A 263,689-nucleotide genomic window follows, 5' to 3' on the forward strand; every position below is an offset into this window, starting at 1 on the left:
TCTACTGTTGCATTAATAAGATATACAGTGTGTGTGTGTGTGTGTGTGTGTGTGTGTGTATATATATATATATATATATATATATATATATATATATATATATATATATATATATATATATATATATGCTTAGAATTGATGCATTGGTTATTTCTTTTCCTCTCTGGCACATTATTTGGACCAGTTCTCCCGTTTCAAGTGTGTGTTGTCACAAAATGAGAGGACAGAAACAAGGTGACCGGTAATAGATTTGTGTCAGAGGTACATTCCGTACGGCATGTCTACCACAAAAAGCTCTAGCATCAGAGGAAAGTACTACAGTGTTTATCCCACTCTCCAAATTAGTGTTACATGGTCATGAAAGTGTTTGTTGTGACTCAGCGGTGGGGAAAATTCCCACACATCAACAGAAAAATGCCTCCTTTGCCTCCTATGTCAAGAGGCATGTGTACGTGTGTGTTTTCCGCGTATCAAGATATCCCATCTGCCCTCGGTGTTGAGAGCTTCTCCAAGGTGCACAACGGCCGGCCGAATCGGACGGAGAAAAGACTCTATTCTTCTCTGCCGGCTCCGATTTCTGTGCTCCTTTTGTCCGGCGCGCCCGATCGAGGATTGCAAATGGGTCCGAGGGAACCCAACACTTGGCGTTTCTCATCACCCCTGTCGAGGCTTGTCGCAGGAATGAGCATTCTCATGGAGGGCCGCGCTACTTATTTTTGCGTCGGCTAGCCGTTAATCTGGCATTCAATGCGGTATTACCGAGATAGACTTAAAAAGGTATTCCCAGATGGACTGCTGAGTAAAAGTGTCGCTGACATGAGTTGAGTAGCAGTTTGAAAACACTGCAACTGGATATTCCGCAGGCCTGTTCACTGCACAGTAATTTAAGATGTTTGGTGGAGGAATGCCACTTTTAAACACTGATTTGCCCTTTAGATATACATGGCACTTTATCTGACCTTTGGTTTGAAAGGTTGGAGAATCTGCAGTTTGAGACTGGATGTCACTGTAAATTTTAATATCTCGGTCTTAATTTTTATTCCATTGATAATTTACAGAAGTGGAGCTAAAAAGTACTACTGGTAGATAAAATTATATGACACGGCATGCTTGAAAAAAAAAAAAACAGGCACACAACGGGCTAAAAGCTAACTGCAGATACACACGTGCAACACGGTATATAATATACAATTAATTTATTCAAAATATGCTTTCTTCTTTTGTCAGTGTTAAAAAGGATACAGGTTGAGGTAGACTTATGCAGTTTTTATAGATAATAATCTTATAGTCAGTGTGTCGAGTGGGAGGGTGAAAAGTTTTTTCTTTCTGCAGGGGGGCTTGGTAAAATATGTTTCAAAAGCATTGCTTTAGTTTGATAAATAAATGATTTTTACACACCTACAAGAACACATTTTCCACTAGCTGTTGCCTGAAAATGAAATCACATTTGTGCAAGTCTCATTTATTTTCTGACCTTGATCAAGTGACATTTACATGGTGAGCTGTGATTGGTTGATACCTGAGCCCTGAATGCGCGTGATGTCATTTTCAGTTGACAGCTAGAGGAAAAAGGTGTTTTTAACGGTATTATTTGTACAATGGAAAAAAAACAAAAAACAAAATTAACAGGTGATAGGCAAAATGCAAACTCTTTTCCTCCTGAAAATGGCTAAATAAGTTTGTATCTCTTTACGGTTATGATTAGAATCAATGACAAAGAACTTGCTGAGGAGCACAGTTGAATTCCTCAAGGGCACATCACAAAGCACAGTCTTTAATTAAGCCACCACACATCTGTTTGGAATGTGCTGGGAAATGCCAGTACACGCAAAAACATACACAATTAACATGTCCATTACACACAGCAGGTTCTCAGCTGGGATTCAAACCCAGAACCACCACGCCGGCCTAGAATCAGACCAGGCAAAGTCATTTAATTTGGTAACCAAAACCTGTTAAAAGATGACATTATCAACTTCAACTTGCCCTTTACTGGTACTTATCTGCTATTCATCACATGAAATATGCAACTGTTGAATGACGACAGCTGACGGTAGTCCATCCTCTCGGGCCAATTCTTCCACAAAGCATCTCTTAGGTCTGTTTTCGCCATTGCGGTGGTGCCTATCAGATGGGCTTCTAATGCCAGTTAAGCACATGGACAGAAAGCATTTTTTTTCCCATTCCTCCACATTCTGCAACGCTGACTGTCCCACACAGCATGGCACAAGGCAGTGGAAGACTTTGGCACCTGGGAGTGGAAAAGTGGCTTGTCGCAGCCCCAATGGCCACATTAGTCACTCCTGGTAGGCTCAGGCAAGATCTTCAGTCATTGGAACTTTGCATGTTAATCTGATTCTTTTTGGTCTTTTCTTTCCTGGCTCGGAGTAGGCCAGCGAACAAACTTCAACTATTCAAGAAGTTTAATGTCAAAGAGGTTCACATTTTGGACTGAGCAATTGGTGGCTCACACTTGAGTGGGTTAGGGTCATGTAAAATAATTAGGTTGAGTGCCAGTGACAAGAATTCTTATCACCTATTTTTTTTTTTTTTTAATGATTTGATTTTTATGCCAATCAAGCACCGTTGTAATGTGGTTATATACTTACGCTAACTCTCATTTTGCCATTAAAAACACATCCTCACTGTTTTTCTTCATGTTTTATCGAAAGGAAGAACTGTTGAGATGTAGCTACAAAAATATATATTTGTGTCAAAGTTTTGCAGAAAACTTTTTCTCCTTTTGTCCAAAATAGTTTGGTGTCACTCAAATGACCTATTTTTAAGCCGTGATTACTAAAGAATGGAATAATATAGAATCTTACTTTCTTTATCTAGGTAAAGAATGGAATCCAATCTTTCATAAGTTTCTACATAGTCATACAATATAATATAATAATATAAAATATTCTGTCGGCCTTGAAAGATGCGTCAACATGCTCGAAATCGGGTGGCACTTTTTGCCTTTTCAGATAATGCTTGGCAGTGAAAGAGTTAATAAATAAATGAACAAAAGCGACCCCATGAGATGAATACATAACTTGGATCTGATGGATTAATCTGCCTATTATGGCACCAACAGCATCATCAAAAAATTAATCAATCAAATGGCCAACATTTGCTGATTAAACTTCTTACCCTTGTGTACTCTACCATTTAAAGCATTTAAATTCCCAGCTAGCTGCTAATTTGCAACGTCAGTGCCTGCATTTTCATTTAAAGAAAAAAATCCTTCTTTCAGCACCTAATGATCAAACTGAGACATTTTGAGTAAAATTAAGTTAGTGGTTTGCAGGAAAGCATATTGCGGGGAAAAATATTCCTAGTACGCATATGCGCACCTGTACGTGTGTGTGTGCAGTGTTCAGTTCGTTATGCTAACTGTTGTAGCTCAACCGACATATTTCAAATTAAATGTATTTCTTCTTGTACCTGACATCGGACACACAGCACACATCTCTATTTTCGACGTTTCTGTCTTGGTCTGGCACGTAACATGTGACCTGTAAAGTCGCGGTGTGAAAAGGTGGCAGCTGCAACTATCCCTAATATTTCGCACCTTTATGTGGGTTGAGGAGTTCTCAACTACATGCGGAGGACTCCCTCTCGCTCGGCTGGCGACGTTGTCGCTCTCTGCTGCTAAAACAGAAAAGAACCGACAAAATAGTCTTGGCCACTTACATTTTAATCGAATCCATTTTTTCCGCGGAGCAATATGGCGGACTTTTGGTTTGCACGTCTGTGTTGAGTTTTGCATGGCCTCCTCGTCTTGTGTGGGGCTCTCCTCGGTCCTCTTACTTCCTTTCACATTGGCATGTTAGGCTAAGTCAAGACTCTAAAATGTATGGATGTATTTGTCTATAAGTGATTTGCGACTGGCAGGTAGGTGACCAGTCCACTCCAGAGATGAATGGATCACAATGTGAAGGTGAAGTTCTAGTACAAATAGTAACAACTAGGCCAGCTGGAGTTGTTGGATTAGCAGAGGATGCAGAACAGTAGCTTGGCGTCCTCACAGCAGGAAATGAAAAGCCTTTTCTTCTTCCTCCAGTCTCTCAGTCATCTCTCATCTGCTTCCAGTTGACTTAAATGTGCTGTGATAGTGTCTGGGATTGTTGCATTTTGTTGAACGGATACTTAAATAAGGCAAATAATTGAATGTTGGAAGAAAAATACCATTTGTGATCAATTTTATGGAAGCGTGGAGCAGCCAATGTAGTGTATACATTTTGGGCTAGCATCATGTCATGATCTGTTGGCAATCATACGCTGTTGAATTTCAGGGAAAAAAAAATAAAACATTATAGCATTAAACGCACAAGTACATTCAAATGTGATTTTGAATACATTACAATATATTACAAAACAAATATGTCTGAAGGTACTTATGGGCTAAACACTAACATAGCATTTTTTTCCAATAAACCACAAAAAAATCTTTTAGTATTTCACTTATAAGTGGATACAAGTGGCTTGAAATTATATGCAAATAAAACATTTCAAATAACTTTGAAACTTATTTTCATCTGTGTTCAACGTACAAGTAAATATGTCTGAACATATTTATAGGCTAAATGCTAATGCTAAAAACTGAGCTTTGTTCCAATAGCGTACCCTTTAGCATGATGGGAAAAAATGCTGATTTTAGCCTTTAGTTTAGAAGTACATTTTAATGTATTTACAAGTACGTTTGAATGTGTTTGCAAGTACATTTGAATATGTTAGAACATTTGAAACGTGTTCGAGTACCATTTTGAATGCGTTCAGCTGAGTTTGCCAAAATCTCTACTCCACAATGGCATTTAGATCAGTAACTACTAAAAAAAGATAGACCACATTTTGACGAGCTGTCAGTATTCTTTACTGACGTTAGACAAAAGAAAATGTCTGCCTCAAAGGTTGCGAGACACATTTTCGAATTGGCCACAACCGCGGCACTTCGAAGCTTGGCATGATAGCCTACTGTGATGTAACACAGCTGGTGTCTGACAACACTTTCTTCCTCATATGTTAGGAATAAGGTTATTCAAGCGTTTGCAGGTTGACAAAGGGTCAAACATCGCATCTTTTTTGCCATGCTACCCGGACTAGCCTGAGAAATAAGACGCTGGGCTGAAATTTCTGGCAGGTTCCAGACGCTCAGAATATCTTCGCATCTCAAAAATGTGTTCTCAGCCCTAACTGGGAACCGGCGACCAAAAATTGTTTTACAAAAAGCCTGACTATTGTTTCTTTTCTTTCCCACATAATCATCAAAATTTCAAAGAATGCAAATAGACACAAAGCTACTGCAGAGGTCACAGAAACATGATTAAGTCTGACAAGCTGCTGCAACAACCAAGAGTCCATAATGCAATATCAATATTTTTCTTAAGGCCGTTATTTACAATGTTATTATAACTAGCATGCATTTTGCTGGTGCAAATGGAATTAATTGGTAACCAAAGTGAAATCAGCACCGAGTGTAAAATCTCTTTATATACGGTGATTTTGTTCTTTATTTTTTTTACATTTTAAAGGTGTGTAACTCCAATGTTTACAAGGGCGACCAATGGAAATTTATAGAAAATGTATTGAATCCTCACGACGGGAGTAGTAGTAGAGGGCAGAAGAAAGCATTGGGCAGATGTTACGAGGAGTGCTGTCGTAATAAAAAAAGAATACTTTGTGTAAACCCTGTTTCCCCTTTATCATGTTTGCTCAGCTACGGGCTCCACTCTAGGTTGACGTGCGAGGGCCGTTACCCTGAGGGAAACACCGATCCACCAACTACGGAAGATTGAAACGGGAACGGATAACAGTACAGTTACTGTATAATCTGTACTGAACTATAATCTATAATCTGATACTTTAGTAATCTTTGTCTCAAAAATGTTGAGTATGAATAATTATATTTTAAAAATTCTGGTACCCACAATATGAATATTCCTCGAGGCGGGCTGCATACTTGACGGTTTTCACTTGTCGCACTCAAGTATTCATAGCAACGATCCTAACCAGCAAACCAATGTGTTTATTTTTAGCAACTTCATATTGTGTGAGTGTTGAATTGTGTATATTCAGGTGGTTTCCTGCAGCCCTTGCCCTTCATGTGCAGAGGTGGTGCTATTAGGTGGGGGGTCCTCCTCTTAACACAACACTACACATACAAGTAGTGCACAAGTGTCAGGTGACAGATGAAGGGAGCAGGCAGGGAGGCCAATTCATATAGCCAACGTTTGAGGTTTGAGGTCACTTCAGTGGCTCCACAGTCTATCCGCTTCCTTGGGAGAATTACAGGAGCTAAATAAGACTGTTGTACAGCTCCTGTTCCATTCATCAGCACTTTGGCCCAACACTTCAAGGCTGATAGTTCGTACCCTATTACTGAGGGGGGAAAGGTGTTCTTTTTAAAGGAATATCAAAGAAGCTTGGCGGTAATTGGGTGGGTCTTTTGCAGCTTTGCTCTCTCATTATTTAAGGAGTGTTTGGGTGTGTGAGAAGCTGTTCGCAAAATCAATGAGGGAACAGTACGTCCTGTTCTTTTTTACCGCATTCACTACCAGCTTAGTGAAAATGATTTTTTTGACATCTGTTGTTCATGCAGTGGACCCCCGTCATAAGAAATGATTCATTCAGAAGTTGGGACCATTTTCTCACTTCTCCCTTTAACATCACTAGTAATCTTGGGACCAATGCTTAACAAATGAAAGATTGATTTAAGCAATAAAATGCACAATAAATACGATATTATAAGCCCGAACACGAGATCAAGTCTTTAGCATATCGGCATCTTTGAGATGCTATGACACCGACCAATAGCAGAACAGCATCTTATTGACGCCGACCAATCGCAGATCGGCATTTTAGTGCCGTAAAGCAGGAAAACGAGGAGATAAAAAAAAATTAGTTATTAATTATTCCACTTTGTAACGTGGAATAAACGTAAACCGGGGACGCCATAACCTGGGGGTCCACTGTACTTATATGAAATGCATAGTTCAGAGTAGCGCTCCCAATTTTCATGTATACCTGCTGTACAATAAAAATAAATGCAATCCATTCTGTTCTGTAAGGTTGACGGCAATCTAAGAGTTAAATGTTCTGCTGCAAAATGGCAGATTAGGTCATGGTGGTATTATTTACTGCACTCTGTATAGTGACAGGAAGAATAATTAAGTAAATTAGTAATACAAAAAATAAAGTCAAATTTCTGTTAATTAGTAAGTCCCCTCAATAAATAGTACATTTGTACTTTTGTATGGCTATCGACTATTAAAACTGTATTTGATTGCCAGTGCAGTTTACAAAGCTCTCGCTAGTATTGGTTACTTCAAATGAGAACATCTGATTTAATTCTGAACAAATCAGAGCTTTTGGGGCTAGATTGCGTTCGACCTTAGAGGTTACACCGGAATGATAAAGTTGAAGGGTCGGTTCCGCCTTCCAACTATGAGGTCTTAAATTTTGCAAACGTCAACACAAGGGCATTTGTGAGCACCTTTGTGAGACCTGCAGCAGTTTTTGAGAAGTCTCGCCCAAGTGTTGCTGCTTCTGATTACATGTTCAATGGGAGAATTTGAATAAAAAAAGAATCAAGTTTGACAAACTGAGGCCACGTTCTTGCTTTTTATGGCTTCCGGATTGGGACGTAGCCATGTTTTTCTTCTCTGACAGAAATAAATTGACAGAGTGATGTGCTGTGACAAAAAAAATGGATGTGGCTTGTTTTGCCTCACTTCCACATTGCCGGAAAAGGAAGCATGGTGGTCCAAAAAAAATGGAGTGTGGGAATGTTTTGGCCTACAGCAATATTTGACTTTCCTTGGACATCATTCGCGACAATGAACTTGCTATAGTTTGACCTTTGCCATCCAGAAGGAGACAAGCTAAATCTTGTCTTTACTTTTCACCTAGCGGCTGGTAAGAGCGGGAGTGTGTGCCGCATTCCTCATGTGGCCTTCATCACCTCTTTTGAGAGAGAAATACCTGACAACGCAACTATTTGTACCCAAAGCGGCCTTTGGGAATATCTGTTGATTCTTGAGCGGCCGGTCCATTTCAGACCCTTTTTTGTTCGAATCTCAGCACGTGTTTTAAAAATAAAGGACACACAATCACTTTTGAACTATTTATTATCTTGAAGTACGTTACAAAATACTAAGAATAAAAACAGCATTTGTACAACTAAGAACATGTTTACAGACAAGCAAAACTAAGTGTACAAAAATAATGATAATATCGATAAACGACACCCCCCACCCACCCACCCCTCCCCACAGCTCCCAAAAGTCAAAATGATAACGAATACAACATCCTCACATCAGTGTGCAAACCGTTTATACAGACGGACAAGTGCCCTTTTGTACGGCAACGAATCCTGATAAATTATTTAAATAGCACTTATCTACACACGCACGCAATCATTGACCTCTCACAAACCGCTAAGAACATAACAGAACAATAACTTATCTGCTAAAAAAAATGCATTGAACGTACGATAAAGCAAAATGATGTTTTAATAGTAATAAAAAAGAAGACATCTCCCATTTTAATGTTCTTGCTGGTGTACTTTTGGGAAATGAATGAAATTAACTGACAACCCATGCTACACTAATACTAAAATTCTTTCAAACGAAAACAAAATGTGTGTTTGTGTTGATCAATAGCATTGAGGTAATATCTGTACGTCATTTAATTTGCATTTCTTTCACACGCGTCATACTAAGTAGCCCTGTGTTATCAAAAATCAAAACAAAATTGTTTATGAGTTGTGAGTGGGGGATTGATAAGAGCAACACATCCAGTTTCTGAAACCCGATTACTCCTATTGATAGTTTTTATTTTTTTTTAACTGTCCTCAGAAAGATTTTACTTTTTCAAAGTATCTTTTTTTCTGCCTACATTGTAGGCAAGAGTCAATAAATTACATGTATTTACATAATACCTAATTCAAACCTCAAAAGATGAGGGTTAAAAAATCTTGTCGTTGACCAAAGTTTGGTTGTGACATGCTAACGGGAATGCAGACGGTGATTTTTACAAAATAATCATTTTCACCTGAGAGTAACCAATCCAGGACTAAGATGAAAAAAAGACTAACACAATTCCATTTTGCACATTGGACAACTTTTTGGATAGCGTTTCTCCTTTTCTTGGCTTTTCTCTTTATGGAGTCTTAGGTAGATGAATATGAGTACTTTCATTTTCCATATATGGCCAGTTTTACACACAAGCACGAACACAAACATCCATTTAGATTATGTTCACCTTTTTCCTAACACGACATCGTTTTCTTCGGTCATACGTTCTCAACAAGAAAGATTCCTAAAATATTTCTGCTGCCGTCGTCTTTTGAGTCCTCTTGAATGGTATCTTTCACAATGTGCAACCTGGTAAAGCAAATGGAACATTTACGCAGTCTTTTCTTTGGGATGTCCATCCAGAGGGTAAGAAGGTGAGCTGGAAAGGTTGAAGAAGAAAAACCCAGAGATGTAAAACGTTTGGAAGTGCATAGTTGTCTATGGGGAGGCCTGCCCGCACAGAAATGAATGAGGTCTTTCAGAGCGTAAGAAAGCAAGGAGAGCTGGGACAGAAAGGTGCTGGTGTCCTACAGGCAAAGACGGGAGGGAGGGAGGGAATTTTTTTCCTTTTCTCTCCAGCTTTCGGGCGGAGAAGGAAGGGACTCTGATCCTCAAGCCGTTTGCTTTTCGGCCCAAATTGGCTTGGCGTAACCCGAAGGTCGCCCAAATGCACTTCACCCTCAACGAGTGGACGCATTGCACAAGAAAGCGTTGCGGAGATAAATCGGTCCCTGGACTTTATAAGAGAATAAAAAAAAGTTCATACTACTAAAAGGTGCATTCCCCAGATCATCCAGAATTGTGTGTTTATGCATCTGTGGAAAAAAGAAAAAAAAAACATGTTAGAGGAAACGTTTTTGTCTGAAAAACTTGTTTGAACGTACTAGCAAGAAACATGATAAAAGCATGCTATTACTGATATAAAATGCTGTTTTTATTGTAACACTTAGCCTACATTATATGATTACATTTGAAAATTGACAAAGTAAGTTGTGGTTTTTAGTCATTTTGATGGTTATAATATTATGGTTGTTTTACATTAGAAGAAAAGATGCTATGTTTTTAGCATTTGGCTAAAATGCTTTTTTTAAGCACTTGGCCAGCATTATACCAATTTGTTTGAAAATTAAGTAAATAAATGTTGTTCTTTTGTCATTTCATGGGTGAATTATTATGGCTGCTTTGCATTATAGGAAAATATGCTCTGTTTTAAGCATTTAGCTAAAATGCTACTATTTTAAGCATTTAGCAAAAAAGGCTACTATTTTTAGTACTTGGCCTACATTACATGTACGAAGACATTACAAAATACTATGCCAAAATAAGTAATTCTTTATTATAGGAAAAGATGCTACGTTCTTAGCATTTAGCCTAAGTATGTTACAATGTATTTAAGTTCGAACAGGCTAGCAACTACATCCAAATGTCAGAACTGATTGCGTTCAACCTAGGAGGTTCCAATGAATATTTATTGAGATATAAGTCCTTACCTCTGCATTCATACTTGAGGTCTGAGAAGTAAACCATCTCCTGGGAGAAGACAAAAAGACCTAGCCTGCCTCCTGCATATGTCTTGTCATAGATGCTACCAGAATCCGCCATGATTTTCTTTCCTTCGTACATCACAACCCTAAATGGGTGAAGGAGTAGGTTAGGGATGCTATACCAAATATACCGGATATTAAACAGGAATGTTGAATTTTCGTCTACACACCTGATCAGCCCTGTTCTTGGTCTGTGGATCAAATGCCATCTATAGGCCGTGTAGTCTTTCCATCCAACGTTCTTGGGGTCATGCCAGAGAGTGCGGACCTAAAGCAAGCAAAAATTACCGTAATTCTCTTTTTATTTTTTTCCGCCGGCTCAGTTAAAATGAGTGTTTGATGTTTTTTAGTCGTCAATGGAGTTAAGACAATGTGCAATCCTCATGGAGATGTCATATAGTTTATGAGAGTGGTCATACTGTACCTGTCCAGCGGTATTTCCGGTATGCCACAGGGCATTCCTGAGATGTTCTCCTGGGCCAGTGGTGGAATTGACCACTTTGATTGACAAGCCAGAGTAGCCTTGGGCTTTTGTGGGTTTGTTGGACCAGTAGGTCTGAGTGATCTGCTTCCACATCACCACATAGAATCTGGAGCTCGACTGGTAACCAAACACAAAGCCGGCATAGTCATCATCCCTCTCTGTGTTGATGAAGAAAGTCCCGCTGAAGTCCACTGCATTGAATTCATGATATCCTATAGAAGCAGGATTCAAGTTATAGAACGTTTATCTCATCATGAATAACATTTATCATGAAAACTTTCACTTTCCAGAACTACATAGAAATGTCAGTTGTTTTTTTTTTAACTTACCAACAGCGATTCCAGGGTCACAGTTGACTGTTTGAACGAGCTCTTTACCCTGGTGACGAACCACCCAGTTTGGATCAATCTGCGAAGTGCCTTTAGGGTCTAGAGGAACCATCTGGAATTTACGGAAGTCTGTTTCGCTAATGTCAAAGTTCTCTGGACACACGTCATATATGTCGGGCACGTTATCTTGATCAAAGTCATCTTTGCATGCATCTCCGCGCCCATCACCTGCAAAAGAATGAAGAAGGTTGAAAATATGGCAGGGTAATAGTTTACGCTGTAGAGAGTCCATTTTAAGCCCAGAGTCGGCAAGGGCAGCGGCTCTTTTGATCTCCTTGGGGTTCGGTAGGGGCTTCTAGCTGTTGCCAGGTGGTCACCGGACTGTCATTTTGAACAATCAAAATTTTCTTGCAACAAAAGCAATCCAAGCAAACGTCTAGTATTCTCTGGTTAGGGTTATCAGGCAATTTGAATGAACCCTGACAAAATCAAAATAGCCGCTCAGTGGAACAGGAGCTCTAACGATCTTCCATTGTCCTCACCATCAGAGTCAACCTGGTCAGGATTATGTGCGAGTCTGCAATTGTCCTTGTCATCTGGGATGCCGTCATTGTCGTCATCGTGATCACATGCATCTCCTTTTCCATCTTTGTCATGATCAGCTTGATTGGCGTTGGGGATATATGGGCAGTTGTCAAGGTTGTTTTGGTGTCCATCCTCATCAATATCTTGGTTGCTGTCACACTTGTCCCCAACACGGTCGTCATCTGAATCCACCTGCAATCGCACACGATCCAGTGAGCAAGGTGAGATGCAATGGGACATTAGCAATCAAGGGATTGAATCAAATGGCGATGTATTTGGATTGGTAGATTCAACACTCAAGTCGGAAATTCGTATGTTTTTTGGGCAATCTCATACATTTCTAGACTGATTTTAAAGTTCCTAAAACTGCAAATCCCAAGCACCCTTGTCATTACCAGCGCATTCCTCCTTTCCAATGTAGCATGGCACAGGTGCATTGAGTTGTCCTGCGGTGCAGCCCATTCCTCAGTAATATCCAGCTGAGGGCCTCTCCTTTCACTTTTTACATCAATGGCCTATAGAAAAGACCCCTAACCCCCACCATGCCTTTTTGAACTGATGCGCCCTTGAGCTCTATGTGGAATTCACTGAGACTGACAGGGGCTACTGACTGAACCGCTGTCTCTGTGTCCCTCACATGCGATTGAAAAGAAAACATATGCAGTGCGACGGCGAAAAACAGACGAATGTGTATTGTTGCTGGTCGATGACCTGGAAGGAAATGAGGAGGGAGGAGCGTGCACACACCTGATCAGGATTATGTTCCAGAGGGCAGTTATCGCACATGTCTCCTACCCCGTCTAAATCTGTGTCTCTCTGGTCCACATTGTACACATAGGGGCAGTTGTCCTTTTCATTGAGTATGCCTGGAAGACACGAAGACTTTACGATGTCAGTTCAGCGCCAACTAACAAAGGGCAATTCTCAAATGAGTCAAACTCACCATCTCCATCTATGTCCACAGCACAGGCATCTCCTTCTCCATTGTTGTCTGTGTCTGTTTGGTCGGGGTTGCTATTATAAGGGCAGTTGTCGCAGCGATCACCCACGTCATCGCGGTCATAGTCGTACTGTCTGGGGTTGAAGGTGAACGGACAGTTGTCCTGTTTGGGCGAAATGAGTGGGAAAGTTACGGGTATGTGTTCTGGTGCAGGTCTTCACCATCTGTCTTCAGACTGACTGAGTGGATCTATTTAGAAGGAAGGAGGTCGGTGGAATGAAAAGGTGCTTTATTTTTAGGTCAGATCCCACTTCTAGCGTTGGAATTTGTGCACAGTTGAGTCCCTTCAGACTTGTAACTCAGTGATAGAATTTGAGTTTTTGGCCAGGGAAAACATTTACTTTCCCCCTGAGCCCCACCTCCTTCCCACTTAGATCCACATTGCACATAAATGATGAACATAAAAATCTCAGTCATTCATACGCACGTTCTCTCGCTCAACTTACTCTGTCATCTGGAATGCCGTCGTTGTCGTCATCGATATCGCAAGCGTCACCGATGCCATCCTTATCATAATCTTCTTGCCCGGAGTTGGGCAGGTTGGGGCAGTTGTCCTGGATCAACAGAAAACAAGGATCGTCTACCTATCATTCAAAAGCAATGTTCAACTATTTACCTCGGTACCCCCTGATGTTTACCTTTTTGCAGTGGTAGGTGGCGTTCTCCACACAAATCAAGTCAGCATTGGGCCAACCGTCCAGATCAGTGTCCTCTCCGCAGATGTGTCCATTGCCAGCGTAGCCCGGTTTGCACTCGCATCGGAACATGGGTTCCGAGAAATGCCCAAGGTAGTTACAACGCGCATGTTTGTTGCAGTTGTGGCTTCCATCCAGGCATGGATTTCGGGGTGAGCACACCTAGAAGGAGGGGAAAAAACTGAGTCGCAAAGTCTAGATCCATATGTTTCTGCTTTTAGAGAGCCATGCTTCCAGTTCATGTAGGCCCTTTCCTTGTTTACCTGTTTAGTAGCAGCAGCCTGCTCCACACCTTTCCCAAACGGTTGAGGTCCAGAGTATCGAGGCGGGCAAGGAAGACAGTTGTAGCCCGGATCTGTGTTCTCGCAGCGGTGTACGCCATTAAACTCAAAGCAAGCATCAGGGACTTCCTTGCACTGTATTCAGGTTCGGATGAAGACACATTCAAATCATGCAGCTGGCATAATCCGTAATAGATTCAATTAGCTAAGAAGTATTTGGTGGAATTTATACCTCGTCGAGATCTTTACATTTGATTCCATTACCAGTATAACCAACAGGACATTTTCCACACTTCCAGGAACCATCAGGAAAACTAGTGCATTTGACTCCGGCAAAACAAGGATTTGATAGGCAACCGTCTGAAAACAGTGAACATCGTATAAGGTCCAAAGTGAGGTTTCCGGTACGTTTCTGACTTAAGAATAAGTTCCTCACCAATAGGACACGTTTTCTTGTTGCACGTCTGGGTTTCCTTGCCATCACCAACGCAGTCTTTGCCATTATGCTTTGGCGCAGGGTCGTTGCACAGGCGTTTACGAGTTTGCACACCGCCCCCACATGTAACAGTGCATGTATCCCACGGGGACCAGGGTCCCCAGTTGCCATTGACTGAGGAACACAAGGAAGAAACGTTGCATGATGATAAGCTTTTGTTGTCGAATAAATGGGCTTAAGCGCTCTCGAGAGCAATTGAGTGGACTTGAAACTTACTGGGGCATGGAGACTTTTGACACTTTTCCGTTTGGCGACCTTCTCCCACACAGTCCTTGCCTCCGAGTTGGGGGGTTGGGGAATTGCAGAGGCGGATTCGAGTGATGACGCCGGCACCGCAGGTAACCGAGCACGAGGACCACGGTGACCAATGGCTCCAGCTGCCATCCTGCTTAACTGAGGATTCAGAACGAGTCAGACATTTAAAGGGTCGGTCAATCATTTTTGGCGAGAACAACTTGGGGACATCTTACAGCGTTTGTCACACTCCTGAAGGTAGCAGTCCCGTGTCTGCACAGAGGTGCCTTCGCAGTTGTTATTGATACGGTCGCAAGAGCGTCCGCGCTGCTGGATGCCCCGCCCACATGACACAGAACAATGGGTCCATTCAGACCACGGCGACCAGCCGTCCTCAGCGTAGTCGCTCGCTGAGGAGGAGGGAGACGGCAAGGACATGGAAGAGACACAATGAAAGAACCGCACTCAACACTCATGCTTAAATGAGCAGAGGAAATCTTTTAGAGCAGAACGCTAACGGCAGATTTAGCTCGGATTTGGGGCCTTCTCTACAGGATGGAGACTGATGGACTCAAGTCATAGAACAGAAGGGCGTTAAGATGCTTTGGGATGGTCCAAAAAGCTATGTTTCCAAAAAAATGACATTTTTTTTTCGCACACATGGCCAACGGTGTGGAATGACTTCAACAAGTGGCAAAGGTCCACATGAATGCGGGCTCTGCTGTTTATTTTGGTTTTAGAGAAGGGTTGCAGCCAAGACTGCACAGGTATGACTAACATGTCACTTGTCCTCACGTGGATGAAGCTGTTACCAAACAGTCAAACAATTTTCTTTCCCACTTTGGCCAATTTGGCAAATTGCAGCCATCTCGGCTTGAAGAATTCAAAGATGTCTTTGAACACAAAGCGCCAATGTTCCAAACGCATAAGTACCCTTTTATTTATTCCAACATGAGCCAGGGCAAGTCATCTCTAAAATTAACATACTTTCTCTCGAACAGAAACTTTTACATGTAGGGAAATATTTGTGGGTTTTATACGGGAAATTACACAGACTCTCGTAAAGGAATGACTGGGGTAGTGTCTCCATGAATGCTCCTGCCGCATTTTAGCTTACAAGGCATTTTTGGAGATGCATGGCACATTTCTATGACTATAACTGCATTATACAGCAGAGTTTCGAAGGTTGGGTTTGCAAAAAAAAAAAATCCATAGGAAATCATTTGTTGGCATCATTAAATCTTTTTTAACATACTGTCTCAAGTACCCCCTTAACATTTGCTGAGATACTTATTTTTTGGAGTATAAGGCAAATCAGGTGTTTTTTTTCTGTATATATGATGCACCAGGTTATAAGGTGCATTACTACAGATTAAAAAATTTACTTTATTCAACTTCAGCTTGACATCAATAAATAAATATATGTATATATATATATATATATATATATATATATATATATATATATATATATATATATATATATATATATATATATATATATATATAAAGTTAAACAAAACGTGTTCAGCGAGGTGAAGTAAAACGCTTACGTGTTCCACAGCGTGGACAACACTCGCCGTCCGGTACGGTAGCGTTAGCACAGGGAATCAGGGGACAGGATATCTTGCGACACACAGTTGCAGAGTTCTGCAATAAAAACACTTGTAAGTTACGTCTCATCTCAGAAAGGCTTTTTAGAATGTCAATAAAGAATCCGTGATCAAAATAACTGACTGAGCCATTCTGGTTTGTTGCATAACTCGTCTGATTTTGATCTATTTTGTTTGGAATAATTCTCCAAGGCTTACATGAGCGAATAAAATCCAGGTGACTTTCTGGCACCAGTCTGCCTACTGGATCAGAAGAAGGTGGGAATTTGGCCAAGCCCCATCATAAAACGGAAGCTGGTTTCAGACGGATGACCTAGACTTGGCGACTTTGTCCGAAACATGAAAGGCAGACGGACTTTATGACCCAGTGTAACTGTTCTCAATCCGTTTCAATAATGTATCTGGAGTGAAATATATATTTTTCCGCAACTCCACAAGATAGTTTATTCAATTTGTTTTATTTCTGGCTCATCAAAAGAAGTCACGTTTTGCAAAAGACTATGTTGACTGGTCCAATTTATTTGCTCTTAATTTGAAAAGAAAAATATACTGTTCCTCTCATGCGATTATAAAAAATTAAATTCGACTTGCTGATAGCTCACTTGAATGATTGCTTCCTGTCAGAGAGGAAATGTTAACTGCAGAGTCACCTAAAATGGATTTTTAACATATCTATATCTAAATTATTCATTGCCAGCTAATTAAAATGGATCTGACGTCTATTGCCGTCAGTGGTAGTGAATGTGTTAATTATGAGCGGCACATCACTGAGTTGCTCTTATTGGGCCCAAGCAAGTATTTGCCCTATCATTACCGACCACAGACTAGCTGTAAATGTTTGTGTATCTATAGTATTTGCGGGTACTTATTATGTTTCCAGTGTGTCCATTTGGGTTTGTGCATGCACAGTCCGCGAGGAGTGTTGAGTTCGAGTGCAAGATGCGCACACCTGACAAGTGCACTCAGTGCAGTCGTCGACGGTCCACTCGTCTTTGTTCTTGTGCACGATGCCGTTGTGGATGCAGACGCCGCTGTGGATGCCGATGCGATTTTTGATCAACTTGTTCTCGTTTGTCTGAAAAGGAAGCGGGCATTTGGAATATTCTGGAGCTTTACAAAATCGGTCATCAAGTATTTGGTGGTGGAATTTCAATAATGGATCCCACCAGATGTGAGCATGCATTTGAATTAGTGTAAGTTTTTTTTGTCCCATGTTGAGCTCTCAAGTTATGAAAGCCATTTGAGCACTGTAGTGATAACAGTGACCTTTGGGTGGCAGTGTTTCTACACTTACAACAGAGATATTACCTGCGTGCAATTCAAGGACATAGCACACAATATCTGAAAGTTAAAATGCTAACTATGCTTTCCGATAAAGCTTGGCACTAAAAGTCATTTTTTTAAAATATAACTTAAAATATAACTGCTCTGTGAGCACATACAAATAATCTCTCAAAAAATCTCTCAAAAAAAAAAACACACTCAAAAACAACTTAAATAAAAGCGTACATTATTTTGCAACAGAGTTACTATCACACATTTCTGCAGTAAGTTGCTTCATGTTCAAGTCAATCTGCTCTTAATTTAAAAAGAAAATCTACTGTTCCGTCACAGCATTAAAAAAAAAAGATTTGCTGCACAAACCTGGTTAAAATCTCACATAACTAGTGGCAAAGCTTTAAATTAGAGTGTGAAGGAATCAAAATTGGTGACTTGACTCCACACACGCTCAAATGCGTTTCCTACTTACCAATTTGCGGAGCTCAATGGACAGCTCCTTGACCACCACACCGAGACCCTTCAGCTCCTTGAACATACCGATGAGGTCCTCACAGGAGAAGCCACAGACCATCTGCAGATCTTAACCAGAAAAAAAAAATAGTGTAAACCGCAAAAGAATTCACATGACTTGCCTCGAAGATTATTTACCTTTAGTTTTATGGCCAGTGTACTCCGTTCTGATAGCTGAGGAGCCATTAAGATTCTCCATGATCATGGAATCCGGTGCTGGAAGTCGAGAACCGCACACATCACTTCAAATCAGTACTCACACAAGTCAAGCCGGCTGATATATTTTCATTAGAGTTAACGACGCTCGGCTGAATACTTTTTATGTGGCCAAATATTGCATTTGGGACTTCAAGTGGATAAGAGTGCTTGGGTAAATAAACCCGTGATAAATTACTCACAGCTCTGACATCCCTTGTTGCGGAGGATGGCGTCCAAGCTTGTTCCAAAAACAAAGCGCACGTTTTGAAGGACCCCCTGCAAACACCACGTGCCATAAAATGCTATAATACACTCTCAGACGTGCATATTTTGTATCTTGTTTTTATTTATCCTACTTTCGAAACATACACGTTTGTTTGCACAGATTCTTGCAAAACTGATGATTTTATCTGCGTATTTTTACGCACCTTTTACGCATGCATTAGACCGCTCAAGGGAGTGCAAATCTATGTTTTAAAATGATTTTTTTATCATTATACTCACCATGAATCGATCCTTCACGGCTCCTTTCCCGATCCTGAGTTGCGCACTGGCGGGCGTCTCCTGGGTCAGGATGCTCTGGATGGGCGCGTCCAGCTCGGCGTTGTTGACCTCCTCGCATCCCGCGTAAAGCTGAGCCCGGTCCTCTTGCACGAACAACGTGATGTTCTTCCAGTGGCCCGTGGCGAGATCCGCGTCTTCTATGGACACCAAATGCTGCTTGTTCTCCGTGGAGAAGACAATGTCCAAAGTATTGGCCTTCCCATTGGAGACGATCTCAAAGACCGGACCGGAACCGTCCTTCTTCTCGATGGTCAGGAGGCTGCCTCGGGTGCGTTTGGCTTGCTTGAAGTTGAGCAGCAGGAGGAAACCTCTTTCGGCGTGAATGGAGTCGATCAGGTCCCGAAGGGCGCGCTCGGGGACGGGGGGGATCAGGTCCGGGTTGAGGATCTTGTAGGCGGGGCTGTACGGGTCATCTCCTTTCACCTGATTCACTCCGTGGTTCTTTTTGGGGACTTGGACCAGCTCGAACAAGTCGTACACGCTATTGTCCTCCCCGCTCTCTGTGGGGGTACAATCGATTTGCGCTCAATATATTTTTCTTTTCAAGTTTCAAACCAGTTAAGAACTCGTGGTCAGTTGGATCACCTGCTATTCTGGCACCATCACAGGTCCAAAGCATCAGTAGCAAAAAAATCCCCGTCACCTTCATGCTGAAACAAATTAACTTCTCGTGAGAAAAAGAATACAATTATTTAAGTTGATACTTTAATGTGAAGACTCATCTAATAATCATAATGTAACTCACCTGTTTCAAAAAAACTCCAAAGAGTAGATTGAAAGCAGAAAAATAACGCACAAAAAAATCCAAATCCAGCAATAATCCTTAGGAATTGATATGTGTCAAATTTTGGAAAAATAAGATGAAAGCTCCACAGGATATCAGCAACATTTATACATTTGATGAGGAGAAATGTGTCCTGGATGGAATCAGTGGCAATAAAAAGTCCCTTGTAAACTGAGGGGGGACAAAGTTCTATTTAAATAGTTTAATGCCATTCCCTACTTGTGGCCTTGTCCAATCAGAGGTGAGGAGAGAAGGTCGAGTTTATCATCCAGGGAGAGAGAGAGAGAGAGAGAGAGAGAGAGAGAGAGAGAGAGAGAGAGAGAGAGAGAGAGAGAGAGAGAGAGAGAGAGAGAGAGAGAGAGAGAGTGTGCGCGTGCGCGCGTGTGTGTGTTAGGGATTTCCTCAGAGGCTCAATGGGCACTCTCTTCATCAGAGTCCCATAACCAAAAAAATGCCAAGAATAGTCGTTTTATAGACAATATATGGAATTTCAGTCGAACTTTTAAATTTACTGTATGTTATTAATAATTTAATATTCAAGTTAGTTATGTCTGATTGACTTCCTTAGCGCTGGCGTGTTTTGTATGTGTTTTATTTGAAAGTAATCTGAAACAGTGGCTCAACTGGACAGGACGAAATGCATGCAGTTCTGTTTCTCACCACTAGAAGTCGACATAACACAGTAGCCCGAGGCTACCTAAAATATGTTGCTCTGCATGATGATGTCTCTGGTCCAAATTTGAGAGTCATGCATGAGAGCACTCATTGACTGAGTGTGCTGTGAACTCTCTTCATAACCCCAGCAGTGACATTTCAGTGCTTAAGTAGTCATTTATCCACGCGTCACAAGCAACCAAACAAGAACTTGAACTAGCGCTTCAATCTGTTATCGCTGAAATTCGAATTGTAGTCAGCTGTTTTACACCAAACATATTCTTAAACTACATTTTGACTTGGGCTAAAAAGTAATGAACATAATTGTCTTTTACGTTGTGCTAGAAGTGTGGAAAAAAATAACATTGCAGAGCAATTTTATAAAAGAAAAAAAAACTACATTAAAAAGACGAGATTAAATGACTTGGTTGACTGATTTCTACAGTGTTTAACCCGGTAGTTGTATTGTAACTCAAGGTGAACCAATCAAAAGTTCAAAAGGAAATGCTGAATGTATTTTTTCCGTTTTTGCACGACAAAGCGTTTGAACACAGTTCTATTGATGCATTTTTGCTACTTTTTTTTTTAAAGCTGTACAACTGTTTTTGATTAAAAAAAACAAAAAAAAGCAAACACCAGATCAAAAAGACCCAGAAATATTTTTGCTGTTTTCGAGGGAAAAAAAGGGGAATCACAAGTTTTGTTCGCAGGATTATATACAAACATTTGGTTAATTCTCAAAACCTGTTTATGAACACCAAATTACTATTAAATACAGTATATAAAAAAAATGAGCCTTGTCATTGGAGACATCAAATGAGTGACTCTGCAATTTGAAAATATCTCAAAGTGTCTAGGAATGTACTCCCGATCCATCTTCAGTCTATTTTCAGGTCGCAGTGCACCAGATTCTTTTTATGGGCTCCACGGACAATGTCATTTACATTCCAGAGCACAGCAGGAAGAAGAGGAAATAGACGTGATGGGGTCCTCAATTATCTGAAAAAACCCTAGTAAAATCTCATGTACCCCTGGGGTATGACTACCCCAATATGAAAATTAAATTCTAAATTCGTATTTATATGAGTGCCTGAATCGGGTCTCGTTGTAACACATTATGAGTAACTGAAGTTAGCATGTATCAAGGTATTTTCCAAAAAAACTTTATTGGCATACTGTCATTGGTTTTCCATGAAATAGCCATAAAGTTGAAGAAAACTTTGGCGATGGGCCCAGTGATGTAAAAAAAAAAAAAAAAAAAATGTATCCTTGAGTTTGTGAATATGGTGAGCTCTTATGGACTCAATAAATTAGAACCAAAGCACGTCAGGCACTTTAAGAAGCTTGTTATTTTAAATGTATTTATTATTATTATTATTCGCCATGCGCAAAATTTGGAGGGAATTTCAAACAGCGGCAATCCTTTTACAGCTCTGCACACATTCCTCAGATAAATCAACACAAACCGTGGTGACCCGGGCTCAGGCGGCAATAAACATTTGTCAGCTGACCTTATTTGGAGATATAGAAAGGTCACCTGCCACGTACGCATTCCGACCATGCTTCTGCGGCGTACATAAATATCCAGGCAGCCTTCTTCCTTATACCTTGGATTGTTTATAGATATGCCCAAGAACCGGGTCGAAATCCCTCGTGGCCTCTTGAGTCATGCGATGCAAAGACGTCTTTGTAGCCTCGAAGGAAATGTTAAGTGAGTATAAAACACCTCATAAATAATATGCTAGGAACCATGCAAGATCCATGAGACTGATTCTTAGAAAGTTTCAAACAACAAGGAGCTTGAGAACACGTTCAGACCTGCTGCTCTTTAAATGGCTCTTTGTCACTTGTTCGGACTCCAAAAAGCTGCACCTAAACGCCTTCGAGGTCAAGATCACGGAGATGAACTTGACCCACTTTGCATGAACGATGACAGTACGGACGATTAACAGATGTCAAAACTCCTGAGTGTGCAGCCGAGAGAAGCTATATTGGACTTCCAACGAAGCCCGCTAACTCCGAAAGGACAGAGCTGCCTGTTCTTGCTCAGAAAACGGGCTTCCTGCTAAAAAATGCACTAGATGATGTCTGCGATGAAGAAAGCACGCTATGTCATGGACACAGAGTTATATCTGTGACAGAAAACAGGACTGTGTCCAACAAAGCCGCAACATCATCTACGTGCAAGCAGAAAAGCAGCTTCAGTGACGAGCTGCTGTCTCGATGCAACTCCACTGAAGATAAACTTTGCTCCACGTGCCAAATGGATTTTTTATTTCACCCTGGCAGGGAAATGTTAATACTGTAGAACATTGCTATACTGTTGTGCCCTCAACATCTTGTAAACTCATCATCATGCACCTATGGTGGGCTACTTCATTCATTCATCTGTCCAGCTGTTTGTCCATCCATCCATCCATCCATCCATCCATCCATCCATCCATCCATCCATCCATCCAGCAAGTTTCCAAGAGGTGCAAATAAAGTTCAGCTGTGAGGGCTAACATGCATCTTGGGTTGTGCTGAACATCAATGACCTTTTTTGACGTTCGCAAACATGATTGTTAACACGGTTGTGGGTTATAACAGGCATGATAACATATTAAAATGTCAAAAATCCACATTTTAGCTAACATTCGTTATCCAGAAAATCTGATGGAAGAGAATTTAAGTTTTCTATTGTATGCATGAAGCGTTGAAGAAAAATCTCTTATTTGCTACTTTTGGCTTAGTCTCTGTCAATCACTCGCGTGATCCGCATCCACATGGTGCGGTTTTTATGCGTGGATGAACGATGCTTTCCATCAAGTTTTTCCAGCAGATACCTCAATACCTCCACTTGTTTCTTTAACACACTCACATGAAAATGGAGACTGATTGTTGATGATTGAGAATAAACGCCCATTGCAGACATCACTTTCTCAAACCAGTTCTGATGACCTCACCATTGTCGTGTCACATTAACAACTCGTCTAAGAAGATCTCTGGTGACCCTGTCATGGCTACCAGGTTTTGGAGTTTGGTGCTGAGAGGACCTTTCAGGAACTATTTAGCGCATGAGTGAGCAACTGACGCTTCAATAGACACTCCAAGCATCTGCTCCAGGGAGGGACTCATTTTCAGACATTAGTGACTGTTTTTTTTTTTTTTTGGTTCAAATAATATACAGTATTTACAGTTGACTCCAGGCATACAAATAATGGAATTCTACGTATAATTGACATCCATTGAAATGCATTAGGAGGAAATCTCCATCAGTCTGAAAAAATCTGTATCACTCGGAATATAGTAAATAGTTTACAAAAAAACACAATCAAATGGTACATAACTTTGCCATATACGTTGATTATCCCGAGCACTACTACCATGACAAAGACATGATTTAAAAAAAAAAACAATATGCATCATAATGTGCTCTCAAGTTGGAATGTAAAAAAAAAAGTGATTAAATGAACCTTCACAATTATTAATGATAAGATATGGCCAACTATTATTTAAGTTTTTTTTTTTAATGTTTCTTTTGTATCCTCATGGGAAAATTAATTTTTGTAGCACCCTGTCATGTCATTTCATGTTACGGCTCACAATGGTCAATGATAGCAGTCTAATATCTTTACAAAAGATTCATGGGACATCCATTTTGAGGATGGAGAACACGTCCTGTGGATTCTAATTCCTTCATTTACACATTTCCATTTTTATTTTGTAGTCCTAAAAACACATTTATTCAAGCCCCCCCACAAAAAGACATTTTGAAACGATTGTAGTTTTCCGTGCGCGGCTTTCAATTGGCACCGAAAGTTAACATCACGTTGGTGGGTTTAAGAGATTAGAAAGGGGGTCTGAGGTCTTCATAACAAACCTTTTTGAAAATCTGCAAAAAGCGTATTTAGTGATTGCGAGGCATTTTGGATTTGTAAATTGGCATCAGGATCAAATAGTAAATATACCAGATGAAAAATTAATCTGCTTAGCTCCGATGCTTTGTTTCTCTAAGAATAGCTCAGACTGACCTACAAAAAAAAACATTCATTTTCACTCCTAATGAGCGTCCCTAATAAAAAGGATCAACTTGCGAATCTTTTGTCGCCCCTCGATATCAGCAAGAGAAAAATCTGTCTGAAATTAGCGCTAGAAGAGTTGTTTATTTTGGCGAAAAAAAAAAACATGGTTATTTTAAAACCCATCTACAAGTGATAAATACCTCCCAAGCTATCTGGTTTGGTACTTCCTCTCGAGTCCCGGTTGATAGAAAGCAGCTTTGCACTCACGGCGGTGTTGATGGAGTTGCTGAGCAACGATGCGATGCAGGACACTTGCGGGTAACGCAGGGAGCTGTTTCAGGGTTATGACCACAAACTAAGGACTTGAGCCAAAGGAGAAGGTCTTAGATGTTGATATACACACAGTGGCCCATTGTATTGTGTCAAAACGTTGTAAAAACTTTGCCACAACCCCAATCAAACAAATGTACTGAAAGGTGACGCGCTGAAAAGTTATAGCTGCATTATGTAGCAATTATACCTTTTAAAAAGGGCTTCAGAATCAATTTAATGCAACACTGATTTGTAATAAGAAGGAAAGAGTCTTTGTTGTCGGCGTGGCGACGCCGGAAGATCTATCCATCCATTTTGTGTACTATTGCGCTCATTAAGGGACGATGTGTATGATTTAGGCCGTTTTTCATTCAAAAGGAATTAAATGATTACAAATTTCAAAAACTTGCAAATAAATGTGTTCTGAACAACCAACAGTATGTTTTAAATTCAATCATCTAGTTATCATGAAATGATATTACATGGGGGGTGGCACCCCTCCAGTGGCTGCCATGTCTGTTAAATGCTGCACCTCCTGCTGTCTGTAATGAAAAACGGTCAAAATCTTACACACTGTCCCTTTAAGGATATGGGTTAACATGGAGTTCATCCTAGCTCACCTTGGGTAAAAAAAGGGCTTCCCAACAGGCACTTTTGGGGCACTCTTGAGACCGAGCCTATTAATTTGTGTCATTATTGTGTCCATTATGTCCCAGCAAGACAGCAATGTTAAACACACGAGACGGCATTGGATAAAACGGGTTGTCCTCTATTGCAGGGGTTCTCAAACTATTTGGAGTTAGGGTTCATATAAAATAAAATGAAATTATTTCATGGACCCCCTGCAGTCAGGCCACAGACCACTGGGGGTCCGCAGCCCTCATTTTGAGAACCACTGCTCTAATGCGCACTCTAGTAAGGGAGCTCAAACCAGTCAAAAAATGCAGACCAAATAAATAGAATGGGTCTCAAGAGGCTATGAAGATAAACAACCATTGAGTAGCCAGCAGGCCCGTTCTAAAAGTAGCTTATCACTGATAGGCCATTGTGATTTTCTATGACATGTCTCCAGATGATTCACATTTATCACCATGGCTTGATTTCCTTTTGTTTTCTTTACAGAGGAATGTGCCTATTGTTTTGAAGGCCGTCTGAGTCTGAATTAAAAGAATGGAGTATGGTGCATAAAGCCTCAATCGTCATATTACAAATCCTCGGAAGCATATGTGGGTCACTGGGAGCATGTCAGGTGAGTGGACTTTTTACTCATTAAAGTAAATAGTGTTATTTATAAGTAGCAAGCATTGAAATGATATTTACGTACTTATTTTTATTAAAATTTCAAAGAAGTATTTTAAACATCTGCCTCCCTAGGGAAACATGGTGCAGCACACACCATTTATCTAGAAGTTTATGAAATGATGCAACATTTTTTTTTTTTTATCTTCGACCCTTCCTTCCGTGCTTTTAACATGCTTACGAGAATGAGGAAATAAGATTTAATCAAAAACTTGGATTAAAGTAGCCGGAGTAAATATGTGAGGAGAATTGAGTGTCCCTGACTTTAGAACGGGATGACGTTTTTGGAAAGAGCAGATCCTGAAATGGTGCCTACAAGCGCTATTTACGCTCCTTTAATCTGCATGGTTTTTATGTTTTTCCGTGGAGATGTCAAAATAAACAAACCGCAATCTCCTTCCTCAAGGATAACGCTGCAAAAGGCCTGTCTTTGCAACGATGGCATAAAGTTTCTCCGAGGAATATAAAACACGTGTGCACAACGCTTGATGGACACTATTCGAAAGGTGGGTCGAATTCTAAAATCGCTCTTAGTCTGTTTCGATACACATATGATAAGAACCCTATCAAAGAACAGCCGTCCTAAATGAGGGATTTCCGACGTTAGGTAACCGAATCGTTTGTTTGGGTCTGCAGCGGTGTTTGGCCCCTGGGAGCCTTCCCGACCGTCTCGGTCATGGCTTAAGAATTCCTGTCGAGCCTCAGGCTTGGAAAAGGGATGCTTATTACAGTAATACAGACCTTGGTTTTATGTAAGGTTAACAAAGACTTGCGGTTAATGGTTTAAAGCGTTTTGAATTTGTTGCTGCATGTTCGTAGACGAGCGCTTTTTAATCTAATGCGACGCTTTTTAGTGCCCTGACAGGAACGTTACTTTTTTCTTTTCGCAATAAGAGCAAATGAATTAGAACATGAACCAACATATTGCTAAATTGCCTTATAGTGACTTTTTTTATGCAAAATGCTGTATGCCAACATTTTTATATACATTTTCTATACAAATGCATGTTTTCATTATGCATACAATTTTCTGGTGGAAGAGCAAAAAAAATGACATCAAACGCAATCTATCTTTCTGAATTGCTGAATAAAATAGGCCTAAAAATACCTCAGTAGTCAGAAGCGAATGACACAGCACTCTTTTATGTCCTTTTTTTCCCCCAAACTCGCTCTGTTTTACCTTTTTTTTTTTTTCAACATAGCCCCGAGTCACACACTTGTTAAAGTCACTCAGTTTTTGGGATGGGATCAATCTCATGCAAATAGTTTTCTATGCCAAGGCAAATGGGGAGGAGCAAAGGCATAAAATGGAAATAAAGTATTCAAATCATTGAATCTCTCATTCACACTGATGGAAAAGTTAGCTAGCAAGGTCCCATTAAAGTTATTTGGAGGTAATCCAAGATATAAAACAGACTGAATCCATTTTTTCTTTGCTCTATACGCTAACTGCTTGGTCAAGTTCTTTGTCTGCCTTTGCAATATGAGGCTTTGCAATTCACACACCTGCAATACCTCCATAGATGCTAGATGAATTGTTGCATAAGCAGCACATGTGCTCCAGGTGTTCTTTGTTCAGTATAGCATGGATGATTTCCACTCGCTGTTGGTTTTAAACATTCCATTGTCGTGAATTACCGATATTTGGGAAAAATAGAACTATGAAATAGGACATTATCACAGGATACATATAGAGACAAAACAGTTTTTGGAGATTAAAGTAAGAGATATTATATTTTCCGAAACGTTTAATTACTTCAGTAGTTATTTTAAAGGACTTTTGAATGTTTTTTTAAGTCTTGAGTAACCTTAACGCCAGGGGTACCAGTACCACTGTATTCATGTACCAAATACAGATTGTGTTCAATGGAAAAAATAGTCTTGTTATTGTTATCACGCCTTCAGAATCTAATATTGGCTCATGCTTACTTGTAAAATAAGCACGGACAACAAAGCTTAACACATCAGCGCTATGTCCAATAACAAATACAGCTAACAAATAAAATTGTTAATTGGGAGCAAAGCATATCACAGCAGAGCATTGGCCAAAAAAAACCCCCAAAAAACATGATGGACCAAATTTGCCCCCGTGATCCTTAGTTTGATACCTGTGCAGTAATATCTCACCACATCCCCATTTTCGGGGTCAGACTGACCCAAAATACTTTTCCTTAGAAGCCAGTCCACTTTTTGTTGTGTAATAAACCCTGACTTAGAATGCCATGGACTCCGTCTTTGAAAGTGTTCAATATCCATAAGGAAGGAGAATAATTCGCAAAGCTGTTTCACATGCAGTCATAGCAGGACTCTTTGGTTCTCTCACAAGCTTCTTTAGCTCTTTGCAGCAGTAATACCGGGAAGGAAACAGAAGCGGGCGGCTAGTAAAGCCTCTTGTTATGAGACGATGTGGGACCATTACGGTTGCCATAGCAACAAGAGAAGAAGCTCATTTTAACCTCATTTCTGGGTCCTCGAAAGATTTTAGTTGATGAATGTGATCCCGGTTGTGGTATTTCGGTGGCAAAATAGGCTGAAAATTGGTAAGCAGCGAGATTGTGTTCAGAGTTTGTCAGTTGAACTGCAGAGAGATTCGTGAAAGAAGTTGTATATGGAGACAAACAATGAGCGGAAGATTCATCAGATGCTATCGGAGGGAGTCAGGGGAAATCTAATGCCACTTTGCACACCCCATGGGTGACTTTTGGATGTGAGCTGGAATGCAAAGAATGTCAGATTCCGAAGAAGTTGCAGGAAGGCTTCCATAGCAGATGACTGGATTTATGTGATGTAATGTCTAAAAGTACTTGGATTGCGTTTTTCCAGTTGCCTGACAGATTATCTTGGCGGTGTGAGGCGATTTGCAAAACTAAATAATAAGTTACAATATATCTGAGATTTGAAGTCAAATGACAAGATTTCTGTGCAGACGTTGAAAGAATTAAGGATAAGGGGCTCGAAATTACATCAAGGGATAGAAATTGCATTCATTTCATGACATTTCAAGAAAATGCTGGACCAAAAGTAGTAAACATTATTTACTCAAAAATATGAAGTAACTTTTACCCGTTTATTTAAAAAAAAATTATATGAGGGTCGAGGAATGAACTCATGACATTCAGATGGTTACTGCTACCTCATTAACGTTTTGTTTGAATAAATAATGTAAAAAAAAACATACAGAAAAACTCTAATTTTGAAGTTTTTTTAAATGAATTTTTTGAAATGTCATACCATTGGAAAAATTTTAGTAAATTTCACTTATTAATGTTTTAGTCAGTTATTGTTTGGCATTTGCGGCTTTTTCTGCCTTAAACAAAAGTGTAGCAAAAAATTTAGGCTACCTGTGTTACTCCTGAACAAGACTTTCACTGTTTAATAGTATTTTTTTCAATCTCCTGACTAAATGTTTGCCTTGTTTTGATTGGTTTTTGGTTTCCTGTTTCTTTTGTAAAGGCCCGTTCCAAGCGCGCTGCCCACAAAAGTGCGGCGCTCACGTTGCCTGCCCTGTGACTGAATGGCGAAGCGTACTTTGTACAGTTAATTTAGCAGGGCTTGGAATGACAAACAGCTTTGCGCCTATTTTATTTAAATGGAACATCTGGGTTTATAGTCTTACATATTTGGGTATCACATTTATTCCGTGAGGAACAGGGAGCCGTTTCAAAAGTCGCTTTACATCTTTATTGTCATGCATATTTATGTCCTGTCCTGAATTTTATGCCATATCAACAAATAAATTAACTCATTCGCTGCCTTTGATGCATATACTTGTCAGTTACATGTTTTAAAGTGTATAGGGTAGTGTTGCACATCGTGTTCCAATGTAAATTTCAATCAACATCTTTTCTGATGCAGATATGATGTCAGCACTAGATGTGAGTCAACACTTGTGGAAATGCTTTAAAATGGCTGGCAGTAAATTAGAGCAGGGGGGGAAAAGTTGACCAAGGTGGGTCCGTCAAACATAGGTAAAACTTGGTAACTAAAGGCACAAAACTCTGCCAGACCCAAGTTTGCACCAATGTTTTCTACATACCTTTCTTGCAGATGCAATGGAGGCTAAGGGATGTCCTCATACCCCCCCACCAAGAAAAAAAAAACTCAATTATTGCAAATAAATATTAACTTATTACAAGGTGGACCTGGCATGAGATAGCAGTACGTTAACTGTTGCCGCGCTACAATAAAAAAACACCCGTGTGCAAACATCACCTTGACATATGCATTTGTTTACGTTCCTACCCTCACCTATGGTCACAAGATCAAAGACCGAAAGATCAAGTTCACTGATACAAGGAGGCGAAGTGAGTTTCCTCTGCAGTTAAAGTGGCTCAGGATAAAAAATGTAAGAATGATTTAGAATCTTGTTCTCAACGAGTTAATAACGCGGGTTTCCATTGATCACTATTTTGCTCCTCAGCGATGTGGAACGGGTGACTTAAACGTTGACTTTATTTTTCTGAGCGGTGGTAAACATCAAAGGAAACCATGGGAACGGAACAGCAAAACAGTTTGAAAATTGAGGTTGAATTGCACACCGCGAGCATGTTTTCGTGAGCTCTGGTTTTAAATTTGACTATTTTGGAAATATTGTAAGATTTAAAAGGTGTTTTTCTTGTCTTCTCACTCCCTCTTGGATGTCCACAATTTTGGAGATTATTAGCTCTCAGAAGTTCCCCTCAAACTGTCTGGACGTCTGTGATCAAACTACAACTTCTTTTGCAGTGATTTAATACTGCGGCTGCTGCAGTCTTTCAAATTCTCACCGCAAATAATAGTGGATGAGCCCACTTTTATAGCGCTGTTTGCATTAAAATTACAGCTTGCGTGCCGCTACAGCATTGGCTCATGGCTCCAGAGAACCACAGCTCCTCGGGAAATGTTATGTGCAAACATATCCATTTCGGGGTTAAATATAATATTTGGATATGTCTTTTCCTTTTTTACTTTTCACTTATATGTTGTTTGAGATGTATAATTTTCTATTTAGGTGGTCAGTTAGAAATTTCCAGCTGCATAAATTGACATTTTTGGTTGAGTTTGGAAGGTTCTTCCCAACCTGCTCTTTCCTTATTTCTTTGAACGAACCCCCGAATCTGAAGCAGATTCAAAGACAGAAACACCCGCATGCTCAGATATTGCGGTCTGTTTATTAAGACCATTTCGAGAAGAAGACACCAATCAATTTCAGAGCAGACTATCCGAATCCCAATTCCTCCTATTTGCCTGTTTTTCACTACATCAAAGTGGCAGAGAGGAAACATTGTGAATGTGCCTGATACCGTGCCATCGGCCTATTTGCAGCGTGTTCTCAATAACAGGAAGTCCGGAGAAATGAGTTCTCCCATAATTACAACATGCTTGTTTTCCCTTCCTCTCCATATAATGTTCTTGGGGGTAAACTCGCGCTGACATCAAAGGATGGAATGTTAAATCTTGATCTCATATCGGAAGGGGCTTCCACTGCAAAACGCCAATAGTTGAATAAAGCCTCCCTATTTGAGCTATAGGGATGCCGAGATGATATGGGTTTAAAGAAAGGGCCGTCGGCTGCGGGGGAGGCTAAAAAAACATAAACAAAACTGATATTTGTATTTGGGGAGCCATGATACCTTCAATAGTTAGGACTCACCGGGTTTTATAAGCATCACTTTTGCGCCTTCTTGCCACAATAATATTAAATATTGACTTAAAAAGCAGTCTTTGAGATGTTCTCTTAAAACAATCATTCTAAAATGGGGGTACGAGAAGACGCTTCGTGAGGTATGTGAGATTTTCAAGGATAAACTCATCTAACTTGATAGGAACACTACATCTATATTTTCACATTAAGAGCAAATTGATTGGGACATGCATTTTATTGCTAAATTGTGTAATGTTGAATGCGGGACTTGTTTAAAAAAATTGTAAGGCTGAGACCAAGTGGAAAATGCACACCAACATGGAACATCCTGGCACTGGAACGGGGGCGTGGCCAGATCTTTTTTTTTTTTAGGTTGTAACAACTGCTCAATGAGGGTTGGGCAAGGGTGGCATTTAGCTTGGATTCATGAAAATCAAAAAAAAAAAAAAACATTTTATTTATGACATACATTGAGATCTAAGTATTCACTGCATGCATGCAAAAATGGCAGCAAAATCGCAGATATGCAAATTCCCCACAGTCCAACATGAAGTGTTTTTGACCAGCTTGTAGTACCAGAACCTCAACATTCATTTTTTTTTTTGTTTCAGGCACTTTGATGCACTTGTTTTATTTTTTTTCAGTTTTAGACTAAGCTGTAACCCGTATAAACGCTGAGAAAAAGAATTAACAGTTGTTCAAAGTTGAGTTATATTGCTTTTTTTCTTGTATACAATTCTTTTAGATGATAATCTTATTTATCGTCAGCGCTCGAGTGTGGTGGGGGGGGCGAAAAGTTTCCTAGGGGGGCCTTAGCAAAATATAATTGAGAAGCATCGCATCACACAAACACAATTAATGTTTGTAGCATTAACAACCCAAAAAGAGTGTGAAAATATGTAGTGCATGCAAAAAAAAAAAAAAGGTCACCGTGTTGCCACAAAGTAAGCCACACAATCTGCTGTCACAATTTCCCGGATTTGACTTCACATGACGTCCTGGAATTCGATAATACATTTATTTCAACTCCCATGGTGGCGGGCGTTTGATCCCAACGTTGAGTTTTACGCAAGAATACAGTTTACCTTTGATTCAACTCGAACGTCTTCATCAAGGGAGCGATTTGCTCGGACACATTCACACATTTCAAAGGTGACGCCGCTTTCCCTTTGAATTCATTCGCGCCGGCGCGCATCATTAAAGCGCTTAGCGGCCGACCCGAGCGGACCAGATATAAAAGAAAGCAAAAAGAATGAAAGTGTGCGACGGGCGGTGAGAAAGCCCATTGAACACTCAAGTATGAGAAGAGGGATTAGAAAGTGAATAGCGATTACCGCCATGTCGCCCCGCCAGACACTGTAATTACACACATTGTGACTGATGCCATGATTGCTCAAGCGGAAGGAGACACTGACTGTAATAGTTGGGAAAATGTGGACTACAATGACAGGTTGCGGTCATCACTTTTTAGGGAAAAGATGAAAAGGGACCGAGCAGCTTCCCCTTTCTGTCAACGCGCGGGGATATTTCAGGGCAATCGAAAGATGGCTTTCAGACAAATGACAAGAGGGGAAAAAAATGACAGGAGCGATAAAATGGGACGTTTCGATCGCTGGTTCGAAAACTTTTCTCGGTGATGTGTCGCTTGGGAAAGGATTTTTGCAAGTAGCGCCGATGCGAAGCGTTTTTGGTCAGGGGAAAAAAAGAACAACGTTATTTGATTGAATAAAATGTTTAACTGAATTTGTACAATGCTCTCTCTTGAATTACTTTGAAAAAAAAGATTTTTAAACAACGGTTGATTATTATGGACAACCTTTTTGACTAGCAAACCAATTTGAACGTATGAAACATGTTCAGACATTAGTGAAAGCTAAATGCTAAATTCGTACGTTTTTATCCCCCGTATAATGCTCCAAGTACGCCCAGGTACAAATACCACGACCCTTATTCTCAAAATGTTTGGGTCAATTCCGCACAATATGACTCCTAACAAAATGACGACCCATTTATTAATTAAAAAAAAAAGAACAACAGCTCAAACTGACCCAGTTATTAAGTTGGTCCATTTTCTGCCCCATATCAATTGTAAAATTCTGGACATGAGCTTACATTATATTTTCTGTCAATATTTACCTAATTCAATGATTATTATACGTTTTTTTTAGCGTTTTCAAGTTTTTTTTATGCTAATTTTTAAATCTATTTTTAAAATCTCACAAACCCTTTTTGGAAACCACCCGTTCAGCTGAAAAATGAAATTTGGAGAAAAGAAGCAACATTTAGAAGACTGAAAATGAAACAGTTTCAAATCAACGCAGAAGCAAATTACTGTGATTATTTAGATTAAAATAAAGAAAATGAAACATCTGCATCCACAGTGGAACGTGTTCAGAGTTCAACATCTCACAACTACAAAATTATTGGTGCTCTATGTTCAAACGTGCTTAAAATATGATTACAAAGTTGCATGCGGACTTTCTGACGTTATCCTGCAAAAATCATCCTTTCTTTCAGATTAGAGTATTTCCAAGGACTCGAGGAATTTCCGAGTCCAAAGTAACCTCCTTTGGCACAGATGATTGGGCTGAAAAGTAATCATGCACAAAACGCGGCAGCTTGAGCGCCGTTGCATAAGAGGCCGGCGTTTGTCAATGCGGGGGGTCATGTTATCAATTAACAAAGCCACACTGATACCCCCGCACTCACACAAATCCCTCTGCAACACCCTTTCTGGAAGCGGCGCTGCTCTGCCGTCTCCCGTGTAGTTCAGGGACTTTGATAGGAAGATTACAGTATAAGAGAGCAGCTTTTATGGTTGATGGCCTCCGAGGCAGGCAAAGAACATGCCCGTGTCCGTTTAAAAGCGCCAAAGAGGGTCATTGTTCTACTGTAATCCAGCCACAAGATTAAATCATGAGCCGGCAGAGAAAACCATTTTTTGCCTTCGCCGCAGCCACATTCTCATATGACTGATTTGATTGCTCTCCTTGTCTTTTTTCGTTATCTAATGAGCCGAGTTTAAAATAGAGAGGCACAGGCATGGTTGAGGGGCTTCTATTGGTACCGGTGGTCATGTTTGCTTTTTCCGCAAACTGAGCTTCCGTTTGCAAAATCAAAAGATTTTATCTTGCGGTTTTCTCAAATGAAAGCTGAAAAAACACATTAAGCTAATGATGCAGAGTATAAACTTGTAACATCCTGTCATTTCAAGGTCATTAAATTATGTAAGATAGAACTGAACCCTAAAGTTTGATGTTTATGTCATTTTCAAGGGGGATTTTTGTCTAATCGGTGTTTTCCCGGACACCCGCAACTTTTTCTTCGTGCAGTTGTGAGGGATTCGTTCCCCCAAAATTTTTTTTGAGTGATTTATTTTCAATTAATCATAACCAATCAGCAGTGTCGGGAGTAATGCATTACAAAAGTCATGGATTGCATTTTGTTGTAACACGGTGATATATTGAACACAAAACATTTGAAATATTTTACAAATGAAAGTAACACAATGCATTAAATTGTATTTTTAGTCTGAAAGTGTTATTTTTTTGCCCCACAAATTCGCCAAAAACCCACGAGTTTGGAGGAGAAGGGGGGGTCACATGACCCCAGGAAAAAGGCAATTTTTTTGTCATGTGAAGTGTAATAAAAATGAGATATGAATCTTCCTATTTATTTATGTCATCATTTATTTTACTTTCAGGCACTTTGATGCACTTGTTTTTGTTTTGTTTTTTCAGTTTTAGACTAAGCTGTAACCCGAAGAAATGCTGTAAAAACATAATGAACAGTTGTTGAAAATTGATTTATCCTGCTTTTTTTTTTGTTCATGTTAAAAAGTAACTTGTAACTTATTAGGGAATGTGGGAGAAAGCTAGCCCAATGAAACCAAACCACTAATCCACCGTGCTGGTCTTCGTCATACATACTTAATCAAAATTTTTTTTACTGCATTTTAAATTAAATGTACATGTTTTTCTTTTATTTAAGATGGTATGGGGTAACCTAATATATTTCAACCTGAGAGAAACACAACTTCATATTTTTGGGAATGTCATTAATTTCCTGTCAGATTTTCGTTGTGGTGCGTATACGTTGGCTGTAGTCAGGCTGAGATGATGGCCTCAACTTCTCTTATTCTCCAAAATTGTGCAAGAGAAGAGAAGAGGGGGGTGACAGATTGACTCGCGTGGGTAATAAAATAGCTGGAAAGCTCTTGATTTCTTGCCTCTGCCTCTTATGAATGGAGCTTTCCGACTGAAGCTCGGAAATCTGGTCAGTTGTGAACCGGCTGGGGGGGATTTATGGTAATATCACATCGCTACTGGAGTACACTTCTAACGCATTCCTAAATATTCGCAACATGTGGCTTATTCCAGCGAATCCATCGGGCATTATTACGTCACAACTTTAGGAAACATCAAAATTTTGCCACGTGAAGTGTAAGTGCAAGAAAATAAGGATTGGTATCTTTTTTTTTTTTTTTTAGATTTCAGGCACTTTGATGCACTTGGTTATTTTTTCAGATTTAGACTAACCTGCAACCTATATAAACGCAGTAAAAAAGTACTTGATGTTGCTTTTTTTCCTTTGGTAATGTTAAAAAGGATAGTTTTTGGTATACCATTTTTTATAGCTAATAATATTATTTACAGTCGTAGCAAAGGGGTTTGGGCACGAAAGTTTTTGTCGTTCCTTAGGGGGCTTTGCAAAATATAATTGAGCCTTAACCCGACATAAAATTTTGTGGAAATAGTAGTAGAAGTAGTACAAAAATAAACTAAGCATATAATTATATATACTGTACTATAAATGTTATATATTAATAGTATACAAACAGAATTCAAACAAGCAGTTACGAAACAGAATATAACTGATTGAATTATACTATTTTTGTGTGAAATCCCTCATTTCGTACTACTTGGCTGTTGCTTCTGTGACAATAAAATCCACGGCACCTCAAAAAAATGTGTTCTTACATAAAGTCTGCACGCACTTGATGTTGAGGCGCGAAGTGAGCTTCCATCACATCTGCCCACGAGAGCTCGGCCACACTAAACGAACGGCATACTTATGTGTCAGCAGCGGGCCAGATAAGGCTAATAAAAGTAGACGGAGAACAAATCACAGCGGCCTTGCGTTAGGCTGCGCACAAGCAAAATGTGATGGAATGTGTGCTTTTCAGCACTCCCAGTGTGATTCCATCTAAACCAAAACAGATTCCGGCGTTCCGGCTGTTACTGAGCAGTGCCCTCGCTCTCTCGCTGAAGTTCACTGAATAATTATGAGAATGCTGTGGGAGGTTAATTTGGGTTAGAGAACAATGAGCTGCTCAAAAGAAGCTTTAGGAATACAATGAGATCCTGGGAGAGGCTTTTTTTTTCAATTTTAACAACCGTAGGCTTTTTATTTATTCTTTTATCTGGGATCTATTATAGTTAGTCCCGTTAGTATACCATCCATAACCTTACATCTTTTTAAAAATTCAGATTTGCCTTGAAAAAAAAGAAGTATTTTTAAGCATTCCTTGCTTATGATGCGCTCTCAGCACCGTCCTAACATTACTCTAGAATGAAGAAGAATGATGAAGAATTTTTACCTCCCCTACACCGCCCACGGACCGCTCGCAAAAGAATAAATACATGGCGACCTTATTCACGTCTTTTATTTTCATTTTGGTTCCTGAGTTGAGCTGGAAAGATTTCGCATCGAAATGGCCAAATAAACATCAATGTTGAATTTACCAGTTACAATATTTTACAGGCAGTCCTCGGGTTTCAAAGTTCAGTACTCGTAAACCGAACTTGCACATAAGTCGGAGCTAACCCTTTATTATCCCTAAAAACTCCTAAATGTCTTAATAACTATCCAAATAAATGCCGACACCTATGTAAGAAAGAAGGGTAAACGCGACATATTAAGGTAAATCGGTAATGTGCCAAAATATAATTAATATGTGTATATTTACTGCTGAAATTGTAAAACTATCATTTAGAACTCTTTTAGTATTCCACAAGGACACAAATATTGATGCGCCGAACGGTTTACAGTCTCAAATTCTGCTCGCAGGAAGCACGAGTTCCAGGGATTATCCGAGATCGGCTTGGGTGCGGAAGAGGACGTATACAAGTTAAGCTGCTGCCACACGTAACATTTGTAAGAAACACAACTGGGGGGTGTCGGAAATACTTGTATTTACTCCGTAACCGTCATGATGTCCAATTTCATGATGATTGTTCAGGGAATAATATTTATTTTCTGTTAAAAAAAAGACTGAGTGGGAAGTCAGTGTTTTCCTTTTGAGCGCTGCAGATGTTCTTGACACGTGGCAAACACTGGTCAGAGAAATCAAACCCCAAGAATAACTTTAACTAGCCAGAGATTGTAAAAATAGATCAAATCCAATTGAACGTTTTAATAAATGACTTGCGTAACGGCGTTTTTATTAGATCGTCTTTCTAAGCGCGACTCCTTTCATGTCGTTTGTCTTGTGACTTACGTAACTTCTGGATGCGTTCAAATGTCAGGTGTGTTGTTTTAGAATCGAATTATAATGTCTGTCTGGCCAAACACGGTAGCAAATATCCCAAATCCTGATGTTTGGGTATTGTCCCTTCCATTCGCAACACCACCGAAATCTATCCTCTGCAAAGATGGATTCGTATTATAAATTGGAACCATTCAGTGTCAGGTGCAAAACTTGAGCTGGTTCATCCCTTAAATGTGTTTGAAACAAAGAGACTGCACACTTGGACGTTCAATCAAAGGTGTCCAGCCAGCCAAGGTAAGATGGGTTTGAAGGTAATTGTTATGTAATCCATACTGTTTGGACATTGCATAACGAGGAACAGGCCGAGATTTGGAGGACACGCCTCTGAGACGAACCAGATGTCCACGCATTTAGGCAGGCAACACACTGGATTCATTGAACTCGAAGGAGGTCCCACATATCCTGTCCACTGGGATTTTGTCTCGTGTGCTGTGCGGTTTGGATATGTGAGGAGCACTAAAAAGATTCTTCGGATTTGTTGGCTGAGTGCACTTTGTCGTGACTTTTTTTCAAAATTGTATGAAAAATTGTTTGTCTTCATATTATGTCTCCAAAAACATATTTAGCAAACAAAGCCGACTCGTGCCCAAATTTGGTAATGCATCTTTTATATGTTTTCTTCTTAGCTACAGTGCTTTGAACTTTACGTTTAAAAAAAGGGAGGGAGTTTCAAATGATGGTGTATTTTTGACTTTGGGTAGTTGAAATTTGCATTTTTGAAATAGCGTTTGAGGCAAGGAAGTTTCAAGTTCCAAGATGTCGGTTATTTGGAGGCAGCTTCATCGAGTCACGTTAGCTAGCTAGCAAGGCGGCTAAAACCACGTTAGCAACGATCTGTACTGTCGTTTGGGTAGTTGAAATTTGCATTTTTGAAATAGCGTTTGAGGCAAGGAAGTTTCAAGTTCCAAGATATCGGTTATTTGGAGGCAGCTTCATTGAGTCACGTTAGCTAGCTAGCAAGGCGGCTAAAACCACGTTAGCAACGATCTGTACTGTCGTTTGGGTAGTTGAAATTTGCAGTTTTGAAATAGCGTTTGAGGCAAGGAAGTTTCAAGTTCCAAGATATCGGTTATTTGGAGGTAGCTTCATCGAGTCACGTTAGCTAGCTAGCAAGGCGGCTAAAACCACGTTAGCAACGATCTGCACTGTCTCCTAATCACTAATTTTTCTACACATTGAGTAAAATTTTCACTTTTAATGAAAATATCTCAATGGATACCCCGATGTATAACCTATTAAGGACTTAAATCTGAATCATCAAATGGCTCCCTGTTGTTATTTTGATTTTTGTACAACATTGAAAATGTTCACGGGGTTTCACTTCACTTCTGTTCCTTTATGTGACATAAAGTGAGACCAGTTCTCGCTACTAATGGAGGGACCATAAGCAAATTTTCTTAATTATTTTTGGTCTAATGGAAACATCCTACTCATCCATTTCGTTTCCTGTATCAGCAATACAGTTCATACGTACTGAAACATTGTGTTCCATTCCGACGGGATAGGAGCTCAAATGAAAAAGTCGACAAGGTAGATCACGCAGCTTACGCGATCAATCCAGCTTCCTTTTTAAAAATAAGAGTTTCACTCTGAATAGTTCTTCTATTTACCCTTGAGGCGGCATGTCCTCTGTTTCAATCCACATCAATGATCTACCAAGCTTCCTTAAATTCTGCTGTCCTCCTTTATTTTCAACATTATATCTCCGTAAAGCCTACTGCTTGGAGACAGACTTGCCTAAAATGTGGTTTTCCCTCCCAGTGAGAACCCTAAGCTTTGGGCTTGAGGGAATGGGGAGCAGATGCTGGAGGGAACATCAGATCTTCCACAACCTGAGGGAAAGATGACAAAAGTATCTCCTCGCGACTTTTACACAGACATCACACCTTCTTGGACATTTCAGCACACACATTGCCAGACAGCCATTCACATTCACCGGCAGTTCTGGAGTCCGAAGTTCACAAAATGATGTGCTCCAGGCAAGAATTCCTTCCCAACCAGGAAAGGAACTTCCACCAATTTCTGAACAATGGTTTCAGATTTTCGAGTTCTGATTACACATCCCGAGTGACAAACCTTGGCGCCGTTGAAAGTTACAGATATATGGATCCATCAGAACCACATCATCCACAAAGACCTAGATATGAAACCATCAGCCCCCCACCCCCAACCTAGACATCCACTCTGCATTGACAACGCCAAGAAATTCTATCCATGAAGATAATGACCAGGTGCGGTGTACCCCTGCTAAGTGCTACGTACGACACACTGCATTATTTTTCAAGTCTTCAAAGCCTCATTTACCTTTGACCTTTGATGGCTCCTCTTGAGTAGAGATCTGACTAAGAGCTTGACTCCTTTTTCTAATACTCCTGTAAAGTTTCTAGAAGGAACCATTTTTAAAAAATTCTAATGCTTGATATGTTAATAATAATAATAATCACCAGAAGACTGAGGTGGAAACAGCGTTATTCTAAGAAGCTCTGATCTCTCACAAAGCTGGTCCTACTCTTGTTCTACCTTAACGACATTATGTGCAGATAATTAGAAAGATGCAGTGCAAGGAAAGGTCACAATCTCATTGCGGCCGAGCTCAAGTCTAATTTAGGCCCAATCTAACACCGTAATAAAATTTCATGCACTCCATTTTGGCCCTTGCTAATAACACAAAGTATACTTATCTTGCTAGCTAACTTGGGTTTAGAATGTTTGCGCGACTTTCCACATCCATCTTCCCTGTGGTTTCCTATCTTCTCTCCTACGTGAGACATTTTTCAGGTCTTTTGGGTCTGCTGAGCTACAGTACATATAGGGCATTCTGTCTTGTTTTATTATGAGTCATGACATTAGACATCAGTGAATTTTCACAACCCCAAATAGCTGACGTTGACCTACATTTACATTACACCTAGACTCTACTGGAATACTGCTTACTTTGTGACGACGGATCAAAGGCAATATTTATGTCGTTTGTGTTATCCTATTGCAGTGCTTCTCAAATGGGCGTACGGGTACACCTGGGGGTACTTGAAGGAACTCTAGGGGGTACTCGAGATTTCAAATGAAATCAACAAACATGCACAAATCCTTTAAAAATGCCTATTGAATTAAATGTTTCATTTGTTATTTTCAGAAAAACCCAGATTCTGCCCCATAATAAAATGTTTTAACCCAACTTGTCCAGTGCCACCTCTCGTTACCTGTCAAGTTATGGTTTATTTGTTGTGAACAGATCCCGACTATGATCCCATGAGGCAGTTTTTTACCGTTAAAACTATTTGATTATGCAAATGTTGAGCCCAAGAATGACGTCAAGTGCAACCAGTTTGGCGTCATTCGACTGTTGCTCAAGCAATGAATGGCAAATTGCACTTTGTGTCTACAATAGGATTGTATACTGTCTCAGTGAAATAATGAGTGTTTTAATGAGAATAACAGAGAGCCTTTGTCATAAAATGTGTGCTTTAGTTTATTTATGTGTGTGCATTGAGGGGAGGCCAGGCGTAGCCATGAAAGAGAGGGCTTCCCAATATTGACTGTTACGTCAGATTTCCCATGCGGGGTCAGAACCCACAAAAACCGGCGCTGCTTCAAACACCCAAAATAACTTACAAATGCATTCTTGTCTCCCTCCTGAGAAACACAATGCAGCCAAAACACTCTTGGGACTGGGCCTTGAGCAAACTTCTTATCGGTACCATGTGCCGTACCAACAGTTTCTTGGCCACTGGCTTTGCCTGTTTTTGCTCTAAATCGATGATAGTCAATTTTTATATTTGTTTCCTGTATGGTAAATAACACAAATTTAAATATAAAAAACAGTAATACGCTCCACAGTCAAATGATGGCCATTAGAAAATAAATAAAATTAACAGTACTCGTAACAACAAATATCGGTAAACAGATAAATTATAAATAGCACTTTTTAGTTTTAATTTAATTTTTAGTTTTAACCAGGATGTCTTATAGATATTAGATTATGGGCTAAATCTGGTCCGACTGTCTTAGACTTCATTTAGTCCATAAATACTCAAAGAAAATTGAATTGTATACATCCAACTTGTCCAAATTTTGTCCATTAATAGTCATGTAACTGGGTTGGATTTAGCCCATCCAACAGGGTCTAGAATTTGTCTGAAAGTAGTCATTAAAAAGAGCTTCCGTCACAGCTAACCGTGTGTTCCAATTTGGTCAAATAATAGTTCTTTAAAACTGGGATGTTTTAAGCCTATTGAGTGAGGTCAAAATTTTGATCAAAAATAGTTATTGAAATTTGTCTGATGTTTAGCCCTTCTAATGTACTAAAAAAATTTCTAATAATAGTTCAACATTGTTGTGTTTTAGACCTCTTTTTAACAACTTAAAAGATATTTTCAACTTTAACATTTCACCCAGATTCAGCCTTTTTTTTTTGACGAAATCAAGTGACATCTTTTCAATTAAATTTCAATTTATTTTTGCTGGGTGGGAAACCCGAAAGTTTTTTTTTTTTTTTTTTCCGAGTAGAATATTTTTCCCCACAAATTTGGATCCAGAATCTAATCTTACAACTTTGGTGTTTGACTTTTCGCCATTGCATGTGAGACTTTTTGGCTCAACTGTGTAACATTGATTAATTGGCAATCAGCGGTCTGTTGTGAGTCAAGCTACATGAATGAAAATGGCCTGTCTTTCATTTATTGTGACCAAAAACTCACATGTCTCACTGACGTCCATACTTGGCCGCGGGTCAAGTCGTGGATGCGTTCCACAGACAATAAAACTCAAGACGAGTTTTCCCCTTAAGTGTGTCTAATAGTTATATCATCATGTCATCCCGCGACTGATTGATGCCACATCACTCGAAAAATCTGGGAAGTTAAAACTGTCTTGGGTTGTCTTTCATCAGAGGAATATGCTGGGAAACCTCAAGACATTTCCAATGTCTTGATTTGGGACGGGAGCTTTCTGATACATGGAAAGTTGATTCGCAGTTTGGATTTTGCAAAAGGTTTTGAAAAGTAAATAAATGGCATTTTCCTTTATTAAGACACCAATTGATATGGAAATTGTGAATTGCCTCCTGTGAATGTGGCCAACATAACACATGAGCGCTGGTGCATACACAAATAAGAAAATGAACCCATGAAAAAGACAAGTTCAAAATAAACCCACCAAATAATGTATGAATGTCAATGCAATAGCTATAGTAAGCTCCCGCATCAGTGGCGAGGAAATGTTGCATTTAAGGACCTAATCATCACATTGTAAAGAATCTTCTGTCGTTTTCCAGAACTCTTCCCGGGGCTGTACACAAAAAAGCGTCACTTTACTAAGTGTGGAATGTCAACAGTCACTGAACCGAAATACACTGGAATACACCCACGCATCAGCCTTCCAGTTAACAGCCCTCCATTTTTTCCCACCACTTCAGCCAACAAGCAAACAGCATGATTGAGAGTTTTAACGGGTTGGCCGTAACTTCAATCTGTAAAATGGGATTGAACGGAGTCACCAAGAACATTTTATTGTCATCAATCAGCTCAACAGTCAGTAGGATTTCCCAAACATTGCTAGGCTGATTTTTATAAAGGTGGAGGGGTATCTCATGGGAAAGGGGCAAAAAATAAAAGCTAAATTTTGGAGCTGGGTCAAGTACGCAATTGCTTAATTATCTCAAAGCGGAGAAGGGGAAGACATAAAAAAAGTTCATGAAGTTATGAACCAAAATGTCGAATACTTAACAAGTAGGTAGTATTAAAATATATAAATAAGAATTCAAATAAAAACATAACAGCTGTTTTAGTGAAAAATGCTTGGAATATTCCAAAAAGCAGAGAAACACTAAGGTCACATGCTAGGTTGTGATTTACTGTATATACAGTTGTTTCTAATATTGTTATAGAAAATATTAATCATTGCTCTGTTCACTAAGATATTTTGACAAGAGCAGACAAGGCTATTTGAGAAGACTTGGGTTTATTTGGTTGGCTCGTGCAAAAGTATCTTTGACTCATTCTTTATTGATGGTGTGAAAGTCAGTCACAACAGTGTTTGGTTTATATGCGATGTAGCAGTAGCACGTTTATAAATTCAAACAAATTTTCAGGATTTCTGGCTCATATTTAATTTTCAGTTTTTTTACTTAATAATTGTATATTTTGACATTGACAAAAATATTGGCATAAGTGGGCAAACCTTTTTAAATAGATTTAGGTATTACAAGTAAATCATTAAATCTTAAACACATTAGATATAGTTTATTGTTATTTCAAATCATCTTAAGTGCTGAAAAAAACACAAAGATATTATATATATATATATATATATATATATATATATATATATATATATATATATATATATATATATATATATATATATATATATATATATATATATATATATATGTGTGTATGTATAAAATGTTGTTTGGTCCAATTTTGCTATTTAGGCGCTTAAAAGGTTAAAATAGTTGAACCCCGGAAAGTCGTTTTTTGATTTTAAAGCTGCGAAAAAATCAAATCATACTGAATCTTCTTTTGAGCTTAGGTGTCAAACTCCAGTCCTTGAGGGAAGGTATCCTTCATGTTTTTCAATTTTCTCTCTCCCAACACACCTAATTTTAGCTTAGTAGCAAGCACTGCAGGAGCTTGAAAATGACCCTAATATATATATATATATATATATATATATATATATATATATATATATATATATATATATATATATATATATATATATATATATATATATAGCATGCAGATATGCGGCTCTCTAGGAACGGAGTTGTTGACCGTCGATACAAAAATATAAAACTCCCGATGCGGAATAAATGCATCCAAAATTTCCGACGTTGATTTTTTTTTTTAACTTAAGTTTGTTTTCATGTGTTTTTTGGCCGGTGGTTTGATGGCATAAACACATCTACTAAAACACATGTTCACCATGTTTGCAGTGTTACTGCGAAACATTCCACTCGGTATGTCCTTGGGTTACGGCAATTTGTGCCGCAACGCCGCGGCCTCGTCTCCCCGCGTCTTCGCTGTGTCACGGCGCGAAAGACTGTTTACTCTTCGCAAAAGCGTCTGCTGAATTCAGGCTGGAGTTGGCTTCACGTTTTGTGTGGTTTCCAGTCATCTGCACTTGGCTGCCCCTCGCTGACAAAAATGGAAAAGGTCCACACAAACGCGCTCTTGAAATTGTCAGTGACTGTCAAACACAGACGAAACAAAGAGCGTCTCTTGCGTATCTGCTCCAAAAATGTCTCCACTTACTGTCCGAGGAATTTCCTCTCCTCGCATGATGAATTTGGGAGAGAGCAGTTTCACACACGCGGGATGTTGGAGGGCGCTACCAAAACACTTTTCTGCACAACATCAAAGTGCTGAAGAAAGGGAGGGACAAGCCTTTGCCTGCTTACTGGGTAAACGCAGGGGGCTCTATCTTTATGAAGAATGATAAGACTGTGCAGGACCCCCTCTTTTGAGTCAATACAAATCTGCAACGTGACCTTTGCAGAATCCTTAACACTACACGTGTTGCTCACGTTGCTTTTACACTACATGGCTTCAGATTAGGGAAAGCCAGTGGTCATGATCTTATACCGGGAGGACAGAGGTAGAAATAAAACTTGGAGATCTATAGCTGTCAATGGCAGCGGATGAGTTAAACAGATTTTGTTTAAAAATGTAATTTTTCAGTATAGTAAACATTATGTAATTATCGGGATATTCGGACCCTAAACAGCAGCTTTTTTCTCATGATTTGAGCCCTGCGGTTTATATAGCTCAGTGCGTCTTATCTGCAGTTTTGTTCTATCCACCAGGGGGCAATCCACCGGTAAAGCAAATGTGTGTCTGTTCAAGTTGTCAATTGATGAAACAGCTATGAAACAGAACTGTGGTTCAATAATATAGTATTCAAATATAAAAATTATGTCATAGTCGAATAAAAGTCAAATGGAGTCAAATTATAAACTTTTGACAGCTGGAAATACTGTAAGTAAAACACCCTTTTAATCGGATAACTTACCATCCGTGATTGTTTGTCGAATATTTATCCCGAAATGGTTTTATTCTACAAAGGTTTTCAAGTTATGATGTATACCTGGCAGTGTCTTATTATGATTAATGACAGGACAATCCGTTATTTGTCCCACTGTTGGGAAATTCACAACCTTTGGGTTAATATCCAAATGCTGCCGTCCCTCATGTGAATCCTGGCAGCAAAATATTCATATCAAGAAATAATGAAACAAAACAGAAGCAAACTTTCGCTATCTTTTGCCAATGTCTATACCTCGCCAGAAATGAAGTCATTTTAAGAACAAAGAGCTCATACATGTTGACTTTTTTGGTAGTTTTAGCAACTGGAACACTGCTTATGATCTTATTCAGCGGCCAGTGTTGGATTTGGTTTGGTTTCACCAGAAAATGTAACTTTCTAAAAAATATTCACAAATAGATGCATTAAGGAAGGACAAAATGTTTTTCGGGCCTGCTTTTTTCGTCTGCGTACTTTTTTTTTTTAGCTGTCTGAGTAGGAGGTCTAGCAGTAGCTGTGATAAACACATGGTTAAGACAATCAGTAGCTCAGAGTCTCCAGGAATGTACTGTATGGCTAGTTGATCTTGTGGTGGCCTTCAACTGCCAAGACGGAATGATGTCACTGACTAGACAGTTAATATGTGGTATCAACCTTCTTGTGAGGTAGTCAAAGCAGGCATCCACATGGCATCATGGACTTTCGGGGTTTTATTGGTTTTATTTTAGGTATTATGTAGCTGCAGCACAAAACATTTACCAGTTTTACTTCATTTAAACTTTGTAAACGCATTTACAAATATTAAAACATTCTTTTTTGGCATGACAATGATATAGTGTATACGTTTGTGTTGAACTCACTTAGCAGTGAAGGTCGTCTAATTCTAGCAACACAGAGCGACATTCTGTTAGACAATCATTTTTGTTGGAGAGGGATCTCTGTTGATGATTGTCAAAATTCGTTTTTACTATGCAGTCTTTTATGTTGTCTTATTTCCATGTTAAAATGAGTAAACAACGCTGTTGTTGAGTCTTGCATGCGCGTTTTATGCACACAAACAATACAACAGACAAGTCTTTTTTTAAAGCAGGAAGTGCACCGAGTTCAGCGACTTTGTTTTTCCAAAATAAATAATTTTATTTCCCACTATTTGAGCACAGGAAATGCCTTCTTAGAGGCAAAAATACAAACAATTTCTGCACGAAGATCAACCTTAAATTGCGATTATGAAGATTAAATTTAAACAGCGGTGGCATGATTACGACTGTCGTGTATTCGTATACAGGAAATTGTAATATTGTTCAGAAATAAACAAAATGTTGGCTCCCGTGTCATTCTGGCACCAAGGTCATATTCCACGGCCTGTGACCTGTGACTGGATGGGCTGCCTGTGACTAATCCGTCACGACCAACCCGAGTCACGTCAGCTGCCTTTGCCAGAAGTTTGGCGGCGGTGGGATGTGAGGTTTCCATCACATTTTCCTCAGATTGTTTCTCATGAGTCAACCTCTGGCCTTTGCAGCATTCGTGAAGGGAGCGATGCTTCTGTGGCTTTATTAGTGAGACAGGAGAGCCTGGCAACCACCTTGATTATATTGGACAGCTCTGTATAATGAGATTTTATGTTCTTTTGTATGAATGTGCTTTTTCTCGTTGTATTGCACCTGAGTTTCTTATCAAATATCCTCAATTTTTGTCTGCTTGATTAAACATTGGCTGGAGTTTCAATCCCAGCAATATCAGCAACTTGAATGGCCTGTACGATGAATTTCGATGAGGACAGCATGGTCATGTCCTCCTGAGACAAAACCTATTCATTTGTGTCCACTGCTGTGTCCATTCTGTCTCAGCAAGACAGCAAAGTAAATTGCCTCTCCAGAGCATACCAAGATTTAGTAGGGTGACTATAATGAGTCAAAAGATATAGACAAATAACTAATGTCCACAACAGTGGACACACAGGTTAGCCTGTCTTATAATTTATGACACCTAGGTTCAAATATGTACGGATTTTATGGCTGCAGCTGTTGAGTATTTCTACAAAAAATTGAAATTGTCCTATTCAAATTTTAAAAATGAAAAGATCCGTTTTTTTGCTTGGTCAGTATTAATGTTATTGCGCAATCCTTCACAAATTCAGTCTCAATGGCTTTGTATTATAGAACCCAGTAGTAAATATTTGGATGACAAATTGCATATAGTATACACCTTATATGCCAAAACACACCCTCAAGAACTGAATTACACGTGTATTTGAAAGTGTGTTTATTTTAATGACTCATCATCGGAAGGCATACACTCACTGAGGTTTTCACTAACAAATCTCAGCCTCATATAACCTTTAACAAACGTGTGAAACCACTTTGCAGTTTGACCCCCCACTGAGTTGCTCATTTTTCTGTTTCTGCCCCAGCGATTCTTCAGATATTAAACTATATTAAATGAACTGTGGTGACCTCACTGGTATTTTGTTTGCATCATGTTTGGCATGAGCAACAATTCCTGACCCGAAGCACAAAACGTTGTTATTATATATATATATATTATATATATATATATATATATATATATATATATACAGGAAGAAACACAGGTACAGTTCAGTCACACTGCGCTTGCTACTCAGCAAATATTTACACGATTTGGCTGCATCATTGTCCTACTTTTGTATGATGCCAATAGCAATGCAAAAAATATGATGTCTTAAAATATGATTTTTTTTATTTGACAGAGAAATAAAACATTTTATTGGGAAGAACTGACAATCTCGATGCCATATATATATGTCTCCTTGAGCTCATCCCATCAGCGGGCATGCATAAAAAAAATATTTTTGGTCATAAATGGATACTCTATGCAGTTTATGTGCCCCGTCTGACCCGTCTTTGACACATTTTCCTCCCTGCCAAAGCCTCGTCTTGACAGAGCCTTCGGTGTTCGCTGCTCTTTGAAACAATATTTTGACAAGCGAGGCGTTTTCTGGATGTTAAGGTGAAAGGTTGGCAAAATAAATCAAAGCAAGTCTCCCTCTTCATCGTCAGCATGGTATTCCTGTGCTGCGAAGACCGAGAAGACCTTTCATCTTTCCAAGCCTTTCTTTTGTTGAATCCTAATGAGACAATTGCCAGTTTTTTGGGGTTTTTTGCTATGTCTTGAGAGGCAAAATTGAAGACATGAGCTAGCTTCTGATGGTAAATGGTATTGTGGTAAGATGTGGTAAAATGGTAAATATCCCATTTATACCCAGCCGGACACAGAAATAGAGAAGTAAACACCTTTATTCAAGTAATTGAAGGAGAAAATAAACCTGGAAAGCTCGACCTGAAACATAGAAAACTACACTTGGAAGGAAATAAGGAAGTTCTCATCATATGACATAGCAATACAAATTGAAGAGCGTTAGTCACTGCATGGCAGCTGAAACATCATGGAAATAGTCAGTCAACACCATCCACAAGAGTATATACATTTATAACAAAGGTGAGGTGGCCAGGTGGCCAGTTTTAAGCGGGACTGTACCGATTTGGAGCTTGTGTCCAAAATCACACCGGATTTCACCACTCGCCATCACCGTTTGTCCCGATGTTATGTAGGTTGCGTCCCAACATCAAAATTTTTGTTTGTTTCTTTGTTTTTTTTGTTTTGGCCAGCAAGCCATGTAGCCATGAGATATACGGGTGGAAACACAAGCCAAATCAGGTTTTACTGTTCCCGACCGTACTTTAGCAAGCTGAACTGAACTGTGTTGGCTGGTGGAAACTTGGCTGATGGTGTTCTACTCACCCAACTGCTGTCTTTTGATGGTAAAGTCTGGGCTTTCCTTAGGAATCTGCCCAGGCAGGACTCTCGATCCTTGTCTTTGAACAAACACCAGTTTCACATTAAGAATACTTTGCATGGAAAAAAAAATGGGATGATGAGTCCTTAACTGTATGGGAGCCTGGCGCTCCTCATCTTGTGTTCTCAACATTTTTACAATGGTGTACCCCCTGGGAAATATTTTTCAGCCAAGTACCTTCAAAGAACATAACATTTTTGGACAGATGGGGAAAAATATAATATTTAAAACAGAGTTCATCGCCACGATCACGGTCAAAGAGTGAACTCACACAGACAGGTAAGAGTTGAAAGGAGGAAACGGCTGGTTTGAATTCGGGGGAAAGTGAGGAAGGAGACAGACAGGCATAATAGAGCCAGGGCTTATTGTCCGTTCGGGGGCAGGCGTAATCAAGCAGGTGGGACAGGGCTCCTCACCGGAGCAACTTGGGTTTGGATGGTCGAACAAAAGCAGAGATGAGATACAAGCAAGCGAAGCAGGACGACTGGCTTGAGGATAGTCAGGGGCAGGCAGGGTCGAGGCATGGGCAGGCGAGGCTGTAGTCGACCCTACCGGGCTTGGCATAGGTGAAAAGACAAGTCGGTTCATAGATTGCACCTGGTGGTGATTGGACTAATTGAGAGAAATGTGGTCCAACAGGTTTGTGAGTGAGAATGAGCTGGCTGGACAGGCAGGCTCTGACAGCCATCCATGTTTGATTTATTAAACTTTGCAATCCATTTGGGTTGTCTTCTCATTTTAAAAGTTTTAAAGTAGAATTACTTATTCCTGCAGAAACCCAGTTAAAATCATTTGTAGTCCCATTTGAGAACCACAGTTTTAAAAGAAGGGCAATGAGCTGTATTAACATAACAATTGCTTTGGGTTGTGAACCACTGATTTAGAAAATTAGGTTGGGGGAAAAGTATTCTTCAAAGAAGACAAAAACATGTATTGCATTTACAAACTGCGTCAAAAACAGACAAACCAAGTTTTCTCTTTGTATAAAAAAACTCTACTCACTCATGAGAGCTGGAAATTTGGAACGTACATTTAGGGCGAGTCTGAATAGATATGGCAAAGTTATTCACAGATTTTAGCTACTTTACTGTTTGAAAACCTCATAGATTTTGTAATTTTGTATAAGTTTTCTGGGAAAAATATCGCTCAGATCAGACAAAAAAGTCAAGAGGTTAACTACGTTGGGCAAAAGTTCACTAATTATGTTCATAAAAGGAGAGGAACTGGCAAGCCTGGAGGCCAGCACAAGATGCCAAACATAATGAGGACAGAGAGGGAAAAAGAGAGCCTGTATTTCGTACATAACAAGACAAGTGTTGATTCAGAATTGAACGGCCTCGTCTACATCCAGAAAAGCCGCTTTGACTTCACAGAGGCTATCTTCACGGCTAATAAATCACTCTTAACGGCCTTCCCTCGCTTGCAGTGATACTTCCCCGCTACTTCCTGCACTGAGTGAGCAGCTAGTCTGTCCGGACTCTCCAAACTAAACATAGGGGCTTCATACTATGGTATCCTTGGCATGGACCGCATAAATTGGGCACCAATGTCCGGCAACAGTTCCAGCTGCTTCTTCCAGAATCCAACAGTTCGAAATATGTAGACTCAGACCGCCACCCCCGACTTAAAAACCTTTTCAATCCTACTTTATCCCCTTCAAAATCTTTTTGGAAACCCCTTTGCGGAACTCTGAAGGCTGAGTGTTAGATGGACCTTTGGGAGGTCCTCCTGGGCAAATTCGAATTTCCATATGCGTATGTGAGGTTTGACCTGCGTTCTTCCTTACAGTAGGTTTCATTCACCATATCCACACCAGGTTGTGCTGCTGTGGAAAGGTTCGCTGGCGGGAAAGAAGCTCGGATCTGGTGATGTGTCCGAGGACGTGTACGGAAGATAAGACCTCAAGATTTCTGTGTATCTTCTTGTTACTTGTCCAGGTCATTGACGTTGGATATTCAAATCTGGATATCGTTTGATTTTTCCTGGCACTTGTTTCATTGATAGAAAGACTATGTTGTTTAGACATTTGTAGTTATTAACGTTTAAATTGAAATGTCCAACTGCATTTGAATGCACCGTAGTAAGCAGCTAGCGGTAACGCTGGACCCTTGTGCTGTATTATGCAATGACACCATTAATCAGCTATTAGCTAATAGCAACCACTATTGCACGGGTCAACTTCAAAATAAAAGCATAGTACAGCTGTTTCATTGGCGCCTATGTACTATTTCGTGTGTTTATTTTGAAGTCGGCTTACGCAGCACGATGTTGTCGTGCGACGAGATGTTGAAGCCTCTTTTTTCACAGTGCGCCTGGTGCAATTAATTTGAAGCAATGACTCTCCACACAACATTTGGCTGCTTTACTATAATGGAGAAGATTGGAAGGTAACGCATTCTCCTGGTGTATTTTATTGCACTTCTGGCCCATTATTTTTCCCGGTAATTGCAGCTAACTTTCTGGGGTAATATTACTCTTTGTTTAGTGAAATCACATAAAGAAAAATAAGAACAAATAGTAATTTAATGTATTGGAGCTGAGCTGTATTGCCCACCCGCTTTGGATACAGGGACCCTGTGAGACTTAATCATTGAACAAAAACACTCATCTCCTAAATGTATGTTTTTACTTGCATGTGACCTGCTGCAGTTATCTAACTCGGACTTCCACATCCTTATTGGGGGGGAATTCACCCATTGAGCTTTGAACTTCACGGGGTCACACCTGTGGCACATACTGTTTTTATTAGCTGTGAAAGGAATATTGGGTCTACTGTGGAGCCATGTTGACCTCTAGTCTCCACAAGTAACTTCCCTTGACGGACGCCATCTCCTCCGCAGGTGTACATCAGAGCCATAAAGAAATGTCTGTGTGGGACGTGTTTGCCCTCTGCTCGTTTCATCATTTAGGTATCGGGAGACGAAAATAAGATTCGCCAAAGCAGACGGAACCCTGAGTTTACCAACTTTATGAGGCGGCTTTCATGAGCCAGGGGGGTCGCATGTCACAGTCCTGAAGAACACATGGCCGTTTGTTTGCGAAGGAAGCGCTCTCCTCATGTGTTGCCGTCCACCTTTGCAACACCTCGACAAATCACTAGCTGCACTTCCACGCCGTCTCTCGTGCTTCCACGCACCTCTGTAATCCCCCATCTTCGATCTCCCATCTGCCTTCATTCATGCCTGGAATGTTGTCTCAAAGACGGAAAATAAACCAGCATATTCCAGCCCTCGGCCATAAAATCTATACACACAGCTCTTGCATTGAGCAGGAAATTCTGGGCATTATGGATGAAGCTGAGCGGGTGAAGAAGAATGCACAGGAGCTTATGTGCAATTGTAAATTGTTACCTCCCTTGGAAATATTTAGTCGCAGAGCGTGTGTGTGTGTCGTTCTTTACTTGGGTGTTATGGTTTCATTCGCTGCGCTTACAGTTCAATCTCCTGCAGACGCTCCAACAGCGAGAGGTTCAGCGCTTACCGGGGCCTCCTAAAATATCCGTGCGACTATCGGCATCCTTCTACATACAGTATTTAGTCTAAACACAACTGGTTTTAATCACGCTAATCCATCTTTGGAAGATGTGTTTTCCTGTATGAAATTGGAAGGGAGTTTCAGCATTCCAACAGATTTTACCTGCTCGGGACACTCACATTTGCTTTGGCAGCCACACAGTTGGGTGTTTGTCTTAATGTTACGTAATAAAATCTTAAATAAAGATGGAGAGCTTATGGCAAACATTGGAAATAATTATCACAGCACATATATATATATATATATATATATATATATATATATATATATATATATATATATATATATATATATATAGTTCCATTATAAATGGGCCTTTGATGAGGATGTCAACAGCATTTCCAACGCTTGTCAAAATCTGTTCCCTGATCACCGTCGTGTAAATCTTGATGATTGGACTGCATTATTGTCAGTGTTTATTGTTCAAAAGTCTTTTTATTCTGTAGCTTGTCCAAAATGTTATCCTGGAAATCATAATCCCCAGAGTGTAGATTGTTGCCTTTGGATTTTCTGGGGAATGTAGACATAAACTGTTTTTTTGTCTCTCGAACATATGAACAGAGGAACCCATTGATCATGTCACAGTGATGGATAATGTAAACATCAGTGCAACTAAATGCTAACACTCCCACATCCATCCTCTTTGCATGTATCAGAAAATGACAGGAGGCTCTTTCGGTTTTATTGTCCAGCACAAACTGTGGTTGAAACAAGAGGGCAATACATGTCTAAAGACATCTAAGTCATATACTTGTGGTTGCAGATGTTGAATCTGTGGCTGAGGCCTGCGTTAATTGGACATCTGCTGGAATGTTTCAGCTCCATTGTCTCGGTCCTGAAATGTAACATTGTATGCCTTGTTAAACATATCCTTCCTAAGTATCCAAAAGCACAATGGAGAACTACTCATGCATAGCAAGACGTTATTTCCACGGAGCCTTTTTTACATTAACGTAAATGAATTTGGTTAGAACTGTATTATATTGGACAAAAATGTTATTAAAGCACAGGAAGTCTTTCTGGATAGCTGCAAGTGGAGAACACAAACATTGACCAAACACCTGGAAAGTATAAGTGTAGAAATCAAATGGTGTAAAAGAGAAGACAGGTCTCAGCTTTCTCCATTTGCCAAACATCCGTCCTTGGCAGAGACATGTGGTCCAGTCTGCAGCAACAACTTTGTCTCAATGCCATGAAGCTCTCAAGCCTTTGATTTGGATATTAAAGTGGGAGGAGGCCTTCATGCTGCAGGTGGCTCAGGGTGCATATAAGTGCTCAAAAATGTCGTCAGCTGCCAGCATGGGGATAAAAGAGTAGTTGACAAATAGTGGTTGCTTCTGACAGCACAGCCCGCCTAAACTGGCCCAACATGACAGAGCCTCAGAGGGTCATACTGGCTTCTGATGATGAGTTACATGGCCAGACGTGTTTTTCATCATGTAGTTAACGCATTAAGTGTTCATGGCTGCAGTTAACACGAAGGAAAAGTCATTTACACAAACAAAATCACTCCACTGTAATGATCAACAGATGATTGGAACACTCGTGGGGGATTGGCTGCTGGAAATTGAGATCTTGGAGTAAAAACATTTAGGCACTCCTGTTATAGAAAGACAATTCAGTCTTCAATTAAAGATTTTCAGATAAAAATAATCATGGTACGACATAAAAATCCTACTGAACTCATAACAGTTGATGGATGGATGGATGGATGGATGGATGGATGGATAGATGGATAGATAGATAGATAGATAGATAGATAGATAGATAGATAGATAGATAGATAGATAGATAGATAGATAGATAGATAGATAGATAGATAGATAGATAGATAGATAGATAGATAGATAGATAGATAGATAGATAGATAGATAGATAGATAGATAGATAGATAGATAGATAGATAGATAGATGGGTGGGTGGGCGGACTGACGGACAGAAAGACGGACCAACTGACCGACACACTGACGGACTGCCCTATGGATCGACAAATGGATGGACTGACTGACCAGAGAACTGACGGACGGACCAGCCAATGGACCGACGGATGGACAAATTAACTGATGAACCGACGGGCGGATGGATGGACGGACCGACCGACAGACCTACCGGAGAACTGACGGACGGACCTTAACCTTGTGCCTTGAGCAACTATGATGTCATTTACAGTTGACTATTGAAAGAATGGAACATGTAAAAAAAATCTTTTACTTGCCCACTGGACACAATCAAGCAATGGATCATCTCCAAATCGGACTACTCAGCCTAAAATCGTAAGACTAAACAGTAATGTTCTTACTACGCAAATATTCACTTTTCCTATGAAGGTGTTTATGAACATTGACTCAACTGTGATACTTTGCAAAGCCCCAACATCAGCCGCACATTGTGAGGCGCTTCTCTGTGTGTTTTCTCTCAGGGGCCCTCGAGTCCCCCCCAAAATCTGTTTTCAGAGCTTCCTGAGCTTAGCACGCATGTGACATATACGGCATATTCTGACACAGTGGATGAGGTGTGTTATTGAGAGGTGTCAGTTAGAGGAAGAATGTGAGTGAGTCTGAAGTCAGTCTGTTTGTTTAGGATCAACTGGGCTTTCTTTTTTCTTCCTACTGTGTTGTTCAACAGCTTAGTACACCCCAGTGTAAGGCTGCCTCCGCCATTTTTCATTGTGAATGTAAACAACGTACACGTGTGCGTGAATGCAGTCAGCGCACTCATGGAACACATGTGTTTGCTTGGCTAGGTCAGTGAATCTACAAACTTCTCCGAAAACGACAGAAGTATCCTCCCGTGGTATTTTCATTACACCGATGGTGCGTTTAATCATATTGTAGTGATTGATGAGCTTTTTTTGGGGCCGATTACCAAATGAAATTCAGGTGGCCATGTGATATTTCTCATGAGACATTTTCTAAGCCGAATTTGCCTGCATTGTTTTCATTTTTAACTTTCGGGCAACAGTATAGAAAACATCAAGAATGAGTTCTCTCGTATGTAAATTCTGGGAGAGAATCCAGAGACTGATAAGGTTATGACTCATCATCGGAATTTCATGAAGTACTCATTAATATTAATCATATCCAATTCAAATGAAATATGACCGACTGTGTAAATGTATTCTCCTGAAACTCAGCCATTTGTTTGTGGTCTATGTATTTTGACTTGTTTGGGCTCCTATTGTCCCCAATAGAGGACATCCTGATCTTTCTAGTGAAGTCTCATGAATGTCTCATACTGTCTTGGTGAGACAAAATGGACACTAAAGAATAGGCTGAGTCTTACGGGGATTTATGTCAAAGGATTTCATACATATGTGGGATCCAAATTGTCCATCTATCTTCTCCTAATTGCAAAATGTTATAATTCATAAGAGGAGGAGTAGGATCGTTATCCCATTTTCATTTGAGCTAAAGTTGATCGCTCAGGTGAAATAAAGTACGAATCAAGTTTGCATATTTTAGCATGGGAAATAAATCCCGAAGTTTGCACGCGCTCGTGTCACTTTTTTTTCGGCACATCTGTCACAGACAGCGAGAGGAAAATATGATGGGGAAGTATTTCTTCATCTCCCTAAGCACAGCGCTCTTCTGTCTGAAGCCAAACCCCAAAAACCACAGCCTCATTAAATTATGTAAGAGTCCAACAGATGCTCTCTGTGACTGTCCTTTTGCCCAGCTCTGTCGCCTATCTAAAACCAGCTGATACGCATCTCCAGAACAGCCCGGCCACCGGATTTCCTCCACATCCCATTTCAACATCACCTGTCTGCACATTTTTGACTCAAGCCCACTGATCCACATTGACTATACCATTTGCATGGGTCACCATCACAAAGCGTACAATTTAAAGCGAACTAAATTTAATCTGGTTTCTTTTCTTTAAAGGGCTCTTCAAACAACAATATCACCAAGACGCCTTTTTTTTCTGGTGAGTATATTGGAGCGTATGAAAAGAAATGGAACAGCCCAAATGTTCACCTCCCTTTCTGTGGTTCTGCCACATATTTGGTGGTAAGGTGGGTGGTAATTGGGTATGTGAGAGAGTGACCCATCAAAGCTGGCTAAAAGATTCAAACAGAGAGGGGCATTGTATGAAATACACCCAGTAGACTCACACAAACCCTTACTCTGTGACACCCTCCCCACCTCAATATCTGCCATCACTTCATTCTGCATGAGGATTTTATATATATATATATATATATATATATATATATATATATATATATATATATATATATATATATATATATATATATATATATATATATATATATATATATGTATATATATATATGTATGTGTGTGTGTGTGTGTACACAAGCTATAAGGTGCATTCAAATGCATTTGGACATTACATACTCAAGCAGAATGAATTAATAAACACATTTATTTATGTATTTATTTCCTATTATATAGTCATTAGGTTTTTAAATAAATAAGGTTATGATATAATCATACCAACTGCCTGATATACCTGGCAACAGTCAAATGAAGGGAGTACCAGCGTTTATTTTGACGAATGGAGATTTTACAGGCGCCACAGGTCGCCTTTAGGTCTGTGATCGGGTCAACGTATAGCATTGCCAACATCGGTGAATTTCGCTATAGAATTGACTCAACGGGACATTGTAAATATCTTTTTAAAGTGGCAGGACAAGTTGAACATAGCATCCTGCTAGCCAGAAGCTAGCAAGAAAGCTAGTAGTGAATTGACAGCAAATTCAGACATGACAGGTACTCTTTAAACTAAGTGAGCAGAGAATTCTCATGAAAAAGCCTTTTTAATTCACTAATTAATTCTGATTAATCAAAACGTGTAATTCACCCGCTTGAATAATAGTTTGACAGCTTCAAATTCGCTGCTTTTTCAAATTTAATTCACAAATTACCAACCTAAGCTTCCCCTTTAGTCATGATGGAAACAATCCATTCTCACGTTGTTTCAGAAGGAGCGCATGTGTAGTGGCCGATATGAATTTGTCATTCGCTGATTCCAGCAACCACATCACGTTTCGCAATTTCACAGTCTGTCCATTCACACGCACACACTGTCAAAATCCGTCCGAGCATTCTCATCAACATACATACTGTTAACATCTGTCTGTGCATTCACATAAACACATTACGTAAACATCCATCTTTCCGTTTCCTACCGTTCATCCTGCTCAGGATCACGTGGGAGTTGGAACCTCTCCACCGTGGATCTATAGACAAACAGGCATTCACAAAAACCATGCAAGTATGGGGAGAATGTGCAAACTCCATTCATAGGTCCACCATGAATACTTAAAGTAAACACCCTTCAGTTTAGAGGGAAAGCTTACCTAGTCTCATAACAAATACTTTCCTTGTGTTGTTTGCTCCAGTTTACCAGTAAAATTTAGCTTTGTTCCTATTGGTTCCTGGTCAGATATCTGATGATTGTCTAAGGTAGAGGTTTCAATTTTTGGGGAGTCAAACATAAGTGGCGATTTTATATGGCCAACAGATTCAATTTGGCAAGTACATTTGTTATTTTTCAGCTATATTGAAGTTTCGAACAAAAAACATTGCAAATTACACACCTGCTTATAGCAAACAGGGACAATTTCAGGTTCAGGTTGCTGACATTTATTTAGGTAATAAAAAAGTATTATAAAATAAAACACAGCTTTAGCTTTGTTAGCAAGCATTTATAGATGCAAAATGCATTTTGACAAATTTGAAAAATTATTACATTTTAAAAAATATATTCAATATATTCAACTGATTGAATTGATTTCATTATTGGAGAGATGAAATTAAAAATCAAAACAAATATTTATTTTATTGATAACCCAAATGATTTCACCCACTGCAGTCAGTCAGTCGACAGACCCCACTTTGAGAACCACTGCTCTAAGGATTTCGGGGTATAGGGTGCTATACACTTTAAACAAAATAAAATACGTAAAACAACATTTAAAAAGACACTTTAGATACTTTTTTCTGTCCTTTATGCAATGCCAAGATATCAAATCAAGAAAACAAAAAATCCAAATGAGGGGAAACAGGACTTCGAAAACTAGACTCGGAAACAAGATTTGGTAAAGTCATAGAACTAAAATGACTTTCTAATAATCTTAGAATCTTGACCTTAAATAGTGTCACACATCAATCCCATATGACATAAAGAAAACTAAAAGATCTTAGCAATTACATGACAACATACTGCATTTTAGCATTATAATAGGCAGCGATTTTATCTTATCGCTTACACCATAATTTCTGGCTGTTCCACAACAGAAAATATTTCAAGGCCAGCCAATCTGCATCGAGACGTCTGGATCTGGAGCAAACCAAACATTTAATGAGAAAATCACTTCAGCAGAAGCCACACACGTCTTCCAAGCGGTTTAAGATATTTTCCCCTTTCGTTCTGCCGCAAATTATAAATCTTTCCCACCTGCCGAGTTTGCTTCTGTCTGCGTGATTGACAGACAAGTTGTTTCCATCATTGCGCAACTGCAATAACTTCCTGGAAAGAGAAACTATCACTGACCTCTTGAAATCCCCATGTCTTATAATCAAATTGCTTGATTTTCTCCTGCACGGGAAAATAAACACCCTCACACGTTGATCTTTTGCTACACTTCTCTGCTAGCTTGTTTGCCAAAAAAGAAAATGATCGAATCCACATCTGATCTTTCAATGAATCAACTGGGGTTTTCTAAGGTCTCTGTCGAATGTGTTTCGTTCCTGCGATGAAAAATAAAGTCAATGAGAAATGTTGGTAGTGCTGTTGCTGATGTAGATTACGAAAGATATTAAAATAGGAACAGGGGCTCGAAAATCGGCCCTATATGAATTTGCGAAATTCTTATTGGAATTGAGCAGTTGGAAGTTGCAATAACAGTGTTGGCCACTAGATGGCAGACATTTTTTTGGAGGGGGGTGATAAAATTGTAAAAATGCAGTAATAGCATCAGTAACTATGCAGTATATTCACATATTTATGAAATTGAAATATTTATTATGTCATATTTAGAATATTATGACATTTGAAGACTTTTGCATTATGAGAGTCCAGGCTAAGCCAATCATTGAAGTCATTGTCGATAGCATAACTTTAGCATAGCTCCATCTGGTGGATGCATAATGTAACCGCGACTGTAGCTTCTATTCTATGCGCCTTATAATGTGGATATGTATATGAAAACAGTGTTAAAATAGGCCATACGTTGATGGTGCACCTTATAATCCGATGAACCTTATAGTGCAGAAATATGGTAATGGAGTGAATAAGCTAAATATGACTTAACTTCAACTTGTGCTCTTTAACTAGGTTTCTTCAAACAGAACAGCATGTCAAATTTGTATATGGGAAATAGAAAGCGAGCTCAGAGGTATTTCTTTTCATACTGTATTACAATCTACACTGAGCTTGCCCTGTGCCAACATTGTGGTTGACTTTCGACTGTGGCAGCATGTTACCTCTCGGCCAAACACGGGCTGATCCCCATATGGAGTACATGAAGGAGGCCGGGCCCCCGTGCCGCTGAAGAGGCCTTTTCACCAGACATCTCCTCTCATCTGTTCCTGTCTGCAGGTCTAATCCTCCCAGCCTCTGCATGAATCAACTCCAAATCTTGCTTATTTGCCAGCTCGCACTGTTTACCTTCCATCAGAGGTTTCACCTGCATCAGCAAAGGTTGCACAACCAGCTCATCAAAGGGTCAGTGAAAGCATTTGATCATCTCGTTTTTGGTGTTTTCCTCTGTAAACTGGGTTATTTTAGGACAGTGGTTTTCAAAAAATTTTTCAGTGAATTATTTTATAAGACAAGCATTTTTGGAAGAAATAATTTTACACTTAAATAAGTGCGATTTCTTACATTTTGGAAGTGTGTTTGTAGTGGTATCGCTGGGTATATTTAATTTAGCAAAACCAGAACCTAAAGCATCCATCGTCTGTTTTATTTCAGGTGCATCTGCAGCAAACGTTTTGCAAAGAAGTCACCATAACGCAGGAAGTTGCTTGAAGTTCCAATTGATTTGTTCTTATTTTGAAAAGGAAAATCTAGTGCCTATCAATGCATAAAAAAAATCAATTTGTTGATAACTGTAGAAGCCCTGTTAATATCTCGAGTGTTGTCAAGCAAATAACATTAATTTCAATGTTTAATCGTACATTTTTTGAGAATTAATCACGATGAATCACATTTTTCAACGACTATTTCTCACGGAGCTTCTGACAAATTTACTTTATTTAGGCAAAATCAAATAAAAATTATTAAGTTTCAAACACTTGTCATTGCTTTTTTCACTTCTTCACAATGATTATTTTCCCATAATATGCAACTATTGAAAAGAATGACAAAATTTGCTTGTTTGTTTACAAATTTAACAGCATTCCTGTCACAGGAAGTAGAAACTTATGTTTTTCTTTTTTTTTAATCAGTATTTTATGATATTGCAATTTATCTCTAAAGTTAACATTGTAATTTTAACAGCATTAGTATACTGAACCTCACAAGTGACAGAATTTTAACAATGATTAATATGTCTTTCAATTTTGTCATTGAGTTCTGTGCTGGTTTAAGTAGACAAACAAATCATGCTAACAATAGTTCGATTGTAGAAAAGAGGTGCTCATTTAAAACCACCGCGTCCACTCTTTACTGTACAAAAGAGGTTAGTACTCATCGTTATGCCATTCATCATTGTGTGGGCCTTTCATCACTCAAAATGTTAGTTTGAAATCATTTTGATGAATCGCTCCCATTAGTTGTGAGGCTCTTGTTATTATTGCTTTTAGGCTTCTCTTTGATTCACTGTGTCCATTATTGGACACTCGAAATTATTATCACAAAAAAAAAAGCAAAATATGTGTGGTCCTCAGGAATTCCGGCACCAATCTCGTATTTGTCTCTGTGCCATGTAGCTTCAGCTGCCAAGTCTACCCCGCGGCCCGAAGCCAATCTGTCTCCTCGACAAGCAGAATCCAGACAGTCAGCCATGCCAGTTACATCATATTTAATCATTTGACCTTTCATCAGCTCCTGGTCGTTTGCTGATAACGGTACAGTGGATGCCGCATTCCTGCGAGCCTAACCTGGGTAATGTGATCTAAAATATTCCAGCTAACTGATTAAACTGTGTGGGGGTTTTTTTTCTAGACATGCGCTCATGAGCACAAGAGAAACAAGAGATGCACTTGCCGATTAACACAATGATTATGCTTTTTTTTTTTGTAGCGTGCAAGGGCATAGTGTTTGACAGTGACGAATCATCACTGTCCTCAAATTATGTCAGTCAACCTCAAGCAACGTGAAAACATTTCATTATGATGATTGAGGGGAGATAATTACATGTTGAGTCATTTGGAGGCTGTCGACATCAAGTTCAAGTGCTTGTTTGGGTCGACTGCAAATGGAGGATGTCGTCGTATGGTCAGTGGCCCAAAATTCTGACAATAGTCAGAAATCTGATCATAAAGAGTTCATTGTCAGAATTCTCACTTTAACATCAGAATTCTAATTTGAAAAGGAACATTTTGACTTCATTCTTGGGATTTTTGAATTATTTTGAGAATTGTTTTGACATTAATCGCAGAATTCTGACATTAAACTGAGAATTTTTACTTAAAAGTGAAAACTTTCCATTGCCAGAATTGTTTACATATTTTCAGAATTCTGATTTTAACGTGACCATGCTCAGAATGTTGACTTTGAAATGAGAACTATGTTTTATTCTGAGAATTCTGACTTTAAAGTTAGACTTTTGACTTAATTAACTATGAAGTGACTTCATAATGAGAACTGAGAATTCTTAGTATTTTGACTTCGAAGTGAGAACTATGACTTTAATCAGAGAATTCTGATTTTAAAGTGAGAATTCTGACTTTTTCTCAGAGTTCTGACTTACATCTGAGAATTTTAGAATGGAGTCAGAATTGTCAGAATTCTGACAATCAGAATTCTGACCTCCCAGTGAGAATACTTACTTTACAATCAGAATCTTGACTTTATTCTCACACTTCTGACTTCAAAGAATAAATTCTAACTTTACCGCTGTCAACTTTACCAATGTTGTCAGAGCATTGAGTAAAATTCATATCCGGTCAAAGTTGGACTCCGCCTTTGTCACGATTCTGTTTATTGCGTGAAATAGCTGCGATGTCAGTTTCATTGAAGACTCTAAATTGTCCATTAGATTGAAAAGTACCTTATTCGTTTGCCATAAATAATACATATGATTTCGGCATGCTCCCAAAAGACGAAGCAAACATCATGAATTTAACAGTTCACAGAGCAAGAACTGTATGCCTTTAGCAAGTGCTAGATGGATCATTCATTCCATTCGTACTTGAGATTTCTGGGTAATTCACATCTTTAATGGACAGAGTCGAAATGGAGGACAGGGGGGTCCGCAGGGCAGGAATTTTCTGGTGTTTAAGTCTCATGACCCAGGATACTCTTACAATAATAACAGCGTAGAAGGCTTAGCGACTAATCAGACCAGCAGGAATGCGGGACAGCAAAGTGTGAGGAATAAGAGTGCAGGTAAACATGCCAAGCAATGTTAAAAGAGACCGTATTTATCGTACACACATGCTGTAGACGTTTTTTAAAAGTGGGGTGTCATTTGGATATAAACTGTAGTTGAAGTGTTTTCACCTTTTTTTTTGCTGAGAATACGAAGGTATCATGTACCAGTGCATTCTTGTTGACACTTGAATGGTTTCAGTTCAATACCAGGAATGTCTGGGTTTATTGTAGTGGAACTTTTGGGTTATCATTAATCCATCCTAGTTGTGTTTTTTTTTTTTTATGACAAAACTAGTGCCCTATGGCGTTACACTTTATGAAAACATGATGTAATCAAATGAGAAGTTGAAAAAAAAAACGCTTTTGTGACACTTTCAATTAAATCCACATTGTGCTCCTTAGGAAGATAAACGATGAAGAATATGCTCCTATGAATATTGTTATATTGTGTGTCTATGTGTGCTGCTGCATCACTTGTGTTCAAGTGTTGATTCAAGGATTATATTAAAGAGTTACAACAATACCTGTAACTTGTGCATGCTAATGGGACCCCATGCTTATGATGTGCATTATTAGTGTGTTACAGGCTTAAGTTATGTGTCAGTTTTAAATTAAAACAAAAATAAAAGCAACAATAAAGAGGTTGTCTCTTTTTGGAATATTTACTAATTATTATTAAAATAAGTACATTGTGAGGAATTCTTCAAATTTGATTTATTGCATAGCTATTTATTGACAGAAAGAGAGATTGAGACTTATGAAATTGAAACTTTATGCTGATCTGATCACAAATATTTGCCATTTTATGCAAGATCGGGGATCAGCTTTAAGTCATAATTTTCAGAGCGATCAATGATGTCATTGATCGGATCTGCAAATGTTGTATGAACGTTTTTGAATTAGGCCTTTGATTTGCACTTTTTTACAGTTCATTTTATAGAATACAGTTCAAGGAATGTTTGCTGTAGCATTTTTGTTTTTTTACAAATGAGACCATGAAGCGGTTGCTTACTGCAGCTGATCCGCTGTTGTTTATGCGGCGAGTTTGGGCTGGAAGAGTTTATGTGGCGGGCTTGGGAACCAGTGACACACACACATTGTATACAGACAAAACCCCTAAATGAGGTGGTCTGTTTTGTCATCAAGTGCAGCGTGATAAACTTCTGCTCCAGTTCAAAGAATGCAAAGTTTGTTATTCTTCACTTCACCACCAACCACTTACAAACACAGCACAGCCAGTGACTGAAATGTGGAAGTCTGGACTCTCAAAACTTGGACTCGAACAGGATATAGTGACGAGCCTCTCTTGCGTTTTTCTTCGGCCTAATTTTTTGGTGTTTTCAGTTGAACAAATGACTGTGTTTAGCGGGGACATTCTTCACTGCGGGGACTCTGGTTTTCTCAGAGATTCCAAAACAACCATGTGGGGTTAATTGAAGACTTTGCTTCACAGTCAGCTGGCATATGTTTCATCTCACCTGCTACCAGGATGAGGAAAGCCCGGCAGAAAATAGATGGCTTGAGGTTCTTCGAACCTGTGGGTGATTTGCTCACATCTGCTTGCCACATTGCCTTGTGTTTGATTCCGCTTTGAGGCTCGGGTCATATTTTGAGCAGTGGCTGGATGTTGCACTGATGATCGTGACCTGGTCAGTTTGGTGTCAGGCCCCGACTTGCATAAATCCTTCTTCCTTCATTCACACGCTCTGTGAGCAGGAGGAAGCAAAGCTGTTCCAGACATATCTGCGTGCTTCAGTGACAAATATGTTTAGTTCTGCATGGAAAGTGTTAGCGTGCTTGGATGCAAATAAAAACAATTTGCAAAAGTGCCCACTCACTTCCTCACAGCTGTTCGCTGCCTCTATTGTTGTTCTTTGCTTCTAATTGTTAGTGGATTTTTTTTTTTTTTTTTTTAGTTAAGTGTTTCCTGACTCATGAGACTTTTAGGTTTGCCCTTTTATTGCTCGCTGAGAATTGCAGGTTGAATGCGCGAGCAGGAGACCAGCTGTTATTTTTGGTTTGGCTGTGACAGCAGCAAGCAGTAGGAGGCAGGTGGTTAAGAGGATTGGATAATGTATAAGGAGAGTTGGGATGTGCTCCGAGTCCAAATATTGTTCAAAAGTGCTACATTAATTCCTTGGAATGACAGATCGGTTAACCTTGAGGTTAAGGCATTATTTTGTGAATGCATAGTGTACCCTTAACTCATTCACTGCCGCTGACGGCTAAAGACGTCATAGATCCATAACTAGGCTGATTAATCCATTAATATCCAGTATAAAAAAGATCAATGATGTCTATAGTCATCAATGGCAGTAAATGAGTTTACTCGGCTGTCTGTGAATGGGTTCATATGGCAGCTCACAATTAATGCTTTTCCAATTGTCTATTAAATGTCACTATCGTTATTACATGAACGAGGTGCTGGTCTTAGTATTTGATCTCTTTGTATCTAGTCGTCGGGATAGCAAGCAAGAGAAACAGTTTTTGTCAAACAAATGTGTAACTGTCAAAACATCATAACATTTGTCCCCCTGCTATGCCCAGAAATGAATAAAGAAGACCCTCGTTCACTTCCTGATTTTTCCTCTTATTGTGAAGTTATTTTCCATTATATTAAAGCTGATGATTTGTAAGACACTCTGTCAAACCTTTTGCACTATTTTAAACTCTGGAAACTTCACCAGTCGTGCAGTTTGAGACTCAACTCAGCCAAAGGGATTACACTAACACCTGAATGTTCACTTGTTAGCTCCTTCATTGAATCTGTCAGATGAAGCACGTACTAGTCGGGTGGTACCCTGAATTCAGTCCAATGGAAACTTTCTCCTGCTTGGTGCCTGTGTTTGCAAGGAAAACTTACAAAGACAAACTTGAGTGAACGCTTGGAGAAATGTTGTATTAAATGGAGGTGATCGGGTTTTTTAGATTTTGTGTGCTTACATTTTAATTTTAATAAATATTAAGCTAATTAAATATTAGTCACGGCGACGCCGATGAAAATCGACGACAATTATTTTTGGTGTAAGTTTAGTTGTTTATTTATTAGAGCAGTACTCCACTTGTACCCCTGGGGTTACTTGAAGGAACTTCAGGGGGTACTCAAGATGTTAAATAAAACAAACAATCGTGCAAAAATCTTTCAAAAACAATTATTGAATGAATTGTTTCAGGAAAATATAAGTTCACAGAACTAATTTTATGTTCAGTAGGTTATTATATATCATTTTTGTAAAAACTTAGATTTTAGAGAATGGTTCGGCCCAGCTTTTCATGTGCCACCACTCGTTACCTGTCAATCATTACATCTCTACTGTAATCTCAAAACAGAATGCTTCATGCTTAATATTTTTCTGTATGTGAAATGTGTTACAATTCCAAATCTGTTCACTCAATGGGTGCTTAATTAGCTTTTAGTCCAATTGCAATGACCTATTATGTAAAAGAAAGAAGACCTTTTCTGGACGCATGATGAATCTATTTCCTGTGGGTTTAATGTTATGTCCCTTGTAAATACCACAATAAAGAAGATTTTTCAAAGATCCCAAGCCAAGGTAGACGATCAACTCATAAATTCAAACAATAAATCTTTGCTGTGAAAACATTTGACTAGAACGGGATCCTCCATACAGCCCATGTTCTTGGAAATGTTTTACAGCGTCTGCTGTGGGAGCACTTTATCATGATTTGGTGTATGAACATGCCGCGAACGTATACAAAAGTGCTTATCCTGGCCGGCGCTTTGTTTGATGTCCTCAATTCAAATGGTCGAGGTGATTGATGATGGAGTTCGTGAAGATGTTATTGTCTGCGGGGGGCACTCACAATGAAATGTGGTATTACGGAATGATAAGTACATACAGATCATCAGTAGTTCTGAGAATCATAGACCATGTCGAAGAAGAGGAGTCTTGAGTGGCAATTTTGTGTGAAATGTGGCATGTGAGATTTCGGGTTAATGCAGCGAGTTCACGTTCAAGCAGATGCTCCCAGGCGGGTAGTTGGATTAATGGAAATGCTATCCTTTTACCTAGTGCCTCACAGAAGACATCTGCAGCTCACGCTATTTCACACATGTTTAAAAGAACACCTTTAAATATGGATACAGTATTTCTTTCTAGACTAGTAAATCCACTGCTCACATGCACTGAAGCTCACATTTGTACAAATTCTCAAACCAGTGCAGCATGGCAGATTGGTTCACGTGTCTGCCTCACAGGTGAAAGGTCCTGAATTCAAAATTCGGCTCCTTGGTAAATTCCAAAACATGCAATTGTTCATTCAAGAATTGAACTTACTCTAAATAGTCGATTTACGTGTGCACTGTGGTTATTTTAAGAGGAGAGACAAAGGTAAGTGTTCAGATATGTCTCAGTTGCTAAAACCATCTAAAATGCCAGTCGGATTGGAGAAATTACGTTCACACTTCGTAAAGAAGTGTAAAGGTATAACAGATTGTTTTCCTTTCATCATCACATCCACCATTGTGAACTTGTGTTTTTTTTTTTTTTTTTTTTTTTAAATTGTGAAGATTGTGAGTTTAGGTTACTCGCAAGTAAGAACATTTATTAATGGAGGAACATGTTAGGAGGTTTGTGACTGTTTAAAAAGAAAAGAAAAGAAAAAAAAGACACCTGCTCATGTATAACTGACTCGAATTTTCAATCAGCAGACGCACTGAACAGATACTAGAATTTCAATCAGGCATAGACAAATAGTGACATCTAGCGTTCAAATGGAAATTTGTCAAAAATTGAAGGCATGGAGCCCTATTATTATTAATATCCATGCATGCATTTTCTAGAGCCGCTTTCCATCACAAAGATCGCAGGCTTGCTGATGCCTATCCCAGTTGGCTTCAGGCAGTAGGCATGGGACACTCTTAACTGGTTGCCAGTGAATGCCAGGGCACATAGATACGAACAATTTCACGCACTATTATTATTATTATTATTATTATTATTATTAGTAGTAGTAGTAGTAGTAGTAGTAGTAGTAGTAGTAGTAGTAGTAGTAGTAGTATTACTACTATTATGTATGTGTTTGTATTTATACCATCCATTTTCAAAAGCAGTTGTCCTCAATTATGTTATGTTTCGCAATGTCCTACCTTCTACTGACATCCAGCCTTGGCACTTGCGTTCTGTCGCATTCCCCATTTTGTCTCACTCAGCAAGACATCAAAGTTAATTGCGTCCCACCCAAACACATGAGACGTTGCATTCTCCATTTTGTCTCAGCAAGAGATCAAAGTTAATTGCGTCCCACCCAAACGCATGAGACATCATTGGAAAGGTCAGGATGTCCTCCACTGAGCACAATGGGACAGTAGAATGAAGATGAGAACCTGATCTAGATGTCATCCTTTATCAGCGACAGACATATAACTACGCCTACTAACCGCCACACCCACTCTCATTCTTTTAATAAAAAATGTTATTGCTGCTGCAATAAACTATCCTATGTGTTGATGAAAATGAGCAAAAGCAAATATGTAATGGGAATCTAATGAGATGCAATCATGATGATGATGAGGATATAATAAGATCACACATTTTGAATGTTTATAGGACTCTTGATGAATGATAGATTCACTTGATTAAAGCATTTACCTTCCCTGGGCAATTCCGAATAAATTGACAGTTAACGTTGAACTAACTCACTGCCACCTTTCCATCCTAGACACGTTTGCTTCTCCTTTGATTTGCTGTGCAGTCAGCGGACAACGATCCTAATTCATCCATGGTGGCAGAGAGCCGCTCCGAAAACAGAGATGCAGTGTAGAAAACGGCTCTCACAGTCTTACATAATGTCAACACAATTAGCAACATTAACTTTTCCAAAGGATTCAAGGGAAGGGCCTGCGTGATAAAATTGCTTCATGGGTGCAAGGGGTAAATGAGAGGAAGAAAAAGATACGTAACTAAGCAAGTTGTTTCATCAAGACATGAAGGATAATGCAGAAAATATATATATTTTTAAAAGAGGGCCATTTACACAAGATGACTATACAATTTTGCAAATTTTACTGTAGAAGGTAAAAGCTCAATATTCCATGTATAGACTTCACATGACCATAATCAAAACTGCTAGCACCAAAGGGTCAAAAATATGCACATACTCATGCAACTGTATTAGTATGCTGTCAAGTAAGAAAGTATGAGGTAACAGATTATGTTGCTTGCTGAGAACTGGGAGTCGGCATATATATATATATATATATATATATATATATATATATATATATATATATATATATATATATATATATATATATATATATATATATATATATATATATATATATATATATATATCATGAGTCATTTTCAGCTGGCAGTAAGAAAAATAACAGCAAAATAATCACCCTTTGAGTTGAATGTGGAAAAAAAAGCAAGTAAAATTTAATTTAGAGATATAACTTAATTTGTTCCACAAACGCAATTAGAATGCAGTGATTACCAACGCCCCGCGGAGCATTATTGCTTTTTATAACGTTTTTAGGTTGATTTCCCCTTTAATGCAATTTTCAAATGTTTGAAACCATATTGTGCAATATTCATTATAAACATGACATACTGTGCAACACTACTGTCAAGAATAATGCCATTTCCGGTCATCATTTTAGTATTGTCGCTTTATTGTTATGATACATATTGCTATCATGTTTTTTATTCTTTGTCGTCTTAGTACGCTTTACGTACGTTAGCATCGACTGTTGTTGTTTATTTTTAAACACGAACCGTTTCCATAGATGTCCAGCAGTGGACGCTAAAAGTTCAAATTTGTTCGCCAAAATCAATCCCACAATCCCCACCCACCGTCGGTGGATACATTTAAATGGTTCAAAAAACTTCTGAAACGCCGTTGCAAGCAGAGACGATCAAAAAGTGTTGGCCTTGTTCAGCGTAAATCCGTTTTTCACGTTTTGGATTTACAAACTTGAAGGAAATACATGTCACCTGACAAAATGCCTCGGTTGGTATTTAAATGCTGTGTTTGGATGTCGCTCGTGGCTCGAAAGTGCTGTTTGTGATAGTTAAGTTAAAATGCTGAGCGGCGAGTTTGTTCACACTTAGCAGCCTAGCTAAGTCGCGTATGTTTCCTGGCTAAGCTTAGTGCTAAGAGCAGCAGGTGGCTAACCGTTGACTTTTAAGTTAACTAATACGTCGATGGATGCTACAAGATGAAGTTTTGTAAATGTCATTTAAGTGGCCGCCGTCGTGTAGTTTTTAATAGCACGCTAGGGAGAAAGAATTATGTGGTAAGGACGTCTGTTCCGCTAGTCAAGCTAATGCTAATGCTAGTACTAACAGCGAAATGGAAAAGTCATTATGTTTTTGATAGGCGTTTTGTTTTTGCTTTTTAAGAACTTGTTTGTGTGTGCGTTGGGGAGTTTAAGCTGTTTAGTCATGAATAAAACATTCTAAACTCCTTTACTTCCATTATATCTGTCACATCTCCCTGTCCTCTTCCCGCTTTCTTTTATAGTGTATCTAAGTTGTGACAAGTGATGTGCTCTTCTATCAGCGACAATTCTCTAAGGTCAAGAAGAAAAAGTCCAATAGTCTCTTGTGATTTCGCCTGCATCTTTGAGGGACCATGAAGCAGGTATGGAAAGTGTACGCGAGTAGCATGCCTTGTTTTGTAAACAGTATGGTTGTTTAGAAATTCCTGATGACAGTGAAATGGTGCATTGTAGCGCAGTGGTATTGTTGCGGTAGAGACGTGGCCATAGTGGCCTCATCCCCTATCCTTTTGTTTTAGGTGGATAGTAGAAATAAGGACGAATTAGATAAGCAACGGTGAGTCTTTGATCCATGTCTATAGGGATGTGTCACAGTTTTACCCTTTAGTCACTGGACCTTTAAAATACCTCTTTATAGTCATGCATTGAATTCTGCTTCTTCCTGAGATGTGAAATGCAACGTTTCATGTTAAAAGTTTCATGTTTCTTAACAGATTCCAATTACACAATCTGACCAGGGAAACAATGTGCAAACAATGCAAGAGGAAGAGTTCTCCATCCCTGCAGGCGCGCTTGAAGCTGCACTGTAAAATATCCAATGTTGGTCGAGCTCCTAAACCCGGCATGGCCAATAAAGAAAACGAGGTGACATGCTCTGATGTGCGGGGCAGTCACCACAAAGATAACTGCAGGCCGGCTGTGAACGCCGCAGAGGCCTCGAAGATGGCAGGGCCCAGCTCCAAATATGTTGATTTTACTGAGGTCAGCACAGCAGTTGAAACTTTCGACTTGTGACTTTGGATTACTTTACTAACTCCTCTTCGATGTTGGTTTCCCATGTTTGAATCCTAGCTATCAAAGGACCACGAAGCAGTCTCTCAAATCCTTTTTGGAAGAAATCTCCGACTTAAAGTGGCCCTCACGCTATGGCGAAGAAGTGCTGTTGAATTAGTGGCTTACCTCATTGTGTACGACTTTGTATTCATATTTTACATTTTGGTCCGTCTTTGTTTAAATGTTCATTGAAATATTACCTTTGTGCTTTTATAATTCACAGAATTCAAGACACAGGAGTGCTGCATGACCTGTTACCTTTCATAACAAACGAGTGAGTTTCTTTGTCGTTTAAAATCACAAAGCCTTCCTTTAAGAGGGCATCCTCCACATACGGAATGTAATTTTTAACCACTTGAAATTTTATTGCCATAACTTGAGAGTAAGTCACTGCATCAAAAAGCATTACATACCTGAAGAAACCCTATTAAAATACCCCCTAAAGTGCCCTCACGTACCCGTGGTGTGCTCGTACCCCCGTCTGCAACCCACTGATGAAAACTACAATAAAAAATAAATAAAGTATCATACTATTAATAACTTTTACAATAACTCATACTTTTTTAAAATTAAATTTCCTTTCCTTTGTGTTTGTTTTATCAGCCTTCAAAGGGAAACTTCGTGTTTTTCAATTGGATGCTGTGTTGACCTCGTACCCCAGGTCAAAGTCATTCTATCCAGTAAATATGAAGAGTAAGTTCCTCTCCACATCTATTAAGTGCGCTCACTGGTTAAGTGATTCATCCAGGTTATATTTGCTGACTTATGAATGCAGCAAATTCAGCTATATTTGTGTATCATTCACCTAGCGATACCAGATTTTTGTTGTTTATTTATTTTACATTTGTATTTTTTGTCCTTTTTTTTTTTTTTTTTTTTAGACAGATTATAGTGGGTTTACACTGGGTTCAGGCTGTCATCAGGAAATGGTGGCCAGACCTATCAAACACAGATAAAAGACTGCGGGACAGTTTGGACTACAGGTGAGAGCTTCTCCGTTTTAGTTCTATTCCTGTGTGTACAAGGATGGACTCGGAAGTTGGTTCAGTCTGCTCGCTTCTTTTATTGAAAATAATGCTGTAGTAACCTCAGCTAAGACAAGCTGCTGTTAGCTGCAAAAGGCACTGGCTGCTAAAAGCCAACTGATGCTAACAAATTAAAGGCTTTCAATGGACTCACTAACAATGAATATTACTTAATTTTTAATTTGCTCCTAATTTAAAAAGAAAACAGTATTCTTCTGTTACAAATACAATTAAATTTTAAATTGCTAGCACCTGTAAAAATCACGTACCCTTGACATTTCCTTCATGTTAAGAACCGCTAGTTTGAAATACTACAAATGAAATTCGTAGTATTCGTAGTTGAAATTCTACAAATGAAAACATCATCATTGCAATCTGCTGATATTGTGTGGTTGTCTATTAGTATGAGCTCGTCTTATTTGCTTCATCATGTAACTGGTCATGCTAGATAAGACACCTTGTGATTACTCTGCTTTTGAAGTAGATAAGTTACTTGAGAAAAGGACCAAAGTCAACTCATGGTATTTGTGATTTTGTTGTTTTCCTTCCTTCCCGCTCCAGAAACATTATAGTCATGAAGCAACGTTTAAGAGACTTGTGGAAGGATGGAGCCAGGCTATGTCTGCTTTCAGGTTCTACTGGAGACCTGGCAAAGGTGAGGAAAAATGTCATGTATGTCTTTGGGTGTTGACCAAAATGGTACTTGATCAATTTCTAGCTTAGTGTCCTATCATATAGCACCTACCATCAACAAATAGCAAAAAAGGATAGTTTTATGTGACTGAGGTCATTTCCTTAATTTCATTGTTGCAGGCCATTGAGGCATATGTCCTTCAGCTGCCCTGAGTCCACGTAGCACTCCGAGGATGTCACCACTACTGCCGGATCACGGCTGTGTTGTCGGATGGATCGTGTCATCCAACAACCGATCCGGATCATGGTTTTGTTCCTCAAAACCAAACTGAAAATGAACTTGACAAAGCAAAGCAACTGGTTCTGACCAGAGACAATTGAAACAGGGCTGGGAGCACATTTCTGCAGCAGAAGCACAGCGAGCGACTGCTTCACATTGAAGTGGACCATCTCAGGAAAGTGGGACATATGGTGGTCCTCCACGAGACTGGATTTATGTTGCTCTATGTAGTGCCAAGCTCGTTGTCTGTCACTACACCGTTTGTCGCCATGGAATGCAAATGAATGGCCCGCTGTTTGGATGTTCTAAACCTGCAGGGACTTGAAAGTTACATCAGTCTTAAGTTATGAGTGTGCATCTCCTGTCCTCCATATGTGTCATTTGAACTTGATGTCTAACCAAGTTAATTCTTTTAATCTTTTGAATAAATTGAAGAAAGGCTCATATTTTATCACTATTGCGGTTGACGTTTTCTGACTCGCGTCATTTTCCAGTCAACGTCGGACAGGAAGTCCGTGGCTGAACAATAAAGCTTTCTCCTTTTGAAGTGACGTCATTGTCTTAACAGACAGCTGATGTGCGAGTCCTGCCTAGATCGTTTTCATGCTGACGCGCACGCCTTTTAAGTTTGCTTTTATTCAACTGTGAACGTTAAAACGTCCACCATGGGAAGGATACATCTTTTATGGATTCTCTTTCAGGCCGCGTTCAACGCGGCATTATGTTTTACCGATGTGGAAACGGGGCCTGGCGCAGGTGTATCGACCCAAACCAACGCAGATCGGTTTAAAATCGAGGGAAGGGCTATCGTTCCGGGGATAAAAACACAAGACTGGGTCTCCACAGCACGAGTTCTTGTCGACGGTGAAGACTACGTGGGCTTTTTGAGGTAAAAATCAGATACGCATGCTGGCGAAAGAAGTGTGGAACGTAGCATTAGCGTGCTAGCTAGTTTCCGCCGAGCACATTCGACATTAGCATGCGTCCACACAACTGGCCCTTTTAGGCTTTATCTGCCGCAAAATAACATCGGTAATAAATGACATTATCATTTCTTCTTTATTATATGAAACACCGTTTACGTTGTGGCGACGTCAGGCCTGACGTTTTTTTATGGCTAATGCTATCATAACAAAACACAAGTATCGTTTAAAGAATGCTTGTATATACTGATGGATAAACCGAAAGTAGTCCAAACAGAATAACCCGAGTCATTTTTTTTCTGTTTCCCTCTGATCTAAAACTATTTTTATGTGTGAATAAATGCTTTAATGTTGAGGTCTAAGTGATGATGCTACCATTAGGTTGTATTACAAATTAGCTAGGCACAGAAGTCTTGATTACATGCGGAAAAAAAAACATTCTACATGGTATTAGTGCAGTGGTTCTTAGCATTTTTTCAATGATATGCTCTGTGAAATATTTTATTACAAAAGCGCCCTCTAAACTCCCTAAAGCACTCTTGGAATTAAAACAAACAAACAAACAAAAAAAACGTATTCTGCTCAGCAACGCCATGTGGTATTTTTTTATTTCTGGCTCCTGCTGGAAAATTATGTCACAAATGCTGCAAATTCGCATAATCCTTAACAAAACGAAGGTCTGCAACATTTTGCAAATAAGTCATAATTACAGTAAACGAAATAAAGTCATGTGACGTTTTGCTAAGGAATCACCATAAAATTTAGTAAAATGTCATGTTTCACTCAATTTGCTTTGAATTTGACAAAAAGAATGTACGGTTTCTTTCATTGCATAAAATTAGATGTTCTAATACCTGCAGAAATCCCATTAGAATCTCAAATACCTCTGGTTAGCACCACATCTACCTTTTCACTTACGACTGGGAGATTCCTCAAGTCCTTCCTCCTGCCATAGACAGGCGACCACTCCAAGGTGTACACCGCCTCTTGCCCAAAGGCAGTTTGGATAGGATCCAACAGAAAATGGATTGACTGACGAGCAATGTGACAATTGTGATCTAAAAATATTTACCTAAATTTGTTTTCCACTTTTGTTCCAGAACTGATGGCAGTTTCACAGTAAACGACGTCCCATCCGGCTCCTATGTTGTAGAAATTGTCACCCCGGGATACCGATTTGAGCCGGTGCGTGTAGATATTACATCCAAGGGGAAAATGAGGTTTGTGTTTCTCCTTCAGCTCTTCTTTTGATCGTTTTCAATTGTATTGTCGCTTATGTGACTGAGCGCTATTCAACAGAGCGCGTCTTGTGAACTACATCAAGACCTCAGAAGTGATTCGTCAGCCATATCCTCTCCAAATAAGAGCGAGTGGCATTCATAGCTACTTCATGAAGAGGGAAACCTGGGGCTGGACTGATTTCCTCATGAACCCAATGGTAAAATGTGAAACTCATCACAACATTGTCACTGTAATAGCTAAAATGTCCCAATGGGGGCGTTGTGGTTTCAGACTGCCATTGTCGGTATTTAAATTCTGTTACATCGTTGCCCATTTCAGGTTATGATGATGGTGTTGCCATTACTGATCATCGTTCTATTGCCCAAAGTGGTCAACACTAACGACCCAGAAATGAGAAAGGCAAGAACATTTCTAAATCTTAAACCAGCAAATCAATTCAATTTCACGAGATGTTTAAACGATATAGTCAACCTGTTCTTTTTACCTTACGTCGCAGGAAATGGAGCAATCCATGAACATGCTGAACCCCAACCCTGAGCTCCCAGATGTGTCCGAGCTCATGACAAAGCTCTTCTCCGGCTCCAAGGGTTCCAGCAAGGCGGGTGGCAGCAGCAAGGGCACCAGGCCGGCTGTCAAAAGGAGGTAGTACACAGACCTCATACGCCCGCAAAAGCACGTCAAATCATCAATTCAGGATTTTAAGTGTCATGGGTTATTGTACAGTTCTCTATATGAATAGATGGTACCTATTTAAAATCTACAGATACATCTTTTTGTTTATAGTTCTAAAAGAAACCACGCTGCAGTTTTTGCTCCATTTGCTGCCATGATGTGATTCGAATCCTTAACAACCTTTTCTGTGCTAATTCATTGGTGTGCCGCGCTGCTAATTTCACTACCTAAATGACAGCATCTATACATATTGAGAGATTTTGTTTTTCAGTAATATGACTGTGAATGAAGATGAAAGAAATTAATTTTAAGACTGATGTTAAAAACCTATTTAAAAGTTTGGATAAATAAACTCTACCGGTATGTAAGATCAGTGCTTCAAAGTGTCTTTTGTGTGTTTTATTCTTGAGTGTGTTAGTGGAAAAAAAAAATCAGTATAATGAAAGGACATTCTTTCACTTTGAAAATATGCTGCATATTTCCGTCATAAAAGTATGAAAAAAAAGTGTTAAAATCCCTCAAACTCCCCACAGAAAGTTTACTCCGCAAAGAAAAATGATTTAGCACATTTATATGTGTGGAAACTTACCTGGGCATCTGTCTCATAGCTGGTGAGTACTTTTCTAGTTTTTCTTCTAAAAACTTCCATTGGACTTCAGAATATTCAAGTGTGAAACATTTATACGCATTGTGCTTAGCTTATTGCAAAACAGCACTTAAAAATCGCTGACGTTGGCGAATACCTTCCATTTCATATATCAAGACACAGGCTATTTTAAAGCTGACAAAATTATAATTCTGTGACAATTTGTATTTCACTATTGTTACACACAGATTCACTATCACTGAGCTAGCTGTACAGACAATTACCACAGCTTCAATCACAAAATGTCATTTTACCTCTGAGCGGAACAGAAGGCACCGTTTGACATTACATCATCAAATGGCATTAAAGGTGCATTTTTTTCTTTATATATGACAGCATTAGACATCATGTGGCAAATCACTGCAAACGAGGCGTTACAACTACTGCACTTCCATACAGTAATAATCTAAACAAGATTGCCTCACCTGACATTTAGTCACATTTTTACTTCAGTATGAATGTTGACAGCAAGTAAAGCAGTTTACAATCGCTTATGTGATGTCATATACTACTGTTGATAATACTGCAATACAGATTAAGAAATTAGCCCTTGGAACAGCGATCCAATCAGTATGGCAAAAAAAAAAAAAAAAAATATATATATATATATATATATATATATATATATAGGGGGTGTATGGAATTTCACATTTAAAAATGCATGCACACAGATAATTACCAGTGTTAGTTTGGGCGTCAGACACTTAACCCAACAGCTAATAATAAATAGAAAATCAACTTGTTCCAGTGTCTTTCTGTAATTCTGCCATCTAACAAGTGTAACATCTGAATTCTTTTTTGTACTTTACAAAATAATAAAACATGCACCACGTCATGCCAACCACACAGTAAGATATATTAGAAACAGCGACGTGATGACAAAAACAGCTAATGTGACAAAACTGCAGGACATTAGTAGTCTACTGGTCACAGATGGTGTGGGATCATTTCCACGTAACGCCCGATTTACAGGGCGGCGGCCAGACCACGATGCAGTCAGAGTAGACTTTAAGCTTAACGGCGGATAAAAATCAAGTCACTTTATTATTGACATTTGCGTTGTGTCCACACCAGTACAGTTTGTCCTCACCTCTCTTCCTCTTCCACTGGCACAAGAGAATCATACGGAAGGTTTTCTGGAAGGTCTTGTTGCACAGGGCGTAGCACATGGGGTTGACGGTGCTGTTGACGTAGCACAGCCAGTAGCCCAGGTGCCAAAGGGACGTCGGGATGCACGTGGCGCAGAACGTGGAGATCAGTACCATGATGTTGTACGGAGTCCACGTGAGGATGAACGCCAGGAGGATAGCGCTGAGGGTCTGGGCCGCCTTCTTCTCCTTCACCAGCACCATCCGTTTCCTCTTGGTGATTTGGTTCTTCAGACCTGGGTCCATGGGCTTGGAGGTAGTAGAAGAGGAAGGCGAGGCGTTTTTCTGCTCCGCTTCGGGAGGTTGAGGAGAAGCGGGCGCAGGGCTGGATTTTTTACCCTTCGAGCCAGGTGTGAACTTGTACGATATGCACTTCTTAGTGCTTTCCTTGGAGGGGGTTGAAAAGTACTGATCTTCTGCGTAATCCTTCGCTTGGCCGTTCCTATCGTTTTGACCGTTGTCTCGGAAAGACCCTTGCGGGGTCTCCACGGAAACGTGATGCTCCTCCTCGTCAGATGAGGAGTAGCTGTTAAAGGAAGTGATCTGGTCCGCTTTCACCCACGCTTCATCTGACCTAATGGTGGTTTTTGTCACATTACTTTGGTTGGAGGATGACCAGGAGGCCTGGCCCCTTTCTCTCCTCTCCCTGCTGAAATGGAAGCAAGAGTGAATAATGTTCTTCTGCGGTTTAGCTCCCTCTGCGACGTGGTCGCTTGTGAGTCCTTGCAACTCCGCCAGATCCTTTGTCCGTCTCTGTGTCTCCTTGTAGATCCTACAGTAGAGAATAGTCATGACGGAAACTGGGATGTAGAAAGCTGCAATGGCTGTCCCGAATGTGATCACCGGCTCGGTTAAAAACTGAATCTGGCATTGGTCCTCGGATTCCTTTTCTTCCCCGACCACGTACTTCCAGCACAGAATGGGCGGCGCCCAGAGGACAAACGAAACCAGCCACGCCAGGCCTATCATGAGGGCCGCCCTCTTTGGAGTCCTCTTAGCCCTGTAAGTCAGCGGCCTCGTGATGGAGAAATATCGGTCAAAGCTGATGACCAGTAAATTCATAACTGAAGCGTTGCTGGCTACGTAGTCCACGGCTAGCCAGAGATCACATGCGAGGCTTCCTAAGGACCAGTAACCCATCAGTATGTATGTGGTGTACAAATTCATGGAGAGCACTCCAATGATGAGGTCTGCGAAAGCCAAACTCAGTAGGTAATAGTTGTTTACTGTCTTCAGCTGGCTATTGACTTTGAAGGACACCATAACCAAAACGTTACCAACTATCGTGATCAAGCTGACGATGGCAGACACTGTTGCTATGGTGATAACTTCCCAAAGGCTATGTGGAGCAGACTGGATATGCGTTGCGTTGCCAAATGTGCCGTTTGGAGGATCGACATCCATGATGGTCAGCTATTTTGCCCTGGCGTTTGTCGAAAGATCAATCGGAGGATCTTCTCTGTGGCTTCATGGAGAATAAAATATGCCCTGGAAAGTAAAAAGAAAATATGAAAACATCAAGGTAAATGTAAACAATTTTAATAGCTTTTTAAAACACGTGTTTTGTATATTTGTATTAGTCTACAAACCAAAAATAAATCTGAGAAGATATCCTATTTAACTCAGAGAGAAAATGGCCACCGCGTGAGATGGATTAAATCAATGGATGATTAATATTTCTCAAGCATAATATTCAGAATGCCGAATTTTAGCTCGCAAGGACGAATAGAAGTTACAACATTATTATATTAAGGTTTTTTTTTGTAATAGTCTGAAAAGTTGTTCCTTGGATAATGCAATGTGTTTGCCTCTGTGTTAAAGTAAGTAGCCGACTGAATTTTTCAATGGCATAGTCTGGTTTATTTTGTGCTTACTATGTACATTATATTTAGATCAGTTATGATTTACAAATTTGTAATGAAAGCGCCCACATAATTCCGGAACAGTTTTTATATTGCGTGTTTGGCGGGACACTATTCAATATGACACCCACACATAACTTTTGGTCCTACACTTAAAGTCGTCCGATATTCAATGTAGACTGTCATGGAAGGTAGACCGACCAGAGGCAGAGGTGGAGGTTGGAAAAGAGGTGGCCACGGTGGAAACGACGGCGACAAATTTGGGGGTGATCACAGAGGCAGAGGCAGAGGAGGCTTTCACCGCGGCCGGGGCAAAAAAGATCACCATCGCGGTCGTGGACGTGGAAGAGCGTTAGATGCACATGCAACGGAATTCCAACACGACGGGGTAAATGAGCCAGCTTTACTTATCTTACACAATATAAAGCATTTTGATTTGATTTTTTTTAATTTATTTTTTCGCTTGTCCAGTTCCTGAAAGATGTGAGGAAGGGGTACTTCATGACACTAATTTTAGAAGAGCAATACCAGATTTAAAAAAAAAAAAAAAAAAACTTTTTGTAATGACTACAAATGACAATTTATGGACCTGGTTTGCACCTGCTCGTTTTGTCCAATGATATTAGTGACGTGTTTTCATCATATGATACCACGTGGTTTTCAAAATGTTTGTTATGTGCTCTGGTCTGCATTTCTCGACAGCTGCATTTAATCACTTATTCGCCCTCATGAATCCATCAATCCATTTTCTGTAGCCGCAATTCTCCTTAAAAGCATATCAAACATTGGTAAACATAAGCTTTTACTTTGGAAATCAATGATCAATCTTTTTGCCTTAGTTTCAGATGAACTAAACTCGTGATTCTCTCCCTTTTTTCAGTGAAATATGAAATATGTTTTCAGCCAAGTATTCCTTAACCAGTGCAAAGCATGTTTGGCCAAAACCAAAGTCTTAAAACATCATTGTTTGATTTATTAAACTAGAACTCTTCACACTTCATTTGTATTTGTCCACAAACAAAAAACAAAAGCAATCAACACAAAGTGTCCTTTTGGATCATAGAAGAGATCTGTTATCAAAACGAAATAACTTAATTATTAATAAATATTTCTCTTGGAAAAAAACGAACAAAGTGTCAAAACATGTGTCAAAAAGAAATAATTATCACTAAATATATGTCCACAGAAAAATATTAAACATGAAGCGTAATCTTTGGGGATAATAGTAGAGATCTGTTCACAAAAATAAATCAATAACTTAATTATTAATAGATATTTGTCCACAAAAGTAATCACCATAAAGTGTCAGACCTGTTCTCAGAAATTAATAATTATAAATAAATATTTGTCCACAGAAAATTATTTAACTTAAAGTGCCCTCTTTTGGGATCATCGTAGAGATAAATTGTTAACTTGACAGGTAACAAGAGGTGGCACGTGACAAGTTGGGTCCAACCATTCTAGTATGGGGGAGAATCTGGGTTTTAAAAAAAAGAAATTAAACAAAAAAATGTTTTATGAACTTATGTTTTCCTGACACATTCAATAATTATTTTTCAAGGATTTTTACATGTTTGTTTGATTTAAAATCTCGAATAGCCCCTGGAGTTCCTTCAAGTACCCCCAGGGGTACCCGTCCCCTATTTGCAAACAACTGGACTAACCAGTTGCTGAATTTTATTTGTGTGTTTCTGACTGTTTTTCAATCAATGTGAAGTCATGTCTGGTTTTTGACTATAGACATTAGAATTTTTTTTTGATTCATTAATTAATAGTCAAAATAATCAGCAGGGTATTTAAACAAGTAAACCATTCAATTAGGTTTAAGCTCGATTTTTACTTGTGTATCCATGTTAAGTAGCCGGTGTGTGCTAATTTGGAGCGCAAGATGTTACGTCGCAATTGTCTTCAACCCTTTGCTAAGATGAAACAAAACAAGCTCCTTTCAATTACGTGCACCTCAGCGTCTGATAAAAATCACATCGGCCCTCATAAAGCGGTGTGAAAGTACCACAGGAAATCTTGCCAGCTTGCGTGGTTTGATTCGGGCTAAATAATCAAACACTTGAATTATGTACACATTTGATCACTCAGCGCTTGAACAGCATCCATGGGCCTTGTTTGCCTTGAAAGTGACACTAGACCTAGAGGGTTCTTCATTTCCTCTGGCAGCTTCTGTCAACTGATTCCCCTGTTGTTGTAATGGCGGAATCAGAAAAGACAAACAATAGGGGCCCAGTGATTGCAATCAAAGAAATCTCCTTTGGGATTTAGGGACTCCTTGATTGCAATCATATAAAAATACCCCTTAGGGCATCTCTTATAAGCCTGTGGTCTTCTATTCCGGAAAAAAATGTGAACACTGCTTTGTTTCATGTTGATTCGGGGAGAAGGAGGAAACTAAACTGCTGGGTTTTAATACTTTAGCCCCCAAAAAGAAATATTCTGCTTCTTTGTTATTTACTGGAACGGAATTTGTGTTTCTATACTTATAATTTGGTTAATAAGAAAATTACTCATACATCTTATTGTGTGAATGCAGACTGAGTTTAGATGTATTATTTATGCAAAGCTTCCAAAATATTCCAAAATATTTGTTTTAACTAGTGCAGAAAATGGCTAAATAACTAGACTATGTCTTTAATTCTGAAATGTACTCAAAATTAAATTAATCAATGTGAAGTCTTTTGAATTGAACACAATGTTATATATTTGTAGAAAGCCATGACTACTTCTGTTATATGAGTGGATACAGGTGGATACACAGGTTTATGGTACCTTTTGCCATCTAATTGACGATTTAATTGCTCTCCCGATCACTATACATTCAAGCCATAAATAGAGCAAAGATATATTTCTAATAAATACTGTAAATCCAAATTTACGAACAATTAGCCATAAAGCAAATCCCCTAATTTGTCGTTTGTATATTTGCAGAACCAAGTTGAGGATGATGTTCATGAAGAGCATCACAGCACCGGTTTCTCCAGGAGGAAACTGGAGTCCAACTGGGACCGTTATGAGGACTCGGAGAGGCAGGAAAGCTCTGATGATATGCCCACTCTAAGAGGAACTGACTACCAAGTCCTTCTGGGTTCTGCAGGTAAGATTTGGACTTTACAAGGAGAGTTTTGCGTCAACTGTTGTTTTTATTGTATTGCCTCAAACAATGGCTATTTGTTGACAAAATCCATAATGGCATAAGAACAGAAAAGATAACATTGGATCCGAAGATATTTTTACTTCTGCGCATTTGTGTTTTATTACTTTGCTTCTCTGGATAAACAAATAGAAATCACCCCTGTGTCAAATATTCCTCTGAGTCCGACGGCACTTGTCTGAGGTTGTCCGAGTAATCCCAATTAGTGAAACGGAAATGTGTGTTGTCTTGAGGGACCTTTTTAATTGCCTTGTATGGACACTGCTTTCAGATGGTTGAAGAAAACCTACTTATTTATCCTTTGTTCTTTTCACTCTTTCCCGTTTTTTTTTTCTTTAACATTTTCTCATACATGCATTGGGATGCACCTTTGGCCCTTGTTAAAGGAACTCTGGTTTTATTATTGGTGAGAAATGGAGTAATAAAGTTAGACTGGTCTCCTGCAGGATTTGCATTTAAATGCATGTATTTTTTCTTTTTTTTTTTTTGGCCTCATTTTTTTTTAGTGAGGATTGAGATGACCTAGAACCTTAATCGGAATTCCGGGCCAAGTTTCTTCTCATTTGCATAACTATTTGCGACCAAAATTGTTTTCTGTGTCAGGCGAGCACAGCTGTGACCTACACTTTTGTAGCCGAGCAAAAGTTTGATTCTCTCTTTGCAAATTGGTGTGGACCACTTAAAAGAATTAACCCATGTATTCAAGATGAAAACAATCATAATTAACCACATTCTGCATGTTGAGCGCAACTGTGTATATCAAACCAGTTGCAGATAAAGCGGGAAGACACCGACCTACTTCAGGGGCTTATAATATAGGTGGACCGGACCCTACATACTCATGTTGCGTTAGCACTAGCATCTAATGTTATGACTTGCTATTTCTATCACTGTTAACATACCGTAAATGTGTCGAGAAAGCCAACTTCAAAATAAACCTTATTTTACCAAATAAATATGGACACAAATGTCTTGGTATACTTTTCTGTTGACTTTTTTTTCTTGGCAGCGTGTCACGGCGTATAACTTGACTAGTCATTCTACTGCAATCATTGCAACACGACTGTTCTGAAATCATATACAGTATATGTATATATATATATATATATATATATATATATATATATATATATATATATATATATATATATATATATAATATTTCATCTCACATATATCTTATAGGGTGAGATTAAATATAATGAGTCAATGACTTCTTACTCAGTGGCCATGAGGTAATTCAGCTTTACTAAGTATGGGCTGTTTTTGTGCCTTTTTAGTCTCCCTCTATTTTTATAGTTTGGAGAGTGTTCCAATGATGCGTCAAACTATGACTTTCTCTTGTAGTGCACATGGCAAAGGTGCTCTTGCGTCGTGTGGCTCAGTATCTCTTGTCTGCTTTTTTTTTTTTTTGCCCACATTGTCAGATTAGTCATACTGTACAACAAGAGGCCGATGCTCTGTAGAGGATACTTAATTGTACGTGGGAGGCAATGTTTTTCTCGCCAATTAAGGTAGCCCAGAAATCAGGAATCCTGCATCAAAACATCCTTTTGCAGCTTTGTAATAATACAGAACACAAATGAACCATCAGGGTTTGCATTTGTGTTGTAGAAATGTAGGCGTGATCGGTTTATTTTTTTCCACTCAACACAAAGTTCAAGCCAGAAGGTGACTCTATTCTTTGCATCTTTTTCACATGGGCAGATCTAATACTGTAGATTTCCAACTACACATGGCTATGAGCAATGTTTTGTCACGTTTGTCATTTGTAATCATTTGAATAAGGTTTGCTGGGAAGCGAAAATCACGAAACATGCAGGATATAGGACCTCGAGAACTGGAGTTTGAGACAATTTTTAGTTAATTAAAATCATTGTTGGAGAGTTTTAGCCTAATTGTCCAGAGAAAATGATTTGGTTTTTCCATGTGAAGTGTATTGTGATAAAATGATTGGCATTTTTTTTTCAGGAACTTTGATGCACTTGTTTTTTTTTTTCAGTGTTAAAAAAGGTATGATTCTTGGTATACTTTTACATTTTTTTTGATAGATAATCTTATTTATGGTTGGCGTGACAAGTGGGGGGGGTGCAAAATGTTTTATTTTTCATAGGGAGGGCTTTGCAAAATATTGTTGAGAAGCACTGGCCTACTCAGTCACTAAAGTTTTTGAGGTTAAATGAACAGAAATTCCATTTGTGTTCAAAAGCTACGATAAGTTACCTTTCTTTAAAAAAAAAAAAAGGATCTGAATTAGGTGATTCTTGGTGTGCCCAGGATTACACACACACCTGCACGTGACTTCAGTCAAGTATACTAGAAAACTGTTTTTGAATCCAGCTAAAGCTATGGAATCACTTAATTTGCTGTACTCCTTGCACCTGGTTCACGCAACCTAAAATGTTCAAAGTTGTTATATAATCCACGTGTACATAACCTTACATTGCGGCATTTGGTTAGAACGGAATCGGATGCCGCGTTTCCTTTCTTTGAGTTAGTTTTTCAAGCTTCACAAAATATTGAAAAAATGAAAATATGAAAAAGATGTCCCTGCGGTTCCCTTGAGAGATAAAGAAGTTTTCTGAACATGATTTGTTTTGAATGCCCTTTTGACTTCATTGGCTTTTTTTTCTTGCCTCATAGATTTGCAAACGCACTTCCACAGCGGCGCCGCCATTTCCTCTGCTTTCATCCACTTCAAACACTAAGATTCACAAAGGGATGCTGTAAACCATTTTCATTGCTTCCCTAGGGCTGAGGGCCATTATCAAGAAAGCAACCTTGACCATATTGCCACTTGAAATATTTCAAGACCCGTGTCTCTTGAAATAGATTTTGCGCAGAAAGATTGCCGTTACCTAAAGAAGCAACGTGATTGTCGAATTAAAGAAAATGATTCCGTGTGACGTCTGACTTAATTGCCGTCAACTGTTTTGTAACCCGGAGGCGCTGTTTACCTCTTCAGGTTTCTGTCCGATCATTGCCGAGGGTTGATTGCGCTGTTGCCATGGGGAATGCACACGTGTTGCCATCCTCTTGTTTGAGGCGTGGCATACATAAGTGTGTGTGTGGGGGGGGGGGGTTGACTGGGCTAGTTATTTACATCCTAATGCCTTTATCCATCGTTTTACATTTGCACGAGGATCAATCGTACACCCCCGCAGCTGTAGTTTACTGAGGCCTCTAATGGACACCTATCAAGGCTCAATCATAATGAGACTAAAGGAAATTGCATTAGCACGTTGGTGGGTCATCCTAACTAGATACTTTTCCTAACTGATATGAATAGCGGCAATTATGTCTTCATTTATATTTTCCGGCGTCATTACGGATACTTCGGTGGAAGTCGGTTTAATGCTAGATGGGAAAACTCGGGAAAGAACGCGTTCCAGGCACTGGGATGCTTGCCTGTCCTGCTTTTGCTGATGATAGTGAAGCCAGTGGAAGAAGGCGTGAGGCTAAAAACAGCAGCTTTGATCAGAGGCACTTCAGCTACCGTCCTACAGAACAGTCTACGTGTGGTCAAATACTTCCTACTGGTTCACTCGGGGGCAGCTTCGCAAACTTTTTTTTTTCTGTGTTTCACTTTTGTCGCAATAGGGTCCTGACTTTGATTTTGACTTTTTGGATCGGCTCACTAAATGCTCTCAAAATTACATTGCAATAGAGCTTGTGTTTTTGCTTATTTTTCAAAATTCGTAATCACTGTGTATTTTTACACCTTTTATTTTGACTATACGCACTTATGCAAAGATATTTGGGCTACTTATTTTACATTTGATCATTGTATATAGCACTACATGGTGCATTTATCATTTGATACAGATCTGTTTAACGTAGAGCTGGGATTTGATTAAAAAAAAAAAAACCCATACAATTAAAGATTTGATTCATTAAAAATAAAAAAAGTGCAATATTTTCAGGCATTGAACTGTACTGGTTTTAAATTTCTTTTAATGAGACCTTTAAAGTTATTCATAGCTTGTTTGAATGCCACGATGAAGCAGTTAGTAACTGTTGTAAACATATCATAACATAAAATAAATTTTCTCTATTAAATAATATACGCAAATTAGTTTTTCATATACAGCAAATACCTTCAAAAGACTTGTTTCCACTTGCTTTCAACTGAAAATGGCGTCACATTAGTTAAGGACCAATCACAGCTCACGAGCATTCTGAGTTTGGTCATGTGACGTTCACAAAGTGAACCATAATTGATTGCGCTGTGCGCATGTCATTTTCAGATGACAAGTGGCAAAATGTGTTTTTAAAGGTATTAGATCTGAAAGAAAAATAATGTAGTGATTAAATTATAGTCCAAATCTGAAGTTTTTACTTCCCAAAATGGCAAAATAAGTTCAATTTCTGTTTAATTGTGCTTGAATTAGGCTGTCCTATCTATTGATTTGGTGTACACTTGAATCATGAATTAAGTGAATCCATTGTTCAAGATCTACTTATTTTTTCTTTTGCTGAATGCATTTTAAATACCCAATTTACATTTCCAAGACAAAATACCACAAACACAACTCTTCTTTCTCTTTTGAGACAAATCTGCTCTTATTGTTTTTAAAGCATTTTTTGTTGCTGTCCATGATTCCCAATAAAGGCTCCCTGACGCCTGCAGAACAATTTAATTTTCATTCATTGAATGGAAATACAATACGTACAACCGAATACTCTGTCTATGTAAATCAATTTATGTCTTACAGTTGTTGGAAAATGCAAGATTTAGGCAAGTATTGAAGTATGCTGGTTTGTTTTAAAACACATTTGCACCCTTACCATTTTCCTTGTAATTCAAGGGAAGAAGTACTGTAATGTGAGACATGTGGTCTCCCACCCACATATTTTTTAATGATACTTAAACTCTAATCAGCCAAGTCGTCATGCCTCCCACTCCAAAACAGACACGCACGACATTGCTACACATTCTTTAAAGATGCCCAAGGTTAATTATCACACTTGTAACAGGTACAGAAAGTGCGAAGTTGCCATTTTTAAAATGATTCTGCAAAATGAACAATGTTCCTTTGAACTATTACCACTCATAGCTTCTTTTTTTTTTAATATATAAATGCTTTAACACCATCTGCTCATTTTGCAATTAATATTTCAGAGTGTTTAAATTCAAAATGTAGTTTTACTGGACAGTTGAAAGTGTTTAATTTCCTGCCATAATACCCACTTCAAACAGAATGCATACTCACCTCTCGTGGCTTTGTCGGCAAATCACAATCTTCCAGCTTTAAATGGGCACTTGGCCAGGTCTTTGATATAGTCGTATTTTGAATTTTTTTTTTTTTAAATCTACTCCTTCCACTTGGCAGAGTTTCTGACTCCCAATGGCTTGTTGCTTTTCCCACTGCGGCGCTTTGATTCCCTCTTCACGCGTTCCCTCGCCGGCTCTTTGGTCCCCTCCCCTGCTCGCTCTCGCCGACTTTGCTCATCCCTGCCGGTCTCTCCAACGAGGTGAAAAACACAGCTGTCAAATACCGGTCGGTCATGCCGACGTCGCACATCCTCATCAGTTGCTAAGGAGCTTCAATATCGTGCCATAACGTGCTGAATCGTCCAAGTCTATTTCTGGGACGAGATGCAACAGCTGTTTTGTGCAGTCGGGGGCCGCATCGGTGACGCTTGAATCGTTTCTCCTTAAAATTTGAGCTTTGAACTTCAGATGAAGAAGGGACACAGATCAAGGTCTTCTTTCTTTTAAAAAGCTTGGAAAATTCTTTTTCACTCACCCCGCAAAGTTTGTTTCAAACTCCATTGTCACCGCTCAAAGCCGAAACTATGACATTTGTTCACACGCATAGTTGGAATACTCCTTTCCTCATCTGAATTGCTGATTCTCCAAAGCGTCTGATAGCCTGGTCATGTATCAGGGTACTGAGCAACATAGAAGAGGATGGAGGAAAAGGAGTAGAAGGATTACACTGAAGCATGTGGGGGAGGAGTCTGAGGAGGAGTCAACGTAGATGTTTCCACAAAAGGACTGTTTTGCTTAAGCACCTGTTGTGCGTATTGTTTTAGATTAAAGGAATATATGTTAAAAATGTGATTTATCGTAGCTTGGTAAATTATTTCAACGCTGGAAAATAGGCCATTGGATTGTTGGTGATTGACAGTTTTAAATTGACAGGCATGACCAATTCACTCCACCAATATTGTCAAATGCAATTTTTATGGGGTGCTCGCTCCGACAAGGAAATGAAATATTTGCTTCATGATTTTACCATGAAAATCTAAAAGTTTCGAAACGTTTTCAATTTAAAGGCGATTTTACTTTTTGATTTGAACCTTTATGTGTCTTCTTTTCAGTGAAATTAGACCTTCACTCTTTGGATCAAATATTGTCAGTACAAAAAAAAAAAAAGGAAATTACTGACATTCCTGACAGAAATTGCCTCAAGTAGCAGACGTAGTCGAGATCAAATACTTTTTAAAGTTTCTTTAGAAATGTAATGATGTTGAATTAGACTCGACTAATTTGTCACGACCTCGCTCGGCGTGTCGTGAGTGGGTCCAAAAAAAAAAAATTCAGGTAAAGTTAATCACTTTGGCAAATGTTATTCAGCCTGCACAACAGATATGCCAGATACGCCAAAGTACGTACTTAATTACCCAAAGTATAAAATATTTAATAATTAATTGTCTAAAGAAAATTTAGTTTTTAGTACTCCGTTATCTAAAGCTAGCAATTAACTTTAGTATTGATTACCTAAAGTAATGCATGACTTTTGTGCTTGATTACCTAATTGAATTGCTTTAGTACTTAATTACCTAAAACAGTTTATTACTAGTATTTCATTTGTTTGGTACCAGACATTTTTCGACTCTCTTTTAGCCAAACATTTGATAAAAAAATGTAAGAAATAAAAATAAGTACCTGGAATTTATTGTCTGGACTCCCTAAAAAAAGTAAAAATATGTATTAGGGATTTAATGAATTAAGTAATAGCGAGAAAGATCCATACGATGGCTTGAACGATGGAATGAATGAACATCTTCAGAACACATGTTGCAAATCATGAAACGGCATTATTGGATACATAACAGTGAAGGCATTTTGGTATTTTATTGAGGCTTGTCTTTTCAAGCATTTTTAATATGCTTATCAGGATAAAATATGTTTGAAAAAGAAATTCAATGGTTTTGTCTTTATCGTTATTGATCAAGTCATATGAAAATTGGCCAATATGCAAAACATGAAGTATACTATTTGGCTGAAAACATGTGAATAGTTTTAGCAAACTAATCATTGTGATGATGTTAAGCACATCATCTCAGCAAGAAATCTCCTGCTGTCTGGTTAATGGGTCCGCACGCTGGGATGAAAAATTCATGCCCAGAATTAGTAACTGTGTTGATAGCCGTCTCATCTTTTCATGTAGCTCCTTGTTTAACTGCTGGAAAACTGTTCTACGTGTTAGTGTCTTCATGTGCTTTTGAGGTCGTCGCCACAGCTGTGTACTGGCGACCTAAACAGCTAAACTTAAGTCCAAGTTTACTGTAAAATTAATGGCGAACCATGAATCGAAGACTGTGTGATTTTATTGAACATAATTAACAAGCTATCAGTGAAGCTAGCGAAAAAGCAACACAATTTACACACACACACATACATTATATATATATATATATATATATATATATATATATATATATATATAAAGAATCTGATGGTGTATCAAATGATACCCTTGTAAAAATTCATCTCATAGTCCAAATCAATTGCATTTTTGATGGTCTTTTCTCTTTTTGAGGGTACGCAAGGTAGTTTCCCCTTAGGCACCTGAAATTTGATGCACTTGAGTCTTATAATAGATGCACAGAGAAGTCTCAAAATGCCCCGTAGTCAAAAATTGGCTCATGTAATGTAGAATGAAACTGTATTTCACAGTTTGTTGGTTCATTTTGCTTTGTTTTACTAAGTTGTCTACTGCAAGGTCGGCATTGCAAGTTTTGTTCTCAATTGCCTTGAATAAATAAAGGTTACATAAAGATAAATAATTAACAATTGGATGATGCCCAGAGGAACCCATTGTATTGAGCAGCACATTCTTGTTTCTGTGGTAGTTAAGAGAAAAAAAAAAAGCCTTTGCTTTAGGCAAAAAGTAGAGATGATATTTTTTTCCCCACTCGTGTTAGTTGCTACCAACTCTTGTTCTGGCTTTTGTCTAGATTAGCCAATTCACTGCTTTAAGGGATGATTCAAGGGCTTGATTTGATTTAATTACGTGTCGACAGATAATGGATAAGATTGCGAGAGCTTAGTTTTCACTGTTTGTAATTTCCAAATGCCATATTTTTTGTAATCATTGCATTTTAGAAAGAAAAACTAAATGAGACACTCAGTGCCGGGATTGTTTTACCTCGATTAAAGATAATTGCTTTGTGCAACTCATATCTCCCTCATTGATGCTCCTTATGCAAAAAAAAATAACAATCGTCACACTAATAGAAGCCTTAAGTCCCCCCCCCCCCCCCCCCCCCCCCCACACACACACACACACACGCACACACACACACTTATGATTTTACAACTGGCTGTGACTTTTGATACTTCCTTAAAATGATAATATTTTGACATCGATCCAAAGTGCCGACAGGAGCTGTGGCAATTAGGGCTCTGAAAATAACTTGACCAAGTCAGGTCCTTTTGCTCAATTTTATGAGTTCAAATTTTAAACAGTAAAGCTGTCAAGCATGAACTTGGTCTAGTTTGCTTGTCAAGAAGAAGAAGACGACGACGACGAAGAACAGGAAGTACTTGACCTCATGGTAGCTAACAGGCAACATCGTGTGTTACATTTGTAATGTAAACTAGTATGTGTGCATTAAGTGGAATATGTTTTCTTTTTCTTCATTTTAAATAGCATTAGCATGCAATCGTGATTGATGACAAGTTAGCATCTGCATATTTTAGAGAGCGAGAGGAAGAGAAAGTGTGTAATACTGTAAATGAGTAGTTATATCTACTCACATATACAACCTTAGTAGATGCTTTATTTTAAATGGGGGGGGATTACTAGATTTTTTCACTTGTGTAATCTGTAGGATAATCCATTTTTTAAAAAGTTAAAGAGATCATAATACATATATAGTAAATATAGCAGACACAGGTATGGTTGTTCAGCTAAATACATTGTAACATCTATGTCACTATTCGTTTTTTTTTGTTTGTTTACAATTAATGAATAATGCATAAATCTGGATGACGAAATTGGTTTAAATTAGGAAAGTTTATAATTTGTTCAATAAGTCGGACGTTTGGCCTTGTCTTAAATTTCTTGTTTGTAATTTCTAATCACTGTAACATTACCACAGAAGAATAAAATATGAAAGACGATAGGGTATCTAATTAGCTCTCGTTATCTGATATAGTTGCACAAATTACTTGGAGCATCGATGCGATCTTTGGCTTTTTCCCGTGAAGGAACATCCATTCTCTCACGGATCCCACTGGCTTCATGCGCACGCATCTTTTTTTCATGGGCTCAAAATCAATACGTGGCGATCAAAGATGATATTGTGGTTGGCCATCACAAATTAATGCTTTGGAAGCAGCGGAGATGCCAGGAAAATGGGGCCTCCCAATGGGCTTATTGACTGCAGTTGCCGATTTTATTTTTTTTTTTGAGGCAACATCTCTGCTAATTTGACAGCCTCTGCTGCTTGGCCACTTAGTGTATGCAGCACACACAATTTTTGTTTTGTCAAGTATACTTTTTTTGGGTGTGCGTTTCAATCACTGTTTAAAGGGATAGCAAGGATTGTCGGGGGGGATGCCTTTGCAATTTTATCTGTTGAATATTTAACCTCATCAATAATATTTAAGTACCATATCATAATCTGTCAAATAATTTGTCTGATTCTATACTACCTTTACAAACACGGTCATGTCATACCTCAAATAAGGAGTAAAAAAGTACACTTTTGTACACTTGTACTTCTGTGCTTGTTGAAGGCAAAGCACCAAGTCTTTATTTAGATGTCAGTGGGTGCATTGTTCTTATTTTCTCAGTTGAATATGTGAAGAAACACTGATAATCTGTTGTCCCTTTCCTTTTTTAAATGTGTTGTTTTCAAGTTGAAAAATAGGTGAGGTGTTTTGTTTTACCACTTAATTTTTTTTTATTATTATTTTTTACACAGTTTTTCATCTTGGTTTGGTTTCCATCCATTCATTCCATCCCTTTCTTTACCGCTTGTACTCATTAGATGTGGGTGAGCCTATCCCCCAGGAAGCCAAAGAACCAGAGTCAAAGATTTGGTTTTGGTTTTGGTTTGGAAGGTTTTGGTTTCACACCAAAAAAAAAAACAAAACAAAAAACTTAAATCTTATTATTTAGAAATACAAAAGTCTAAAATAATTTGTTTTATTACTTCTGTTTTTATTGATTCCATAACAAAACACGTTTCAAATTCTCACTTTTAAATTAGCTTCAAAGAAGCCCTCTGAGTTCATCTTACCTCCAAGAGTCTGCACACTAATAAAACACATTCCTAATGAGAATAAAACCTCAAGTGACTTGAGGTTCCTCTGATATGACTTTGACATAAGCACAATCACCATTAAAAGTAAATAGCTTCAGCTCCCTTTATTTCCCCGCCTGGTTTACTCAGGACTTTAATTGCAATTAGCTCAAGCAGTGATTTATCGATGTGTACGGGGTTTTCTGCTCCATGTCTTGTTGTTCTAATTGGTTTAGTTAAAAAAGCGTGACAGGGAGTACTGTGGCACCATGTTTCGTTTTTGCAGTTTTTTCAAGGGTTTTTTTTCCCACGTCGGTTCCCCTCATATAGAAAATTTTTATAAGGGCTGTCAAATAGCTAATATATAAATATAGATTATCTTATCGAGCACTCCGTCGACTCAGAGTAGTTTTTTAATCAAGGTTTCGCTTGAGTTTAAAAGAGTTGACATAACTATTCATTTTATTATCTTCCATACAGTACATATGAATTTTAACCAACAAAATGTGCGTATGCTATTGGTTAGCAATTGTGATTGGCATGAGTGTGCTAGCGATTACCGTTCAAAGTCAACAAACATCAACTGCAATTTATAGTTCACACATACATCATGTTATATGTAGGTACATTACACATGTAAAAGTGTTCTTTACTGACTATGCTTCAACAATATCCTATGAGTAACCTTGAGAATGAAGTTACCTGTTAGCTGCTACGTATAAGGGCAAAAACGTCTTGTTCTTCTTGTTTTTCTCGTCACACAAATGGGCTGCCGGGGAAAGCTTTCTTTTTCTTCAAATTTGTGGGCTCGTCACCTGTCTCTTGACTGCGCCTTTTCCCCCTCCCGAAGACGTCTGTTTCGTACTCAGTACAGTAAATTCTTTGTAAATGAAATTTTGGCACTCAGCGTTGTGTGTGTCTACATGTAAAGAACAGTGAACCAAACATAGTACCGGCGGAGCTTCGAGACATATTTTTAGTTGACCTATTTTTAAAGCCGTCTTGCCCATCTTGGTCGACTTTTATGAATTTTGTTTATTTTCACAGGAACTAATTCCTGCTGTATTTTTATTTTTATACTTATTTTACAAACCAAAATCAGAACAGCCACATTTCCACTCAAGTTGCAGGAGTCAGGGATACGATACAATGTCATCCAAGATAGCATTTTGCATTATCTTGAGCAATAACATACATTCTGGACTCCAGATTGACTAGCGATTAAAGTTTTTCATGAATCGTTCCAGGTCAGAATATATTGCATATTTCATTTTCAGCAAGTTGTAGCGTCCTTTTTATTTTATTTTTTATTTCATTTTGGAAATCCGGTCCCCGTAATATAAATGCAAATATTCATCCACCCATTTTCAATACTACTTAACCTATTCAGGGTCTTTACTATCTGAGTGGCTCATTTTACTTTTAATCTCTACGCACTTCTCTGAGCCATTGTCTTTTTGGAAGTTTGACAGACAATTCTTGTTGCCATGGCTATGTCTGTGCCTACTGACTACCTGAATTTCTATTTCCCTGGAACGAGGTTCAGGGTGTCATAGGGCTTCTATAGTGTAGGAGGGAGGCTGTTCACCAGTCACTGAAGAGGAGACTGAGGACGAAAATCATGAGAATTAGGAGCTGAAGAGACTATGCTCAGGGTAGTAGAAGAGTAAACATGGGACTTAATTCTTCTCAGCTTTATCTTTTTTTTTTTTTTTTTTTTTTTACTTTGCATTCTGCCACAGATTTCCCATTTGCCCTGTAACACAAACCAGTTTCAATTTGTTTTGTAAGACTCGAAAAAGCCAGAGAAATGAGTCACTGCACCTCGAGACGTTGTATTCTGAAACCAAGAGCGTCTCTATTAACACAGAAGTGGTGATAGTGGGATTTCAGTCACACAATTATACACATTTCATTCACTTCATGGACTTTCTGTGAAATGAGAGTGAGTGTTGACGCCTTGTTTTCTGATTGCATTCGAAGATGACGGTGCTGAGATTTAAGACTAAATATTGTTCGCTCTGCAATCACTTTTTTAAAGCCGATTCATCCTTTTGCTCGTTGTGCAGACTGTAATTTTTAAGCTGCTGTGGGTCATAATTAGGGGAAAAAAAGTGTGTGTTTTGTGTCACGTTAAAAAAAAAAAAAAAAGTGCACCCTCTATATAGAACATTCCAAAAACAAACCAGTTCATTGACATACCGCCCCACAAGCCGGTGTGCCTTATGGCTCAAAATATTATGCTTTATTTTAACACGCCTTTCAAAAACTGCTCTTCCTATGTAAATGCAATGCAAATTTTATCAACAGCAATCGTTTGATTCTCCTCGTTTGTTTACAAATATCACTCTTGCTGTTACACCAGCAGCTGTTAAATGGTTTTATCCCGCTGTCACGTAAAGCTGACATTCTCCAACCTTGAAAACAATTCTTTTCGCACGCCATTTTTCTCTCTGCTAGAGACCAAACGCCCTCCCACGGCCTCTCCTTTTTGACCCCTATCAGTCCCCGTACGCCAAAGCAGTCAAGGACAACCGCAGATGGTCCCGAGAGCCGCACATGAAAGCAGCACGTCTGCGATATTCAGCACACCGGGCAGGCCGCGACAGACTACCGCTCTTGTGTCAGGTCTCCAGCTGAGCCTCCATCTGTCTTTGGCAGTCTGAATCCCGTCCACTGTTTGTGACTCCGCCCTGATGGCATACCCGCCGACTGTTTAGCAGTAGTTAGTTTAGTTTTTGGCTCAGCTGTAATTTCTTTGTACCACCTTCTCCGTTAAAACCAAGCTGTCCCATCTACTACTCTCTGTTATAGTACCTCATCAAAGTTAGTACACACTTCACATATCTGCGGCTTTTTAATTGTATCTTTTCACGGGACAGCATTGAAAGAATGTCTTTTTGACACAATGAAAAGTAGTCGGTATACAGCGGATGTAACAATGTTAATTTATTGTTTGAAAATAACTCAAAGTACAGCCAATAATGTGTAAACCACCAGCAACAAAAGGTTGAGCGCATCCTGAAGTGAAAATGTCCAACGTCATTTTTTTTCCATTGCTGTCTTCACTCTCTTGGGCATGGAGTTCAGCAGAGCTTCACAGGTTGACCGTGGAATCCTCTTCCACTTCTCCATGAAGACATCACAAAGCTGGCGGATATTTGAGATCTTACGCTCTTCTACCTTCTTGTATGAGGATACCCCAAAGATGTTCACCGGGCTTTAGGTCCGACGACATACTTGACCAGTTCTTCGGCTTTCCCCGCAATCGCTTTAGCAAGGCGGTGGTCATCTTGGAGGCGTGTTGGGGGAAAAAAAAGAAACATTAACTTAATTATGATTGAATATTTGTCCACAAAAAATAATCAGCATAAAGTGTGAGACATGTTCTCTAAAAGAACAATTATGAATAAACATTTGTCCACAGAGCAAGTAGTCAAGTTAAAGTTTCCTCTTTTGGGATCATAGTAGGGATGTGTTCCCAAAAAGAAATGATGAACTTGACAGGTAACGAGAGGTGGCACATGACAAGTTGGGTCGAACCTTTCTAGTATGGGGGAGAATGGCTTTTTACAATAATTAAATTGAATAACCTACTGACCATGAAATTTGTTTTATCAATTAATATTTTCCTGTATTTTCAAGCAATTAATTCAAATTATTTTTAAACGATTTTTGCATGTTTATTTTTATTTAAAATCTCAAGATGTTCCTTCAAGCACGTGTTCCTTCATGTACTCGTACCCCCATTTGAGCAGCGCTGCTTTAGATAATCAATGATTGAAATTTGAGTTATACATAGGGAACAATAAATGTACACTGTTATATTTTACTGACTGATTTTCAGTGTGTCATGCACTCATTTCATCAGTTTTGCCCCATGAAAAGATATAATTAAATGTGTGCAGAAATGTGAGGGGTGTAATCTTGCGAGATACTGTAAGTACTCTGTGTTTGCACCCATTGTTTGGAAATAAACACAATTGTAATTCTGAAAGAGGTTGATTTCATCGAATGCTGTTGAGAGTGGCTTCACGCAATGAAGGCGGGATTTTATTGGTCAATTAATCAGTCATCATTCCCTTCAGGCTGCTGACTTTATAGAACATCGGCTGTGTCTAGAAGTACCTAATAGTCGGGGAGGTGGCTTCATGTCTCAAGGGGCCAACGACAATGGGGTTCGATTTTACCCTGTGAAATCTGGGATGCGAACTTACACGTATAATGTTTCAAAGAATATGTTTTTCTTATCTGTTCATTCGTTTTTACGGCATCCGCGCAGATGGGGGTGCCAGCGCCTAATGGATTCCACCTCAATCAGAGAAGAAGGGCCGTGTTTGCTGGTGATGGGCTATTACCTTTTGAATGTCCGAAAGTATCGATCCGAAAGCCCAACAGAATTTTAAAGAATAAACACGATTTGTTCTTGGGTGCAGTTCAAGCTAGCTTGTAGTTTGTTGGGGCTTTAGAACAAAGCCGATTGTAGCTTTTCCCTTTTGTCTTTAAACACATTTGCTTCCGTAATGACTTTGTCTGCAATATTCCCAGCCACCTGTTTATCGGACATCAAATTACATACTCCTGCTCGGATGTGGAGATGAGCGCAATTATAATGAGAGCTTTGAAGAGCCCTTCATAGCCGACGGCCAGTGAGCGGTCTTGTTTGGCAGTCCTTGTGGGTGATGCGTTCCAGCATGCCCATCGCACAGTATTCGCCATCAGCGCTAAAAAGATGTTAACAAGTTGGGTCTGACAGATGAACGTGCTTCTGCACCTCTCCGACTTGTTGACAAGACAACCTCGGTGCTCATGTGCTTCCGAGAGCCCTCGGCGGGTTTGTTTTGGAAGCAAAATGGCGTCACGTCGCTCGCGATTCTTGACTGTTTACACAACGCCGTCCATCGCTGCGCAAAGATTGGCCATTTCGCACAGATGTCATCTTTTCTTCGTATGGAAATGTGTAACAATGCAGTTTGGTTAAATCAGTTTGCTCTTTAAATGGCAGATTATTTATTTATTTATTTTGTTTAAATCAAATGCTCTTTCTCTGTCATCCTCAGGAGATTGCTTCACTCAATTCCGCCTTTCGGAAGAAAAAGACTGGGAGAAGGACACATTTTCATCCAGTCAGGTAAATCTATACTCTGCTTTGCTTGCTTTGAGAGCCATCGATTCATCTCGTTGACCTATTATAAGACACGCGTTTTGGAACAGCTTTGTTTATTGATTCAGTATCTGCATCCATGTTCATGCCCCGGTGATTGGCAGGAGTTTGATCGAGGCAATTATCGTTTCGCCCCGGGATTGCTTTTAGATATAGTTTGTTTATTCCCAAAGGGCGAAAAGACCAAATCAACCAATCACAAAGGACATCGTGAAGATAATGAAATTCCATAAATGGTTGCGGGTCAATAGAATGGGAACACCAGGTCAAATTTTAGATTTTTGAAATTGTCATTTTTGTTTTTATGAAATTTTGAAATTCGTACCTCTGGGAACCTTTTTTGAGAAAAAAAAGAATGGTTTGTAGAGCAGGGAGTGAGCCACAATTCACCAAGTGGCCCCAACTCATATTTTAAGTATGTATTAAGTAAGTATTAAACGCTCCCCATTGCGTTTTCACCAAGTGGCCCTCTCCTATTGGCCCGTACTTAAAACATATTTTTATTAGAAGTAAATACAGTTTTTTTTTTTTTTTGCCTTTTTTTTTTTTTAACAATTTACATTTTTTTTGGCTAATGTATAGCCACATCTTGAAGTCCGTTTTCTACATTGAATGCCACCAACATGTATTCAGGATGTACTTTAAGGGTCTTACTGATGTGTGTTTTTTTTGTGTGCTTTTTTTCTTTTGATGCCGTTCAAGATGTCTACTATGTTTGTTGACCTCCCTGCACTGGCCCAGTGTCTTGAACAAGTGCCGCTTCATCAGCGACTCAACCTGGAAGTTGAGCTCGTTCAGGTAGCATGTTAAACAGCACACAAGAGCATTCAGTATCATTATTCGTCTCCTCTCGAGAGTCATATACTTTGTGCAGGATTAATGACATCGGGGAACACGGACTCACACTGAGATTAAAAGTTTTATGAGAAGACAAGACGGAAATCAATAGAAATAAATCGTTTGGACAAGGATTAGTTGAACACTCTTCTGAAAACACACTGAGGATTTTAAAGGTTAAAGCTGTTGGAAGACTCATGCATCCAAATCTTTCTGATAATCGCGGTACAAATGAGTATGTAAATTGCTTATTTGTTTGAAATTGCTTGTTCAAGCTAAATATCACAGTGTGATGTGAACGCTCGGCATTATTAAACCCGCAGAGCAAGACGAATAAGACACATTTGTGAAAATACCAAGGTCGTGCCTTCTCGCTTTATCTTCCAGGTTTCAACACCGGTCAACCTGCCCACGTTGTCTTCGGCGCCCAAACAGGAGATTCCCAAGCTGCCCTCGGTCACGCCGTCACGCGTCCCTTCAAAAGACCCAATCACCGCTCTTAACATCACCAAGACTTTAAGCCTCGCTGCCAGCTCTGATTCTCGGGCTCCCTCGAGTGCCGTTATGCCCTCGGCGGACGACATGGATGAAGAGCTGGACCACCTGCTCGCTTTGGCAAAACCACTGTGCCCTGTCCCTGGAGGCCAGTCTGTCAACGTTGAGAGCACTGATGTGATGAAAGGTTAGCACCGTGTATGATAATGAGTTCACTCCATTATGCAGCTGTGTATGTATGTGCACCGTAGAGAATTATTAGTTCATTAAATAGTCAACCCAATGTTATTAATTACGGGCCTATAAAGGGGTACCACTTGGTGAAATTTTACAGGGGAGCGAGAACATTAAAAAAACAAACAAGAAGTGATGTCGAAGACAGTTAGGCAGCGCTGGTTTAGGTTTCCACACTATTTTTATTTTATTTTTTAATAAAACGGAATATTTTCTTTAAAGGGACAGTATGTAAGATTTAGACCGTTTTTCATTAGAAAGGAATAAATTAATTGATTGTAAATTTCAAACATTTGTAAATGAGCGTGTTCGTAATGACCAACAGTATGTTTAAATACAATAATGTGGGCTTTGATCAATCTTTAAAAGCTGACGTGTCAAGAAGAATGATGGGGTGAAATGACTTTGGTATTTTACTTAATTACAATAATTGGTCTACGTAGTATACAGGTATTTACAATATGAATGATCAGGTGAAATGACTTTGGTATTTTACTTAATTACAATAATTGGTCTACGTAGTATACAGGTATTTACAATACTTGACATTCAGTCAATGCCAGGGACTTATTTTCACATCAGACATTCAATCCTAGATATTTAAATATCAATTTAATACTTAAATATCTGGGATTTAATACCCGGACTCTTAAAAAAAAAAAGTGAAAATACGTCCCTGGCATTGAATGAGTTAATCACGTAACTAGGATTCTGTCTTACTTTGCCTGGTGTATCAGTACAGTGAAAAGGTTATTCGTATTAGTGTGTGGTCTGAATTTAAAAATGGCATTCATTCTTGTATTGTTTTTGTTATGAGCAGTGTTTAATTTTATTCATAGACTTTATGGCCGGCCAATTACAGCAGGAAGCTAATGTTCTCCGGACCAAATATTGGACTGTCAATCCAGTGGTTCACTCTAATATTCCTCAGTGCCTATCATCAAGCAATTGCTCCTCAATTTCATTGCTCGGAGACGAATTTTTTCTCACAGGAGAACCAAAGCTTTCATTTATGTCTTCCCGATCTGCAGATTGTGACACAGAGACTGAGGTACCAATAGAAGAGAAGATGGAGGAACCCAAAAACAACCAAGTCACACCCCCTGAGGCTGCTTCTGTTAGGCAGGAAATGACTGAGGAGGACCTGGAGGACTGGTTGGACAGCATGATCTCCTGACCTTCACAGGGACAGAAATTATAGAAAGAAAAAAAATAACGCCAGCGGAGCCACCAGTATATGCTTTTGTTGGATCTTGTTGGACAAACGAGGTAGGCAGAGCTGGGTGGAAGTCGGGGTATTTTATTTTTTGAATTAAACATATAATTTGGTGGTTCTTCCATGAGTGCAAATACAAATGACGCTTCTTCATCAAGGCTGGCTACATAACGGCGGCGCCGCTCGTGAACAAGTAGCCACTCGCCTCGCCTAGTCGCAGTGCCCCTGCTCTGCCCCCGGTTGTCATGGTAACGGGCGAGTTTGAATCATGAAAAAAATATGCACAAATGTCTCGTTAAAGTAACTGAGCGCAAGTGTTTACAGTCAGATGATGGAGGTCAGTATTATAACGGAGAAATAAGCATTTAGGTCAGCAGCAAACAGATGAACGTCTTTAAGTAACGAGTCATGTTTTATTGCCTCAGTTAACTTTATTCATTCCCGTCCTTCACATTCAAACAGATGCAAAACTACGTGTGTGTATATCATGTCAATTTCCATAAAACAGCAGCTGATTTGCCATCAGTGTTTTTTTTTTCTTTTGTTTTCAGTTTGGCTCTTCTATTGTGGAAACAAGTGCAGACAGGCAGGATAATAAAACAAACTGAGCAACATTTACGCATCTAGATTTTATACAACATTTTTTTTTTAACATAAAAGCCACAAAATTAGCATAAGCGCGACCACTGCTTTGTGTCAAGAGGGACGAAAGTGTCTTTTTGCATAGTTTTTAAAAGGCACTCTGGCATTTAAAGTGACAAATCATGTTTACAACAGTTTTTTTAAAAGGCAGACATGAGGTCTCATTTCTGTGTCAGTGGTGATAAAAAATAACTGTCAAGTTTCACGTGTCAGAATTTTCAGGTTGAGTAAGCCAAAAGGCGAAACGTTGTTGCATAAAAGAGGCATCAAGGCATTTTTGGGACCAAAATGGATGCCTCCTATCAAACCAAATCCAATTTTTTTTTTTTTTTTTTCAATTTTGCTACATTTTTTTTGTTGTTGTAATTTTCCAGTTCACTAGTCTGTGTCAGATCAAAGATAAGGTGGCCGGCCGTCTTTAGCCCAACTGGTCCTCGTATTGCTTCCGGAAACAGTCTCCAGTTGGGAAGAAGTCCCAGCATCTTTCCTGGTACATCTTCCACACGTACGACTCCTGGAGGGAAAAAGGACAACCGTAAGCTGTAACATTTTGCTAATGCAATGATTTTGTCTATTTGACAATGTTGTAGCTTGTTTGCTGCTACTGCATACCAACATACACAACATATATGAAGTCTGCGCAAATTTAGCAGTGAGCATTGAGAAAATTACTTCTGGTAGCATGTGTTTGTGTAGTGTTTATTCTTATTTTTCTTGTTCGGCGCTAATTCATATGACAGTGTAGCGTGATTTGTGAGTTCGGAGGTACAAGTGAACATCTTTTTTTTTTCCTAGAGTGGAACAGTTGTTTTTAATAGCCGTGTTAAGTGAAGAAATAGCCCAATTAGTATTTATGGCTTTAAGCCATCTCACGCTCCATTGCTTAAATGTTTATGATCCACAGTTAGACCTTCCTTGTCATCTAACGATCGCCTTTATCGTGCTTTAGCTTCACAACTTTTATTGTTGTGACTAATAGGAAGATTATGAAGCATCGCTTTAATATTTCAAAATGGATTCTATTGCAGTAAAATGATATGTCCGCATCTATACGGAGCGGACGGCATCACGTTAGGACTCCATTGGATTAGTTGAGTGTTTCAAAATGAGAAATAAAATCCGATCTGGTCGTTCGGATTATAAAAGCAGGACTGCGGATTTGGTGACACGCGGCTCTGATATGAAAATGAAGTCGTGTAACTATGATTGACTTTTGTCTTGCTTGTTCTTCTTGCAGCTTTGAGAATTTCTGCTAAATGACAATAAAACATCTTTCAAGGAGGCCAATAGCAAGGTAATGGCACAAAAAAAAACAAGTGAACCCACGCGTTATTTCCTTTTACAAAGCTCGACTTATGCAACTCATCAAGTGGGCCGAAACAAGTGAAACGTACGCAAAGGTCCCAAACGTCTTTTCAAATAGCTCTCACCGTATTATTATTTAAATAGAAATATTCCGTCTAGTCATCAGCCCATACCTGGCCTGTGTGTTCTGTTTCATCCTTGTTAATCAGGTACATCAGGAAGAACCTGCAGAGAGGAAGTGCGGTGAGCAGCGCTGCTGATCAGATACACTTGTGGGATTGATGTATTTTTGCAGCACTCACAGGTAGTTTGCAAGGTTGTGCTCCTGTAAGGTGTGAGTTTCAAAACCGTGAGGCGTCCGGTCAAAGTAATCGTTCCCGATGCCGCAGATGAAGCATTTGGTCTGAGGGAGGAAACAAAAAAAAACAAATGAGAGCATGTATTGTGTGATAGGGCAACTTTGTCCATTTTCAAGAGTGTCCATAATGACTGAATACATATCCTGCAAACCCATTTGTGTCCAATGGAGTGGACGTTTGTTTTTGTCCAAAAATGAACTAGTAGCTTTTTTTAATTGAATACTTTCAGCAGGCTTCTTTACTTTTAAGAGCCGTGCCTCTGTCAAGTGAATCAACAATCGGTATTATTATTGAGCTGAAATTAAAAAAAATCCATATTAGCCGGGTCCCTGAAAAAAAGTTAACCACATTCCTTTTTTTTTTCTACTTTTACTTCAGCAAGGCCTCTTCACTTGCCTCCTTCACGTCAAAAAAAAATAGCACTGCCATTGGGCCTAAGCTTCAGCAGGCCTCCTCACTTTTAAACTGTGCTTCCATCAGGTCATGTGATGTGTAAATATTGAGTTTTCCTAAACAGCTGGTAACGCCGCCACATGGTAAGATTGTTTTCTTTGTTTTTGCATTTTTACACAGTATAGTGGTTAAATTTGTGCAGTTATTAAACCTTGTAAGAGGGTTCCAGTGCCTAATATATTCAATATATTGTGTATTGTTATCTTTATCTTTAGCGCTTCTAATTGTGAGGCAAATCCAAACAGATTTTCATCATTTCTGTACCAGTGACAATAACGCCGTCTTCTATTCAATTCTTCTGCGCGCAACCTTGGAGCGTTCACTGTTTGCATAGGTGTACAACTGCACTGCAGCAAATTAATATTTCATTTGCCTTGTATTAGCTCCATGAGAGGGGTGAAATTCACCGCATGTACAAAAGGTATTTTGGGAGCATCCTCTTTTACGAAATTGGGTAGATACGTTTGAGTTCAGGTCCACCACCTCTTACCTCCATGTCCTCCTTTACTTGCTCCTGCTGGTCTCTCAGCTCACCAAATGCATCAATGATCAAACCTGCAGGAGGGTGGAACAATTTGGGGAGGGGGCACGACACTTAACTCGTTCACTGCCATTGACGGCGATAGACTTAAAAGTGACGGTCATTGACATACAAGTCAAATATGAATTTTAACCATCTGTGAATTATTCTTAAAATGAGACGATACCCTGAATGATAGCCAGCAAGATGACGATGACAAAGAAGAAGAAGGTGATGTCGAAAAGGATGCGGTAAAGCTCGTAGGGGTCTCCAGCTGGGTCCTCCAACTCATCTCCGATACCACCCCCAGCTCTCACGCCCACGTACATGTGGAACAGATAGCACTGTTGCAAGAAGGCGGATGAAAAACAGGACACTGTTAAATAAGATTCAAGGTGGCTAGAAACAAGCAGGAGCAATTTCTCATTCTGTTGAGCCTCCGCAAGGCAATAATTCCTCCAAAATAATCATTGCCTGCATACTTTGCTTCCATTCAAAATTAAAGCCCTGCCAGTCTTTTTCAAATGTGGCCTTGTGCTGCTTTATTCTACAAATTACCGCTTTTTTTCTCCAGTACTTTAAATCTTTTGTGTTTCTAAAGTTTGTGGAGGTGTCTTACCGTCATCATGTCGTCACACTTCATGTCGGGTTCGTCTTCATCCTCGCTCTTATTGTAGAACCTTCTGAAGAAGTTGAAGGCCACCACAGTGTAGAGATACACAACCACTGCCAGCAGACCCACAGTCAGCACCAACTAAAAGAAAAAGCAATTGATTAACCATATTTCTCTAAACTTTATTCCTTTGTAACATCAAGAAGAAACTCATTTATATAAATGACCTTTAACATTCCCCACTTTGAATGTGTTGATTGTTCAAGGTCATTTTTTTCTTTAATTTATCTGACATATATACTATACCAAGCGCAAATTCATTAATAGTGTAATCCTCATGCACATACTTCCATTCGATTCCAATCAATTCCCAATGAGCCTAATTGAAACAGAGTTGAAACAAGTGGCTGCGATTAAAGATTTGAGGATTGAAAAGAAAGGTGCGGAACAGATCAGATGAGCAGTTTAAAATGAATTCCTGCTGCTCCCCCTGCTGGTGGCAACGCTTACTTGCTTGCCGTTGTGCGTGACTGAAGACAGGATAGTACGGAGAGTCTTGAAGCCCATGGCAATGTCCAGCAGGTGGGCAGCAAAGAAGAAGTTGTTGAAGTGTCCAAAAATGGACATGACGGTGTACCAGATTAGATACAGGAAGGACTGTAAAAGAAAGACGCTTAATACGTCATGATTATACTCAAAAACACCTTGTGTACATATGTCCAAGGAAGGAACATCTAAGGAACGCAGTTGTTCTCCCAAATACTTACATTGTCAGTCAAAACAACTCCCAGTTTCCAAATGTGGTATTTAGTGTCAATGGAGCTGAGCCTGTGAACAGAAACGCAAAAGCTAGTTTTGCATCTAGAGCGTGTTAAAATAAAAGACAACAATTGATTGTGGTCTTTCTCCAGATTTAGTTTAAAATGTACAACGCCCCCAAAAATGTTGCAGACTACAGCAGTATGCATTACCGGACAGATATTCACAATCGTACACATACACTTAACATTTTCAGCCTATAATTTCTATATCACCAATGAAAAATGTGAGACAGCAGCTGTGTTCTCACCAGGAGAGCAGGCTAGCCTCCTTCTCGACAGTTTCCACTGTGGGGTCAAAGTCCAGAGCGCTCTTATCCAGGCCCAAGAGCTCGGCGATGCGCTCGGCTCCGTACAAGTCCCCGTATTTGTTGATTACCTAAACACGCACACACAGGTGAAGCGCTTCAGTCGCTGATGTCATGGAGATAGGCCATGTATACAGGAGCATGTCTTTTTTTTAATCTATATGTTTTTGAAGCTTTGTCTTATTGAAAATCCTGTGGAAAATATTCAGACAAAAATCATACTCAAAATGAGTTTTAACGTTAACATTCGTAGCTTGTACATGATTAAAGAGATGTTCCTTTTTTTTTACCATTTTTAGCAGTAAAATGTTAATTTGTCTGATATATATTAGATGACAATTATATTCCTATAAAAATACATTTTTCTACTTGCGCTCGACGAAAATTGACTTCACCTCTGCTCAGGACTCTGGTAACAAACAATCATGGCTCACCTGTTGGTCATGTGACATTCATAAGCTATACCGTGATTGGTCATTACCTGAGCCTTTAGCACTAAAAGCATTAGTTGGACATGAAAAAGAATTTAGCTATCAAAATAACCCATCCAATCCCAAACATGTAATTTCATGTTTTTAAAAGTCCAGATATTCAATACAATGAACATTTTTCCAAATATTTAAGTTTTAGACTATCGCCTAATCCATCAAACTCACCTTGCGCTTGATGAACTTGTCCCAGTAGTTATTGGGGAATGACCTAGAATTGAAATTGCAAAAATATGTCATGCTGCATGCAAGGAAGATGGGAATTCCAAGTTTTCTGACCTCAAAACAATTCACAAAGTCAGGAAATAAAATCGCAAATAAACGCCGCATCGTTATCTTTGCTGTTTATATTGGATTCGAATGCTTTGGCGTCAGAACCGGGACAAACTGAGCGGGATACATTTTCCCACCTTCCTTGAATGCAGCATTTGAGTCTGTGACTTGAGTTTGGCGATTGTACAGTAAATGACAGATATATAACATGTTAACTTGTAGACAGACTTTATTGACACCCTCTATGCGAGTAGAAAACGGATATGGTAAAAATAGGCGGTTTGACCTACGGGGTGTTGATGACCAGTCGATCCCACTGGCCCTTGATGTCCTCATCGGATGGTTGCTCTGTGATATAAAGACCATCAAACTCCAGCTTCCTGGCTATCTCCTTTTCTCGTTTGAACACTACCAAGGGAACCTAAAGTTGAAACAAGGGGGTCACAAAAACAAACGGCCTGGAATGGTTCCTGCAAACCATCAAAGCTACTTTAAATACATCATACTTGTTTCCAAGGAGTGCTATCGATGCCATTTTTTTAAAACTTGGAAGGGGCAGGAAAAAGCTTATGTATATTTTTAATTCAACCTGCCCTGTTCGAGTTTACACAAATGTAGCTTCTGCGAGTAAAGTCGTCGCGATGCCCACCTTCAGACAGTAGTATCCCACTAAACACACCAGAGAGATGACTGTGTGGAATATGGCCAGGAAGCGCAGGGTTGGCAGCATGTAGCCAGTGCTCTCTTGGAGGACAAACTCGTCCATGTCGAAGAGCGTGTCCTCGTCATCCTCCTCCCATTGCTTTTCATCGTCTCCCTCTTCCTCTGCAGTGACCTCAAGTAATATAAAAAAAAAAGAAAGTAAACAAATGTTGCGTTAGCTGTTTAGTGATGGGAAGAAAACGTTATTTTTTTTAAGTTGCTTTTGTAGTTAGTTACCTTGTAAAAGAGCAGAATGAAGTTAATGGCGAAACACACAAAGAGAGCCAGGAAACGCAGATTGTAGAAGTTGCGAGCCAGATAATTCTGTTAGGATACAAGTGAATACAAGTATGAGATCCACTGTGACATTATAAAAATCGAAAATTGTATTTAACAATGACTAGCACGTTTTAAGCTCTTTGCACCATCCTTGAATGGTAGGTAGGATATATATATATATATAATATATATATATATATATATATATATATATATATATATATATATATATAAGAGATCCACTGGGGCAAAAAAATCTTTTTGTCGTAACATTACCAGTAATAGTAAAACATTTCAGCAAATGTTTATGCTTTATACGATCATTTGGCAGGACGGATTAATCCCGTTCATGGGCCTGGACCAGCCCGCAGGCCGTAGGTTTGACACCCCTGCATGAGCTGCAGGGATGTCACTCACACACATTTAAAAATCAGAGGATGCTAAAAACTGGGATGGGTAGCAGAAAAAAGTTAAAATTTGAAATTTTTGCATTTTAGCCAGATACTTGAAGTCATAATCCGCACTTCGCAGGCCACATAAAATAATGGGGCGGGCCAGATCTGGCCCGCGGGCCTTGAGTTTGACACCAGTAGGATGGTGCATCACCTCCACAAATCAAAAAATATACTGTATTAAAAAAATAATCTTAAGAGCACAGTATTTTGTGTTGTCTTGACTCACCAGCATTTTGGTCAGATAGACATCAAGCGCGGAAAAGACATTGGACATGAACGCAGGAGAAGCTTCTTTGGGTCGACTTGATTTTGCTTTGGGCTTCTCCTCGGCCGCTGGCTCCTTAGCTTCCTCTTTCTTGGGTTGGTCCTCCTTCTCCTGGTTCTCTGTGCTGTATAATCATTGCTGTCATAATCCAACACCATTTTGTACTTTACACTGTTCCTCTTTGAAACTCACTCTGCTTTCTCAGGTTCGCTCTCAGGGGATTCGTCGGCCTTGGCAGCGGTTTTCTAAATCGTAGAGGGGAAAAAAAATCAGGTAGATGTACTGATTTACCATATTTTTCAAATTATAAGTGCACCTAAAATCATTTGATTATTTATTTATTTTCTTCAAAATCAGCAGCGCGCTTTATGTATGAATGTCAAATTGAAGTTGAAAAAAAGTTTGTTTCATTTGATTTACTGGTTTGTTTTCCCTTAATGTGCAGTAATTTACAGTAGCCACAATGGGTGAATGCACTGCAACTAACAGAAGTCTGCAAACAAAAAAACAAAAATCAACTGACAAAAAGAAAATGCAAACACTTTAAAAAAAAGTCGGTTAAAAAATAGGATTAAATCACAGAAATAAAATTTAAGCAAATTTACAAGAAAACATGAAAAAACAGATTAAAAATGCTGTAAACAAAAATGCAAGCTTATTAAAACGTAAACACTGAAAAAAAATAAAATGCAATCACAAAAATGACATAGATGCAAATAAAATGAAACAAATGCAAACACATTGAAAAGAAAGTGCTGTAAAAAAAGGATTTCATTACAAAAATGAAATGTACGCAAACTTAAAACAAGACAAATGCAAAAACAAGCTGGAAACAAAACTGCAGACACATTCAGAAGACATGAATGCAAACTTAAAACAAATGCAAAAAAAAATATTAAAACATCTGGAAACTAAAACGGCAAAATGCAATCACAAAAATAACACACAAACCTAAAATAAGTCAAATGCAAACAAAAACTCGCACCAAAATAAAAATACAATAACATGCTGCAAATTGACACCATGCAATGAAAGTGTTGCCACCAGGAGGCGCTATGAGGAGCAGCCAGTCAACAAAAGTATTAATAGTATTTTTTTATTTTTATTTTTTTTATTTTTTTTATGGTTTGCCACAATTCCGTGTTTGCACTTCTGCCAGTTGCAATGCCTTTGACCCTGTCTACAATCTTCGTACTATCCAGCATGCCTCTCACATGGAAAAAAGTCATTCGTTGAATTAGTGTCCACAAACCTTGTGGTCCGTGGCGACGGTCTCGGCGTTGAACTCCGAGACATCTCCTAGTCCATGCTCCACCAACTTCCCACCTTCTCTCTTGGGCACGTTCAGCAAGTCTAACATAATGTCAACCTCAACTATTTCTACCGCAGGAACCATGGTCGCGTCAGAACTTCCCAAAGACTCTATAGCCTCTAATTTTTCTCCTTCCACGATATCTCCGTGAATGCCGAACTGAGTTGGATCAGGCATATTTCCCAGGATATCCGTCACTTTCATGTTCTTGGCACCTTCTACCAAACCGCCGCCAAACATGGAAGACCAGATGATATGGAAGAACCCAAATATGAGGTTACCGATCCCTTTAAAGAAGCCGGTGAAGAGCATCCAGAAGAAGGAGATGAAGCACGCGACGGTCTCCTTTATGCTCAGCTTTTTGAGTTTCCTGAGCTTCTTGCGAATGTTTTTGACGGAAACGATTTGACGTACGTGATGCAACTTCTTCTTGACCGACCGGCAGGCGGAAGCGAAAGCCGAGAGGGACTCGGACGAGTCCTCTTCTCCGGTTAGCTCATCCAAGATGGTCAATACCTCCTCCTCTTCCTCCTCCTCCGGTTGTTCCACCGCATCCGGTTCGGAAATCTGCGACGCCAGTTGCATCTCGAAAATGGTATCCTCGCAGAAATTGACGAACATCTCCATTTTCTCGCTCTCCCCTCCCTCGTTGACCACGTCGAAGATGAATTGGCGTTTGGACTCTTTGACCTGCGGTTTTTCCCACTGCTCCCGGCTAGATTCGCTGATCTCGAAGTAGACCCTCTCGATGCGTTTGGCGCTACCGTTGATTTCGATCCGTCCCAAGTAAGGCTCAAAATAGCTCAGCACGCTCTCGGCCAGATCCAAGAAGGTGGCGAGCCGGGCGTCGTGCGGCATGTGCTCGGACAGGTTGGTCAGTAAGACGGCCACGTTGAAGCCGATATCTTTGGCCGGTTCGTGGAATCGCTCCACAAACTCCTTGTAGTTAAACATGTCGTTCTCGTCGGCCTCCGCGCAGGAGAGCAGGAAGTCGATCTCCGATTGGCTGTACTGCTTTTGGCTCTCCATCGATTTCTGGAACTCTTTCTTTGAGATGACTCCCTTGCACTCGGGGTCGTATTCCTTGAAATTGTCCGAGGTTGTCAGGTCCTTCAGCTTGAGGAACATGTCAAAGAATTTCAGGATCATCTCCACGTTGTTGGAGGACTCCACCAGTGTGTCGACCATCTGTTTGCCGATTGTCCCGTTCACGACGTTGCCTGAGAAGGAAATGCACACTTGCGTGAACTAAACCCTAACCATCATTTCAGTCCATAAAAGCGTCAATCTGTTACCTTCTAGAAGGGACAGCAGCATGACAACCATGTCCTTCTGCAAATCCATGAGCTCCTTCAGCAGTTCAATTTGACTGGCATCCTACAGCGACATTAGAAATGAGCTCGTATTAAAACTGCAGAATGCTGCAGAGTAAAATACAAGTTCAAATTCAAAATCAATAGCTTCTTCTTCTGTCTCCCGTTATTTTATTGTTTTTCAAATTCTTTTGGAGCACAGCCTTTGAATCACATCCTTTCATTTCAGAACTGTTCCATAAATTGACGGTCACAGTTGAGTACCTGAGACAGTTTCATCTGCATATTGGCGAAAACATGCAAGAAGCCTACAACCGCATCCCACAATCTGCTATGAGCAAGACTCTGCTGGTTCCCAATACAAGGACCCTGAAAAAGGCACAGGATATACATCACATCAAATACAGTCCATTATAATTAAGGTACCGCATTTTCTGCACTATAAGGCGCACCTAAAAGCCTACTTTTTTTTTTTTAAAGCGGATGGTGCGCCTTATAATCAGGTGCGCCTTATATATGGATCAATATCGAGATTGGGATTCGTAGATGGGGAATGAAGTGATAAAGTTAGCTTAACCTGTTTGCGTGTTTACAGTTGAACAAGGTTGCTCATATTGACACTGAGTTATTACGCTATTGAGAGTTTAGAGGTATTTCAGTTATTATTGTTATTACTTGGAGTATTGCTATATTGTGATTGAAAAAGTTTTAGAATATGTCCTTAATTGAGGGTGCGCCTTATAAATGGAAAAAGTTTTGAAATAAGTCATCAATTGGGGGGCGCCTTACAATCCGGTGCGCCTTATAGTGCGAAAAATACGCTGTGCATTTCCCATAATCTTGCTTAGTATTTGTTACCTGGATGTATTCAGTCAGTGAGTTGAATATCTGCTTGGCCACAGATAACGCTTTGGAGAAGTTAATTTTGCCAGTTTCATCAATGATGTCTTTGCCGGAGTAGTACCAATAGAAGTCACTGATTGATTCCTAAAAAGAGGATTTTTTTTTTTTTTTTAATATAATATTTGTTTGTACTTCTTAATTTGTGCACTAAACCCACCTGAAGGCGAAGCAAGTAGTCAACTGTGCTGATAATAATGTTGACTGTTGTCGTGTTTCCTGTTTGAGTTCTCAAGAAGTTCTGGAACTCTTGTAGAAAGAGCCAATATGCATTACATTTTAGTTAAGTTATTTAAGATATGAAAAAAAAAAGTCTCATTTACCTCCGTTGTGCCCCTCGCACAGAAGTTGCAAAAATCGGAACAGATCTTTTGTAAATTCGTCATTCAATAACACCTTGGAACCTTTAAAGAAAAGATTGTGTTGATGAGGCATCACATAGATGAATCTTTATTTAAATTCTAAATGTAAGAATTTCCTAGGAAGCGATGCATACAAAGCAAGCAACAGAGGTTGCATTTTCAAAAATATTCAAAGCTTAGTGCCCTTTGCAGGTTGGAAAATTAATCCAAAGCAACAAAATCTGGTTACATCAGCGGTGTCCAAACTACAGCCATTTTTCCGTCCATTTTTAAGTGGTCCACAGCATATTCTAAAAATTGAGTAATGAGTATGTTTTATATGTTGTAACCCTAACACAGTAGTGAGTAAATTTGTGTCATTTTTATAAGCAAACTGCAAACATTTGGATCTACGTCAAGGTACACAATGTAAAAATATCACATGAACAATTTGAAAGTAATTGCTCCTGTATTAGTTCTGTGTGTAGAGATGGAATTTGGCTGCTATTAAGAGGGTCACAAGGCTCGCTGACCACTCCAAAATGTTTGAAAATCCCAAGCTATTTGCATTGTAGAAAGATACAGTATTTAGAAAGCAGTTTTAATGAAAAAAGAAACTACTAAAAAAATATATAAAAAAATATGCTAATGAGTGATTTTGGTGTGCTTGATAAATTAAAGTTAAAAAAATATATATATTCCCTCGCATCCTTAAATTCGTTTGAATTTGGCCCTGGGAAGAATGAGTTTGGACACCTCTGGTTTACGTGAATTAAAATTCAACGCTTCTATAACGCTTTCTATAAACGAGAGGAAGCTTGGCCATTTCGACATGCAGGTCTGGATACGACTTGAAGGATTCATCTTTTTAAATAAGAGCTGAGAAAGCACAAAGATACAAACATTCACTTCAAATTCCGATGAGATCATCCGTCCAGCAAAGCTATATGTCTTAGGATACATTTCGTCTGAATTTAGAGCGCGCATCCTCTGCTTGAATCCGTCCTTATAATCAAGGATAATTAAGCTGTTTGCAGAGATAAATGTTCAAATAATAAGAATGGGAACAGAAATAGCACAAAGCAATGGTGTCTCGGCATCAATCATTGGCCATGCGTCAGGTGAGTATAAAGCGCTATGGAAACGTTCATTAGGAAGCATTAGCATATGAAGATGCTCTTAATTTGTTATTTACCCCGCTCGGTGTGGACTGCCATCGATGTTTTTTTTTTGTTTGTTTTTTAAATGAGAGGAAAGAGACACACAATATATGAAGACATGTAAAAGAGGAGACAGTGAATTACAATACAAAGAAGTATGGAAATACATTGGAGAAACACGCCCATGCAGTTCAAATCTAACCCTGACAATTCTGTTTACGAAATATGCAACCGGTCCAATAATTTTCGAAGAAATTGTCACCAAAATGGAGAGACGAGGGAGTAACTAATGAAAGACTCACGTCGATGTAAAAACATCAAGTGAAGAGTGTCTGTGTTGTAAGTTGGAGAGAAAAGCATTTTTTTTTTTTAAATAAAAATGATCAGGTTGGCCAATTGTTTTGGTTTCAAACCAATTGAATCCACTTTACAACACTTTGTGGAGCTCCTGCTGGATCATGCAAAAGAAACTTTTTCTAACCACCAAACATCCATATACACCCCAAAAGCAAGCCGAGGCCTTCAATTTAGAACTCCTTTAAACAAGTTTACATCAGGGGTCTGTCAAGTCAAAAAAAAAAAAAAAAAAGACACCAGGGAGCTGAAATTTCACCCAGGTGGTTACAATATGTCAAAGTTCAACTTGGCACGACAATTTTGTTATGTAAACAGGAGTGTGCCATCTCTTGGCTAAAATACTGTGAGAATGATGTGGAATACAAAAAATGATCCAAAATGGTTAAGCCCTGTGCAATCGTGGCTGTGGATGCTAAACAATTATTTCTCAGTCTTATTTGCTAGATGCAATCAATTACTTTAGTAATTCAAATAATCTATTTAAGATTGAATGAGTTAACCTATTCAATCCCAAAGACATTTTTTTTACGTTTATTTTTAGGAATCCGGTACTTTTATTCGTATTTTTTTTTAAAGCTTTTTCGTTTTGTTATTCAAGTGTTTGGCTAAAGGAATCGCTTAAAATGACTGATACTAAATGAACTACTGTACGTAATCATATAATGAATTACGCACTTACTTTAGGTCATCAAAGTAACTAATTATAATTAGTCACAATTATTCATGAAGTAATCAATTACTCTAGGTATCTAAGTACTTATCAATTACCGTAGGTATTTACTTGTAAGACGTTAGCACTTAAAATTATTTCAATTAGCGAAGAAATGTGGACACTACTAAAGTAAGCAATTAATTTAGCACTCGATTACTTTTACTTTTCATTTAATACTAGTCCATTTTAGACCCTTCCATTGATGTCACAGTAACCCAAACTGTAAACCGAGAGAACCATACTGACACGACACGAAAATTAGCATTAAATTTGAATACCGAATTTGAAATGACATATCTATCAGGACTTACTTGAACCTTCTTCTGTGACCATGCCGAGTCCTTCTGCCTTATTCTGCCTCTCAAAAGCATTCAAGTCCAGGACACTAACAGAAATCAACCCACAAGTTACACACCGGAGTATTATTTTTTTTTCAGCGTGTGAATAATGAAAGGCAAGCTATACCTGCACGACTGCATCAGTCCTGAGAGGCTTTTGAAAAAGCCCGCATCTCTTTTCTCTTTCAAGTAATCGAGCATTTTCTGAGGGAAGGGTCAAATTGAATAGAGTTAAAGCAAGGAACGCTCCTCATGCAATATGGATGTCGATACTTCTATCCGCTCTCACTTGCTGAACTTGCACGTTGCCTCCGTTCAGGATTGAAATCCCCAGTTTGAGGGTACAAGTCACCATTGGGCCCAGGTGTCCTGATGAAAGATCATTTGTTTGGTTAGATAACAAAGAATTAGAAAAAGTGCATTTTTGTTTACCTTTGCTGGCGCTAATCATCTGCAAGACCATTTCAGCTGCTCCGCGCGCATGAAGCCGAGCCTGCTGATACAAAATCTTCTGCTTCTCCATCTCCTTTTCCTGATGGACATGAAATAGACAATTGCTAAAGGACATTTTCATAAGTCGGCTAAGGCGAGATTTGCCAATCTTATATTTGGATGGGTGAAATGGGATCATTCGTGCACATCTCGCGGGAGCGTAATGGCATGCACCTCAAACGTTTTCTCTTTCTCTTCTTCATCCTCTTCTTCTTCATCTTCCGCACAGCTCTGAGAATACAAAAATGTACATTCAAAGCTCGTTCATATTTTTCTTCTTACTTTGTAGACGGTGTAAGAGGCCGACCTTTGCCATCATGTCAGCATATGCGATATACAAAGGATCTTCTTCTAAGTGACTGGAAAAAAAAGAGAAGTTCAGGTAAGAATGCAAAGAACTTTGCAAAAAAACAACTTTCCATAATGTTCTACAGCACCTTCTTTCCGTCAGAGCGTTGTGGCTAAAATGGAGGATGAGTTGGTGGAGAGGGTCTGGCTGGACTTCAGCCACCTCTTCTTCATCCTCCTCCACAATTTTCATGGGCGTTTTCTGCATAATCCAAAAAGTGTCAACAATCAGCTTTGTCAATGCCAATCATTTTGTGTTTTTTTTTTTGTTTTTTTTATATCCTATGAACTCCTCGATTAATGGGCGCGTTCAATGTTTGGACCATTGAACGCCGAAATGAAGCATGCGATTTGTCATGTCTTGATGAATTGTGGGGAGGGCACAATGACACACGCATGCATGTTATAGCAAACAGCCATCTGGTGATTTTGAACATGAAAAATGAACTTGACAATGTCCCAAACTTGATCTAGATTTGCGCCAAAACTAAATAGATTCTTCCCCCGGGTCCTTCTAAAAAGTAACCTTTCCATCATCATATCGACAAATGAAAACGCTACACCGCGGCGATGACTCTTCTGAGTTTTGCTGGCGACTCATTGGTGTTGAACTCCAGTCCTGGAGGGCCGGTATCCTGCAGGTTTTCTGGTTTTCTCTCCTCAACACACTTGATTCAAATGATTAGCTCATTAGTAAGTTCTGGGGGAGCTCAGGTGTGTTTGGGAGAGAAAAGCTGCAGGATACCGGCCCTCGAGGACTGGAGTTCCACACCTGCGGTTTATATTGAGCTCAAGTGTGAAATGTGATCTTCGAGCATGCCACTGACGTCACGTCCACAGGGCCTACTTTGTCACGACTTACAGAAACAGCCAAAGAACAAGTGATGGGTCCGATCCGGATCTGACAGCCAACGAACACGGAGCGACGGCGTCTAGCGAGCGGCCCTCCTTACCGCAGCTGTCAGAACGCTATCGCCCGGCTTTCTAGAGCTGCGGGCGGCAGAAATCGCCCCGCGCCTCCTGAGTGGCTCATGCAGTCTTTGACCTCGAACGGATCTCCGTTTGAAGGTTTTGGCGCACCTAGTAAGGGATGCTTTGGGCGGGATCCCCGCCAAGGTGCGCTCCCAGGACTCGACGGGAACGGAGCTAAAGAGGCGATCGGCGGGCAGGGCTGGCAGAGGGGTACCGACGCGGGACACGGGCGGGGGCCGCCCAGTACTTACTGCCAGATCCTGAACTAGCTTTTCCTCAAAGGAGTACTCCTCTGCCTCTATCCACATTCTCTGATAGGCCGGGATGAAGAGGTTGATAGCACGATGCCTGGGAAAGGGGGAGGGCATTGGGGAGGAATGGAAGGGAGTGGGGGAGGGACGTAGAGTGGTATTAGGGTGGGTTCTGGTGAGGTTTTGGAGGTGGTAGGAAGGAGAGATGTAAAGGGGGAGGGAGAGCTTCCACTATGGTGCATCTCAGGCAGGGCGGCGTGGGACCCACTGGCTTTTCTGACTGGTCACGTGTTCAAAAAAAGTTCAAATGCAAATCTATCAATCAGATTGAAAAAGAAAAATCCAACAGTATGCAAATTGGAAGCCGCAAAATCGGGAGCAGTGTCACTAATGTGGTCCCATACGATGTGAATCCAAACAAAGGTCTGTCCGAAAAATGATAGGGAAAAATCCTTGGTTGCTTGATTCAGGATGCTGAATTCAAGGACAACTATTTTGTATTCGTTTTTATGTATATTACAAATATGTCACAAATCAAAAAAAGTGCAGAATTTAATCCAAGCTAAATTTATAGCTACAATTCTAATGCATACAGTTGATTTCTTATGAGACTGAAAGTAGTTCAGTCTGATACTAATAAGTCAGTGATTCTAAAATTGGGGGTACGTGATATTTTAACGGGGATTTTGCAAGAATCAGCAAATTATGTGTTTTTTTTTTTTAATGTTGTGACAGGAGCAGTATGCTTTTCAAATTAAGAGCTAATTAATTAGATAATCAAGCAACTTAGTAGCCAACTTGTTATAGTGACTCCTGTATTTTCATTTAGATTTTAAACAGAAGATTGAGGACACTTTGGGTTCATAATATTTCTGTGGACCAATACAAATGACGTTTGAAAGGGTCTAAAGTTTCATTAAATACACTGATGGCATATTTTAAGTTTTTGCTATTTGTTTTGTTTGTTTGTTTTTAATCCAAAAACGCTTTGCACTGGTTAAGGGGTACTTTGCTAAAAAGATATTTCAGATGGGGAACATCACTGAAAAAAGGTTGAGAACCAATTTTTATTCATTCATATTCACGCAGACACTAAAGGACACCAGCAAATCCCGGTTGACCTCTTTTACACGTTAAGTGATGAAAAATTTAGATTTTTATGGGTGGGGGGGGTATAGTAAACACAGGTTGTGTTCTTCACGAGAAACTTAAAACATTCAGTGCCATTGACGGCGATAGACGTCGTGTTCCACTGATAGCAATAGATCCATTTTTAATCAACTTGCTTCCTAACTCGTTCCTTTTTCAGTTTTAATTGACTTCTTAAGGGACACTTGCAACTTTTCGAAAACAATGACTTCAATCATTCCAGTTGACCAATCAGAATCAACAGTGCTGAAAATATCGGTTGCGGGAAAGGGGGGAGAGGGTTGAACGGATGAAACATTGGTTTCACTTTACCGTCAGCAGAGAGAACAAGCGGTCAAAGCTGTAGGCTTTGAACGCCCTTTCCAGCCAAACCTCCCGATATCCGTTCAGGAAGTAATTATTATTTTTGTATCTGAGGGGAGGGGGTGAGGTAGTATTATGCAAGAAAACAAGACAAAGGAGATCACGTCATTAGGGAGGTGATGAGGTTTTACATGGCCACACAATGTCCAATCTCCCACCACGGCTACTTGGGGATTGCTCGTTATTTAAAGTTAGCCTGAGAAGAAACAAATATTTCACTTAAGGTCAATCACTTCTGCCGATATTGAAATTATTGACGTTGTCCCTTGGAAAGCGGGGAGGTTCTTACCTAGGTAGGTTATAAAGGGGCGCCATTCGGAAACAGGCCACCACAGCCCGTTTGCGTTGTTTGGACAGCAGCTTCTGCCATACGCACTTTTTATTTCTCAAAGGCTGCTCCACCTGCGTAGCAAAAACAGCAAATCGTTCTACCATGCGTGCGAAGAAACAATTCAAACACATTCCGAATAATTGCCTTAAATTTCCATTAGCTATTCTAAACATGAGATTTGGACGTGATTTAGATGTTACCAGTTATTTACGTTTCATATATTGAAGGACTTTTTTCGGTTTGCGTTTGAATGCACCACGTGTACTGCATACGTAGTTAGCGGCTGGAGCGTTCTGACTTATCGCAAGATGACAGCGTAATTCGTTAACGCTTTCTTCGCGTCCTCAATCAGCGATGGAATATGTTTGTTTTTTTAATTAATCATTGTTTTGATGTTGGTTGAGACATGATTTGACGTTTTATTTTGATTTCATCATTTTTCGTTGGCTTTGATGGAGGGCTATCAGCATTAGAGAACATTTGCTGTCGAAGATAAGTTTTTGAACATTTGCTTCAGTTTTGGTTGCTGGGAACCAAAATCAAAACACAATAGTGAGCCCAATAGCATAACTGCCAAGGTAATTTTCAAATTTACTAAATTGATTAGAAGGTTGTTTGTATGTTTTAAAAAGCGAAAATGTGAACATGAATACATTTTTTTTTTTTTTTTTAATTTTTTACCTGTTCCAGATGGAAAACTGCGGCTGAGATGCTCTGAACCCGATCCACCGTGTGTTCTGGGTTAACTGGTTCACCGCTCTTCATTGCGATATCTTTGTAGAGGTTCAACTGCCACTGGACCGCCGGATCATCAGACTACCGCAACGTAAGCAATGCGTGATTATGACAGGAGACCACTGGTGTCAAACTCAAGGCCCGGGGGCCTGTTGCGGCCCGCCACATCATTTTATGTGGCCCGTGAAATGCTGATTTGAAGTTTCAGGCTAAAATACATTTCAAAGTGTTAAAGAAACTTAACCTTGTCCTGCAGATGAAGGTTCTGCCGCAAGTGGTCCTTCACCTCCTCGTCAGTGTCTTTCTAAGACCAGAAGAGAATATATAGCTTGTTTTGTGGATTCAAAAAGAACAGCAACAACTGAGTCCATTGCCTTAATAAATAAATCAAATATAAATGATCAAAATTGCTAAGGGGTAGGCCCACCAGACTGTAACGGATCTTAGCCTGAGAGATAAGCTCCTGGTCCCCCGGGGTGCACATGTTGAGGCCGATGGGCAGCATTTTCTTCAGCGCGGCCACAATCAGCGAGGTGTGGATGGAGTAGTACTCTCCTCGACGACGCTTGTGCTTCCTCTCTTGGTCGCCACCTGACTGAAAAGCAGTTTATTATTAGATAAGAACATGACCGATGAGAAACAGTGGGATTATTAGAGAAAATGAAGAATCTGGTGCGTGGGATTGTGGAAATATTAAAAATTATTGCCAAGGTGGACTAGATGAGCTGAAGATTGTGAATTTTGAATAGGAACAGATTTTTGAATTTCCCATTGGGAATGAATAGGGATTCTGGGGGTGAATAATACTGAATTGTGGGAAAACTGTGAAAGTAAGAAATGAGAAAATTAATAGCACCACATGTGTGACTTTATAGAACATATTTAAGTGGGAATGACTTGGATCTGTCAAGAAATGTTGATGATATTGAATACCAAATTTATAGCGAATTGGAAAATCAGAATAAGCAGATGATTGCTTTTTTTTTTATTTTCCAAATGATAGTAATGTGTTAGTCACAAATTTTTAACACATTTTTTGAGATCAGCAAGGGTGATTTGAGAATATGCTTTCCAAGTGGAAGCTTTTTAAAGTGTATATAGCAAATAACGCAGTAAAAACCCGCCGAAATCATTGCATTCACTCTTTTTGAATATAATTATTATAAAGTTTCAGTCTGTCTGCTGTCTGTCTTTTTTAAATCATTCAAACTTGTTGATTTCTGTGCTTCTGTCGCAGCTCTATTAATTTGAGGAAAAAAATATATAAAATAATTCTTTTTTTTTTTTTAAACTAGCCTTTATATTTACCTTTGACATTTTCGTCTTGCCTTCTCCAGTGAGGAAGCCCAAATTATTGATCTCGTTCTGCACCACAAAGTTTTGCTCCTCGCGCTTGAAGTTCTAAAGTCAGCAAAGAGAGAAAATGATTATCAAGCAGGTTTTGTCAGGATATAATGTGCCGTATGATGCAACTTGCTAAATATGTGACTTACATGCGACTTGCACCAAAGGATGAAGATATCTGCCACCATCCTAAAGAGCTCTGTGGAGTCTGTATCAGGCTCCTTAAGCCACCTCGACCTGGTGGAGACAAAAAAGAGGAACCAGAATTATTAGCGCATAAAATACAACAAGCAATTTACAAAAGTAAGCCATGAATTGTAAACAAATGACTCATGTACCTGTTGATGTCCACATAGCGAATGAGCATGGGGTAAAATGCATAAAGGTCTCGGCAGAGCACAGCAAATTCATCCAGGATGAGAAGTTCTGCTTCCTGGTTGTCACTTTTGCCATCAGCCTTCAATAATTCCTCCTCAGAGACAACCTAAAACATATCATTTATTGCTTCAACCCTGTTAAGTCATTCATTGCCATTGACGTAAATGATCATCTGGGCTGGCCCATTAAAACACCGGTGACAGCTTCTACCTTCACTGTCTTCTTCTTCAGTTTCTCAAGTGTTGGTAAAAAGTGAGTTCTGAGCAGACCGGCTCCTGCTTTACTGATGATTGGCTGAGAATAGACTAGACACAAAAAGGGAATTCTAATCTTTTGCTTCAGACTATTGCTATTGACAGATTGTTCTTCATGTATGCCTCACCCGCAATCCGCTTCATCCAGGGGGCATCATCAATTCCGAGGTTGTTGTTGAGGATCTTAAGGATGTTCCCGAGAATGATGCTGAGGTGTTCTGATGTCACCATGGTGCAGCACTCGCCGCTCGCAGGTGGGTTTTCTGGACCTTTTCCCCACCAGTAGGAGAGGTAGTTACACAACATGGGCAAGATCACTTCAATCACCTGCAAGAGAAGATCAGGAACTTTTTCTTGGAAAAGCCTCAGTGCGTCTATGGCTGTCGCATAAGTTTGCTTTTGATACATATGCAAAGTACAGGTTATTACACAAGCACTGTGATTTTAATTTCTAAAATAAATAAAGTGTAACACCCTATTTTACAGACTATATACCCCCCCCCCCACCACCACCACCACCACCAAAAAAAAAAAAAAAAAAAGTTTTCACTTCGGTGACTTGCCCGATCATTTAGTACGTTCCAAGTTCCTTGCAAAACGACATTTTTAGGCCATACCCGTAATTGCAACCATGATGGAACGCCTCGATAGCTATTTTTCACATATGGATTTTATTTATCACGAATTCCTGAATGCACCTTTACTTTAATTACTTTCTACTGGCGGTTTGCAAATACGTTTGTTGTGCTACCGCAAATGACCAGTAGGTGGTGGTAATGCACCAAAAAGGGTAGAAGACGTCATGCATCCCTGCGGTTGATCCAAAAGTATCTGACTCACCAAAGAAAGTAAAAGCAATAGTAGTCATGGAAACGAAGCGATTTATATTCCTGAATCACGGTCATTTATGTTCCTCTTTAAAAATTTAATTTAGTGCAAATCTGTGCATGCATGACACTTCACAATGACCACCACTGTTACTTTTCCAGTGAATTGAAGGATTCTGCTTAATATCTATATTTTGTAATGAATCAAAACGGCCATGTTTTGACCTGCGGCATCTCGCTGTATCGCGCGCCAGTCTCTGAGACATCGTTGACATCCTTCAGGAGCTTGTCAAGACGAGGCATCTCTGGACACATTTCCTCCACCGTATCAGGCATGCTTAGAACTACAGAGGTAAGACTGTCGTTTAAAAGCATGTATGAAAAAGTAAGTGTGAAAATGTATCGAAATGGACACTGACTGGCTCGCTCGCGTGGTGTCTTGGTGTTGAAGACAGAGAGTGGATTATGGGTGTTGAGATGAGCTTCCAGAAAAGCCACAGGCATGGCGCCCACGAGAGTGGCCAGGCTCTCACCAAGTGCTGGTAGATACCTGCAAGGCAGCATGGACAGTGTGTATGGGCCATCTAAAATTGAAAACAATGAACGCCACTTTACAAGATTTGCGTCGGTCAACATAGACTTTTTGGCAAAAAATTGCTGCTGTGACTCCCCACAAAAGATTTGCAAATGAATATAGGTGTCACAACAAAACACATTTTATCAAACTGAAACTCATTTCCTCACTTTAACATAGTTCCTATTACAGGTGCAATGATTCATTGATAACTAATCCATTATCAAATACCGTAATTGATTCTTATTTTCCAATCGTCAAATCTTTGGATACTTTTTTCTTTATTTTAAATTGTCCAAATGCTTGATATCAGGGTTTCTCCGTGGTAAACGTTTTTCAATTTCTAAAAGAGTCCACTGTAGTGGACATTTTTCTTTTGACTTATTCATTTTACCCTGCTAAATCCCCGCTTGCTCAGTAGAGAACATCCTGACCTTTCCAATGACGGGATGCAATTAACTTTGCTGTCTCCCTGACAAAAATGACACCGCAGGGGACACAAATGACCATTTGGGTCTTAGGAGGATATTGTCATCTTACTGGAGATTCATCTAACTTTGACAAAATGGATCAAGAGTTCTACCTTTCCACAAAAATGCTCTTTCCGGTACCCAGGGAGTAGAAACAAGTTAGGATTCGGTAGCAGGATAGTTGAACGTCATCCACTGAAACACAAATCCCATTCTAAATGCAAGGCGGATGAACGCACGCTGCTGGAGGGTGAGACAAGGAAAGAGAAACTCACGCAGCAAGTCCACTCCAAAATCATGAGTTTTGATGTGGTCAAATAAGGCGGTGAGGATAGGGAGAAGCGCCACGGTCACGTAGTGAATGCTCTGACTGACGCTCTTCATCTGGGCTCGCGATTGCATGAACTTGCCCAGTTTGAGCATCTCCAGAAGCTTCTCCAGGTCCTCCGCCGCATTTTCAAAGAAGGTCCGAAATCCGGCTTTGACCAGCTCCGTACCTGACTTCATCACTGTCCTGGGAGAGGACAGGCAGGATTATATGCAGATACTCGTATATTGTCCAGCGGAGAAAGAGAAATAGATCCGTTTGAAACACACACACCTGGTGTCAAGCGAGTGAGTGAGAATATCAAGGCAGCTCACCATCATTGAGGAGTCACTCCCTGCGAGACCAAATCTCATTAGCGATTCAGGGAAGGATTATTCTGACGTTTATATTTGTGTATATTTTGTGTTCACTTTAATATTATTATTGTTTTGCAAATATTCAGGCACTCCACACTCATTTCAGGGTTACCTCAAAGTTATATTTTTTTAGGCTCAATAATCATAGCTCCAGACAGTGGAGCTCCTCATATCACACAAGATAAATGGAAACAGTAAGAAGAAATACGGATGAGGAAAAAGGTGCACTAAGAAAGGAAGCGCAATGCAAATGAGCAATGTTGACTTTTTGATATATATTATCACTGTATGTGTATGTATACATACTTTATGTCTATATGTGTATATCTATACATGTGTTTGCATGTGCATATATGAATATATACTATGTATACTATATACTATGTATTTGTGTGTGTATGTATATATATATGTATATATATTTAAGAGTACAGAAATGTAACCTTAGGTACTAATTTATGTTATTTTCATTTTTTTTTCAAGTATTTGGCTCAGAGGCTTAAAAATGGTGGGTACAAAATAAAAGTAGTCAATTACCTACTTAATTGGGTACTTGAGTAATGGATAACTTTGGGTAAAAAGCAATGGATAACTAGTGTTTTAATGACTAAAGTCATCAATGAATTTAAGTTATGAAGTACTATAAATTAATTACTTTAAGCCATGATTCCTGTACTTTAGTTAAAAATATGTCTGGGATTGAATGAGTTAAATGAGTAATATTTACACGGCTCCCCTGATGGTATAATCTTTGGTCATTTCTCTATGAACAAATGTTATTAAAGCCTAATACTGTCATATTATAAATGACGATACAATGCAAAGCACAGACGGTGAAAGAGGATAGCCTTACCAAAGAGCGCAATCCTGTGTCTGACAAGAGCTGCCAGTTTACAGAAAAGGCTGGAAAAAAATGGATGAAATAGGATATTTATCAAAGAAAAGAACGAGAGAGAAAATCACGGAAGAGATCTTTTCATGCAATGAAACTGGAGAACAAATGCAACATTCCCAACACAGTACCTTGTAACCATCTCTTTTTCTTTGTTGGAGGCATAGCCGCAGCTGCTTAGGTTCTTGCTGGGCGTGGACAGGAAATAGAGGCAGTGGTTCTTAAACGTCTGATCAATCAGCGGGAGCAACACCTGAACACAGCACAGACTCCTTTGAGCCATTAATGGGACACCATCCGGGTGAAATTTCAGCTCCCTACTGTCTTCTTTCAGTTCTTTCCCTTTGATGTAAAATGCCCTCGGTGTAAGGATCAAAGGATTCAACAAAATACCACACAAGGGTTCTTATTGCATATTGCGATTTCACATCGTGACATTTCTTTAGTCCCATGCCCATTGCGAATGTCTTCTCAGACCTTTGCAAAAAACTTGATTTCCTGGTCATGAGGTGATTTGTCGGTCTTTCCGCTCGTGGCCATTGCCTCTAGAAGAGACGGTGGACGGCCATGCTTAGAAACCGTTCCATTCCAGTTCACCTGGATTTTAAATGGCAAAACCTCACCGAGGTGTGCGATGAACTCCTGAGCAGAGTCGACGCAATTCAGCAGCGTCTTGAGGAACTTGTAGGCAAAACGTTTTTCCATGAAGGAAGATTCCTGCTCCATGTCTTTTAGACCTCTGTGTTATGAAACATTCAAATTGCAAACTTTTCAGATAGCTAGTTAAACTGGTTACCCGTTGAAAGAAATAAAACACATTGTTTATTATTATTAAGTTAGACCTTGTTATGGCGTAGCCGCTAATCTGGAGGAACTTGAAGAGCTCCTGGGCCTTTTCTCTGTCTCTGTGCTTCTCTTTAGCGGTCAGGGTATCATAGGGTACCAACAGCGGGTGGCTCCCTCCTCCTGGTGGGACAAATCCAATTCATAATCCACATTATTATATATCACGATGATTATAATGTATGCATACCTTTGCTCATGAGTTCACTCTTCTTCTTCTTGGCCCAGATGTTGTGATAATTTTCTGCAATCACCTCAACCATGCCCTGCAGATAATCAAATGTGGCAAAAGGTTGTGTACGTTAAGCATGAGAATTGCCTTGGCAAATAGTCGACAAATTTCGATTAGTCGTTAAAAGTTCTGTAATCCAGATTTAGGGAGAATTATCATCATGTGTGATTTTGTGAGCAGAAGCTTGTTGTGCTAACCTGCAGTTCTCGAGACAACGTGACACCGTGGAGGTCCATTGGAGCAGGTGTGAATCCGTTGACCTTAGACAAGAGAAACATGTAGCACACGTATATGTGTATATATGTATATATATGTATATATATATATATATATATATATATATATGTATATATATGTGTGTGTGTGAGAAAGAGAAAAGGGATTGCATAGTAGGACTTTACCTGCGTCTCTGAGATCCTCCGTTGTTTCTCATTTTCTCGTTGTTGAAACATGGCTTCTCCTTCCTTGGTCCTCTCAATGTTCCACTCCATCGCCAGCATGCTCTTCAATGACTCCCTTGCTGGCCATCGGTAAGTTTCTTTCTCCTAAGACGCGAAAAAAACAAACAAACTTGTATTTTACACCTGCATGAATAAAAGTCCAATCTCTTTAATTCTCTCTCTGTTTTAGCGTGCCCTTACTTTCTCACTCAGAGATTTGTAAGGCTTTAGCAGTGGATGCTTTTTGGCGTGCTCATCCATACTGTCTCCGTGTTTCCACCCCACTGACACCTAAAGAAACATCACAATGTTTGAAACAAGATGGAATCCCTCATTTATCAACATAGCGAGTTTCCATCTATTGGGACCAACCTTCTCTGAAGACCACTTGTCATGGGAATGCTCTGCATATTTGTTGGCAATGTACTCAAGTTTTTCAGGTAGGGAGATACTGCAAAGAGAGTACAAGTATTTTTATCTAAATTTAATGGGGCATTTTATTATTAATTTACAGCGCTATGTAAATATTTTACAAACGTTCTGGATGGTTGCAGAATGCCTTTTTTTTTTTTTTTTTGCTTTATTGCATAACAAACTGGAGGCACTTTGAAATGTAAGTGAGACGCTATTAGCAAATCTCGTTTCATGCTTTTTAATGCCGTTACAAGAATTGTTCATTCTTCTCTTCAGATTAAGAGAAAATTGATTGGAACATTAAGCAACTTGTTGCTAAATTATGCCTTTCTAAAATATATACATCCCGCTTAGCTAACACGTTTGTTTTACAGGTCAAAATTTGGCACTTACTTGGCAGTGTTTATGGGTCTGGGGTCAAAGTTTCCCTGCGCATCGAGGGATGCTTGGTTTTCCAGTGTCGTTCCTAAACTGGCATCCACAAAGTCAGGCGGCAGGGCTCCAGCAATGGCGCATAGGCAGGAGTTGGCCATTTTGAACAGTTCCGCATCATATTTCTACAAGAAGAGAATATAAACAGCTTCACGTAGTGTATGAATTGAGCAGAGGAATCCAGTGAGAAAGGGGAGAAAAAGTGGAAAGGGTTGCCCTGTCACGAACTTATAAAAGATTCATGTTTTCGCAACACTGTTCACTGCTGCGTCATTCAACTTTCACTTCACTTGCTTTGATTTCTAAATATGAGGGGGGATCCTCGAAATAGAAGTGACAAACAGATGGCAGTTGTTAGTAGACTTTACAGGATTTGGATTTTTTTTCTGGGGGAAATTTTGACCCAACACGGGCTTTTTGATGTTTTTGATGCGTGATATCAAAGGAAAAGCAAACAAAAAAAGGAGGTTAAAATACTGCATTGATTGTCAAATCATGATGACTTTCAATATGTATATCTAAATGCTTGAAAATGAGAGGCAGAGGTACACCTTACAGATGTCAAATTTAGCCCATGTCGGGCTCATTTACTGCCATTGAAAAAGGAACATTTTGTCAATTTTGTACATACTGTATTGAAAACCCAATGTTTTATCATGCATTTCCCCCAAATTTTACGTTAATCATTTCAACAGCAACTCGCAAACTCCAAAACCACCAGGTGGCACCAGCACCCAACTTATGACATTTGCAAGCCTTTCAATAACTTTGATGATTGGCTTAGCCTGGACTCCCATAATACAAAAGTCTTCAAAACACAAAATACTGTAATGATGACATCATAAATATTCCTATTTCAACTTCATAAATATGTAAATATACGGCAGAGTTACTCTGATTTTTGTTTGTACCTTTTGAGAGATTGAGTCAAAAATTCCCCAAAAGAGTTTCTTGGTTAGGAGGAGCTCCTCTTCAGAGGCTGTGCCAAAGGTGTTCATCCCAGATGGTAGACAATAATACTTCCAGTTCTGTTCATAGTGGTTGATCAAGAGCTATGGAACAAACACAAAAAAGTGTCTAAAAACCTACCGTCAATTCTGCATGTACAGACATATTAAGTCAAGGGTGTCCAAACTACCTTTCTACCTAGCTTTTTTTTTGAAGTTCCTTCCAGAATCATGGTCATGACCGGTCAACTTGATAATCTTTGTTTACGAGAGAGTGAGAAGCTCCCGATTGTAAATAACATGGTCTTTTTTTCCATTAGTTAGCTTGTTTTTCGTCTCGAGTGAGGCATACGGCAGAGATAGTTGCTGTTGGCTCTATCTCCGTTTCCGTAACCGTTTAGGGTTCAAAGCGATTAGTTGATTGACCTGAGGCCGGGTCCCCGCTGGTCAATCATGAGAGACCTGAGGTGGGCTCCAGCTAGAATCTTAGAGCGCTTGGTATTCCCAAGCAATCTCTCAAGTATTAACCAGGCCCGACCCTGCTTGGCTTCAAAAATCGGGACGTTCTCAGGGGAGTAAGGCTGTAAGCCCTAATTTTTTTCCACTGAAGTTCTTTTTATTCTTCTGACTGCCCCCCCACCCACGTAGTGCGATATTTTGCGTCCAGGAACACTACCTTCGTAGTCGGTCGAGGCACTGACCACCCCGGTGTTGATCTGAATACATTAAACATCCTGGTTTAAGAGTACGGCATCTTACCCGTAGAGGTATGTTGCAGTACTCCGTAAGCATGGGAACATCAAACACCAAGCGTCTGAGCAGCTGCTGCATCATGGAGGGACGCAGATGCCTGTCAATCAACATTTAAATGTACACCAGTGAAATTTGAGGTCAATCGAGACACGCGTATCCGCTGCAAGCTTACTTGCAGATGGTAAGCAGGCACTCCTGAATCACATCTCTCTGAGCTTTGGTGAGCGAGCGTCCTTTGGAGAGGCGGTAGATGGTTTGAAGGGTGGCGTCGATTAGTTGCGCGTAGTGCTCCGTACTGGCGAACAAGGCGGCGCAGCGGGTCAGCAGAGGCAGCAGCGCTGAGCCGATGTACCTGTTCATGGCCAATGCCGTTTCTGTGGTACTAAGCACCTCCTGTTTGAAATGCACAAGAAGTGAAATGCATGAGCGTGATGTAACGTAGCTAATGGTGAAGCATGCCTACGACGGTTTTTTGTTTTCGGGTCCTATTGTGTCTCTGTCTTGTTATTTTGATTGCGTCCACTTATCCTTTGTCAACCTGTTCCCTGGTGTCAGCCAATTTTTAGCTCCCTGCACCAATTGTGTCTTGTCCAGGTGTTCATTGTTGTTTTGTCAGTTTGGAGAGTAGTTAGTTTCCTGTTTAATTTCTTGTCAAGTAATCATCGATTGCCTGTGATGTTTAGGTTTGGGATTTTGGCGGCATGACAGTAAAGATTTTAGTTCTTCTTTACCGTGTCTAAAGAAGCAGCAGTTTGGAGGTCGGGCAAAAAGCCGACCTCCAACAGCTGGAGGAGGAAGCTTTGGTCCTCGATGCCGTACACCCTGTCCAGGAAGAGCACCATGGGGGCCTTGTGGTCCGGACAGAAACAGGCTGACATATCTGGTTCTGTCACCTGGCCATCTGTGAGTTAAACACAACATCTAAATTCTTCTCATTAAATTTCGGGTGGGTTATAAGAACATTTGGCTGAAATGTATTTATTTTTTTTCTCCAGTTGTAATTCACCTTTATCAACCACAGGCTTTGCGAGAGGTATGCTGATGACGCCAACCAAATCTGTGGTGGGGACCAGCGAGCGTAGAATGGCTCGAATACGCAGCGCTTCCCCTTTACCTGCATTGATGAGCTGTCAGAGACATCACAGTGGTCAGGTGAGAAATTTTTGATTCGTTTGAGTCTTATAGGGTGTTTATCATCGCCTTACATGCATCTCTGGGGCGCAGCGACCCAGCAGGTCGATGAGGGCGGAGTAGAAGGACATGATAGCGTTTCCCATGTGGATTATTTCCTCCTCTTCCTCACCAGATCTGAAAACAATGTAACTATTGGAAATGATCGATTTTACATGGCAATCCTCCGATAGTATTTAAATCAAAGTTCTGGCCCAACACAGGTTGTGATAGAGATCTAATCAAGCGTCATCTTCAATAAATGGCCCATCATTTTTAATGGCTCTTGAGTCCATAACTCACTTCATTCTGATGGAGTATGAAAGCTAGGTAGCATCTTGAATTCATAAATCAAATTTGGGGGAGAAAAAAAAATGCTGTCTCTACACATATATTCCCAGAAGAAAGTTTGAGAATGGACGATCATAAAATGTCAAATAAATTACGAGAGAAGGCAAAGTTTCACCATAAAAGTCACCTTGCAAAGTAAATGTAACCATCAAATACCCGTAAGATGGCAGTTTTTGGTAGAGAAAATGGATTCCCACCCAGTTGTGCTTGTAGTTGGTTTGGGCAGGTCTAGAGCAGGATCTTGCGATATTTTGATAGCCTCTCTCATGGCTGCCAGCAGACCTTGGCCACCTTCTCCTCTAAGAGCCGGGCCGAAACACTCGGGACGTCGAATCAGCAGCTTCACCACCACGTTGGCATTTTCTTCCACGCTCTCACCTGGCATGTTCACAGACGCCATTGTGCAAGTAACATCTTCCTCGTTTATTTTTTATGTAATTTGTTACAAATAATATACCATATATGCCACGCTTAAACAATAACTGTCACCTCCTTACCATTGCAGAACACCGCAAACCTCAAGAAAGACAGGTAACGCTCCCCTTCTATGGGGTTCCATCCCAGGTCTGGGTAACCTTTGGCAACCAGCATGGCACAGCTCTGAAGACCACATCCTGCAAGGTACGTCACCACCTACACACACACATGCAATTTCACTCCAGGGCACTTTAATAGCGCACTCTGTCAGTGACAGTTACTTTGATGGATTTGCTGAGTAAGCATCGTCTCACGGTCCAAAGTCAGACTTAATTTTTCTCGATGAAAGCGTGGGTGGGGGGTCCTGATTTGCTTACTAAGAGTTTATATTCCATTGAGATGGATCAGCCTTTTCCAACGCTTTGTTTTAATCTGACAGGAAAACGCTGAATATTCCAACGTTGCATATTTTGTCATGGTAAAGACGATTTAAAATTTGTACTCTGTTCTAAGCCAAATTTTGTGTCCAAGAACATGGCTTCTCTAAGTTAAATATGTGATGTAATTCAAAATTGGTACGCTAAAAAAAATTGTGTGGAGTATAAGTGACCAGTGTCAATCATGTTTGAATCATTAAAAAATTAAAGCATGTTTGAATGAGGAAAAAGGAGACATAAAACAGAAGGAGCTGATCCAAGCATATCTTATTCACGTTCTCCAGAAGATAAATCACGTAACAAAATCTCTCTCTTCCTCTCGGCAAAAGCTAACCTTCTCAAGATCTGGTTCCTCCAAGGCCAGAGCGAGCCCGTTGTTGTCCATCACGGATGAGGCGGCAACATCCAGCGGAGTGGAGCCTCTCATTGCTTCGGAGGCTACAAACACACAATATCTTTCATCGGATGAATCTGTGCTGACTTTGGGTGCGAAAACTCAAAGACTCAAAGGTATCCATTTATAATGACATACCCAGACCGACGCTACTGTTCTCAAGCAGGTAGCTGAGGTGGTCAAACATGGCTTTCTGATTCTGGCGGCTAATGCGACAAAAGTAGCACAAAAAGCGACAACAGCTTGCAACCATCTTTGGGAAGGCAATTTCCTGTGGATGGAGGAGAAAGATTGCCAGCGTTAGGGTTATGAGAACAATCTGGGAGGTGTCAAGTGCGCTTTAAAAAAATAAATCTTTCTTCAATGGTGAAAAGGTTCAATGGAAATACTTTTGAACCAAATTAAACCTTTTGTGTTAGCGTTGGTTGCTCCAAGTCTTGATCTGCCCTGGTGTTCCACAGGGTTCAATTTTAGGGCCTCACTAAATTCCATCCATTCATCCATTTAGCTCTAATCCTATAGCTGCTTATCCTCACTAGAGTCTTCACAAGAAGGCCAGGGCCAGCTGATTTATTTGTATTTAATGTATTGCCGTCATTCTATTTTCACTCCATCTAAAGCACTTTGTATGCGGCAATTGTTGTTTAAAATAGACTTCAACCGATATTTGCATGTTATGAAAACCAACCTGAGACTTGTCTCCTCCCAGCACATTGACCATGACCTGCATGACAGTCTCATGCATGCCCAACACCCTCATGAGGTTTGGATGTTGGTAGAAAACCTTATTGTTCATAATGTCCCTAAAGACACGAAACAGGTGATTTGTAGAGGTCCGTTCAAGAAATATTCAAGTCGGGAAATATCATCTTACCCAAGTCCATCAATCATGAGCTTTTCCTCCTCCAAGCCCATGCGGACAGACAGCAAAGACCTAATCTGACCCAGTGAGGCCAGCAGGTTGATGGCATCCTGAACGGATGCTGCACTAATTGTGTAGGACTTTTTCATGGCTCGGAGAAGCTCCCCGATGCCATCATACTGCCTCCTTAGCAGGCTGAACATTACTCGAACCAGCTCGGGATCTTGCATGTGTGTCTCCTGGGCCCATGTGGTTATAGTTTGGGAGATAAGCTCCTTTAGATTGGCTGAGGAGAGCAAGGGAAGGGAGTATAGAAGTTTATCAGTTAATCATTTGGTTCTCATCATGATGTTAAGTCTTTCCCGATAACATCATTCCACTTTTGAAGCTTTTTATCATATACAGCTGACATGGGAGTCTGGCATTAAAATTGATCTTACACGGGATGTCCATTAGTCTTCTTTTATGCAAAACAGAACAGAGAAAAAAGCTCTCAGCAGAAGAGCGAATCCTGGAATTGTCTTGCAACACGCATTTTTTTTTTCTCTTCAAATGTCCTTAGCAATATTCTAAATATAGTCACTGGTATCCATGTGGAACACTCAAGTGACTCACTGGGGGACGCCTGCTCTTTTTCTTCAGGTTCCTCCTCTGTCTTCTGAGGCGGCCCCTTGATCTTGTACAGCAAAGCCAGGAGACGGCCTTTAATCGACGTGTCCGGCTCTTCTTCGTCCTCCTCCACTGGGATTCCTGCCGGGAGAGCGCCGTTTGAGTGAGACGCTCTCAATTTAAGCAGGTAAACGTAAAACAAAGGTTCTTTTATTTTGAAAGGCAAGGAGGTCAGCGTGGACGCGGCGCATCAATTGTCACCGAGGTGGACTCACCACAGTGGAGTTGCAGTTCTTCATGGAAGGCTTTGAGCTCGTCCTGCAGGTCCTCGGGGCAGGGGCAGTCGTCGCCTGTGGTGAAGTTTAACAGGATGTTGATCTAATGGAAACAGGAAGATGAGCTCAAACAAGTTCCTGTTTTTGAGCCGGGCACAAAACAGGCAATCAGCAGCGACATTATCTGCGTGGTCACCTGCTCTTGAGGAGGCGAGCGGAACTCTTTGGTCTTCTTGGCCGTGACGGCGGCGGACATGTTGAGCGCTAGCATGAGCTCGTTGTAGCGGAACTTTTGGTTGTACTGCAGCTTGGACACAAAGTTGTCGGAGAAGGAAACGATTGCTTCGATGCGGTGCTTTAGCTCGCAGTCGCAGAAGTAATGCAGCAGCTCGCACATCTGAGAAGAAGTCAGGGAGAAACTGGATTGTGTTTGATGTGCTTGAGGTGCTTGATGTGTCCGTTGCCTTCAGTACCATCAGCATTCCTTTTTGCTATAAGGTGGTACTGTAAGGCATTACCCACAAAAAAATTGCAATATTTGACTGGGTACAAATGGCAGTAATGCATGTTACGATGCATTGTAATATATAGCCCCAAAAAATGCTCCTAAACACTTTAAATTTATAATATTAATTGAAGCAGTTGATAACATGAATGCAATTCATTCGGTTGCCTTGAGATGGCGCTGGTGTATTGATGGTATGCTATGTTTAGGTTGTTTTATTTGTACATCCATCCCATGACAACATTTAAGATCTTAAGTTCTCAGTGACACAATGTCAGAACATCGTCAAGCTTTTGTAATTTAATTCGAAGTTTAGTTTCCAAGTGTCGTTTTTCTTCGCAAGTTTAGTTTCCGAGTCTAGTTTTCTCAAGTCGTATGGAATGTTTGTCATGTTTTGTCTGCTCCTGCATGTGCATTTCCAATAGATGATCACACATCTCACCTGCCGTTTAACAGATTCAGGCAAAGTCTTCTCCAGAAGTCCACGGACCGCCATTTTGCCCTCCTTGGTCTGTTCTTCCTCCACCTCCGTGGCTTTTTCTTCATTCGTGCTCACCTCCTCTTTCTCACCGGCAACAGCCGCCTGTTCCGACTTTGCTTCCTCGCCCTCCCCGAACACGTTGGGGTCAATCAGGAGGAGAATCAGTCTCACCTCCTCGCTGTTTAAGACGCCCATGATTAACAGCGTTCCGATCAGCTTGAGAATGGGCACGAACTGGTACTCCACACTCCCGCCCACTGGATCTCTTATATGGATCCCGCCGCCCTGCACGGCCTCAGTAAGCATGCTGATGGCCTTCTCTTTTAGGATACCCAATGGTATCTGGGGACTGTGGAGATACTGCTGGCGCTTGGTGCTGATGATGCAAGCGGGGGAGAAATTGACCCGGGGCTTCAGCGACGTGCTCAGGCCGACGCCAGGAAGCGAGTGCTTTTTGGTCTCGTCGGGGAACAGCTTGATTGAGCGCGTCTCTTCCGTCACGGGGATGATGAATTCATTGTTCATCATCAGCCGAGCCTCCTTGGACGTTTCAAGATGGATGCTGGAAACCGGCGTAAGAATCACAAGTCTGACACGTTTGCGCATTGGGCTCGCCGGCCAACCGACCTGATGAGGACGTTGTAGAAGCCTTCCCTCAGCATGCCGGACAGATACTGATTGTCGATGGTGTAGAGGAGCTGCGATTGGTCCAAGTGGCTGCAGAGGGCGTGCGCTACGCGAGTGTTCCCAAGGGCACAGAGCGCGCAGTACAGCTTGAGGGTGTGATAATGGAACTTCCTTAAGTCTTCATGCTCTGATAACTCCAAGATGTCCAAACACCTGAAAGAAGCAGGAAACAAAGTGAGGGGATGAAGCAGCATCTCTGTCAATTTACCAGCTCCTTTTACACGGAATTTTAGTGAACCAACACCAAATATCTCAAAACAAAAAATAGGTGGAAAAGAAACCCTTTTAAAAGCAGATAACGGAATATTTACAATTACAAAATCAGCAAACTCTAACTATAACAAACTATACCAAAAATAACTGGTCTTTTAAAGGGACAATGTGTAAGATTTTGTCCATTTTTCATTACAGACAGCAGGAGGTGCTGCATTTATCATTGTCAGTAGCTATAACAGACATGGCCGCCTCCGGAGGAGTGCCCCCCCCCCATGTAATATCATTTAGTGATTACTAGACCTACAATTATATTTAAAACATACTGTTGGTCATGAAGAACACATTTATTTGCAAGTTTCGGAAATGTTTAATCGTTTAATTTATTCCTTTTTAATGAAAAACGGTCAAAATCTTGCACATTGTCCCTTTAAAATCACATAATGGCAGTTTTCTATTTTTTTTCTATTTCTATTCATAATACTTTACAGAGATTGCAACTTAATGGGCATCTGTCGGTTATGTATGCCTTAAGCCCCCAATTGTATTTTTTTTTTTTTTTTTATAAAATTGAAACAAAACTAAAGAAATAAAATCAATTCAATGTGAGTAGTAATCAAATGGTTGCTCTCAATTCTGTGTAATCTGGCCTCAGAGTTCCCACTTGCGGCTTTCATGTGAGCGCCAAAGTAGCAGGATAGAAAAGCAAGACCTCAAGATACTTGCTACATCAGGTACGTTTACAATATTTGAATATTTGCGATCTCACCGCACCTATTTTCCTCAGGTATATGCACAGCCATCATCTGCAGCGGTTCCAAGCACTGGACAACCCATCCGTGTCTCTCGCTGACTCGAGCCGTCTCCACGCTGAGGAAGCTGTTGGGCATGCGGCTCCACAGCACTGCCACGATGGTCTGCACGTCCAGTCGCGGCGGGCATTGCGGCACCGGGTTCCTGTGCTCGCTCTTAAAGATAGCTGAAGAGATTGGCATGGCATCCTGGGAATTATAAGGGAAGGGATATCAAGGTATGTTTTTTTTTTTTTTCTATTCAATAATGCGTCTACTTGTATTTGATTAGACTATGACGATCTGAAAGGATTAACTTAACAAATGTTGAGGGAAGCAGTAATTGCAAAATGGCAGTAGTGCACCGTGTACCCCATAGACCGGTGCTTCTCAACTTTTTTTCAGTGATGTACCCCCTGTGAGATATTTTTTCAGCCAAGTACTCCTTGGCAAAACATTTTTGGACATGCAATCGGTGTCTGATTTGTTCAACTTTCAAACTTCATTTGTATTGGTCCACAAAAAATAATCAACTTAAGGTGTCATGGAAGAAATCTGTTACCAAAAAGAAATAACTTAAATAAAAATAAAGTATTTATTCACAAAAAATAATCAATATAAAATGTCAGACCTGTTCTAAAAGACAAAAAAAACCATTGAATAAATATTTGTCTGCAGCAAAAATATTAAACATATTGCGTCCTTTTTGGGGGTTACAGTAGAGATCTGTCCACAAAAATAAATAATTATTAATAAATACTTGTCCATAAAAAGAATCAGCAAAGTGTCAGACCTGTTCTCAAAAAGAAATAATTTTTTATTTTAATTTTATTTTAACATTTTTTGTTGCCGCGGGCCACTGACAGATGGACTGTAGTCCACATTTGGCCCCCGGGCCACAGTTTGGACACCTCTGCTATAGTAGCTGTAAAACATATTCACCAAGCGATACAAACCTTAATCTTGACAAATTCAAACTGAAAGAGGTTTGCACAGGTGGGCCGCACAAACACAGCAGGGAACAGCTTGGTGCTCGCTTCCACCTGGAAACAAGCAGAGCCCCTTTAAAGAATTTAACTGTCTCTCAAATTCGGAAGCTGGGATTCCCAGTAAATACTTTACTCCTATACTTTGCTTGGATACTAATGTGTCCAGGCACGGGCAATGTTTATTGTTATGCAGCTAAGAAAAATAATTTCCATGTTGATTCTCGCCTCTTATTTACCTGATAAGTGGTGGACAGCTCCTTGCCGTTGGCGGTGAAGGAGACGAGACCAGTAGCAAGGTCCATCAGACAGCCAATCTCCACGTCTGAGTTGGAGCGGCCGGATGAAGAAGGGCTGATTGCGTCCGCCCCACACACCATATAGCAGTTACTTCTCTGGACACTAACGTCGATAGGAAGAAAGAGAGCGCTCAGAGTGCAGACCTCACCCATTTTTCTCCATTAACTCGTAAAGGCTATGAGTTTGGGGATTTAATATATATATATCATAGGTTTGGTTCGGGTCGAGAAATCTTTGTGGAGCTGAAGTAACATCTGAAAAAAAAATATATTTTTTTTTTGAACCCTTGTGTCAATATGTTACAAATTATGTATATCCCTTTGATTTTTTTTTATGATATAAAAGAACCAATGGGAAGGAAAACACTAGCGAGCTGAAATTCCCACCAGATGATTAAAACATGTAAAATTTAAAAATGCAACCATTCTGACATTTCTATGTGATGGCAGCTGGACGTGTGAGATTTTGTGTACACAAATAATCTTTGTCCAAATTTTGGACCATATAAAACCATTATAATGACTTTTTTTACATTCATTTTAATAGGATTTATGACATTGATTTTCCTGTGATTTTTGCAACATTCTGTTGAGCGGTGGTCAAACTACGTCGGCAAACAGAAAATTCTTCGTTGGCGTGTGTTTCGATACAAAACAGTAGGTGGCGGTAGAGACCAGTTAATGTGTTCTAAGTTAATGATTTAACTTTGACAACCCTCATTAAAAAATAGATTTTTTTTATGTTAACATCACATTCATATGAATGTTAGCTATGTTTTGTGGCACTCATGAAAAATATAATTAAAAAAAATACAGTACATAAGATCCAAATACTTGCCTCTCATGGACCCGGCCCCTCTCGTCCCCCAAGGTGACGGTGACCGTTCTCGTCTTATTGAGGCTGAAGTTCTTGGAATAGTAATGATAGTCCGGCGTGACCCAGCCCACCCACACAGACGCGGGGTCCTGCCCGGCAAACACTCGCACCGAGTGGTAATACTGTCGTGAGCACACGCCGCAGAAAAAATTAAACTGATTCAACAGCCATTTGCAATACTGTACTGTCAGTGTTCCCTCATTTATCGCGGGGGTTACGTTTCCAAAATTTCTTGTATATGTCTGTACATAATCTACGTACCATGCTTTAGTATTTGTAAGTATCCTTCGTAAGTATCTTTCAGTGCCAAGCGTTATCAGAATAGGCCAGCAGATTTTTAGCGTTTTCACTCATCTTTGAAGGTCGACAAAATATCCTGTACTGTGTCTATGTAAACATGAGTAGTAACGTGAAAGATTGATTTCCATTCCTTACTTAGAATTACAAGTATGTAATATATGTGTAGTTTGTATGGCTTTCTTCCCCAACGTGAGCAACACTGCCATCCAAGGGTCACAGCTCTTCACTACAGTACTCAATTAGCTCAATATTAAAATAAGCTCTAGTCAAGGGTGTCAGCTACCCTTATATAAAAAATATATATGACGAGGATTCTCTTCATTGGCACACAACTTAAGTATTTTAAAAGAATGCTCGTTCATGGCACTGAAAGAGTTAGTTTTGTTTTTGCTTAGTTTATTTGTTTTTAAGTTTGATTTTTTTTTTTTTTTTTTTTTTTTTAGTAAACTTTCTTCCTATCTGGTATGACATAGGAGGTGGAAAAATATCAAGAAAAAAGCATGTTAAATCTATACACGTGGTCATAAATATTTTTGTTTTTACTTGAATGACTTAAAAATAAGAAAAATTGCAAGAAAAACAACAACGTAAACCTGCGATAACGGAAATCATCGTCATCAATGAAAATCCGCGACAATAACCGAACCGCGATGTAACAAAGGAACACTGTCGTTCAATTTACAGTTGTGATGCTCCCGTAGTCTTGAGCGCCATTTTCTTTTGGAGGATTGCTGCAAAGAACACATTATTTTAGCCGGTGTTGCAAATCAGCACCAGTGACCAAATCTAGAATGTCAGAAAAGGGGAGAAAAAAAAAAGCCAATTTGCGCTTTCAAAATCAAACCTGAGTTGAAAAGACTCTTGAAGTAGCATGTCTGCAGAGAAGAACTCCACAGGCATGCTCAATCTGCAGTAAACCATTTCATTGTTGCTGTTCTGGGTGCCAAACGTCTTATGGGTGACCTTAAGGCAGGGCGGGCTGTCCACCGTCCCGTCAATCCTCGTCACCTGAGGAAGCCCAAATAAGGAGAACGCACGCTTTGTAGGTCACCTCCACATCTACAGATCCAGAACCCCCTGTCAAATATTGTTCCCTAAATGACCTCGATGTCTCTGTGATCCTGGGGCACGTTGACAAAAGTGGGCAGGCGTTTGCTAAACCACATGGTGATCTCTCGGTTCATGTTGACAGCGAAGGGCTCGAAGCCTTCCTGGAGGCCGCACATGGTGTAGTATTTGAAGGTGGCGGCATCCTTCCCGAGATTCATGCGTCCCATTTGGGACATGCCCACGCTGCACACTGGGATGAAACCTAGAGAGGGAGGGCCATTGTTTTAGCGCTTGCTGTGAAAAAACGGGACCAAGAAAATGTTCAGTCGCGCCCCCGCTCACCATCTTCCGTCTCGAAGTCGGCGAAACAGAGCTCGGAGCCTTTGTTGGTGATCAGAAGCTCGCCGTTCAGGGTAAAAATAATCGATTTGTCCTCCATGTTGATCATGCAGCCCACTACATCTCCTTTTTTCCACGGGTGGCCAAAGTAGCGGCTCCCGGCATGCAAGCGCTGACCCTTGAGAAGGAAAGTCCATCGTTTTGCGTTAGAAATTTTACATTTTGAATTTTTGGGGCGCTAAGAATATTCTATACATATTAATTAAATAATCACTTGCAAATGTGCCAACGCTTTGTTTTTAGTTGAAAAGCTATTCTGTTACAAAAAATTGTAATGGTAAAATTTAATATTACCCTCTGTGATTTTGTGGTGCTAGCATTTCATGTAGCTCAGTGCTTCTCAAATATATTTTGCCAAGCCCTCCAGGAAAGCGAAAACTTTTCACGTCCTCCCACTTGACGCGCTGACTACAAATAAGATCATCTATAATGTATAAGTATCCCTTATAATAAATGTATAAGTATCCCTAAACCTGTATGCAAAAAAAAACCTGTAACAAAAAAAGCAATAAAAGCAATAAAAATCAACTTTTAACAGCTCTTAATTATTTTCTACAGTGTTCGTATGAGTTACAGCTTAGTCTGAAACAGAAAAAAAATTAACCAAGTGGGGTCCGCGCCCCTCCTGGCATCACATCACGGGGGCCCGCCTCACTATATGAGAAGCACTGGTGTAGCTAGATAAATGATTAGTAGCAACTCAAATATTTTTAGATCAATTTAATAGATTTGGAAAATGTCTCCATTTATCTCCAAACTGTTCAATTTGTAGTTTACCCGGTAACCATCAAAGACGAAAGCCTGGTCGTCTGTCCCCAGTTCCACATCGGGTCTGCAGCCGGGCCTCGCCCATCCAACCCTCATATCGCCTCCGCTCAGGGCATCAAATTCAAAGTACCACTTTCCTGTTTTCACCGCGTACGTTTGCTCCACGCGGAAGAATCGCAGGGTCTCGATGCTCTGATTGTCCGTCACGTGGACAGCTGGGACAAGTCATTCAAAGAATACTGTTAGTTGGCTCCAATTAATTCAAATTAATTAAAAAAAAATAGAATGAATAATTGCGTAATTTTATTCCCAATACATTTAAATAGGTGGCAATTATTCACGTCTTAATGAAGTTATGAGGACAATAATTCTAGTCATGTGTGTTCAATCTATCTGCCGATTAATCGGTCAATGACTGCATTGAGACCCTATTCATTTGTCTCATCTTTTGTGTCCATTTTGTCTCAGCAAGGCAGCAAACACGTGAGGTATGATTGGAAATGCAAGAATGTCCTCTATTGAGGACAGTAGGACTTAGTAGGGAAACTCCAATGAGTCAAAAAAAAACTATAGACAAAAATGTCCATGACAATGGACACAAATGAATGGGCTGGATCTCAGGATATTGTTTTTAATTATTCAAAAACTGCATGCAATTTTTGTGTATTCACTGAAAGTGCATTGCTGTTTTCTGTATCATTTCAAAATAAAACAGTCGCTCAAAGTCTTTTACCCTCCTGGTCTGGAGGGTCGATGTCGTATCCATAGCCCACCATCGTCCTAATGGCCTCCCTCAGACTGTCTCGATTAGATTTCTTAGTGCGCTCATCCAGTAAAGCATATGGCACCAGGCGGGGATTACGTCTGCTCTTTAAATCCTGCCGCAAGCAACCAATTAGCACGTAGTAAGTCGGCCACTCATTCGCTATGGAGTCAACCTCCAGCCAGCAGAATTTGGGAGAAAATTGATTTCCTACCTGCTGGATTCCATAGGTCCATCCCTGTTTAATTCTGTCTTTGGCCCACACGTTGTGCGCGTTCTCGGCAAGCTTATCAACAAGAACCTCCTGACCTGCCGTCAGCTTCACATCGGAAAGCTCCAGAGGGGCAGGCTTATATCCGTTGGACATCATGTAACTGGAGGCAAAATAGCATTAAAACACTGAATGTATTTTTTTTTTGCAATACTGGTGACAGCATGATGGGTACTAGCGCGTACGTCTCGGAGTTCTGAGGTTATGAATTTGAATCTCGACTGATTGGAATTTTAAAATTTTGTTAGATTAACCCTTGTGACATTATGTTGCAAATCATGGAAATTCTTTTGATTTATTTTTTTATGATATTATAAAGGAATCAATGGGAAAAAACACAGAGGAGCTGATATTTCCAGCAGATGATTGGAACATGTAAAATTGACAGATATTTCTATGTGATTGCAGCTGGACGTGCAAGATTTTGTGTACAAAAATAATCATTTTTTTCTTCAGGTTAATGTTCCGAATCAATTTAATTTGTTTTCAGCATCACATGGTACAGTTTGTCAAAAATGCTTTTTATTAGGTACCTTAAGTGATTTTTTTTTCAGATTCAGAATAAGCTATAACCTGTATAAACCCCTGTAAAACACAAACATCTGCTGAAAGTTGACTTAAATGGCTTTTTTATTTTGTTCAGGTTAAAAAAGTATACTTTTTTTAGGAATACTAAGCTTAGTTTTACAATTCTTTTCACAGATAATAAGCTTAGCGAGTAGAGGGGCTTGAAATGTTTAATTTTTCCTTGGAAGCCTTTGCAAAAAATTAAATAAAACATTGCGATGCACTGTATTAAGGTAATACACAAAAGTGAAAAAGACTAACTTACTCTTTGGGAAGTTTGATTTTCTTCAGATCATCCTCTGCATGAATATTGACCTGAGCAACATGACATCCAAGAGCCATGAGAGTCCTGTGAAAACGGTAATATCAAGTACATCAGATAAAGCTAATGAATAAAAATGACCACCATTAAATCAACAGCCATTATACTTATTAGGCCTTTGCCAATTTCAACTAATCTATCATCTCCATTTTCTCCCTTGGGCTCATTATAAAACCATACGCTGAAAATTGCTCTGGACATGGCGATCGACCAGAAGGAGGAACCAGACAATTTTTATGAGATCACTGAAAGGCGAGGTCACTTTATGAAGCCGAGCCAAAAGTTTTAGTGTGTATGAGAGGAGCCAGCGCTCGGCTGGCGTCGGCTTCAGCAGCAAGCGTTTCTTAAAGATCAATACTGGAATTTACTCAGCAGATGCAAGCCATTACAAGCATTGCTCTTATTCTCGCCTACGTCTGCTCTCATGCGACATTTAATGAGAGGTCGTCATGAGAGAGTTTAGTAAGGGGCCTTACTTAAGTGTTTCGCTGGACATCTGCAGGTTGTAGTTCCTTTCTGTTTCAGGCAGCTTGGTAAAATCGACAAGACACGGGTGCTGCCTTTTGTTATCATCCCGAACCTGGAAAAAAATTAATTCGGTAATTGGTATACGCCGTAAAATGTTGCAAATGCCGCAAACGCAGTACTGCGATTTAGCGGTTCGTGGTATATTGCGGTCCGCAGCAGGCGTACCTTGCCGAAAGTCCATCCGAGCTCGATCTTGTTCATCCCCCACAGTTCGTGAATGTTTTCTGCCAGCTTGTCTCGGATGTTGTCCATGTGAGGCGGGAGGACAATCTGCACAGGCGGGAAATGGAGCAGATGGTTCGGCAAGGTAATAAAAGTACTTTTGTGATGATTAATGTCGCTTTTTGTCTATTGGGATCATATATTTGACAGTAGGGTTTTTTATTTTATTTTAAAAGAGACTTTATCAAGTGATACTTTCCAATGAAAGAAATATTTTCTGCAACTGTAGGTAAGGAATAAGGAAAATGTTATACAAAAATTCAAACTAAGAAATGTACTCCACTTGAATACAATAAATCCAAAATATATAAAAGGACCCTGTGTAATAACCTAAAGAATGTCAATAAAAACAATTGATTCTTGATGAAGTACAATTCATTTATTAATTTTACATTTTTGATGGGTATTTTAATGTTGAAATTTATGAATTTTCAGTAAGTGTGAATTTGAGCCCATCAAAAATAATCCCAGAGATGGATTGAATGCATCAATGATTTAATATTCAAATAGAAACCGACTCTGTTAAGCCTCTGAGAATCTATATTGATTTTTTTGTTGAGAAAGTTAGAATTTTGTGAGAATTTTTTTTTTTTTTTATGAGCAAAATGGTGAATTTCAGGCGCATGTTGAAATTGGAATGATGTGAATTAGTAAATGGATGAGACAGGACAGGACACCTTTTGTCATTGTATAGTGAATATGTGAATTCCATTTCACTGAAAAATTCTGAAAATTCCATTGAAAAATGTGACATTTTTGTGTGTGTTTTTTTTTAAATACAGAAATGCATTTCCGTCGTGAATTCAATAAGCTGAATTTCAAAGAAGAATTAAATGAATTTCTTTTAATGAATCGCTCTCATCAAGAAAAGAATGGTAGCCAGGATTGCATGAATTTTTATATGTACTGAAATTTGAATGAAGAGAATCAGATGAAAAATTTGGAGGTAGAGGCAAGATAAATGAAAAATGAAAAAAACAAAGAATACTCCTAAAAGATAGAGTATTGCGATTGTATTGCTGGTATGCATGGAATATGTGTTAATACTTTCAGCCATCACAGAATGAAGAGCATGAACGCCCTCCAACCTGGCTGGTGTCAACCGGAGCGGGGATGAAGGAAGCCTGGGAGAGAAACCGGGTCGTTCCCAACAGGTCTCGAACGCCTTCGTGATCTCTCTTGTACTCCTTGACGGGCTCCACGTACATCTTCTCCTTTGGCAGCAGCGCCTCGTAGCACGGAGAGTAACCGGCGGGGGGCAGGAACTTGAAATCTCCATGGCGGCCACCCAACAAGAAACGCACCCTGATGAAGCAGGAGGTGACATAACACTGCAGGGTAGTCTGCTATTTTCTTGCGTAATGTCACGCACTGTGGATTTTCGTCCGCTTGGGAGTCGAGCAAACAGCACTTAACTCACGTCCACTATTACGTAATTAGGGCAAAGCGCGGAGCGGATTTCACCCACTTTTTCGTTTTTTGGTTACTTTCCAGCGAAACGTACTTGATACCGGCAGAGAAGCTGATGGCGGGAAAGAAGAAGCCATCCGTGTTGAAGTCTTCAAACATGCCCTGTACAGGCTGACCGTTGATCCGGAAGGACATGCTAGGAGAGCCCAAGTCCAGACAACAGCTGACCACGTCGTCTGAGGTCAGTAGATGCTGGTTGATAGAGGCCACCGCCCGCGGGATGCGACCTGAACGACAAAAGAAATTTTTCGAATTGCTATTACCGTATTCTCCGCACTATGAGGGGCACCTTCAATAAATGGCCTTTGTTAAAAATGTTTTCACACATAAGCTGCGCCGCATTATAAGGCACATAGAATAGAAGCTACAGTAGTGGTCCTTTATGACCCATAATCGGGTTATTCTTAACCCGACTGTTTTCAGAGTGCCCGGTTGTGCTTTTATGATCAAATTTAGCACAATAATAAATACACACATTTGCCTGGTGTAGGAACTGCCCGTGGTAGTGAAGAGTCCCACCTGACCACAGGTGAAGACCGTCAAAGCTGTAAGAGTAGAGATCGTCGCCCACGCCGTTGCCTCCCCATCCTTCGCCTCCACCAGGATAGGGGGCGTAGCCTTTTGTGTTAGCCCAGCCCACCCTCAGGTGAGTGGATTCCCCCGTTACGAAGTGGTCCACCTGATCGATCACCAGCTCGAAATACCACTTTTTGTATTGAGCCGAGCCCTCGGCCACACCTAAAAAGATGTTCGGTCTCATGCTAGAAGTAAAAAACAAAACATACATTCAGTACAGTAGACTTCATTCGGTGGATTTGAGTACATGAGGATAAAAAGGATTTACATATTTTTCCGATTACACTGTACGCAAGATCATTTGGTGTCAATTAAACAGGACTCATTTGGGGAATTTCCACATATAATGCGCACCAAATTATATGGTGCGCTGGGTTATGAGGAGCATTACTGCACATTAACTCATTCAGTGCCATTGACGATTATAGCAGTTTGTACTGGACTGGCCCTGAATGAGGTAAAGGAAATAAACCAGTACAGCAAATGAGTCCAACTTAATTTAACATCACTTCAATCCCGTACATAGTCAGCTGTCGATAATTGAGAACAGTAAAAGACTCATTTACTACAATTGGCAACTATAGACATCAAAGATCAATTTTTACTGGGCTCCAATGACAGCTATAGGACCCAAAGATCAATTTTAAATGAGCTGGCAGTGATTGAGTAAAAATGTGCCTCATAGTCCAAAAAAATAAGATAAGTGAAACTTATGAAGCTGTGGTCAAGAGATGCTTGTATTTTGTGTTTTTGAACAAAATTTACCACAAATAAAACACATTTTCATTGCAATTGCAAACAAATAAAAAAAGAGGCATTACCAAGTATCTGTAATTGGTTTGGGTGTCTAATGCAACATTTTCACTTTCGATACAATACTGATCTTGCTGCCTACCCGATACTGATATCGATCCGCTACGATGTCGGCAAAGAATAGCACATGCGTTTATTCTTTTTTAGCATGAAATGTTTAAAGAGGTATCTCTTCATAAAGTTTGGCCAATAAGACAAATTTGGCGACTGAAAAAGCACATTTGATTCAACATGGTTTGTTAAAATGTGATCAGGAGGAACGGCAAATGGTTTAGGCTGTCAGCATCAAAGTGTGCAGTCATTTACGTCTCTCATGCTAGCCTTTATGGAGCATATATTATCCATATATTACCCATATATTATGTGGCAAAGGTTTATTTTGAAGTCTGCCTATTCACAGCATTTCCTGCGTGTTTCACTGTCACGCAAAGTTTTTAAAGTTTTTTTTCTTTTTTTTACATGTTTTTTTTTAAGTTTTTTCTTCCATGGAAGCCATTTTGAAGACATACCTATGAACATCATTGACTAGTCGGGTCTGAAGAAGCAGGTCCCTTTTTGGTAGCAGGTTGTCACATATCAGATTTTGATTGGCTCTCACAGCAACACCGTTGCATACGCAAAGGGAGCACAAGACATCCAGAATCTGTCAGACAAACACAGTCGAGACAATAATGATCATAAATAAACTTGATTTCATCACTGAAAGATTTAAATCGGACCATTAATGACCATTAATGAGTTAGCTTATTCTTGTCCCGAAGAAAGTTGCTGCACTTTAGACGAGCTGAAAAAAGTTTCCATAAAAACAACAGGGCCGCAGTTAATCCTTATTGGAGTGTCCTTGAACTATTGGATTTGACTTGTTCAATAAAGTGGCAGATAAATTGTTTCTCTGGCCAGATTGTCTTTGTGCCGGGTTTCGTTTTGCTGTTGTCACAAGGCAGCGAGCAAACGCGAAGGGAATTAAAGGGATTTACTTTCAAATTTTGCGGGGTGAGCTTGCATCTCTTCTAAACCTGAGGGGCAAATAAGATAGTCGTTTGATACCTTGTGGTTGCGTCCATGTTTGTACAGCAAGGAGATGATCGATTTGATGTGTCCTCTCTGAATGATGTTCAAAGCCTCTGGACTTTCTATTAAGACGCAGTGTAGAACTTCCAGAATACCTAAAAAGATGAGATGCATACATGTGTATCTAGTAACAAATTACAAGAAAAATATGATATATAATAATCATGAAACAAAAATAACAATCTGTATGTATTTCATAGATAATCTGAACTTTTTCAGTGCCAACCGCGATTGGAAAAGGAAACCAGTATTTTTAGCATTTTCACTCACCTTTCGAGGCCAACAGAATATTGTGTGCTATGTCTATGTAAATATGGCGGTATCGTATGAAAAATCGACTTCAATTCCTTACTTTGAATTGCATGTAGATAATAGCTATGTTATGAGTGTGAAAACACTGCCATCAAACGGTCACAGTTAGAACTACAGTGCTCAATTGGCTTGTATTAGGTAAGCATTAGTTAGTCAAGGGTGTCAGCTACCCTACATCAAAAAACATTCGACTCGAATTTTTTTTATTCATTATTGTTATCACTATTTTAAAAGACGAGAATTTTCATCTATGGCACTGAATGAGTTAAACAAACAAGGCTTTCGTACCCGATGATGACTCAAGTCTTTCCAGTTTGCTGACCAGCCAGTCCAAGTTCCGAGAAAATTGGGTGCAGTTGTTTCTGTTTCCACGTATTAGTGCGGCTGAGTAATACAAAAAAAAAATGCATATCTTTAAAATGTCAGTCAGCAAAATGATCAATTATGTGTTTGAATGCACAGAAGAATGAAAGAAATATGTATTTGGACTTTTAATGCATCATTGTAATATGGAGTAGAGTAGAACTGCATACTAATAAGTATTTGGAATAGATTACCATTTTAGGTCCTTATTGTGCTCATAAATAGCCGCGCATTGTGTCACGCTGGTCTGTTTCCAATATTTTGATTGTCTAGCTAGATAAAAGGCAAAATAGTAGAAACGCATTTTCTAGTTAAAAAAAAAAAAAAAAATGGTCAGTCTCATAGACTACATTTAAAAGCTGAATGGTTCCTGACAAACCAAATTTCCCAGCACTACAATTCAAGGGCATGGAGAGATCATTTCTACTAAAGAGTTTAACAGCGTTTTGGCAGGAATATGGGATGTCTAATTGCTGCGGAGCAGTGCAGAGCATGAATGTGAATAATGTGTAATTGAAATTCAGCGCGAGAAAAAGTTTGTGTGGATTCTGAGGTTACAGACTGCACAGTCTGGTGATGACTTGAGAGAGGCACGAGACATCCCGCGAATGCATTTGCATCTTAACAAGATATGAACATTCCCACAAGATCCGCCTTGCCAATACAACAATTGACTGAAGAATCAATGACTTCCTTCTTTGCATTTACTCTTAAATAGTAGAACAGTGGTTCTCAAATGGGGGTGCATGAAGGCACTTGTGAAGTATTAACGAGGTTTCTGCAGGTACCATATAGATTTTATGGTTTTGGATGTTGGACAGCAAGAGTACAGATTTCTTCTCAAATTAAGAGCGAATTATTTGGAACGTGAAGCAACATTTTGCTGTTGTTACCTTTATTTTGTTGTTTTTATACAAAAGTAGCATGTGGGGGGACTGGTTTACCTTTTCGATGCTGTCCGTCACTGATAATGAGCTCTTGTTTTAGTTTTTGAGGGGGATTTCTAAGCCAAAACACATTGATTGGCTGCCTGCAGAGTTGAGTCAACCTTCACCCCTCCTCAGGAAGCATATCTGTTTTGTTTTGTTTTTTTTTTCATCTTTGGTTTCATTTCTATCTCATTATTCAAAACCAGGACATGTCCCAGTTTAGCACTGCATAAAAATGTGACAAACGTTTTTTTTAAATGATTCAATTCCTTGTTTGGTTTATAATAAGTCCGAAAATACGCTAAAAGTTTGACACCCCCAAAGGAGAAGTCGATGTTTTTAAATATCTTATTTTTGTTGCATAGCGATAAGTCTGTCATCTTTTATATGAGAGCTCCTTTTTCTTTTCGAATTAAGAGTAAATCAATTGAAACAATAACTTATTTTTGTTTCAGTGACTTCTTTGCAGAACATTGTATGCCTTTATTTTGTTAAAGTTTATGGACGCACAATTTTCGGATGGACAAACCAGAAAACAAACTGCTGATGTTACAAGATTTATCTTCTGGACTTGCTGATTGATAAAAGTAGTGTGCGAAGGTTTCAGTGGTCAAACAACCCAGACCTTATGTGTCTGATGGATTTAATAAGTCACACAAACTGAAAATGTCTTCCCTATAAAACTAAATATTGTTCCCACACAATAATTGTCAGTTTAACAGCGGGCTGCAATATATTCACATATCGACGTTGAGGTTGCGGTGACGAGCGCAAGGGCAGTCAAGGAGAACCGAGGACGGGGAGCTGTTTATGACAGCAAAACAAATTAGCTAAGACAGAGTTGTCCAAAGAACTTCTCAGGGTTACGCGGTTAGCATTCATGACTCATTACAGACCCCTCGAGAGAAGGCTAATGTCAGCACCTGTGGCGGCTGGCATTCAGCCGATAATTTGCTCAAAAACGCAGCAGACTGGCTAATAAGGAGGGGGCGAGGATGCTCGGAGAGGATGGTGACCTCAATGCAGACGTTCTGTCCAGGAAGGGAGGACGCGGAGGTGAGGCAAGCGTGTGAAAAGTTAAAAGGAAAGGATGGCGGAGGAAGATGAATTATGCATATCTAGCCCGGGTCGACAGCTGACGACGCCGAGAGATCCATCACTCGCGTGGGCTTACCCAGGAGCTCGTAGAGGAGGTTGAGGATGTCCTTCCAGGCCGCCCCCGCCTCTTCCCCGGCCATCTCGCCAAAGTGGGCGGCGCTGTTGTACAGGTTCATCCGGTCGATGCATTTTGACAGAAGGGCCAGCATGCCCTGGGAAGAGAAACGCTGCCGTAACTATGATGAATCCATAATCAAATTTGTGAGAATGTTTCGCTTGGCTTTAATTTGGGGGGGAATTGAATCCATTTTTGTATTGGAGCCAAAAACGTAGCAATGAGAGACGTTATTGTGTGCGCATGGAAATTGTTTCTCTTAACTCTTTCGGCGCCATCAGAAAAAGAAACCTGAGGGCCAGAATATTGATCATTTTCTTTAAGGCCAACAGAATATTGTGTTCTATGTCGATTTAATATGGATGGTATCATACAAAAGAATGATTTCCGTTGCTTACTTGTTATACGGGTGGAAACATTGCCACCTAATGGTCACATTTAATACTACAGTGCTCAATCGGCTTATATAGTGGACCTTACATGGTTTTTCACGTTACGAAGTGTAAAACTATTTTTTTTGTCCCCTCTTTGCAGCAATTTTTCCCGCTTTAAGGCATCAACAACTGTCATGACATGTGGGGTTGGCTGTGTTTATGTTGTTTTGCCTCCCTCTTCAGGCGTTTTTAGGTAATTGATCTTAATTTAAACTGTAGTTGTTTAGCCATGGGTCCCAAGATTGCTAGTGATGTTAAAAGAAGTGAGAAGATGATTAGTATGGAAACGAAGCTGCAGATAAATTTGAAGAAGGCTAGGCTAGGCTAGGCTAGGCTACCCTCGCAAGGGATAATGGCTAGCTCAAGTCATCGTCACTCAAAGGTAAATAAAATTTCATTTTTCCTTGATATATTTTTGTATTTAGCATGTTATTTAATTGATGTAAATTATAAACTGAAATTTTAAACTGATTTGTTTTTGTTTTGTTTTCACCAAATTTGGGATATTTTAGACCCCCCCCCTGTTTTTAGACCAATGTATGCCACATTTTGCTCGTCTGAAAGGGTGTACTTAAATTTACGACCCACGAGGGGCCCAGCCATCACAGTCAAGCATCAATGTTTTATGACGCGTCAAGTGGAGCGTCCCCGCGTTGTCGTTCACCTCCTCTTTGAAGAGGTCTTGACGTTTGATGAGCGAACGCAGGAGACATTGCTTCTCCTCGTGTTCCAGCTCCGAGTCGGGCTGCTTGAAGTACTCGATCAGGTCATTCAGCGTCTGGAGCACCTCCTCTACGTAGCCGGCCATTTCCATGGACTCGCCTGTCATGGTGCTGTCCAACGTCCTTGAAAAAAAAAAAAAAAATCCAAGTATACAAAATAAACTGCGCAGTTTTGTATCTCATCTTGATTTTGAGCTTGTACTAAGTTCCTAGAAAACCTCTCGAATCATCTTACTTGATGAACTTGGTGAAGAGGAACGTCGTATTGCGGATGTTGCGAGCAGCTTGAGACTCTTCATGCTGACAGCGCTGGAGAGTCAAGCCGTCATCCATGTGGCCCTCGGAATGGAGGCAGGCCTACGTTAGGAAACAAAGTGTTTGGAATCAAAACAGGAAACAAAGTATTTAGAATTGAAACAGGTGTCAAAACGGATCCAATTACTCAATCAGATCAATCAGCTATTTTATAATAATGGTTAGTTGCAGGCTACTTCATCTTCCAAGTGAAAATCAGGACCATAATTGCACATTATTAGGGCTGCAATTAATTGTCATTTTTATCATCAATTACTCCATTGATTAATCAATGAATCCGATTTTAAGAACATTTAATTCCCATCCCTTTATAAAAAATATATATTATTTATTTTATTATTTTTTAAATTTACAGTGGAGAAAATCCACTAACAATTTGATTATTTGGTTGTCCACAAGATGTCACAAAATACAAAAAAAATATTCACCATTGTTTTCCAAAGTAAAAAGAGATATTTGCAAATTCAAGAGTTTTATTGTCATACGCGTAGCGATACACAATAAAATTATTATTCTGTTCACTTCCCTGAGCAGACTACATTTCACAATCGAGCAAATAATAAAGTAGGCAATAAAACAAAAACACTATGAGCAATAAGGGCAATAATAATGACCCACTAATAAAAGAATACATTCTGAGCATATTATGGAGTAGATGGAGTGGAAGAAACTGTATACATACTGTATGAGGATGAAAATATCATGCAATGCAAAATATAACTTATTTAGCAGCTTTTACTGCACTGTGCAGGATTTACAAGGTGCATGTATGCGTGCGGTAAAGTGACTGCTGGTGAGGCAGATTAGTGTGTGAGGGAAGTGTGTTTTCATAGAAACTAAATAATCTTGAAAAATTTCCTGTTGAGAAGCCGAAGGCCTGTAATGGAATATTTCAGGATTTTCTTGGTGATCATTTTTTGATGAATCATACTTCTACATATAATGTTGCAAACAGATATTGCGAATATTCTTTGGCTACCAAATCTCTTTTTTTCTTACTTAAATGTACAATAGCTGAACAAGCTATTTATATTTTGTCTTATTTTGTGCTTTATAGTGCGTCGCACAATTTCACGGTTCTGGACTGCTGGCAGACCAGTTCAGTACTTACACATGCTTAAAATGGACTGAATGTGTGTTACTGATTATACTGAATGTAGCACTTGTTAAACGTACGTTTTCACACATCGCCAAGACTAATTTAGACGCTTTTGCATTCCATAGTAAGTATACGCGCATATAATTAGCGCGCTATAATATTTGCAGTTGTAAGGCCTTCATGGAGGTATGCGTTCTTTGAATGCCCGTGTTTATGGGTGGGGCTCTAATTTAACTCGCTGTAATCAAACACTAGAATCAAAAGGAGGGGGTAGGATGGTGGTGGTGGTGGGGGGCGGGGGGGGGGGGGGGGTCCCTTGGCATGATGCCAGTGCTACAGGAACCACCAAGCAACAGTGCGGGGGAGATATTTGATGTTCCTGGTGGAGGGCCCAGCGACGACCAGCATTCCTCGCGTCACGCTAACGAACTGTCAAACACCGCCGAGCCTTTTATGACATTTTACCCACGCCGGGTGAGAATTTGTTGGGTGTCAGGGTCAGTCTTGTTAGCGTGCTTTGTCGCGAAAAGTCAGGTGGACTTAAACATGACGTTAGGATGGGAGAGTCATTTTTGGAGATAACTCATTAGGTGGCAGGGTATGATGTTTCAATGCGCATTTCTGCATTAAGAGCTAGGGAATCTTCCCAGTTTGATAGTAAGGCAAGATGTTCTTTCGGTGTAGTCATGTGACTTGCTCGACGGTCTTGTTATATTTGTTTACAAGGAATAGCAGTAAAGGCCGTGGATCACTTTGCATGAAATCCAAATTCAACACGCTTTAAACCGATGGGTTATGGTCATTTCTCACTAACAGCAATGATGTGTTGTCAATATCAACCGGAAGTGTTTTCAATTAACCAAAAGTGTCAGAAACAAAGTCCTAACTTATTAATCTCGTTATTTTTTTTTTTTTATCTCCTCTGGAATAGCAGTAATGATATTATGGGTCATTTTTGACTTCAAATGAGTCAGATCCACAACATAACAGAAGGGTTAAAGTTAAAAAAATCAAATGAAATAATAATTACCGGGTAATAATGATAATGATGGCAATCTACTACAGATGGCTAATAAAACTTTCAACAGTGTAATTAATAAAGATCTTCAAATTGCAACCATTATTGTAGAAATTCAGCCACTCTTAATATGACATAATTCGATTTAGAGCTGCAAAAAGAGGGTTATTTTACCAACCAATAAATCGATTTGTCAATTATTTGTCGATTACCTGGATAAAACAATTCAAATTCCAATCTTACAGAATATTTAGAAAATGATAATATAGTGAATACATTTTTTTGTGCCCAAGTCTGAGTCAGTACCTGATTTTGAGGATATGCTAGCAAGAAATCCTGATCCAATATCGCTACAATATATTGAGATAGAAAAATCTAAATTGCATTATTAAAAAAAAAAAAAAAAAGTCCAATTTTTTCCACTGGTTAGAAATGTTGTGATTGGGCCTAATTTTTGATCAGATGATCGTGATTTAGTCACTAGATTCAACCCAAAGATGAAACATCTGCTTGGATAAAGGACTACAGAAATCGGGGGCAATAATTGATTATCAAAAATGCCCATCGACGACTTTGATAATCGATCAGTTTTCCATTAAAAATCGCAGCTTTTTTCATTTTAATTCTCAAGCTTACATCCGAGGTCAAGCAAAAGACTTTTATAAACCTTCATAATTCAGCTGTGCATAGCCAAGGAGATATGAGTTTACCCTTCTTTTCACGGGTCCAAGACGAGACGATTTGGCATCAGGCGCTTGATAGGACAGCCACAGTCCGGTCGCCACATGCATGATGAAGCAGACGGAATCGCCATATTTGATTTCTGGCACCCCCATGCCATCGATGTCTCTCTTTGGACCCGAGTCTCCTTTTTCCTGTTTCAATATGAAAGATGAGAAAAATTCGAGGATGGCGTGTGAGCTCAGTGACATTTCTCCTTGAAGAAAGGTGAAACGTGTCGTACGCATTAAAAGCAACGCTCAACGCAAAAAGACACTGACCTTTGGAGATAGAGAAAGTGAAGAAGTACAACACAAAAGTTTGAACGTCATTGAAATCAACTTTTTGGATATAATTGGATTTGTTCTCGGGGCAAGTTTCAGAAGGGTAACTTTATTTTTGAGGAACTGCGCTGACCCCTAAGCAAGGGCAAAGGGAGTGTGGGAAAATTGCTGCAAAAAAATAAATGAATAAAAATCCCAACATCCAGCAATCCTGGTTCATTTACATGCCTATGGAGCAATTTATTTCTAATGTGGATTTATATTTAGATAAGCAGGGGGATTTGTCCTGATCCAGGAATGGTAAAAGGCTCAAAGTCAGCCAATTATACGAGTATAAGTGTTGTCTGCTCAGCAGTTGAGAAAGACCTCTTTTTTTTTCTTCTTCTTTTCAAAGAATACAGACTGCTCTAAAAAGTTTAATGAAGTCGGCAGAAGATATTTGCATCATCCTCTCCAAACAACGATGAAGAAGAAAACAAACATAAAAAATGTCTTTAGCATGTTTTAAAGCAAACTTAGAATTCGGATAGGCTTATGTCAAAAAAATAAATAAATAAATTGGAGGGGAGACGATGGCTGGTACCTCTTTGTAACGTCAACATTTTTCTTTTACTTCTTGGGAATATACCTGTCACTTTTTGGTTCTGAAAAAGGTTCAAACATGGGAGTACAATAATGAGCCCTGTAGGGAACACGAGTAGAAAAACAATGACAGACCGCCACTGTGCCGCTGTATTATTCCTGTCAGAGGAAAACTCAACTCCAATTGAGACTATACAATGTATTTTCAGGCTTACAGAGGACATATTGAAGACTTTTTTGAATATTTTAAGGACACCATCAAATTTCCCCACTTTAATACTAGACCAAAAGGCGCAATGAGGACAGCGAGGACATTGTGGTTGGCAAATACTTAACAGTTTTCCTCCGGAGGTGCTGCAAGTGATGTCGAAATTGCGCAAACGTGCTAGGTGACGAAGCACTGACCTTGGAGGGTCTGAAGCAGAAGGAGGTGGCCGCGGTGTCCGACCTCTCCCTGTCCTGCAGGACCAGTCCCCGGTCCTCGGTTCGTGCCAGGTAATGGCCGGTGGAGAGGTGGCGTAATCGGAACGCCTGACCCCAGCGAATGTGGCTTCCGCTCCAGCTAAACGCAACATCGCAAGCTGGGATATTTTCATCAATGAATAGCGTAATCCCCCGAGTATAAGACCTATTTTTTTTTTTAGATTTTTTTTATAGATATATAAAGATATATAATATGATATATAAAGTCGTGTATGTCGTCCGTATTCTTACTTTCAGTAATTACCGTAAAGGGACGAGCTGGAATCACGGACGTCAGTCGGCTCATGTTAGCCGAGGTTGTTACATCATTATTTTCAATAAAAGAAGTGAGCAGACCGAACCAACGTCCGAGTCCATCCTTGTTCACACACAGGAATTTGATTAAAACGTAGAAGATCACGTAAAGGTTATGATGTTATGAGCGCTCGGAAAGGTTTTCCATTTGACTTGTTTATCAATTATGATCTCTTGGCATTTAGACACATTCATAAAGTTGCTTGAACACAGATGGTGCGTAACTTTGAATAACTTTGAGGCGAAATGAACTCGAGTTGCAAAGTCTATATACAGTGTAAGACAAGTCTGTAGAGTTTAAGATTTTAGACGCACTATTCTATCACACTGATTGAATTCATGCGTATTCAGAACTTCAACCCACCTGATTCTTAAAGGCTCCAGTCTCCAAAGGGAGCGGGCTTTTGACGCTCCTTTACCAGCCTCGTAGTTGACTATCCTGGGGGCGCATAGAAGTAGTATAAGAACCCCAAATTAGATTTACAATAACATTTAACGTTGAACTGTCATATACATTGATGATTCCTCAATTTTTTTGGAATGAAAAACCAAGGACTAACTAAAATATGCTAAATTTACCTCAAATGCAGGGTATGATAGTTTCCAGCAAATCCATTTTTAAAACACACACTTTAAAACAAGATGTTAAAAACAACTCAATCCTGGGTCAAAAAAGGCCCCAACTCTACAGTTGGATCAGTCTGACCCAACTTTGATTGTTGTTTTGCACAAAAGAACCACAAAAACTGTTTGTTTTGTACAAGACCGCTTCATTAATTTGGCTTGTTTTGTACAAGATAGAAGTTGGGTCAAATTGAGCCATACCTTTACTTTTCATAACTTTTTCACCCTTCTTTTGTTTGTTTTGTTTTAAAGTGTATATATATATATATATATATATATATATATATATATATACATACAAACGGACAAATCTATGTAAGCGAGTGTTAAAATGAACCTCTCAGGTTGCATTCTGGCTATCAGTTTAGATTAGGCCTGATAATAAAATATTAGCTACATATCATGAGGAGAGGTTGTCACCTCCATTGATCACATGCATTATCTTTGTGTAATTTTCATTGCTTGACAGCTGTGAAGCTCAGGGCACAGAGCAGACACAGGACTCGTTCATCTTGTTCGATTGCCCACTTAGCAGGTTTGGTTGCTCCTAGTTCTCTCATTAGTCTTACACAAGACCGTTTAATAAAAAAAAAAAAAAAATCAATCTTGTACAGGAATTGGACTAAAATAGACTACAATACCTCTGCTCTTCCTCGCTCCTTTCTGCTCCAGGGATGGTCAAGCTTTCATCATGGCCGCGGCAGAGACGCATCACGTGACCACCAACCAAATACCCTATTGAAACAAATCGAGACTCTTGCTATTGACTAGATAGGGAAAAAAACAGAATTGAATGGATCTTTAAAAAGAAAAAAAAAATGTTTGTAGTCTAATAGCATAAACTAGATCATGTAACGTTATCTTTTTCATTTCTATCATCTCTGCCACAGGATTGTGTCAATAACGACAATTAAAAGGCATTAAATTACATTTGCTAATAGCTTCAGATTCTCACATGCCCCCTGAAGTGTCTTTGCGTACCCGCATTTGATTACACAATTCAGCAATAAAGTGTTTCATGTTCCAATTAATTAACTCTTAACTCGAAAACGGAACTGTCCCTTTTACGGCATTAGAAAGCATTGAATTAGATTTGCAGATACCTGCAAAAGTCTTGATAAAATCTCACATACCCCGCTGTGCCTTCACATACTCGGACCCCGAGAACTACTGGCCTAAGACATATTCAAATTTTAAATGGTCCCAAATTTGGAATATTAGGACATTGTTATGTAAAAATGTCATTTTTCCCGCCATTAACTTGCCAACAGCCATGTTGCTTGAGGAGCATGTTGGTTGGACGTTCCAAAGGGTTTGCATGAAGGATGCGTCCACCTGTATGTTGCTATTAGAGATGGAGAGGTGCTGCAAGACAAAAAGCAAAGTGTTTTAGACCAGTGGTCCCCGACCACTGGTACGTGGCCTGAACCACTCTGTGGATCCACTGGTACCGGGTTGCACCTGAAATAATGAATTATTTGGAAAAACTTTAGATTTTGAAAACTGGCCACAAGAGTGCCAAAAAAAGAAGTCAAATGAGTAAGAAACAGATGCCTTGGCAATGGAGAAAAGGCCCAGTCAAGTGACAGGAAACGAGCCTACAACTTCAAAGAAAAAGAACGTTTTTAACAGACAATACTAGAAGTCCTAAATGAAATAATGATTTATTAAAGGACTTTGAACTTTACTTCCCTGCCAAAAAGGGCCCACTAATTGGCAAGGAATAGATCCTTGTCCAATTTGTTACCAAACCAGCATGGCCCATCATACAAGTAAAATCGTCCGCTGGCAGTAGGGAAGCTCAGACAAGCACAATGAATCAACAAACACCCATGTGAACTCTCAGCGTTGGGATTTGAAAAGACCTGAATGCAACCTCTGCATCCGTCAATAAGTGCTGCCAAACTGTGTTGGAAGGCTGCTGGCAAAAACAACAAAAAAATCAGCGCTGCATCATCAGCGCTTCCCGCAGTCGAAATGCACAGATAATTCTCAACAATAACTTCTTCCCGCAGACGAGCTTGGAGTTGCTCCAGCCTCCCTGCAGGCAGGATTTACTGTACAAGTTTGTGGATGCTCAACAAAACGTGAACATGCTGAACAATGACTTCCGTCTCACGACATGGCCCAAATTGCATCGGGGGCAATAACGTCTTGCCCTTTTGGCTGTGTCATTCTTACCAGTGTGCACCTTTCTCCTGCAATTAACTTTTTAATTTGTCCGACGTCTTTTTTTTTTTTTTTTATCACTAACAGTAATGACACTGATGACTCTTGCTTTAAATTTCTCAAGTGCCTCCTCATTCCTTGAAAGAAACACTCCAGCCAAATCCGCTGGAGATTTCCCTAGCGGAAGATGTGCAAGTCTGGACATTTGCCATCTTTGCATTAAAAGCACATTTGCTTGTCTAAATGGCCACAACAATACGCCACTGCTCGCTTTAGTATGCTTGCCACGTCTCCACTCCACCTTTTCGCTATTCGTCTACCCCGTTCAGCCGGTGACAATTTTTCTGTTTGCCTCTGATTCTTCTTACCCAGGGATTGTAAATTGAGGTAGGAAGTGTAGTGGTGCAAAAAAGACACAACATCATTTAAAAGGAAATGTGATTTCTATTTCAGATAAGCGGGTTTTAAGCTCCCCTAACACTGTTCTTGTCGCCCGTTGCTTGTGTAGTTAGACACTGACAGTGAAGCAAAGCAGACAACGCCAGGATAAACCTCCAGTCACACACGGAAATCAATATTTTCTTCACTGTTCTTGCAGAGAGAGCGAAGGAATATTTAGTTGTGAAAAACAAAAGCAATACTCAAAACTAAAAACGGTGAAGATGGAGTCTCTTGAAATGGTATATATTTATTGTATGTACCGTATTTCCCGCACCATAAAGCGCACCAGATTATAAGGCGCACCCTCAATTAATGGCATATTTTAGAACTTTTTTTCCATATATAAGGCGCACCAGATTATAAGGCACACCTTCAATTTATGACACATTGTAAAACGTTTTCAATCACAATATAGTAATACTAAAAGTAATAACAATAACTCAAATAATAACAAAACTCTCAATAGCATCATAACGCAATGTCAACATGAGCAACCTTGTTCAACTATAAACACACAAAAGAAACAGGTAAAGCTTACTTTATCACTTCATTCCCCATCTACGAATCCCAATCTCAATATTGATCCATATATAAGGCGCACCTGGTTATAAGGCGCACCATCAGCTTTTTATTTTTTATTTTTTTTAAAGAAGGCTTTTAGGTGCGCCTTAGTGCAAAAAATACGGTGCAAAATATATCCTGTATATACGTGTGTGTACACATTATATATATATATATATATATATATATATATATATATATATATATATATATATATATATATATATATATATATATATATACTGTATACTGTATATATATGACAGCTCCACCTCCTCCATTGCACTAATGATGACAAGCACTAAAGAGAACGGGTGGCGTCAACTGACCAAGTATCGTTCCGTTGACACGCTGACGAGAATCAGGTCATCTCCGATGCGGACCTTCTCTCCTTCCGACCTCTGCTTGGAGGCAGGGTGGATGGTCCACCAGCAGGCCTCTCCTGTTCATACAAACAAGCTTCCATATTAGCAATTACGAGGTGTTGGAATGTACGACAGCTGATAAATGAGATGGCCTGCTGGCGAACATGGCGTTTGGGCGACTTTCTATTCTAGGGAGGGTTAAAAATAACCTTCATGTGAGGAAGCTGTTCTGTTGGTATATTGTGTCAAGGTTGCTGTTAAGGTCAAATTTAACTGGCTAAGCAGGAGTACTGTACCTATTGAATCTTGTTGTAGTCCAACATCGAATGACAACTTGTCGGTCAGAGACCTTGATGTCTTCAAACAGGTCAGGTACTGGTACGAAAGAAGAAAATTGTTTTTTTTTTTTCGATTTTCCGTTGTGCCATTAATTTTCGCTCTACTCACCATGCCACTGAAGGAGTGGCGCAGGAGGATGGCGTGACCATAAAGCAGGGTCCGATGTCCGCCCCCTTGACCTGCCTGTCGGGAAATTCAAAATTTCTAGATGGTCAAAATCCAAGTTTTCCAACCTCGAAATTCATTGTTTATCTGAGACTTCCATTTCTATATTTGAATTATCTTATAGTTTTATATATATATATATATATATATAATATATATATATTTATATAGCTTCATCTAACATAAATTAGCTGCAAGCTAGCGGCGCTCGAGTGCTCCATATAGGCTGGCGTGACAGATGTATTCAATGCTGACAGCCAGTTGCTGTTCCTACTGATCACTTAACAAACCATGCTGACTCAAATTTGCTTTTTCCGCGAGCAAATACAATACACCACAGACCAAAATTAATGAGGAGAGATTTAAGTTTTTTTCTTTTCTATGATCCAAGATGACACTTTGATTATTCTTCTTTGTGGGCCAATACAAAAAAAGTTTGAAAGGTTCTAAAGTTTAACAAATCAGGCACTGATGGCATGTTTTAAGTCTTTTTTTTTAACCCCAAAATGCTTTACACAATTGTGATGATGTCATCATAGCAAAACAGGAAGTGTATACAGCAACAGCTGGGAGGGCGGGACAGGGGGGGTGCACAGCAAAGCAGCCTGTACAATATTTCAGGCTTGTTGTGCTGACGCATCACGGCCAAGAATGGTGACCTTTGCTTTGCTGACCCTCTCGGTGTACAGTATCCCAAACAGCTTGGTACCCAGCTGGGCTGTGCATGTGCTTTTTTTGGGGGGCGGGGCCTAAGGTGTAAGTTGCATCTTCAAGGAATGATTGTGTGAATTTGCTGAGATTTCAAGTGTCTAGCTTGATGGATTCCTCTGTTAAAATACAGAGCAAAGGCAAGTTCAATCCTTGCAGTCTCATGGGGGTTCTGTAATTACTTTCTTTTAAAGTAAAGCCCAAACTGCATGCAATTACTGCACTCTACCTTCACCCGTTTTTTTTTTTTTTTTTTCCCATAATTGAATCACTTCTTCAAAAACCACCAGGGAGTAGATACAATATATGACCACGCAAGGTTAATTTGGTCTCTAACTAAAAGTTATTAAGTCTGCTTTGCATTACCAATTAATTCTATGACTGACATTTTAGATTGACGTGTCCTAAGTAGAGCACAAGAAAATATATAATCAATTGATAACCCTCTCAAAACCCGAACATTTGGGAATATTTTGGGTTGTAAGTGTAACCCGACTGAGCTCGTGTTTGGATTTCGAACTCATTCAATCCCGAAGACATATTTTCAGTCCCATACATTAGATAATGAAGACATAAATTAACGAAGTCATCGTTTACTGCAATGTCGTTTAGTCCTCAAAAGGGAGGAGGAAAATAAAAGCCACTGTGTTCCGTTGCTATTTACTGTACCTAATTTGAATATTTTGAGTTCTCCTTCCAGGGTAAACAAACACTCAAACGAAACATAGAAAAAAAAGAGGAAAAGCGTTATTTTTTTGGTAAGTGACATATACATAATAATGTTTATTAACAGTTTTTAAAAAAGTGGAGATTATGCTTTTCACCGTCATAACAATTTCAATTACGTAACAATTTCAATCAGGCTAACACAATTTACATATAAATCTGCTAACACGTGTAAACAGAAAATCACATCATTTTTTTTTACATAATCCAACTTTGAGTGTATGTACACATAGCCATTAAAAAAATAGAATCAGCAAAAGCCTGGTTACCAAGCACAAGTCACATTTTCTAATCTTGAATTTTCAATGCCCCATTCACTCACCATAATCTATTTAATTAATTCCAAAGTTGCTGCACATGAAGCCAACCTCAAGACCAAGGCAAAACTTTGGACGTGTGCAGTGGATATCTGCCTCAAACTATAAGTCACACTTCCAAGACATCTATGACAAGCTAATTAATTGTCCCTGGACTGACTGGGTGAAACACAAAACTGAAAGCTACGCTGCGCCTTAATTTACAACCCGAGGAGAGCCCGCGCACAAAACCAAATGTGCTTTAGTTTGGGGTAAATAAGCCAAAACAATTCCATAAACGCTGCTGTTAAATATCGCACGAGAAAAAAAAGATGGCTGTCAAATGGTTATAAACTATGCCAGACATTCCAAAACTACAATGTTTAGAAATAGGCTTCACTTTTTTTTTTTTTTATTTTCTTGCTCAGTACATCTATCATGCACACAGATGGCAAAACAAAAGGATGGACCGACCCATTTTTCATGGTCGCCACTCTAGTAGCATACAAATAAAAACACTGCGAGTGAGTACGGCAATCAACCGTGACCAACAAAGACGAATGGAGCATAATTGTAGGAAGGAGTAAGAGATGCGATTTATTAGCCTCACTATCGGAGTTTGTTTTGCAGCCAACATGGTGTTCTGTTGCCAAAAGAAGCCGTGCCAGCTCCGAGGCAGGTATCCAGCTACTGCGGCCAATAACAATGCAACTGGGGTGGACAAAAATAAGTCTATAAGGGATGTTGGGCATGACAGTTCACTTGAGGCCAGACACATCCAAGACAGCAGTTTTCACTTTAGTAGCTACAAATGTGCTGCACAATGATCCGTGCAACATTTTATTTTGCATTTTAAATCTGTTTGAGAAGTGAGGTCTAGTCTACAGTAAAACAGCTCTACAACAAAACCTACTAGTGCAAAAATACCCCCCCCCCCCCCCCCCCCCCAGTGTGGAAAAAAAAAATCCACGCATTGAAGCCTTTCCCTCTTTCTTACTTCCCCCTACAAGGTAAAATCCACGTTGCATAGTACGAAATGTTTTTCTCTGCATTTGCCTAGCATTGAAATTCACTATAGCGTAAACAAGCAAAAGTCGATTTTAATGTTTGACGCGCCGCCACGCTTTTTGCAGCACTTTATACTCTTTCCCCCGCAGTCAGATGATATTCTCCCATACTCTAGGTGGCAGTAAATGGACTCTACAGCATACAAACAACACTATAACAGAGCTAGCTAATCCCAGTAGATTCAAACCATCTGAATTCTTCCAAGCGTTTTTAAGCAGACTCACTTCTCCCCAACATGGTGCTCAATGAGGTGTTTACGCGAATTACATCACCGTATTCCTTTTCAGATGAATCATCATGGTGTTTGTCCCGGCGAACTTCCTTAAGCAATAGTTCGCCCGCCATGTTTTCCGTTCATAAAGAAATTCCAGAAGATACGCGTTGCGGAAAATGTTTCGCCTAGATGGAGGGCCGTCATTGCCGAAATAACGTCATTTGACGCGTGGAGCTCGCCACAGAATTCTAATGGTTTCGTGTAAAAATCCTGTATCTAAATCAATTATAAGTCAGCTTTATTTGACTTAAACTGGCACCCAGGTTTACCTGACAAAAGCATCCAGTGAGTTTATACAAACAAAGTTAATAACATCTATTGACCTCTAATCTGCATTCAGATGAAATGACACGCGAAATGTTCGGAAATGAGAATGTGACGGGTTTATGGACCAAAAAGGCCCACCAGAGGAACGACTTTAATAGGAAGCTCGTCTCGCTTCTGAGTATCTTGCCTTTGCATTAGATTACTTAATAAACATGCCAAGTGAGCCAGACAGGAGCTGATAAAAAAAAAAAAAAAAAAAACGAGCCAACACTGCATTGATCTTACTGAGAGCGCTCACTAACAATTTCCTGAACCAAAATAGCTCTTCAATATCAGTGACTTCTGATATCCCTTCGCAATATATTGTCTGGAAAATAAGACGACAGCATACCGTGAGATTCAGAAACAAAGCATCGCTTTCAACTAAAAATGACGTTAACAACAACTGTATTGTTATCCCTTCCCATGCCTTTGGCTGTAATCTCATTGAGAGCTGCGATTTTATTGGCGGTGCCTGGGAGTCTAATTTGAAGTGAGGCCTTTGGCTTTATACTTAAAATTCCAATTTATTACCAAAATTTAGGTACGGTCTATCAAACAGCACGTTTGAGTTTCATGAGGGAGACGGGCACTCCTACAAGACACGTGATTGGCTCCCGGTGTGACCATCAACCAATGAGGGCAGGAGTAAATACAACTTTGGGGCGGGAGTAGATTACAACTCCTGCTCTCATGGTAGATAATTGGGTATATATATATATATATATATATAAAGGTAAAAATAATAATAATTTGAAACATTGAAGCCACAAAAGGTGAAGCGTGAAGTGGCGAGGGAACACTGCACTCTTTGCAAAAAAATATTTAGGATGGAACTTTTGTCATTTTGATTTAAAAACGGTTTTGTGTGTGCTTGTCTGATTTATCTGCCATGACAACTCATAAAGCCTTGGCAAAATGAATAACACGACTTTGGCACTAGATGTTTGCGTACATGGAGACGTGTTACTCACCCCTTCGCTGCTTTGTCCGGTGTTAGCCAGCATCTCCTGCAGGGCTCGCACTGACAGCGACTGCTCCAGTACAAAGTTACAAATGCACAGGTCTGGAGGAACATACTGCAGCAACGAAGGGGAGTGGGAGGGAGAAGATGGTGTAGAGGAGACAAAGAGAAAAGAACGTTAGCTGGAGAAACATTCTCTCCATTGGGTTCCGTGAGTAGATACAAAACTTTCAAAAATTTTGAGCTTCATCTTTGCATGATAACAAACTGACAGTTTACTTTGAAGGACCTCCTGAAATCGTTTTTTTTTTTCTTCATTTATCACGCTGTTCTAAATTGAATAAACACAAATGTGCACCAACGGTCAAATCATTTATTAAATGAAGTGATAGGAGACCAAGGCCCAAGTGTAATTAATAGAACTGCAGAGCAAGGAATGGCCCTCGTAAACAAAGCGTTGCCAGCAAGGTGCTGAGGATTATGAAGAGCGCTGTTAAACACACCAATAAAACAGATTTGCTGAACCGCATTCATCATTTCACAGCAATGATTTTGCACAAAACATTTTTCTTGCCGTTTTCATCAATTCTGCCAGAGCCGTTTGTTAGCGAGAATTAGGCGGAAATATCAGATCAGTTTTCGTCAAAGCGTTTGAAAAAATCATTTAGCCGGCCGCACAACATGAATGAGAATAATTATACAAAACTAGATGATAATAAGCGCTCCGCGGTTGCCGTGGCGCCGACAGTGATCGTCTACTTTTCTTTTACCCACTGTACATTTCAATCAAATGGAATACGATAATTAAAAGCATCTGCTTTTACTCGGTTAAAATTTTAGTCTATTTTCTGACTTACTGTGTACAAAGGTTTAAAATTTACATTAAAAAAAAATAAATCTTCTGTTTCAATTCTTTTTAACAACTCGTTGTGTCACTGTTGAGCTATTTTTAGAACAGACCCTTAGGGTTGTTTTTTTTTTTTGTTGTTCTTGGGGAACTCGTACATGCTGGCACCATGATTTTTTTTTTAAAACAATTTATGTTAATCAAAAGACATTCGTGTAAGTAACTACCATACAACTGTGTCTCTCCTATCCATTAAAAAAAAAATGGAGCGTTCTCCACCTAACTTCAAACTTAACTTCAAAGAGGCGGATGGTTGACTCGGTTCTGCAATCAGCCAATCACATTCTATTATTAACTGCCCGATTACATTCTCATTCCTCGTTTTTGACTCTTGTAGCTAACCTTTTATGTTGTTGCGTGTGAGTTATCTGATGTTTTTAATCTATGAAGACTTTCAATTGGTCAGATTTGACATTCCAGTCTGGAATACGTAGCGCACTGTTTCTCTGTCGTCCGGGAGCAGCAAAGTGCTTGCAGCAAGCTTTTAAATAGCTCATTTGTTGGTGTTCAGCGAGGATGAAACTCAATAAAATAAAGCGTTAGAAAGGGTAACGCCATCCATTCAAATCAAGCACCGTGTGTCTCGTTATGTTCAGGCCTGACCAAATGATGACAAATAATCGTAACTCGTAGTAGTTGATGGTCATTAGAGGACAAATTCATGATGGTTTATTTCATCTTTTCGATGCAAGAATCGCACGTGAAAGTCGACGTCTTTATGGTCATTTTTTATCGGCAGGCGGCAAAATTTTCATCAGAAGCCTCAACAGGCATCCGCATGTGACACCCGGGGGGGCCCGAGGCATCGTCCTCTTATACCAAGGTGAGAAGACGGGTTGTTTGTGACAGATGGCCTGGAACTCTGCAGGTGTTGCCCTCTCATTCGACAACGACTCCGGGTAGGTGAACTGAAACGTGCCCTCGTGTTCTCAAACTGAATTTAGGTACTCAGACTGCCAGCAAAACTGCCTTCCACTCCACTGCTCCTGAAAATGGGATTTGCTTTGAGTAATACAGCGATAGCAGTAAGTGGCCGACCGAACGGATTCCTTCAGTTTCGTCTTCCTTTGAGGGCAAAACACGTTCCGCTGAAAATGTTTGTAGGGTAAACGCGTGCCAAATCAGCCCAAAAACTTGAACATTTTAACCAAGACAATTTTGATTTTCATCGGATAGTTATGATGGAACGAAAAATTGAACATTTTAGGTCAGTCGAAGCAGGCAATTGGAAGTTACGGTCCGCCAAATTTGGGCATTGTCTATAAAAAGGGGCGTGGCTACCTTCTTTTCAACCCTTATAATCTCAGGAAGTACTGGGTCAATCTTCACAAATGGGTTATCGGTGGAAAGGGAATTCAACCGGGATTCCAAACTACCAATTGTATAGAACATAAGTACTCAAATGGGGTTACTAGGGGGTTACTAGGACCCCTGGGAATACTTGAAGGAACTTCAGGGGGTACTTGACATTTTGAATAAAACAAAATATCTCTTAAAATAATGATTGAATCAATTAATTGTTTTGGGAAAATATAAAGTTCATAAAACAAATTTTATGTTCAGTAGGTTATTCTATTTCATTATTGTAAAAAGTCCGACTCTCCCCCACACTCCACCCAACTTGTGCCACCTCTCGTTACCTGTCAAGTTAAAAATTTATTTTGTGAACACATCTCTACTATGATGATTTCTGTGGAGGTATATTTATTTATGATTATTTTTGAGAACAATCTGACCCTTTATGTTGATTATTTTTTGGGTGATGAATATTTATTAATAATTAATGATTATTTTTTGTGAAGAGATACTACTGTAATCCCAAAAGAGGATGCGTTATGTTTAATATTCAGTTGTGAACAAATATGTATTCATTATTATTTTTAGAGTAGGTCTGACACTTTATATTGATTTTTTTTTTTTAATTTTTTTTACAGATTTTTTTGATGACCCAAAAGACACTTAAGGTTGATTATTATTTTGTGGACCAATACAAATAAAGTTTGAAAGGGTCTAAAGTTTAATAAACCAGACACGGATGGCATGTTAAAGTCAATTTTTCTATTTAACCCCCAAATTATTTGCCCTGGTTAAGGCTGAAAAGAGATTTCACAGGTGGTACATCATTGAAAAAATGGTTGAGAACAACCGCTCTAGGCCACGCCCACTTCTGCAGAACATGTCAAAATTTAGCAGGCCACAGCTCCTGAAACCCCTCCGATTGTTGTAAAATTTTGGATTTAATGTTGCATCAATTCGGCACGATTTCATCCAGCAGGTGATTCATCCATAAAATGACAAACTCGCTCAGTAGTTTACCGATTCGTGGCTTGTTGTGGCTGCCCTGGCAGGTAGACCGATAAGCGCATGATCCATGGTCCCCCCCCCCCACCCCCATGAAACACTGTCCCTTGTGTCCGCGCCAAGCTGAAGGCGCCATATCCGAGTACCAATCCTAACCCGCCGCGGTTGTGGGAATGCGTTTTAACTTGAAACCACCCAGCGGGAGATCTGCTTTAAGTAATTAGCCGTAAGTACGCCATAAAGCTCCACTGTGACAGTGACGGAAACATTCCGCTGCCTTTTGGTGGTAATGTAGCTTGTTGGGCGGGCGCAATGTGTCCTTGGGCTCCTTTTGCTCAGTCTATATATGTTACCTTTGGGTCAAATGCTTCAGAGCACCACCTTTGGTTATCTTGGCTGCGCAGATGACACACAGCTATATTTATGCCTCCAAATCACAGCAGTTCAATCAATGTGTTGTCGCTGTCTCCAGCGGCGCTTCTCAAATGGGGATACGTGACGGCACTTAACTCTTTCGAACCCCAAGTCAAATTTGTATGTTGTGTTATTTATTTTTTCAAGAGTACCGTCAATCAATCCTAAGTACGTTTATGTAATAATAAGAAGTAATTAATTAAGTACTAAGTTAATCTTTTGGTAAAAGGGTAATACTAAATGTATTGATTACTTCAGGGACTAAACCAATCAATTACTTTGGGTAATTTGGTACTGAAGTAATCAATTACTTTGGCTAATAATTACTAAAGTAATTGAATCCTATGAGTACTCAAGTAGAATCAGTTTCTTGAGATAATTTAATAAGTGATCAATTACTTTAGGTACTATAATAACCTGCTAAAGTGCTCAAAGTAATTGATTACTTTAGCACATAATTATCGAAAGCACAGGTGTCAAACTCAAGGCCCGGGGCCCAGATCCCATCCGTCATCATTTTATGTGGCCCTCAAAATGCTGATTTGACTTCATGTTTCTGGGTAAAATATCAAACTTGTGAGTTGTCTTCAACTTTTAAAAGTTATGGGAGAATTAAACAACCGTTTTGAAAAATCATCAAATTGAATTTGTAATGCCATGAGGGGGACAGTGCATTTTCTTTTCAAATTAAGAGCAAATTAGTTGGAACATGAAACAGCTAATGTTGCACAATAAAAAATTCCTCCAGATACCGCTATAACTGTTGTTCCAAAAATCAAACACAAGCACGCAGCACTCTCTTTTAAGTCATTATTTTTCCATCTCAAAAATACTTTGTGATGGTGTTTACTGGGCCTAAAAAAATACTTCCATCACTGGGAAAAAAAAAAAAAAAAAAAGTTGAGAACCACACACCCAGAGCAAAGTAACAACCGAATGAGCCAAAATTGGCTTCGGCTAAACAAATGAAAGCGCAATAGAAAATTGTGCAAGTCCTCACCTTAGCTTCAGAGGTCGGTTCCAAGTAACATAGGCGGTTCCCAAGTCCCTCGGCGGCCAGGCAAAATTTACGATGCTCCTTTTGAATAGTGGCCACGCTCTGAAGAACCACCTCATCGTCCTGCCGGAAGAGAAAAGTAGGTTAAAAAAAAAACTACAAAAACAAGTTACCCTCGCACTTTATTTGACCCACTGTACACAAGAAAACTACTCGTCCTCTTGGACTAACAACATATTTCAGCAAAGTACAAACGTTACATTAATTCATAGCGTCGAAGCTGCTTGTGTTTGAAACCTGTTAACAAACGCATCTAACATCCTTCAGAGTGGAGCAGACTGGATTTGACAACAAAGGATCGCACATTGTGTATACGTGTGTGTGTGTGTGTGTGTGTGTTGTGTTGGAAGAAGATGGTTGCCATGGTTTTGGCACCAGCTTTTTCACGCAAATCATAATTCCGTCGATTTAATAACAGGCTGAACAGCATTCGTTGGAAGGCGGGGAATCAAGAAATTGTTCCCATCCATGTGGATAACAATGCACCAAATGACTTGTTGCGTTTGATAACGTTTGATAACTTCCAATTCTTAACTCGTGATGTTCTATTGAATTGTTATTCAGTTAGCCAGAGTGCTTGTGATCTTAATTGATAGTTACTGCCAAAGATTTTGATCGATGCACCAAAATGTAGCAACTTTGTTTCCTATCTGAATCATTCACTGCCGTTGACGGTTATAGACGTCAAAAATCCATTTTGACTGGCAGTTTCATGTAACTTACCAAGTAATCGCTGTGACTTTTTTTCTTTTAGTGTACCTAAAATTAGACAGGCGGAGCTTTTAATGGGGCAAGTTGACCCTATTTTTACATAATCAATTTCTATTTTTTATGGGTTATTTTTCGGGGAAAAATCGTTTGGGTTTGTGTTTGAAATATTAAGGCCTAAATTCTGTGTTTTTATTTTTAAACATTGGAAAAAAATCGGATTAATTGCAGCATTATATAAAGCATTAAAAACAACTTTACTTTTCAAAAATTTGACACGCTGACAAAGCTAAAAATGCGCTTGGACTTGAATCTTTGACATTGTTTGGATGATTTTTTTTTTTTATAAATATGTACTGTGCCCTTATTTCATGGTATCGGTACTCGCAACAGCAGCTGATAGTTACAGAAACTCTCTTGGAGCAGTTTTTAGATCACAAACTAGAATTTAAAACAAAGTACAATAGAAAATTGACAATAATTCCAATAAATTTTAATGAAAACTGCTACACTGAAATAATATAGGTCTTTTTTTATGTAATCTGGGACTTTGTGTATCAAACGTATGGACTATTTGTATTGATATCTCGCTTGTAATATGTATCTGTGATTAAGTACTTATACTGGTATCTGTCTGAAGAAAAGTGGTATCGAAAGTCCCCAGTCCAGAAGTACAGAGTACTATAAGTGCTTTATGTCTTATGAACGGAGGTATGTACCGATTTTTAAAGTAACAAGCGAGGAGAACAAACAGAAAACAGATATAGAAAAAAATGAAATCGTCCAAACATTATTGTTGAAGGGCAAGCTGTGAGGCGAAAAATTAACTTCACTAAAAAACAAAAAAAATGCATTGTCCCTCATTCCTCATGAAACGTTCCGTTCCGCCCTTTAGTTTGAGCTTGTCCGGAGAATGCGGTGAATCTGAGGCAAAGTGATCCGTGTTGCAGCAACGTGACCATCTGCTAGACCGCTAAAAAACCGCATCAGGACTATGTTTAGGGCCATAGAGGTAAGTAAGGGTCAAGTGGCACTTGTATCAAGCTGCCAAGTGGAGAGCAGGAACTTGACCCTTCGCCATCCACCAGCGAGACCCCCGCAGCAACATTCAAATGATTTGTGCTTTCAAATCCAAATAACGAAGCACATTTGTACATTTCACCACCTTCTTTTCTAATCTTACCGACATTTTTCTTCGCCGCGCAATCCGCCGCCATGCGCCCGTACAGACAGTGACAGGTGTGTGTTTGTGTGTGAGCGTGCCCCGATGGTTCCGCCGACCGGCCCGAAATCCGAGATCCTCTGACGCCGTGCGCAAGTGCCATAAACTTCCAAGACTGAGCCGCCGCCGCCGCCGCCGCCGCCGCCCATGTGAACTTGAGTAAAGGTGATTCCGTTCGATCCGTCAGCGCGGCTATTTCGACTTGCGTTCTTTTGCGTATGCTTGCCAGGAATCAATTGGATAACTTTGGCCAACGGTGGCTAATAACTCTACGTTTAAATCCTGAATGCATCGGAATTGACAGCTAGATCTTTTTTTCACTGTCAGTCAAGTGCAGGTTGATTATTTAACGAAGATAAATGCTCATTTTAACATGTAATACATTGATAAGATTCCATGTTGCAGCCCGTGGAATATGTTTTAAGGATTTTAGGATGAAAAAAAGGACTTAAACTAAATTGCTGCAATAATGTGCTTCATGTTCAAATTAATTTGTTCTTAATTTGAAAAGAAAAATGTACTTTCCCCATCAGGGATTTAAACACTGAAACTGCGAACAGAGGTGTAAAATGACATTTTTAAATGGGGTGGCCTGGGTGTCACACCTCGGGGTAGCACGCACAATATTGGAAGATTTGAACTTAAATTAGGGCTATCAAACGTAATGAATTCAATTCAGAGGATAGTTTAACCCTTGTGCATTATTTTTCCCATTTTAGGTCATCCATAATATCCGTGCAGTATTTTGGCCAAGGAATGGCACGCTTCTGGTAGTGTGTTAAAAAGGTGGTCGTGCCACGTTGAACTTTGTCACCGTCCGGGTGAAATTTCAGTTCCCTGGTGCCAATGCTTTCCCTTTGATCTGAAATACCTTCGATGAAAAGATCAACGTTGACGAAGATTTACTTGGAAAATATCAGATCAGTTTTGGTCAAAGCGTTGTATTCTGCACACAACTTGAAATGGGAAAAATAAAATGAAAACGTCAAATTCCTTCATGTCCAAAAATCAATAATGCACCATGCACAACTCCGCTCCTTATTAAAAAAAATAAATGAAATAAAATAAGCAAAATATGCTTCACCAACCAAGCAACTTTTGCACCCGATATTCTTCTATGCCGCCATGCGTAACACCTATTGCAGAGATTTATATGCAATTCCTGTAGCAAATTGGAAATTTCCAGCCATGGTTTGCATGCGTATGAGTTTATAGCAGCTATTTCACAGAGGCACTGAGAATCCATCCGCTTTGGATGGAAGCAAAACCTTTCTGTTGTCTAAATATGTCGGATGTGTGAACTGGCGCACGCACCGTAGAGACAAGATAAGCGCATAAATCAGACGGCTCCGTAAAGGATGTGAAACAGGATTAGTTTAATGGATATATAAGCCAAACACATGTAGTAATTTAATAGGCGGCGGTGTTCTCCTTGTCCACTAAGAATTGCATGCGCTTGATTCATATTCAGCGTGGAGGCTTAAAACTAAATCAATCTTCATGATTCTTCATAGAGCCTTGTAAAGCATCTGTCAGAAATACATTTATAAAAAGTACAGTAGTAGTTACTTAGAAGCCTGGACTAGGCAGGTTTTCGATTACTAGCCAGTGTCTTTAATGTATGTATTTATTTATTAATTAATTTTTATATAATATTTATAGTATTTATATAATAATTAATTTGCAAGCTTCAGATACACTGCTACTCAAGTAAAGTGCAATTTAAAACATAATAAAAAAAACATGTGCATTAACTCTAATGCAGTGCTTACCAATTATATTTTGCCAAGCCCCCCTAGGAAAAAGAAACGTTTTCACGCCTCGCACTGAATGTGTGTACTGTAAGTATAACTTTCAACAACTGTTTATTATTGTGGCAAAAAAAATGTGTAAGTATAACTTTCAACAACTGTTTATTATTGTGTCAATTATTTTGATTACTGTCAGTTATTGTATTTATTCTAAGTGCGAGCGGGGGTGGGCGCCCCCTAAAAAAAGGGAAAACTTTTCGCACCCCCTCCACTCATTGCGCTGACTATAAATAAGATTATTATCTATCAAAGTTGTATAAGTACCTAAATTCCGTATGCTTTTGAACAAAAAGCAATATGAATCAATGAGTTTTTTATGCGGGTTACAGCTTAATCTAAAACAGAAAAAAAAAAAAAAACAAGTGCATCAAAATGCCTGAAACATAAAAAAAACAAGAAAATCATATTTGATTGCAGTTACACTTAGAGAAACTTGACACTGAAATGCTGGGCATTCATGTAAAGCCAATACCACAAAGCCCACCGTGCGGCAAAGGTCAAAAGCGTTTTGATCAATAAACCACAATTTCCTAGGGGGAACATTGCACTAATGTCTGAACCGCATACAAGTCCATGTAGGGAGACTTTTACACCAATAAGGGAGTGGCAATGGGAGTAACACTGCAGATGCCGTCATACATTTATTACAGATACTGGGGACTTGTTAATTAATAATCATCTTGATGGCGGAACCACCAATGCAGCAGTACTGCAATCTCTGTGTAAAAGAGGCTTGTGATTTAGCAATTTGGGATTCCCAAACACACACACACACACACAATGAAATTCACACCACCCACTAGCATGTGTGAATGATCGGCATGGCAATGGGATAGCGGTCATCAGTACAGATCAACTGAAGAGAACATTCTGTCACTATTAAAGTCCAACATTCTAAATTGGACAACAAAAGGAAGCGTAAGCTCCCAGCAATGAAAGCAGTCCTGTCTTCTTATTTTTGCTTCAGTCGGCGACACCAAACGACTTCAAATAAAACAAGAGGCAACAGAGGGATGAAAATTGTCACGCAAGCACATTTGTGATTTTAGCAGACCTACTGTGTTGTGTATATTTAAATATAGACATCAATTGTGTTGACACCGCCTATAGTAATAAGTCAAAGGCTGCCTCCCCGCCTGCGGAGGTGTAACATTTTTCTGCTTTCGCTCTCTTTTTCAAGGTCTCATCCCTGACAACTTGCCTAACGATAAACATCGACAGCTTCTGTCACCGTTTCTGACGCATGCAAGATTGGGATTACTGAGGTAATGACAAAATCATTATCTAAAAAAAATATCATAATAAAATAAAAAACTGGAAACGGCTGCTGGTATCTAAGCTATATGGACCAAAATGTCAGAAAAATATAAATATATTCATAAGCTCACTATGGCTATGAAAGCCTTTCCCGATATTCGTTGATAAGCAGTGTACACTGTAGACTAGTTTGGTGGTTGTCAAATAGGGACCTGGGGGTACGTAAAAGCAAATCTGGGGGTAACAGGAGCAGGAAGTATCCCTTTTCAATTTGAAAGCAAATTAATTGGAACATGAAGCAGTTTATTGCTTAATTGTATTATAGGCACTCCTTTGCACTGTGAGGTGGTACTTGGCTGAAAAAAAAAAATAAATAAATTATATATATATATATATATATATATATATATATATATATATATATATATATATATATATATATATATATATATATGTCAGATAAACATACAACATTCTGATTCAAGTTCACAATTATGGACAATTTTGAGCTTTGAATTAAATTTTGTAAATATGAAAAGAAGCTAGCGTATAAGCAAGAAAACCCAAAGAAGAACAATGAAGATCATGCCAAGATTCAAAGTGAGAACCTCTCTAGCAAAAAAATGGACGACCTCTATTACATTGAACTACCATCAAACATTAAGTATAATCTTCGTTAATTAGTCAACTACACTAAATTGGGTCAATTTTACATAAAAAATAGTTGGATCAAAAAAAAAAGAAAACTTAGGTCAAAATTGAACCGATATATGACAAAGGATCAAATTGACCCTTCTGGTTAGTTGGTGATTATTTTTTAAGTATTTTAAACAACACAACTGATGGGTTTTTTTGTAGTCATGCAGACCAATTTCCATTTATAACCCAATTTGTTGATTGTTGCATCATATCGACACAAGTCCCAGCTCTGGCCCTTGTGGACCGAAGTTGGTTTATTTTTGACACAGCTGTTTTGGGGGTTTTCATTTGACCCTTTTTTGTATTAAATAAATTGGGTCAGTGCTTTTTTTGACCCTATTGGTTCAATTTTTTTTTTGAGTGTGCACTCTGGGAAATGCTGGAATAAGAGTTACTAAAATCGCGTGAAATTACTAACCCTGCGTTTAGTCCAAATTGACATCAGCAAACTTGGAATACATGCAGGACAACCACTCTTGAGGACCAAGTTTGGACTCATCACACAATCTGGATAAAAGTCTTCTCTTCTTCTCACTTTTCTTCTAAGCAGGATGACCAAAACGTCCTAATACTTTATGTCGAGACCCATCCTGGTCATCACTTATCCGAAGACCTCAAAAAATCTCACCTGACTATTTCAAATCAACACTTGAAGAGAGAGCATGTTTCTGTCTTGATAACAAGGCGCAAGCCCATCCCTCCCCAAATCCCAGCCCTTCCTAAACCTCCTCAAATTTCTGTTGTCATCAGATGACTCGGATGCCACTCTGACAGTAGACTCGGCTCAGCCCAGCACTGGCATCATAAAGGGTTAGAAGCTGTTCAAGGTCTATCTCCTGGCACAGAGCTAGCAAGTCACACATTAGCACACACACATTTACGTATGGGATTTATAGAGTGACAACACATTTAAACGCTTGTATGATGTAGATGTCAATAATTAGCATTGCATCCTGTAGTTATGTTTGGTAGGTGCATGGAGATAGTGTTGATGTTTTCTACAGATGAAAGTGATGCAATTCTGTTATAAGAATCACACACAAGTTATTCGTCAAACATCTTGTGGAAATGCTTGTTGTGCCTCCCACTATACGTCACTGGCATAGATAGATGAAAAAGGACTATTTGGAGTGAGTAAATGATACTTTTTGGATCAAATAAAAGTACAGTGTGTGAGATTTAGAGTGTTTTTCATGACGGACAGCAGGAGGTGCTGCAGGTGCTGCATTTACAATTGTCTGTAGCTATAACAAACATGGCCGCCTCCGGAGAAGTGCCACCCCCCTTTTAACATGATTTAGTGATAACTAGACCTATGATTACATTTCAAACATACTGTTGGTCATTAAAAACACATTCATTTGCAAGTTTTTGATCATTTATTTCTTTCCAATGATAAACGGTCTAACTCTTACACACTGTCCCTTTAAGAGCAATTCGTAAAACTTATTAGCAGACTTGCGAAAGAAATCCTCATTAAAAAAAAACCTTGGAGTCTTTCTCATAAGACATACTGTGTGAAACCTCTGGTCTGCAAATATCAAAGATTTATCCTGTTTTTTGTTTTTTTTTTCTTTTCCATTGAAGTTCATGTGAGTATTCCACAAAATAAGTTTTTCCCATGGGACGGCAGCATGAGAGCTCACTTCAACTCCAGGTATTATTTTTTGTGAGTAGTCCAAAGGAAAGAGTCTCATCACGAAAACGTTGGGAGTCTTTCCCATGAGACATTGTCCTGCAGCGTGAAACCTCATTTCAGCCAATGTCAAAAAATCACCTTGGTCCAGATTTTTTTTTTTGATCGAATTTCAAGTGATCATTAAAAAAAAGTATAATCAAAAGGTGTTTCTAGAAGAACATGAAGGGATTTTATTATAGCATGTTTTGTGACATAAGTGGACTCATTCAAAGCACTCAAAATGGCAATTAATGATCTCATGGGGGGGGCATTTTTTTTCTCTCCCCCTATGGAAAACTTGTCAAAAAAATCCAATTCGCACAACATACATTATTGAACCTCAGGGTTTCCACTACAATATATCCTGCTTCATCTGCTCATCCATTTTCTAAAAAACACGTCCTCATTTTGGGGCATCCCTATCCCACCTGATTCCATTTTTCCCCCGTGATTTCAAAACGAGTTAGCCACTGGAAAAATGCTCACGATCGGATGCAGGAGCAATGATCAGGATTCAATTCTGCAGAGACAGTTTTGTATTTGAATAAATTGGCTGAGTCAATTGAGTTTTACAGACAATCCACTCGTGTCTCAAGGGGAGGGGTGACTCCCAGCATCCATTGCAGCATGAGTTCTTACTCTTCATGCAACAGCACGACAACCTCAAGGCAACGTGCGGCATGAGGGGAGAACCCCGACATGCGTATCTTTTACACAAGATAACTCCTGCACATGCCTATCCACAGTTGGGACCCCCGTAAGCAATCTGCGTCAAACATCCAAAATAGTCTCGACTTGCGTGCGCAATGCGTGCGCAACTTGTTTCAACTATTCTTCACGGCGCAAATAAGGAATACACTCAGCGAGTCGAAAATAGCGCGAGGCTTATGTAAAAACAAGGCGTGCGAGTGAGAGCGTATTTGCAATTGAGAGCATTCCAACTTGCGTCCTTTATTGCACCTGCACATCGGTTCGGAACCTCATTGGCATTCCCCACGAAGAGTCCCAAGTGCACGAGCATCGCTGCGCGGAATGCACACTTTAAACTTCCGAAAACGAACCACGCCAAGAGCAAAAATAATTAAAACCCCAACATTTCATTGGCGATTTGGGGGTGGAATTCACGCCAAAATTAGCAAGGGATTCCAGAAGACTTACAGTTCTCAAGAACTGGATCTCGTCCTCTCCTTCTCCGCCCTCGGCCATGGCTGCGAAGGAGCCCGTTTGCTCACACGACGCCGAGTGCCGGCGAGAAACGAGACGCGACGCTCCTCAAGCCGTTATTAGCATGGAGCTCGTCCAAAGCCATATAGGGAAGACCTGCCGGTAACCCCCCCACACTCCCTCTCCTCCTCATCTTCCTCCTAAGCAGCATCAGCAGTGCGGACCAGCAGCAGACTTGGATTTATCCCTGGTCATGATTGCTGGCTTTCTCATCTTAACACTGACATTTTATTACATATGAGTCCGGATAGGAAGCCGTTCTTTTTCTCATTTTGCAGTGAGTGATTAAGGCAGTGCTTCATTTTTTTTTTTTTTTTTTTTTTGCAAAGCCGCCTCAAGGAACGAGCAAACATTTCGCGTTCCCCACTCTAAATAAGATCATCGTCGATAGAAATCTTATTTGTAGTGGTATCTTTTTTAACATTGTATCCTTTTTAACACCTAACATCAACTTTCAACAAATGTTTACTTTTTACAGGGTTTGTACGTGTTACAGGTTATTCTGAAACAAACGTTTGAAAAATGTTAAACTAGAAACATTTTTGACCAACAGAACCGTTTGTTAAGAAAAAAAATAAGGCAAATACCGATACATGTACATTGATCAGTAACGTTAACAACGAAGCCGATCTTACCCATAACCTGAACAGATATAAATTGTGCTGTTTTTTTTTCTCAAATCACAATCATTCATGTGATTTACAAAAAAAATGTTGACTAATTTCAAAAGTTTATAACTCTCGAAATTTGACGAGAGCCGTCACTGCACCACCTGCTGCCATAACTGTGCAATTACATTAGAATTACAAATACATCTGCAATTGGGCCCAGGCCAGCGCGCGTAACAAAAATCTCCACATAACTGGAACACAACGTTAAGTATTCCACCATTTTTTCAGTCATTCCCATTTGAGAATAGATTTCCTTCCTTGTGGCCCCATAGCTAAAATAAGTTTGACACCCCTGACATTGTTCATCATGCCTCAGGATTACCCTACTGCAGTGGTTCTCAAATGGGGGTACTTGAAGGAACTCCAGGAGGTACTTATAAAATGTTATAGAACATAGTATTTATTGAATTAATTACGTGGGAAATATAAGTTCATTAAACAGTTCAGTAGGTTATTCAAATTCATTATAAAAAGCCAGAATCTTCTCCATACTAGAATGGTTGGACCCAACTTGTCACATGCCACCTCTCGTTACCTGTCATCTATTATCCCAAAAGTTGAATATTTTTCTGTGGACAAATATGTATTTGTAATTATTTCTTTTTGCGAACAGGCCTGACACTTCATTATCATTATTTTTTTGTGGATAAGTATTTATGAATAATTATTGATTTGATGTCCAGTGTAACCCCATGTTTTTTGTAAACAGGTCTGACACTTAGAATAATTTTTGTGGTTTAATATTTATTAATACTTATGTTAATGCCTTATTTTTCTGAACAGATCTCTACTGTAATCCCAAATAAAGACGCTTTATGTTTTAATATTTTTCTGTGGACAAATATTTAATCATAGATTTTTATTTTTGATCTTATGTTGATTATTTTTTGGGGACAAATATTACTTTTTTTTTTAAATATATAACTGAAAAATCCAAAATATTGTAAAGTTTAATTAATCAGACACTGATGACATGTTTTAAGAATTTTTCCTGTCTTTTTTTTTTTTTTTTTTTTTTTTTTTTTTTTACCCCAAAGTGCTTTGCACTGGTTTAGGGGTACTTAGCTGAAAACATTATTCACAGGGGGTACATCACTGAAAAAAGGTTGAGAACCACTGCCCTACTGTATGCCCCATAAGAGCGATTTCGATGTCATCTTCAATCACCTACCGGTGACCAAATGTTCTTTGTGTTCTGAGACATGAAGGCGGCCATATATGGCTGCAACGGGAAAAGCAAAATGCATAGTATAGGAACAGTTCTCCATCCGTCCTCAACCCGACGGAGCCCATCTCCTAGCTTTTCTGGACCTAGCATCCCTGGAGCATTTAGTCTACTTTCGTACAGCTTGTCTCCGCGCCCGAGCCCGAAACCTCAGCATCCCTAACCGCAGCATTTGGACCAACTCGCTACGCTCAGGATGGAGACTGTTGCTGAGGCGTCTATACTCAGACACCGAGAGATCGGCCAGTTCCTCGATGGTGATGGAATTACATGCCGGCCCCAGTCGTCCGAGTGTTACGTAGACGGGCACCCGCATCCTAAGATGCCGCCACGTGAAAGGCGGGGGCGCTGTGTGGTGATGAGGTATGTCGTCGGGGGTTTGGAGCAGGTTCTGGGACTGCGTTGCGGCTGGAGGCGGCGTCCCAGATCTGGACGGGGCGCTAAACTCGGGAGTCCGATACCATAGCGGTTGGGAAGCGAATCCCTCGATTTCTGTTGGTGTTTGAGTAGAAGAGGATACCATGGGAAGATTTCTCTGCCATCTTTCTCCTGGTTCTGGAAGCTGCCACGTTGGGTGCCGGCCCTGAACGTTTGGAAGTCTCTGTCCTGGTGGATCCTGGACTTCTGGCATCTGGCGATACATAGGATCAGATGTAGTCGGCGGAGCCTGGTGCGACTCCTCGAAGGAAACTTGAGGTTCCGCACTTGGAGCTGGTGAGCATACGTCTCGATGAGCCTCCCTTGGCACATCCATTGGACGGGGACACCAGCTTCCTCCAGGATTTGTCATCGTCCTGTAACTGCTTAGGTATAAAAAAAAAATGTGCCTGGCATATCCTCCTGAGACCCAGCCTATTTATTTGTGTTCACTTTTTTCTCCATTTTGTCTCAAGACAGCAAAGTTGTTTGCACCCCACCCAAACACATTAGATCATTGGTGTCAAACCCAAGGCCCGGGGGCCAGATCCGGCCTGCCACATCATTTTACGTGGCCCATGAAATGCTAATTAGGACTCTTATGACCCTCTGGCAGAAAATATTACTGTATTATCCGCACTATAAACCGCACCTAAAAGCCTTTAAAAAAAAAAAAAAAAAAAGCTGATGGTGCGCCTTATAATCAGGTGCGCCTTATATATGGATCAATATTGAGATTGGGATTGGTAGATGGGGAATGAACTGATAAATTAAGCTTTACCTGTTTCTTTTCTATGTTTACAGTTGAACAAGGTTGGTCATATTGACATTGATTTATTATGCTATTGTGAGTTTCAAGTTATTATTTGAGTTATTATTGTTATTACTTTGAGTATTACTATATTGTGATTGAAAACGTTTTAAAATGTCATTAATTGAGGGCGCGCCTTATAATCCGGCGCGTCTTACATGGAAAAGGTTTTAAATATGTCATTAATTGAGGGTGCGCCTTATAGTGCAGAAAATACGGTACTACAGTGGTCCACGACAAAAAATTAGTTTGACACTCATGAATGAGATAGTTGGAAAGGTCTTATGTCCTCTTATTGGTACACCAGGACTTAGTAGGGTAGCTAAAATGAGTCTTAACATAGAGAACAAAACTCAATGTCCATTGGACAAAAAGGAGTAGGCTGGGTGTCAGGAGCTTGTGACAAATAATTTTACATTATTGCATTTTTATATCAACAAGCATTCTGTTAATATTTTAAAGTTATTTTTGAATATTCATTGTCTTTAACCACTCATTGTTCAGTGCCATCAGTTCTATCTATAGATATGTAATTTCAATTTATTAACACCCAAAAACCATTGAAAAATGGTAGGGTCTGTCTTTGTGGCGTGTAATTTGACAACGACTCTTTAAACATAGCCTTTAACTGGTCCCTACCGCCACCTACTGTTGTGAGGTGATACACAAGTCAACAAAGAATTTTCTGTTTGCTGACATAGTTTGACCGCTGCTTAACGCAAAGTTGAAGAAATTGCAGGAAATCAAGTAAATAAATCCTTTTAAAATGCATCAAAAAATTGTAATTACAGTATAATGGTTTTATATGGTCCAAAATGTGGACAACAAATATTTTTGTACACAAAATCTTGCCATAGATTAGGCAATAAGAAGCTGAAATTCTGAGGATTTGGACAATTTTAGGTCTCTAAACAATTCACCGATTATATTATATTAATTTAGATTATATTAACACCCAAAAAACATTGAAAAATGGTAGGGTCTGTCTTTGTGGCGTGTGATTTGACAACGACTCTTTAAACATAGCCTTTAACTGGTCTCTACTGCCACCTACTGTTGTGAGGTGATACACAAGTCAACAAAGAATTTTCTGTTTGCTGACATAGTTTGACCGCTGCTAAACGCAAAGTTGAAGAAATTGCAGGAAATCAAGTAAATAAATCCTTTTAAAATGCATAAAAAATTGTAATTATAATGGTTTTATATGGTCCAAAATGTGGACAACAAATATTTTTGTACACAAAATCTCACCATAAATTAGGCAATAAGAGGCTGAAATTCTGAGATTTTGGACAATTTTAGGTCTCTAAAAGATTCACCGATTATCTATAGTAATTTGCAAATCATCTGATTATCAATTAGTTTTCAATTATTCAATGCACATTTACACCATCGTAGCCTGCCAAAATTTGAGAAGCTACTAAATCCGCAGAGAATAGAGAATATTTACTTTTGAGAGGCTGAAATTCTGAGGATTTGGACACTCAAATCTGTAAACAATTCAGCAACCATCAAAAATAATTATCAATTAATTTGTCGTTCATTTAATAGCTGCACCTCCACACCATAACTTTTATCTTTCCAGAATTTGAGAGGCTACTAAGCCTTCAGAGGACGTGTCTTAGTCTGATAACCTTTGACCTACTCTAATCGACGCAGCTCACATTAAATGGACTAACACTTCTTAGTCTTAATCCAAGAAATCAAAAAATCTCATCGCTTACCACTGGTAAATACTGTCCAATCTGTTTTGCCTTTAACAGATTATTCCATCTGCAAGGAACTGTCCCCTTGCATGTCATACCAAAGACATCTTTTTTCTTTTTCTTTTTTTTAACTTCCTTTGTGATGTTTTTATGCTTATTGCTATGTGAGATCATAAACATAATGATTGATGTTCTCAAATGCGTTTATTTTTAGAACATAACGTCCCCATGGCTGGTACTTTTTTTTTTGTGCGTAATCCTGTTTTCTTGTTTTGAGAAGATGGTATGGTAGTTAAGAAATCGAAAATGAATCAAATTACCCATGCATGTTCTTGTTGGTGATTTTAGTGATAGTAACAGCTGTTGATTTTCTTTAACTTGTGTAATCCATCAGAGACAGCTTGGGCAGAGGGTCCAATTAGGCCGGTGCACGCACTGAGCCGGGTGGCGCTCATACCAGTGCACTGATGACCTAAATAGCAAATAATGTTCTTATGAGTTGCCAAAAAGCCAAAAAAACAAACATTTACATACTGTATGTATATTTCTATACGATGCAAAGCACTGACAGAAATTCTGGTTTGTATCTTTTGAGTTTTAGTTTGATTATTTCAGATGGGTTTGCGCTGTCTGTTTATGTTCCCCTCAGTGCTCGTCAGGGATTAGGAGAGGTGCTTTCCATATGTCCAGCCAATAGAAAGCATCCCAATGCCACTAGACAGCAGCGCCTGAGAGAGAAAGGCGCTTCTTAATCGTGAGAGTGGCCAGTTGGTTGCCCGCGTCGCTGCAAGTGAACTTCAACTTTCTTTGGCTGCTGCATGGAAGCTAAAATCCAGGTATGTGTAACGTGGAGCTGTTTGGTTAACTCGTTCACTGCCATTGACGGTTGTAGACGTCAAAGATCCATTTTTATTGGGCTTTTGCATTGACGGCTACAGATGTCAAAGATCTTTTTTTTTTACATTGAATGAGTTCAATGTTCTTCTGCTAAATTATACTTATTTGCAGCATTATTATTCTAACCGTCGACAATGTATCGTAGAATAATTAACTCATTCAATGCCAGTCAAGGAAAAATGGACGTCTGTAGCCGTCATTGGCAATGAATGTGTTAAATGTTCCTCCGCGGAATTGGTTATTTGCACCAAGTAGTCCATTATTATTCTTCTACTGTGTACATGGCAATGATGTGTAGTAGTTATTAACTCATTCAATGCCAGCCTAGGAAAAATGGGTGTCATTAGCCGTCATTGGCAATGAAGGGGTAATTGACATCAACTTCTTTTTCTTTTCTTTTTTTTTTCTTTTTCTACTTTATAATGGGCAAATAAAAGGTTTGGAGGGGAAAAAAAAACCTCCGAATGTTTGAATTTAGCTTGCCCGTTCTCCTTTTTGAAAGAACTGGCATAAAAAAATTAGATGGACCTTAACTAATTACCTCCAGCCCAGTAAAAATGGAATTTTGACGTCTGTAGTCGTCTTTGGCAGTGAATGAGTTCCAGTACTATATTGCTAATTCAGTGGATTTGAATTTGTAAGCACAGTTTGAAAACGAGTGTTACTTACACAAATGTTCCTTGTTTTTAAGTGTGGCAGGATTCATACTGGAGTGTCATCACCAGCATTGACGATTTAAAAGAACCAGCATCTTCATTTTTATCTGTGACTCCTAAATACCATAATGAAAGGAACTGATGCCTCCTTATGCTACATCCCCATCAATGAGATGAGCCTTGGCAGGGGTCCATCTTCCCTGTCTCGCGAACCTAAAACCCATCATGCCGAATTAAACGGCTTTCACGCAGAGGATGGTCCGGCGGAGACAGCCAAACTTGGTCCCGAGGACACATCAGAGCTTAGTGACACGTCTGAGTTAGTGTGGCTGAAAGAGTTGCTGCTGCTGTGTTCCGACTACCGAACCTTCAAGAACATGGACATCCAACAAGGCATGGGAATCCAGACGAATTTATCAACTGGAATGGAAAGACCAAAGCAAAGAACCGGTAGATTTGTTTGCCCTTTTTCCGCTTTAAGTAAGATGGAGGCACCCATGTCCAAACCAAATACAAGGATGTCTACAAACAGGAAGTCACTGGAGAAGGACCTCTCTGATTATGACGGCATCCGTTCCCGTTTTGATATCGAACCCAAGACGGAAGACATTGACAGAAATGTGGTAGAATCACAGATCAGTTCTCAAAACAAAGCAGAGGGACAGTCCTCCGAGACTACAGAAGATGTCTTGAGAACTATTGAGGAGGCCGAAAGCATCATCAGTTGGGTCAGTCTCACCAGGTCAAACTGGATCAAGACAAATGTAGGAATGGGGTCTTTTTCAATGGGAGCTGGACGATTGGAGAAAATCCAGAATCAAGACAAAGAGGACCAATACGATAGCTCTAGGATGGTCGATGAGCTCCGTTGTTTGGGTGAGGAGCTGAGTGAGAGTCTTCAACGAGCCCTGAGATTGGAGGGTAAAAACAAAGACTGGTTATCACCATGCATCCCAAGAGAACATGAAATCAAATCCAAGAACAGTCCCTCGGAATCATCCGGGGGATGGATGAGGATGCCTTTATATCATCCACACAACTCCACAAGTGGAGATATGCCCTACACATCTCCCAACATGGCCACCGACTCCTTCATACCTCCTTTATCCACAACTAGACACGCTCTGCATGAAGAGGACATCTGTGACCAACACGCACTGTGGACAAGCTCAGCCAAGGACAGCTGGAGTGAAAAGGAGAACTTAAATAGGACCAATCACAGATGGAGAGAAGAGACACAGAAACACAGATGTCTCAGCGAATCCGACGTGGGTCAAGATGACCTACTTTCCTCAGGTAAGACCATACGTAGTTCCACAACAGATGTCCACTCTCAGTTTGAAAGTAGTAAATTAGCTTTGCTTGCCTCCTTTCAAGCCATTCTTTTCAAAGGGATTCATATCAAGTTATTCGCTCCCATTGACGACTACAGACGTCATAGATGCTTTTATTATATTATTGACTTGATATTTTAGCTATATCTCAAAAATTAATGTTATATATATATATATATATATATATATATATATATATATATATATATATATATGTGTGTGTGTGTGCTTTTTATATTTTTTATTATTATTTTATATATATATATATATATTGTAATAATATATGTGTGTGTGCTTTATATATTTTTTATTGTTTATTATTATATATATATTATATAATAATAATAATAAGAATATATATATAAGTGTGTGTGTGTGTGTGTGCTTTTTATATTTTTATTATTTATTATTTTATATATATATTATAATAATATATGTGTGTGTGCTTTATATATTTTTTATTGTTTATTATATATATATATATATATATATATATATATATATATATATATATATATATATATATATATATATATATTTATATATATATATATATATATATATATATATATATATTTATATATTTTATATATATATTTTTTTTTTTTTTTTGTATATTGTGTGTGCTTTGTTGTGGATCCACTCCTCTTCCTTAGATGAAGCCCTGCAGAAACGAGATGAGTTCTGGCAGCAGGAGATGGAGGAGTCTCAGTCGTTCTGCAGGTGGTTCACTCATCCATCTCGACCCAAGCTTATTGACTTCCTGCGCATCACCGCCCCCGAGGATGATATCAGTAGGACGCCCTCCCCCTTGTTCCCAGAGCTCAGGGTGAGTAGCGCAAAGCGTCATTCATCCAGTGGGCGGGAAAAAAAAAAAAAAGTGAAGCTGTTCAAGTTCAAAGATTTGAAAGTCAAAAGCATTTAAAGGACCTTTCAAGCTACACTAAATTTGAAGCAAGGTACAATGAACAATCGTAATGTTGAGCGAATTTTATTTTTTGTCACTTGGTTTAATGGCTCGTATAAATGATACGGCCCTGAACCTGTCTCATTTTAAAATTGCCTTCGGATAGCACTTAATAGCTCTGTTCAGGCAAAAGCGTTAAGATGGAAGGCCTCGGTAAAAGCCAATCACCATAAGAGCGCGCAACGTGTCTCGCTTGTAACTGCCGCCATCACCTCAAAGCCGTTTACATGCAGGAAATGGCCTCCCGTGACAACAAAGAAAGTTTGTGTTCCTTGTTATTACATAACAGAAGGCATATAATGCCGCCGTGTACTCTTTGCAAGTAGTGCTGACTCAAACTTGAAATTAGAATGCTAGTGAGGGTTAGGGATTATTTGATTTGGGAGCATTTTGTGCCGGTGGTGGCGATTTTTTTTTTTTTTTTTTCTTAACTGGGATAGTTGGTTTTAGAAATAAACATTTCTAACCATGAATGTGCTTTGATGGTGGCTATGTTGAGATTTGCTCACAAAATGATTCATTTTTAAAATAGTCTACCACTCAGCTGTTTCAGTAATTCAAAATATAAAATTAGGAAAACAATACCAGTAAAATATGTTTATATACTCAGGTACGTATTTCTTTTTAATCATTAAAAGGATACTAAACTTATTTATATCGTCATTTAATACATTGTCTGTAATTCATTTTAGAACTAAATTATTTTTCATGTACTGTAACTTATTATGATTATATATTTTTTTAAGAATCCAGGCATTGCAGCAAATGCATTTCAATTTGACAATGTTGATAATGCCAGGTTAGTGAGAAATCCCTGGACACCAAGGGGTTAATAAAACAATTCGAGATCCCAATCAGACACACGGTGCGTGTATGCTGTAACAATATTGATCATGCTTTTCCATCTCACACCTGCTGGCTATAACGTCAAAATATCAGCAAACAAGGGCGGGACCCGAGAAGTGGCAATGAAGCAAACAGCTTGTGAGGAGCAAATTTCATATGTTTATTCATCTTTTTCAGACGAGTTAAAAAAAGTGAATTTGTTTTTGAAAATATATTCACTGAGTGCGGCTCATTGCAGCACATTTGAAACTTCCAAAAGTGTGTTTGATTCTGTTTTGAGCAGATTAACCCTCTAGTGGTGGTGTTACGCCACTGAAAGGTCCAGATTAGCCTGCCCTTGGTGTACAACACACACACACACACACACAAACACACACGCACACACACACAGAGCTTCTGGCCATTCCGACTTAGCAAAGCAAACGTTCAAACAAGTGATCCGTGGCAGTTCTGTTTAGCTTCCTGCAGCTGTGGGTGTGGCCTCCCACCAGCCATCTGTTCCGTGTAGCTTTCTCCGACTTAGGGCTCACAAGTGGCGTCTTATACGGGGACGGCCACCGGGGGGGACGACCCAGGCTTCCATCTGCCTCAAGTGATAACTCGGGCCTCCATCTGCCTTCTGCAATGGGATCATTGAACGTGCCTTCAACATGCCACTGGAAATTTGAGGACCTGGAAAACGTCACTGTGGATTTGTTTGTCTGTCACCGGCGGCCACGTGCGCTAAACATCTGCTTCCATTTTTAGGCTACGAAAATGAATGCGCCGCTTTGACGTGATGAAAAGTTCCACGGGCGTGTGCTCTTCCTCCTTGCCTTTTTCTCACATTTACAAGCGCACGTATCCGGAAGGGAAAATTCAGCGGACTTTTTCATGTGTGTAACTAACTGCAAATGGAGCTACCGTCACCCGTCCTCACATTTTTCAAGGCCATTCCAGAGGAACGTAATGGGAACATCGCTCGAGTAGCCACTGACCTGAAAGTAAAGCTGAAAAAAAGGGTGGATATGACTTTGAAAGCAACTCCGCCTGAGGACAGCAATAACACTTTACCATATGTTGTATATACTGCTGGAAGGGAAGAAAGGATGACCTACGACCTTGAAGATGAAACAGGAAATAATTTTACAGAGGAGAAAAAAGCTCAGTTTAATATCGCAACCAAAGGTGACGATAGAATAAACATCTCCCCTCTTGTGATCAATCAAGCCGATAATGTTCACAGTTGCTTGATCGACTTGTCTGAAGGTCAGCAGCCACCGAAATGTGAACTTTGTTTAAAAACTACAAAAATATATTGTGACTGTGATGAGCAGATGTCCTACAAGCAGGAGTTTGTTGAAGATCCCAACCAGAACTTGTGGACAGACTATGAAGATGTGCAAATTTCAGATTCTCACAAGGATTTGAATGATTCTGAAGGCGCGCTGAATAAATCCAAACGGATCTTGATTACTTTGACTCGGACGGAACACGCCGTTGCTGACTCGCCGCGCTTGGAATTAGGAGAAAACGAGGAACCTGGATTCACTTTCTCCAGAGCAGGTTCCTCTCAAAGTTCCCCCACAGACAAGCAAGTCCAGCTCCCTGCCGTCTTTGGTGGTCTTAAGGTTCTGAGAAAGACCGTGGTCGAACCGGGTCATGACATGTCTCAAGTCCAACCTTTACCTGAAGGAGTAAAATCGACAAACCTCCCGGAGAAGCGGGCTGAGCCAAAGATCCAGGGGAGCATCCTGGATCAAATCTCCGTCTTGCTGAACCCCAAAAGAAGGGCTGAGGAGAACGAGGAGAAGATGGAACTTCTTGCACAAGAGCAAGCGGAAACCGAGGTGACTGAAAGTGGTCAAGAACTGCAGAAGGGTGAAACCAAGGAGGACACCTCAGGGTCATTTGTGTCCACAAAGCCACCAGTATCAGGCGCAGAAGCAGCCTTTCATGCATTCAAAGCCTTTTTTACACCAAAGCCACTGAAGAAAGAAACTGAAGAGAAGTGGGACCAGGATGCGGCCAGAAAGAGGACCTGGGCCGAAAAGGATGCATTGAAAGCATTTTTTGAGAGAGCCTCCATCAAAATCTCAGAGAAGAAAGCTACATCAACAGTATGAGAAACAATCACCTTCGTAGAAAAAAAACAGACATACGTGGATCAAAAATAACCCCAATTGAGTCCGAAAGGAACTGACTGAATTTTTAGTAGGGTCACGTGAATAAAAAAAAAAAAAAAAAAAACATAATATTTGCATGTCCAAAAGCTGTATTGTTTTTGTGTTTCGTTTTGAATTTTTTTTGGTCCAAAACAACCCAGTTTTAGATTTAGCCCAGTAACATATTCAAGTAAGACTCAAAGGCTATTTCATTTACTCTCGTTTTTCAGTTGTCAATTCATTTTGATCCAACATTTCTATTACAAAAGTTGCTCTGTATGACAAAACATACATACAAAAAAAGTACAATGTGGCCTTTAATATGTTCAGGGGGAAGTCAAGTAAAAAAAAAAATATTTCTGTCAGATCGCTATAGGTAATATTAATATATTATTAATATGTTTGCTTTTAGCCATTCCTGGATGGCCCATATGCTGTACGTGATTTCAGAGAAAAATGTACTAGTTATGTATTGTGTTTCAATTATTGTGATAATGGTTAACAAATAAAGCCCGAACATTTTTGTCTTCTTGTTGATCCGTCTAGTCAGAAACAACAAGTCCAGTCGAAGGGGAAGAACGAACTCCGGGACGTCTTCAAGCAGTGTGGCCTCCACTCAAGGAGGAGAAACTCGGTCTCAAGTATACCGAAGCAGGTAATGACATATTGTTACCTATTCGGGTCATTTCATACAGTGTAGAAAATCTCAAATTAAAATAGAGCAAAATTTGCAAGTAAAACATATGCCTGAGCAGAAAGAAAATCAAAGGATTTACTCTGCATTTTTTTGCTTTTTTTTTTTCTGTGCCGTCGTCTGCTGACTGCTTGTCCAAAAATGCACCACTCTCAGGGTGAAGTTTACAGGGAGAAATAGATTAAAAAAATAATAATAATACAAACATTGGTGTGTGATAAATGTGATCCCCCGCCCCCCTTTCTTTCTTTTAAACAGTATGTAATGATGACCAGGTTTTTTTCCCCCTTTCCTATTATTTACTGATAGAAGCGGTAGGGTGTTTTTAATGGTGTATTTTTAATACAACACTGGGGAAGAAATCAGGTTTTTTTTATATTCAAACAAATCTCCACTAAAATGCGAATTTGTCATTTTCTGTACTTGTGTTTATGATTATGATACAAGCACAGCAAGCAGCATTGCCCAAATGTTGTGCCAACTTGGATCTTATTAGATTGTTATATAAAATAATTTATTATTTGGAATATTCAGGATATGTGATGCAGTTCCAAAGCAAACCGGCACTGCTAGTGTTTGCTGTTACAGATAATAGTGATTGTATTTTGAACTTCCCTTAAAGTCAACATACATCCACCCAATCTGAGTCCACTGTTAATTCATCTTGTGACATTGAAATAAAAAAAAAATGCTTATGGTGCTGCACTCTATCGGAGAGAAAAATAAAATTGCAATGGCCATTGGTCAGCTAACGCACCCAGCATCGGCTGTCTTAGCTTGCTCTGCTGCCCTCAAGCGGTCAAAATCCGTCAATACACCTTTCGCTACAATGGTGCTCAAAGTGTTTTACAAAGCCTCACAATAAAAAAATTATTAAATAAAATGGGAGATGTGAGTGTTATTTTAGATCATTCATTTACATTCTCCCGATTGCTGTCTTTTTAGAGCATCAGACAGCTATTTTGCAGCTGAAGCGTGAATGCAAAGAGGAAGTGGAAAAGTTACAGGTCAGTGTCAAGGGTAAATAAGTGAAAGTGGGGTAGCTTTCAATGACTCTAGATTAACCTGCTTAGTGACAGGCCAACTCAACGGCTTTCACGTTCATCATCATGTTTGCTTGCCACTTAAACACGTAAAAAACTCGTTGCATGTAGCGTTAACGAATAATCAACAGATTTCAGCTTAATTTGACTGCGAATGGTGTTTTTTTTTAACCACTATGTTTCAGGAGGACTTCAGTCGGAAACTCTCTAAACTAAGGGAAGAAAGCGGGGTCACAGTATCCCGATTGGAGATGACCCTGTCCGAGATGCAGCTCAAGCTCTCCCATCTTGGCGCCCTCACGCGTGGCGAGCTCAGAGACGTAGCCGTGTCCACACACGATGACACTATGCCGCACAAAACCTTCCGCGCCATCTGCATCCAAACCGACAGGGAAACCTTCATCAAGAGCCATGACCATGGGAAGAAGAGCGAGTGCATCCAAAATCAGCAGGGGGTGACCCCTAAAAAACTAGACTTGGCTTCTATCAACTTGAGCCTGGCAGGTCAGCGAGAGGCGGAGCCATCTTGTCCATTTTTTGGACACCATGCACCAAGCAATACTATCAACCCACCTCCGCCATTTTCATCACCAACGCTGACCCACAAACAAACATCCAAAGCCACGCCACCACCTCCGCCGCCACCTCCTCCACTTGCTTCGTTTTCGTCGTCTGCACCTCCACCACCACCTCCTCCGGCCTCGTCATTTGTAACGTCATCAACGCCTTCGTCTTTACTCGCGACTCCCAGAAAACCTGTGCGGGAGCCTTCGCGTCCCATGAAGCCTTTGTACTGGACCAGAATTCAGATTGACGACAACAAGTATGTTTACAGAAGCACACTATACTATACTATGCTATGCTACTGTATGTTATGCTTTACTATGTTATGCTATGCTATAAAAAAAAAAAACTATTCTATATTATACTATACTGCCAGTATTGTTTGGTCTCTAAGTTCATTTAGTGACATTAAACATGAATGATCTAAGAAAAACAAGACAGACAAATGGAGCTGTGGTTTTGAAAAAAAAAACAATTTATTGAAGAAAGTATAAATATTGTTTTTGTCTTTTTTTTAGGAACAACACACTGTGGAATGTTTTGGAAGAACCGCATATTCTGAATGCAGTTGAGTTTGAGGATCTGTTTGCCAAAACCACCACACAACTCAAAAGGAAGCCACTGGTGGAGAATTATAAGAAGGCAAAAGCCAAGAAGGTAATGCAAGTCAAAGTGTATTGAAAAAATATTATTGACGTGGAATGTTTTACATTTCTGTGAAATGACATGAAGCGCCATGTTGTTTTTGCGTGTGCGTTAGCTCATTAAACTGCTGGACGCTAAGCGCTCCCAGGCTGTGGGCATCCTCATATCAAGCCTCCATCTCGAGATGAAAGATATCCGACAAGGTCAGTTAGGATGTTTTTGGAAAAAAAAAAAAAAATACTCTGAGTACTCACAAGTACAGGAAAGTGCACTTACTGTGATAATTGTATGAAGGAAATGAGGGAACAGCTAAAGATGCATGTTTTGACCACAAATGCGCATTATCCCTTAAAAATATGTATATATTTTCATAAAATGTGACCTGTGTTTTATTTTTTGTAGCTATTCTGACAGTGGACAACTCTGCGGTGGACCTTGAGACGATTGAGGCGCTGTATGAGAATGTGTGTAGGTATTAATGAGCAATTGTTTATTTAACTGCCATTAAAATGTAAATGTCAATATACTAGAGAGCTCAGCCAGAGGAGCTGGAGAAAATCAAGACACATTACAACACATCCAAAGAAGAGGAGCTTAAACACTTGGACAAACCTGAACAGTCAGTATAAACAGAGCTTAAGTATGATTGATTATATGTGAACACTGAATGGGACAGCACCAGACCCAACTACAATTTATTCATAACTATTGTTAGCAGTTATAAGACTGATGGATAATATCAGGCTTTTTTCCATGTTGGATGTTTGTGTGATTCAGGTTCCTGTATGAGCTCTCACAGATTCCAGACTTTGCAGGCCGAGCTCGCTGCATCATTTTCAAGGCTGCCTTCGATGATGGGATCGCGTCCGTTCAACGCAAACTCGACATTGTCCTCTCTGTGTGTGAGGTAGGAAGGATCCGTCCGTCCGTCCGTCCGTCCATCTATCTATCTATCTATCTATCTATCTATCTATCTATCTATCTATCTATCTATCTATCTATCTATCTATCTATCTATCTATCTATCTATCTATCTATCTATCTATCTATCTATCTATCTATCTATCTATCTATCAAGATCGAGCATTAACAGGCTGTTACATCTATCTAGCTATCTATCTAGCTATTTATCTAGCTACCTTTCTAGCTCAATTAATCAGTCAAGATCGAGCATTAACAGGCTGTTAGACCTACCGACCTACCTACGTATCTCCATCCATCCTATTTTATTTTATTGTTTGTATTTTTTTTTTTACACAAAGACTCTGCTGGAGAAAGAAGGCGTGAAGGAAGTGCTGGGTCTCATCTTGGCTTTGGGCAATCACATGAACGGCGGCAACAGAATTCGAGGCCAAGCCGATGGCTTCGGTCTCGAAATCCTTCCGAAACTCAAAGACGTCAAGAGCAGGGTATTGAATGATGAAATGGGAAATACATGCTGAAACATGTTTTGAATATAAGCAACGTATCTAAGCAATTTGGTGTTTTCATCATTTTATTCTTTAGGACAATCGCATCAGTCTGGTGGACTATTTGGTATCATATTATCTTCACAATGTTGACAAGGTTCGTAAAATGTTTTTTTTTTCCCTAACCTCAAGTCCAAGCACGATTGCTTGCGCTATAACATTTTGTTTTGATTTGTTTTGTCTTTTTTTCCCAGAATGCCGGAACAGACAAGAGTGCCTTTCCACTTCCTGAACCTCAAGATGTCTTTCTGGCAGCTCAGCTCAATTTTGAGGACCTCAATGCAGAGCTAAGAAGGCTCGGGCGAGATCTAGCCGGTATGCGAGACTTTTACTCTCAACTCCCTTTCTTGGAAATCCTTCAAGGAAAAAAACTGAATGAATACCCCACGCAAAGGTCCCGAAACTTTCATTGTGACTGCCTGACTAGAAAACAATTATTGGTCATTTTGTTGCGTGTTTTTATTTTAAAAAGCTCAGCCTTTCTGCATGACTTTATCACTAAGATTTTTATGTTATTTTGTGGTGTTTCTTATACATCAAATCTCCGCTTGGCACCCACAAATCAATGCAGTTCTTCTGGCTTCCCATCAATGTCCTCAATAATTTTTCTTTGGATTAAAGACCCTCAATAGAACTTGAAATTGTTGAAGACCCGAAAGCTGCTCATCTTGTATCATTTTCCCCATTTGGAACACTCCTTAGCGATAGTACGCATGTTTTGATTCAGTATGTGTCTGTATCCAGAGACTAGTAGGAGTCTTGCTGTTGATACTGGTCTGGCGTCTTTTAGATCCAGCTCCTAATCGTCCAGCCCATCAAATCTCCCGTCCTTTGTGCGCCTGTCCTGTCGCCAGTAAATGTAGACCGTAGCTTCCCACTTCTGTAATCTCCAGACCGCTTGTATCTGAACCATCTCTGCACGAGCCTCCGCACGGACCCGAAAGCGTCTCGGCTGTATCAATGCGGGCTCCAGTGTGGCCCCAAGATGTGTGCAGAAGATTGCTTTCTTTAGCTTTCAACGCAGCTTTGGCGTATCACTTCATCGGCGCAATCTGGATGGTCCACGGCGGCTTCTCATTGTACTGCCTGTTTGAACCGCCATCATCGTTGCTCTTCGAGCTCCCTTGCTTTGCTTTGGTTTAAGAAGCTTCCAGATGGAAGTTCATCTTTTGTTCTCCTTGTTGAATGTAACGACGAGCACTTTCACTTGACTTGGGAAAATCCAAAAGCGCAGCTAGAAAAAAGTCGAGTTAACTCATGCACGATATTTATCGATTCTTTTTATTCTCATTTGTGAATTTGGTTGATGAACTTTAACTTGGAGGCAAACAACAATCGATCATACTCTCAGTTGAATAGGCTACTTAGTTAACTCAATATGCGTGTTTATGGAATGGCGGAGGAAGGCTGAGAACTGGCGGAAAAAACTGAAAAATCACTCCTGGTGTAAAATTGCCGCTGCCTCATAGATGATATGAAGTCCAAGCAACTCATTTACAATTGTGACAAATGAAGCAAACATTGCCCTGGATCATCAAATGATATGTAAATATTGTGTCCAATGTCTGCCTCGAGGATTTAAAAATTATAAACACTGTCATAACTACAGACAGTGTCCAGGCTAAAATGTTTTGTCAGCTATTTGTAGCAACAAGAACATTGTTTTTTTTTGTTTTTTGTTTTATGAAAAGGCTCAATGGAAGTCCCCAAATTGTCTTATAGTAAGATTTGTTTGAAACATTGCATTGGTTTAGAATGACATTAAATTAAATTTAAAAAAAAAAGCTTGGTTAAGGTTTGTAAATAATGGATCAAATTAATCTAATTTAAAACCCACATCAAAAAATTCCTCAGAAAAACCCTCAACCACAGTTTTTTCTAACTCAGTCAATCCCTAATCGATTGCTTTGGTACTTAATCACCTAAAGGAATCAATTATTCAACTGATTATTTAATTGATTTATATAATTGAGATTAGCTTGGCAAAAACTTTGCTATTGCTTGCTACATTCGTGTCTTTGTTGCTGTCATTGGCTATATAGCTGCATTCACAGCTGGATGTTTTGCATTTATGTAGTAGGCTAAACTTGAGCTGCTTTTGTGCTGAATAAGATTGCATATTACTCCCTTTATCAAATGTGATGACAGGTTTTTTTTTTAAAGATAAATTTATCATTCCTTTGATTGTTTTTTTTTAACTTGGGGTTTTGCACGCTCTAACTAATTAGCATAGGGTTCTATTGCCCACCCTACGACGATTTCACCATACAATCCCAACACTGGAACGGATTAATTTCGTATGGCGGCGGTCCATCGTAGCTCGATGCATAAGAACTTATCGAATCAGCATTTAAAAAGTATAAAGTCAACGTTTGTTTTTTGGTTTATATCTTTTGACTCATTCGAGCTATCCAGTGTGCTCAATTGAGATCATCCGGCCTTCCCAATGATCTCATGTGTTTGGGTGGGATGCAATTAACTTTTCTGAGACAAAATGGAGAATACCTCAAAACACATGATTAGGCTTGGACTCAGGAGAATATAATAACGTTCAGTTCCGATTCCAAAACACGATGGGCAAATATTCTAACACTGGATGCGCGATGTCTCCATGAGTTAAAGTTTTACTTATGAGGTAACTGAAACCTAATGCGGCATCAAACAGAACCTATTTTCACAACTGACAGCTCTGTTTACGTGAGGGTCCCCAACCCTCTTCAGTGGAATATAAGCAAACTTTTAAAACACAAAAGGCAGACAAAAGATCGCTTCGCCGCACAAAGGAGACAAAGATCCACAGTTTACACAAATCCCGATTGAAAACAGTATTCTTTTGTAATCTTATCTGGGTGATGTCGATCAAGCGTCGGGTGGGGGTGGGGGTGTGTGTGTGTGTGTGTGTGGGGGGGGGGGGGGGGGGGGGGGGCTCTATTATGACTGGCCCGTGCAGACTGGCTCCTCTGATCCACTGATTGGACGCTGAGGAAGCAAAGTTTGCAGTCGCCATCTCGATGGGAATCAAAGTGAGATCTAAGGAGGACGTTGAGCCGATAAGCTCCTCGTGCCCAGGTACGCTTCATTTGCGCCACGCTCGCTATCTGTTCACGCAATTACAACGAGTCTTGCGAAATAAATAAATAAATATAGCCCCAAAAATCTCAACATAGGAAAACATCTCACGTGAAGTTTTAAAAGAAGCCAGAGGAAATATATGTAAACTTGACATCAATTTGCTGTTTGGTATGTCGACATTCTCTATTTCTAATATTTTTTTCTTTGTTTGGAAAAGGATGTGAAAAGGATGTGCAGAAGGTCTGCTCAGCCTCCCCTGAGGAACATCTGCAGCCGTTTAAAGACAGAATGGAGACATTTCTTCTTAGTGGTAAGTGGTTAGGTTTTACATAACCAAGCAACTAGCAAATACTTGTAAGGAGAGATGTTGAATATTTAGCTAAGGAACCTACTCCAAACATAGACGACTTGAGATAACTTTTTGACATTTGAAAACTGACTTTGGCATTGTTTACACTAGATATTTCCATTCATAAAGTCACCATTTATTTTTATTTAGCCTTTATCCCATTTGTTCAAATCCCGCAATTTTCCATGCGCATCACAAACATTTCCTTCAGCTCTGAATCACCCTAAAAATCATATCGCAGATGTTTTTAGTCAAAATTACAAGTGACGTAAACATCTAAAGAATGTCTGCAAAAGCACCAAGTCCCCGCTACAGAAAATTGAACAACCACTAATTGGGATTTCTTTGCTCACAAACAACCTCAGACAATGCATTGGTGTCATTAGCTTCTTTTTGTGACACAGCAAGACCATATAAAAAAGATTTTGTGTGATTTTAAACCTTCCCGCAAGCTTCGAGTTCTCCATTTGTCACTCCTGGTTGATGTTTACGTATTTAATCATCAAAAGGTTCAACTAACTTGTAATTTTTTCTCACTAAAGCATGCTAGCTTATGCTAGCATGTTAAGCAAAACAACGAAAATGAGCTCATGTAAATTTCCGTAGATGTTACAGTGTTACAAACCCATAAAAAAACTGCCACTGAAACATATCAACTTCAATAAACTGCATTATTTTTTTGAGAGCATAAATATTAGTTATTTCGATCGAACCGACATGCAGTAGCTACATCGTGCAAGCTAACAAGTTGCTGATCATGTCATTTTCCTTTACAGCGCGTAAAGAACATGCTGGAGCTTCTTCTCAGTTAACGACAGCACAAAAAAGGTTAGCAAAATAACATCTTTGCCCCTTGAAATAAAAACATCGCTGATGCGGATTGATTTGAGACAATTTCTGTCCGGCCGCCCAGTTTCCAGGACTTGTGTGCGTACTTTGGACTGAAGCCCAAAGCGGGAGAAAAGGAGGTGACCTCCACTCATTTCTTCATGCTGTGGTTCGAGTTTTGTGCCGATTTCAAGGCCAGGTGGAAGCGGGAGAATCGCAGCTTTACCAAAGAAAGGTGAAGAATTTGGTGAAATGTTGAGACCTCTTAGTTCTCCTAATCTTGAGTTTTCATTCAAAAAACTAAATGATAATCTTGTCGTTTTTAATTTTATTTTTTTAACTACAGGTTGAAAGAGGCCCAGCACTCAGTAAGAAGGATCACAGCAGAGAAGAAAGTGGAGACCAGAAAGATCATTCCAAACAGTCTGGTAAGAGTGTGCTTCAGTCAATAGATTGAGTCTAACATTCAATAAATATCATACGCAAATGAAGACATTGATACAAAAGTGTTCCTTTCTCTGATTCGGTGTTTTATTCCCAACAGAAAGAACGACTACGGCAGAAAGAAGCTAACGTAAACTCAATATAGGACTCACTTTATTAGAGACTGAAAAGATAAAAATGCTTTTCATAAATTAGCCTGAAATTTGATGTCATAGGAGGCATGTTCATGCATCGAAACTCAAGCAAAATTTGAGCGCATGAAGGCAACCCAAGTTAAAAAAAAAAAAACAACAACAACAACTAATATATACCGTTAATTTAGCTGTGGTTTATCTGTATGAATCACAAAAACCTTTCCCCACATAGTGGCTAACTTCCTTTTGTACACGTAGTATATTACAACATGTACACTTCATTGTTCTTGATCAATGAATTTAACAAAGAAATATCTCTCGGCGTGAGAGGTTCCATCGTTCAAGGTGCATTATTCTGACACGCCCACTAAGTGGGAGCAGATTCGGAATATCACTTTTCATTCCTTTTCTATTTTAGAAGTTTGCATTTTCTGTCATTCTGAGATGTCTGAAACCAAACACCTTGATTTTGTAAATGAAGCAAGTAAAATAGGCTACTGTTTGATATATATATAGCAATATGTAGGAAAATCTAAAATGGTATATATTTGTGTGAAAAGTAAAAGTTGAAGACCACTTGAAACTTGAAGTCACTATTAGCATTTTGCAGGACCATTTTGCAGGCCGTGAGTTTGACACCTATGGTTTAATAGAAGTATTATTTCAACAATATGCATCCCCATCCTTTTTCTATGTCGCTTTTTCTTTTCAGCTATTTTTTTTTTTATCTTGTGAGTGTCGACAAATAATTACTATTGTGTGATAGCTGCTTTATTCACAGGCATATATACGAAATTGGAATAGCATTAAACAGCTTTTCTCCACCCACACTTTTGCATTTATTTGCCGTATATATACAGTATATATATATATATATATATATATATATATATATATATATATATATATATATATATATATATATATATATATATATATATATATATATATAATTTTTTTATTTATTTTTTTTTTTTTCATGTGTGTCCACTGTAGCGGACATTTTTTTTTAATCTATATCTTTTGACTTATTCAAGCGTCCCTATTAAATCCTACGAGGAGTGCAAGCAAGGGGTGGTTTTAGAAAAATGTGCTCAATTTAAAAGTGCATAATGCCCTTGAAAAAAGTCATATTTACACCAAGTATAAGATAAGGCTTAATAAGTCGCTCACTTCCAAGAAAATGTCTAAAATTAAAAAAAAAAAAAAAACGGATATGGTGGGCATTAAAGGTCAGAAAGTCGTTGAATATTATATTAAAATAAAGATGGAAATGTCAATATTGCAAAAAAAAAAAAAAAGTTCCTCCAGGGAGACGCCCACAGTTTTTGCAAAAACGAAGATCCGCATCAGGGTTTATCCGTCTTAATTGTGGCGCACCTGCACTGCTTTACGCGCTGGACCCGTTTCCTTTTGGTACTCGGGATTTGTCCGGGGCAGAAAAGCGCGTAGGTGACCGTGCTGAAAGTTTTGGGGACGCACGCGGAGCAGGACTCGAAGGCGAGTCCCTCTCGGTAAATATGCCGCGGGATGTAGAAGGAGTTACACTGGCCGTAGCAGAACCGGTTGATGATGGTTCGGCTCAGGCAGCCCTCCTCGCGGATGGTCTGCTTGAGCGGCTGGGTCTTGCACCAGTCCAGTCGCAGGTACCGACGCTCCGTGACGTGCAGGGCTTCCTGACTGGACTCCAAAACCTCTTCGGTGACCGCTGCGGGAGCCGCGCCGCGGGTGATGAAACCGCTGATTGGGGGCGGCTGCTGGCACCGATCCGATTCGCTCGGGGTGGACTTGTTCGGATGCGGGAAGGCGCCTTGAAAGGTGGCGGCGTGTCTACTTCTCGGTGCGATGAGTAGCAGCAGGAGAATCGCGGAGAAAATCTGCAAACTCCGATTGCTCATCTTGGAAGCTGAAAGGAAACATTTTACGCGCAGGTATTACGCACACGTTGCGCACTATTCAAGCCATCACAAAAATTCAAAGCAAACATTTTAGGTGATCGTTTACCTGTTGCTTAAGTTTTCTACTGAATCAAGTCCGAGCGTGTTCGCTTGCGATGCTGCTTCATGAGGGATGTTCTTCGGGTTCTGGTTAAAAACACGCCCACAGCGCCCCCCCCCCCCCCCCCCCCCCCAAAAAAAAAAAAAAAAAACTCCTACAGATGCCACTGCAGATTTATTTTTTTTATTATTCGTTTTACTATAACAGAAGAAACAAAGTCCCGACAAAGTCGATTTTTGTAGCAGAAGCAGAACGTCACACCATGCTACAGCAAAGATGTTTAAACTCTACTAAAATAACCTATATCGTGATACAAGAGGACATAAAACAACAAAGTGTGTGTGTGTGTAGATTTGACCTAATTCCACTCAGATTAATTACACCTGCACTCAAAAACGGATTGGAAAAAAATAACATTTAATTAGGCTAATTTTGGTTAAATTAGCTTGGTCCGAATTTACAATAGCCAAGCAAACGATGAGATTGTTTATGAAATGAGCTTGGTTGTAACATATATGTTAAAATAGTTGTACCCAAATCAAAGATCCAGTTTTCAAATCTGTGTTGCAGCAGTATCTGTTACACTAAAAACAGTTGGCGCAAAAATAATCCAATTATGAGTCAAAAAAGGACCGTCTCAGTATTAGGGTCGATTTGACCCAATTTTTTGGGTTGTGTTATACAAAACAAGACGATTTTCTGAGGTTGTAATGTAAAAAAATATATAATTTTATTTTTGGGTGATTTTTTTTGTGCAAAGCAACATTGCGAGTTGACCCAAATGTTTGGTCCTAATTTGACCCATAATTTGGTCATTTTTTACCCAGCTGTTTGACTGGAATGTGACTGGGGTTTTTAAATCAACATTTTGCTCAAAATTCAAACTCCATTTTGTTTTAAAATTGGGGCTCTCACCAATATAGATTGGTTGAAAACACTATCATTCTAAATTTATTTTAAACAGAAGGGTCAATCTGAAATATATATACATATATTAGTCAAATTCAACCAATTTTGGGGTAAATTACACCAATCCAGTTTTAGGGTTTGTCATCTCAATATCGGCACTGTTTAAAAGCAATAACATCTGACGTTTCATTTGAACAACATAAGCATTGATTCGAACATAATTGTTACATTACGCAGTTTTTCCATGGAAGTCAAAACAACCTTAAAACTTTGGATAGTCAAACAGCATAATAAAATTAATTGCATTAAAGATTGGTCACATTCTCTTATCAACAGACAGCAGTTTTGTGGCGGTTTTAAAATGATCTCTAAAATGCTAAATCAAGATTTTCTCCCAGAGCTTTGGAATACATTATGTCTTCATTCTGTGAGAGTTTTAATTGATTGTTTTGCTGGTGGATGCCTCGCTGTCGTCTTCCTCATAGAACGCGGGAACGGATTTCTTTGCCACAACGTTGTCAAGCCTCTGTCCCATCAGGTATGGGTTGACGCTCTGCAGGCATTAAAAACACAATCATCTAATAAGCAAATCTGTTGAGCAGCCAGCGAAGGTAAGTGAGCTGCAACAAAGTAGATTTAAATGATAGAATCAAAGATTAAAAAAAAAAACAGTAGATACCCTTTTTCTTCTCTTTGGTCCTCCCTTCAGCTTCTGGTACAAACGCTCCTTGTTCTGAAAAGATATTGCGCAAATCAATGACTCCTTCAATCAAATACTAAGACGAAAGCTAACGGGCAAGCTACCACAAATGACAAAACATGTTTTGAGCTTTGATTCACTGATCCAAATTTCTAACAACCATCATCAGATGGCCATTGACCGAATGTTTCTCTTCCATGGGTCGTCATCTTTAGATCCGTCCGATTTGTTTGAAATGGAGGTCTTAGGAAAAGATTTGCTGGTCATCTTACTTAGGATATTACGCCAAGCTTTCTTTACCCATGTAACGATTGTTGTGAGATCACAGCGGGGAACATTGAGTTATGCGGTTATAAGTCGACCTCCCCTAATATAGGGCTTGAAAACACGTAAAAATAACTCAGGGAAATACGGTATAAACAGTTGTTTATAACCCTGCAAAAACCGAACGGACAGGACCATGAACTCATAAAACAGCAGTTTAAAGTGTGCTCTGGATTTTGTAAAAGGAGTCATATGAGCAAGTAACTTCCATCCAAATCCTAAATATGCGATTGCGGCATTTCACATGCTGACTTACCCACTTCATCAAAGCGGGGTACTCATTCCCCGTGCCGTAAAGGTGTCTGTGCTTTTGGAACTCCCGGCTGAAGTCGGCTGTGTCCGGAGCGTTTTCCAAACACCCGTCCGCCGCTGGGAATGTGAGCAGACGGAACGTGGCCAAAAGTTACATTCAACCCTTCCTCATAAAAGGAGCGTTTTGTGTGTATACACATCAAAAGCTACCGGTTTTTCCCTGAGGACAAGGATTTGGAGGATCTGGGTAGCTATGCTCGTCGCTGAAGTCTTTTGGAACGTTGTCGCCTGCCAGCTCAGCTACAATGTTGGGAATGTTCCCAAAGGGACCGAGATGCTGCAGCCCCTCATGAGCACCACCTGGTGGACGAAAAGTGTAGTGCATCATTAAATCAGGCTAGATTGAATTGCGCTGAATATGGGTTGCTAAACACTGTATTTTACTTAAATTCCCCAACAAAGTTCGACGTTACCCTGGATGCTCTGTGGCCCGACGATGTTCGTGGCCTGGTGGGCCGGATACTCCACCCTGGGTCGAGCGATGCCAAGCTGCTCCATGACACCGTGAAGGAGCCGCTGGATGTCGGCTTCGGACACCTGGTCCGCTCCAGGAGGACCACGGGCCGGAGCTCCGCCAATTTGGAGATACACGATGAGCCCGAGCAGCGTCAAGCGCACTGCCGACGTCATCGCCGCCATCTGCAGGTGTACAAAAAAAAAAAAAAACGGACACCAAATAAAGGTACGTCATTTATATTTTTGTTTGAGCGCGGGATTCGAGAGCGAAAACTGCAGTCGATGTAAAAATCAGTTTTTTATGAGCGCAAAAAAATGCGTGGATAAAATATGTTCTCTGAAAAGCTATTAGGCCTGCAAAGAAGCGTCACTCGTGTACAAGCGAAATATCTCACCTGATTTCATTTACACGTGAAACGTGTTCAAATGAAAACCTTAGAACATTCCTCACTACTGTAAGCAGAGTAAAAATGAATAGCCATTTTCTTACCTTGTCAATAAAAGCACCGTGGACCTGCAGACCGTGAAAGATGTTCGTCAATGTATAACTGCAGTAAAGATGTAAACTTCCGGTGTTCAAAGTAAAAGAAACAGTTGTTTCCTGAGTCCGCTTTTTGAAATTTCATCGCTGACGCTGTTTGTAATTAGTTCAACCAATTCATTTGGTTTTAATGATATCAGAGTTCATCACAAGCTAGGTCGTAAAAACCTGAGTCACTTTTGTATTTTTGAAGGAGCGTTGGTATGAGTTCCGGTTGACGCTGCATCGTTGCATAACATTGTCCAACCTCAGTTGCTTAGGAACCGGCAGTTCTCGCTTTTGATTGCGTATCCCATAAATTTTTCCCCCCTCTCCCACAAAGCAAATAAATTAGCGGAGTGTCAATTTCAGACATGACAGTTTTTAAATTGAGCACATTGGAATTTTGGCCCATGTCCCAGCTGCTTTATTTAGAATAAAAATAAAAAAAAACGTCAGTAATGCAGACAATTACTGGCAGTCACTGGCAGACAATTACGTCACACAGCATGGCGAATACAATACATTCAGTCATTGTAATCAAACACTAAATTATTTTATTTACTGAAATTATTTTATTTATATGAATGACAGTGTGACTTGTCTTATGCAGTAGTCAAATACAATAGAAATGGCTAAACCAATAATTTAAATGAAGTAAAAACATGCTAATACATCAGTGAGCTCTTAAAAATGCCACGTGAGCATAAGATGTTATAAAGATATCCGCCTACTCCAAGATACTAGCTGTAGGTTGTCCGACCCAGCGACGTCCTGTCCTGGCATCAGCCTAGGGAAAAGGCCAAGACATACATCCCTGCCATCAAAACTCATTAAATGTGCCAATTGCACTTCCTATCATAAATGTACCTTTTTATCCCATCAGGTGAAAACGGTTTGCCAGTAGGATTTAAACCATCCAAGAATGTAGCTCCAGGTGAAGAATCTTGGTGTACAGCATTTGTTGGATGTTATCGTCAAAACAAAATAGCTAACTCGTTTATTTTGCAATTTACCTTCAGACACACAGGCCCTAAAAAAAGCGATGTTTGGGAAAGTCTCCAGGCCTACGCTCCTCCTGAGACTCGGCCTTTCCCGCAAGTTGGATTCCTGGTTTTGCCGATGGACCGCTGGCGTGACCTTCCACCTCCCATGAATCCAAGGTACAGTCTTCACAGACCACAAAACTACATGAATTTAAAGCAAACAGAGCGAGTAAAGCATGCAAGCGTTATTTCGAGAGCGCCGTCTTTTAAGACGATGACCTTTCAAGCTGTATTTTTTCTGAGATTCTTTCGTTGACCGTGCATCCTTCAGACGGCAGTTCAGCACTTCCATATTATCCATAACGGATTTCGGAATCACTCCTGGAGAAAATAGGTCTTGGCATTGGACATCTTAAAAAGGTCTAGCTATGTATTGTATATTTAAGTAAAAACAATTACCAAACAATTGTGGCTTTTCGATAAACGTGCGCAGGATGAGAATTCGGAGTTCAAATCGTCCTTCGGACATTTCCTGCTTGTTGGGAGGTGGTAGGAGACAGGGAGCAAAGATCGTTGCCAGATTGGAGCTAGTCATCAAGTTTTCCTCGCATCTGACAAATTTAAATCAACCATAGAAGTAGGCATTTTTTTTCCCAATCCTCATGCTGCGTTCTCAAACCTCTGGGTGACTTTGGACAGGAAGTCCAAAAGATAATGCAGACAGGAGAAATTTCTAGCAGGCAATAAGCAGGAGAGCAGCTGGAGGGCCGCGGTTCGGTCCTGCTGGGAGTCCAGCACCTGGGCCTTCAGCATTGCCGCGTAGATCTCCGCGGGGATTAGAGGCTGCGGTAGCTCCCTACAGAACTGCTTGATGAGGGTGGCCACGTCGTAGGCGAGCGCCGTGGAGAGACAGGCCTCGCCACAGTTCAGCTTGGCCTGAAAACATCATCGGGATCGTAGAGAGATTTTGACCAACACGAGACGGGTCTTCCAACGCTCGAAAACCTACTCTGAGGGCCTTAATGCGAGGGAGCGAGCCCGGTTTTCGAAAGAGTCCCACAGTCCCGGCGCGCTCCAGAATAAACGAACACGTGTCAACCAGAAAGCTGAGACGCAAAATATTTTAACAACCAATCCAAATACTGTGTTAAATCAACACAAACCATTTTTTTTAAAACACTTACCCTGGAACTAGGCCATATTCAGGGATAAAACTCCTGGACAAATTCGCCAGTGGAACGCCGAAGATTTTGGCACCACTAGCCAAGAGTCTCTCGGGTTTCCTCTCGACACGTTTCACACGTATTCCGTAATTGATTTGAAGGTGAACGCAAATCACGTCACTGTCGGTCGTCGTCATGATTGAAATAACCAAAATAAAAAACCAGCAAGGTTCCACAGCTCTTTCTGAAAGCGCGCCACTCACATCAGGTCAAAAACACAGTTGAGCTCAAGCAGCCTGATTAAGCTCATTTGTATCACCTGCTTGCTCACAGCTGTCAAGGAAACGATGTTCCAGTCCATGTTGCTCTTAAGTTGAAATACTACGCAAAGATTAAAAAAAAAAAAATAATTGTAATGAAACTTTTGATTTTAGCACAAACAGAAGTATAAATCCAAAGCAAAAGGAAATTGTGGTCCCACACAAACAGAAATACAAATATTACCTGCTTTTCTTAATCAATGATAAACATCATCAGTTATCCGTAGCAAAAAAATTATGGAAGTTTTTATTTTGTTCAGTGTTTTCAAAACATTCAGATCTGTTGATAAATTATGAGATGTCATGTTGTGAGGTGTAATTGCACATCCGCAGCACTAGGTGGTGCAGTGGCCTTCTCAATGTCAAAGACTATTCACTCATTATTAATCTTTTAAATGACTGTCAACATTGTTTTTTTTTCTAAATCACATTAATGATTAATCTGATTAAGAGAAAAAACACACAATTACTTTTTCTTCATGTTAAAAAGTTTAAGATTCTTCTGTAATAACGATCTAGATCAATTTATTTATTCTTTCAGCATGAAATATTTCAGTTGGCCAAAATTTCTTTTGTTTGAATGCGGATTTACATTTTTATTTCAGGCACTTTGATCCACTTTGGAATTATTTATTTTAGTTTCAGACTAACCTGTGACCTGTATGAACTGTTATTGTTTTAGTTGATTTAAATCAATATGTATACATATACAATTTTAACACATTATATTTTAAAATGTTCTTATTTATAGTCCCTATGGCGAGTGGGTAGGAGCGCAAAATGTTTTCTCTTTCCTGGAGGGGGGGGTTGAAGTTGATCAGATTTTTCTGACTATGAGCTGCAACTTTTTTCTTATGATTTGAGCCCTGCGGCTTATTGGGCTTGTTGGTTTTTGTTTTTTTTTATCAATTTTTACTGCTGCGGCTCAAACACCAGTGCGCCTTATAGGTCGTGATCGACAAGCAGCGGCTTTGCAAAAGACACTGAATGAACTGGCCAATTCAATGCAACTTTTCTGCAACGTCAGCATAATAGGCCCCAGTTAACCCTCGACCCAAATCGAGACATCAAAATACTGCAGAGTACTGTTAAAGCAGCTATTTTTATTACAATGGTACATGTATATACAGCATTAGGCACAGTAGAAATACAAACGTGGGAAGGAAAGTGGCAGTTTGGCTGGCTTTGGCGCCGGTTGGAGATTTAGAAGCACTTCCTGTGAACGATGGAGGGGCCCGCCTCATCGTACTCCTGCTTGCTGATCCACATCTGCTGGAAGGTGGACAGAGAGGCCAGGATGGAGCCGCCGATCCAGACGGAGTATTTCCTCTCAGGGGGCGCGATGATCTAAAGGCGGAGCAGAGTTCGGTAAGAAGCGAAAGCCCTTGTCGTCGTATTTGGCGCTAGCCGGTTATTTGTGCTCACCTTGATCTTCATGGTGCTGGGGGCAAGGGCTGTGATCTCCTTCTGCATACGGTCAGCGATACCAGGGTACATGGTAGTACCACCAGACAAGACGTTGTTGGCGTACAGATCCTTCCGGATGTCAATGTCACACTTCATGATGCTGTTGTAGGCCGTTTCATGGATACCGGCGGACTCCATTCCTAAGCGGGCGCTTGTTGTTACTTTCTGAGGAAACTCACATTTATAGTTTCCGTTTGGGCGGCAGTGTCAGGTCTCACCGATGAAGGAAGGCTGGAAGAGGGTCTCGGGGCAGCGGAAACGCTCGTTGCCGATGGTGATGACCTGACCGTCGGGAAGCTCGTAGCTCTTCTCCAGAGAGGAGGAGGAGGCGGCCGTGGCCATCTCGTTCTCAAAGTCCAGAGCGACGTAGCACAGCTTCTCCTTGATGTCGCGCACGATCTCGCGCTCAGCTAAGGGAGGAGCAGTTCACACAATTAGCCTTTGTGTCCATTTGTCCCTTTTTTGGACAAATTCTACTCGCAGTAGTTCAACCAAGTGCGATAACTGAGTTTCAAACTTTGATATGATGTCAATATCCGGGTGAAATTTCAGCTCCCTAGTGCTTTCCTTTTGATGTAAAATGCCTTTGATCAAAAGATTGGCCAAAATACTCCACAAGGGTTAATAAAAAGGTGGAACTCAAAACGTGTTTCAAAAATTTCAAAAACTAAAATGGATTTTTGACTCACATAACTGTCAATAGCAATTATTCACTTCCAGTCCTGTAAATATGGATCTTTGGCGTCTATAGTCGTCAATGGTAGTCAATGATTTGATCATCAAAGTAATCAACGTCGAAACAACAAATAAATATCTTATTTGCAGCCCGTATGATATAGTTCCATCATATTTATTAGAAAATGAACAATTGAATGAACCCTTCCTGGATGCGCTTACCAGTTGTGACGAAGGAGTAGCCGCGCTCAGTGAGGATCTTCATCAGGTAATCAGTCAGGTCACGACCGGCCAGATCCAGACGCATGATGGCGTGGGGAAGAGCGTAACCCTCATAGATGGGCACGTTGTGGGTCACACCGTCACCGGAATCCAGTACAATACCTGTTTACGCAAAGCCACCCAATGTTGGTCTACATTTTGCAAAAAAAAATGAATAAATCGCGGGGAAAAAACAATCTTGAGGTTCTACTCACCGGTGGTACGACCGGAGGCGTAGAGCGACAAGACAGCCTGGATGGCCACATACATGGCAGGGACATTGAAGGTCTCAAACATGATCTGTGTCATCTTCTCCCTGTTGGCCTTGGGGTTGAGGGGGGCCTCGGTCAGCAGGGTGGGGTGCTCCTCTGGGGCCACACGGAGCTCGTTGTAGAAGGTGTGGTGCCAGATCTGATCGATCGAGAAGAGACTTTAGAACATTGGCGCTGTGTTTCCTCCTGAGACATTCCTCCATTTTGTCCAGCTACATTTTCATGAAGGCGTTAGTCTGAAGCTTGGCATGTGTATTTTTTGTCAGGCATGTTGTTGGGCAGCTAAGAGATTTTTTTTTTGTCATTTTTAGCCTCCTAGTGCATTTTGAATGCTTTTTGTTATATTTGTCTAAATCAAACATGAACAAACGACGGTCTGGGGGCCTTACGCGGTTAAGATTTTTAATCCGGTCAGCCAAATTTGAAGAAATGATCAATCAGGAGGACAATTTCAATAAATAGTTAAATACACAGGACATGAATAAGTTGCAATGCTTTTGTTAATTTTCTATTGAAATCAAAGCACATGTTTTCTAGATATTCCACATGTTTTTCTCTTATACGGTTGATTATCACAATACCCCATCCATCTGTTCCCGGTTTCGACCTTTTGTCAAATTTTAGAACCCTTTGCGGACCTAGAGTCAAAAAGTTTGACTCGATCAATGGCCCAAATCGGGTTGAAATTGACACAGAGGGATTAAATTCAATTAAACGTCCACATCAGTGGACACAAATGAATAAGCTGGGTCTTGGATATCTATGCAATGATACCACTGATTCTCACCTTCTCCATGTCGTCCCAGTTGGTGATGATGCCGTGTTCGATGGGGTACTTCAGAGTCAGGATACCCCTCTTGCTCTGGGCCTCGTCTCCCACGTAGCTGTCCTTCTGACCCATACCCACCATCACACCCTGAAAAGAAAACACACCCCAGAATCTCAGAACAAAGTCCTTGCGTCCGAGCATAAATCGTTGTTGATTTGACGGTCATTTCTAACCTGGTGACGGGGACGTCCAACGATGGATGGGAAGACAGCACGGGGGGCATCATCACCGGCAAACCCAGCCTTGACCAGGCCGGAACCGTTGTCGCACACGAGGGCGGTGGTCTCGTCGTCGTCACACATTTTGGTCTATTCTCGGTTGGCCTTCTGTCGTACGGGAGATGAACTTTGTTGGTTTCTTTTTCGTTCTTTTACATCATAATACAACACATATTGAAACTTTGTATCACTTCATTGAAGACCAAGACACCCTCAAGTGTGTTTGTCTTGTCTCTGTGTATCTTGCCAAGATGGGAGTTTGCTTCGTTCCCTATCCATGAATCTATTTTTAGTCACGGGACCCTTGTCGTCCCCCACTCTCTTCCCTCTGTATCTCATCATCAAACCGCAGCCACTTAACAGCTGAGGTGACGCGTTCTACGGCAAGCTGGCATCATTCAAATGTTTAGAGCACGGCTTTGAAAACGGGCCTTATTGAGATTTTAAAGGGTTTTGGCATCAAATCTCATTTAATGCTGTGATAAGAACAGTACACATTTATTTTTAAATTAAGAGCAAATGAAGTGGAACATGAAACTTTTTTTTGAATGTTTGCCATTTCTTTTTAAATTAAGAGCAAATGAAGTGGAACATGAAACTTTTTTGAATTAGTTTGCCATTTCTTTTTAAATTAAGAGCAAATGAAGTGGAACATGAAACTTTTTTTAAATTAGTTTGCATGGAACAGCAGTGATGTCACCACAAATCCAAACCAAAGAAAGAAATGCTCTAGCCAATCACATTCAAGATGATGATTCATAATCCCATGGATTTATTTTCCAGCATTTCTATCAAATCTCACTTTGATCTTTCAACTGCTCAGCATCCTACTCCAGCATCCTAAATTTCGCGCCGTAGCATAGCGAATAACCCAAACAATTTCTAAAATCGCAGCCTCTTCAAAACACACCCATGTGCAGAAGTAAGTCCTAAAAACGGAGACAAAGTCACATCTTAGCAACAAAATCGGACTCACCGAGCGTTGGCTGCAAGACTGGGGTTTCCACTGGGACGAAGGCTCAGGGTGCGAGGGCTTCCTTAAATACGCCCCGCTACGCTTGGGCTGGGGGGCAGGTGGGCGGACTCGGGACTTCACAAGTCCAAATATGTGCTGCTCTGAAAGATGAGGGAGTTAAGTGGATCTCGTGTCGAGGACGCCACCAAAATGGGGAGATGTTGCCTTAGAATGACACCATGCCAATAGTATGCATGCACTTCCATTATTATTTCCTGTATATTTCATACTGTGAAGCGTGATCGCAAAGTATCACCTAATGAAATGTTGGACTTTTCATTTCAGGCGCTATGTTTATAACGCAGCGTGTTTTTTTGACCCTCTGATACTTTCACCAAGGGGTCTCCCCAGTGCACGCTGCTAAATATGTGTTAATATGACTAAGCTCTCGCAGAACGCCAGGGAAGTGGCTGATTGACGGGGGTGACGGTAACATGAGTTAAGGAGTCGTCTGAGTGGGCACGCCGGCGTCGTGGCGTGCGTAAGAGTCGAGAGGAGGGGGAGAGGCAAACGCCACCCAGACAGCTGAGATGCGATATTATGAGAGAGCAGAAGGAGGAGGGGGGGGGTGTCTAGCACGGACCTCCAGCAGACGACGGATTCCTCGGGATGCCCGGCGCAGCAGGCCTCCCTTCTTCATTCTGATTGGCTCCCGTGTCTCCTTTTAGGGAAATGGAGCGTAACAGGTGGCCCCCAACAGGCTGCCTGGAGGTCGTCAAGCCCCCCCAGGCTCCATATTTGTCAAGTTCCGTCGCCGCGCCGCGCCGGCTGGGATGGGGGCATAGCTGGCCCGCCAGGGTAATAAGAATGTAAATACCTCCCGCACTATCGACCGTTCCATTTGGAGATGTGTGTAATGTGCTTCCTAGAATGACGTTGCTAACTTACTTGTTTGCTTCTATTCTGAGGTTTGAAGAGCTGGAATCAAAATGTTTTCAATGATCACGTCGGGTGCCCCAAAACGATTGAAGGTCTTCCCCTTAAAAAACACATCTTGACGTGAAAAAGAAAACGTCTTGGTGTACCACCTAGTAGCCAAATGGTTGATGCTGGTTGTGTGATTAAAAATTCTTATTTAGAACTTCCATTAATGACAATATTGGAAGATGCAACTTCCCAAAATACAGGAAAGAACTTCTAAGAAAGCACTAACGAGTTACTACAGACAATCTATACTGGCCCAATTTCAAATTGTAACCAGTACAGAGCAGTCAAGATTGAAATGTGTACAGTCCGCTTGTAAAAAAGGAAGAAGAAGAAGAACAGGAAGTTCTTGACTTCATAGAAGCTAACAGGAAGCTTCACTCGAGCTTGTGCAATTTTGTTGACGCTATGCGTAATGTACATAAAACATTATTTAGATATGAACCAAATGGTAATTAGTGTTTGTTGACGTTGATTGGAAATTGCTAATGCCAACTAGCTCACAGTCGCATATTTTGTTGGTCTCAAAAAATTCATTGTATTTCTGCACTTACAGTAATGCCGCTAAGGCTCCCACGTGCGCATGTGAAAAATTACACTTACTCCCTTTAACGATAACCAATAGTGACAGCTGTAGCGTAATTTATTTAGCAACCCCAAAAGAAAAATCGTGTAACATCATCTGTTTTATTTCTGGCTCATCTGCTGTAAAATTGTTTCATTAATGACAACGTGCATCCGGATGAAACTTTACAAAATAAACACATACATACAATCTTTTGCTAAAGGAGTCACTATAACACAATTTGGCAAGCGTTAGCTTCATGTTCCAATTAATTTGCCCTTAATTTAAGAAGAAAACGGTACTGTTGTACACGTATTGAAAAAACATCAAATTAGATGTTCTTATACATGCAAAAACCCTGTTAAGATCTCACTGGTACTCGCACCCCCATTTGCATGTTTTTAAGTAGGTGCCAGTATTACAGATAACAGCTTTGGTATCTGAAGTGACCTTCACTGCACAACTGTCAATATTTTTGAGACTATTTGAATTTGAAAACATGACCAAACTTTGGACTGATACTGTATTTTCAGGGAGCCATGACTTATCTTCTACCATGGAGGACCATTTAATTATTCTGCGTGCTATATGTCACTAGCATAGATAGGCTGAATCAAGAGCCGGTAACGCAGATAAAAAAAAAAAACTGTCTGGCAAAGTCCAACTTGTGTCTGTATCACTGAGTCTTTATCTGGATCAAGCAGAAGGGTCTGAAACGAGTTGTGATTTTGAGGCACGTTTCATCCTTAAAAGGAAACATAGGAAGCGAAGCGTTTGTCTGTCTTGACAGCTGACCCCCTCAGCAAGCCCCCACCTTCCCCTGCACACACACATGTTTTTTTTCTCTATTGCAGTGAGGACATCCCATTGACACAATGCATTTTCTAGCATTTAACCCTAAATTTAACCGTCAAAACAAAATGTATTTCAAACCTATACTATAAAAACAAGTCTTGACCCTCAAAAAGAGGTCTAAAATTGTAGAGTTCAAACAATGGTCCCCACAATTCCAAGGTGTTCTCACAAAGAGCGTAAAACTTGAAAATTGGTCCCCGGGGGGCAGTATCCGGCATGTTTTCACGGTTTCTTTACCCCGACACACCTGATTCATATGCTCGGGCTTTTGCTGAGCTAGCTGATTGGCTAGCTGATTAGCTGATCATTTGACTCAGGTGTGTTGGGTAGAGAAACCTGGAAAAAATGCCAGACGTTGGTTCGATCTGCTTGCTTCTTTTAAAGGGATAGTGTGGCAGATTTAGGACGTTTTTCATTATGGCCAGCAGGAGGTGCTGCAGGTGCTGCATTTACCATTGTCCATAGCTATAACAAACATGGCCGCCCCGTGTAAGACAATTCAATGATAACTAGACCTATAATTAGATTTAAAACATATTGACGGTCATTAAGAACACATCCATTTGAAAGATTTTGAAATTTACGATAATTTAATTCATTCCTTTGTTGTGAAGAATGATCGAAATCTTACACACTGTCCCTTTAATAAATATAAAGTGATACGACCTTGACTAACAAAAGCTGTAGCAGTACATATGGACATCTTCATTTCAGATGTAATAAAGTGTTTGTGGCTCCTACCGTTTTCTTATCTGTGGAAACCGGTTCAAAATGGCTCTTTGAATGTTAAAGTCGCCGATCATCAAACAAGATCCTAACCTATCTTCTAAAGGCAAATCTTGACCCTTAAAAATATCTGAAATCCGGGAATCTGGTACTGATAATTCCAAGATGTTCCAGGAATTTGGTCCCCATTATGTACCAAAAACCAAGGCCACACACATACACACACACTTCAGCAGCTGTTAGAAACAACTGCACCCCCGACAACCGTTTAGCCTGCATGACTTTTAGAAGACAAAAGTCATTTCATGCCATCCATCAAATTTCAGTGGAAAAAAAATGCCAAAACTTGGCACCAGTAGTTTTATTTGCATCATCTCAAAGGGTGCTGGAGTGTGCTTCTAACAATCCACGATGAATTATACACAAACTATTTCAGCGCCGACAATGAGCGATCCGATTGGATATTCTCAGCCTTGGTGTTAACGGCCATCAACGTAACGTGAAGCAGGCCCGCTGTAAACAGCTGCTGAGCTGGCAGGACCAAAGTAAATCTTCTTCATCAGAAGCTATTCCTTGAGGACCCTCCGAATCAAAACTGTCAAGAAGAACTCTTCTTCCTTCATATCGTCTATTTCCGGTCCCGCTATACATGGCGAGGGCAAAGCGGGCGCTATCTCGGCACATTGAGTGCATGTCGGGGTTCGCTGGTCCGTCCAGTGCGGACGCGCTTGCCAGCAGTTTGGCAGATAATGTCAGCTCTATAAATATATCAGGTGCTTTGGAAGTTTCCATGTCAGTGCTCCATTGTCCTCCTGAGGACATCCACAGGTGTGTGTGTGTGCGTGTGTGCGTGTGACCGTCAGTGGGAATATTTATGGAAAAAAATGCCTTACTTTAGACTGTTTTTTTTTTTTGCCAAACAGCTTTACAATACTTGATTTTTTATTTAATTAAATACTTTTATTTTTATGAAGAAAAATGGTTGTTCTCCCCCTCACCAAGAAAATGCCTTATTATACAAAAAAACGTACAAACTTACAATTTTTTGCAAACAAAGATTTACATGGTTGTTTTTCTGAAAAAAAGAAGCTACATGGTCATTTTTTTTAAAGAAAGGTAAGCCTTGATATTAAGGTTTTACTACTATTAATTTTGTATTCCTTCCTATTCATGGTTGATTGTTATTTTTTGAAAAAATGCCTTATTATACTATACTGTTGTCGTTTTTTTTTTTTTTTTTTTTTTTTTAAGAAAAAGCCATTCATTGTTTAAAAAACTAAAGCCTTGCATTTTCTCTTTTTTTTTTCCAAACAAAGACTTACTATACTATGGTTGTTTTTTGCAAAAAAAAAAGCCTTAAAAATTTTTAAAAAACTTACAAAAGTAAGACTTTTTCTCCACAAAAAACGACAGTCTATAGTAATGCTTTTTTTGCAGAAAAAAATCCAGTCTATAGTCAGGCTTTTTCTTGGCTAAATAATGACAGTTATGAGGATTTGTTTTCCAAAAAAATGACAGTCTATAGTAAGGCTTTTTTTCACAAAAAAACGACAATAAGGCTTCTTTTCTCAAAAAAAATGACAGTCTATAGTAAGGCTTTTTTTTGGCTACAAAAACGACAGTCAATAGTAAGGCTTTTTTTGGGCTAAAAAAACGACCGTTTATAATAAGGTTGTTGTTGTTTTTTTCCAAAAGAGCTACAGTCAATAGAGTAGCAAACGTGTTTACCTGGCATGCAGGAGACTCATGTTCGAATCCTGCAGAAACATACAGAAGCTCCAAAACACAACCCAAGTTCAAGAGATTTATTGTCATATGTATAATTGTACCATACAATTAAATTATTTCTCTGTTCACTTCCCCAAACAGCAGACTACGTTCCGCAATTGAGCAATAAATAAATATCATTAAACAACAGAGACAATTGTGCTGATAATGCAGTACAGAATATCATGTACATACCGTTAACATTTTTCTATCATTGCAAAATTGTTTCCCTTTAGAGTAGACGGACTACCATACTTGTGTGACCACAGTGAACGCAGCATTTTGCGAAGCACTCGCCTTTTCGACAGTTCATCATTTTAACCAGTAGGGGGGAGTAACGTACATAACATGTGCAGACCGCCGTTATTCAAAGACAAGAAGAAGAAAGCGGATGTCAACAAACACCTTTGTAACTGTTCGTCATCGCCACCCGTTTTGTTGACGATCATAGAACAGGGAAACGTTTTTCCACGTTTAAATTATAACAGCTTAAAACAATTGTAGGCAGACGTACATCATCTATTGAGCGCCTTAATCGACACGAGGAAGGTAGGAAATGTCGTTTTTTCGTTCCCGTTTTGGCTCTGACTGCAACCAATAGTCGTATTATTTATTTACATATCAATTCTTAAGCGGCTAAGAAAATCGATGTATGGAGGGGAATTTGGACAGCAAAGTATGTTTCTTATATAATTAAGAGTGACAGCCGTTGCTGTTTCCATTACGCCCAAGCTGATAGATTTAAATCAATTTCAAGCTTTTTATTGTTTTGGGTGACGTCACTATGAGCAGGCCTGTTAACCGCAACGATTTGAATCAACGCTGCAAAAATAGTTCAAATTCATTTTATACTTGCCACTTGACATAGCCAAATGTTTAAAGCACGATGGGCTCTTGTTTGTGTTACATGATCTCATCTGTTTTGTTTTCAAATAAGCACGATGGGGCGCATCTTCTTGGACCACATTGGAGGCATTCGCCTTTTCTCCTGCGGCAACTGTGACACTATTCTGACCAGTCGAGCAGAACTGATCTCCACTCGCTTCACTGGAGCTACCGGGCGGGCCTTTTTGTTCAACAAGGTAACTCCATTCAGCTTCCCTCCGGGATAAATCGTCCAATAAATGTAGTTATGAAACAATTTTCTCCCTCTCCCCAGGTTGTGAATCTCCAGCACAGCGAGGTTCAAGACAGGATCATGCTGACGGGAAGACACATGGTGCGTGACGTCAGCTGCAAAAAGTGCAACAGCAAGCTGGGCTGGATGTATGAATTTGCCACCGAGGAAAGCCAGCGCTACAAGGAGGGTCGGGTCATTCTGGAGAGGGCGTTGGTGTGGGAGAGCTAGGGCTTGGAGCAGGTACCCACAGAAAACGCCTGAGCGTAATACTGCTTGATGTATACGGCTCGATCCATTCTGCCGGCTGAGTGCCAACAACGGCAACATCTCCTCACAGTTTTGAAGGGAGGTTCTAACAAGAGGAGATGGACATGAAGGGTGTGACGACACCATGGCTTCCATTTCTTCGTGTTGAACGTTATAGAGAAGCTGCGTCCCAAAGAATGTTAAATATTGAGGTTTGTTGGTGTATTTGCATAATACACTTGGGACACCTGTTCAGTTGGATTAAATGAGGTGAAGAATACAGTCTAATTTCTTTTTGCACAAGATTTACTCATACTTACAAGGATTCTCATTTCCTGTAAATTCGTGATCTGAAGGACTCAACATTTGCATGACTTCCTGTTTCCTGCCAAGTTTATTGCATTTTGTTTAAAGCAGTTAAATTTGCTGCATTTTTGATAAAGGCATACCGGTATTTCATTGGTAGGTTGTTCCAACTTTAACAAAGAAGCAGATGCGCGTTCATGCTTTCCTGAACAGTTTTGCAAATTTTGAAATTGAAAATAAGGCCTTTGTTTTTTTAATGATCATGTATAAGTACGTTTTTTGGCCATGAGAGATGTTTGAGAGAGAGTTTGACTATTAAAAAAAGTCAAACACCATGAGTTTAAAACGTTTTTTTCCCTCTGTGGGGTTATTAATTTTTATGAGCAAAAAAAACAACCAAATATAGTGAGGCGTATGTTGTTTTTTTTTGCAGGTTATATGTTTTTTTCTGGGAGAGGAAAAATACCATTTTCCTTTTTTGGGAGGGGACTTTTTTTTTGGAGAAAATTACCATGTATTAAAATGTATTTTTCTAAACATTTGGTGAGTTTAAAAAGGGCATGTATATTAAGACACTAGAAAAAAAACTGCACATCTATAGTAAGCTGCATATAGTATTTTTATAACTACCATTTCTAGTACAGGTGTTTTTTTTTTGTTACATCATGTTGCAGTAAAAAAAAAAAAAACATGTATAACAACACAGAAAGCTGTGTTTTCACAACGTATCCGTTCAGTTTTGTTACTCAACCAAAACTACATACTTCTCACAGTGACACACCTTTGCTTTTTATTTGTTCTTGTATTGTTTGCTATTCTCAGTAAGCCTGAGTAAACAGCACAATGCGCCTTGCACAAAAACAAATATGTTTTCTGGAGTGGGACTTTGAATCCATGATGATGCCATCAAGAATATTGCATAACGATTTCCTCCTGATCAAACAACGAAAAGCCAAACCCTAATAAGAAACCCTAAGAGCACAAAAGAATGGCGTATATACAGTTATGTTATTCAATTGACATTATCAGGTGACCCCCCCCCAAATATCTTTGTAATAATAATACATTATACATGACAATACATTTCAGAAAAATTATAACCATTTTCGGAGCCATCAAATTTAAATACCTCGAACAAACCTACTGGCAAACGACGCGGATAAATCAATGTACAGTACTGTACGTATTGGATGTTAAACGCACGTACTAGTAGTAACGTAAGACGGCCGCTAGTGGCTGCTATTGCTATACGGTGAGTAGTGCTGCATTCGCTGCCAATCAGAAGTCGGATTTTTCGACTGTCAACAAGGGTAGGTGCAACCGAAAAGAATTTACAAGATTATAAACATATAGATATTTGTATTTATGTATTATTACATGAGTTCAGTTATTTTTTTGCAATCACCTCGAAGTCTACGAACTCTGAACAAACACCGTACAATCCGAGTTGAACTTCAATTCCCAATGTTCCCGAATGCAACGTAACGTCAGGGGTAGTGACGTAGGCGCTGTGCTCGGCTGGGCGGTTGGCTGACTTGGAAGAAATGTGAGTTCCAGTTAGCAGTCAGAAGCTCAGCCGGGGCCGCCACCCATGAGGCAACGCTTAAAAGCGCGTGCTTTCTTGATGGAGTGTCCATTTAAAGCAATAAAGATGATTTAACCCAATTGCCTGGACGAACACAAAGCTCATCAACAATGGGGGACGGTGAGTGTTTTTCGCCCAGTTTTTAATGTATCTGAATGGCTGCTATGGGAATTGTCTTGCTTGATAGGAAATTAAAATTGCAGTAAAATATCAAAGTAAAAAACTTGGGCTTGGGCTGTGGCAACTCTTCACGGGTACGTTTACGATGCACTGTTTAAAGGCCGTGGACGTTTTGCGCACGCGCAGAAGGTTGCTACGTAGGGCAACTCCACTAGGACAAACTTTGTTGAATTACTTTGAAATATAAAAAAAACAAAAGCGTATCGGATTTTGCACAGGCATTCACAGAATGTCGCCATTTTCTCAAAAAGCTGACTTGTCAATAGCTACATTAATGATCTCTTCCAACATAAGTTATTTGCCTTGTATCAGTCTCGTTTTTAAATTAATAATGGTACAGAAACCACTTATATCCTTAATTTTCTGCAGATTGGGGGGAAAAAAAGAAGGTAGGCCCAAAGGTGCTGTTGGCTGCCTTCTCTATGAGAGCTAGGAATAATTATTAATTTTCAAAAGCATGTTGAGATAGGCACCAGCGACCCTTGTGAGAATAAGCGGCTATAGAAAATGGATGGATGTTACTTTTTGTCCAGACTGTATTTTATCCAAGACCCTGGAGCCGTGGGTTGAAGACCTCTGTAATCCAGTTCTATTTTCCATCCATCCATTTTCTATAGCCGCTTATTGTCACTAGGGTGGCTGGCACCTATCCCAGCTGTCTCCAGGCAGTAGGCATTTTTATTGACATCTTATTATTCCCACTTCCACCCCTCAGGGAACGTGAGCATGTTGTTCAAGCTGTACTGCCTGACGGTGATGACTCTGGTGGCGGCCACGTATACGGTGACTCTTCGCTACACCAGGACGGTCTCATCCGACCTGTACTTCTCCACCACCGCCGTGTGCGTCACCGAGGTCATCAAACTAATACTGAGCACTGGCATGCTAGCAAGGTAAGCCTTGAGATTTCCCTCACCACCACTGGACCCATATTTCATTGACTTGAATGTTTTTCCCACTGCTGTGCGTGTTCATCTCAGAGAATCCTCAAGCCCGAGGAAGCTCCTGGATTCCTTAAAGGAGCAGGTGCTCTGCAACCCAAGAGGGGTGCTGAAGCTGAGCGTACCCTCGGTGGTGTACGCAGTTCAGAACAACATGGCCTTCCTGGCATTGAGCAACCTCGATGCTGCAGTTTATCAGGCAAGCGATTTATTCTAAACGCCGTATTCTGAAAAAGTTATCTTATATTAGTAAAATAATCATTGCAACACTTGCTCTAATTTTTGCAGCGCTAATTCATATTGTTTGCTGCAGCCCATCTTTGCAAGCGGAAATATCAATTGTGAAGAGTTGCCAGTTGACAACAACTTTGTCTTGGCAATTGTCAAAAAATGTAGCCAAAATATTGACCCCGGTTGGAATTTTATAAATCAAGTCTGGCGCTCTGGAGAAATGCAGTTCCTGCTTCCCTTATTTGAGTTGCTGTTGTGTTTGTGTGTGCAGGTGACGTACCAGCTGAAGATCCCGTGCACGGCGCTGTGCATGGTCTTGATGCTGAGCCGCTCCCTGAGCAAGAGGCAGTGGTTCGCCATCTTCATGCTGTGCGTGGGGGTCATCCTCGTGCAGTGGAAGCCTGTCGACACTGCCAAAGTCCAAGTAGGCTTTTGCTTTTGTCGTCCCCCCCCCCCCCCCCCCCCCCCCAAAAAAAAAATCACTCCGAGATGCTTGAGATTTCTAAGTGGTCAAGAGAGTAAAAGATGAGATTAATTAAAATATGTAAAGAATTGATCTAAATAATATTCTCACCTAAAGAAATTCCAAACAAAATCCTCAACCATTATTATTTTTGTTTTTTAATTTCGACATGTTGAATTCATGTGGCGGAACAAAACATTGCTACACACCTTTAAAAAGTGGCTTTATTTAGGTTATTTTTTGCAGTTGTAATCATTTACCTGCTGCTTTATTTGAGTCCTAGCTGCTAATTTTAGTTCCAGCCATCAGGACGAATGGTGCGGATTTATTTCAACCAATTAGAAAATAACATGCAAATAAAACTTTGTCCATGCTGTCCTTGGCAGACATGCTCAAACCGATTGGCTCTTGCACAGCTAACCGATCAGACGCTGCTGTGGGCGGGGCAGTGCAGGAGCAAGACCTGACAGTCAGAGAAGTGCAAGGCGGCATTATCAGAGCCTGAGAGTTTATAGGCCATAATATTAATAAGAAAAATGCTTATGTTGATTTGCAGCAATAATGCAAGTAAATATCAGCCCCGATAATCAGGCCTGGCCGATAATCGGTCCATCCCCAAATTCCACCTTGATGAAATGATATTTACCGTTAAATTAACCTTTAATGGGACTGACAACCGTCGCACGCTCTTCCGTTTTCACGTCCTCCACCCACAACAGGAGCCAATAAGGTTATGACAATGACAGCCAATCAGCATCCACCAACCTTTTATTTTCCAAAAATCAGCACACAGTAAGCATAAACGAATTGATGAAAAATGTCTCCATTCGTCCAGGTTGAGCAGAATCCCCTTGTCGGGTTCATGGCCATCATTATCGCCGTGCTGTGCTCCGGCTTCGCAGGTAGCCGCCGAGCATCCGCGTGACGACGGCGCTTTTCAGCTTTGTAACTGCGTCTCGCTGTGCTTCAGGCGTATACTTCGAGAAAGTGCTGAAGAGCTCCGACACGTCCCTGTGGGTGAGAAACATCCAGATGTACGTGTCCGGTATCGTCATCACCTTCATGGGGGTGATGGCCAACGATGGCAAGCAGGTGCTGGAGAAAGGCTTCTTCTACGGATACACGCCCTGGGTGTTCTTCGTCGTATGTGAGTACGATTAACGGCCGAGGCTCAGCCGGCGTCGGCGCGTGACGTCATCTCGCCGTCAGTCCTAGCCAGCGTGGGAGGCTTGTACACTTCCGTGGTGGTCAAGTACACGGACAACATCATGAAGGGCTTCTCGGCCGCCGCCGCCATCGTCCTCTCCACCGTGGCGTCAGTCATCTTGTTTGGATTGCATCTAAGTAAGCTAAGCTTCTTGGCCCGTTGTGCGACTTGGGAGAAGTTTGGGCGGTTGAACAGGATGCCTCAATCTTTTGTTGGGAACTCATGCGTTCACAGATCAGTTGTTTTTTTTAGGGGTGTATACTCACCCTGGTTTGATACCAAAATCATTATTTTAGGGTTGCGTTAGAATGTAGAAACCCTAGCCTGAGCTATATATGTAAAGGAAAAAAAAATAAGTCTGAACTTTAGTGAAGGAACCATTTATTGCTAAATCTAAAGCACGCCATTTTGTTCGGGTATTTTATAAAGCGTGCGTAAAATACGTGTCTATATAGCCTCCAAATTCTTATGAACTTTGTTGTATCATTTAAAACCAGTCAAATAATGTAAAGCGAGTAATAATATTTGAATATTCTTAACAATGGGGACCTCTGTTTATGGCAAAGGAAATTATTTCCAGTGCGCGTACGTGAAATTCATTTTTTTTTTTAATAATGAAGAGGAAGTTGCCATGTGTCAATCACCTCTTCGGTAATAAGTGTATTGTGAGGTGATTCAGAAACTGCCCTCAAAATGACATTTTGTCATCTCTATCATATTTTATGAAAAGCGTAGACACGTTTAGCGACGCGGGTGTAATGCGTGTCACTCACTTGAGGGTGCGTGGGCTTCTTCCGCAGCGGCCACCTTCATGTCCGGAGCCGCCTTGGTGTGCCTGTCCATCTATCTTTACGGCCTTCCCAAGCAGGATACGTCCAAGCTCAGCCAGGAACCCGCAAACCGAGGCTCCAAACAGAATCCGGTTACCGTGTGAGTCTGCCAACTTGCTGAAGGGCTTGAAAAGACTCAAAACTTGAAGTGTGAACTGAACTGAAGCGAAAGGTGAGACTGATCGTTTGTTGAAACCTCAAAGGTTGCACTGTTAGAAAAACACGTTAAGGACCAACTGCAATCACTGATTTGAATGGGTCATTTTACCACCCGTGTAATACAATATTCTGAATGTACGGATTTTTTTTTCAACACTTGAAATGACAACATTAAGAGTACACAGTTGGAAACGTGATTTCTTGTTTTCTATTTACGATTTCTGTATTTTGTGTCAACTGAAGACTAAATGTTTGGAATTGTATTCTGATTCTTGTAGGTTTTTTTTTTTTTTTAAAGCACCGTTGCTTTCCCTGCTAAACCAGTCAAACCAGTCCTGTGAAAGGTTGCTCTTTGTTACAAACAGCTAAAGGCACTTCATAGAAAATACTTTTTATTATTAATTGATATCAGGATTTAATTGAATATTTACATTTTGTCAACTGGCACAATGCCAAGAATTTTCATCCCGTTGGCCAAAACCGAGCAGGTCCCGCTGAAAAGTCTCTTTCTTGCCTGTAAGCATTCCAGAAATATCAAGAGGACTTCAGACTTGGTTAAAAAAAAAATAAAAAAAATCCTGAATCGTACAGTTTAAGTTTTACATTAATTAAATGTGTCAGGATTTTCTTTAGTTGTCAATAGATAATTTAAGAATGAATCTATGACACTGATCATAACTTTATACATTATTCTAACACGCTTAGTTGACAAAATACATCTTGGGTCACTTTTTTGCTGTTTTGTTTTTTGCAAACTAACAACAGGAAGGTTAATGAGGATGAGGATTTTCACTTGGGCTGCATGATTATGGCCAAAATAATAATCACGATTATTTTGGTCAACATTAAAATCATGATTATTCATCATGTTTGGGCAAAAATGTCTTATTTATTGCCTTTTTTTTCCCCAAAATTGGTCTCAACTGACAACTAGCACTGTAAACATTAGGGATTCGGTGAGAAATTATGCCGTTTCACACTGGTAAATAATATATTAGGGTGAGAAAAGGAGGGTTTTCTCATGCAAACATGTGGGAAACATTGCCCCCTGGTGGTAGTTCTTTATTCTACTTGTATTCAAAAAATGTGCTTAACTTTTCAAATGTGGATCAGCTTAATTAATCGCTGCAGCCAATATTGTGATTGCGATTAAAACTCGATTAATTGCGCAGCCCTACTTTCCACTTATAAATATTTGTTCTTTTTCATCCAAATCCTCGTAATTTAGTTTCAATGTGTACTACTTGCCTCCTGTCTTAGTCGTTTAAAAAAAAAAAAACGCATGGATTTTCTTATCTATATTTTTTAACCACCAATTATCTTAATATTTTCGCAACATTTAAAATGCCATTTTTTTTGCGTTTACCTGAGCGACTTGCTGCGGGCTCCCTTTGACCGGCAGCTCCCTGTGCGCCGAGGCACTCAGGTGGCTGCAAGAGAGCGAGTTTGAAAATCCGCCAGAAGCGTCCGGCTGGCTCACGTTCTTACCACAACTTCAAGAGGAAGTTGAGCAGGTGTTTTGGCTGCAGATCCTGCGCCGACTGGTACAACACCTCGTCGTAGCTGCGGGGTTAAAAGCGGCCATTTTGGGATTAGCAAAGGCTGAATAAAGGCGGCAAAAGCGCCGCTGAATTTACCGGAGGAGGTGCTGAAGGATGGAGACGGCAGATCGTTCACCGAGAAGGGACGGATCGAAGGTAGCGGCGTCCAGGTCGCCGTTTTTCCGTAATAAACTGCAAAAATGTACAGTGCCGGTCAGGAGTTAGGATAATATTTCTTTAGAATGTAGATGACATAAATCAATTTACGAATTAAGAATTTTTTTTAATGATGATAGGATTTTTTTCAGAGAAAACTGGAGTTTATTTATTTTAAAGGCTAAATCAGACTGGGCAGAATCACATCTACTGGAACACTAATGGTCCACTTAGACAGTGACTTCATGTCACAAGTTCATCTTGAATAATTTTACTTAACATACCTCTGTAGTTGCTGCTGTTTTGGTTACCAAACTTCAAGCAAACACAACTCACGAATCTCCATTAACGCACCTGCATAGGCGTGCGTGTGTGTACTGGAGAAAAACACCAGTGTCTCCCTGAGCCTGCAGCATCCTGTCCCAGTCAAACTTGTAGTCCCCCTGCAATGGACCTTTGAAATCCTACAAGACATTTATTTCGGTGTTATTGTCATTTGCTGTAATTTTTTGACCCACCAGAGTGAAAGTTGATATGTTGTGGTTATTCACCTGGACTATTAACGCACTGATTCCCACTTTCTGCGCCGTGTCCTTTGGATCGTCCATTTCCTTGGTCACTGAAAAAGAAAGATGATGAGGTCATTAGCAAAGGTGGGCATTGTATTTTATTTCCCGCTACCTCATTTAGAGTCCATCGGTAACGTTGACCCAAAGTTTATTCATATTATAATCCGGGTCTTTGCTCAGTCAGCCAAATATTGACGGCTCTTGTGTCTTCACTTGCGTGAGGATTAACAATGTGCAGGCGATTTATTCATTCAAATCATATTTAAAAAGCAAAATAACACAAAAATGTCTTAATGCTCAATTCTAAACCTTACTTTTTACTTTAGGCCTGTTGAATGAATACGTCAAGCAAGATTGTGTGCACTTATGCATTTCGCTTCACGAAACCATGAGAATGTTAACTCCCTATTTAAACTGTGTCCATACTTCCATGGTTTCAAATTTACTTTATGGCAATTTCAACTTTTCTCAAAAATTTGGGAGATTCAACCAGATGACAGGATGACTGCCCAAAAATGACGGTGTCAACAGAAAATTCAACCAATATAGATTCCAGAGAAGAGAAGATTTCAATAGCCAAATTCATGCAAAAAAAGTAAGCAAGAAGTGGGCTGTACTTTTTGATCTGCTCATGTTGTGCAACATCCTAGCGCGAGCCTCATCTAGGAGGTCCTCCAAGAAAACCACCTCTCCGGTCCGGGTTTTCATGCCCTTTACCAGGCCAAAGGACACATGATGACACCTGCACAAACACTTCACATTAGTCTGCAGTTGATATGTTTGTTTTCTTTTTCTGAAAATGGAGAACTACTTGTAAGACGGTGGACAAGTCACATGTGGCTTATGTGTAGTTCCAGCTACCTGTCAGCCCAGGAATGGCCCATCGCTCGCAAGATCTGGAACAACTGCTGGAAGTGATGCTCTTGACTTTTATCTGTCTTAAAAAAAAAAAAAGACAAAAACTGCCATAAGAGAAGCAACGTCAACCCATAAACACATATATGGTGCTGCTAAAGCAATTGATTAATTTTTGTACTAAAATAACAAATTATTTCAAGTACTAAACTCCTAAAGTAAATGATTAACTAAGGTGCACAAATAATCTGTTATTTTATACTACAATAATCGAACGCAAACCACTCTTGAGCAAACGCACATTTTTCTAAATTAAATTTCATATTCAACGGACAGACAAATCTCACATGCGCTTCCTGTTTCACATCTTCTTTCTGCTCGCCCACCCACAACAGCCAATCAGTGTTCACTTCAGGGTGTGATTGGATCTTTTTGGTTTCCAACACCCAAGAACTTAAGCACAAGAAGCTCCATCAAGTTTCTTACCACATAAATCATCTCATCAAAATGGTACTTTTCTTTCCTGTCAATGGCCGCTGCAATGTCTCTGAAACAAAGACACAGCAAAAGAAAACAATAATAACCCATTAGCACAATACAAGGAAATTTGATAAATACATTTGATAAACCTATGAAATTAGATTGAATAATATGAACATCGACACTATTCTGTCTACCATTTTGTCCTGCTTTCAAATTCCACTTCAAACAAGTGGCATGTTGTAAATTCTAGGTTTTACTGGAAGTATATTTCTTTCTTTTATTATTATTATTTTATAATGAGCAACCTGGTGATGTAGAGACTTGTGCCATCACTGCGGAGGACGGTACAGACGTTGTTCAGGTCTCCGGATGAGAGATCCACAACACCAGTCCCCTTTCTGGAAAACATTTTTTTACTGGGACCTGAAACATGTGTTTTGATCAAATCATATTTACAATATCTTATTCACACATTTGAACGGATCCATTGCAAAAATCCCGGGACCTACTCAGTGGTTTTTAGCAAGTCCTGGTTCTGCAGCTGTCGCACCACGTCCCGGACTTTCTCCTGGTGAAAGGACTCCCCCGAGTAGACATCAAAGTGGACCCCTAACCGCTGAGTCAAAACACATTGAGATGAGGTTCACGCTGGACTACGCAACAGAACGGCGGAGCACCTGGTTGCACCTTGTAAACATGCCGATACTCGCTCACAGTGATGTCCCTGAATTGTTGCCATAGCGACACAGCTCGACTTTCTTTCTGCTCCAGCTGACGAAAAAAGTCCCTGGCTGCCAGCATCGTGTCCTCGTTGTGCTCGGCTTCCTTATTGACCTTTACGTAAACCTGTTAAACGTACATCTATTGACATTAATCCTATCAGGAAGCATATTATAAAAACAAAAGACAAGTCACCTCAAACAAATGCTGTAAAGGGTTTTCTTTCAATTTCTCCTGACTGCCAAACTGGCTGAAACCAGCTCCCAGCAAACCTATTGAGGGGGAAAAAAAAAAAAAAAAAGAGTATTTAAGAAGATCTCCAGAACAGGAAAGGTTTTTAGGAAATCAGCAAATGCGTGTAGACACTTTAAATCATTGCTCACCAAACTGCATTCCCCAGTCTCCAAGGTAGTTCATTCGAATAACTTTGTTCCCAAGAGCTTCCTTCAAGTTGGCAATGAAGTTACCTGCAGAAATAATACGTTATTCTTCTTTATTTTAAAATATTACTATTATGAATACGACAACTAAAACCTCACCTATAATTGTAGATCGTAAATGTCCCGCATGGAATTTTTTTGCGATATTTGGAGAGCTACAAAATATAAATGTGTCATTGTTTGCCGACAAGCTATGGGGAACTTGCACCACTTGTAACGGAAAACACACCTGTACTCTACTAACGTCGTTCCCTTTTTAAGAGAGTTGAAAATTTCACTATGAAGTTCGAGTTTGCCGTCGTGCCGAGTGCCAAACGGCTCTAAAATTTTCTAGAAGGGAAGTCGACAGAGGTGAAAGTGAGGAATCTGAGATGTATTTATTAAGATTGATAACTATATCACCAACCTGGGCAAGAAGTCTGCGGTTAATTTTGAAGTTGATTACAGCACTTCCTGCTGCTATATCCTCCACCACGCTGTCCTGCTTAAGCTGTAAAATATATTTGGGGATTAATGGCTTGAAACACAAACAACCAAGCAAGGCTTATGTTTACTTATTTAATTAAAAAGGCAATACTTGCTAGCATAAGAAAATTCCGTCTGATCAATCCTACCTGATTGGCCAGGTGTTCTGTTTGCACCTGGATGTCTCCACTAGATGGTAAAACTCCATTATTTCTTAAAATGCTAATTGACAGCCTCAAGTCAGCAGTCTCCCTGAGGGGAAACGTTCCAGGATGGTTTGAAAAGTGTGTTAAAAAGGTCAAGCTGTAAATGCGATGGAAATCTTGGGGAGGGAAAAACAACTCAACTGTTTTTTAAAGACTGGAATAGCTGAAATAGCCGGAATGAAGACGTCATCGGACTGCTGCAGCGTCCTACCCAGCTACATAAAAGCATAGTGGGGAACAAATATATACATATATTTTAGATGAAGTGAACCAGACAAGTGCATCTGGCTTGACCCTGCAGGGACTTTCATGCTTCACAGTTAGCATGGTAGTGTTAACTCTTCCCATTACCTTCGCTGCAATTGTTCGTCCGAAAAAAGAAGCCATAATCCTCGAGTGCAAAATACGCAGTTAAAAAAAATATAAATATGCATTGAAACAGTAGTTACTTATTGGTACATGCCACAACATAGTCGTCGTCGATCTTTTCCTGTTTAGCTATAGCATTTCCGGTATCTCCTCCAATCACTGGACGCGTTTTCAAAACGTCAGTTTACGCATTTACGTAGTGCTCAATTTTCAACCCGGTCACTGTCCAATCCAAAAAAAAAAATCTCACGCTTCTCGATTCTAACAATTGCATTTCTGTGAATTTTTGTTACGTTAGGAAAAAAATCGTTTTCAGGAAACTAAATTAGTCATTTTTTTCTCTTTTTTTAAGAATCAGATGCGCAGCTACTCCTATACTTGATTGAAACAAAAAAGCTCCCAAAACTTTTAAAAGTCCATTTTATTCTTATATATCTGCAATGAGTAACATGGTCAACTTCAAAATTCCGTAAGCAAATGGACTAATGTGTTGAATTTCAATTTTTATCTTTAAATATTTTCTGTTCAGTTTCGGTAAAACCTACAATGTAGTCAAACGTTTTTTTTCATGCATTCAAATGAAGTATTCATTTATACACGTTTGTGGAAACAGTTTATTAGTTTTTCCAATTTTAACTCCCACCATCCCTTACCACAACAAGCTAAATGTTTTGGTGTTATGAATAAATGTTACAAAATACAGTGTACAGCAATGTAAATGGTGTGAAACAAAAAATCTTTTTCTGATCCAAACATTTATTCCAAAGGCTTCCTTTGACACCATGTAACGTCCTTAACTAAAACGTGCAAACAAAATTTGCATGAGTAAAATAAAGAACCGAGAACGAATTTGAATTCAAACGACCAGAGAACGATATGATGGCAGCCGGCCTCGAATATGTGAAGGCATCCCGAGAAGAAAGCCAAATAAATGTAGCGAGACCACTGGTGGAAATCACAGAGGGTCATCCAAAACTGCAGCAGCAAAAATATGAAAATAAAATAAAATAAAAAAAAGTGAAAGCAGTGGAGGAGTCCATCTAGTCCACCTGGAGGCAATATGGCACAGCTGGGGGAAAGTCCAAGTAGACCAATGATGTTCCAGCAGATTGTACATTTCCGGATGACCACTCATGAAACATCTACGAATGTCGTGATAAAAAATAAATTAAAAAGTCAGGTGAAACACATATTTCATAAGCAGCATGAATATTTCAAAGAGGAGAAAAAAAAAACTCACAGCTGGCAGGCTGTTCTCCAAACCTCCGCATTAGCTGATCATGCGTGAACTTGACAAAGGCATCGTACTGCTCTGGTGGGTGTGGGAAAATGTACTTTTATTGCGGGGAATAAAAAAAAAAAAAAAAAAAGAACATCTTATTTTGTAATCATCATACCTGCTAATTTTGTGGTCAAAATCTCATCGTACTCCTCCCGGATTTTATCCTCATGCTCCTTTAGTAGTCTTTCACAGATCATCCCAACCTGTCGCAGGGAAAATAAGGGCTGCTCCTTCCTGCTGGGAGAGGACGCGCCTGAACATGAACCTGGTCGGGGAAAAAATCTCACAATTATTACAAAAACAATACACCCACAAAACAAATTCTGTTGCCCCTTTCCTTATATTGAGCTTCAGAAAGGGGTCCAATTATGAAACAACGCATCTTTTGGGACGTAAGCTTCTATATAGGTCAAAAGTAGATAAATGCCACTATTTTAGCCATAACGATTTATCAACTAAATGATAACTTAACAATTAAACTACTCGATCATTTTTTTCAAAATTGTCAATCATTAAAAACAATTATAAGTTGCAACCTAAGATACTACTGCAGTGCCTATTGGGGCTGCAACTAAAGATTATATTAGCCATCACTTATGTTTTATAATAATCGTCTGAATACTTTTTTTTTGTTTTCCATTCAAAATTGTCCATATGTTTGGAATTTCATTTTCCCAACAGTAAACATCTAATTTATCTAGTCCTCCATGAAAACGGTCATCCGCTTGGACTCTTTTTCGACATGTTACTCACCAAGCCGATATATTAATCATAACTCAAGTCTGGAACTGGAACTTGGAAGTGTTTCTTGGAAATTACATGGCAAACAAACACGACTTTTACATGTGCTTTGAGTGTTGGGGGTGGGGGGTCCACCCACTAGCATAGCAACTAGTTGCCATTTTTGTATTATACAACGAGACAGCCTGCAGCGGACAGGAGCCTTGGAAGACGAACCATAAAAAAAAAAAAAGTTACCTGGTACGGAGGATCCACTCGGGACGCTGTGAAGATCCAGAGTCGAGAAGCCATCTACTTGCTGGAAATAACTATCGAGATTTCGTCGTTTGAGCCGCTTGTACTCTTGTTTGATGTTGTGCAGGATTTGCTCTGTGACGGAAATACAATCACCAATGACTTGAGGGCCAACACGTAACAAAAAAAATGCTCGAGATGATATTAGATGAAAAATATAGAGAATTTCCAATGATAATCTACCATTCAAGTTGATTCAATGTTCTCAATCGTTAGCAACAGTAAAATGTAAACAGGAAGCGGTATTAATTTGTTGAACCTGTGGTGAGTCTGGATGAAACTTGTCCGAAGGGCGAAGGGTCCTGGCGGAGGTACTTCTGCGGCGAAGAGACTGGTGACCGGATAGGGGCGCACCTCCTCCTCTTGGGGGACGCTTGATTCATTATCGGATCGAAATCCAAAGTCCTCTTCAGAGTCGCTCCACACGCCATCGCGTTAACTCGAGAATCTCAACAAGACCCGAGAGCGTTTCCGTTATGCGGCGGGCGATCCGGCTGCTAGCTATCGTTCTCCGGCTACTGAGGGCAGTAGCAATTCCGGGCTACGAGAAAACGCCACTTTTCTCGCCTCTCGCTTCTTTCCGCCGACCGATAGCTTCCAATTTAGGTAAACAAGCGCGTTTTGACACAAAGCAGACACGGCGATACGTTTGAGCCACGGTGTATCGTCAGATGAAAGCGGATTTTTCTACGCTGTACTAGGTAAGGACTACGGTAAAACGGCTGGCCGGCTTTGAGTCGTTTCTTTCCATTGCTCTGCGCATGCGCGAGAAAGCGCCCAGATCCTGGTAGTTGTAGTTTTTATCGCCCTTAACCGCTTTGGTTTTACCCGTCTGATCACTACATTTCCCGGTAGCCCTCTAGGTGATCCGTTTTTCCTTTTTTTAAATAATGTAGTTGTTTGGCAACAAACCACACGGGGCGGAGAAATGCTTGAACGATTTCGATAAACGTATGTATTAGATGCTGGTTTGGTCTGGATTATGGAAAAAAAACAGTTTAAGTATTGGTCATTGTTTCCTCAAGTAAAATCCGTTTTTCGTTCGCAAACGTTTTGACTTTGACTCAACAGTCATTCTGCTTTAAAAGACTAATGTCGAACAACCCGAAGTATAAAAGGACAACTTGTTGGTTTTGGAGCAACGTTTAGAAGGAGTTGAGATTTCTTGTCGGTCCCCACGAATGAGCAAGGCGCCATATTTTTTGTTTTGAGGAAGTGACGTCAAAAGACGGAAGTTTCTTTTTCTGTTTGGGCATGTCGGAAGCGAAAGTTCTTCTTGATAAACCGGAATTTGGCGACACTACTGCCGCCTAGCGACGCAGATTGTAAATGAATGAAACACAGCGCGAGATTCATGCAGCAACGATTTCTTTCAATTAACGTACAATATGGGCGAAGTTTTTTTTATTATTTTTTTTAAACACACAAAGAGGGGGTGAGTGCGGGTTTTGTTACGTGTAGACAAGACTTAAACCAACGATGCTGTATGGACTGATTTTTTTCCCCACGCGAATTATGCAGCCAAGTGTAGAAAAAGCCTAAGCCGGAAGATGATGAGAAAGGAACATATGTTGTTGTCATGTGATCGTGCAATTTGTGGGGATTAGTGGAAACACAACTAACAGTAAGCATCGTTTGGATAAGCTTGGTTTTCTGAGGCAGGCTGGGAGTACAAACGCAACTGGATCCACTAGGGGGAGCTAAAACATAGTGCATTTTTTGATTGGCTTAATTGGGGATCTGATGGTTCTCCATCCATCTTTGTATTGTCCTCAATAAGGCTGTTGACTGCTGGTTATATATATTAAAAACTCAGACTTTTAGCCCAGCGTGCAGGCCTGATTTTTGTTATCCCGAAATTACCAATCAATTAGCTTCAGACAACAGTGACAATCAGCTGCGACTTTATTGAAACAGTAATAATAAAAACACTTGATCGATTGTGACTGTTTTGTCAATTTAAGGATTCTTCTTTTTCCCACTACTGTACAGATAGTCACTTGACATTTGATTATTTTAAATCACTTCAAGAATACAAGAGGCAGCAGAAGCATTTACTGGTACAGAGCTGTTATGGATAGCGTCACGACAATAGAAAAACGTACAGAACAATTGTGCTGTCAACTTCCTAACTTCAAAAGCACTAAAATCTTATTCGAGGGGGAAAAAAACAGACCACTTTTCTGAAATGACTTTGTAAGTGCATACATTCCCCTCGCTCATTTCTTTGCGGACGTAAAATGAATAGCGAACAATATTGCCATTACGCTAAGGGTACTTCACTACAGGCCAGTGCATGGGAAGCTTTTATTCAACAAAAAACAAAAATGGCCCGCTGCAACAGTAGCACTGGAAACAACTCACTCTAATGATTCATTAAAGGCTTTGGGTTGGAATTACATCACCAAGTCACAAGGTATCACAGAAACGATCAAGGTAAAAGCAGACATCAGATGAAAAGCAGCTGGCACAAGTATGACCAGCACACTGTGTCCTAGCTCATTTTTCGTGTTCAAAATCTTCGCGCTCAAGCTGGGTTGTGTAGCTGAGCTTTTGGATTTGAACTAGGGACGGGCATATGATCATTTGATCGATCGCGATTGTACGGAAGGGATTGTTGAATAAGGGTGATCAAGGCAATGGACGCATTGCTGGCAGCAACCACCGGAGGTGCTGCTGAGTCACTCAAGTCATTTATGGTAGAAGAACAACAGCTAACCTGACGGGAAGTTGAACAATAGTACGTTCGTACAATAATACATCTCATCAAAACATTCAAAGATTCTCAGATCCCATCAAAAATGTATATGAAAAAAAATAGCTATGTTTTTTTTCAAAGTGCCCATCCCTAATTGCAACACTTTTTGCATTTTAACACTGTACATTTGATGATTGTGATACTCTATACACCAGCGGCTAGCAAGTAAACAGATACATTTATACAACGGTGGTCGCCACCATTTGTTTTTTTAAAAAAAAGTTGTTTTTTAGCACATACTCAAAAAATGCCTTGATTTTTTTATCTCTTTAGTTTGAAGTGTGGTTGTCTTCACGCATCTCACCACTCATGTCATTTGACACACTCAACATTCTCTGAGGGTTGTCAGAAGTATAAAAAAAATGACCAGTCCTAATATTAAGAGAAAATGTCTGTACACGAGAGAGCGAGAGAGAGAAAGCGAGAGAGAGGGTTTCTGTATTCATGGTGCAAATGGCACACAGTAAGACGTGTGAAATTCAAAATGTTAGTAGCCCCTTGTTCCCAACATGAAGATATACATTGTTTTCAAAACCTGAAGTCACAGTACAAAAATATAAAATGCATTCATTAATTAACTGGACTATCATGAAAGTCAACTGAAGAATTCCTTTCAGTCTATATACGACCTTGTAACACCATTTGGCACTTGGGCACAAGTTGTGCTCACACAATAACAACAATGGAGCAGCTCAATTTGATTTTTGGCCAGAATCATCCAGTTGATGACAAGGAGATTGATGAAAGCATGAAATTTGGTTTGAATATATTCTCTAAGTTGCTGTTTCAGGGAAAAAAAAAGGTTGAAGGGAAAAATGTTTGCCATGGCTCAAGAAAAGGTTAGGAAACGTATATGAAATTTCATCTGAGTTTCTGCAAATCTAAGGTAGTGCGTTTCAATGCTGTGACAATAAGTGTTGTTTACGTTTTCAATTCAAGAGCAAATTGATTGGAACATGAACGTTATTGCTTAATTTTGTTTCAAAGCTTAATACATTAGACATGGATGGCACAGCACTGTTTCAAATGACCTTTTTTTTTCTATCACTCAAAAATGTTTTGCAATGGTGGGAGTACCGGGCTGAAAAATGTTTCACATAAGAACCACTGCTCTGCACCACCGATCCTCTTCAGGGCCATATGGCTTCAGAAAAGACTTCAATACATGCTTGACATATTGAATCTTTTGTCTTTTTTGAAATTATGAAATTATGCGGACAGACACGTATGAATACCACTGAACCAAGGGTGTTTCTTGCCCCTAACTTCCCCCTGTTACTTTTTTTTAAACTACAGAAATGTATCAAGACAATATTTTTGTTCGATTGTAATATTAATCTCATTAATACTTTCCCTTATTCAACCCAGCTCCCCCCAATCATGCTACCTTCCCGACACTACTATAGTATATATATGTATATATGTAAAATGTTGGTTCAGATACCAGGCAATGATTCGGTGGCCATCTTGGAAAAAGGCCAAGCAATTAAAATCAGTAATAGTAGAGCAAACATGTGGTTAGGTTTTTTTTTTTCTTCAGGTCTACCCCGCAATGTGTACTTCTGCCAAATTTCATGCTCGCGTCATCAAACAAAGGATCGTTTGGCTCATCCGCTGGACTACAAGGTAAACTCACTAAATCGTCTTTTTTTTTTTTTTTTTCCTTCCCAAATCAGGTTCATTACATTGAGTGACAGGAAACGAGACACACACCCACTTTCCTTCAATCTTGACAGCCAATTACACGGCTTCCGCAGAAGTATCCGTGGACACGGACATTGTTACTTTGGCTATTTTCACAGTGGTCTTCACGCAGCTCTCGGCGGCCCTGTTGGCCGAGATGTTGGCGTTGCGGTTCTGGCAGTCCGACTCCAGGCTGTTGTCCAGCTGCTGGCCGCTGCCCCGGCAGGCGTGGCAGGAGCTGAGGAAGGCGTGCCTCAGGTCCTTGCTCCTCAGGGCGTAGATGATGGGGTTGACGGTGGAGTTGAGCAAGCAGAGCATGCTGCAGAACGCGAAAACCGTCTTGATGTCGTCATCCATCCTCCAGAAGAGGTCGTAGACCATGATGGCCAGCACGGGCCCCCAGCAGATGACCAGCACCGCTAGGATGAGCACCAGAGTCTTGGCCAGACGGATGTCCATGCGGGCCTGCTCGGGGCGCGCGGTCTGCACCTTGGTGCCGTCCGCCGAGTACACCACCAGGCTCTTCTGGGAGGTGCGGCTCAGCATGCGCACGGCGTGGTGGTGCGCCTTCCACAGGATGTAGATGTAGGCGTAGATGATGAAAAGAACCAGCACGCTGGTCACCCCGATCCAGAAGAGCAGGTAGTTCTCGTCGATGAGGGGGAATATGTCGGAGCACACGGAGTTGAGGCGCTTACAGTTCCAACCCAGCAGAGGTAGCACGGCGATGACGATGGAGATGGTCCACATCATGCAAAAGGCGATGACCGCCTTGGTCCGGGTCACGATGCGCCGGTAGGCCAGAGGTCGGTGGATGGAGATGTAGCGGTCGATGGCGGTGAGGAAGAGGCTGCCCACGGAGGCGGTGAACGAGGCCGTCACCCCGCCCAGCTTGAAGAGGAACACGTTGGGACTGTCCTTCCGGTGGAAAACGTGGAAGTCCAAGAAGCTGTAGACGAAGATGACGCTGCCCAGCAGGTCGGCCACGGCCAGGCTGCCGATGAAGTGGTACGAAGGCCTGCAGCGCAGGGTGCGCGACTGCAGGATCACGCACAGCACCACCAGGTTCTCCAAGACCGTGAAGGTGCCCAGGGTGAGAGACATGACGGCCACGGCCAGCTGCTGACTGGGCGTCAGGATCATGAAGCACTCCATGTCCATGAAGTTCTCCCCGCATTGTATGTTACCGCCTTCGTCTCGGAACGCCGTCCGGTTGGACAGCAGCTCCGTGGCGTTGGTGGGGTAGAACCCCCTGAGGATCAGCTCCTCGTCAGGGGGGATCTTGTCGGGAAAGGCGTTGCTGCGGAAGGAGGACAAGGGCTTCTGCAGGGAGAAGACGCCCTTGAAGTCCATTTCGCTGACGGGCTCATCGTAGTTGGCGTCGTTGGAGCCCAGGAACTGTAAACCGGATGTGATAGTCCGGAAGGTGGTGTCGGCCACGGCATCCAGCGCGGACTGCATGTTGCCGGGAGGGACGAGAAGGCTGCGAGCTTACACCAACCTGCGAACGGACCGCATGTTCCTCAGGCACGGGGGAACTGAAACCCACTTGAAGCACCGCCGCCACGGCTATGGACGTCTGGGATCCGTTTTAACTGGGCTGGCGGTGAACTTCATCTACGCGCCCGGGAGTAAATATATCAGACCCCCACCAACCCCCCAAAATGTATGTATATGACTTGTTTCTTGATGCGGGTGTGACTTAGGATTTTGCCTGTTGATTTCCTTTCAAAGTCCTTTTATACACTCAAGAAACAACCTTTAAAATCCCTGTAGTTAATATTTTCGTTATTTTAAAAATAGACCTGATTTTATATGGTTATTTCTGGGAGCATCATTCACCGAGTCAAAATATTCGATTGCAAGCAGCGTTTGGTGCAGGCGTACTCATGCCCGCTTGGCGTTTTAAAATAAGAAGGTTGCAATAGAAGAAACAATAAATACATTAATGCTGCCCCGAATTCAATATTAAACGTCAGTTTGTTTATCTTGTCATTTTATGTCCATGATCTAGCGCTAAGTTGTATATACTGTAAACACCCACGTGGACTTTTATATTAATTAAGAGAATTATTTCAGTGTTTTTCCCTAAAGAGTCCATTGAGAATGAACTTTTTGTTTTGGTTTTTGCACACCACCTGCCACAGACCCGTTGGCGCGTTCTTCCTTTGTTGGGGGACATTAAACTTGCATACAAAGGGGAATTTTGTGCAGGCGTGTCTAATATATTGGCCAGTTGGTACATTTGCAATAGGGGGCTGCAGCAGTGCTTCTGGGACTAAATAAATATTTACATGTACATTACTATGGCACTACTAATCTTAATTTACTTCAATTATTCAAGACTGTTTTGATAGTTAATAAATAAAGCAATTTTGATTTATATTGTGTGTGTGTGTTGGGGGGTATTATTTCCCTCCCATGAGGATGCTGCCCTCCATATCAGCAATACATCTTTCATGCATTCATTTGATGTCGGATGGGCTTAAAAGGTGCACGTCAAGAGAATTTTCGTGCAAGTACAGAATATCTAATGTTTTTGCCAGCAAGAATATTTACAGTAGGGGGGCTGCAGTATAAATTTTGAGCAACAAATTAAAATTAATCCAATCCACTTTCTGCAAGTTTCATTTTCCACATTTTATTTGGTATATGATCATCTTTTCGCACGACGATGCGTCTCTTCCTGTAAATCCAACATATATGTAGAAAGATTTCACACGTTTACTAAAATTGCATGCATTATCCATGCCCATGCATTAAAAAGGAAACTAAATTCACTACGGCACTTAATGATGTCATTTGTGCAATTAGTTGAGAAATACCAGAAAACCCTAACAGTGCATTAAAATGAAATAAATCTAAATCATATGACTAAAAAGTCCCCCAAAAGATGAAAATGATTGTTTCCTTTTTTACCTTACATAATTCCCTTCAGTGCGCAGATCCGCCCTTTATCTTTGCGCCTTAATCCAAGGCAGAAGCGCAACATCCAGCCTCCTCTAAGCTTTCGTTAAAACAGCAAAAACCAAAGTGTGAATGATTACAAATGAAGCCTGGTTGCCATTTTTTCCACTCAAATTCTACAGACAAAAGCTAGTTTTTGGTGCGCGCGCCCGAGTGTTTCTCCCGTTGGAGGATGCGAGTGCGGCTCCTCCAGACGCTCTGTGCTCTCCACTCTCCTCACACTTTTTATAAGGCGTCGCTCCCTCAAAGCCGCGTCACGTGCCTGCATCCACTTTTCCAGCTGGCCGGACCCACGGCGCACGCTCAGTCGGTGCGCACGCACGCACGCACAGAAATCTTATTCGAATTCCCAGTGCTCCTTCTCCGCGCAACGCCGAGATCAGACAAAGAAGCATCAAATAGTACAACAAAAACCAAATCAGATTAAGACGCCTCTCCGACCGTGAGGGCAATTTGGGGGATTTTGTTGAAACAAAATAAACAGCCTTTCTAGCTTTTGAAGCAATTGGACCCAAACAAACCATTAAAGACATACTATGCTGTTGTTTCGCTCCAGTGCTACAACCAGTTGTGAAACTTGATCATTTTATGAAAAAGCCATCATAAAATATGTCATTTTTCACACAGCTCAACCTTAAAAGGGAAGTCCAATTTTTTACAAAATGTTTATGTGCCCTCACTAATCTAAACAGCATTTTTGGAATATTTATACAGGCAGCAGAATACACCCGTTTTGATCCCTCTCGGGGCGGCCATTTTGTCGCTTGAAAATTAGAAAAAAAAATTGGGGGAGGCTGATTACTTGATTTTTTGGGGGGAAATAATTGTTCGGATGATTGATTTTAAAATGACGATTCTAAACATCACAGCTGTTCGGGGTTCACCAATCAGCTTGTGAATGTCACATAACAGGGATAACAGGTACTACTGTAGAGTACAACCAAAAAACTCGGAAGCAAACTTACTCCTTGAGATGGAACTGAAGACACAGGAAAACATAGGAATATAACTCACGGAAGACAATGAGGAACTAGCACAAGAAACTGTAAAACAAAAAGACTGACCTGACAACTAACTGGAAACAAACTGGGACTTAAATACACTGCACACTAATTAGGAAACATGAAACAGCTGGACAGGAGCAAAAGGCAGGGGAAGCTAATTGGATGATATCCAAAACAGATGTGAACACATAACCAAAATTCCAACAAACCAAACAACAAATTATATAATTTACTGTGGATATCAGCTCAATAAACTAGTGAAGTCAAATCTAAGTTAATTTCTGTGGGTACCTTCTTACCTTTTAAACTTTTGATAAACAATTGAAAACCAAGTGAAGGCGTTTTTAGGCTGCACACCTAATTGAAAGTCAGCCAGTGTGTCTTGATGCTTGAATAATTTATTAATTCTCCACTAACAAACACCCATTAACCTCTGATGCCGTTAAGCTGGAACCGATCAAATTGATGTCTTTCTTTTTTTAATTGTGGCTTTGACTTACCGAATGAGTTTTAATAATTAACAGAAACGTTCAGCAATCTCATAATTAGCTAAAATGGAATGTGTATAGAACGGCGTATTTGTATGTGACTGTGTGTCTTTCTGTGCCTGTGTAAAATGACCAATTAACCTTTGTCAAGTGGCCTTGGGAATCTGGAAGCATCTCATTTCCATGTATTTATTTGGCAAACATCACACACATTTTAACCCCTTTTTTTTGACACAATGGCAGAATTAGCGTTATGTAAATCAGGCAAACATGGCCTTTGTTAAACTTAAACAAACTTGGTCATCAAGGTATATATATATATATATATATATATATATATATATATATATATATATATATATATATATATATATATATATATATATCTAGAGTCTGTCTTGGAAAAAAAATGCCAGTCGTGATGTTTAAATCAGAAAAAAGGGCTTTCTCCGCTATGACTCACTCGTGATCCTCATGCATAGGAAAAAGGACCATCTCATCTTTGGATGTTGAAATCTTGCATCTTTCTGACTCACAGGCTTTTCCCCCACAGGCCGCGTTAATCTTCACATCCATTTGATAGACAGCTGCAGTCCCAGTGAGAACAATTTCTTCGCCACCTTAGTTAGTGGTGATGCTTATTGTCATCCACACGCATCCGAGCACATATAGAAGAATCCCACCCAATTAATTTGATTGTCATTCTGAGCGGTGATAATAATGTGATGATAATAACGCTGATCTGTTGTTGACTTAAACTCCTAACAAATAAACATACAAACAGGATTTTATTTTTGTATGATAGTACCTGGAACTGAATGCCTGAACTAAAAAAAAAAAAATCAAGCATAAATGTGTGTAATACGTGCGGCTCGAAAATAATGAATACTGATTTAAAATATATTTTAACATAAACATTCATGGCTTGTCCATAACTTGCTTAAAGGAATAGTTCATTCGATAACTGGTCCCAACTCCTAGCGTGCTTGGGTCCTCGCCTACCCCGCGACAATTAATTAATTCCGGCATTTTCCGCACTATAAAGCGCACTGGATTATAAGGCGCACCCTCAATCAATGACATATTCTTAAAAAAAAATCCATATATAAGGCGCACCGGATTATAAGGCGCACCCTCAATTAATGACATATTTTCAAACGTTTTCAATCACAATATTGTAATACTCAAAGTAATAACAATAATAACTCTCAATAGCATAATAACTAAATGTCAATATGAGCAACCTTGTTCAACTGTAAACGCACAAAAGAAACAGGTAAAGCTTACTTTATCACTTCATTCCCCATCTACCAATCCCAATCTCAATAGTCATCCATATATAAGAGGCACCTGATTATAAGGCGCACCATTAGCTTTTTTAAAAAAAAAAAATCAAAGCTTTTAGGTGCGCCTTATTGTGCGTAAAATATGGTAATTTGATCTATTGCCCAGCCCAAGTTACCAGTAAATACTGAAAATCCATTTGACACTTATTAAAGTGCATTGGACATAAAAGAATGCTACTTTATTCGTAAAATATTTAAAGCTAATCAGCCGGATAATTGATAAGTATTTTTTAAATCAAAAACTAGCATCGGTCTAAAATAAATCCTTATTGGATGGGCCTGATTTGTAAATGTGCTTTTAATAAAACGTACATTTTCAACCACTCTAAACGTTGATTAAAAACGGTTTTGTTTGAACATAAAACACATGAGACATCACTAGAAAAGCCAGGATGTCCTCTACCGAACACATTAGGACTTAGTGGAGTAGCTAGATACAAACTAAACGCAAACGTCAACTCCAGCGGACTCAGATTGGTTCTCAGTGATTTAAAACGATATGCAAATCGACATGCAAGCAAACCACCTGTTACTACACACCGTCCACATGAAATGTTACATTTAATAGAGTATAATTTGCATTCATTTGGCCACATGGTGCAGTTTGCGTTCCCCTCTTGAATGTTGTGACAGTTTCCACTGATCGGTTTGGCATGCTAACCTGTTGGTGAGCAATGAGCGGCGGCTCAGGCAAAAGCTTCGGGCCATCTGGCTTTCAGCTGTGATACATAACATTTTGTCCTCCGCTGACTCACTCTGGATTTATCTATCAGCGGAAGGAGAAGAAAAACACAAACAATACCGTCAACTCGGCTATAGGAATACACAAAACCTTGCCGGTTCTTTGTAATGTGCCCCAGCATTGTTTGGTCTGAGCGAGAGGGAGTTTAGGGCACTAATTCATGGAATCTAATCCAGAAGTGCAACAGGTTGATGCGTAACGTGTTAAGTGCTTCCTTCCTTGCCTCTGGCTTCACATTAACCCGATGATGCTGAATGGTGCATTTTTCCTTTGTTTTTATGTTGTTTTTTTTAACCACTTTGCGGTCGCAGAGCACACCGTGACTCCTAAGGAGGAATAGGATAAACACGCGCTGTTTTAAGATCATATTAATCTTTACTCCTTTTGGTATTTGGCTGATCTGAAGATTAGCATATGGATTTTCGAAATAGGCTAAACCGGCGATTAAGGTTTTCACGTGCCAAAATGCAGCTGGAAACAGGTCACGTGTACGTGGAGCAAAAAAACAAATTTTCCGCGTTACTTTATTCTAACCGTGCTTATTGCCGATGGGAACATTGCTGGTACACGCGTGTTTCAGTGGAGCACGTGCGTGAGCGTCCATATTGGAACAGCTGCGCCATCGGTTCATACTCCAAGTGATGAACTTTCTATTAGCATTTGTGATGGAGGGATTTAATTAGATCCATCGAGCCAATAAATGCCGTCTGTGCAGGAGTATCATCAGTTTGTTGCAAGGTGACAGACGATTCCGCTTGCATGTGTTCGCATAACACACATTGAGAGATTTTAGTTTAACATTTCACACTGAGGACGTCAATTTGTGAGTAGATTGAGATGACGTCATTATTTCTGTATTCATACTTTTTGTGTCATTTGGGGCAGAGGTTTAGCCATAATTGTAAGATTATTTTTTTTTTGCCCAGGTAATTTGAAATGCGTTGCTAACCAAAACAGCAGCACCTTATGACTAATATAAGAAACATTATGATGTTCCGATATGTGTTGTGGCTGTTTTTTTGTGCAGAGTGAAGGTCTGGTGTGAGGTGATATCTGATGAGATTGTGGATGTGAATATAGCTGACGTGTTGCTAACCAAAACAGCAGCAACACGCGAATAACATAAGCAACATTAAATATGCTTTCTTTGTGCTGTTGCTCTTTTCTGTACCCATCAAAGTCTGGTACAAGGTGAGGACAAGAAATCCAATCGCCAATGTGCCAAATGTCATTTATATGCACATTTCACACTAGAAAGTATAAAAAATATTATAGGGCCTTTAATAAGTTGGTCAAGTGAGAAAAAGTAACTATCCTGTAGTTGAAACTCTGACAGAAGAAATGCAGCAGCTGCTTTATTTCAGAGTCAAGCAATTTCAATGCAGCCCATCAAAATGTCTTCTGGGTCAACGCCAGTCTACTTGAACCCTAGAAAAGAAAAGAAAAACCTAATTTAACCCCGCGTTCCTCCGAAAGGAACTTTGTCCGCCATCTCTGAGTGAAAGTTAATCTCCCTGCTTCCTCATCCGTGCTTGTTTTCCTCCCTCTCTTTTCCCCGAGAAGTCGACGTCGGCCATTTCCATTTCCTATACGCTCCTTCTCCTCTGAGAGCGCCTTGTCTCCGCAGCCCACCGCAACGTTTTCACTGAGTTGAATAGCTTTAGTAACTTCAAGGTTTCTTCTCGCATTGAAGCAAGCCTGGCCGTTCGTGTGCAAGTTGAATTAATGGCAGCTTTTTAGACTGACATCAAGTTCATTGACCACCTTGCTGGAAGTATAGCTCTGCATGACATCACATGTGGGTACTTGAAGGAACTTATGGGGGTACTCGAGATTTTAAATAAAACAAACAAACATAAAAATCCTTCAAAAACAATGGTTGAAACAATTTTCTCAGGAAAATATAAGCTGATCAAACAAATTTTATGTTCAGTCGGTTATTCAACTTGATTATTGTAAAAGGCCAGATTCTCACCCATACTAGAATGGTTGGACCCAACTTGTCACATGCCACCGCTCGTTACCTGTCAAGTTTATGATTTATTTTTCAGCACATCTCTACTATGAATCCCAAAGAGGACACTTTAAGTTGAATATTTTTCTGTGAAGAGATCTCTACTGTAATCCCAAAACAGGACGCTTTATGTTTAATATTTTTCCGTGGACAAATATTTATTTATAATTATTTCTTTTTGGGCACTGGTCTGACACATTATGCTGATTATTTTTTGTGGACAAATATTCATTGATAATTAAGTTATTTCTTTTTGATATCATATTTCTTCTATGATCCAAAAGACGACACTTTAGATTGATTATTTTTTTGTGTCTGTTTTATTGATATTACTTTTTTTTTTTTTAAATATCCAAAAATGCTTTGCACTGGTTAGAGATTACTTGGCTGAAAACACATTTCACAGAAGGGTACATCAGTGAAAAAAGGTTGAGAAACACTGCTGTAATATACTACAGTATATATAAAATACAAACATAATGATGTAAACATAATGATGATAATAATAAATGATACCTACCGAGTAATAACAAATATAATTTGAAAAATATAAATATAAAATGCACTATATAAATATATTGCAATATGCTATAAGCTTACATGAGCAATGATACTGGTAATATGTTATCTTTCATCATTTTTATAACTGGTATTTATTGCCACCTCTCCAGTCTGGATGAAGAGCGGCACCTTGGCGTTTGAAATCACCTGATGGGGCAGAAGGCATCTCCTACTGAGAGGGGGGCAGATGGCGGGGATGTCGCGGTATAGCGCATCCTATCTGAGGTGCGAGACCAGGATGGCCGACCTTGCGGAGAGGGCCGAAAGTGCAAAAGGACGGGCTGCTCCATCTGGCCCGGAATTTATCAAGTCGCAACTGTCGTCACAAAAGCAGCAAGGGACACACAAAGTTATTGTTGACCGTTATAAGATGCTATCAAATTGTATAGTCAGCTTCCTTTTTATTTTGGAATAAGAACTTTTGCGTTTACAGTGGACCCTCGGGTTACAGCGTCCCTAGCTTACATTTTTTTTCACGTTACAGAGCGGAATCGTTTTTTCTTGCTCTTGTTGCGGCATTTTTCACGCTTTACGGCATCAACAACACTTACAAAATTCAAACTTGGCAGTAAGCGCATGTGCGTATGACTTTGCGAGTCGCACCACGCTCATACGTCACGAAGATGCCGATATGCTAAACACTTAATCTCGTGTGAGTGCTTACAATATCGTATTTATTGTGCATTTTAGTGTGTAGTTCAAACTTGAATTGGTTAGCCATGGGTTCCAAGATTGCAGGTGATGTTAAAGGGAGAAGTAAAATGATTACCATGGAGATAATCAAGAAATACGAGGAAGCTCGTTAGCCTCGCAAGGGATTATGGCCGTAAGTAGCTCAAGTCACGTCACTCCAAAGGTAAATAAAATGTCATTTTTCCTTTCTATATTTTTTATTTATGGTGTTATTTAAATAAATACATGTATATTATATATAAGTAGCACTTTTGATAATATTCTGTTCCTAATTTTTGATATGTGATGTTTTTACCTGGGGGTTTATACGCATTATATATGACGATTTATATGACGATATGATTTATATGACGATTTCGTTTTACGATCCCAACTCCGGAACGGATTAATTTCATGTGGCGGGAGTCCACTGTATATTTAACAGTGGAAAGCTTCAAATACCAGGATGTGGGCCCTTTAAGTTTTATCTAGATGCACATCAGTCATTTGTGATGCAATTTATCAACATCTGAGCCAGAAATAAAATAGGTGATTTTTACAGCATCTTTCTTCTGAAATTGCTGGATAAGATACACTAACAAAAGGAGTTCCAAAGTTGACTAAATCAGACACAGATGGCACAGCACTCTTGAGGTTTGCACTGGTTAAAAGGTACTTGGTATATAAAAAAAGCCTGAGTTCAAGCAGTACTTTCCTCTCATTAGCAGCCCTAATTTGTTTCATCCTGTATTTGTGATGTGCCACAGGCCTAAATGGCACAAATTGGTGTCTATCCGCAAATGAAATGGAGCGTCGGCTGCCTTCGTTTCGCTCTCTGTGTCAATACATATTTGGAGCGGGGTTGTAACATCTCCTCCCAATCTGTCGTCACAAATTCCTGCCAAAAGACAAGGCGCGGATTGACCGGCTGTGTGTACCTGCCCGTCTGTGAAGTGCAACCGTCCCAATCCTCCATTGAATTGGCACGACGGCCTTCGCGATGCCGTTGGCATGACAACCACAGAGGGATCTAAATGACACAGCCAAGGTTGAGCACAAACAAAAGCAGAAGAACATCATTTCTTCCGCCGGGAAGGACTTGACAACGAAAAAGCGTACTGAAAAAATAAAGGCCACTAATAACAAGATGTTCCCAGCCAATTATCCCAAGGAGATGCGTAAAGGTGCGAGGATGCCGCCTCTCGTCTGCACAGACGTGAAAATTCCACACGTCGGCTGATGACTGGGCGGCGCAGGTATGATGAAGACCAAGGCGAGGACGCGGTGTTCAAATGGAAAAAAAAAAAACTGCGGAAAACAGTTGACATCTGCTCCGCCGAGCACTTATGAAACGCCGGCGTCATGGTAACAACATCCACTTTGAAGGAAAGCCACGAGTGTTGCTACGGCATCCTGCCTAATAGCCGGCCTTTTCGTCGTACGCGGTCATGGGGATGTGATCCCACCAAAAGCTTCATGGTCAGGAGACCCTCATAAACAAACCCGCCACTTATTAAATCCGCAGTCAGCCTGTGTGAGTCCGCTGCGCTCACTTAAGATGATGCCGCGAAGCCAGAGCGGAAATTCTGCGCGCAACATCATCAATCTTATTTTTTGGTCCGTCTGCAGTTTTTATTTTAGATGCATTGTTTTTAGACACGCGTATGCGTATATATTAGGGGCTCGTGTCTCAAAGAAAAGACAATCTGATACATATCTTGATACATGCGGCGCAACACTACTCAAGGGAAAAATATTTTAAAGTATGACGAGTAAATCGGGTTCGATTCTGATTATGATTCAATTTGAAAGGAAGATTTCGAACGGGTACGAGTAAAGAAACAAAGTAAAAGCGTTCCAAACCTCAAACTATCAAAGCTAAATACGTTCAAAGAAAAAGAAATGATTTATATGAATTTATAACTGTGTGCGGCTACATCAAACTATATCTGTAACATATTCATTAATGTATGTATAAAAACACATACACATTTATATGCATATACTTTATGTATACATATAGACACAGATATAAATATAGTATGTACACATATACAGTAAATATACAAATATATATTGGTTTTCATATTTAAGCAGGTAACTTGGGACCTGCGATAGAAAAAATGCTTACACTTTCAATGTTGGTATTTCTTCCATTAGTTGTTTTATTATTAATTTAGTATGTCCAATACACCTGGAGTGTGGGAGGAAGCCGGAGTGCCCGGAGAGAACCCACACGGGCTTGGGGAGAACATGCAAACTCCACATAGGATTCAAACTCAGAACATATATATATATATTGTATATTGTATATGCATATGTGTATATATATATATATATATATATATATATATATATATATATATATATATATATATATATATATATATATATATATATATATATATATATATATATATATATATACTGTATATGTATAGTGTTACATTAGCATCCGTATGTGTTTTTGGGCCCATGTTAAACGGTAAGCAGGATTTCCCGCTGCAATGATGGACAGACGCGTATTTGTGCATTTTGTGCAATGTGTCACATACGAGGGAACATTCACACGCTGTACTTGTACATTCACACATTTGGACGGCTCTAAATAAAGACAGACAGGCCCATCTTCACAGTCTGTAGTCAGTCCATTTGAGGTGCTCTCAAGATTTCTTACATTGTTGATTTTTCTCCTTTGTCCTCGTCCAAAACCTCCCCGGCTAAATTATTCACGTATACATTCTCCTGCGTCAGCTTTGTGTTGACAATCTGCATTAGTATAAACCCAAAATGTATTTTCTCTATTCTCGTTAAATTCGACTTTTTTAATCATTTGACCGCGAGTGTTGTTGCAGCGGCGCCCCAGATCCCCGCCGAACAGTAATTAAAGTCTCTTCCTCTTCTGCATCTCATCAAAGAAATAAACTTGAATGCGGATTTTGCAGAAAGGAAGCGGGCCTTTCGTCAATTACGTCTTGATGCAAGGTGCATACTAATGTCAGCTTCAAGAATTTCACCTCTGTTCTGTCTGTAAACTGGGCTCCAGGTGAACGCATCGGCTTGACTTTTAAACTCTGATGCAACTCACTGGGATTGTTATTCCATGCGTCAATTTCCTCAGTCTGGGGTTCGTTTTTATAACCAAAACGCCCCTCCAAAACGCTTGCTAGTTATAATCAGCTCGTCAATATCTTTACCGATCATTTCATATAGTTGGACATGCTGTAATCATGTTTATTGAAAGCTATTATTCAGACCAATGGTAGTTAAGAAAGCTGACATTCCCCTTTTAATTTGCGCTCCTAAAACTCCATAAACGTTTGTAATTACCGCAATTCCCACGGCGCCGACAACGAGCGAGCGAATGCAAACGCTTCATTACTTCTTGATGAATAACAACCTGGACCAAGTTTCTCAATTACTTACTATGGAGTCTTAACTGAATAAAGGCAAAATAGAGCACCAAATGAAATGAATTTGACAAAACCGAGAATTTCTTCAGAGAGGAAGCTAAGCAGGACAATAGCTTAGGGAGGAGAGTGCGTCGCAGCAAAAAGCTGCCCGGCCCGACTCATTTGTGTCGAGTTTGCATGTTTTCCTCGTGTACTGTAGATGTAGGTCTCATCCTGGTGCTCCAATTTCCTCCCACAGCTAAAAATAAACATGATTAATTTCCAGTTGTCCGAAAATGAAACCTCATTTGATTGATGAAATGTAGCCATGTCAAAACCACAGAAGATGGCTAATTTAGCGCATCCGGGTAAGCCTGGTTTATTAAAATGTGATCGGTAGGAACGGCAACTGTGCTAGGGGTCATTTACGTCGATTAAACTGACTTTGAAAAGAAATTGACAGCTCTTGCCAGCCTATATGGGGACAGTTGAATGCTGCTAGCATCGAATGCTGCATGCTGCTGCTAGCCACTATTGTTGGAGCAGGAAGTCTTTTTAAAGCATCCTAAAATCGAATTTTTAGCAAATGAACTTGATTTCAGGACAACACAGTACTGCTGATGTCAAGTCAATCATTAATTACACAGTGACATTACTGGATTCTACTTCAAAATAATGATGTACCAAGTCACTGATGTCCATAGGTCATTTGGGGATGTAAACTTTATTTTGAAGTTGGCCCTTTAAATGGATATCCAAGGCAGAAAAAAATGCCTTTTTTTTACAAAGGTATTAAATTATTCAAGGACTTGTTTTAGCCCTAATATATATATATATATATATATATATATATATATATATATATATATATATATATATATATATATATATATATATATATATATATATATATATATATATATGTGTGTGTGTGTGTACTCATGGGTTTAAAAATGGCAGGTAAAGTATGTAAACTTAGTTTTCAGGGTGTCAAATGCAAGTGACAAATGCATAGGAGGTTTTTTTTTTATTATTATCAATTTACAGTACAATTAAAATATGACTAAATAAAGTACCTTTATCTCTAGGAAGAAAAGTGGGACAGAAGGTAGGTCAGTCTGTCAGAAAGCAGGAAATAAGGCAGTTGGTATGTTGGTAGGTAAGAAAGTAAGTAGGTCGGTAGATATTTAAATTGGTAGGAAAAAAAACGAAGGAAACTATAGGAAGGAACGTAGATAACATTTTAACTAGGTAGAGTGGTCGGTCAGAAAATGGTCGGTCGGATGGTAATGACAGCAGGTAACGAGGTTAATATTAAGGGCATGTAAAGTAAATTAGTTCAGGCGATTTAGCGGGCAGAAAAGAAAATTGGTTGCAATTGTTAAGATGTTAAGATGTTTAGAAGCTGACTGAATAAAAAGGGAATCCCGGATGAAGCTACGTGCCGTTTTTTGGACAACACTTTTGCTGAGGTTGTTTAGTTTGCCGGAAAGTAAGCAGGTGACAGACAAGGCGGAAAAAGGCGGAAAGGCTGTCATCTCCCCCTCCTTGCGTTAATGCATGCATGGCAACTTTGGCCAACTTTTGACGGGCTGAGGAGGAGGAGGTGCGACGAAAGTGACAAGGCGGCATGTTGAAAGGTGCTTATTTGCGTACACCAAATGGGAAACAAAGAAACGATTACGGCATCGGGAAAGATCAGCTCTGAATGCAGCCATCGTTACATCAAAAAGGAGAATGGACTTCCGCGCGTTTTTCGGCCATTTCAAAGAGAGGGTGATTCATATTTGAGGGACATGATTGAAAAGCAAGAGTTTATAGAACATCGCCACCAAATCGTTAAAAGTAAAAAAATACACAGCTTTTGTATCATTACAATAGTCTGATGTATTTTCTGATGCCATTTAGTCTCCTTTATTGATGTGCGCGGCGCTCATTCATTTTCGCTTCATTTGCTCGGCAGGAATAGTGAATTCCTAACAATAGACTCGGACTGTCACGATCAAATCAAAATCAGTTATTCTATTGATTATGCAATCAAAAAAAATCGCGTAATCGCCCTCCACACCAACCCTAATGTATGAAAAAGTTCGAATGTGAGTTAAGTAAGTCAATATCATTTATTATCTTCTATACATGAATTTTTAGACCAAAATGTTCCTATGCTAACGATTAGCATTAGTGCGCTAGTGATTAGCATTTAAGGTGAGCAAATATTACTTCACACATACAGCATTTAATGTTATATGTACATGACACATGCAACAGTGTAATAGATCTTTTTTGTTGACAAAATCTACATCAAATTAAGTTATCTTGGACAACAGAAAATCAAATTAAAAACAACAATTAAATAAAAATGGAGAAAGGATGACTAAATGTGATAAAAATCTTACAAAGGCAAATTTGAATTGGAGTAATATTGAGACTACATTTCACGATAGCTGGTAAAATTAATAATATTTGATGAGCAGACGCGCCACTATGGATTGTTTGTTGTGACAAATTTTATTTTCTCGAATACATTAGCTTTAGCGCTCACGAAAACAGGTGACTATTTTTACAAGTTGACCTATTGTTACAGTCGGTTTACCTGATTTGGTCAACTTTTTTCCTCATCCCTACAATAAACGTATTACAGATTAAGTCATTTAACTTCAAAGACATATTTTTCAGTTTTTAAGACGCCAGGCATTCAATCTCATGTGCTTGATAATAGTTTTTTTTTCCCCAAATTTTCAATTGTTGGGATAAAAGAATGTCTAAAAATTGCTGGCACTGCAAAGAGTTAAAATATAAACCAACAATGTGGACAAAACCTTAATTTTAAAATAAATGTTTAAATTGATTAACATTTATAAGATGAACAGGCGTGGGACAAAAAGCAAAATGGAATTCAGCCAAGCACGAACTTGCGGCATATGCATGACCTTTATCGTCAAGAGTCATGCATTATTCATCGAGAAATTAAGCAAAATGTTAACTTATTCCCTTCCTGATGCTTTATGCAGTAGCTGCCATAATCTTTCTTGTCTTTTTTTTATGTTATGAATTCACTCAGGCGGCAAAAACGTGAAACCAAAAAAACAGCAATTATATTGAATTCTGATTGGCCATAAGGAGTCATGTGATATATGTTTCAGTACCCCTTAACCAGTGCAAAGCATTTTTAGGCAAAAAAAAAATGATACCAGTGTCTGGTTTATTAAATTGTTTCAAGTATTTGAGAACCACTGAGCTACACAATTAGGCGGTTGGGTTTATATTTTTTCATAAGCGTAAAAGCGGAATTATTTGAGGATAAAATATGGGTGGAATCCAAAAAAAAGAAGGAAAAGCCTATGAACTTAATTGACTTCCTTTCCTTGCCTCAAAAAAGCATGTTATTAGCTTTTCCCTAGTCCTATTAAATCAATTACACACTCCCTCTCACATCAACTTGATTTTCTGCTTTTCGATTTTCATGAGAAAAAAAATAGAAACAAAACAAAAACAAGCCGGTCCAAACAACTGGGCTGTGATATTCTCCATTAATTTGCATTTAAACCGATTAGAGATCAAGCCAAAATTGTCCGAAAGTATAATCTGAGGCCAGGCATTATTTTTGGACAACACGACCGCTAACACATTACGAAAGTTGGAAGAGATTCCCATTAGATAACGCGGTACAGCTGAGGTGATTTAGCTTCATTTTGCTCGTGGTATCCGACCATCTGTCTTGAAAAATGACCTTGTGGACGACAATCAAAGTCTCACTCCGCTCTGAGCTCCTTCGCGCAACAAAACATAATGCACTCGCCTCACGTCTCGTCACGTCTCACGGAGGGCACAACGTCAAGATCGGTTTTTACTGTTCGCAAAAAAATAATACTTGAAATCACATTCAAAAAAGACGACTAATAAACCACATCTTATAGTTATAAAACTAATATTATAGCAAAAATAGCCTTTGTTTTTATCTTTGTCAATTATGTTTTGTTTGGTTTTGTTTTTAAAATGCGACTACATTTTAATCATCCTCAGGGCACCATACCGGGCCCAAAGGTGTTTCTTCTTTTTCTGGCTCTAAATGCAACTTGTTTTTTTTCCAGCCAAGCAAAGCAGATTTGACGTTAAAAAGAGCTGTGCCATCCGTGTTTTTTTTAACTTTGGAATTACATCTGAAGTAGTATCTCTTTGTGTATTTTATTCAACAATTCCAGAAGATAGTATTACATTAAATTCCAATCCCCTGCCAGACTACTGCGTCACTAATGACAAAGCGCATCCATGTAAAACCTAATAAAACCACACAATATTATGCAAAAAAAGTCACTACAACAATTTTTCAAGAAGCTGCTCCCAGTTCCAAGTAATTTGCTCTTAATTTGAAAATGTACAATGGAATACACATGGGAAAAACTTGTGATTTTGATGGAATTTTTCATTTTGATCCAATTTGTGTTTGTTTTTCTCAAACCAAACTTTAGTGCACTAACAGACTGAGAAAAATTGTCTGAAAGTCATAATAATTGTCAGATTAATTGACTTTAACTGTAATGGTGTGTGTAAAATTGTAAAAATCACAATGTAAACATTTAAGCACGCATTACTTAAAAATGAAAACGCTACATCCTATTAAAAAAAAAAATGGTGCTGTCGCGTCTCAAGCCACGCAATAACATACATGAAAGAAGAAATCAGAAAGATTTGATGGCGTCACACCAAATATGGAAGCGCCTTGTGCTGACGCAGCCCTATTTTGCGGGCCGGATTAAAGGTCCTCGTCGGCCAGATCCGGCCCTCGGGCCTTCGGTTTGACACCACAGCTAGATGATAATCAGAAAGTCATGCAGATTGGACAGCTTGCACTTTGGGAGACAAATTACTGAATAACCTCATTTTATGGAAGTTGTTTACAAGAAAAGGTGCATTTATTTATTTGTTTTTTCTCCAGACAGGACAATTTCCCTTCTAGTTCTTTATCTGTATAATCTACCCTTGCTCATCGATCTTTTTCTGTTTTTGTCTTTTTCCAGGCTGACGCGCTCAATAACAACAGGTCTGTAAAAAAAACAAAAAGACACAAAGCAGCATCCAAGAGGCAAAACGCTTACGGCGAATCGAAGCCCAGCATTTCCCAGCTCACAGTGGCGAATCAAAGAGCCAGCCAGTGACTCCGGGCCGTGTCATTAGTGTGTCTGGAAGCCGCGGAGAAGCCGGCCTGACAGAAATCAAACGCGTCCCTGCGGAGGAGAACAGCATGAACCTGCGAGAAAAAAAAAAATCTGCTGTGACAGTAGTGGCACTTAGAGCCAAGTGGACATTAGCAAAAAAGTCATATCGTCACAGCGCTTATACGCTTTGCCATTTGGACAATTTAAAATTCGCCATTGCCATTTAACACGTTTTCACTAACTTTGCCTTAATATCGCCCAACTTGGGCTGAATTTGAAAGGTTCATAACAATAGCAAATATTACTATATTTTGACTTTTAACCCCTCAAAATGTTCAGTGGCATCAGCCCAATCCATACATGAATCTGTCTCTATATTTGTATCTATATTTTTAAATTATTCACTTGGTTCCGCTTGTATGAGAATCAAAACATTACCTGTACATTTAAAGGGACAGTGTGTAAGATTTAAACCGTTTTTCTTAAAAAAAAAAAAGAATAAATTAAATGATTATGAATTTGAAAAACTTGCAAATAAATGTGTTATTAATGACCAAAAGGATGTTTTAAAGATAATCATAGGTCTAGTTATCATTAAATTATATTACATGTGGGGGTGGCACTTCTCTGGAAGCCGCCATGTTTGTTATCGCTACAGACAATGGTAAATGCAGCACTTCCTGCTGTCAGTAATGAAAAACGCTCTAAATCTTAAACATTGTCCCTTTAAACTTTTATTACAAAAGTTGGGCTGAAATGGATTAGTTCAATTTTCATTATTTCCTATGGGAGGGGAAAAAAAAATCAAAATGTAGAAATGTGTGCAATCTTAGCAGTTCCACTATCCTCTGCAAAAAAAAAAAAAAAAAAATCTTCTGCTGCTCAAATATTGAGCTGAGAGTATTGAAGACCACATTAGTGCAACTTTGGGGATCTTACATTATTATGGCATGGATTTAAATGGAGCTATTTTGTCATATATTCAATATTCATTCCGGGTAGCAACTCGCCTGCAGCTTAGTATCACACAACGCTTTTTTTTTTTTTATGATTTAGTAATGATGTTTAAAACCTGTGTGGACAGCTTGGCCATTTTTATGCTTGGAGAGGGAGCGAGAAAAAAACAAACAAACCTGCAGCCAACCTGAATTCTGCTTTGATATCAGAATCATTAAAATGCAGACGAGGAATCATTTGATACAAAACAGGATGTCGGCGCCATTGTTCTCTCAGCCGTGAAGTGCCCATTTTTAGCCATTCTATTATCCCTAATGGCTCTAATGACAAACAGGGCGAATTGCTGCCATGAATGAGACGCGAGGGAGGACGCCGTTTCTACTCGGACCAAGCCGTAAAACCTGACCTTGAGTGCGGATGCTACACGCTACGTATGGCGGACATCTTTCGGAGCGGCTCTCAATTTGATGAACAACTCCATGCGCGTGTTGACATCCCTGCGCACAGGCTGAGAGAACAAAACGTGAAGCAAGTACAAAGAGAGCTCAGAGCAACGAAATCTTAATTTTACACCCGTTGCAAATTGCATTGTTTATGTCCCGGTTTGTGATTAGTTTCGCAATCTCAGTACGCATTTTATTGCCGTAGCGTTTGTTCTGGCTGAGGGCATGTCTGATGACTTGAATGTGTAGATTTCAACCATTCTGAATGAAAAGGCGCTTGTTTGGAGTAAATCGCCTCAGGCATTTAAAAAAAAAAAAAAAAAGAGCGAGAAATAGATTGGTTTTTTTTGTGACAACTTTCACATTTCCTGACAAAAGATTTCACAACAAAAGAGGTGTTTTCAACACATGAAATTGAAAAGTTGGAACATCGACAAGCCTGCATGTTTTATTGTCCAATTTCAGGCCTCAAAAGCATTAAGTTGTCTGTTTTTTTTGTTTTTCGTGGTAACAAACACGACTATCAGGTTGAAAATGGGGGTGCAAGAAGTCTGGAGGGTACAGGAAAGAATTTGAGAAAAAATACAAGATTTTAACAGGGTCTTTAGAACAATGAGAAAATCAAATTTAATGTGTTTTAATGGGTTGACAGAAACAGTACAGTTTTCAAATTGAGAGCAAATCAATTGGAACAGGAAGGATCTGCTTGTTAAATCGGTTTATAGTGACTTCCTTGCAAAACCTAAACCTATATTTGAAGCTATTTATTTGAAGACTCCAAAGATGAGCAAATTTAAGGAAGCAAATGATCCTTGTTCAGAAAAAATGACATTTCGATTTCCCGGTTTGGAGCACTGATGTTCCATTTCTAAAATCACATCAGAGAAGAAGTAAAGTCACTCAAAAGGCGTGACTGGCATCCATAAATCTCCTATTTCCTTGATGCACACAGCCATGAGGATTGCTAAAATGAATTTTTCATGGCGTGTCCTCAAAAGCTTGACCTGCATCTTTGAACAATTCATCACTACAACTCTCACTTGTTGTTGTTTTTTCTCCAGTCTGAAAACAGTCAATGTTCTATGAGTAAACAGACGAGTTTGTGTTCCTCAGTTTTTCCTCTTAAACCTTCACGTGACGGCAAGTAAAATCATTTCTAGAAGCAGCTGGCTAACGACTGCGGCCGACTGTTGAAACGGTCACATGACAATTTCTGTTCATGTTTTGAAGACTTCTCCGATGTGACCACGCTCACTTTTCAGAAGCGGTTTAAGAGATGAAAAAGAGTGCACACTTTATTGCTGACACCCTGACACGGTTCCCGTTGCCACTGATCACTTTTGAACACGCCAGGCTGAGTCAAATGTGTCTGACGTGGCTCTGAAAAAAAAATATTATGGGGAAAAAAAGTGTTTTGAATCTAAAATTTAAAATAAAATTTAGGTTACAAAATGTTGCTTATGAAAAACATAAAAAAGGTCATTCATTATTAACTGGAAATGAGTTGTTGGCTCTGTATTTACAATAGTATTCTACCAAATTAAAAAAAAACATTTTTTAACTGAATAGCAAAATATTAGATCCAAGCAAATACAGGATGCACTTATTATTTTCATATCACTTGTGTGGCGACTGTGACGGCAACCAATAGCAGAACAGCATCTTGGGGACGCCGACCAATAGCAGACAAGCATCTTAGTGACATTTGCAGTGAAGATAGTGAGATTTTGTTTTCTTTTCGCGTTTCAGCTTCTTATTTTTAGCCTTGGTCCATCCCTAATCTTTTGTGTGTATCTCATTTTGAATTGTGGAATGAAATTGTTTAACATTCGAGTTGTATGATGGTGGTACACAATTTTGTTGTTCATTTGGGGGAAACATATTTGAAAATGAGAGGTCGAGGGCTTTGCGGAATGGATTGCGGCTGACCTTTGAGGTTTCGGTGTTTCATTTTGACACACCAGTGGTGTCTATCTTGCTTTTTTTTTTTTTTTTATATAGTAAGCCACGCATCGCAGTTATTGTTTACCTGAGGGCGTTGAACATAATGAAGAAATCAAGTCCAGTAAATGTCATTTAAAATGGAACATCAGCGGCTGAAATCTTTTCATTTTTTTTTATAACCCTTGTGTGGTATTTTGTCAAATCCTTTGATGTTTTTTTTCTTTTACATTAAAGGTACTTCACATCAAAGGGAAAGCGTTAAAAGGAGATACCAGGGAGCTGAAATTTCACCCAGATAGTGATAACATGTTCAAAATGACAATCAATAAAATAATGTGTGAATGATGTGTGTAAAAAAAAAGCATCTCGTCTGAGGTGGTTTTGAAAAATTGCGACAAGCTTTTGCGCTTTCTAAAAGACGGCAAAGTTTTAGCGTTCATAACTGTAGTGTGCTTCACAAAATTGAGCCATTTTGTGTTCTGGTTTGGAGCGACGTCGCAAACCGCCGCTCACCACCGCGTCGATTTCCCAAGCGAAACGAGATATGGCCAGATGACACGGTGAAACCTTCTGGTGTTTTTATGCGGCACTTTTTCAAGAAAATGTTGTGTTGATGCCCCACTCCATTTTCTAAACCCAGGAAAAAAAACAAAAAACCTAACGTCTCCTTTCATCACTGTCAGCGAAATCAAATGAAGTGATATGACTCCCCTCTTTCCTTGAGTGGTTGCAGATAAGTATCTTAAAAAGCAGCAATTCAATTTTTGATTGCCCAAAGCCCCCCCTCTCCAAAGTCCTAATGTCGTTTGACTTTTTAAGCTACTGCAGTAAATATGAATCAACAGCTGTAAACACGCAAAGACATGCAGTGGCCAGAAGAGGTCAAAAAAATTACTGTATTTTTCAGACTATAAGCCACAACTTTTTTCTCATAATTTGAGACCTGCGGCTTATGTGTGGTTTATCTGCACTTTTTTTTTTTTTTTTTTTGCTCCCCACCAGGAGACAATCTACGGGTCAAGCAAATGTGCGTATCTAGTTAAGGTGTTAATTTATGAAAAAAAAAAAAAGAAAATCTATTATTATAAACAAAAAAATGACGTCTAAATTGAGTAAGTAATTTTATACAAGTTTGTGACGTAAATATAAAGCTTCCTGTTTTGGGATTACAGTAGAGACTTAATTATTAATAAATATTTGTCCTGAAAAACGTAGTCAACATAAAGTGTCAGAATTGTTCTCAAAAATAAATTATTATAAATAAATGTTTATCCACAGAAAAATATTCAAGTTAAAGTGCCCTTTTTTGGGATCATAATAGAGATGTGGTCACAAAACCAAATCATTAACTTGACAGGTAACGAGAGGCGGCACACGAACCACGATAGTATGGGGAAGAATCTGTCTTTTTACAAAAACGAATTTGAATAACCTACTAAACATAACATTTGTTTTGGGTACTAAATTTCCCTGAAACGATGAATTAATTCAATAGTTATTTTTAAGGATTTTTGCATGTTTGTTTTGTTTTATTTCAAATCTCGAGTACCCCCATTTGAGAACCACTGTGCTAGAGATCCCATTCCCTCTGAAATGTCTGCTGGTGTTTATTTTTATTTGTTTAACATAAAAAGGGTTAAAACAAAACATGGCAACAATTATGTGGAAAAGGTCAGCATATTTATCATTCAATTCCAAAGTCACTTTCAACTTGTGTTTACCGTCAAGGGCGACTTCCTTCTCGGCTCCACTTGGTCACCTTATGTAATCAACTTGAAATCAGGTTACAGATAAGGTTCCTGCACGTCCACCTTTAAGTTTACGGCGAGGCAATTTGTTTGGACCCTGCGGGCAAGCAGAGAGTAAAAACCGTGAAAAAAAAAAAGCTATTTCTTTACTCTGTTTACTTGGGTGCGTGTCAAAATGAGAGTTCTATATGATCTAGCGTATTGTTGAGGGAAAACATGCAATTAATAACTTTCCACAATGTTGTCCAAATCATGACATTTAACTTGCGAACTGTGTACAATCAATTTATTTCGTGGCTTACCTGGACCCTTTCTTCAATTACTTTTACAGGCTATAATTAATAGAAGCAAAAAGCCCGCGGCTACAACATTGAGGAAAATTGAAAATGAAAGTAGCGTTTTTTTATCGCCGCGTGGCTCCTGTGAAATGAAACATTTGAAGTTCCTGATGTTAATAGCTTCCTTTTATCTTTATTTAACAAGCTAAATGATTGAAAAATAGGATTTTACCTCATAAATGAATTCCCTTATATCTAGAGGCCTATGCCTCCGGAACATAATACTTTGATGGTCGACTTGCAATTTGTTCTAATTTCGACATGTTTTTTTTTTTTTTTCAACTTCGGTTAAAACACGCCCGCATCTCTCAACGCAGATATGTGCCATAGCACCTTGATTGGAATCACTGAGCTAATCCCCCGCCATTTTGAGTCGCGTTATTAACTCATTCAATACCAGGGACGTATTTTCACGTTTCACATTCAATCGCAGATACTTGTATTGATTTAATACTTAAGTATATGGAAATTCATGCACTTAATGTACTCAATCCATTTTTTCAGTCAAATCGATTGTAGCAATACATACACAGTTTGTTATATTTATATTTGTTTTGTGCGTTTTATATCAGAACAACAATTGCTTTTTTAAAGAAGCTAACAAAAAACGTATCCCCAATTCCCCCCCCCCGAAAAAAGTTGGAAGGTGGAATAATTGAGATTTTCGCATTAGAATCTTCGGTACGGTGACTAATTCCTATTTCGGGAACAACGGCAGCGTTTAAAAAAAGAAGTCACACTTTAAGCTGTGAGCCCAAACATAAAATTAACATATCCATGGAAACAATTCCGCCAATGATGCCGACAAACCCAGAAAGCAGCACCTCCTAATTGCCCCCCGCCTCCTCCTTTTCTATGGAGACATCAGTGGCATTATCACAGTTGCCCTCAGATGGGACTGTGAGGAGCAATATGTGATAATAGATTAGTGGCGGCATGGCTCCCTGACAAACGCCTGGAAAAATGCGCGCAATTAAATTTCCAATTTGAGCGTATTAATCGCTTCTGACATGTTATCGCATCAAAACATGTTATTACAAGCCACCTGATGAAGAACGCAGAGCGCCGTTTCCCCGAAATGACTACAAATGAGCGCTTGGTCATCTTGCCCCCGCCCCCAGACCGTCGCGCGAAAAACTCATTGAGCGCGCAGATAACAACGAAGCAAGAAAACCCGGCCGTGATTTCATGCGAGCTTTCCAGGCTCATAATGTCGACGGCGCCACCTGCGCTCACATGGTGCGTTTACGTGTTCTCATCACGGCGCTCGCCTCCCGCACTCCCGGGGACCGGCGCTCGGGGTGAACACTATGCTTTATTAATGCTGCTCATCCTGCTTCTCCCGTGTTTATTTTGCTTTGCGGCCTTGTGAGGACCTTCACGCTTCAGCGTGAGATGTATGCCAAATCCTTTAAAGACTGGGGATTATTTCCTCTTGCGGGGGAGTAAACAATGCAGACCTTGGTCGGCATCAAGTTAAATAAATAGTGACTTCCAATATCAGAAATTTTGAAATGTTCAATGAACTGCACAGACAATGTTTAAACCAATTTCACAGCTCAAATCCTGTGAAGGAAATTCAGATATTTGTTTTGAACTAATCCCTCAAAAATCAACTACCGCAAATTGAGGACTATAAACTGCAACTTTTTTCTCATGATTTGAACCCCGCAGCTTATAGTCCAATGTAGTTTATATGCAGTTTTTTTTTCTTCTTTTTACTAGCCACCTGGTATATATTTACACAGATAAATACATACATATTTATTAAAAAAAAAACTATGAAATTGAACTAAAAATATGTCAATCAAAGGCTCTGGTCAAAAAGCTTTGAAAAAATTATATTACTAAAAACATAAAAATGTCTAAATTGAGTAAGTTATTATATGTATGTTGTTGTAAGTTATTGTATAAAAGTTTGTGACACGTAAATGTTTTTTTAGTAATATATATATATATATATATATATATATATATATATATATATATATATATCTATATCTATCTATATAT

At 39.7% G+C, this 263,689-nt stretch overlaps 16 protein-coding genes and 2 long non-coding RNA genes across 25 annotated transcripts; 8 read left to right on the forward strand and 10 right to left on the reverse strand.

The window, feature by feature from the left end:
- Positions 1-9,076: 9,076 nt before the first annotated feature.
- thbs1b (thrombospondin 1b) lies at positions 9,077-19,826 on the reverse strand. Of its 2 annotated transcripts, none has more exons than XM_088403293.1 (23): positions 19,622-19,826; positions 19,462-19,526; positions 18,817-19,376; positions 18,513-18,588; positions 18,253-18,330; positions 18,074-18,183; positions 17,273-17,398; positions 16,264-16,360; positions 14,947-15,120; positions 14,693-14,869; positions 14,417-14,590; positions 14,213-14,340; positions 13,963-14,115; positions 13,643-13,861; positions 13,451-13,558; positions 12,948-13,107; positions 12,752-12,870; positions 11,962-12,196; positions 11,420-11,647; positions 11,031-11,302; positions 10,777-10,874; positions 10,553-10,692; positions 9,077-9,877 (listed from the first exon to the last, which is right to left on the reverse strand). In XM_088403293.1, exons 2-23 carry the CDS (start codon positions 19,523-19,525, stop codon positions 9,870-9,872), a joined length of 3,504 nt encoding a protein of 1,167 aa, XP_088259419.1. In that variant the 5' UTR covers position 19,526; positions 19,622-19,826; the 3' UTR covers positions 9,077-9,869. The 2 variants fall into 2 exon arrangements, with proteins under 2 accessions (XP_088259419.1, XP_088259420.1); XM_088403294.1 differs by having other exon boundaries at positions 19,462-19,540.
- A 50,998-nt stretch (positions 19,827-70,824) lies between these two features.
- Positions 70,825-74,699, forward strand: katnbl1 (katanin p80 subunit B-like 1). Of its 2 annotated transcripts, XM_088403475.1 has the most exons (10): positions 70,825-70,986; positions 71,500-71,619; positions 71,776-71,813; positions 71,971-72,238; positions 72,329-72,444; positions 72,534-72,584; positions 72,914-73,003; positions 73,192-73,293; positions 73,897-73,990; positions 74,149-74,699. In XM_088403475.1, the coding sequence occupies exons 2-10, from the start codon at positions 71,611-71,613 to the stop codon at positions 74,179-74,181; spliced, it is 801 nt and encodes a 266-aa protein (XP_088259601.1). In that variant the 5' UTR covers positions 70,825-70,986; positions 71,500-71,610; the 3' UTR covers positions 74,182-74,699. The 2 variants fall into 2 exon arrangements, with proteins under 2 accessions (XP_088259601.1, XP_088259602.1); XM_088403476.1 differs by lacking the exon at positions 71,776-71,813.
- An 88-nt stretch (positions 74,700-74,787) lies between these two features.
- emc7b (ER membrane protein complex subunit 7b) lies at positions 74,788-77,453 on the forward strand. Its single transcript, XM_088403478.1, has 5 exons — positions 74,788-75,137; positions 76,272-76,391; positions 76,471-76,609; positions 76,732-76,812; positions 76,910-77,453. The coding sequence occupies exons 1-5, from the start codon at positions 74,914-74,916 to the stop codon at positions 77,057-77,059; spliced, it is 714 nt and encodes a 237-aa protein (XP_088259604.1). The 5' UTR covers positions 74,788-74,913; the 3' UTR covers positions 77,060-77,453.
- A 295-nt stretch (positions 77,454-77,748) lies between these two features.
- On the reverse strand, positions 77,749-89,773 carry chrm5b (cholinergic receptor, muscarinic 5b). The gene is made up of 2 exons (XM_088403471.1): positions 89,115-89,773; positions 77,749-80,367 (listed from the first exon to the last, which is right to left on the reverse strand). Exon 2 carries the CDS (start codon positions 80,281-80,283, stop codon positions 78,763-78,765), a length of 1,521 nt encoding a protein of 506 aa, XP_088259597.1. The 5' UTR covers positions 80,284-80,367; positions 89,115-89,773; the 3' UTR covers positions 77,749-78,762.
- aven (apoptosis and caspase activation inhibitor) lies at positions 80,915-102,946 on the forward strand. Its single transcript, XM_088403474.1, has 6 exons — positions 80,915-81,129; positions 83,679-83,844; positions 99,447-99,517; positions 100,253-100,348; positions 100,775-101,069; positions 102,148-102,946. The coding sequence occupies exons 1-6, from the start codon at positions 80,926-80,928 to the stop codon at positions 102,291-102,293; spliced, it is 978 nt and encodes a 325-aa protein (XP_088259600.1). The 5' UTR covers positions 80,915-80,925; the 3' UTR covers positions 102,294-102,946.
- ryr3 (ryanodine receptor 3) lies at positions 102,744-179,962 on the reverse strand. 2 transcript variants are annotated; one of them, XM_088403467.1, is made up of 107 exons: positions 179,831-179,962; positions 171,241-171,360; positions 166,629-166,733; positions 164,481-164,501; positions 162,220-162,294; positions 162,069-162,147; positions 161,737-161,849; positions 159,502-159,601; positions 158,878-158,971; positions 157,977-158,051; positions 157,241-157,397; positions 155,960-156,124; positions 153,053-153,174; positions 152,760-152,940; positions 151,623-151,758; positions 149,445-149,540; positions 148,821-148,939; positions 148,283-148,416; positions 146,904-147,145; positions 146,419-146,611; positions 146,003-146,219; positions 144,858-144,962; positions 144,641-144,744; positions 144,108-144,191; positions 143,219-143,378; positions 142,975-143,119; positions 142,251-142,456; positions 141,417-141,591; positions 141,128-141,336; positions 140,869-141,032; positions 140,707-140,755; positions 139,686-139,846; positions 138,788-138,950; positions 138,519-138,605; positions 137,546-137,772; positions 136,499-136,711; positions 135,833-136,433; positions 135,082-135,282; positions 134,886-134,988; positions 134,617-134,751; positions 134,014-134,287; positions 133,828-133,942; positions 133,278-133,410; positions 133,080-133,183; positions 132,389-132,524; positions 132,089-132,269; positions 131,576-131,678; positions 131,377-131,497; positions 131,102-131,271; positions 130,543-130,763; positions 130,377-130,467; positions 129,582-129,722; positions 128,632-128,795; positions 128,197-128,275; positions 128,026-128,115; positions 127,786-127,929; positions 127,582-127,644; positions 127,343-127,418; positions 127,152-127,275; positions 126,933-127,048; positions 126,787-126,854; positions 126,441-126,562; positions 126,271-126,320; positions 125,335-125,395; positions 125,009-125,247; positions 124,847-124,928; positions 124,109-124,239; positions 123,915-124,033; positions 122,991-123,189; positions 122,819-122,913; positions 122,569-122,714; positions 122,380-122,467; positions 122,195-122,287; positions 121,314-121,481; positions 121,131-121,190; positions 120,833-120,967; positions 120,110-120,222; positions 118,309-118,405; positions 117,175-117,287; positions 117,045-117,096; positions 116,912-116,968; positions 116,678-116,777; positions 116,535-116,614; positions 116,373-116,449; positions 116,219-116,292; positions 114,874-114,888; positions 113,661-113,741; positions 113,498-113,586; positions 113,296-113,424; positions 112,702-112,806; positions 112,420-112,501; positions 111,065-112,344; positions 110,005-110,057; positions 109,774-109,936; positions 109,051-109,137; positions 108,761-108,946; positions 108,402-108,532; positions 108,007-108,049; positions 107,294-107,421; positions 106,992-107,052; positions 106,735-106,881; positions 106,231-106,365; positions 105,799-105,955; positions 105,582-105,646; positions 104,582-104,682; positions 104,453-104,504; positions 102,744-103,488 (listed from the first exon to the last, which is right to left on the reverse strand). In XM_088403467.1, the coding sequence occupies exons 1-107, from the start codon at positions 179,876-179,878 to the stop codon at positions 103,393-103,395; spliced, it is 14,535 nt and encodes a 4,844-aa protein (XP_088259593.1). In that variant the 5' UTR covers positions 179,879-179,962; the 3' UTR covers positions 102,744-103,392. The 2 variants fall into 2 exon arrangements, with proteins under 2 accessions (XP_088259593.1, XP_088259592.1); XM_088403466.1 differs by lacking the exons at positions 118,309-118,405; positions 133,828-133,942; positions 134,014-134,287; ... (38 more) ...; positions 171,241-171,360; positions 179,831-179,962 and adding an exon at positions 119,770-119,869 and having other exon boundaries at positions 133,278-133,407.
- Positions 112,724-120,978, forward strand: LOC148407151 (uncharacterized). The gene is made up of 3 exons (XR_015863820.1): positions 112,724-112,859; positions 117,027-117,119; positions 120,842-120,978. It is a non-coding gene; the product is annotated as an uncharacterized LOC148407151 (long non-coding RNA).
- Positions 144,669-147,676, forward strand: LOC148407152 (uncharacterized). Of its 3 annotated transcripts, none has more exons than XR_015863819.1 (5): positions 144,669-144,999; positions 145,968-146,068; positions 146,141-146,252; positions 146,409-146,565; positions 146,875-147,676. It is a non-coding gene; the product is annotated as an uncharacterized LOC148407152 (long non-coding RNA). The 3 variants fall into 3 exon arrangements; XR_015863817.1 differs by having other exon boundaries at positions 145,977-146,068; positions 146,138-146,252; XR_015863818.1 differs by having other exon boundaries at positions 145,977-146,068.
- A 5,140-nt stretch (positions 179,963-185,102) lies between the features above and the next one.
- fmn1 (formin 1) lies at positions 185,103-201,636 on the forward strand. 2 transcript variants are annotated; one of them, XM_088403469.1, is made up of 19 exons: positions 185,103-185,562; positions 186,315-187,575; positions 188,270-188,442; positions 192,117-192,225; positions 193,210-193,271; positions 193,493-194,130; positions 194,390-194,528; positions 194,632-194,719; positions 194,919-194,980; positions 195,047-195,135; positions 195,294-195,423; positions 195,779-195,925; positions 196,023-196,082; positions 196,180-196,300; positions 199,275-199,367; positions 200,183-200,234; positions 200,320-200,469; positions 200,581-200,662; positions 200,779-201,636. In XM_088403469.1, exons 2-19 carry the CDS (start codon positions 186,408-186,410, stop codon positions 200,821-200,823), a joined length of 3,408 nt encoding a protein of 1,135 aa, XP_088259595.1. In that variant the 5' UTR covers positions 185,103-185,562; positions 186,315-186,407; the 3' UTR covers positions 200,824-201,636. The 2 variants fall into 2 exon arrangements, with proteins under 2 accessions (XP_088259595.1, XP_088259596.1); XM_088403470.1 differs by lacking the exons at positions 185,103-185,562; positions 186,315-187,575; positions 188,270-188,442 and adding an exon at positions 189,995-191,525.
- Positions 201,637-201,758: 122 nt separating this feature from the next.
- grem1a (gremlin 1a, DAN family BMP antagonist) lies at positions 201,759-202,908 on the reverse strand. The gene is made up of 2 exons (XM_088403515.1): positions 202,817-202,908; positions 201,759-202,718 (listed from the first exon to the last, which is right to left on the reverse strand). The coding sequence occupies exon 2, from the start codon at positions 202,708-202,710 to the stop codon at positions 202,162-202,164; it is 549 nt and encodes a 182-aa protein (XP_088259641.1). The 5' UTR covers positions 202,711-202,718; positions 202,817-202,908; the 3' UTR covers positions 201,759-202,161.
- A 69-nt stretch (positions 202,909-202,977) lies between these two features.
- Positions 202,978-206,113, reverse strand: scg5 (secretogranin V). The gene is made up of 6 exons (XM_088403479.1): positions 206,002-206,113; positions 205,469-205,694; positions 205,206-205,355; positions 205,000-205,112; positions 204,399-204,452; positions 202,978-204,272 (listed from the first exon to the last, which is right to left on the reverse strand). Exons 2-6 carry the CDS (start codon positions 205,692-205,694, stop codon positions 204,156-204,158), a joined length of 660 nt encoding a protein of 219 aa, XP_088259605.1. The 5' UTR covers positions 206,002-206,113; the 3' UTR covers positions 202,978-204,155.
- An 835-nt stretch (positions 206,114-206,948) lies between these two features.
- Positions 206,949-208,377, reverse strand: LOC148407156 (inactive Rho GTPase-activating protein 11B-like). Its single transcript, XM_088403945.1, has 7 exons — positions 208,202-208,377; positions 208,027-208,123; positions 207,697-207,953; positions 207,477-207,628; positions 207,297-207,398; positions 207,048-207,201; positions 206,949-206,977 (listed from the first exon to the last, which is right to left on the reverse strand). The coding sequence occupies exons 1-6, from the start codon at positions 208,375-208,377 to the stop codon at positions 207,065-207,067; spliced, it is 921 nt and encodes a 306-aa protein (XP_088260071.1). The 3' UTR covers positions 206,949-206,977; positions 207,048-207,064.
- A 1,206-nt stretch (positions 208,378-209,583) lies between these two features.
- actc1a (actin alpha cardiac muscle 1a) lies at positions 209,584-213,302 on the reverse strand. Its single transcript, XM_088403473.1, has 8 exons — positions 213,199-213,302; positions 212,178-212,330; positions 211,963-212,091; positions 211,119-211,314; positions 210,865-211,026; positions 210,186-210,377; positions 209,926-210,107; positions 209,584-209,847 (listed from the first exon to the last, which is right to left on the reverse strand). Exons 2-8 carry the CDS (start codon positions 212,304-212,306, stop codon positions 209,704-209,706), a joined length of 1,134 nt encoding a protein of 377 aa, XP_088259599.1. The 5' UTR covers positions 212,307-212,330; positions 213,199-213,302; the 3' UTR covers positions 209,584-209,703.
- Positions 213,303-218,445: 5,143 nt separating this feature from the next.
- LOC148407158 (protein yippee-like 5) lies at positions 218,446-219,718 on the forward strand. Its single transcript, XM_088403354.1, has 3 exons — positions 218,446-218,623; positions 219,012-219,156; positions 219,234-219,718. Exons 2-3 carry the CDS (start codon positions 219,016-219,018, stop codon positions 219,420-219,422), a joined length of 330 nt encoding a protein of 109 aa, XP_088259480.1. The 5' UTR covers positions 218,446-218,623; positions 219,012-219,015; the 3' UTR covers positions 219,423-219,718.
- A 1,530-nt stretch (positions 219,719-221,248) lies between these two features.
- slc35a1 (solute carrier family 35 member A1) lies at positions 221,249-225,611 on the forward strand. The gene is made up of 8 exons (XM_088403505.1): positions 221,249-221,451; positions 222,227-222,404; positions 222,492-222,651; positions 222,955-223,107; positions 223,982-224,048; positions 224,117-224,293; positions 224,356-224,490; positions 225,154-225,611. Exons 1-8 carry the CDS (start codon positions 221,442-221,444, stop codon positions 225,285-225,287), a joined length of 1,014 nt encoding a protein of 337 aa, XP_088259631.1. The 5' UTR covers positions 221,249-221,441; the 3' UTR covers positions 225,288-225,611.
- rars2 (arginyl-tRNA synthetase 2, mitochondrial) lies at positions 223,897-231,283 on the reverse strand. Its single transcript, XM_088403504.1, has 21 exons — positions 231,129-231,283; positions 230,919-230,992; positions 230,721-230,823; positions 230,513-230,596; positions 230,336-230,436; positions 230,206-230,261; positions 230,050-230,133; positions 229,862-229,938; positions 229,634-229,792; positions 229,456-229,562; positions 229,252-229,344; positions 228,950-229,010; positions 228,470-228,546; positions 228,226-228,350; positions 227,591-227,658; positions 227,394-227,503; positions 226,980-227,075; positions 226,831-226,905; positions 226,709-226,772; positions 225,127-225,856; positions 223,897-224,157 (listed from the first exon to the last, which is right to left on the reverse strand). Exons 1-20 carry the CDS (start codon positions 231,162-231,164, stop codon positions 225,770-225,772), a joined length of 1,737 nt encoding a protein of 578 aa, XP_088259630.1. The 5' UTR covers positions 231,165-231,283; the 3' UTR covers positions 223,897-224,157; positions 225,127-225,769.
- A 453-nt stretch (positions 231,284-231,736) lies between these two features.
- akirin2 (akirin 2) lies at positions 231,737-234,649 on the reverse strand. The gene is made up of 5 exons (XM_088403877.1): positions 233,723-234,649; positions 233,407-233,538; positions 232,544-232,693; positions 232,387-232,458; positions 231,737-232,288 (listed from the first exon to the last, which is right to left on the reverse strand). The coding sequence occupies exons 1-5, from the start codon at positions 233,892-233,894 to the stop codon at positions 232,278-232,280; spliced, it is 537 nt and encodes a 178-aa protein (XP_088260003.1). The 5' UTR covers positions 233,895-234,649; the 3' UTR covers positions 231,737-232,277.
- Positions 234,650-235,350: 701 nt separating this feature from the next.
- On the reverse strand, positions 235,351-241,056 carry LOC148407162 (cannabinoid receptor type 1A). 2 transcript variants are annotated; one of them, XM_088403940.1, is made up of 2 exons: positions 240,829-241,056; positions 235,351-239,405 (listed from the first exon to the last, which is right to left on the reverse strand). In XM_088403940.1, the coding sequence occupies exon 2, from the start codon at positions 239,363-239,365 to the stop codon at positions 237,962-237,964; it is 1,404 nt and encodes a 467-aa protein (XP_088260066.1). In that variant the 5' UTR covers positions 239,366-239,405; positions 240,829-241,056; the 3' UTR covers positions 235,351-237,961. The 2 variants fall into 2 exon arrangements, with proteins under 2 accessions (XP_088260066.1, XP_088260064.1); XM_088403938.1 differs by having other exon boundaries at positions 240,824-241,056.
- Between the last annotated feature and the right edge of the window lie 22,633 nt (positions 241,057-263,689).

The sequence above is a fragment of the Hippichthys cyanospilos genome, chromosome 20, assembly GCF_059441005.1.
Source record: "Hippichthys cyanospilos isolate Australia breed blue-spotted pipefish chromosome 20, RoL_Hcya_1.0, whole genome shotgun sequence".
NCBI lineage: Eukaryota > Metazoa > Chordata > Actinopteri > Syngnathiformes > Syngnathidae > Hippichthys > Hippichthys cyanospilos.

Excerpts from the sequence above, each read along its gene's own strand:
- thbs1b (XM_088403293.1), bottom strand. The coding sequence starts at position 19,525 with ATGAAGGTGACGGGGATTTTTTTGCTACTGATGCTTTGGACCTGTGAT. Across the intron at positions 18,589-18,816 it reads CCGTGAAGGATCGATTCATG|GGGGTCCTTCAAAACGTGCG; the intron begins GTGAGTATAATG and ends TGGTGTTTGCAG. Across the intron at positions 13,862-13,962 it reads AGGCTGCTGCTACTAAACAG|GTGTGCTCACCCCGAAATCC; the intron begins GTAAACAAGGAA and ends CCCTCCTTCTAG.
- katnbl1 (XM_088403475.1), top strand. Across the intron at positions 71,814-71,970 it reads GACGAATTAGATAAGCAACG|ATTCCAATTACACAATCTGA; the intron begins GTGAGTCTTTGA and ends GTTTCTTAACAG. Across the intron at positions 72,445-72,533 it reads TTAGTGGCTTACCTCATTGT|AATTCAAGACACAGGAGTGC; the intron begins GTACGACTTTGT and ends TATAATTCACAG.
- emc7b (XM_088403478.1), top strand. The coding sequence starts at position 74,914 with ATGGGAAGGATACATCTTTTATGGATTCTCTTTCAGGCCGCGTTCAAC. Across the intron at positions 76,392-76,470 it reads ACATCCAAGGGGAAAATGAG|AGCGCGTCTTGTGAACTACA; the intron begins GTTTGTGTTTCT and ends GCTATTCAACAG. Across the intron at positions 76,610-76,731 it reads ATTTCCTCATGAACCCAATG|GTTATGATGATGGTGTTGCC; the intron begins GTAAAATGTGAA and ends TGCCCATTTCAG.
- chrm5b (XM_088403471.1), bottom strand. The coding sequence starts at position 80,283 with ATGGATGTCGATCCTCCAAACGGCACATTTGGCAACGCAACGCATATC.
- aven (XM_088403474.1), top strand. The coding sequence starts at position 80,926 with ATGGAAGGTAGACCGACCAGAGGCAGAGGTGGAGGTTGGAAAAGAGGT. Across the intron at positions 99,518-100,252 it reads ACACATTTTCATCCAGTCAG|ATGTCTACTATGTTTGTTGA; the intron begins GTAAATCTATAC and ends ATGCCGTTCAAG. Across the intron at positions 100,349-100,774 it reads TGGAAGTTGAGCTCGTTCAG|GTTTCAACACCGGTCAACCT; the intron begins GTAGCATGTTAA and ends TTTATCTTCCAG.
- ryr3 (XM_088403467.1), bottom strand. The coding sequence starts at position 179,878 with ATGGCCGAGGGCGGAGAAGGAGAGGACGAGATCCAGTTCTTGAGAACT. Across the intron at positions 138,951-139,685 it reads AGGGGCCGGGTCCATGAGAG|TGTCCAGAGAAGTAACTGCT; the intron begins GCAAGTATTTGG and ends TATCGACGTTAG. Across the intron at positions 112,345-112,419 it reads GCTGCTGTCCCTTCTAGAAG|GCAACGTCGTGAACGGGACA; the intron begins GTAACAGATTGA and ends TTTCCTTCTCAG.
- fmn1 (XM_088403469.1), top strand. The coding sequence starts at position 186,408 with ATGAAAGGAACTGATGCCTCCTTATGCTACATCCCCATCAATGAGATG. Across the intron at positions 194,981-195,046 it reads TTGAGGCGCTGTATGAGAAT|AGAGCTCAGCCAGAGGAGCT; the intron begins GTGTGTAGGTAT and ends TCAATATACTAG. Across the intron at positions 195,424-195,778 it reads TTGTCCTCTCTGTGTGTGAG|ACTCTGCTGGAGAAAGAAGG; the intron begins GTAGGAAGGATC and ends TTTTACACAAAG.
- grem1a (XM_088403515.1), bottom strand. The coding sequence starts at position 202,710 with ATGAGCAATCGGAGTTTGCAGATTTTCTCCGCGATTCTCCTGCTGCTA.
- scg5 (XM_088403479.1), bottom strand. The coding sequence starts at position 205,694 with ATGGCGGCGATGACGTCGGCAGTGCGCTTGACGCTGCTCGGGCTCATC. Across the intron at positions 205,113-205,205 it reads TTGTCCTCAGGGAAAAACCG|CGGCGGACGGGTGTTTGGAA; the intron begins GTAGCTTTTGAT and ends TCACATTCCCAG. Across the intron at positions 204,273-204,398 it reads GACCAAAGAGAAGAAAAAGG|AGCGTCAACCCATACCTGAT; the intron begins GTATCTACTGTT and ends TAATGCCTGCAG.
- LOC148407156 (XM_088403945.1), bottom strand. The coding sequence starts at position 208,377 with ATGACGACGACCGACAGTGACGTGATTTGCGTTCACCTTCAAATCAAT. Across the intron at positions 208,124-208,201 it reads GAATATGGCCTAGTTCCAGG|CTTTCTGGTTGACACGTGTT; the intron begins GTAAGTGTTTTA and ends TTTGCGTCTCAG. Across the intron at positions 207,629-207,696 it reads CTGTCCAAAGTCACCCAGAG|ATGCGAGGAAAACTTGATGA; the intron begins GTTTGAGAACGC and ends TAAATTTGTCAG.
- actc1a (XM_088403473.1), bottom strand. The coding sequence starts at position 212,306 with ATGTGTGACGACGACGAGACCACCGCCCTCGTGTGCGACAACGGTTCC. Across the intron at positions 212,092-212,177 it reads TTGGACGTCCCCGTCACCAG|GGTGTGATGGTGGGTATGGG; the intron begins GTTAGAAATGAC and ends TTTTCTTTTCAG. Across the intron at positions 210,108-210,185 it reads CTTCCAGCCTTCCTTCATCG|GAATGGAGTCCGCCGGTATC; the intron begins GTGAGACCTGAC and ends GCGCCCGCTTAG.
- LOC148407158 (XM_088403354.1), top strand. The coding sequence starts at position 219,016 with ATGGGGCGCATCTTCTTGGACCACATTGGAGGCATTCGCCTTTTCTCC. Across the intron at positions 219,157-219,233 it reads GGGCCTTTTTGTTCAACAAG|GTTGTGAATCTCCAGCACAG; the intron begins GTAACTCCATTC and ends CCCTCTCCCCAG.
- slc35a1 (XM_088403505.1), top strand. Across the intron at positions 222,405-222,491 it reads AGCACTGGCATGCTAGCAAG|AGAATCCTCAAGCCCGAGGA; the intron begins GTAAGCCTTGAG and ends TGTTCATCTCAG. Across the intron at positions 222,652-222,954 it reads TCGATGCTGCAGTTTATCAG|GTGACGTACCAGCTGAAGAT; the intron begins GCAAGCGATTTA and ends TTGTGTGTGCAG.
- rars2 (XM_088403504.1), bottom strand. The coding sequence starts at position 231,164 with ATGGCTTCTTTTTTCGGACGAACAATTGCAGCGAAG. Across the intron at positions 230,824-230,918 it reads ATTCCAGTCTTTAAAAAACA|GGAGACTGCTGACTTGAGGC; the intron begins GTTGAGTTGTTT and ends GTTTCCCCTCAG. Across the intron at positions 226,906-226,979 it reads ATCCTTCAGCACCTCCTCCG|CTACGACGAGGTGTTGTACC; the intron begins GTAAATTCAGCG and ends TTAACCCCGCAG.
- akirin2 (XM_088403877.1), bottom strand. The coding sequence starts at position 233,894 with ATGGCGTGTGGAGCGACTCTGAAGAGGACTTTGGATTTCGATCCGATA. Across the intron at positions 233,539-233,722 it reads TTCATCCAGACTCACCACAG|AGCAAATCCTGCACAACATC; the intron begins GTTCAACAAATT and ends TTTCCGTCACAG. Across the intron at positions 232,694-233,406 it reads GAGTGGATCCTCCGTACCAG|GTTCATGTTCAGGCGCGTCC; the intron begins GTAACTTTTTTT and ends TTCCCCGACCAG.
- LOC148407162 (XM_088403940.1), bottom strand. The coding sequence starts at position 239,365 with ATGCAGTCCGCGCTGGATGCCGTGGCCGACACCACCTTCCGGACTATC.